The following is a 288,358-nucleotide window of genomic DNA, read 5'->3' on the forward strand; positions in this document are numbered from 1 at the left end:
AAAATCGATGAGTGTTAAATTGAATTCGGGGAGCCGCACAAATAAGAAATGGAGGCGCGAAAATTGGTCGCAGCACCGTTTAAAGTATCGTTAAAGCTTGTCCGAGAGAAAATATTGTAATCACGGGCGCAAAACCGATCAGTATGGTTTATGAGCTGAGGAAAGCGGCCACCATTATTCCACTCGTTGATTTAGTTTATTATAGTATATCAAAAATTCACGACGAGCGACGCGCGGTGGTTTTGACAAAGTAAGTGGCGTGAAACTTTGTTGTGAACAAAAGGTACTTTGCACTACAATGATCACGAAAGCTTAAGGTGATAAAGCTAGACTAAAGTGTACTGACCTCAGATTTTAGCAAAAAAATACTGTATATTTTGAAAGAGTAGAAGGGAAAAGAAAAGATAAATTAAAATAACGGCGCAGGATCGTGAGGGCAGCGCGGACGTGCGCGGGAGTATCTCACGCGATCACGTCGAGCCTCGTCCTTCTGCCGATCGTATCGGCGGGTCACTGTGTCGCCGGCGGACATTTCGCATTCCATCGTCACCTCCTCTAATCTTAATATAATTTCGTCCAATATGTAGATACATCAACGACCTACTTTCTATCGTCGACTACCCTCAACTAGCAGCACAAAGAGATGCCGCGGCTTTGTTTCCAAGATACAACTCACTTTCGGAACATCATTCGAAGCATCGGCTATAAAGGGCTTTTACTGAAAACTTAGATATACTTAAAATTTTAGTATAAATAATAATCTTTCTGAGTTGCCACCGGGAACATTATAGATGACGCGAGCACTTTAGGTACATCTAAGGTAGAGCCTTTAACTTGGTTAGTTGAGTATTTTTCAAAAACGAAAAATACAAAAAAGAAAAAATACATATAATGGCAACTCACGGGAGACAGCCTTCAGCTGAATGTTTATGTAAGAATTCGCCACAGCAACAGTAAGTTGTTAGCTTCGATACATGAACAAAAACAACATATTCAACAGTATTTTCGTTACGGCTTTATGACGCAGTGCGTACAATATATTATCTAACCATCCAACGAAGCGTATAATTGTATGTTAGAAAAACTATCCTGAAGTAAGAGAACGACAAGAGAAACGTGTTTTGTGAGTTTCGGTGTAATGATTTTAGGTATACATATAAAACACTTAAATGTAATTAACCTACAAGACAAAAACTGACTACATGACAAGAAGCAATTCAAAAATCCATAAAAGAAGGAAACACAAATTAAGTCGGCAAAGAAGAAGGCAAATAGAGCCTCTAATCAAAGGACGGTAGCTCAATCAAATGACGGTTATAAATCTTCAAAAACCAGAAGATTCAATTACACGGCTACCGGAAGGCATGAAGAGTGGCATTAACAAATTGTCCAAGATAAATAAAACCTTTTTAATCTAAAGAAGAGGTCCCGAACTCGTTCCTGTTATCGGTGGACGCGGTGTTTTTCGAGAAATTTATTGAACGCTTAATGTATCGGTCAAGAATTAATTGGTCCCCCTAAGTGAAAGGTGCGCCCGCGCCGCTTTTAAATTATAACGATCAAAAACACTTTGAAGTTGGAGATCATAAATTGATAAGATACCTACGTACATGGGATTGTACGTTTGATACGCATCTCGGTAGCTTCGATTAGTTGTTCAAGTGTCTACTTTTATGTGGTAACAAAACTAAGTCGTAAAATCAACATTACCACAATCAAGTATTCTATTTTCTTGTTTATTAATGGCCCTTATCCGAGTAACGGCACATAATCATTTGTGGATCATGTTACTGGACAATATAACTTACCATATAAGGCATTATTTAGACACGAAGACATCATAAAAGCAAATATTTGTTTGACACAATAAAGATCAATATCACGTCGAGTTATTGACAGTTTCCTGTAGCTTTAAGATCCACGCATCAATAACAGAGGGATTTACAAATATTTTATAGACCTTAACTTTCTAACACACATATTTGAGATATCCTCCTTTGTGATATTTTTATTGCACATGATATGCATCTTTAAGATCATTTTGGATAGCTAGGCGACAGAATAAATGCTTATCATTTTAAAGCCTACCCACATGATGCCTTGAATATTACTTTGCTTACGAAACTAGATTTCAGCTTAGATGAATACCAATTTTTTAATGCAACAAGAGAACGGTGTTTCGGCGCATCCTTTGGGACGAAACTCCAGTGAATATAATTTAACAATTTGAATGTTGAAACAATACGAAATGTGCTCCAAAATGGGTATCTTGCACATCAGGAGTAAACCCTCTGGTTGTAAATTTATGTTATCTATCGAAGGCATTCGTGTGGCTCGCACATGCCGACACGACGCGACGCAAGATGTCTCGTCGCTGAAGCAAACCCGTGATCTAGGCCACTATTTTGCACACACTACCAAAAACAAATCACTCGAAAACAAACTTTATATCAACTACAAGAAAAGTTATTTTCGTTTGATCTGTCTGCTGGTATCATGATTACAGTCAACCCTATTTGGTAGTAGTTAAGAGTTGAAGTGACATGACACCTCTATCGATCGCGTGCCGCTATTTTGGTTCTGTTTTTGGTAGAATATTAATTATAGTGAACATGTTACCATCTGTGTAATTGAAAATGTTGTAACTATAACTGTTAAAGCTCAGAGAACCATCATGTTTGATATGCGACAACTTATGTAAAGGGAATTTAAATACATTTCTGGCTTTATGTTTCCTTTAGAGATGCAGCACTATTTAAATATTTTATAATATTTATTGTACGTATAGAAAAACTTAAGGTGTGCATATATTTTTTTAATGAGTGGCTTTCATCAGAGCATAGTACTACGTACAGTCTAAAGAACTTATGTAAAGAGTAGAGTATGTAGGATTGCAGATTTAAAACCATAATAAGAGAACACCGTGCATATTCTTCGTTCATATCAGACTGTTTAGTAATTTATAAACTTTTTATCTAAATGGGTAGACTAGTTTAATAAATAATGTAATTAATCTGCAGTCAAAAACAATATCCGGGTCAAATATTTTACTTTTAGGTTATCGCAAATGTCGTGTTTAATTTTCAATTGGTTCACTTCTCTAAGGAGTGTCCGTTAATTGGCAGTATATCATCGCCTACTCATCTTACGAACAGACGATCATTAATTTCTGCTATTGTATGAAAGAGGAAACAAGAGTGGAACAATCTATAAACCAGATTTTTTTATCTGGAACTATTTAAATTATTTAAAAAATAATAAATGATAATCCAGATCAGGTACTCTTGGTAGATAGCATAGTATGTCATTGTACTGATTGAAATATGATTGAGGAGTAGAAAAGCTTTTGTGAAATGGCCGCGGAGACGTGGACTCTTCATCTTTGACTAACACATCACTTGCAACAATATCCTTGATTCGTAGATAAACGCTCTGACTGTCTACTACCTATATCTATACTAATATTATAAAGCTGAAGAGTTTGTTTGTTTGATTGTTTATTTGTTTGAACGCGCTAATCTCAGGAACTTCATGTCCGATTTTAAAAAATCTTTCAGTGATAGATATCCCAGTTATCGAGGAAGGTTATAGGCTATATAAGATCACGCTACAGTCATTAGGAGCGGAGTAGCAACGAAAAATGTTACAAAAACGGGGAAAATCTTGACTCATTCTCTTAAGTGATGCAAGCAAATTTGCGCGGGTCAGCTAATATTTTATACAGAGTAGGTATCATTACCACAGGCTCTTTCATCTGCCAAAACTGCCGTCAGGTTTGCCACGCCCGCTTAGGCCTTTTAAACCGCGAACGAGGTCGTTTCGTGGCTACAAATATTTCTCAGTCCACCTGCATCATCAGCAATAGAGGAATATAGTCCAATGGTGATAACCAATAGAGTACCTACCGCGGCTAAACCATTCGAATTTCTACAGTTGAATTCGAAATGATAACAAATAGTTTTCAACCGCTTGAGCAGCAAAACTGTCTATTAATATGTATGAATATTGACGTCAAAATAGAGCCCATTAGCAAACGAGTTGGTTAAACAGATCGCATTGTGAATGAACGTCTAATCTCAATATGTTTATTGATACTAACCTGTGCCAACAATATAAGAGTGGTATCAGACGATACATTATTATTGCAATATTTAGTGCCTCGAACACGAGGTGATTTGTACATCTTTGTCACTAGGACTAATCACACGATAAATTAATTAATGTATTGAATTTCTTAAATATAGAATGGTAATATGGTTTTATAACTAAACGTGTATGTATTACAGTATTTTTCTTTTAAAGTGATTCTATGTAAAGTTACTAATACCCATTTGTTTTCATAGCGTAGGTACTCGTTATTCAGTACTGGTGAATCATCACGGAGCATGCATAGAGCAGTCTATTTTCGCCTTTACTATCTATATCTAACAAACATTCCGAACTATAATTCCAATACATCTACACCTATATTCACCTCGGACTTCGTGACTAACAGATACAAATGTATTTTCGACTTTGAAAGGCGTGGGTCTACAAAATAAACACTCGAATTCTTTAAAAATACCACAGAAAATCCATTGTTTTCCACTAAAAAAGACAAAATAATTTACAACACAAAGATAAGAGCGCACGTTAAAAGATAAAGCCTAGAACCGTACGAGATTATTGTGATAAAAACTGTAGTGCTAGCGGACGTATTAGTGTGACACTTTTAATTATAATTTTGTGCTAGTGTGCCGAAATGTTAGTGTTAATACTTAGTGTTATCGGATTGTTCCCGTATGGTAAGCACTTACTTATATTTTAACCGTTTTAAAATAAAATAGAGTAAACAGAATAGAAGTACATACATATTTCTAACAACAGGTTATCCGTCATTTGTAATGGTTTGTTAATCCATTGTGTACACGGGTGACATCCGATTGCATTAAATAAAACAAAGTGTTATGTCACGTTTGAATTCGTTGTGTATGAATGAGCCGGCCGCCGCCCGCGCACTACTACCGCGACACAATGCTTTACCGACTCATCTCGCCTCTGGATAAATATTTATTTATTCAACTGTTGACAATCGTATTTACATTGTCAATGTGCGTCTAGCAATGTAGTGTCGCCACAGAAAGCGCGTGGGCTGAGGATTTTATGTTGATGATCACTGTGACACTAGTCGTGGATTTAGGTCAGTGTTGTCAAGATAACTAGCGATATCGCGAATAATAGGAACGCATACAATAGTCGAGTGTTATTGTCCATATATTATTTGTTCTGGTGGTTTATGGAGTACTTAGATTGAAGTGATGGTTAACGTCTAAACGTATGCAGTTAACCTTGACGACCATCAATAAATATCAAATTTATTTGTAATCTTAGGAGAGATTCTTCCTAGCAACCAGGAAATTTCTCCATTTATGAGCAGGTTAAAAAAAAACAGTAAAACAGTCTATAATCACTTCGCAACAAAACTTTTTCTCAATTTTCATACAAGAATAAAGTACACGTTATACAATATTGTGTTTACAATTACGCACCAACATAGCAACACAAGCAACCAACGGTTCGTTTTGTAAGCTTCTATAAAAGGAAATAGTATTCTGTTAGGTGAGGTGCAAAAAGTTAAAAGATATAGAGTTACAATAGAGCCGGGTACATGGGTACATTGGGTACACGCAACTTGGTGCACAATTATGTCAGACGTCTATCAAGCACTTTCTCGGACGCCTACCACGATGCAACGATCTTCGGTGTGATCTTTTTACGCGCCGTCGAACTAAGTAACGTAGACAAATTGACATTGGATTCTATTGCATTATATTTTGCTGGTTAGGTATTAAATGCCTGTGTTATGTATACTAACCATGCCAATTTTATAAAGGGAGAGCGTGATTTCTGTGTATTTAGGGTTTTCAGAAACATTCAAAAAGGACTATTCTAGATTGATTATAAAACTAGACTAGGACGAAGCCAGGGCAGGCCGCCTGTATGTTGATATTATTACAATGAATTAGTGTCTATTTCAGTCGTGAAATACTTACTTATAGCATGAGTATCAAATAAAATGTCCACATCAATCATCTTATCGATTCGATCGGATGTTTGCAATAAATAGAATTTGCGATAAAAGTATTGGATAACAATTTATCAGGACACAAGTAGCAAATATTTCCTTTTTATAGAATTATTTAGTTTTTAAATCTTATCCTCCTACCTACTTAGATTAAAATGCCATCTACAAGCCGCTAAGCCATTTACGCGTAGGTTAGGTAACTATATACCGTGTTGGGGCTAAAACTATTTGTGTGACTCTACCCTAGTAACAACTCTGTACAATTCTATGAAATACAACCTGAATGGTGAATTACATTCAATTATAGATAAACTAGCATAAAAACTATGAAACGTTGATATCAGTAATTAAATAATCAAACGATAACTACATAATTCGATGGCTTTTCATTCAAAGAAAACTCAGTGTCGCGTTAAATAAGCTCTTGCATACCTACACATCGAGAGCGGATTCTCTCGCTTTCAATAATTACGTAGCGTACGAGGCGAATGTATCGGAACGATGCAGTGATGGCCGGCAAAATGGCGCGAAACGCGAGAAAATGACATATGATTGCAGCGGTTAAAACAAACGTAAACTGCACTCAGAGCTGGCTATTACACGGCGGGCACGTCCATCAACAACGACGGGTAAAGTCTGGTGCACAACAATCACATTACCCATGCACTTTGTCAAAAAAAGGTGCTTGATTTCGATAGGCCCAAGCTTTTCATTATCGTAGAAGAAACTAACACAGAGGCGGTAAACTTAAATAGATTCCTGTAATGTTGAAAAATGAATCTATCCTCTGTAATTCTTGTCCCATAATTTCTAAGTGGTTTAAGTAACATTAAAACACATAAAGGAACTCTAAAAATACGGGTGTCAAACATTGCATACACAAATCATTAATGTTAATCTGCAGAAAGCTCTACAATTTTACTCTACAATCATATGAATGTGTACCAAACTCTACATGCAATTAACGAGCTCTTAATTAAATTTACAACTTCACGTTACAAATACTTCACATGCAAGAGAAATCAGAACAACCTGCATTTTGCGATTATGTTCGCGCGAAAAATTGTCTTAACGGGCCATGACTTGATGAAAACCGTTTTGCATAACTGCCACACACAGTACTTGCATAACTGAGATAATAAAAACGCAAGGTATTTTGATTGCAACAGAATATTATTAACCACATTCATAGGAAAAAATAGATCGATGTTTTTTTATTATTTTTTCAATTTCTTGCCAGCTGTCCTATTTTTTGTGCATGATATAATTTTGTAGATTTCAAGATCTATAAAAGCTTATCAGCCAAGTTACGCAGATGTATATTTACGGAAACTTATCTAAGCTTTTATGACGACAGTTAAAGTAAATTGATATAATTAAACAGGTAATTACTGCGCAGATATATATTTATACCTATTTTCTACAACAAAATAAGTACACGTGTCTAATAAATGTCAAATTGTAAATTACCAAGTACCATGCATGTTTATACGTACTCGATTTGTAAACAACATTATTAAAAGTCAACGTGGAAATACGTAAGAACAACATTATAGATTCATTTTATTGCCAGGGTAGAGAAAACTTTACATAGATTTTCTAGTGTGAATTAGTGCCTAATATAATAATAATTATGTTATGCAAAGCATGGCATCGAATCCGACGAAAAGGATTCTTCTTTTAATGAGATTTTTTTGTTACAGCTATTACAGAGAAATGTTTCTACAGCCGATGTCTGGGTTGTTATCCCGAACAGGCCGCCTCACCAGGAGTACCCATAGAATGTCATCCAACTAATTGGGTCTCAGCGCAATGGGTACACAACTACGGACATCCACCTCCTTCGACAGACTCTAGAATTCCTATAGAATACCGCTGTCTGAAGATGGTTGCTACGCCTGATGATAAAACATGTAAGTTAACTTAATCAAAACAATTATTTGATATTCGAACCTAATTTCTTCCATGTTAAAGATATTTTACTTGTACGAGCCTTTACTAAAACGATTTTCTACGATTAAAATTTCTTGATTCTGGTTCATCTCTACTAAGGATCAACTTCTCATCATCGTCGCTCTTATGAGTAAAGTTTTTTAAATAAACTTTAAAATATTCTATTTTTTCAGTCGGCAACACAGTGGATGTTTTACGTGGGTGTATTCCCCGCATGCAGGTGGATTCGGTCTGTCTAGCGCTGGTAGCTATAGAGAGAGCCCGCGGTCACAGCGACGCTCGCTGCCACATCTGCAACGGGAATAACTGCAACTCTGTCTCAAGAACACACTCCATACCTCTTCATATAACTCTATTATCTCTTCTATCATACTACATACTGAGGTGAACAAAATAAAACAATATCTAGTCTCGTGTAGTTTAATGACAAATCAATTTTAATATAATGTTAATACAAATTGTACCTTTGTTATTTTTAAATTAAAATAAAATTTGTTAAGTTTTTTTATAATGCTGTCTTTTTATTATATCGAGTGGGGTTTTTATTATATCTTATTCTAATTTAAGCACCATGTCAAAACAACGAAAGCACCTATACTTGCATAGCAAATTGATTTAGCACATAAATATAAACATATAAAAAAATAATTTCAAATATATTTTACAACATAATTATAATTATCTACAAGTATTATGATCATGGTTCTAATAGTACAGGCTGCAATCAAAAAGCTAAACATATAAAAAAATAAGATTGCACACTGTAGCATATTTACGTACAACCTTAATAAATAGCTCGGAAAAACAATCTCTAGCAATCCCATACTTTTTCTTTACTAAAAAGTACTGTTTTAAAATGGTATTTTATCAATATATTTTGATTGCACAAGTGGGATTTATTTTATACTGATACAGGTATAATACTCTCAAGTGATTAACGGAATGTATTACAGGGCTATTTTCCCTGAATTCAATAGTTCATATTACAAAAAAGTTATAAAAATAATATACACAGACTAGACGAGTGTCACTCTCATAATAAAAAGTAAAATTATAAATGCATTTTGAAAATATAAAAAGTATAAAAAGAGCATTAATTTGCTTGTTATATTCTAATTATTAAATTTAAATAACATTAACAGATCTAGATATTCGATTAAAGTCTTTTTTACATAGTAAACAAATACACTACAAAAATTAAGTACAAACATATTTGTATAAGCATAAATACATCTTAATTTTACAAAATGGAATGTTAGTTTTCAGACAACAGAGCAAGAAATAAACGCTAAAAATATTATTATGATTAATCTTTTGATTCGCCTATAAATATATTTAAATGTATTGTATAAGGCAGGTCTTCTTTTAACCTATTTTACAACAGAGTTTGTGCTTGAACTTTTTTCGTAATACCATCTCGTCTTTTATACACCAACCCACTTTAAGAAATGTAATTATTTGTTGTTGACACGCGAACTGCTAAAGTCCAGAAGCATGGACTCAGATCTGAGTCAATGTTGGGACTTTAGTGTTTCTTGTTGAATAGAAAACAGACGTCATTTTACGATTAACAAGAAAACACAACACATTTTGTTGTATGTTGATAACAATTACAGCATAATCTATAGAGAATTGACAATTAATTAGCAATGCGATGAAGGGTGGTAAAAATTCACAGATAAAACAATAGGCCTGAGACCTCGTCAATTTGAAACTATTCTTAATTCTAACTTATTCATAAATTATTATTAATCACTGACAACTAAAAATCTTGTAAAATTATGAAATACCTATCAATTAATAGTGTTAAAATCACAACATATGGTCTCGATCCTACATCTAATAATTTCATCGGAAAAATAATATCAAAAAATCACAGGTGCTGTTACATTACTAAATGCTTCTCCTACTTTACTGTATAACATTTGAACTAACTAATAATGAGTCACAACTAGACTCGGACAATTAAGTACTTTAATCTCATTGGGATATGAACATTTTTGTACAAAATAATATGTACGCTACATTTAATACAATAAAAAAACGAATTGAGAACCTCTTCGTTTTGAAGTCGGTTAAAAAGTTAACCCCTTATTGGGCTGAGTAAGGAGAGAGCTGGGAGCCCTTATTCAGATCATTTAAGCATTTTCATCGACTGAGTATAAAAACAATGCTAACTTAGAATGTACTATCGAACCAACTGAATCATGACCCATTTTGCCGACAATTCGCTTGACACCGTCAAAACACTAAGAATTTCATCTTTATCGTCAAAGTTGCACTTAGGACATTTTAAACATGCATACGACTGTGTTATGATGTATTACGACTACAGACAATTTTAACCTTTGTTATTACAGTACGTAGATACGTTTTCGATGAATCACTCTTAATTTGAATCTAGAATGTAAATAGTATAAACTCTTTTCACTACGAAAAAACCTATTTGTGTCAAATATGACAAATATCAAATAGCTCGTCATTTAGAAATCTGTGTAACGATTAGGGTAACCACTATAGTCATTGCCCATCATACAGTGATTGCCAATGTTAAGGAATAATACGTTTATTTTAATTTCTAAAGTAACCAGTTCAAATTAATTGCGATGTATGTCACTTTTAGAATATTGGTAACACTTTTAATTTATAGAACTCATGTCCGACGTTTGTGCGACAAGTGTGTAGTTCGAAAAGAAAAATAAGTTTGTTGCAATATTTGTTAAGGATAACACATTTGAATTAACAGTATTCACTAGTATTTCTTGTATTTAAGTGTTTTATATTGAATTAGTATAAAGTTATTGAAACAAACGACTGATGTTCTTTTAGAAAGAATATTTAAGTTACGTTTATAACAGAGTTTAAGTCAATGTTTTACTAAATAGGTAAAGATACTATTGACCAAAATTGTGTATCAATTCCTTAACCGGGTAATAACTATGCTGGTTACCCTATATTATTTTAATTTTTATAGTTACAATGACATTATTTCCTACAAAGTCCGAATAAACCATGTCCTGAGTGGGTATCGAACCCACTCCTGACGCGTCCCAGTCGTAACATCAACCCACTACGCCACGGAGCCTGTTGAAAACGGTAGCAAAGCATTATTGTATTGACGCACAAAGATTTGTCGCAATAATGACAGATAACAAATTCATCACCAAGGAAACGTAGGTTCAAGCCAATTTCGACCTACGCGTATATAGACGTGTTTTAGAAAATGAGCACATGGTGGGTCATGATTCAGTTTGTTCGATAGTACAGCTTGTAAAATACTGTTACTTTCATATTAACCGTAATGTAGTACGAAAATTTCCAGACTCGAATACTGTCCAAACAGAATACTATCAGCTTTTTGTAAAGCCATAAAGGCAAAGTTTAAAATTAATTTGTACTAACTACTTGTATCACATTTAACGCCAAGGCACGCGTTCAAGATGCCATATTTGTCTATTATCTTGAATACACTTTTTTGATGTTATAAACCCGCCGTCCTTATCTTTGTCGTCTTTTTCTGTTAAGTATAACGTTAGGCACAGACCACTGGGGGTTTTTAGTCTCGGTCCTTTCTGAACCCACAACTGCTTACTACTATCACTACACGCCGACCACACCGCACGCCCGTTCCCTTGCTGTAAACACAACCCTTCATCTGCCATGACTCTTCCTTCAGGAGTATAAACCACTAAGCTGTCTAGATCAAGGTCGTTCCCGCAAGGCACTGTCGACGCTGGACGCCCAACACCCGGAGTACCAGCAGGTACCCCCAAACACCCGCCTATATCACTCCTTATCCTACCAAACCACCTGTCATCGGTAGGGAAGAAATGTTGAGGCCACACATTCTCTAAATACCACTTAAAACTTTTGCATTTCAAGTTCTTTCTTAATTCCACTCTGTCCGCGACTGTCTGTTGGTCACGTATCGCGGCAATAGAAGGGTTGAATTTAAAGAAAAATTCGGCCCACTCATCCATCCATACAGTGGCCGCTCGGGCGAGATTCGAATTTAATACTTTTGCTACTCCACCAGGATACTTATAAGGACTATGTCTTCTAAATATATGACCTACTCTTGAACACGATGTGATTTCTACTCTAGCACCGCATTGCCATGCTCTCCAAGACAGTTCCAGGTTCTCGGCCCCCCATATTAGCATACCTTCGTCATAGCCGCCTAGGCGCCAGAAGAGGCTCTTTCTAACAGCAAATAGGCCTCCAGCCATTGTTGGTGTGGGATATGGTTTTGAAGGATTGGCTGACTTTAGTGCGAGGACGTCAGAACCGGGTATAAGCCAGCGGAAATGCAGACGCCAGCTGAAAGCTCCCCAATGCGCGTCGATGCTCTTGGTGTAGGACATCGTGTCGTCTGATAGCAGGTCGATGTGAGGACATATGAATACATCGTCATTTCCCGCTCTGTCTAGTAGAGGTTCCAGCCATCCTTGTGTCACCTATAAATTTTGAGAAAATATACAATAGATAAATTGTAACCACAAATGTAAAAACTACATAAGTTATCTTTCTTTTAACACCGAAGGTGAAATACGTGTTTGGTCAACATGCAAAAAATACACAGTAATACTACTCCAGCCTTGACAATGGACCTTACACCTTGTAATCAACTGTTGCATAATAACCCTTGTATGAGACTTTTTAACAGTTTAGCAATAACTTAATGAGAATAAAGCCACATACCTCACAATGCGCATCTAGAAATACCAGCACATCACCAACTGCTTCCCTGGCGCCCATCAGCCTCGCACCCACCAGTCCTGTCCTGGTAGGGTTCCTAAGTATTTGTACTTTATCTAACTTAGCTATTGCTTTGTCTAACTCTTCACCTAAGTACCTTCTGTCACTAGCGTCATCTACTAAGATCACCTGAAAACATAATATAATACATGACATTAGTTGCTAGGTAAGTACTTAATGTTTTGAGGAAACAGTGCTTGGTGATAGGTGCTTTGATATAAATGGTAACAGAGGGGTGACAATGATTATTGTACTGAGTAGTTGAGTTAAAAATATGGTTGGTCTTATTCTGTCAAGAATAAATATAGTCATAACTAGTGCAGTTTAAATTTAATTTTGGCCACACAGTCTGCCCCAAGAAACTTTGCATACAAGACTGGCTATTTACAGTTAATTCAATACATTTAAAATTATCTTCTTCTTAAATACCTGCTTAAGTAATACTCCTGGTGATCTATTAAGCACAGACATGACAGTCCTCATCAGTGTGGACCATGCTTCATTGTGAAAAACTATGATTATTGTAGCTGTGGGCAAGTTATCCAAGTTAAACTCCACACTTCTGCAACTGGAATGTGAAAATAAATCGTGATTATTGAAAAATTAAAAGGTTATTAAGAAAAAAACATCTTACGGAACCAGATATTATACAAATTGTTTAACAGACTGAACACTAACTTTATATAGACATCAGTTTTTGATGTATGCTTACAGAGTATAACAGCTAAGTACCTGAGAGGTTGTAAAAATCGTGGTTAAAACTTAAATAAAATACCCATCATATCTTGTTAAAGTTAATACCCTTATGATTTATAAATTCTGCTTCAAGCCATCTGTATAATATAATTTTTTTGTAAAACAAGTCTACACTAAATGTTAATTTTGATTACCTTTCACTCCTCATATCAGGAAGACTTCTGTTGATAGAAATCTTATCACTAACAAGAATGTTGTATGAATGTAGTGAGTATAACTCTCTGGCTGTTATCAGCTCCCTCTGTGACAGCTGCACAGGACGACCACCTTCACCTGCACCAGGTACCGGTGCATAATTGTTGCTGTTCACCACATCTGAAAACATAAGAGTAATCATTTATAACGAGAGTAATCGTTCCTGATTCATAATCTGTTTTGTCCTAAAGTGATAAGTATAGCTTACACAGCAAGCTGAATGTTATAAGATTATTTTAATATGAGGCTAAAATTGACATACAACTATAATCATACATAAAATTTAGCCTCCTGTAACTCTTGCACAATGGTCATGAAGATTTAATCTACTCATCATCATCATCATCATCTCAGCCGGGAATCGTCCACTGCTGGACAAAGGCCTCCCCCATCGAGCGCCAATAGGACCGGTCCTGGGCCGCCCTCATCCATCGGACTCCGGCAACCCTTACCAGGTCGTCGGTCCATCTTGTGGGGGGCCTGCCAACACTACGTTTCCCGGTTCGTGGTCGCCACTCAAGAACCTTTCTGCCCCAACGGCCGTCGGTTCTGCGAGCTATGTGCCCTGCCCACTGCCATTTGAGGTTCGCAACTCTTAGGGCTATATCGGTTACTTTGGTTCTCCTGCGGATCTCCTCATTTCTGATTCGATCTCGCAGGGAAACTCCGAGCATAGCCCTCTCCATTGCCCTCTGGGTGACTTTGAGCCTTCTGATAAGGCCCATAGTGAGCGACCACGTTTCACCGCCATAGGTCATCACTGGCAACACACACTGGTCAAAGACTTTCGTCTTGAGACACTGCGGTAATTCGGACGAGAAGATGTGTCGGAGCCTCCCGAACGCTGCCCAGCCGAGTTGGATTCGACGAGTGACCTCTTTCTCGAAGTTGGACCTACCTAACTGGACAGTTTGTCCTAGGTAGACGTAATCGTCAACAACTTCGAGTGTAGCGTCGCCGATCTTGACAGGGGTGGGTCTGACATGGTGGTTCGACATGATTTTTGTCTTGTCCATGTTCATTTTGAGACCCACTTGTTGGGATACGCTACTGAGGTCATCGAGCATTGCGCCTAGGTCTTCCATGGTCTCAGCCATGACTACGATATCGTCGGCAAATCGAAGGTGAGTCAAATACTCGCCATTGACGTTGATGCCGAGTCCTCTCCAATCCAGAAGCTTGAAGACGTCTTCCAGTGCAGCGGTGAACAGTTTCGGAGATATTACATCTCCCTGTCTCACGCCACGCCGCAGCTGGATAGGTTTCGAGTTCTGGTCTTGAAGGCGGACTGACATGGTGGCGTTTTCGCATAAGCACTTCAACACTTCGATGTACCGATAGTCAATTTGGCACCTCTGGAGAGACTGTAGCACTGCCCAGGTCTCGATCGAATCGAAGGCTTTCTCATAGTCCACAAACGCTAAACATAGGGGCCGGTTATACTCCTCGGACTTCTGTATAACCTGCCGCAGCGTATGTATGTGGTCTATGGTACTAAAGCCTTTTCGGAAACCGGCTTGTTCGTGAGGCTGGAAGTCATCGAACCTGTTAGCGAGACGATTCGTAATAACTCTCGAGAACAGCTTGTAGACGTGACTCAGGAGCGAGATGGGCCTATAGTTCTTCAAAAGAGCTTTATCGCCCTTTTTAAAGAACAGCACCACCACGCTCCTGTGCCATGCCTTAGGCGTGGTACCCTCGTGGATGACAGAATTAAACAGTTTTCGGAGAGCTTCTAATATCGGCTGTCCGCCCGCTTTTAGAAGCTCTGCTGTTATTCCGTCATCACCTGGAGCCTTGTTGTTCTTGAGCTGTCTGAGAGCCATACTAATCTCGCGCAGGTCGATGTCCGGGATATCTTCGGTATAGTGTCGGGTTAGTGCGGCTCTTGGATCTGTTGCCGCACTGCAAACAGGTGATCGTGTGGACGTGTATAACTGTCCGTAGAACTTCTCTACCTCACCCATGAGCTCAGCTCCGGAAGATATGATCCTGCCGTCCTCGGTCTTCAGCTTGGTCAGCCGGCTTTGCCCAATGGACAGATCCCTGGTAAACACCTTAGAGCCCCTGTTTCGCTCAATAGCCTCTTCAACACATTTGGTGTTGAATTGGCGTATATCGCGTTTCAGGGACTTTGAGATCTGTCGGTTGAGCCGCCGGCAGACTGTCACGTCACCGGAGGACTGCAGAACCATCCTACGTCGTTCTTCCATGAGCTGTAGGGTAGGGTCTGAGAGTTTTTTAGTTCTTTTTGGATGCTGGGTCTTAAAGAACTTGGACCCAGTCATCTGGACAGTTTCCACGAGCCTGTTGCTATAATCATCCACATCTACGCACTCACCTAAGCACTCGAAGCGGTTACGTAGTTCGAGTTGAAAGCTCTCGGGGTTTTGAATATGAGCAGGTGCCGGTCGGAGCGTGGATGTACGGTTTACGTACACTTAGTTGATATTCCGCTGATCTTACACAAATCGGCTGATTGTTTTGTAATTATAATTAATTTATATTTAGTGTGCATTTTAACAAACGAGCGTCCGCACGTGTGTGAGAGTCACCTTTCAACTCAAAAACTGTATTTACGTAACTAGAATAATAAATTACTACGGGAAGAAGTTTCTTTCACTTGCGCACTCACAACTACTTAACTCTTAAACTATCAGTAGTGTACCGGTTACTAAACTGTACATTAAGTGGTCCTTCGAGCCGGATGCTGAGGATCTCTGTGTCTCATAAACTGTGATAGCGAATCGGTTTGGTCGGCCTCCCACAAGCGGGTCTCACCGGTCCAAATTGAGAGTCGTGTGTCATCACAAGGACGCAGATTAACTTAGCATCAATAACATTCAACTTTCAACGAGGTTCGCGAACAAGACGAGTTACGAAGAAACACTGGAAATTGAAGACCAGTAGAACTACGGAACCTACAGTCTTCTTCGTATCCTGGACACAACTTTCCTGGAACCTACAACTTAACTTAAGGTACCATGGAGCAACAACTAACCAAACAAGGCGGCATCTTTGAAGATATCAAAACCTTATGTACCAATTACAAGAAAGACAGCAGTTCTCGAAAAACTATCGACTATCTAGAAAAACGTTTGGAGAACTTAGAAAAACTATGGGTAAACTTTGAACAACAGCATCAGATATTAGTGAAAGGTGTCGAAAATAAAAATATTGGATATTTCACTGACGATATTTACGGGAAAACTAAGACTTTGTACGACTCAACTAAGAAGAATATGGTGGATTTACTTTCCTTTCAACGAAAACAACAAATAAACGTGAATTTTGACTTAAGCGGACTGATGGACGACGTCGCTATGGACGACGGAAAACAAAAACTAATCATACAACAAGAACGAAATTTTAAGGCGTTATACAGAGCTATGTCGAAGATTGACCTTGATTGCATAAATGAGAAGTGGGAGTTCGAAGAACATATTACCATTTTAAAGTCAAAATGGGAGCTGATTGACAAAACTCATTGGGAGTTGGAAGACGAACTAAAAGGGTCCAATTTGATTATGGACTACAGTCAAAAGTACGAAGCTCTTGAACAGAAATATGACAACATAAAACGGGCTTTAAATAGTAAAATGTGGTCTAGTGTACATTATCAGCGGTCCGCACCAAAAATCGACATCCCGGAATTTTCTGGAAATTATGTTCACTGGATTACGTTCAAGGACATCTTCATGGAAACCATCCACAACAACCCCAGTATCTCTAAGGCACAAAAAATGCAGTACTTGAAGACAAAACTTAAGGGTGAAGCAGAGCGCCTCGTCCAACACTTATCTATTAGTGGGGATAATTACGATTCATGTTGGGAGATATTATCGCACAGATATGACAACCGTCGACTACAGTTCACATCTTTCATGAGTACCATGCAGAATATACCAGCTATCCAACACCCTAACGCCAACAACATGAAACGCATGCACGATGTAATTACAGAGTGTATGAATGGCCTTGGCAACATGGGAGTTGAGGTGTCAAATTGGGGACCAATGATTGTTTACAACATGTCACAAAAATTAGATTCGATTACTCTTAACGAATACACAAAAGAAACTCAAAACAACAGAGAATTGCCGAATTTGGAGGAATTCCTCGGTTTCCTAGAACTCAAATTTCTCGCTTACGAAACTGCAAAGGGCTGCTCTAAAGAGACCATTGAAAACAAAATTCATAGGCCTAACCATAGAGGATGGAACAATAACTATAAGCCCAATAATTTTCCTAACAAGCAGCAAGACATGAAAAAATTAGGCTACTCTAAAATTTTTCATGCATCGTACGGACAATGTCCTCTTTGCTATAAAGATCACGTGTTGATGCAGTGTGATAAGTTCATCGACATGGACATTGCGCAACGGAATAAAACTGTTGCAAAACTCAAAGTTTGCAAAAATTGCTTATACAGCCACGGCAATGTCGCGTGCAGTTCGAAGAAAACGTGCCGCGAATGTAATTTGAAACATCATACATTATTACATTTCAATAAACCTGTCTATAATGACTCAAATGTTAGAAGGGATCAAGATCGGAATTCGAATCCAGGACCTTCAACATCAACTACACCTGGCGCTCACCACTTAGCGACCGATGGCACAGAAGTCTTATTAACTACCATTCAGATCAAGGTGCAATCTGCCGACGGAAACTATGTCACTTTGCGAGGCCTCCTAGATCAAGGGTCACAGACAAACTTAATATCTGAAAGTGCGGCGCAACTGCTACGCTTACCTCGAAGCAAATTTGACGCTGCTATAACCGGCATTGGTTCTACGTCACGCAACTGCAAGGGCCTTCTCCAGCTCCACTGCAAGTCGATACACTCAGATTTTACATTCAATGTACAAGCTTTGATACTGACTAACTTAACCAATAAGTTGCCTGGCAGCACTTTCCAAAGCACAGGTTGGACACATCTTCAAAACTTGAAACTCGCCGATCCGAACTATAATGTGTCTGGCTCAATAGATTTTCTTCTGGGAGCTGATGTTTACGCGGATATCATCTTGGACGGAGTGTTGAAAGGTGATCAGCATTCACCCATCGCCCAGCAAACTCGTTTGGGGTGGATCTTATGCGGGAAACTAAGAATCTTTAACTGTCATCTAACTTTAGCTATCACATCTGATTTGTCGAAGTATTGGGAAATTGAAGATATTATACCAAGCTCTCAAGACATACATCGAGACGATCAATGTGAAACTTATTACCAACAAACAACAAAAAGAAGTTCTGAAGGCCAATATATTGTAAAAATGCCTATGATCCAGGGTTATGAACAACACCTTGGACATTCGAAATCTACTGCGATTGCACAATTTCTCAAACTAGAAAAACGATTACATAAAAACAAACCTCTGTTGACTATGTACAGAAACTTTATGAATGAATACTTGACGTTAAAACATATGGAGCCGGCGACTCAGATAACATCTAACCAACCTGAATATTATTTACCGCACCACGGCGTCTTACGTGAAGAATCCACCACCACAAAATTAAGGGTTGTCTTCAACGCGTCACAAAAAACTTCTAGTGGCAGAAGTTTGAACAGTCTGATGGAGAAAGGCCCCAATCTCCAAAAGGATATACAAGCACTCATTTTAAAGTGGAGGACGTACCGTTACGCATTTACTGCTGACATAGAAAAAATGTACCGTTTCTTGTGGATTGCAGACGAGCAGAAATCGCTCCAAAAGATCATATGGAGAAACTCGCCTACCGATCAATTAAGCGAGTACGCGCTATGTACTGTAACTTATGGTACGAAAAGCGCGCCATGGTTGGCAATGCGAACTTTACAACAGTTGGCAACTGACCACGGTCACTTATACCCCGAGGCAGCCAACCTATTACGTCATGATTTCTACGTCGACGATCTAATAAGCGGAAATAACTGTTTAGAAACTGCTAAAAAACTACAAATAGATCTGATAAAATTATTAAAATGCGGGGGTATGAACCTAAGAAAGTGGTCAAGTAATGCTACCGAGCTACTAGAACAATTGACCGAAGATCAAATTTCACAAACAAAGTTCGACTTCAAACAAGACGATTCAATGAAAACACTTGGCCTCGGTTGGAATCCCAAATCAGACATATTCACATTTAGCTGGAACTTAAAACCAAACTCAAAGAAAATACTTACTAAACGCGCACTACTGTCGGAAATTTCACAACTATACGATCCCCTTGGCTGGTTCTCCCCTGTCACTGTAAAAGCTAAGCTTATTTTCCAACGCGTTTGGACGAAAAAACTTGCTTGGGATGAGGCATTGCCTAAAGACATACAAGACGAGTGGCTGAAAACGAAAGATCAACTTGAAGAACTAAGAATTGTGAAAATAAGTCGTTGGATTGGAAGCATTCAGAACAACATAGAATTATTAGCATTCAGCGACGCAAGTGAAAAAGCTTATTCAAGCGTAATTTATACACGGACAATTAATCAACACGGACAGCCGGTGGTAAGCTTGCTGGTAGCGAAAACTAGGGTTGCCCCACTGGCACAAAAATTATCGCTGCCGAGACTTGAACTGAGCGGTGCCTTGCTATTAACACAATTGGTTAACAAGGTAACTGAATCCCTTTCGGGGTACAATATAACTGTGTGGGCTTGGTGTGACTCAAAAGTGGTCCTGGCTTGGCTACAGGGAAAGGCGTCCAAATACGAAAAATATGTGGAAAACCGCGTCGTGAAAATAACTCAGGTTATACCCGCATCCAACTGGCTTTACATAGAATCAAAAAGGAATCCCGCGGATTGTGCAACTAGAGGCTTATATCCTAAACAACTCGTGAATACTGAGTTATGGTGGTCAGGTCCTGAAATGCTAAAAACATTTACGAGCAAACCCGAAAAACTGCGTTGTGTATTTACAACAACGGAAGACGAAAAACGTGAAGTCTCAACCTTAACCCAACAAAATAATAATATTGTAAGTGATTTGATAAATAAACATAGTACGTTGAGTCACGTTACGCGGATTATTGCTTGGATAACACGATTCAGTACAAATGCACTGAATAACATTACAACAAACAAGAAATTTGACGCTGCTCGGCACACGCTTCACAATAATTGTTTAACAAAATTGGAACTTGAGAACGCAATGACTATAATAACAAGAAATATTCAACGACTTGAATTCAATTTAGAATACGATCTATTACTCAAAGGTCAACCTGTAACTATCATAAGTTCTATACGCAAACTATATCCCTATTTGGACCAAGAGGGCATTATGCGTGTGGGCGGACGCTTAAATAAAACGAACCTACCACCTGGCATGAAAAACCCCGCAATTGTTCCTAGGACTAGCAGATTAACCGAGTTGATAATAAACCAAGCTCATGCGGCAACTTTACACGGGGGTGCCCGACTTACGCTCGTCTACATCCGTCAACAATATTGGATAGTAGGGGGCAACAGAGCTGTTAAAACACAACTACGACGGTGTGTACGCTGCCATCGATTTAAACCTAACGAAACCTATCAACTAATGGCTGATCTTCCTTCACCGCGCGTGACACCTTCGCGCCCGTTTACGCACACGGGGGTCGACTTCACGGGTCACGTGGATGTCAAATTAAACAAAGGAAGAGGGATTAAGACGTCCAAGGGATATATTGCGATCTTTGTTTGTTTGGCAACAAAAGCCGTGCACATAGAACTAGTTTCTGATTTGAGTACTGAAACTTTTATCAGTGCTTTCCAAAGAATGTGTGCCAGACGTGGAACACCTGGCCATGTTTACTCAGATTGTGGGACAAACTTTATTGGGGCATCGAAAATGTTAAATCACGAATACGAAATATTTAAAACTACACTGTCTCCTGACTTTTTCAATGAAATAAGCAAAATGAAAGTAGAGTGGCACTTCAATGCCCCGGCTTGGCCAACTGGTGGTGGGATTTGGGAGGCAGCGGTGCGTTCCATGAAATACCACTTGCGGCGCGTACTTGGCGAACAAAAGCTTACTTTTGAGGAGTTTTCAACCTTGTTGTGTCAAATAGAAGCGTGCATGAACTCACGGCCGCTTTGCCCACTTTCAGAAGACCCAGACGAATTCTACTACTATTTGACGCCCGGACACTTTCTGACAGGTAGTCCAACCATGACGCTGCCACTAGGAGACTACAACGATGACCGCCATCTCAATTTACGCAGACGATGGCAGCTAACCGAAAACATGTTTCATCAGTTTTGGAAACACTGGTCTTCGGAATACCTAACAACGTTACAAGCCCGAAGCAAGTGGTTAAAACCCACACATAACATCAAAATCAATGATATCGTCTTAGTCAAGGACAATAACCTTCCGCCAGGAAAGTGGGCTCTAGGGCGCGTGATCGAAGTCCATTCTGGTAGCGACGGACACGTGCGAGTTGCAACTGTAAAAACGCAAGCTAGCATATTGAAGCGCCCGATTACGAAACTGTCGCTGCTACCACTTGAAACTACGCAATAACCTACAAACAATATAATAATAAATTCATTATTATCGCACAAGTTAAGCAATACACAGTCTACATCTACGAGCCTAAAACAATTGAGAAGATGTTAACAACCGTACTTCTTCTGATTGCTTCCGCAACTGGTCGCACCCAACTATTGGGAGTTGCCACCTCAAGTGTTCAAATCGCAAGTTTGGGCAGGGATCGTCCTATATACTACGACACTATTGGAAAAGCACAATTGATCCATAACGAGTGGAGACTGCTTATGTATTACAACTTATCTACCTACTGGAACGGAGTTCAAAAGTTTGAAAACTATTTACAGGATATTTTACACTTTTGTCAAAGTTTGGAGCCAAGATATTGTGAAACAACAATACGTCAACTATCACACGAATTGGACCTTCTACAGCATTACAACAACATACTACTGGCCCCACACAAACATTTGTCGGGTCGCAACAAACGGGGGTTGATTGACGGAGTCGGTTACGTCGCGAACAGTCTCTTTGGAATTCTAGATCAGAGATTTGTTCAACAATATCAGAAGGATATTCAAACTATTCAGAACAACGACAACCATCTACTAGAACTTGTGCGAAACCAAACCTCTATTGTCGAAATTCAGAATGACATTTTGAAGAAAAACGAGCAAAACATGAACAACCAGTTTACACTCATCGACACCTTCATGAACGAAACTGACTTTAAGCTGGCGAAGATCGAATCGGCAATCGAAGTGGCTATGGCAACCTCCTACTTTACTTCAGCTTCACTTGCTGCACATTTACTATTATCTAACTTAAAAACCATTCAAGAAACTCTTTTTAGCACACTAATGGATACTTATAAAGGTCGGATCGACATTCACCTGCTTACTCCAGCCAACTTGATCCAACAGCTCACTACTATCTCTGGCCAGTTGCCCAAGACATTGACTTTACCCATAGTGAACATCCAAGACGAATTAAAAGATATATATGAATTGATTTACGTCAAGGCTCGAGTTACGGATACCTATTTTATGTATGAGCTGCACATTCCACTGGCGAGCGATGAAGACTTCGTTGTTTACCAAATCTATCCTTTGCCTATGAAGAATTTATATGAATCAAACGATACAGTAGTGGTTTCCGTGTCATCCAAATACATCGCTGTAAACTTGGAGAAGAATACTTACGTCAGATTTAGCGAAAAGGAACTAAGTCGCTGCATTCAACGGCGAAGGGATAATTTCGTCTGCATGTTGAACTTGCCAATCTTCAATTTACAAAACATCAATGCTCCCTGTGAAGCCAAATTATTAGGACATCAATCAACATCAACCTGCAATACAAAGAAATTAGAATGCGACACGGCTTGGGTCGAGTTACACAACACGAACACGTGGCTAGTGACGTGCTGTGACGAGTGCAATATACGTACCGTGTGTAATGGTGAAGTCAGAGTGCACGTCATCAACGGGTCATCGATTGTATCTCTGAAAGAAGGATGTATTCTCCAAACAAGAGACTTAAAAATACATTCTCACAACCAATATTACAGCAATGTTAAGCAGGACTACGACATCCAAATTCCGTCGCTGGATAAAACGATAAATGCCATAGTTGACACACATCCTACTTCGCTGCTGAAACCGACACACATCGAAGACATCGCTGTGGTCGAAAATCGTCTACGATCCCTAAAGAACAATGAACAACTCCCTGCACCGACGACGTTAACAACGCACGATATACACCATTATGCCATTTCCTATATACTACTGGCTATCGTAGGATTGGCGATAGCCGTATGGGTGGCGAGTAAACATGGTTACTGCAACCGCAATACGTGTGACATCAGTAACCCTACGGGTACAACCGAGGACATCGAAGTGCAGACTGTAACACCAACTACTGGGATAAAGACGTTGTTCGGTTCCCGTTCGAGGAGCATACGCCCGCATCCAAAGCCGCGAGCGGAGGCGTCGGTCGATGCTGAATGTGCCTGTTCGAAGTCTGCCTCGGATATCCAATTTAAATTTTAGATACCTAAACTTATTAACCAATGTTTTTGTTATGAATTTTTAGTTTATACATTTCAACAATTTCTTCTTTGTACGGGTGATTCTCATTCATTAATTAATAAATACTTTTTTTGTTATTACTTCCGGGTTGGGAATATGTACGGTTTACGTACACTTAGTTGATATTCCGCTGATCTTACACAAATCGGCTGATTGTTTTGTAATTATAATTAATTTATATTTAGTGTGCATTTTAACAAACGAGCGTCCGCACGTGTGTGAGAGTCACCTTTCAACTCAAAAACTGTATTTACGTAACTAGAATAATAAATTACTACGGGAAGAAGTTTCTTTCACTTGCGCACTCACAACTACTTAACTCTTAAACTATCAGTAGTGTACCGGTTACTAAACTGTACAGTGGACTTCATCAGTCGTGACCGTTCGAGCGCTATGTTTAGATTCAATGTGCCTCTTACCATTCGGTGATCGCTCCCGGTTTTCACCGCATTGATCACAGAGACATCATTGAATATGCGCCGTTTGGTCGACATGATGAAGTCGATCTCATTTTTGGTCGCACCATCGGGACCCACCCAGGTCCACTTGCGGTGATTCCGCTTCCTGAAGAAGGAGTTCATCATAAAGAGTCCTTCCCTCTCCATGAAGTCGGCCAGCAGTTGACCCCGCGCGTTTCGTTGCCCATACCCAAATTGCCCCACTTTCAACTCACTACCGCAACGTTTGCCCAGTTTCGCGTTGAAGTCTCCCATGACAACGGTGAAGTAGGTCTGGGAGCTATGTATAGCCCGGGATATATCCTCGTACATAGCCTCCACCTCATCGTCGGAATGTGCCGAAGTCGGGGCGTAGACCTGGATGACCTTCAACGAATACCTTTTGGTAATTCTGAGTGTCAGGTACGCCACCCTTGTCGACACACTCTCGATCAGTCTTCACCACGTTGTTCACGAGGGACTTGTGGATGATAAACCCGACACCACCCTGGGACTGCTGGTCGCCCTCCCGGAAATAGAGCAGGTTACCTGACTTAAGGATTATTGAGTCCTCCCCCTGTCTTCGGACTTCAGATAACCCTACAATGTCCCATCGTATCCTGCTCAATTCTTCCTCCAGTTCGACTAACTTCTCGTCGGTCCGCAGTGTGCGCGTGTTATATGTTGCCAGGGCCAGTTGTCGTCGGTTGTGGTAGCCTGATCGCTGCCGGGGATTCTTAGCACCCCTTGCCCCGCCGTTACCATGACCGCTACCATAGTCAGGAATAGCGGGGCCGCCGGGGACTAGGGGCCGATCTTTTTGTGCCATCATTTTGGGGGGGTTTTGCCATAATCGCCACGCTTGGCAGGCGGGTTGGCGATCGCAGTAGCGGAAGGCTCATCACAAGACGCTGCTGCCCGTCTTGTGTCTCGCTATTTCCTTCCGCCGTGTTAGAATGGTTTGACCGCCATTAGTCGGTTGACTGTTTGCACTAGTGCTACGAAGTACCTCTAGTGTAATGTACTAATAATAGAAAAATAAATGTTTAATCTACTAATAATAGAAAAATAAATAACAAATCACGATCATTTACAATTGCAGTGTATGATTAAAATTAAAGTTGGTAGTATACTGGATTTCTATTCTATCAGATCTGATAACAATGATGAAAAGTTAGTAGGTGTAACTGTTTATTTTATCTAGTTGCACAATGTACATAGTGTTAGAACAGAGCACACTTAGCCATCATGTGTGAAGGTTATTAGTGAATGTATACATTTGCAACAATTACAGATGGTTATCTTATTAGAAAAATAATAAACAAATTGTTTCTTCCATGGTCTAAACAAAGGTTATAGAACTAAGAAAACTATTCTAATAGTTATAAAACATTCTAATAATGCCATAACAATGTATACTATTAAGATTCTTATAATGAAAATATAACAATTATAAGAAAAATAGTGAGAATATTTACCATCAGGTAGATCTCCACCCTTGATGCCACCAACATAATGACCCACTATGACTCTCATGCCTGTCTCATCTACATATGAATCCTTATCAAAATGCAAACTAGACAACAGAAAAAAATACATTTTTTATTTGATTGATTTTGGTTACAGGATAGCAAAATTGGTAAGAAGTTTTATTTCATAAACACAATTATAATAAGAAGTGCTGTAAAATATCCTTCCAAGGTGATAAAATTAAAACAGTCTTACCTATTGTACCAAGGCTCCTTGTGTTTTCTTTTGACAGTATTGTACAGCTCTAAGCTGACATAAAACATTGCATTTATTAAAAGTATTAAAACAACTAGAAGTGTAACAATCTTTTTCTTGCGACCTCTGCATAGCAAAGACCAAAAATCCTGTAACAAATAAATTCTATTGTTACCAAAAACATTTATGACTATGACAGTTAATATGGCTCATAATGGTGAAATTGTAATGTTTACCCAGTAATTAAATACTCACGTTTTTTAATAACATTGTTTTCTTTTTAAATTGTATTATTCTTTTGAAGAGTTTAGATGTTGATGATACACTTGTTACATTATCATTCCGAAACTTGCTGCGAAAACAGTATGTCAAACCAAATAGAATCCATTTGAGATGATGCGACCAATCAGGCAAGGATATTTACCATTTAACATTTCATAAACTTGAAAAGACGGAATTTTAGCAATGAAGAGAGGATTAATTAAAAAAGTTTGACGCTTGAGGAAGACATAATCAGACCTGACTGAACTTGACAGTTGACTCAGGTGTGACATTTGACACTTTGACAGCCAGCGATAGTAATGCGCTAGTCATGTTACAAGTACTAGTACTGTGCTAGTGCTACACGCGTCTTATACCGTTAAACGGGGTGAATAGAATTCGCGGGGTGAATAGAAAAAAAATTAGGAAAGTTTTCAAGGCCAATATTTGAGTACTCCTCGTTGAAGAATTCAGTTCAAATTTGAAATGATTACACGTCGATATTACTTCTCTGCGGTGTCATAATTGTTTAAATGTTTAAAATGATATTTATACCCAAAAAAATGCTTCAAAGACAACCGTCCTCGAATGCCTTAATATCGACCTCCAAAACTTTGGATTTAAAGTGGGATTTCTTTTCTAATGAGTTGTTTGAAGTGTTTATCTCTTTAGGTGTATATTAATTATTAATCTATAAAGAAACAATATTGTTAATTGAAAAAACGTTTTTAAACCTAAAAAATATGTTTAAATCACAGAAATAGTCATTTTTTTGTATAAACGGGGTGAATAGAATCGTTTGAAGGGTGAATAGAACTTTAGTATGGGGTAAATGGAAACATAGCAGGGTTCAATAGAAACGCGTAAGGGGTGAATAGAAACGAGTGAGGGGTCAATAGAGATTAATAAATAGGGTTGTCAAAAATTGTAAACAAAATTAACATAAACAATGAAAAATTAATAGTTATTAATGTTCTGAAATTCACAATTATCATTGTATCAAAGTTATAACGGCAAACTACTGCATATAGTATGAAAGTTAGTTAGGTGATCTTGTTTTATTTTTTGAGTTAATCTATACGAATCTATACTAATCTATACTAATATTATAAAGCTGAAGAGTTTGTTTGTTTGTTTGTTTGAACGCGCTAATCTCAGGAACTACTGATCCGACTTGAAAAATTCTTTCAGTGTTAGATAGTCCATTTATCGAGGAAGGTTATAGGCTATATATCATCACGCTACTGCCAATAGGAGCAGAGTACGGGTGAAAAATGTTACAAAAACGGGGACAATTTTGACCCACTAGCTGACCCGCGCAACTTCGCTTGCGTCACCTAAGAGAATGGGTCAAAATTTTCCCCGTTTTTGCAACATTTTTCGTTGCTCCTCCGCTCCTAATGACCGTAGCGTGATGTTATATAGCCTATAGCCTTCCTCGATAAATGGGCTATCTAACACTGAAAGAATTTTTCAAATCGGACCAGTAGTTCCTGAGATTAGCGCGTTCAAACAAACAAACAAACAAACTCTTCAGCTTTATAATATTAGTATAGTATTAGTATAGATTCTCTCTTATGTGACGCAAGCGAAGTTGCGCGGGTCAGCTTGTGTAATTATCAACGGTTATTTCAATTTTTAAACACACAACCTCCCTTTTCAGCATGTTGGATAAGTCGTCTTTGGCAGCCCTAACAGTTTTTCCATTCACCCCTTTGGTCGCTTCGATTTACCCCTATCGCTGGGTGAATAGAAATTGACCATTTTTTTAAGGAAATATCGTAAAATTATGCATATTTTACGACAAATATGGTTTTAGCTCTTTCTTCATGGCGCCGGACATGATATAGAATAACCCGACAATAAAAATAACAAGTTATTCGCAACAAATTTTTAGGACAAAGTTGAAAATTGTTTCTATTCACCCCGTTTTACGGTAGTATTTTATTAAAATATATGATGTATTTGCATATTCAAATATTTTTAATTAATAATAATGAATAAATACCTTCGCACTGTTCTTAAGTTGCATCCATCTGATTTTGAATAGTTTTAGTAATTTCAAGACAATAAAAACTTATTTAAATTGTCAATTTTGCAATTTTGTAGCGGCAAGTGAGTAAGGCTTATTAGAACACTCAGGCTATTCATGGAAGTAAGGCTGTAGTTATATCATTTTGTGTTACAGGACAGGTAACATTTTTTTATTCTGTTTTATGTCAATAACTATTAAGTAAAGTATTATTTATTCTGTTACAAAGTCAGATATTAAAGTATTCAACTACTAAGAGTATCTGACTTGGCTCATCACTATTCGGGAAGGTAAAGGGAAGAGACTGTCAAATTGACAATATTGACAGAATGCATAAGCAAAAAACAATTTTCTTGTAATGAATGCGTTCAAGTTCATAGCTGCATGTTATCTAGTACCGTCTGCAAATAATTATGCTTTGATTTAGAATCTACATGATGGAAGAAATCCTGAAGCCTTCTGAAGTCATTTCATAGAAGCATACACAATTTACATTGTACCGTTTGTTGTATTTTTTACAATTGTTTTATTATTTCGAATAGTAAAAATAAATTTAATTCTGAATGCAGCTTTTCCATGCGATAAATTGAAATGGCAGCCATTCAATATAGATTTATTGTTAGTAAATAACTGGAAAAATATCAATGCAAAACTGATTGATTTTGGTATATTCACCTGTCCGCTTTCAAAATACGATCGCCTAAACGATCCAGGTACTTTGTGAAAGCTAACTTTGTATTCGAACGCACTGTTTAATGATCATAGAGCGAAACCGTATAATAAGTGCCGGTTCCATTAACAAAATAAAACTTGAATTTGTGGGAATATTAGAAATAAATAACTGAACAAGATGTCACGACGCGGGCGTGGACGTGATCATAGAAGCTGGAGCAGCCATTGTTCCAGAGGTGCAGCTAGGCCACCAGGTCTGCGCGGCAGAGATATTGGGTTATATTTCAGAGACCAACAACGTTTACATGGGAAAATCAAAAAGAATCTAGATTATGTAGTAAGTATATATTTTCTACTATTATATTTGAATTTATAGTACATTATCTTTATATGAGTACCGTGACTCGTAAAAATAATCTTTTTTATGTATAAAAAATCAGTTAGGTTATGTTTTGGTCAAGACTAAGGTTTCTAGTATATATCATATCAATGAATACACATGAATGAAAGAGTGAGCATGCAGGTGAGGTACTAGTGTGTAATGGAGTTACCTGGTGTCTGGATTTAAATGGGTTGTTTGCCTTTTTCTCTTATATTCTGCTAATGCTAATTCTGTAATTATGCAGTTTTGCAACAATTATACATGAAAAACAAATGTTATGCTATTTTCAAAGATCCTTCAAAGAACTTCCATTGCTTCATTCACATCCATACATCTTCATTAGCAAGATCGCCTATTACGAGTATGCCTGTAATCAGACCAAACCTTGGTTTAAAAGTTAGATTGGCTATATATGAAATTTTTGGGTTCAAAAAATATATAAAGTCACATTTAGGCTGCTGTAGGTCTATTATTCAGCTTTAAAACTTTCCAAATCAATCTCAATCCATAAAGTGCTAATTGACTTGCATATTTTTTGTTCCACTCATAATTAATTTTGCGTTCATCACATATCAAATGCAAATTTTAATTTATTTAACTTTATTTTAGATCAACTTAAGAGTCCCACCAGCAATTGTAACGGGAATGGAAAACAACCTTAAATTAATACAAAAGTTAAGAGAGGAATGCAACATTCCATTGTCACAATTTGTGGGGTTAAACTCTATTAAAATAGAAAAAGACTGTGATCTGTCTAATACACATTCTTTGAATGATGACACAAGTACTCCAAGTACTTCGAGCAGTCACTTAAGTGATGTGAAAGAAATGCAACCAGAACTAAGTGCAAGTTCTGTTAAAACAGAACCAGTGGAGGCAAAAGATATTAAGACTGAAGGTACTTCAAACAAAAGACTGTTGTCACTGAGAGGAGCCGGTGATTTCAAATATGGCTATGAGGACATCATCACAGGGACATTTGATGAAAAACTTGATGAATGTCTTGCTCAAAAATCCTTAATTACCAAAAGAAATAGTGAAACGGATGATCTCAGCATCGTCCTCCATGCAGATTATCAAAATATGATCAATATGAGGGAATATAAGAAATTCAAAGCTTTTCGTGAAACATTACCGACTTACAAAAAGTCTGAGTATTTATTAAGATGCATAAACAATAACCAAGTGATTGTTATAAGCGGTGAGACTGGTTGTGGAAAATCAACACAGGTACAATAGCTTAAAGATTCAACAATTAAACCTTAGTCTCTTAGTTACCAAGTACTAATTGATGAATTGTTATTTTACAGGTTCCACAGTTAATTTTAGATCAAGCCATAGAAAATAAGCAAGGTGGATATGTAAGAGTTCTAGTCACTCAGCCGAGGCGCATAGCTGCTTCCTCCCTGGCTATGAGAGTTGCTCAAGAAAGGGCTGAGCTCATGGGAGCTGGTGTTGGATATGCAGTTAGATTAGAAAGGTGAGAAAGTAGAAGACATTTTCCTCCCTAAATTTAGAACCCATGTATGTCATATTAATAATTAATAATAAACCTAAACTTTGCTATATTGGCTCAAAATGGTACAAAATGTATGAAACTTTATTGTTGTTTTTGAACTGAACAAAGAATGCAAGCAAAAGCACAAGCAGCTCACTTTCTTTTATAATATTAATGATGATTTGTCACAATTAGGTATTCATTTGTTGTTAATTTTATCTACAGGGTGGATGCAAGAGCCCGAGGCAGTATAATGTTTTGTACCACGGGTATATTGCTGACCACTTTAGAAGTGGACCAGGGGCTGACCAACTACTCCCATGTGATACTTGATGAAGTACATGAGAGAGATTGTGATATTGACTTAGCTATGTTTATGCTGAAAAAGGTAAGCTACTACATGAATTCCGAATTTTTTACTTAAGTTGATATTTTGTATCAAACTCTTGACAGTTTAACTCATACTTATAACAAACAGTGGTAGTCATCTTTAAATTTTTTTATAGGTTAATGAGGAACTTGTCTTCAATTTATTGAAACAATCTTATGTTTATATGTGCTTATTATCACAATTACTATTCTAAATTGTCAAAACACTATTTTCAGGTCCTCATGAAGCGCAAGGACTTAAAACTGATATTGATGAGCGCTACTGTAGATGCCGACACGCTGTCAGTATATTTTGACAACTGTCCAATGGTACATATTGAAGGCTTAGCTTTCCCTGTAAAAGATGTATACATGGAAGAAATTCTTGAAATGACAAAGTTCAAGTTGCCAGAAGTCAACAGAAGCTTGCACCGTTATCAAGGACATGCTCGTGGACAAAAGAAGAAGAAATTGGCAGATGACATGCAGAAAGACATTCAATATAAAGCTACTATAGGTACCCACATTAAAATATTGTTATTAATCTCCAGGCATTCACATTTAAACAAAATTGTGGACTGTGTGATTCTTCGATTATTTTATACATTTTTCAATTTCAGCCCCATGGCTAGAATCCATCAAGAAAGACCTAAGTCCTGAGGTCTACAAAACACTACAGGACTCGAGAATCGAAGAATTAAACATTGATTTAATTCATGAACTCATGGTAACAATTTGTAGAGGAGAACCGGGAGCTATTCTAGTATTTCTACCGGGAATAATACAAATAAGTAGCTTAGTGAGATTGATGACTGAAAGGGGAAGGTTTCCACCATCTCAGTATTTGATTTATCCTCTTCACTCTAAGTTACCGTCGTTGCAACAACATAAGATATTTGAGAGACCTCCGGCCAACAAGAGGAAGATCATTATTGCTACTAATATAGCAGAGACATCTATAACTGTTGATGACATCGTATATGTGATTGATTGTGGCAAACTGAAGTACAGTGGGCTGAATGTGGAAGAAAATGTTTCTACATTGCTAACCGAATGGGCTGCCCAAGCGAATTTGCGTCAAAGGTAACCTTAACTTTGACAATATTTAAAGTTCACTGATGTCAAATATCTTATACTTATTAAATAACTTTTTTATTCATCAGACGTGGCCGCGCCGGTCGATGTCAGCCAGGTATATGTTACCATCTGGTGACGTCATACCGTGCACGTAATCTTGAAGAGCGTCTCCTGCCCGAGATACAAAGGAACCCGCTACTGGAGCCCGTGTTGGCACTGAAGAAGTTGCGTTTAGGCACCGCGGCTGAGGCACTGAAACTGTTACCTTCGCCGCCTGCTGAACGCACCGTCACGTTGGCGGTTAAGCATTTACAACAGTAAGTAGTAGCTGATTTTTTGGCTAGAAAGTCTAACTTCTGCCTTGATTTTTTACGTATACGACAATACAAGAATATGAAAATTATGTACTACAATTATGAATGTTTCATCATTCATAATATTCGTAATTTTCATATTCTTCTGTACAAAATGTAAAAGTCTATCTTGGATAAAAGTATTCATACAAATATGATACTTCTAGAACCATCCTATTTTCCATGTATACCTTTATTACACTGACTCGATTAGAATTCAAAAGCTATATTTTCGTTTTTATCAGATGTGGTGCCCTGGATTATGCTGAGAAACTGACGCCGCTTGGATGGCATCTAGCGAGGTTACCAGTTCACCCCGCGGCGGGTAAATTATTGATATTGGGCGCTCTCTTCGGTTGTCTTGACCGCGCCGCCAGCGTTGCTGCTGTCTGGGGCTTTAAGGACCCCTTCCAAATTGTTATAGGTACGTTATATCAAATTTAGTAGCATGGTTCGTATAAAACAATGATTAATAGAAGCTTTAAGATTAATTAATTAGTGCCCTATCTTCTAGATAAAAGACATAATAATGTGTAAAAAAATGTGGATATGAACAAGTCATTAGGATTATTAAATTGCACAAAGATGCTTTGCTGGAAACACAGCATCAACTTAAAAAATCATGAATATTTGTGAATCATGACAAATTACCTGTCTGCTATTGTTCTAATTTGGCTGTTTTATTGTTAAAAAGGTCATCAACATTATGTAAATGCAATATTTGAAATCTGATCTAATCCTGACACCAAGTAGCGCCATCTGTCTTTGTGATGAGTACGTAGGAATAAAAAGTTCAAAAAGTAATAAAACCAATCACATTTTAGGCAAAGAGCAAGAAGTAGACGATGTAAAGAAGCACTTTGCTATGGGTGAAGGAAGTGACCACGTTGCTATTTCTGAAGCGATCACACAGTGGGAGATGCTTCCTCGTTCCGACAAACGACACTTCGCCTACGATAACTTTCTTTCCAATAACACGTTAGAACTACTGTCTGATATGAAGAAACAGTTTGGAAGTAACTTGCAACAAATGGGCTTCTTGCCCACTGGAGATATATTTTCTGACTGGGAGAACCGTAACAAGAATAATCTGAGTCTTTTTAAAGCTATTATTGCGGCGTCGCTGTATCCCAATATAGCAACAGCTAAGTAAGATTCATATTTTTAATTTTACTTCATTATTTATGGATTACTTTTGTTGAACATTCAGTTAGTTTCGCGCACGCTGTTTTGTTAGATCTACATTAATTTGAATTATATTATGATACATAATTACATACCTTAGTATTTTCGCACAGGATCTTTAACCGTAGTTGTAAGTAACCGAAAGCATGAAAGCTCATTTTTGCTCTTCAAATCGTGAACCTTAATTTTTGTTGTTAAGTATACCAAAACTAAAAGTTAATCTCTTCAATAGTCTATTATACCACCTCACTGCCTATGTCCTTTTATTGTCAATAATTAAAATTTCACGGCACAGAAAACAATAACAATTTTTTTATTTTAGATGGGCATGCCTGAGGTCCCGTAATCCAAACAAACCGCCAATAGTAAAAGGACGCCTACCGCAGGACGGTTACGCGTACATACACCCGAGTAGTGTGATGGCACATAAAAGGACAGCGAAACGTTTTGAACCGTCGGTGTCTGCGTGCATGAATCCCGGTGCCAACTGGATCGTGTACTGGTGTATTCAACGCTCCATGGAGCTGTACCTACTCGAAGTCACCCTCGTACATACTTTGCCGCTACTTTTCTTTGGAGAATTATCAGTATCAAAAGGTAATTTTAAATCCTCATTGTGTGTTATTTCCATTGACTTTTATGTATAAAATAATGTTTGTTGTCTTTCCTCACATATTCCCGTTAGCGATAATAATATACCTTATGTACTAACTAGTAACAAAATTAATTTATTTTGTTAATGATTAACTTTATTCTTTACAGCTGAAAAGCCAGATGAATGTTACATTACAATATCGTCAGTAAAAGTATTATGCCAAAGACACACCACAGACCTCCTTTGCCAAATGAGGTATTTATTGGAGCACGTTTTAGCGTCCAAGATAGGAGTATCAAATACTCACGCAACTGTACACAATGCGTTCGAAGATCAAGTTTTGAAGTGAGTATTGATTATGACGACAATAAACAACAACGACTACATATATGTCTGTAATCTGCAAATAGCTAGAAGGTCATTCATGATGTAATGTAACCTTGTTGTGGCCTTAGTCCTAAGGCCGGCCGCCAACAGGTTCATGGTCAAGGTTCTTAGAAGGCCAGCATTGACTCTCAATGTCAGTATGTTAGCTGTTTCATATATTGATTAAGGTCTGAAATTTTACTGTGACAATACTAAGTAAATAGATTATGTGTTGTTATTTATTTTTATTAAATAACAATATGTTTGGAATAGCAGAAATTAATTATTATTATAATAAGTTTATTTTCAGAGAATCTGATGTCCATTTTCTTTTTACCCTTCTTAATTTAATACAAAATGTATTTAAACATTATTAAAATGTCAATAAAACACAATATTTTACAAATTATTATTTGATAACAAAACCGATTATAACGCTATAAATCAATTTGTTACAGTGCTGTAAAGGATTTAATAACAGCTGAAGACGAGCGGGCCGAATGTCTCAATGATGAGGAAGAATTATCAGAATCTGAATATTCTGATGTTGGATCAAGTTCGTCCTGGAGACGATAAATAATAATAATATATTAATTTATTTTATTTTGCATTTTCATTTTACCTTGCTTCTTTTTTTTTTTGTCTGACAACTCAGCTTTGACAGCATAAACTTCAAACTGATAACAACTTGTTTTGATGATTTTTTTTTTATCAATATATTGTCACTAACCTAACTTATTAACTTTATTAATTAAAAATATATATCTGTATGCAATGATTTCTTTCAACATGTTAGCGTCTTTACAGGTGAGACGATGTACTAATTTTGTAACAGCACAGATTATTGTGTGGTAATATTTATGCATGATTATAATAATGTATCAGTATACTTATTCTCTAACATGTAATAACAATTTTATATTCATTCATATCTACTAATTAACAATAAGTATTTTTTATGTATACCTTACGATTCATAGTCATATATTTAAAATAGAAATACTAGTCAAGCATTAGGTACAAACACTAAATAGTTACTACCTATAATTTATTATTATATTTTTCAGAAAACTAATTTAAGACCTGTTATTATGTCTGTCCGGACTATACACAGCCAGTATTTAATTACCCAAGAAAGTAATGGTACCCGTGAAATTACGTTAAATCATGAGAAAACAAAGTTTGTATCCAATTTATTGTAATTTTTCATTTCTTCTATAGCAATGGCTCCCAACCAGTGGTCCGTGAAAGTCAAAATATGGTCCGCAAATGATTTAAAAGTTCAGGATGATTATTACACTTTATTTTTTACTAGCTGACCCGCGCAACTTCGCTTGCGTCACATAAGAAAGAATGAAAAAAAAAATCCCCGTTTTTGTAACATTTTTCGTTGCTACTCCGCTCCTAATGTCCGTAGCGTGATGTTATATAGCCTAAAGCCTTCCTCGATAAATGGTCTATCTAACACTGAAAGAATTTTTCAAATCGGACCAGTAGTTCCTGAGATTAGCGCGTTCAAACAAACAAACAAACAAACTCTTCAGCTTTATAATATTAGTATAGATATATTTACACAGTGGTCCCTGCAAACAAGAATAATATAAAAGTGGTCTCGGACTAAGATAAGGTTGGGAACCCCTGCTCTATAGGTAATAGTTTTAATGGATAAGTAGGCACCTTACCTACCTTTACTTTATTCGTGAGTTTCTTGCCGTTTCTTCTCACGAGCAACAGCTTTTCCGAAACGGTGGTAGCTTCAAAATATTATATTTGAATGTACATATCTAATTGTTGCTTATCTTACCTACCTATTTTTATGTAGAAACTCATTATCGCTGGATATGATGAGCCATCTCATAGAGGCTATTAACCATAACAAGGATGATAAATCTTTGAGATCTATTATTTTATCTGCCAAAGGAAATGTATTCTCTGCTGGTCATAATTTAAAAGAATTAGTAAGTTCTGTGTTTTAATCTTACATGTAATCCGTTTACAATTTAATGAAATAAAATGCTTAATCACCAAGACGCGTTCATTTTATTTTTTATTATTTTTTTAGCAATCTAGTACTGGCATGGATCAACACAAACAGATTTTTAATAAAGCTAGCGAGCTAATGAGATCTATTATTCAAAGTCCCGTCCCAGTAATCGCCAAGGTAATGTGCAATTAATGTTTCTTATGATATATGGTACCTACATAATACAACTCATCATAATGAATTATTCACGTTTTTATCTAGATTTACAGTTACAGTTAACCGGTGTAGTCGCTATACAAGTTTGATCTGCATTTTCCGGAACGATACACTTTTCTAATTGACTGTATCTACATAATTGGATATGAAACCACAACAAAAATACTGTAAAAATATTCTATGAAGCGTTTTAATATCTCACTAAATATTTATTCAGGTAAATGGCTTTGCAACAGCTGCAGGATGCCAGTTAGTTGCCACTTGCGACATGATCGTTTGCTCCGACACCAGTAAATTTTCAACACCTGGGTAAATAGCATAATGAAGATGCATCATATAAATACTGTACTTATGGCAACGTGGTATCATTACATCGTTGCAATATCAGAACAACTCTGAAAATTAAGATATGATTGCTTTCAGGGCCAATTTTGGGATATTCTGTTCTACACCTGGAATAGCAGTTGCAAGATGCGTTCCTAAATCTAGAGCTACTTACATGCTCTTTACTGGTTTGTTATATTTCATAACATTTTGATCACTATTCACTAGTTGAAATAATACACCACGTCAGTGTTAGGACATCGCTATTTTGCAACGCTGTTTAACGCTTCAAAGTGTGAAACATTGACATTGAACTGGATTTTTACCCAGAACAATGGTTTTATAGCCATTTGTGTTTTACCTTTTTATCTGTTTTTCCTACTTTGTTATCAAAATACCTAGAACTTACTTACAGGAAAATAATAGCTGTTTTAACTGCAATTCTGTCGTAAACTTCTCTTCATGGTTTTAGGCGAACCTCTTACGGCACAAGAAGCTTACGAAAGCGGTCTAGTAACAAAAGTAGTTCCAGCTAGTGAATTGGATACGGAAGTTAATAAAATCGTTGAGAAAATTAAACTTAAGAGCCGAAGTGTAATCGCACTAGGCAAGGAATTCTATTACAAGCAAATAGAATTAGGTCTACTAGACGCATATAAATTAGGAGAAGACATCATGGTTAAGAACATAAACACTAACGATGGACAAGAAGGAATCAAGAGTTTTGTTGAGAAACGAAAAGCTATTTGGAGTCACGAGTGATAGGTAATTACAATTATCGCGAACAGCAAAATATACTCATGTATTTTTGTATCTTTTTATGTTACCTGATAAGGATTAACTATAGGTTGCGAAGTGTGTTAAATTGCGCCATTTTAAATTTAAAAGCATTATGTAATTTTATACCTATCGACAATATACAGTCAATCATAGAAATCTAAACAATTCTGTACTACTTTCATTGTTTAATAAAAGTACCTAATCAAATTACAAGGATTATTATAATAATTAAAACACGTTTTATTTACACCTAACTTTATTTGCCACTATTGCAATATACTTTAACAAAACCGCGAAGCATAAATTATATGTTAAAGCATACAACACGACATGACACAGGACATTAAAATATTTTTGGCCGATACATCTTACATTATTTACATACTTTATTGAGAATGGATCGCATGAATACATCTTTATTGTTAATTACTTTTTGTAGCATTATTATCAGTGCACACAAATATAAAAATTGTAATAATAGGTAATAAACTTATTCACTAAATGAAAATTTATAATTTTTATATAAAATACATCTAAAGATAAAGGAAATAATAATTTACGTTATGCTCTGCTGGATCTACCAAAGTTAATGATTTATTATTGTCAGCAGCCTTGCATGTCTTATTCACATGCAATATAATACTTGAAACTAGGAGTGGAAGTGTGTAGTGTTTTTACCTATTAACAATTAGGAAATCTATACATCATTATTATCAAACTCTAATATTGTTTGGTATTTTGTATCAGACAAGCATGTAAGAATATTACAAATTCTAAAAACTTACAAAGTTATTGCATCAATAAATTTTACACCTCAAAATATTGAGAGTATGCCTCATATTCCCAAGAATATTTTCACAATACAATGTTTGTGAACCATTAGGGATTGAGATATGGTTACACAGATTGAATAGTAATAAATAACCATTTGGGGGCCATTTTCACAATATCATTTATATGGCTAGCTAAATTCTAAATAACTGATGCTTCAGCAAAACATTGTGAAAAGAGCCATCAGCCTAATAGTATTAAAAAGACATTATTATATAATTACATAGAATTTTCATAGTCTTTTAGGTTGTATAGATTGAACAACATTCACAGGTAGAAGGTTGTCAGCCATATTGGGAATGTTTGTAGTGTTTTGTTCCCAGTGACTGTTGGTTAAGGTTAGTCTCACTTCTTCGCCAACTCATTGGAGAGCCAGTCCAAACCTTCATACAGTCCCTGTCCCTGTGTTGCACAAGTTGCCTGGATGTACCACTGTAAACAAACATTATAAAAGTTTAAATAAATTTTAACAAATAACATCACCATAGGAATTTGTCTTGCTGTTGATATAAATCTAATAATAATAAGTAGAGAATTTTCTTTAGGTTATATAATAGTATGGTAAAGAAGCTCTTAAGTTATAGATAGTATTAAAGTAAACTTACGCGGCGATTTCTTAGATTGTTTAAGTTGAGGGCATTTGTGAGTTCAGCTGCAGTCATTGCATTGGGCATGTCTTGTTTGTTGGCAAACACTAGGATCACAGCATCTCTTAGTTCATCTTCTTTTAACTGGAACAAATATGGAAGTTTATAATTGGGTAATGTTTTTATCAAAATGATCCAGCCAAATTATCCTGCATATTAAGATATTAACAAATTGTGTTAATTCTTTACATATAACTATGTTAGTAAATATAACATTGAAAGTACATAATTATAATATAATAATAAGAAAGTTGAACCACTTAGTAACAAGATAAATGAGAATAGTAAGTATACATTATAAGTCCAAATAATTACTTTATTGTTTTTCATATAGTATAGCTATCATTGAATTTACAAACAGTTTTAACCTGTTTACTAATTAGTTCTACAGAGATAAGAAATTGTTATATTTATCTCACCATATTAGCCAGCTCATTTTCAGCTTCTGCTATTCTCTTTGTGTCGCTAGAATCTACTACGAAAATCAGCCCCTGTGTGTTCTGGTAATAGTGACGCCACAACGGTCTGATCTTGTCCTGACCGCCAACGTCCCATACAGTAAAACTAATGTTTTTGTACTCTACTGTTTCCACGTTGAAACCGATCGTTGGAATAGTAGTCACGATCTCTCCCAACTTAAGTTTATAAAGTATGGTAGTTTTTCCAGCGGCATCAAGCCCAACTGCAACAAGAAAGTTAATAGTAAATATTGTCAGGTGCTCAGCAAGTAAAAACAAGGCTTATGTCGTAAAAGCGACGAAATTCTACGCAATCTTCGACCGATGAGCTGTCATGTCACTTACCCATAAGGATACGCATTTGTTTTTTGCCGAAAAGCTTCGTAAAGACACTTGATATCGTAAGACCCATTGTTGATATTTATTTCCAAAATCTGTATGAACAAATAAAAAACAAAATTTCTATTGTCTAAAGAAGAAACACGTATTCTTGAGAAATAAAGTACCGATGACCATACGCACGTCAACGTATCCAATTTTTTTTTATTTAGTGACGTACCTCTGCGTTTAGTTCACTCGTGAGCATGCACCCAGCGTTTTGTTATTTAGGTATGGTAGAAAGATGGGCTGATGATCTGAAACTTAACAATTTGTTAAAAAAACTGAATTATAACGGTTCATTGAGGCTGAATTGTGGAATTTTTAACTTCTGTGCAAACAATTTGACTGTGATTTTCTTGTAGTGACAGAGAAGGACAGAAGATATGGTTTTGTTAACGTCTTAACCTCTACCTACTATAGATACGTATTATTTTCATAGAAATTGTGATATTTTTATTATATCACGATTTAGTCAATGAAAATTAAGAAAACTATGATGTGACAACAAAGAAAAAGTAGTCAGGCTTCGGAATTTCCAACTCTATGGTATTTTGACATTGAATTTTGACAACCAATAGGAATCCAAATAGAGTTTTGCTGTCATGCGTCGTCATAGAAACGTTTTATTTTAGAAACTTTTCATTTTTTTGGCCGGAATCGACATGGAGATTTACGAAGGTGAGTTTTTGAAAATATTATTTGTTATCTCTATTATTTTTTTCAAATCGGATATATTGTAAGCTAAGCGCCATTTTTTAATAATAATTATAAACAAAAACAGGTTCGCAGTGAAGGACCTTTTTGAGAATCCTGTTATTATTATGAATGCCTTCTACCTAGGTTTAGAATTAGATAATGAGTAAAATTACATATTATAATATCTGATTCAGATGTTACATATATTATTAAATATATGTTATAACTCTTAAACGCGACTGCGTGTTGTAAATAATTTTACGAGCCTCGCCTAAGATTTATTTACTTACATTGAAATTGTCTTACGAGGACCTACCTACTTATCAACTTGCGCTTTTAGGATAATTCGAAGCCTTCGCAATGTATATATTTATTTTGCTTGGTAAATTCCTTGTTATATATTGATATAATTATTTATTCTAAGTGCCCTACCTACATGCTCTACAAGGGTTTTGCATCGATAATATCGGATTAATGAGGTATAGCATGCTAATGTAAACAGTGTAGGTAAATAACGATCATAGCAGTAAAACCTCGACTCGCATGTTTTTGCACCAATCAAGTTCACCTTGCAGCTATGAAGAGCCTCTAAGCTACGAGACGACGTTTACGTGTTTAAACGCAATTAAAACGAAAGATCATTGGCACTATGGAATAGTTAGCTGTGTTAAAAAAAGTCTCTAATATTTATATTTTTACATGCCGCTCTTTCACTACGTTTAGCTTATAAGCGTTCATAATCATTTACCTGATGTATAAATACGCTGAACTTCTCGTGGTAGTAATAATTCAACGCAATATTAATTTGTTCTACGTCCTCAAGATTCTTTCAATTAGTTCCAATTACATAAAGATACATATAAAGATACAATGAACGAAGTAGCATCATAAGCATAACAACACGTAACAGTTAACATGATGCTAAATCGCGCAGATATAACACTTGTACAGGTTATATCGGTAAATAAACCTACATTGTTCGCTTTCAGTATAAGGTGTACAAAACAAATATGGCTAGTGTTTTATCGTAGTTGGTTTCTATGGGCAGTAAAATATGCAATAGCGCGCAATAGGCCACATTACGTCATGTGTACAAGTCCGATCGAGCTTAGGCATACATTGGTAATTAAACACCTCGCTTTGTTTTATTATGTATTTTTGACACCACTTATGATTGATTGACAAGATCTAGTTTTGACTGTCAATTATCAAACATGTTATGTGGACAGCCTATACAATTACGTGCGGTCAGTTATTAATCCATTTTCAAAAAAATTGTATTTCATTACACACATCGCAGGTACATTTTCAATCGCAATCTATAGCCGTATTAATACTCTGGTAGATTAATGGGATCTGCAAGTTTTAGGTCTAATTGCTTACAATTTTCATTATGAAACTTGGCTGTAATAGTAGAGCAACGTAACGCTAAGTAAAGTACTCATTATAAAAGAAAGAAGTTAAAGGTCCTTTATGTTATTAAGTCAGTAAATTGTTGTAGTCCTTAATGGGTCTCGTAATTACAGACTGCGATTGTTGATCGCGTGTACAACCTGTATAAGAATGAATAGTGTTTAATAATAGAACATGCCTTACGTACTTTTATGCAATCGTGTAAAAAGTATAAGTCACGAAGACACGGAAACAAAAGCGTTTACCATTGAAAAGCAGTTCTGGAACAGACGGTCTAAAAATCAGTCATAATATATTTCTGACAAAAGTCGCTTTAAAGCCAATATCCACTATTATATCCACTAGGGTCTCACATATGTATAATTTTTATTCTATTTTAAATTCTAAAAAGTCTCAAGAGTGTTAATTTTAAGCCTTAAATGGGCGTTGAGTGAAAACAGTTTGTAGGCGTCGCTTTGTATTGGTAAGACCAAAATTTCGTTTAAAGTAAAAGTTCTACCATATTTTTCTATAATCTAGATCTATTTTGGAATATTATATTTTATGCCTTGTTCGGTATAAATGTTTGCTGTCGTCACCAATAATCAGAATTCTGCTTTGTCAAACTAAAAAAATAATGCGAGTCGCGTATTTTCCACACAACTATTATTATCATTCGAACTCTACACCTTTCGCAGCCATAGTCTTTTACAAAAACCTGTCTAACTAAGCTATTAGTGTACCAAATTGTACCATTTCATAACGCTCGGAATTCCTATGAGAAACAAATGCTATTTAAAATGATTTCATCATTTTTGTCTCAACTTCCAATCATTTCACGGATTACGTGATCCGATACACTATTATTATTTGCTATACATCTTCCTATCGAATAATTGCGTCTGCTTTTTTAAATCCTAAATCATTTTTGTGCTAGGCCATTACGAAAAGAAAGAGATTAAATAACATGTTTATTTTACCCTAGAGAAGATTCCTGCAGATTATAATAATATTGTCATGTAAATTATTCATCAAAATCTTATGTTTTTAAATCATAATCATACATATCATAATTGCGATTATTTCAAGCGCCGCGCTGTTCTTACTTCTAACTAACTACCCGAATGTAGAGTCCATTTGTCGCAATTAAAGCTCTTTGTCTTAGCTCTGTTTTATTTTTATTTTGTGAAGGTGCATAAATATGCAATTATTTTGTGTCTGGGTTCTACTAAAGTATCAACTTTGAATTATCTTTGTTTTATCGATGAGGGAGAGGGACTTTCCAACTTTTCGTTAGGGTACCTACGAAAAATTAATAAAACAGACTCCAATTTAGAAAATGATATTGATCGTACTTAATGAATAGTAATAATGCAATTTCTTAGGTTTTTCTATCGTTTCCATTTGTTTAAGTGTTTTAATTTTACAGTTCATTATTTATGTAGCGGAATTGAGAATTCTTTTTCTACTTCCCTATCCAATTATACCCGATTCAATATATTTTATCGTCAATCGCTGTAACAAACGTGTTTATTTATCCAAATAAAATCTTTGCTTCATTGTTATTTATCAAAACTTGTTTCAATTTACTTTCTTATTTCATGCTAGACTCCTTTACATCTAACCGATTTCCTACTTCTGTCAAATTAAAAGCTTTGTAGATCTCTATCATGCTACTAACTGATATCAAACATGATTTTGAAGTTACGTAAACAGTAAATACCTATTGAAGAATCAAACGAGTCATGCATTTTGTAAAATATTACAATGCAACGAATTATATTAATCGTAAGTGAAAGTGTTACGATCACGATAATACCTGAATCTATACGATGAGTATCTAAATCCTTACTTTAAATTCTATTGTGTGAGATTAAAAATGTCACCATTAGTCTGATCGGTTATGAATATTTGAAGGTGCATGACGTGGTGTCGACAAATATTTTTGTACGTAGGTTTTACGGGTCTCGCCCACACAGCATCGATGAGATGTTTTTGTTGTGGTCATCGCTCTATAATATACCTACCTACCTACTTATTTATTTATCTAAGTGCGTATTAATGCACTATTTGAATTTAAATTCCAAGCTGCACTTAATCAAAAGCTCTTTTATATGATGTAATGAGCATTTTGTTCGTAAGATCAAACACGTGTGCAAAGAATAACAAAGTGCTATTGGTATTTATTGTTACGAGTCGTGAACCCATTTCGCCATCTGTTTGCAGATGAGAATCAATCATTTGCATTTAGAATCTATTGAGTTCATTCTCCAGTGGCAGTATAGGCAATTGAAAAACTCTCGCATCATTCCATTAATAAACAGTGCAATGACATCGCAGTAAATTTTTGTTATCAAGAAGGCATTGTTTAATTATAGTCCCAATTTCCTTTTGAATATTAGCTGTTTTAAGTAAATGTATTCTTTATAAAGATAAAGAATGCTGCTTCCATTTCTAAATTTTTCGGTTTGTGTCTAAATTGTTTACAGGAAGTTCAGTCTTCATTAAGTTTTACTTAAATTGTCAATTTAAACCAGTTTTTGCATTGAGAATTGAGGAGCTCCTATAAAGTTTAGGGCCTATCTCGCACAGGTTAATCTGTGTCAAAATGATTATTTACGAACCTTAATATTTTCGCTTAAGTAAAAGTATTGATCGTCTTGCGCAAATATAAATCTGTTATAGAGCGGCGATCAATAGGAAATTAGCGTCATCAATCATGCATTCCCTTCTTTTGACCGACATTCCCTTCCGTGATCGGTGCCTATTCTCCTGCTGAGCATGTCGGGTTATTTTTATATATTCACGTGGTAAATGTCAAGTCATCTTTAATGGCTTCCGATGTTGAGTGAGGTCGCCTTCCAGTCTAAACCCTTGTTGAAAGACTGATACCTTAATGTCTAGTCTTGCATGTTTACAATGTGGGTGTGCCGTGATAATTAAAATTGTTCTCGACAAAAAGGGTAACGGGTTGTCTATAATTAAATAAATTGCCCTTTACCGATCTTGTTCTCTCTAACGCTACCTACATAGTAACATAGCATTTTAAATAGTCTCCTTCTAGCTCTACCTATATTTTTTCTCCGGTGCACATTAATTTTATGTAAAACATTTCCTTTAATTGTGATCATTAATAAAGAAGTGTCGCAATAATAAAGATAACCAGCTTCCAAGGTTCATATTGCCTTAATAAAATTATTCCGGCGATCGGCACAACAATTCCAGGATGCGATTTTAACAACAACTTTTACACAATGCAGCAGGTTTATAAATAATCTGGCCATTTGAGAGAAGAGAACGTTAAATACTTTTCAATCGGTTACTAAAACTACAAAAAAACCAGCGTGGCCAAGATTGTAGTATCTGTTCAAACAAATTCAATATTTACTTTACGAGCTCTATCTGTAGACTGGCCGTCTGCGATTGATATCTCCATTCAAGTATTTTAAAGTTAAACATACATTCGACATTCACCTGTGTCTGTTTCGATCTCTAATCGACTATTTATTGTAGGAGACGACATGGCTAGTATTGGCTACTCACTTTGCAAATAGAAGTCACGTCGAAGCCATTATCTGCATGGATGAGAGTCATTATACACGAAAGCATGATAAACCTAACACGTCTCTATTTGTCTTTGTCAGACAATGCGTCTACTATGCTATTTCATTCTATCGCTTTCTTTATTGATACAGCAGTTCGGAAAGTAAGCTAAATATAATGATTGTGTCCGAGTTATGTGGAGTACGGGAATTACTGATCATCGTCTAAATTGTTTGTTGCTTTAATTTCAAACTAAGTTTCATTTTTCAATACCTTTCCAATTCCTGAACCGGCCAATCGGCTGAACTAATTAATATTGGCTTGGCAGGATGTTCAATGTCCTGGGGTCGACCATACATAGGGTACGTCAGGGAAGCTGTAAGCAAAAGCTGAGTTAAAACCAAAGCCTTAAGTTTTTCGTATAATAAAAAAGTACAATATATTGTTTTGTTATGCCACCGTCAATGAAATATCGCAATATTAACAAATCAAACATTACTACGTAAAGTAATAATATCGCCCACACACAGTCACACACGTGCTCACCGTTTTCGATACTTGTTGCTTTGCCATGATTGTGTAAGTTAATTTTGTTACAACAGCATTAATAAGAACGTTTCTTATGCCCTTCATCCTTAGCTTGACTTGCCACCCACGTTCATAATAAAATCAAATAATGTAAAAAGAGCCAATCCTGAATCAGTGATTGGCCCACATCTAAGTTACTTGTTTTAACTATTCATGTTACTTACTTTTCAAATCTAAAGCCATCCCATAGCTACACCTAATAACCGTAGAAATTCTTGTTTCGTCTGAATAAAGACATTATTCGTGTAAGAAATTGCGAATCAAAGCCCACTCACCAGTTAATCGAGATGCAACAAACAGATATATTGTGGTTCTAATACGGCATTTTCCTTATATTCATCGCATCTAATACCGTTTCTATTATGAACTAACTTAGCTATATCTAAAAGTAGATGTGAGTGATGTGACTTAAATAATGCTTCTATAATTAATCGAGTTGCTACTTTCGCACTGATCCTTGTCAATCTAGTCGTTGTATTTTTAACGATCGTTGCATAACAAATCCGATACAAATCTTGATTGGGCTACTTCGGGATCATTGCGGTCCGGGGTCTATTGTTTCATTCGGCTGGACATAAAAAGCCGGCCAGCGTGTGACAAAAGTTACGTCAGTTCCTTGTTTTGAGTGTCAAATGACAGTATGTCATAAACAGGTTTTGTGGAGTGCGAGGCTCATATAACGTTTAGCCGTTTCGGATATGTGATTCAAGACATATGATCTCAAGTTCCCATCTATTGTGCTGCTGGCCACTATTTCTTGAACTCGCATAATTTTCTCTTTAAGTTACCATATTTAATATGATTAATGGCCCTATTTATTTCTTCTTTCTATATCTAATTAACTTATATATTGAATAAGTAATTATCTTGCCTTGGTTTATAATTATAAAGGTGCCTAATTGTTATTTCTAAATCTAGTCTCGACACAATGGTACACTATATTAAATTCTGGCATGCCGGGCGACTGATAGTATTATATCCTGATTAAATTACGCTTACCGCTAAATCACTAGACCTACATATTCTTGTACTGTGTATCAAATTCGCGTGACTTAATCATCGCCAACTGCAGGCTGATAAGTCTAATTAAAAGAATTTTGTAGAGAACGTTCATTGTATGTATAAAAACTGGGAACGGTTGGTGATTTATTTGTCTTAGCTAATTACCTAGGTGGTTAATAAACATAAAAATGTTGGTGTTTCTTCAAAGTTATAAATTTTGTCCGCATGTCGGGAGCAATCTGTTCTCCTTTCTAATATTTAATTATTTTGTGATGAGCACGTCCATTACGTCCAGCTATTCCCAAAATTTTCAACGTGTCGGGATGTGCAACCAAGTGTAGGACTGGTTGGATGCGCGCCATTGCGTGCATTGTTGAAGCATTATGCTCACAGAAATTGGCATTGAATTTATTATACTCTCTCCCTCCTTTTCTCTCGTCAAGCCTAGCGATGTTGACCTATTCCGTGGTCCACCAAGCATGATACTATAATAAGCCATTATCATTCCATGTGAGCTCACTTCATGCAATTGGTAGCATGAAGTGTATCGTTTCAGGCTATTCTAATGCTAATAAAATTATTATTTTTAAAAGATCTCATAACTATGTCAACTTGTGTTACTTTTTTATGTATCTACTTAAATCTTTTGTTTTTTTTTTATAAACCTAAGATATGTTTTCCTTACTAACATTTAGCTATCATGTCGAATGTGGTTTACAAATTGCGATTTTAACGCGTACATCTTTCACAAGTGGCACTCCTCTCGATGAAGCAAACCCAAACAAACGCTGAATAAGCTAACTGTGTCACAACGACGTATGATTCGTTTACGACTAAACATATTTCACGGCACAAACGACATTGTTTGTTTTGCGAAATGGGAGTCTGGGCAAACACGCCGTATGCGGAGAACATTTGCACGCATTTGCATGCATGCAACATACAAAAAAGTTATGCAGCAGGCCTTAAATAACAGTGTGGTTCTATAATACGTGACTCTTAAGTTAGTTGATTTCGTTCATGACGCTTGGCTACGCTCAAGCGAAGGAAGTAATTTTCAACAGGACTAATTTAGTTGACGTTCAAAGAGGACACGTTATGTTTCCGTTAACGGCATCACTTCCAAAGTGGTCGTAATTATGAATGGAACTCTTTAGGAGATTTTTTGTCTGAAATGTACCTCGGATCCGCTTTTTCACTTACCTTTTCAGTCCTTTTGAATAAAATTTTTTATTTCTGTTTATTGCTTTATTTACTTACATTCATTCATAATAATAAAATAACGTCTATGCGAATTGCGACGTTTTCACTATCCATAATACCGTATTTTTCGGTGCGAGCTTTAAATTCCTTTTCTTTTTTTGTGGCTTTTGTCCCGCTTACCCGAGAGAACCCCTCATATTCTTATTCCTCTCGCACCCTTTGGTGATTTATACGTAGTCCGAGCCCATTATCCCAATTTGAATCGACTCTTCTCGAAAGTGCCATTCGTTAAAATTCATTTTTAAACAGAAATCGGCGGATACAGTCTCCTGAGCTGTCACCCGTACATCCTAATACAACTAACGAACGAGTTTAAACATTTCTCCGCATGATTGAATTCTGACGGAAATGGGATTCAGTAAGCGGAAGGGGCCTAGAAGTTTGTCAATTTTTGTGTCAGTATAGGGCATACCAGCGAAGCTCTCTATTATTCTCGTGTGTTGCGCGTGCGCCGCTGCGTGTTTAGTTGCGTTCGTAGCACGACCAAGAATAGGCGTCGCCGTGATGGTTCCCGTCTGAAAGGTTTATCTTGTTTGGTGTCGGAATCATTACTCGCGAGCGGTCACCGAGTTGTGCAACACTATAGTGTTGTTGTTCTTACAATTTGTTAACACCTATCACGATATATTTTATCGTCTTGTTCACGAACGGAATTATAATAATATTTAACTTCAGTATTCTATTGGAGAGTCTAGCGTAAACTCGTGTGCGTAATTTGTTTGTTTAATATTTTTACTCGTTATCATTCAGCGTGGGATTGCATATAGATAGTAAAGTGATAAGCGAGGTTAAGAGATAACCGACACCGGGCATTGGAAGTGGTTATGTTTGCTAAAAACCTGACGTCATAATATTGAAGTTTTGTGTTAGTGATTTTATTCTCGCGTAATCTAGAAGTAAGGTATGTTTCTCAAGTGGCAAACCTATTAAGTGAAGAGTTTCATGTTCATACCGTAATATTATAATGTATGAGTGATGCGTCTGCGCGGCGATGCAAGTGTTGCGTTAGGACTATTTTCGTAGCACGGAAATAAGAGCGGCAAAAGGAGCAAAAAGTCGTGATCGCCTGAAAAACTTGAGGACGTAGTGTCGAGTGTATTTCTGTCTGTTGTAAACCGATGTCTATAACACTTGTGTGTCAATTCGATGTATTACTGTGATAAGTGGTCGACCTACACATAAAAAATGAAGAAGAGGACGATATCGAAGTTAAAGTCCTTGTTCAGCTCTAAAAAAGGTAATTGTTGCCCCTATTATATTAAATTTAACCTACCTATAATTTATTACTTTTTATTAAGTGTTTCATGGAATCGAAGCAAAATCTCAGTTGTAATAACAATTATTTATTTCTTTCAAAAGATAATATCGCTATAATTTGCTATCATGATGCAAATATGTTTTATTCAATTCCATTAAGGCTCGAAAAAACGCAAGAACCGTAATTATATCATACATCAATATTCATATTCATTCGATTGTAAGCAAGTATCGATTGTATTTTTTTCTGAATCTGTTTTAAAACTATAATTATAGTTAGTTTCTCTTAATATGTATCTTTTCATTTCAATTGGAATATTTATGTTCAATACGTTGATTGGTGGCAATTGATAGGTGGTTTACCTGTAGTTGTAATAAATTATTTTTTAGCGATGTATAGTATCGCTCAGAATAGCTTGCATTTCTCCACGTAAACGCAGCTGGAGCAACTGTCACATTTTTTATTGCATTCAGTGTGACCCTGTTTGCGATGAACAGCTGCTTCTTAACAACAAACGAACCGATTTTCTTTATGAAGCCGGTAATGGTAGGGTGAGAGATAACCGTGCATTTAATAATACTTCAATGGTGCGCGCCGTTATATCTCAACTTTGCCCTTTAAATAACATCATAAAATAACGAAATAAATATTAAAATCGTGATTTAATTATAGACAATTAAAATGAGAAGTAACAATTTAAATAACACAGTCTAACTATGCTCTAGTTACCAATACTTTATGGATTTAACGATTAAAAATGTTGCATAAACTTAAACGTAATGACCAAAAACTACAAAGTATAATAAAAATTAATTATGTGTGAGACATCCGTTGTAAGTAACAAAATTAAATAAACCTTGAAACAACACCAGCAACTGAACATGTGTAGGTACCTATTAGTCTAGGCACAATACAATACTGATAAGCACGTGGTTACTCGTACCGCGAAACCGACTGCTTACTGTGTGTTTTAAGTTCAGTGTTCAAGATAATGCTCTCAGCGTAACTTGTTTGTGTGGATTTTAAAGCGGTTTAATAATGTTAAAAACAATGCTTTGCGGTTTCAAGATTCGTCGTAAAAAAAGTAAGTCTTACAAGTTTGTTTGCTAATGACAGTCTTGTTTAGTTTAGTGATTCAACATCGGCACTACAATATTGCTTTTTAATGGTTCTTCACTGTAATCATAGTAATCAACGTAAAATTTTTGTTTGCTGCTTTTGTTTCGTTGATTAATAATTGATCAGCACATCATTTGTCATCATTTGCCTCCCGTTGTTAACTGAACGACTTATTTAGTAAAACCCCTCAAGTATACAACGATGCCACGATGCATTGTTTTGGCGAGGACTATCTTTTGCTTCCGTGGGAACCAGTAGATTCGTTTTCTTCGACAAATTGTCTGATATTATCTAGCTCCCATATCACTATCTCCATACATGTTTTAACACTACGTGAATGTTCCCGGAACAGATCTCATTCTTTATTATTTTGATTAGTTTTCTCCTATTCTATTCCGATGAAATCTACGAAGAATTACTTGACTAGGAAGTCTAACGTTTTTGTAGAACTCCATGACATTGCGGTGACTTTGTCTTGTGGGTAATAACTGGTCACAGTTGTCACTGTCTTAGCGATTATTGTTTTTAATATCTCTAAAGACATGCGGGTTAAGTGTCACTTGTACACGTCATTTTATTGTGTTTATCGTAGAAATGTTACAAACTGTATTCTTTTATTTATACTCATTTCTTAGAATAGTTCGGAGTGAGTTACTCGACTTTAAGGGCTATATTTTAACAAATCCATTAATTGTGAATTTGATTGGTTGTCTACCCACACACAAGGAATGATGATGTTAATTGCTAAAAATATATGAGTATATCTATATTGAAGTGGCCTTACATGGTCAAATAAGTTTGCTCGAAGAATTGTAGCTGGTTTAATAAAATGCAATTGTGAAATCGACAATTGAGAATGTAAGAGGCGATATCACCGCATTCGAATAATTCCGACAAGATATTTGAGATCACGATATTAGTTTTCATTGGCGTCTTATGATACGGAATCGGAGCAGCAGTGGCGGCGAGCGTGAAGATACAACTGATTTCTATTTGTTTATTGATGCAATAATGACCACAGAAATATCATCAATTATACTTTCACTGATTGCTTTACCTTCATTTGTGCTACTATTGTTATTTGATTATCAGTATTGGTCAGTTTTGGATGGTCCCGTGAAGAAACGTCCTAAGGAAAACCCAGAATTACTTAGAATAATTATTAAGATCGCCGAATCTTCTACTACTTTTAAAATAATCTTTAGTCCAAAAGATATCTATTGAAATTAAATATGCATAATGTTGTCCTTTAACTTGATTTACAAGACGTGTATTAATATTAATACTACCTATGTGTTATTATCATAGTATCGAGTTTTAAGGAATGTGTCACGTGTGAATATTGAATGAAGTGCGTGTCGCGCACCTATTGGTCTGGGTTCTGCTTCTATACATGGGCCAAAGTTATTTCCTAGTGATAGGGATGTCTTGCAATTTACATGTAAAAGTTTTTTCCCAAGTTTGAATGTACTGGGGAGTCGCAATCATTTTATTCTACAGTTTAACTCAGAGTATATTATGCTACTTAATCATAGAGTGTAATAAAACGAATCAAAGGCACGTTATTAGTTCACGAGGTACTTAATCACTTTATGTACACGGAAACGTAACCTCACAACAATTTTATAGTAAATAACTCTTGATGAAGCTTCATGGCTCAGTCAATTAATTTATTACTACTACTAACTTAGCTTTAGATTTTATTCATCGTACAAAACGAACTATTTTATATGTAGGTGTGGTATTCAAATCTACGGACCCCTAAGCTAGATATTTTAACATAATGTTCGGCTACAGAAGGTTGACGCTAAAAACTGGTGCCGAACTTGCTTGACCTTTATTTACGTAAGACCCGTGAATGAACCAAGTAAACTCACGAACGATATCTCGCTCGGGTACATATATTTGTAGTTGTTTACACACGTTATTTCTCACGGCTACGGTAAGTATAACCTTTCATAATAATATGAAAGTGTTTGGTATCATCTAAAGCGTTGCTTGTAATATTCCTTTCATGTAATCATACAACATACTACGGTCACTTTCATTCCCGTGTCAAGCAAGTTCGTGAGCCGCCATTGCAAATTGATCAACAATGCATATGGATGGGAACCTATCAAACTGGACTACTCTTCATGTTTGCTCAACACATTGCCGACCTTTCGAAACAATATTGACAGCAGCTTTGTTATCGCGTGAAGTTTCCGAGTCGTGATTGGCAAAATTATATTTCGTACGTCGTACTTTCATCGGTCTTTGAATGTTTTAGAATTAATTGTCTAAACTACTATTAATCATCAATTCTCTTCGCATACCGCGGCGCACTCGAGGTGCGAAGTAGCGAGTTAAAATGATCACGTCACCTCGTAACATCATCATTTTTAACAAACCAGAGATGGTAAAAAGTGGTTCCCGCATGTAAGACTTCGACCGCAATGTTTGTTCGGATAGGAAGTAATTTCGTGCTTTATTGCATTCTTCACGCGATTTGTAGCTCATAATTAAAGTTCATAGAATAGACACGCTTTCTTCTCTAATGAAAATTATTACATTATCTAATATTTCGTCTGTCTCGTCAACATTCATAATAGTTATAATTCTATTTGAATCGAGAATCTAACTGACAACATCATAATCTTGATTTTTTTATGAACATTATCCGGTTCGTCGAGCCATGTGAATATTAATGGATAATCTACCATCAAAGCTCACACCTGTGGACTGCAGAATCACATAATTACATACACATTAGCATGTGTTACATACACAAGCTACTGCACGCCGTTCCCTTAATCCATAAACTCCATTAAGTTTTATTACCCATGTTACTTCATAATTCTATTAACAGCCTGATCTATTTTTGTAAATTCCGTCTCTTACGTTCACAACTTTACAATGAACTTGAGACACCGCATCGTACGTAGGTACAGTATACAGACCAAGTTTGACGGAGACGATGACCCCCTATAGTAACACTTCAGAGTTCCGTGTTCCCGATTCAGTACCTGGTACAGACAAGTACTGTGTCACCCTTACTTTTCCCCTCACTCAACACGTTTGCTACCTATGTTCTGCACCCTCCAATAAATAGCCTTATCGTCGACGTTGGGGTCCTAATTGGTGTTTAATGTTACAAGTGAATCTAAAATCCCAAATTTATTTCTATGAAAGTTCCCCTTACAGCGTTTCTTCCTACAAACAAACTTAACATTATTAGCTCATTAAAAGTGATAAAATTTCACGAAACAAGGGGTTGTTAGCAAGTTAATAAAACAACAAACATAAAAGTGCTTGCATTCTTGATTTTACGTACAATGGTATAGGCATTAATATATTCAGGTCGACTTCTTACCTTAACAATTTAATATTTGCCATACAAGATACCGCAGATTACAGTGACAATTTATAAACAACTTAGTATCTGCTTAAGGATATGTGGCGCGTTGTGGAGACACCTTGCATAACGCTCATACTTATATAATATGAGTCACCGTCTCTAGTTTTCCGTATGCTTTTTCCATCATTCTTAAAATAATAATTTTCATTAACAGACTAGATGTACCGCATTCTTTATCGAAGTGCATCAGAGGTTTTCCGCTCATTACTTGCTTGGATCTTTTGATGTAGTACGTCTGAGCTGTCTGTGCACGATGCCGGCAGACAGCGGTTCTCTTGTTAAGCTCCAATGTTAAACAAAACCTGTATTAATTTGCGTTCACGGCACGGGTGAGCGATGTTCCGTGTACCACGTATCGGATTTACGCTCTTTAATATTGGGAACGACGAACATCTTCTCGGAAAGGTTAAAATTTGTGAATCCTGTGATGTACTGTGAATCTTAAGTGGTAGGTCTCAAGTTATTTGCGACACTGGCCTTGATGCGAAGGATGTGTGTCGTGTCGACTGGCCTATCGGGTATAGCATATACTTTAATAACTTAGTCTTGTACATTCATCCACAATCGACAGCCGTTTATGATAAGTGACTATTGTCATAGGTCTGTCAACTTTTTATCGCCTATGTCTCCTTTAAAGCAGCACCAACAATATTGTATAACAATTAATTTGTTATATTGCAATATTATTTATTAGAATTTTATAGAAAGTGAGTCCGGTTATAAATAAAGTCTCTGTCGCTAGTTACCTACGTTGATTATACAAGACTAAACCATTCCTTACAAAGGCAACTTATCTTTGTATCTCCATTTAGGATCTTCCGTCCATTTCTCGTCCGTTACCAAAACTAAAGATAGTAGTAAAGTTGAATACGGCGGCGCAGTCATCCGGTTTCTCCTAAACTATCAAGATGTTCCTATTTTAAACTAGAGAACTGTTTTACTGAGTCCGACTAAAGTCAATTAGTAGTCGAGTCATGCGCGCTACTTGAGCGCCCTCGAACGGGATGCGCCTGCGCTGCTCTGAGTTCAGCCACCCGATCGATCGACCGCCAAGCACAGCCGCGCGTCTTATCGATGGTATTTATGATTTATCGCACATAAAATGTTCTTTTTGTTGATGTTAACACGCCAAGATTAACGCCTGTTTATTTAGACGCTCCTCGCTGCAATCTAATTAGTTTTGTTATTAGTGCTAATGGATATTGCACTTTATGTCCGTTACTTTGTAATACCGCCCAGTGATACAGTTAAGTTAACACAATAAGTAACGATGCCGCGGTGAATGTGTGCTCGAGAAATTCTTAGTAACTAGGTATGTGGTGTAAGTTGTATGTATAACTTGAGTCTAGAATTCTAGCAAGTCGTTTCTTCACTTAGTGAGGAAAACGAAACAAGGAAAATGGAGTAGTGATGCATTATTTGATACTAAAATAATCTTAGACCGACAAAATATGATGTAACGGAGTTGAGATAAGTAATTGCAATTAAATAACTTATTTTCGTATACCTATGAGACAACGTTATTTTTCATGGCTTTAAAGGCATAATTTTAATTTTCGTGATTCTTTTCTTGTTTGTGTTGTAGTGTTTATCCTTTGAACAAGTTTTTTAGTTATAAAACTTATTTACATTAAGCATGTAGACGTATCAATGAAACCGGAATTTTAATCGTATAACGAATATGATTACGAAAGGAAGAGGGCGTTTAACATCTACGTAGAATTAATTAAGTGAACTTGAATACTGTTGTTCTCGACTTTGACTCGAATATTATATAAAACTAGCTGACCCGCGCAACTTCGCTTGCGTCACCCAAGAGAATGGGTCAAAATTTTCCCCGTTTTTGTAACATTTTTCGTTTCTACTCCGCTCCTAATGACCGTAGCGTGATGTTATATAGCCTATAGCCTTCCTCGATAAATGGGCTATCTAACACTGAAAGAATTTTTCAAATCGGACCCGTAGTTCCTGAGATTAGCGCGTTCAAACAAACAAACAAACAAACAAACAAACAAACTCTTCAGCTTTATTATATTAAGTATAGATGAGCCATACTAAACATACTTATCGGTACTGGAATAACCAATTGATTACAGCGGAATACACTCATTCAAACTGGGCCATGCTTACATTGCAGTTTGTTTTTTGGTGGTCCTGAGTTACATGTCAATCAAATATAGGTACTTGCTCTCCGGTACAAGGAAAGGTTTTAGGGATATGTGCTCCTTAATGTTATAAATTCGTTTCATCCTTTCTTAATTCTGGTGCTGATCTTTGACTGTTTAAGGTCAAGAGTCTCCTCCCAACCCACGTCGTTAATTATGTCGTAATAATGTACAGTAGATCTATCAGAAATCTATCAGAAATGGGGTTTTGGATTAGTATGTGTATGCTATAATTTTCAATTGTACCTATCTTTAAAAATCCGAATAACTGAAGAGCGTCCGTCATTTGAGATTGTTAGATTGTTAGTTATGATGATACATTATCAATACATAATGGCGTGTAAAGTGAATCGAAACTTTGATATTCAAAGAACTATTGGTTAACCGTAAATCAAACGATACCAAGTTTTTAAGTTGCAGACCAGGTGGTTTCGGGATTTTTAGCTGGCTGGGTATCGCGTGACCTGGCTAGTAATTTAACTAATCAATATAGAGGTTGTGGTCGCTTGCGTCATGTTTACATGTTATACGCCCTTGCATGAATTCGACGATGAATGAAGGCATTTTTTTTATTACGAAGCTTTAAAACTCGACGGTTATGCTCGAGGAAAATTCGGTGTAACCTTGAAATTTGCTACCCAACGCTTATGTCACGAACCTAGCTCATGAATGTTTTTGTGAAGAATCTTTTTGTGTGAAGATTTGATATGGGTAGAGCGTGATATACTGTGATTAGCGCTGGATGTGATTGAAATTTTAATGTTCTTCGTAGCATTTTAAACGAATCGCCAAAACTTGCACTGAGCGGTCAGGTTCTTTGTGCCTGCTGCATGTACCTTCATTGGCTTTCTATAATGACTATTAAATATAAATTATGCTTATGATATAGTGAGATATTGATGTGTTTCGAATAGATGCAAAAGGCAATTTGTCATATCTTTACTCATACTTATGAAAATTCCCATTGAATAGCAGAATGGAAAATGCAATTTAATACATCAAGTATAACTTTTACTCCTATGTTAACGATAAATGCAGTACTCTTCGGTAGACTTATCTTCTTCCCGAAGCTCTAAATAATTAGGTGTTTGTCTTAATTGCACATCAATTCAGTTTACGCTACCTTCACTTAGGTACGTAATACTCACTTAAGTATAACTTACTTAGAACCTAAGTGCGAACATCAAGAACTATTAAGATAAAACTTCGCAAATGTTTAACATTACCTTACTTTTTGTTTGTAGGCAAACGGCAACAACAACAGCACTCTTCGAAGTCTTCACGTTCACCGTCGCCAGAGCCGGCGGGGGCGGCGTCGCCGGTGCCGGCTGTGAACGGTGAATCGTTCCGGCCGCTGCTGAGGACGCCGCCGCCGAGCCGGGTGGGGCCGCCGCCCTCGCCCCCGGTGCCCACGCACCCTGTTGCACCAGTCGCTCCAGAACCTGCAGCCCCCCAGCCCCTTATGCCATGCCAAGTTTGTGGGCGCACCTTCGTTCCACAGTCGCTAGCCAAACATGTCAAAATATGTGAGAAAATGACAATAAAGAAGAGAAAAACATTTGACTCTTCAAGACAGAGACGTGAAGGTATGTTCTTAGAAATTATATATTTTATGAATTATTTAAAAAAAAGAGACCTGCGAAATCTGTTAATAATGATGACCATACTTGATGACCGGTATAATCAAGCTCTATTAAGTCATTTACCGAAACTTTTGATAAAATGTTCATTTCATACATTGCCCATATAGGTAGAGTCTTGCCGTTTTATTTAGTTTAGTTAATGGGTAGGTATGTTGAATGGAGTTTAGTAACATTCGAATACATTTTGTCATTACTATTCAGTTCAGGTTGTGGGTTTACTTTACTAACTTACATTTTTGTTTTTGACATAGTTTGATTTATTTTGTTTACAGATCGTTTTCATTGATAGATATTGCATGGCCCCAGTATTTAGGAGATTTATTTTGTTTTATAGGCGTTGCGATTTTTTACCTTAGTAGTATATTTAGTTGAAAAATGTGAGAGATGGGCATGTTTTATTTTATGTATATTGACGTTTCCTTTGTTGTTGTGGGTAATAAGGGCTGACCGCGGCGAACGGTGCTAATTCCGGTGAGTGGGTGAACGGTTTACATATTCCCTGCCATTCATATTTAACTGGACTCCTTACCATTGTATGTGATCGTTTTACTAACACAAACACACCTCTACTGCTGCATTATAATATGCTCTTCTTAAACCTACTTGCAAACGATTAAGTATTCCTACGACGATTGAATCAACTGTTTTAATTCCGTCATCAGTTGAGCTAATTCCCTCTTTATGAAAGAAAGTATTTATAAATAGTAAAGTTTGCTAGATATAAATATTTTGTACAATTATATTTTTTGTACAAAAATTTACAAGTCACGTTGTTGTATTTGAAAAAAAAGCGAACTATGTTCGTCTGCCTTATCACGACTTTTAATAGACCCGCAAAAAATATTCGTAGCCAATTCACTGTAGGTATAACATTTTATTTTATTTGTGTATGAATATTTATTTACCAAATTTAACCTACCACCAAATTAATCTTTTGAGGTTCCTAACGTTAACTCAGATGAAACTATCGTCTGTCAACGTCCTCTAACAAAAAGACGAGCTCAGAAATATTTATGTAAATCGACATTGTATTGTGGCGACAATAATATAACATCCTAACGCGACTCTAACGAGGTCTATATTTGCATATTGGTTTGTATACGTTGGCCATGCGTTTAGCAACTTACGCCCGCGTAAACCAACCGTCATGGCGTCATTATACTAAGCACCACAGCTCATGTTTCTAATTAAGTCTTTAGAAATGCATGGGTTTGTCTGTCACGCCTTGTTACTGAACATCTGGCGACGTTACAAGTGTTTGTTCTACAAATTAGTGAAGTGTGGCCAATAGGGTTTTATTCTCAATTGTGTACTTATGTATGCACCGGTGTCTTGTGAAAATTGTGAGTTTTACGCTGCATTCAGTGGTTTTGTCGTGTGATATTTAAATGTGCACCGTGTTTTTAGAATGTAGTATTGCATAATAAGGTTTTTAACTCACTGTAGAATGTAGAGATAACACACCTTTCAAGGTCATAAGTGAATTGTTTAGAAAATGTAATAGCATGCACTGTACGCATTATTAAAATACAATTGGACGCATGCTGGCTCACACTGGCGCAGTGGGCATAAAACTCTACTATTTTGGACTTTATGTAAATGTAGGACTCTGTTGTGTTGTAGGTACAGACTTGGAGCAATACTTGCCAAAGAACTTCGGTCTTCCGGAAAACAGTCCTTTCCTAGAGAAAAGTCCGCCGCCGACAGCAAAACCTACGCCCAAGCCGAAGCCGCAGTCCGTCAGGAGCGCCATCACGAAGGTAAACAAGGTAACGAACAGATAAAAAGCACTGCCGAGTGCGAATCAGGTGTAAAACAATTTGTGTACGTTGTTTTTTTTAACAATTTTTTTAGTCATTAAGGAAAAACATTGAAACTTTACCACTGACGCACTTGGTCGTTTGGAATTAATTACTATCTGCTAGTTATGAAAAAAAAGGTTATTAAGCAGATTTTGGTTATTTTGCTTAATTATTTTCTGTTTAGGAAATATTTATATCTTATGTTAAATACAAGACTCGTTTCAATTTGGTAACTTACATCACGTTGTAGAGGCATGAAGTCTCTTGAGTACATTGATAAAACTTATTGAACTATTTGTACTGTTTAGGGATTTTGCCTTAGTATTCAATTAATATTTCTCATTAGTTGCCGTAGTATAACAAAAAAATGTAGTAGCGTATGACGAATTAGTGAAAAGATACATAGGAAGTTAATGATGAAAACAAACAAACTTTCCTCAGAAGACTAAACAACAAAAAAAGAACTGTATTTAACTGAGGTACAATACAAAGACTTGCCAACGAAAGGCAATAAGTCCTTCCTTACATTATTCAGTGTTGTTTTCACCGCTAATGCTAATGGATGGCTTTGTTGGCTCAACGTCACTTCACGTTAATATTTAACTCGGTATAATGAACGCGACCTATTCAAACTTTTATCTACCTACCCGTTTTGAAATCTAAAAGAGAAATTTATTATAAAGCATAGTGAGAGTTGCATGAATTATTTCTTCAGAGCCTTTTGATTGCACACACCAATTTAGTGTTTCGAATGCGTGGTTTCAGGAAATTGGGGACAAGTTATTGAAATTGCTTAGTCTTTTAGATTATGATTGCATGCGCGTCTGTATCCATTATATTAGAAATCACCACTATCACTTGCAAGTTGCAGTGACACACTTTAACACTAACAATACGTATGTAAATAAATATCTCCTCGTAATATTTGCATTGTTATAGGTATATGTATGTGTATTATATCATAATAGCCTTATACTTATTATAAATGGATATAGGTAATACACCTGTCTTCAATATTCTAGAATTCTAGATAAAATGATTAGGTAATACAAATAGTAAAGGACGTAATATACCTGTTTATCTACAAAAGTATAAGTACCTGTAGCTAGCCATTTCAGTGAAGTGTGAATGTGAGCCTGCTACTTAGATATTCATTACTTTCATGAAATTGACCCAGTGGCTTATCTTTTAATTCTATTCATCGGTCAACTGTGGGAGGTATTATCGATAAGATAACGTACGTAGGACCGTGGACGCGTAAATTCAGTTCAGCTTATAATAAGTAGAGCAAACACCAAGCTCAAATATCTTCCGGGTAAGATATCATAGCCGACAGTATCTGCTATTTTAGACCAAAGACTGACCTCAATTCGCCAGACTTGCTAAAATTGTGTTGTAACACTTGATTAGCAACTAACATTGAAGCTCTTCACTGACGTCGTTAATTTAGGAAACGTCTGAGTCACAGAAAGATTTAAGGAATGTATTCTAAACCTTCGTACCGTATCTGTATATTCGTAGCATAACGAGGACCAAAACACTAACTTGAGCCGATTATAAAAAATGCAATTTGGTCTTAGACGCGCGAAAACATGTGGTTTGGAGCCACGAAAAACAAAAACTTTGATTTCGGTGATAGGAAATCGTGTTCGTGAGACTTTGTGCTTGTTCACGTTGGAACTCGCGGGCGCGGTGGCGGGCGCGGTCGCGGGGACGTGGCGATTTGTGTTCACGTTGGCCGCCAGGCGGGCGTTTGGCTAAAACTGGCTCAAACTGGTTGATCTTACTTGACATCGCGCCCGCCACCGCTAGTTCGACGTGAACACACACGAACATCTTCACTTGTTTGATATTGGCGCGAGCGCGCCACGCGGGCCGCGCGCGACGCCGCTAGCTCGCCCGCGACTTAGACCGCGCGAACGGTTTGTACGTGAACACTTCGGTACATCGCCATATGTTTGATATTTCGCGACCGCGCCCGCCACCGCGCCCGCGAGTCAACGTGAATGAGCACTTTGCCGTGTTGTCTCCTCTCCAGTAGCTTTCTCTCTGGGTAGCTTTTCTGATTTTTTTAAACAATGAATGCTTTCCTTTGCAGCCGATGGCGGAGCTGCAGCGGTGTCCGCACTGCAAGCGCGCGTTCGGCATGCGCGCGTTCGAGCGGCACGTGGAGTGGTGCGGCGACAAGGCCAAGATCCTGCCCGCCGCGCCCGCCGCGCCGCCGCAGCACATCGCCGACGCCAAGCAGCGCCTCAACGCGCGCACGCAGTACAAGGCGCCGCCCGTGCGTGGACGCCGGTACGTATATGTATTCTAACCCTCTGTCTGCCACCCCGCACCTTATAAAACACGCTTACTGTACTTTGGCTGTTTACCGAACCGTGTACCAAATACGAGTATACTATAAGACCCAACGTTTTATACATCCTAACAAAGCATAATTATTGTACTGGCAGGTCGTCACAAACGCGCGACAAGTCATCGAACAGTCGTTCGGCATCGGTAGAGTCGTCCCGCGGTGTATCACCTCCGCCGCCCCCGCGTGAATATGGCGACTACAAACATGGACGTGCCAGAGCTTCAGGTAACCACGATAGCGGTATTTTTTCAAAGATTTTGAAGATAACGTCTTAGATAAGTTTCTCAATCCTGGTGTTCATTGAAATGCATCTTTCCCTCTGAAACAACTTACTTTTTCGTATTTTTTATTTAATTAATGCATCTTTGATTTAATTCATGGTCTGTGAAATATATATAATATTTTAAACAATTACAATAATTTTACAGAATCCGCATCTAGCAACGATTGTCACGAGGACACATCACCACACGTGCCAGTGATTAGAAACTCTCGAAATATGCAGAATAGTTCTTCCGGTGACGCTAATGTTAAAGCAAGGCAAGCTAGACTTGCTAGAGACCTAAGCAGCTCCAGGTACGAATTCAACACATACAAAAAAGTCCATTGTTTATTAGTTACGTAGCAAATAAGGGGAAAGGAAGGAAAGTTATTATTTTTAATATTTTTTTTGTAACATTATCACAATTTGAGTGGATTAAGTTCCTGTCTCCTTGTTTGTTACCGTTCGTTCAACCAATAAACCATGCCTTCCTTTCCCCTCCTGTAGAAAAGTCCAAGACCCCCGTCCTACCTCTGTTCAACAAAGTAGTACCGATCCCAACATAAAACAAAGCAAACAGAAAAAGATGAATCCTAAAAAACAGCAGCAATTAAATAAATTAGAACAACTTGCTAATAAATACAAAGATAAAATGGAAGAGAGCAAAGAGGATAAAAAAGAACAATTAAAAAAAATTGCCGATAAAAGTCAAATCCCAATACCAAAGAAGGTTAGTCTAAAGAAGCTAGAAGGTAACTGGAATAGAAACGTTCCAATAAAAAAACAAGATCAAGAAGTTCATAATTCACCCAGCACGAGCGCTGATAAGTCTAAGACAATATCCTTGAAAGCTCCTTCTGAAGTCTCTGTCGTTAAAAAGAATGATATTCCTGATAAGGAAAAGAAAACCAAAAGGAAAGTAAGAAGGGACACTAAAAAAATAGTAAAAGAAAACAGTATGAGTGTCGACAGTTTAGAGGAGTGTCCTCCTAACTCGAATCGTTCTAACAATGAACGAAACTGTCAATCTATTGGTATCAACACTGAGCTCTTATGTGTGCCGTGTGTGATACACGATAATGTAGATCAAAAAAAGGAAAATATTACGCAAAAGAAAGTTGCTAAGAAAACGAATAAGAATCCAATGAAAGATTTTTGTGAACCGGACGAACCCAAGGTCGAGTTATTATACAAAAATCCAACAATTGTAAATTCTAATATGAATGATCGTACGGTCCCATACATTAAAGAAGACTTCTCGAATTCTAATTTTATTTCACCTAGCACTTCTGGGAATTTCATGTCTGATGAAGTAGAATCTGCTGTAGATCTTAATCATTGTCAAACTTTAGAGACAACAAATAATTTGAAAGCAACACACTTAGAAAGCAGACATACTGATATGACGTACGAAAATGATGGAATTAATCAGTTAGATGCAAAATCGGCGAATAATACTATATATGAAGTTCAAGAATTACCGGAAAAACGTTATCAAAATGACTATGAACCAATAGAAGAAGAAATTCACAGTTTGTCGCAAGAACGATTTGAAGAAAATTATGAACACGATGTAAGTGCAGAATTATCCAATGATTCTATAGAACAAAGGTATGTCGAAGACAATGCCAATGAACTAAACGAAATCGAATGTCGCCACGGAAGTGGTGAAACGTATACAAAGTTTACTGAGGACCCGGCAGATCTACAGGAGTTCATGAATTTTACTGATAAATTACTCAATAACGACATCAACGAAGAAGAATCTTGTAACGTTGACAAAGAACTTGACAACTTTCATACTCCTAAAACGAGTTCTATTGAAGCAATCAATAGTCAAGACATACAAATCGCAGAACCAGCCAAGCATTATTTTTCAGAAACATTTGAAGAATTAAAAAGCAACTTCAAAGAAATAATGCTCCAAAACAGCAATAACGTGGAATCCGAGACATTAAAGAAAACTGATAAAGTTGCTGACAATGACACAGATGAAAATGTATGTGAGGCAAGCAGAGAGGTTCACGACATGGAACACATTACTGTTTATAAGCTAAAGTTTTATGAACAGAAAATCGAAGAAAATAAATCCATAGAAGAGGTGATACCTCAATTTCGACTGCCATCTATAAGTGAGACAACTACGCCAGGCCGTAGAGTCGAATGCAGTAAAAAGAAAATGCAAAACATCTACAAGTCTAATAGAAAATATAAGATGTTGGGTGAACAGACTCGTTCCAATAAGGAATATCAAACGTTTATTGTTAAGCAGAACGTGGACAATAGCGATGCTCAGTCGGTGTGTTCGGACGCGCCGCCTCTAAAACTGCCGCGAATTGAAAAGAAAAGGTTAGATTACTTCCGTTTGTCCCTTCCCGTCTAGGTCCCTCCCTCCTTTGCCCGTTTTTTTATTTTAAGTATACTACTCTGCTCTGACACTTCATTTGACGAATATCGTCAGTTTAGTTCATAACTATATTTTTTCCTATAACTAGGCTTTTTTGAATATGTTATTAAAAACTTACTACTTACACCGTAGCGAATTAAATAAATTTTATGAACTAAACTGGCGGTTAATTACCAAATTTATGTCTAATTCTGATCTCAACCAATATTTTTCAATACATGTTACAGGATTGACGACAATTACGACCCATTTGTATCAGCTGCTAGGCAAATGAAAGAACTCATGTCTTCAGACACAAACATTCCTAAAAAAATACAAACCTCCACTAAAGACCACAGCAGAACCCTTCCCGCTCTGCAACCTGCTAAAGAAAAAGGCTCTTCCTCATACCTACGCTCTGATAACACTAAAATGATAAAAGATACACTTAACAAAACATATCAAAAGACGCCAACACTACAAAGAATGAAATCTTTCGGAAGCACTAATAATGAAAATAATAGTAATACACTTGGCGGTAGATGTAGCTCATTTAGATTAAATAGAAATGATAAAAAACCTAGTCCTAAACTAAATACTACTTTCACTAAATCCAGCAAAGAGAATATTAGTACCGTAGAGAAAAACTATTTCAATAGAAATAGTAATTTGAATAGATCATTCTCTAGTTACACAGCATCCAGTTACAGCACACCAAAACCTAAAGAAAAAATTCCAAAAATTGCCACGTCTATGTATCACAGCTTCCAACGCACCACTATCAAACAACCCGTCAAATTAGATAAAATAAAGAGAGATGACGAAAAGAAAGAATTCGTCAATCTAGATGCTATTCTTGCCGATGACAATTCTTCCATGACTGACAGTAATTACATCGACCCTAGGCTCATTAATGAAAACGACAATTTACCAATTAACGTCAATACAATCCTTAACAATCCAGACATTATCAGTAGCATGGAATCGCTTCTCACTACTGAAAATTTACCAGCTAAGTTTGATTCATTAATTCATAATCAAAATAACAATAAAATATTTAGTAATAACCATACAGATTTTGTTCACAAGCCAGATAAAAGTGAACCTAACAATAACGTAAGCAAAACCACTGCCCCAATCATAGATGATCTAAGTATTCAATATAATAAAATTATGCATTCTTTAGAACAAAGCATTGCTTCTAAAGCCTCCATTAGGGATGATGATTCTTTGTGCGAGGATTTCGACCTCGAGGAATTCATGACCTCGTTTGATGAAGAGATACATAAACATAAATCTGAAAGTAAGCGCACGTGCAGCTCCACTACTAGGATAGTGAAACAGTCTGAGCTGTTAGACAGCAACAGAACATCAGAATTGAATAGCATTAGCTCGTCCCCCAAGGTGATCAATAGTCTTACTCCCGTTAACAAATCCATGTCTCTCAATTTTAGCAGTAACAATATAGTGAGTGAAAGCCTTTTCCCATCTTCCGTGAAACGTTCCACTTCCCTCCTCGATTCCATTCAAAAGAAGAATGTGCTGAAGATGGACAGTGGAAGAAGCCGTCATAAATCCGATCAGCTGGAACAAGACATTATGCAGTCTTTGAAAGATTTCGACAAATTTTATGAAAATGAGAAATCTGAAAATTTGCCGAATAAAGAGACTACCAACTATAATGGCACGGCGAAAAGAGTGAAGTCTGAGAAAAAAACCAAGAGAAGTACCGAGAATTTAACCAACGGCAACCACACGCCCAACGGAAAGGCGAGCAACGATTCAGCTTATAGCAGGTTAGTCAGGTAACTATTATATGGGTTATAGAGATGGAACAATCTTATATCATTGACTACTATCTACTAATAGATAAATAGGAGCGCTGACAAATTTTCAACTTTCAGCTTAAATAGGATATCGCCTTCGAAGCTCTCAATCTGTACATCCAAAGAACCGAACGGGTTGACGTCCTTGGAACAAATCCCCGCGGGGTCAGACTCTAGCGGTAGTCACAAAGAGGACGCCAGATCGATCTCCAGCGACGAATTTCTAGCGATGGAACGCTCGGCGGAGCTGGATGAACCGCTGCCGCCGCCCGAGCCACCTCACAAGGAACAAGATACTCACGTTAAAGGTGAGCACAGAGTCAATATGTCTACATGCCATACATTATTATACAAAACGTAATACTGTCATATTCTAATACGCAATATTGGCACACAACAGAGAAGCGCGTGTCGTCCCGAGGCTCGCGAGGCTCGGGCGGGTGGCGCGCGAGCGGCTCGCTGAGCTCCAGCGGCTCGGAGGCGTCGCTGCACCGCGGTCGCCAGGCGCCGGCCGCGCCGCGCCTGTCGCGCTTCTGCCACGAGTGCGGGAACAGGTTCCCCGTGGACTCCGCCAAGTTCTGCATCGAGTGCGGCGTCAAGCGGCTCGTCGTGTAGCGCCCTTCTAGTCTTATAAGTAGTGCCGGTTTTAGGGAGGCGACCAGCCCGTTGTATTGTAGTTGTTGTTGACGACGGAGATCGGTGGAGGCCGAATGAAGAGTCAGTTCGGATCCTCCACTGGCCGAGGCTCGTATCGTGAGCGTTGTAAGTTTGTTCATTTTTATAAACATTATGTATGATATTGACGAAGTACCGGCAGAAGTATTGATATCATGAAACTATACGTATCGATGGACAGATTTACTAGTTTCCTGTGAAACGTATTTTAGGATACCCGTTTGAATGACACATTGTGGTCTGCTACGATTTACGTGCTAAAAACGATGACGAGTTTTGCTGACGGTGTTTCGATCAAAATGTAACTAATGTAAGCAGCGTCGCATGAAAAATAATACAAATTATGTATTTATACACATTCAATGTCTAATGTGGAAGCTGTTCGTAAATCTGTTAGCTATTTATTATACCTTAGATTTGCCACAATCCTGGAAAGTATATTTTTTATACTTAGTAAAATATTGTATTATGAAACCAATGCACAAATCGATAAACTTGGACCACTACTTAGATATTTATTGGTAGCTTCTCTTAAAAGTAATGTGTAGCTATCTTTATAGAAATAACGTAATATTATATACAAAACGTTACCAAATTGCTATAATTTATGAACTAACTTGTGCCTTCACAGTTAACTTAATATAATGCTGTATTATGTTGGTGTAATCTGTTACTTTGTTTGCGAAGTTTTTATTTGTGTTGCAACTGTTAGTAAATAAAACCTGGCCAGGGTAGCCTTGGAAATTGTAATATCTGTGATACACCAAAACACTTTTGCTAGAACAAAATTATTTTGTCATGAAACTTATGGATTTGAAAGTAACATTTATGTGCCAATTTGTTTATGTACTTTCGGTTTTGAATGGAATTTTGTGTACATTTTTATTTTTTGTTTTGCAATTGCAATACAATTTTATTTTTTTAATTATTTTGATTACCCTTCCAAGGATTTCCATTAACGTCTCTTGTCTACAACATAGTTGGCCATTTTAACAAGACTGATTTTACTTTCAAAGTTTTCGAACTTGATTAATCCTTAGTTACTGTTGTATATTGTTTTTAATAAAATAACGATTTTATCATGTAATAAATTAACATTTTAATAATGATAATATGCTCTTTTATTTCATCAACTAGTGCTGTTTTGTATAAAAGTAATATTTCCGTTTAATAATAATCTATTCTATAATCAACTAAGATGTAACATTTACTTTCTGAACATCTCTGAAGGGTTTATCAAACTACAGGCGGATATAGAACTGCCTTTTCCACGCGAGACATGCGAAGTATAAAGTATTGTTGGCTTCGGTACTGACCACCACAAATAATCACACATAATAGTGTTATCATCAAATACTTGTTTTGTCGTAAACAAGGTAGAAGGCAAAAAAGGCAGTTGTGTCGTAAACTCCTACTGCTATGTATATAAGTAGCTACTTCCGCAGTTTGACACAAGTAAGTGCTAAATGTAATACAACAATTCTAAAACTAAAATATTTTCAGATTATTAGAATGTGTTTTAATTTTATTACACTTAATTTAATATGTACTAAACTAAATTATTGCTTTCAATAATTTTATTCACAATATTAAGGAATTCAACAATGTAAAAAATACATATATTATGATAGATTTTTTTTTTAATTTACACTTGAGACTTACAAAAATATTTAAAAATTACAATGAATGAGAGGCATTTTTCAAAATATGATCTTGTTAAAGCTAAAGCCTAAACATACTCCTGTGGCCTTTTCTAGGTGGTATAGCACCTCTTACCCGCAGTCTCCTGAGAGCCTCACGAAGATGTTTGGGTTGTAGAGGCCCTGCCTCATCAGACTTATCCAATACTTCCAGGGCTAAAACAAGAAATTTCAATTTTGTTTATTTGTTATTTGGGGGACTGGGCAGTCAGGTAATCTTTTAATTGTTAACATGTTTTTTTATGTGAATGAAGCAAGAGAAGTTTGTAAGGATCATACCAAGCGGAGTTCTTTGGTCTCTGCCTACACCTATGGGAAAGTACAACAATGACTTGGTAACTGTTCTATTTAATGGTTAACAATGTAAAGGAATCAAAGTTATCCTTTAAAGATGAATGAAACAGGTATGTGCTTACCTTCTTCCACAACTTCGCCCACAAATACTTTTGCAATACCAGACATAGCTATCACTACATTTTGTCCCACAGAACAGCCAGTGATTGTCTGCATCAATCTTTTGATGGCTGCTTTTGGGAATGCAGCACGCCTGTACATTTCATACCTATCCAGTTGCTCTTCTGTGAAGTTTGACACTAGAACTCTGGAAAAATTAATTATATGCATGATTTAATTACAATTTAATCATGGAGCCATGGAGGTCTATGTAAGTGAAATAAATTAGTTCAGACACTGTTCAGATATTTTTTATAAGAATTTCTCAGCAATATGTGTTTCCCAGTCTACCACAAAAGTGTCAAGATAATAATACACTTGGCAAAATGCAGACCAAATTAATGGAAAAACATTTGGAGATTGATCAAGCTCAATACAGTAATATATTATGTATCTTATAAATCAATATTGAAACCAGAAATCATTTACACTTTTGACATATTATGTTCATAAATGAGAGATACTTACTGCATCTTTTCTCGTTCCTCTTCTTCCAATTCCTTCTTACTCTTTTTTTCCCTTTCCCTCTCATTGATTAACATTTCTTCAGTCATTTGAGATTCATAGTTACTAGCTGATTCACTCTGTTGAAACTCTGTAATGTTAGGTACAACTATATTGTCTGCACTCTCATCAAGGTCCAGTTTGTCATATTTATCGTCAGGTTTTTCTGTATGGGATTGTTCTAGAGCTGAATGATCAAATGTGTAATCATTTATATATGATTCATATTGATCTGTGAGTGCATCTGGTTGTGAGCTTATGAATGTGTCCGAGTTATCTGTGTACAAGTTGCCCAGTTCATCGGCCCTATGGACTGTTTCCACATTCTGGGAGCTATCAGAAAATGCCTCAATGACCTCACTCTCAATGTTAGAGCTTGGCACAGTTTCTCCATAATTCACTAGTGTTGTATCTGGAACAAACACAATTATTCACAAAAAAAAGTAAGTAAGTATAACAAAAGGATTTCTTGTTAATCTTTCTTAGCAAGGTCTACCAGCAAGTTAATATTTTCTCTATTAAATTGTTATAAAAGAAATAGATCCAAGATTAAAATAATAAAATGTAATATGGCTGCGCTGAAAGGAGGATTCAGATTAAACATTTCTCTTGGATCAGCATGATCTTAGGACGATAGCCTGCTCAGCCTTTAGTTAAAAGTGTTTAATGATTAAAACCTGTTAACCAGTAATAACAACAATGAGGAACAGTGTTCACTGACCAGTAAGTATTACTGAACCTCAAGTTATACATTAACTGTGAGGTTATACAAACTGTAGTAACAGTATACTATATACTATTGTTGGTACATTCTATGAGCAATTCTTAGTTCAAAGTAAATTATAGAGTATATTAAGAAATAAAATGCTTATCTGCAATGTACACTAACATTCAGGTTCATCTTTAAGCAGCTTCTCTTCTATTTCCAGTGATATCTCTTGCGAATCATCTTCATTTGAGTCACTGTGTTCCAATTCCTGTGCTAATTCATCTTCTGAAAGTAAAATATTTCTTTAGGACTACTCTAATGAAATAATTAGGAATAGCTAGAGGAGGACATAGGAAGTATTGGGACCGCCTTTTTTATGCCCACCTCTTAATCTTTCCGCCTCAGAAAGGCCATCACTGCTCGGATTTTCTGCCATTTTCTCAATAAAGCACAGAATCTGCTTTGGATTTTAGGCTGTACCGATATTTAAAGTAATAAGAACAAGCTTACAATTGTTACAAAATATTTACGCATTTTAAAAATAGACATCAAATCCTTCACATTTGCTCATTCTGACATTTCTCTTCGGTTATGTCGTGCTGCCCGTAGATTAATTTCAGAGCATAAATAAAACGCTATTGCACACAGGTAACGACATGGCGACAAACGCATGTAATATCGAATGATAGAATATCCATTAATATTATAAAAGTAACATTATAATTTATTTATAAGAGAAATCGTGTGTATAAAATAAAAAAAATGTTTTTTGATTCTATTCCCAAGTATCCTATCAAAATTTACATTTCATAGGTTGGTATTTAAGTATACAAGAGTTATATTTACATTAAAAATCAATATCGACGACACTGTACAACACTAGTGCGCAAGGGACGAGACTATAATCGATACTATACGTCAACTGACAACTAACTTGTGACAGCCTGCTACGAAAAGGTGGTGGTGAATGTGACTTCTGATAGTCGTGATATAAAAATATTGTACTCCTGGTGCGGACAAGAAGTTCCATCATGAGTGCATTGATGAAAGTTGCTGCTTCCCGAAGCCCTGCTTCAGTAGTAAGTGAAATTAGCTTTGTTTTTATTACAAAATTGATAAGTTATGTAATCGGCAAGCGGTTACAAAAAATGTTTTGAACATTCCTTTTGCGTGTTTTTTGATAATGGCTTCTAATGGACCCGAAGGGGATATTCGGGGTTATAATATCGTAGTCGTCGTTCAAAAAATAAATATCAAGACCAATAAAACGGTCTAAAATGCTAACATAACAGATTTTTAAATAAATTGGTGAACCTTCACCAAAAATATTGTGCAACATATTGTATCACCTACATTTTCTCTGTTGCTAAAGCATTTTAACCATATTAGTTGCAGTAAAAAGAGTGATATGTTACACAATCCAGATATAAACAAAAACCCTATGATAACATTTCTTATCATACAAACAATTTCAAATTATATAATTAGAACGATTTACGAACAAGTGATTTATTAGACGTATATCGACCAGGGTATAGGTGGCTATTATATGTTTTTCATGTTTGTTGTAGGCTACATACTTGTACAGAAACCTCCACCTCACAGTTGGTGGGGCAGCCAAAGATGCATCAGCCAATACCAACACGTCAAAATCCTACACGGTGATCGACCACAAGCATGATGCACTGGTAATAGGGGCTGGTGGTGCCGGTCTCCGGGCTGCCTTTGGTCTAGTACAGGAGGGTTTCAAGACAGCTGTAGTTACCAAGCTGTTCCCCACCAGGTCCCACACTGTAGCTGCACAGGGAGGCATCAATGCTGCCCTTGGTATGTATTTGTATCAAATGCCCACATGTTACTATTAAATGGTAAAAAAACTGGATGATTGTTACTGATACTGTTATTACTCATTTCATACCAAATAAGCTTATGTATCTTCATAACTTGTTGTATATTTAGTGTGAAAATTAAATGCTTTGAATAACATTTTTAATCCATATAACAGAGAGGTTTTAATGAATACCTCCCTTTGTTGCACTGTATGAAATAGAGTAAACTTAATGTACACCATTATATTTATGTCTACATGTTTGTTTTTAGGAAATATGGAAGACGACAGTTGGCTATGGCACATGTACGACACAGTAAAAGGCTCTGACTGGCTTGGAGACCAGGTAAATAAAAAAATATATCGCTGATTTAAAAAATCCCTTTACATTTTCTTTTCATAGTTTCTTCATAACTTTTTTGTCTTGATAAAAAGTGATCTGTGTATTGCTTCTGTAAATGCTGTGTCATGCCAGTTGCATGTTATTTTAAACTTGTTTTGTTGTTGATCCATTGACACGATAAAAAGAATTAGCGGAATAAAAATATTTACTTAGAACATTAATGTATATACTGCTGTAAAAAACATGTTTGCTGAATAATTTGCACACTAGTGTTAGTTTGCACAGATACAATGTTGATCCAACAAATTGTGCAATGTGTAATATAACAGACATATACTTTATGCACTACCAGTAACTGGATAACACAAAAGATAACATTAGCATTATCATCTTTATGTCATAAGTATTAAAGATCATATTAATCTGAACTAAGAGCTTGTATCTATTTACTAATGGTTTTATCAATATTCTTCTGAGCTACATTTTTCCAGATTATACTATTAATGCATTTACTTGATATTATGTTATTGGTGAATTGAATTCTATTACAAAAAATGAATTATAGTATAAGTGCTAATTGTATATCAAAATCATAAAGTTATTTATGCATTTTATTTGCTTCATAAGCATCTTTATTCAAATATCTAAGTTTGGGTAAATATTCCATTATATTAAGGAATTGTCATACATTTTCAAATACATGCAAATCTTTGATTAAAAATCTTCAATTAGAACAGAGCATTGGATATTTTCCTCTGATAATTTCAATCTAGTTTAACCATCATACTTCAATCTGCTTGTAGGTAATTGTTTACACATAGTAAGCAATGCATTTATCATGCACATAATGTATCATTAATACCAACAAAAATGTTAAAACCTGAGGCCCTACTCTACGCCACGTGAATACGAAATTTCGTCAAATATTAAAGGGGTTCGTTTATGACCTTTCCTATTCCATTTTGACAGAGAGTGTGCAGTATTGGATAAGCATGCCTATATTCTTGTACCATAGATAAACCCACATTTTATAACGGATAGAATTGTTATAAGGAACAAAATTTCACCAAATATTCGTTTTCGTTGTTTATGGTCAGGCACCCTGTTGCATAATGCATATGACGTCGTCACCTTCAAACGTTTTTTTGCTACCTGTGCTGCGTTTTGATACTTCAATGCATTTTTTGATTCAGCCAGACTTGTAAAACGGGTTTCTTTGCAATTATTTCGTAGCAACTTTTGCGCATATATGCGCCTTATCGTGTTGTATTTGATCACGCCATTATCTATGTTTAGTGGCCTCTCCATCAGTTTTGGAATATGTGCTTAGTCATATATTACATGACCAATCATATTATAATCTATACATATAAAAATATACAATATATAAGTAATCAGATTCGTGTGAAAAATAAAACGTACCCTCCTTGAACATTAAAGTGATTTATCTAATTTAAGACAGGTAGATTAAGCATGTTTATCATTCAAAGTATTTGTTTATTATAATATCACTGATAGACTTGCTTTGACTTTCTTTTGATAAGGGGATAAATCAACTTGTGAGCATGACTTGAATATTTTACCAGTGACATTGGGAGAGACATAAATAAAATGCTAGATTGCGACAATTCTTATTTCTTCTGGTAAAGCAAATATACGAGAGTGGAGAGAATCAAGCACGCCTTACACATCGGCAGTCATTGCTGTCACATATTTTCAAAAGTTAATCGTTAGAATCCACCTCATAGCTCACATACATATTTCCAAAATAATAATCTCATTCTAATAGTCCTCTTTATATCAACTACTATTACCATTTCATATAATATCACGTCTGTAATACCCGTGGTTAAGGCTAAAGTGTATGAAATACACCCACGTTTCGCCATTTACAATTTAGTAAGTCCCATGTAATAGGATGTAAGCGAAAATACCAATACCACTTTTCCCGACACGGGAATGGAACCCGACACCTTCTGACCAGCAATATATAGCATCACTACCGACTGCGCCACAGAGTCAGTCAGTCAAAAGTTATATGACTTGCATTTCTTCCTTATACTATACTAGCTGACCCTGTGTGACCCTAGTGAAATTTTTCCCCATTTTAGTAATATTAATTACTGGTACTCTGTTCCTTATGATCGTAGCGTGATGATTTATAGCCTATGTCCTTTCTCGGGTATCAAAATATCTCCATACCAAATTTTCAGTATTATTTTTTGGTTCAGTAGTTTAGGCGTGATTGAGTAGCAGACAGACAGACAGAGTTATTTTCGCATTTATAATATTAGTATGGATTAAGCTAAGAAATGATTTTTGTTTTAGGATGCGATCCACTACATGACCCGCGAGGCTCCTCACGCCGTCATCGAGCTGGACAACTACGGCATGCCGTTCTCTCGCACGCCCGAGGGCAAGATCTACCAGCGAGCTTTCGGTGGCCAGTCGCTTAAGTTCGGCAAAGGCGGTCAGGCACATAGGTGCTGTGCCGTCGCTGACAGGTAATTACTATTATTTTTCAGTACTTTCTTAAAGTGAGTTAAGGACTTTGATTTGATGATACAATCGGTTACTGGTAAAAATGGCCGAGTATGATCTACAACTTTGGTGATTTATTTGCTATATGGTATAAGTCCCCGTCTCGTATAAGTAAACCCTGAATCAATAATCAACAATAAATAATAATTTATTTTGTTTTCTTTGTGATGAAGCCTTACATCCCTAAAAAGTTCTTTGTCTATATTTCTTGAGAGCATGCAAAGTCCCCAAACCACACTTGGCCAGCGTCGTGGACTTAAGGCCAAACATCTTCCTTATTTCGAGACGAGACCTTTTCCAACAGTGTGACAGTAATGGCCTAAAAAATGTGTGCAAATTAACAATTTTCAGGCCAGTTAAAATTATCGTAATTTTGTATTGCACTGTAAAAAAACTTGCTTAACCGTTCGCGCGATAATAACGACCTATTGTTCAGTTTCAATGAGAAGTACTAATATGATTGTGACATTAAGTAGATAATATATTCGTAATTAATTATACGCAACCATAAAATTAGTTTAGTTTGTGGTTTGAAATTACTACAATTTTAAAATGGTGTACACATTCTCACTATATTATTATAATCTATGGTGTCGCCTTACAATTTATTTAAATACTCCTGGAATTCCAATAATATTTAGTAATAAACCCCACATTGACATGGAATTATGAACAATATTTTTACATGTCAATGTGTTTACATCAATAAAATGTAAATCCTAATCTGAAAGCAATTGTCGTAATCATAAATTGTTTGCACCTGATAAGAATATCCGCTATCGCAGAAAATGCAGCACAATCGATTTAAGGTATAGCTGTAATAACTGATTCATTTTTATATGGATGTCGATTTCATTGTCAATTTAGAATATCAACAATAAATCGTACCTTTCAATGTATTTCGATAATCATACAAAATTTATAGTACATTGTAATTATTGTTCATAATATATTAACAAGTTTTAACAAGCAAGAAATATGCTTATTAAGTTATTATCAATAAAAGTAATAAAATATGTCAAATATAATTTTCCTCAATTTTACTGAAGAACGTGTACATTTTCTGTACAGTATTAAAGTAGCATGTTGACAGACCCAGGCATTGTTTTCGTGCCACCATTTTAACTGTAAATGCATTTGTATGCAGTTAACGGTACTAGGTAACAAGTGGGAACTTTCAAGTGCCTTGTACTTAACTGTAATAAATATCCATTATGATAAACATAGGAAAAAGTAAATTATTTGGGAAAATCTTTCGTGTTATGTGTGAATCTATAATGATACATTCTCGAGCCCATGTGCTATTCTACACTGTTTTTATTTTTGGTCCCACGAAAAACAAGGCGAAGTCTACTGCCATTTGTCAAACTAGGCACATTATTAAGACTCTAGACTGCTACTAAAACCATACAGTAGAAACTTGAAAATATTGGTAAAGAGTAATTGTAGAGTAAAATAGAATTGAAATATATATAGGTACGACGACCCAAATCCCAAAACCAAAAAGGGAAAACGAATTACTTTATTTTATTTTTTTGTTGCCAGGACGGGTCACTCACTGCTGCACACACTGTACGGCCAGTCGCTCCGTTACGACTGCGAGTATTTCATCGAATACTTCGCGCTCGACCTGCTCATGGAAGATGGCGTCTGCAAGGGATGTATCGCGCTCAACCTTGAAGACGGAACATTACACAGGTAACATATACTTTAGCTATTTATAAAAGGGTATTACATGAGGTATAAGGGTAGGACAATTCTATTTTTAGGGTGGCACCTCCCCCTGTAGGTAGTAGGTATACGTCACATATGAAATATTGCAAACCAGCTACTTACTACAAAATAGAAACAGTTTTTAAGGAAATTGCCAAAATTACTGTGACGTAGTATGGTAAAAAGTAGACACTCAAATAAAGTCTTACGTATTGTCTCGCGTGACTATCTATTGTTAATGATCTGTATTGCATTCTTTGTCATGTAATATACGAATTCGCTTCCAGAACTATCGGAAATGATTGCTGAAAGTGCCTAGAATCGATCCAAATAACACTAACCTCTTATTTATGACCTTGAACAACAGACGCTGACACTACTTTTGAAGTATCGAAACGCGTCTGCGTTAATTGACATTGTTCACTTATTTGCATTTTGCACAAGACCAAGGTTCTATGAATTACTGAAATCTATACGCTTTCCAAGTAAGTAATGAAACTTTACCTACATCGTAATGAACATTTAATGTAATTAGATAGGACTAGACTAGGGATAGTGACTATAATAAACCGGGTTGTGACGTAGATTCACCCGTATCACACGAATGTAGATTGTCATCTAACTCCGACGGACACAATGGCCGTATTCAGTTACCATTATTGTAAGAACCTTCTAGAAAGTTTTACTGAATATGCACTTAGTAGTTAACTTTTTGATCCTCTGCTATTTTCTTTATTAGTTATGTTAGTCTATGTATTTGTTGATAGATTAATTAGTGTTATATTAAGTGTATTAATATGAAACAAAAGCTCCTTAATTTAACTACACGAGTACACGACCCTTATTTATTTCTGTAACATCATTCCTTGTTAAAAATACACAAGGTACTGATAAAGAGTAAAGATAAGGTGTACCTAAATAAGAAGAGCTTCTGTGAAAATATATCGATCTCAGTAAACGTGAGTGCTCCACTTTGTTATCACTCATCGTGCGTACAATGAACTTGCTAGTACACTGAATTAGAATACGATTGTAGTAGCGTGATCTATTGTAGTAAATATTTATACTTATGTACTTTACAATTATTAAAGAAAAGATAAATTGCATATTGATTATGTTTAGATGTATCTATTACTAAAGAAATGATTTTATACAGGAGTTGTTAACAAATTCTTTAAAGAAAAATGTTATCAAATACAAATATCTAGGTGGAAATATTTTTATGTAGAGTTGTTGACATTAAAATATTCTGAACACGTAAATTACAAACTATATAAACATTAGGTATCATATATTATTATAGTCTTATAATTTCTATCTCGGTCCTGCCATTTTGCAAGTAACCAGACATTCATATGCTAACAACAAAAGCACTTGTTTTGTAGCACCGCGAACGGTCATACGCATCATGTAATGGAGAATGTTAACAAATTTGGATTGTTAGCTCACCATATTCTCTGTTAAAAATAAAAAATACTAGTGAAAGAATTACTTTGATACGTCAATTAGTTTCCGATTTATAAGTTAAACAAGTTGTAACTGCGCGAGTCGGTGTGACGTCATTGTACATTATGCTAAGTCTGGCTCACATAGTCTTTTTTAATAATATTTACTATTATTACACTTTAAATGTAATAAGCAGACGAAAACACAACAAAATACTGCATAAGCTATTACATCTACAGCTGGAGACTTGATATTAAGCGGGACGCGGCCCGCGCGGCATGGTGTACTATGACGTCACGCCGTTAGCGGGACTCGATATTTTTTGAAACTTTGAATGCTTGTAAAATCAAAACTACTTGGTATTTTTGACTGAAACAAAAACTAGTTTGCATGTACATGTGCAGGCTTTACTGAGTCAAAATTTCAAGCGATTTTGCATACCTAGTAACATTCTCCATTTGCATAATGAGTCATTCAAACCTCATAACAATGGAGGCTGGGACAACACTATTTTACATATTATGAACTGTTGTGTTATTGTCAGAATTCAAAAGTGTATCGAGAGTTTGACATTTAAAATGTACTGCAGATAGTTCCAACGGCGCTCGCTCCGGGCGCTGATCAGATTTCATAAAACATTTTATTCGATAGCTGTCCGGTTGTCGGTACTAATTATTGTACATAAACGACAAATGACAAGCGGTGGTAGTAAGTTAATTAAAATGAATTATGCTAGTGATATTGGATCATGTTGCACCACTATTGGAGATGTTACGACATAAATACCTGAATAAACTTCACCTTATATATTACCGATTTAATTAATAGTCATTAAACATTATGGGTATTTTTTATTAGATTTTGATATACTCACATTGCAGCTGCTTTATTGCTTAACCAATTGACTGAGTTACATCAATGACCGCAATCCCGATGAAATTTGAACAAATTATAATACAGTACTTTTATACATGGATTAGGTTCCAATTAATGGATAATTATAATCAAAGCAATAATATACAAGCTGTGAAAGCGATTGGCATTTTAAAACACAGAAGTAGACAATTTCTAGTACGTTAAATACGTAATTCTTTAATTACTAAATGTACGTTTTTTGTTTATTTATGACTTTACTAGCTTTTACCCGCGACTTCGCCTCCACCTGAATTTTCCCATGGGAATGCGTCATTTTCCCGGGGTAAAAAGTAACCTATGTCCTTTCTCGAGTATCAAAATACCTCCATACCAAATTTCATGCAAATTGGTTCAGTAGTTTAGGCGTGATCGAGTGAAAGACAGACAGACAGAGTTACTTTCACATTTATAATATTAGTATGGATTTTAACCATTATTATTTGTTGAAAGGTTCCAAGCAAAGAACACGATCTTGGCGACGGGCGGCACTGGTCGCTCGTACTTCAGCTGCACGTCAGCGCACACGTGCACGGGCGACGGCACTGCCATGGCCGCGCGAGCTGGACTCCAGAACGAGGACATGGAGTTCATTCAGTTCCATCCCACTGGTAAGTGATAATATAAACGTACTCAAATTTTATGTCGTAACGTATGTAAAGGGCATAATTAATAGATATTGTACTGAACTTTTCGTTTCCTAGATAATCTTATTAATTACTGCAATAAAAAAGATGATTAAAATATTATGAAAAATGTGTCGCTATTGCGTCTTTAAAAAAATAGTACTTACAGCTTGGTTTCATTCAAAGGAAAAAGATTTTATAGATACTTATGTGAAGTGTGATTATATAGAATCTGGAGCCTAGTACAAACTGGCTATTAAAATTGTTGTTTTAGTTTATTTTGCTTTCCATAAATACTGTCATAAATAGACTTTGAGAACTTCGAGATTCTTCATTTTGAGTTATTTAAACAAAATGCGTTTTAACGAGTCATATAAGTTGTCATTTGACAGATAAAGTTCAGCGATAAACCGCCTATTGTTTATTTACGGTTTAATCTTTTGAATAATAATATGAATTTTAAACCAATCATTTAATATTGTAACATGCTCGCATTCCTTGGTGTCTACGAAATTGAGCGATATGTATTATTTTTACTTTCAGTCCTTACTCACCTACCTTTTTTATGATAAGTACCTACTCATTAAGGCCGACTATATCGAGGAAGTCCGGGATTCCTATTGAAATTAAATAACTTTCTAGCCTTCAATTGACGTCAATTTACTACCTATTATATACATTTTTGAACCATATATTGCATAATTTCTAAAACGAGAGTACTTCTATACTATTTGTAAACAGCAACCGCAATGACAAGGTGACTCAACGTATGACTTTTTCGTTCTTGACTTGGCGTTGGTAGTCAGTGCCTATCCCCGTGTAAACAAGGTGTGATGTTATGTATATCAATACTTGTTTGATAACCAGTGACGTATGTGAGTTAGGGAAACGCGATTGTAAACAACAAACGCGTTGTTAGAGCGCAGTGACGTAGCTCAGTCATGTGACACTTTCATGTGATTGTCCACTTGCCAAGTAGACCGTTGGCCATGCACCAATTACTTATCACATTTTAAAAACTAATTATTTCGACAGTATTTTTCCAAAACAACATGCCTATTAGCGATCACTTCCTCGTTCAACTTTTATTACAATTAATCTAAAGGTAAAGTAAACATATTTTGATGTTTCAATACCTAACTGTTATGAAAATGTTTATAATACGTCAATCGCAGGTTATCGCAGTGCGTTCGAAAAGTTTAGCTTATTCAGCTCAGATATACAGATGTTACCAAGGAATCATATTTTTAATGAATACTCGGAGTAGTTTTACAACAAAATTGACGTCATTGGCGACTTATTGTTTTAACTTAATCAATTTTAAAATATGAAATGGATGAAATGAATTAATGAAAAATATAACTTGATATCGCGATTCAATAACATCGCTCAGCGTTACAGATAAATACACGTTTCTCGATGGATTACACTTAATATGTGTATATTATGTATACTTACCTTCAATATTTATAAAGACAACATTTTTAGTCTAAGGCTGCGTTTCCACCAGAGATGTGCGAGGATGCGTAGCGAGGGATGTGTTTGTAAAGAACCAATAGAATCGCTTCATTTACCTCGCCTCGGTCAGCACAGCTCTGGTGGAAACGGCTCAGCGGAGCTAGATTTTTGCGCATACAAAACAAGCGAGGAATGTGTGCGAGGGAAGTGTACGAGGGATGTGTGCGAGGGATGTGTTGAGAAGGATGTGTTGCGAGGTTTGCGCATACTGTACCAGCCAGTCCATAGACGGAGTTTGTTGGAAGTAGAAGTGCGTAAAATAGATATGGATAATTGGAAAAAGAAGATACTTTTATATTTAACAATTTGCGATGAAGAAATGGAAGCAGAAGATACGGAGTTTATTAGTTCTATAATTTTAAACAATAGAAGAACACACAGGTTTTGGATACGTAACCATATTAAATATCATCGTTTACATGGAGAATTCTTTACCTTTTTTTATACGGCTGATGATGAAATATTCGAAAATTCTTATCGAGTATCTAGAAGTAACTTTTATGAGTTACACAATTTGATTGAGAACATTATCAAGAAGGAAGACACTCACTACAGAGAATGCATCAGCACCACACATAATGCGCATTTTCACAGCTCCGCTACACATCCTCGTAGACACATTTTCATCGCACAGCTTTGGTGGAAACACCCACACATTTTCACAGCACAGCTAGACATCCTCGCACGACACATTTCCATCGCACATCTCTGGTGGAAACGCAGCCTTATACTTGATTATGAACATACATATTTATTCAAGAGATTAGTGGACAACCGAATGACAGACACTATTAACTGTCTGCGAATGAGGTCAAAAGTCAATAGATAAATGGTTAAATATAAAATGGATTGTACGAGTTCGTAATTTTTCCTTCATTTAAATTAATTTGAGTGTATAATTTCACCGATTATAAAAGATATCGCGAGATGAAAAGTTCTATTTTCATTAGAAATAATAAATTATTTGTCCTAGTATTGATTGTAATTTACGTACATATGTTATTTAAAACGTAATAAAATCTTTGTTACGGCTATTGTCAATAATCTGTCAAAGATTAAAGATAGATTTGTTATCTTAGATTATAACGTCAAAATGATGTATCGTTAAATGAATTCGGTAGATTTCCTACGGAATTTTGTTAATCTTTTTGACGTAATAAACCATTAGTCATTATAATCGTCTACTTAACTATTGATCATTGGGTTATAGAAAGTAAAGTAACGAGATAAAAATATACCCTGTTATTCATAAAAATATATGAAGTTATGGAAAGGCTTTTAAAGTGTTTTGTTTCTTTCACTCCTTAGCGAAATGAAAAAGAGAAAACATATTACAGTAGTACTTTAACTAAAATAGGTTTATAGTGCGTTTATGAATAAGAGGGTTAGTTACTACTTATCTTTAGTAAGTAAACAGTAGATTTATAGGTTTACAAAAACGAGCGTTAATAAATAAATATTTGTTGTAAGGTATCTACGGTGCGGGTTGTCTGATGACGGAGGGGTGCCGCGGTGAGGGCGGCTTCCTCGTCAACGCGAAGGGTGAGCGCTTCATGGAGCGTTACGCGCCGGTCGCCAAGGACCTGGCCAGTCGTGACGTCGTCTCCAGGGCTATGACTCTTGAAATTATGGAAGGTAAGCAGCTGTTATTTATCTTTTTAGGTATTTTTTTGTACTTCCTTTCCTTCGGCTGTCGAGAAACTAATTTGGACGTGGATTTTTTTTTCGATAAACAGCTCGGCTCTAGTTATATTTTAATTGGAATAAAGGCTTTTTAAATTATATCAGGCCATAGTTATCACCAACAAACTTAACTGTTCCCTATGGGAATCAAGATGTACCTACTTTATGTTTAAACATATGCTACGGGGGTAATGGTTCAAAACCTGATAGATAAATTAGGCTGCCCAAAAAACTAGGTCAATTTTGCTATCGACTTGTTTGTTAAATTAAAATGCGTTTTATTGCCAATTATTTGATAATTCCAGTCTGGCCTGGAACAAGCAAGGCATAACTAGCGTCATGTTTGAATTATCACTTAAACCAGGGGCTCCCAACCTTTTCTTAGTCCGGGACCACTTTTATATTATTCTTGTCAGCAGGGAACACTATGTTTATATTAAAAATAAAGTGTATAATTTTAATATCATTCGCGGACCACTGGTTGGGCACCACTGACTTAAACAGATGGAAATTTCTCAGTAGCCGATAGCAACAAACATAATGAAATGACGACAGCGACTCCAATATTAATAAAAACTGGGTGTGTTTTGTATTGCGTCAGTTTGACTAAGTAATAATGTAGGCCACAAGGGGTCTTCAATGATGACGTATTTTAATATTGTAAACATTACATTAATTCGTTCGGTTCGGAACGTTCGATAGGCGTGGCCTATTGCGTTTAACCGCAAGTGTTTTGCGCAAGGTTGAACAATAAATCATTAAACCACATTTGTTTATTACTGTTGGTTTGTTTTGATTCTCTTATTATCGGAAGTATAGAAACGACTTTACAGCTAGGTATATGTGTTAGTATATGAAATTAATACAGACTGACACGTGGTGCATTATTTATTGTTTTTTTCATGACATCTGTTCAAATAGCCTGAAAACTGTTTTGTCGACTGTTAACGTCAATTATATAAAAATCTGTTTGGGCATTGAAATAGTAACTATCTTACAAGTTTAACTGACTTGAAAAAGAAAGAGGTTTTCAAGTCATCTGTATTTTTTTAATACACATAGAATATATTAAAGCCCAGTCTAATATAATAACGCAATGGCAGGTCGTGGCTGCGGTCCCGAGAAGGACCACGTGCACCTGCAGCTGCACCACCTGCCCCCGGATCAGCTGAAGCAGCGTCTGCCCGGTATCTCGGAGACCGCCATGATCTTCGCCGGCGTCGACGTCACCAAGGAGCCCATCCCTGTGCTGCCCACAGTGCACTACAACATGGGAGGCACCCCCACCAACTTCCGTGGAGAGGTAAACACAACAAATACAACTAAAAAACAATTAAGGTATAAGGGAAACATAAAAACTAAAGTTAGTTTCAATGGATATTGAAAACAATGCTATTAAAATACGATTAAGTCTTTCTAAGAAATAAACTTGCCATGTTTTTTTAACAAAACTCCAAAAAAAATACCTAAACATAAAAATATCTACATAATAACATTATTTTTTATTATACACTTGTTTGTCCCAAATCATAGTTTGGTTAAACAGTCAACATAATGTTTATGTTATGGTTAAGAAATAGCTTCACATTTTCGTAGCGCGTTCTTTAACTAGCAGGTAACAAGTTGATCGTAAACTTTCTCTCCGCAGCGTCGCTTTGTCATACAGTCAATGACCTCGGCTTGAACAAAAGCGCTTTTTAGCCATCGTACGGCTCATTGTACAGTCAGCTCCAAACCGCTAAACATGTTCAATCTTTCGAAACCTTATATTTTGAAGCATGAATATTATACCATCGAAAAACCATATCAAATTGATTGAAATGTTTAATTCCGTCTAATTCTACGTCATTTTTTCCGGTACTTATAAAATTTCCTTTTAGGTAAGGTTTTGAAAATTATGTAGTTGTTAAACAATTGTCCGTTTGTATTTTCTTCTGTAAGACCAGGATCTAGTTCTGTAGGTATTGTAGAATGATGTAATAGCTTTCCATAGATAATATTTAAGTACCTACGTTCTCAAATATGTAAAGAAATACGCGCCGTGTGCACAAAAATGCTCTGCAGGTCACCCGACCTTCCAATTAATTTTATTATTATATTATAGCCTATACCTACTATTATGCAATCAAAACAACACATACCATATCAATAATCAGTTTTAATGTAAAAAAAATACTGTAATTAACTTTCTAAACATTATAGGAAGTTGAAATAAGTGGTAATTCAGAACCAGCAATGTTGTTTAAGAGCTATTCTGTACTCGTTCGGATCGAAATCGAGTCCTTAGTCCTTACTTATTAAAGCCACTTTTCGTAAAGTTAATAAGAGTAAGGAGAGTGAAGTAACGTGTGAATATGTTTGCAACAGGTGATCACCCACTACAACGGCCAGGACAAGCTGGTCCCGGGTCTGCTGGCGGCGGGCGAGGCGTCGTGCGCCTCGGTGCACGGCGCCAACCGTCTCGGCGCCAACTCGCTGCTGGACATCGTGGTGTTCGGCCGCGCATGCGCACTCACCGTCGCTGAGATCGCCAAGCCTGGTGATGCCCAGGCACCGCTTAAAGATGTAAGTCTTATGACAATTCTAACCCATTGATGCCCCACTACTGGGCTAGTCTCCTCCGTCATGAGGGAGGGGTTATTAAGCCTAAATCAAGTGCGGGTTGGCGTCTTTGCATACCTTCAAGAACTGAATCTAAAATCGAACGTTTAGTGTATCAAAACTAAATACGTAGAGGTCTCTTGTAATTATGAATACTACGGTATATTAAATGATTTTACGATGACTAACATATCGAGAAAATTTAATCTTATTTACTACTTACCGTGGCGCACTCAATATGTGTAATATATTTCAAAAAAGTCAATAAACCGAAAGTGACAGCTGTATCTACCTCGTCAATAAATCAGATAAATGCGTAGGAAGCTGTTGACATGGCCTGCATACCCACTACGTATGTCATTTTACGTCACTGCAATGTATATCAACTATTTTGCCTGTATAACTTACCCGATATTGGCAGTACTTTCTTTTAATACAGAAAGTGGTTTGGTTTGTTGAATTACTGAATATTAATCAATTAAAAAAATATGTTTCCTCTTTTTAAAGTCACCTTCTTCTATATTTCCATGATGTATGATATAAAATGTATATGTTTGTAGACTAATTATAATGATAATCCACCTATATACAACACTTTATATAGGTATGATACTCGTGTATTACTTATCTTAAGTTAACTGTTGAAGAAATAATTATCAGGGGAACTTTACTCCCACGATTACTTAGTACTTTATCTTATAAACTCATTAAGATAGTGTTATGAAAGTGAAAGAGTCTATGGATCAGTACGTCATATGGAAGTTACCGTAACATTTCTCGAATAAATATGTATGTGACTCTCTTCCTGGCTATTTGGCCCATATGGTGGTGACGTTTGCCTTCCTAACGGTCTCCCACTCTATCCTTAAAGTCGTCTTCCTTAACCTTACATGCCTTCATGTCTCGCCACAACACTCCTGTCCACATCGTCTTGAGTCTCCCTCATGGTATTTTTCCTAAGACGAACAGATCCAATACCTAGTTGCCGTTGCAATCAGGTAGTCTCCTTTTAACATGTCCATGTCTATGCATGATAAAGAAAAAACTAAAATGACATCACTTTTTTATAAAACTCGACTCCTGTAATATTGCGTAAAGACTTTATCTTAAGGGCGTTAATCGTTATAAATAGTATAAAGATATGTTTTATTTCGTTTAGTCCACTGGTGAGGAAAGCATCGCGAACCTGGATCGCATCAGATACGCAAACGGCTCCATCCCCACCGCTGACCTGCGCCTGCGCATGCAAAAGTCCATGCAAACTAACGCGGCCGTGTTCAGACAGAAGAGCACACTCGAAATTGGTGAGACATCCAAGTTTTATCATACTGCTTAGAATAAAACTATCCAGCAACATTTCCTTGTTGATATTTTTTAGTGTAAGCCAATAATAATAAACCTGAATCAAATATTCGATAAAAAATATTCATATGTATTAAAAAGATCAAATATTGATTTTACCAGTTGTAGGAAGTTTTCCTACAACTGGTAAAATCAATATTTAATCGTACAAAGCTATTAACCACATCAATATTAGTTTGAAATCTCTTAACACGTTCGCTGCCCCCGACGTGTACGTGCGTTTCGTAATGCAACAACTAGGCGCCACTAAAATCCACTGGGCAGTGAACGTGTTAACATAGCATTGTCAGTGCAATAAGCTTGGACTAAATATCGAACGCTCGGCAGGCAAGCGTCAAATCCACGAGATCTACAAGCAGCTGGACGACGTGAAGGTGTCGGACCGCTCGCTGATCTGGAACAGCGACCTGGTGGAGACGCTGGAGCTGCAGAACTTGCTCATCAACTCCGTGCAGATCGTGGAGGGCGCGCTGGCCCGCGAGGAGACCCGCGGCGCACACGCCCGGGAGGACTTCAAGACGCGCCGCGACGAGCTCGACTACTCCAAGCCGCTGGACGGACAGGTCTGCGTCGTAGTATTAACTAGCTGACCCGCGCAACTTCGCTTGCGTCACAAAAGAGAGCATGGGTCATAATTTTTCCCGTTTTTTTTACATTTTTTACTGGTATTCTACTCCTAGTGTTCTAGTTGTAGCGTGATGATAAACGGGTTACCTAACACTGAAGTAATTTTTCAAATCGGACCAGTAGTTCCTGAGATTATCGCGTTCAAACCAACAAACAAACAAACTCTTCAGATTTATAATATTAGTATAGACGTACACTTATCATATTCGAGAGACTAAACTCGTCATCTTCACTATAAAACATAGTCGCCCTACGTCTATTGCCAAAAAGTCATCTCACTGATGTTTGTGTCGATAACAATGTTATTGGATATTTAAACTCACATATTACTGCGACGATTTAGTTGAATAAATGTAATCTGCAGACGACCGCGAGGTCAGGGATATCTTAAAATATCGCAATAACACTTTGACTTTTAAAAGTTGTATTGTTCATTAGAAATGTTATAGCACTTGCTATAAACACAGATTTAAGCATCGATATAAATTAGCATTTCCGAGTGCTCTCCACATTAGTTTCAGCTAGCTATATTGCTTTCAGAAACCTCATGCAATGTAGGTACATGGGTCATGCAATGTACCTACTTATTGCTATCTAAGTGCCAAATATGCACTCAAATAGTTTTTGTATATCAATTATAATGTTTGTTTTAACAGACTAAGCTGCCATTCGAGCAACACTGGAGGAAGCACACGCTGTCGGAAACGAACATAGCGACGGGCGAGACCAAGCTGTCATACAGGCCCGTCATCGACGAGACCCTTGACCAACAGGAGTGCAAGACAGTGCCGCCGATCATCAGGACCTACTAGACAACCACACACTACAATATACGTGAGTTACCTTTTACTATTTAAGTAGAAATAGAATTATATAAGTCAATAGGGCCCTTGCGTGGCACTTTGTTGTGTTGGTTAGGTTTTGGGCGTAGTAGAGTTTATGTATATTGTATGTATCATATTATTACGTATGTATGTTTAAGGTTTATTTTCTAAAGGAAAAGTTTGTCCTTTTTCTAAATTGTACGAAATTACGGGGGTATATACGTTATGATGCCTCTGCTAGTATACTAATTTCAGCATAGCCTTCTTTAGTGTAATGAGAGTATTAATAAAACAATATTGTATCCACAGGTAAACTATCTCAACATGGGTGCTGACTGAATTTTCAGTATTGTCACAGCGCGTGTCACTCCTGACCGCTTAGTGTTCATTTAAACGCCACTATTTATATCATTATTTATTTTTATTTTAATGTAGCATTACAGTAAGCGAAGTAACCCGATACAGTAAAACGTGAAGAATTCAATCATTGAATCAGTTCCAAACTATGTATTGTACAAATGTAATAGTGCCAGATAAATATGTTGTTATATGTCCAGCGAATATGTCATGTACTGATCGACATATATCTAGTGTATAATGATGAATTATGTTTCAGCATTTATTATGGTTTTATATGAGAAATGACGGCCTCAGCAGCCCCGAAGTACTTAAATGTTAAACATATTGGTAAGCACAAATACCGACATACAATGTTATTTGAGATGTACTCCTGGGTTATATTTTAAACGCTTCGAGGACAATTTGTGTAACCACCCTCAAAATATGACAGTTTTTGTTATGTGAGACTGTCTTTTACATGTAGATGTTACTGAATTGTCCTTATATTTGATTAACTTTTAACGAATCTTGAATTTTTAAGAATTACGTATTTCGTCTCAAATGTTCACCTTGTTAATATCTGCAATATTAAACGGTATGTTTAATAATGTAATTCATTTTAAAATTATTACCTTTTGATAGAATGCATATATTTGTTAATTATTTTCGAAACATTATTTGATATTCAGTATTAAATTGAAATTAAACAAAAATCATGAATGTACAACACTACGTAGATGTTAAGAATGACGAGATGTATAATATTAAATATAAATGTTGATAGAAATATATATTGTATTATTTTATTATCATCTAAGTATATTCATATCCTTACACAGTTACGTTCATGGCACAGGACACCACTAACTGAATACAGATGATTTATACTGAGCAATTATTAATCGGAGATATCATTACAGCATGACTAAATTCATAAGAGAATTGAAAGTAAAGCCTAATTGATCATAATTTAATCATAATAAACTATTCTTAAACACAATATAAACATTTAAGTTTAAATACTGATACAAAAATATGTGATTACAGTTCTCTTTCATTCTGCTTTAGAGTGAAATAAGTAGGTACAAAACACTTGATAACCCTTTCTTAATTTTACTCGTTTATTTAAGTAAAGCTCATTTTAGGAATCTGTGTATTCAAAGATGCCGATATAACCAATCTTAAAATACGTTTAAACAAATATACATATAATTAGGACCATGCGAAAATATAGTCTGAATACCGTGAGAACTAACAATGTGACCACTTTAAACGATGCGGAACAATTATTATTTATCATTAGACTATTCGGTTGGAGTGTAGCAAAGGGTGTGCAAGGCGACTAGGACTTAGAAAAATTTTCGAAAATTTTCAAAAATGTTATATATTGTAATTCTTTTGCTTTTATCGTATAGATTGGCTAAAAAATAAGCACTTTTTGCCCCTTGAGTTTTTTTGATCCGACCCACCGTTTGCCGACAAAATGGGTTTGAAGTTCTCTCGTTACTATAGGAAGCTAGACTTAGAAAATTTTTCGACGAAAATTAAAAAGTCTCAAAATGTCGCTGTTTTTGGTTTTTATCGTATAGATTGGCTAAAAATAAACACTTTTTCAAAGTCCCATTTATTTACTTTTCGTCTCTTTTGATATTACAGCATGTCGCCGGAGCCCCGCCTCGCGGGGCTCCTCCTTCTGGGTGGTTTAAAAAAAAATAACCACGAAGGCTGAGGTGGGAGCTTCGCTTCGCTCGCTCCCACCTCAGCCTTCTAACCTAATTAACCTACCCATGTCGGTTTGCCAAAAACTCCGTTTTTGGACTTTCATTTTGATTTTGTCGGCGAACGGTTGATCTGATCAAAAAATTCCAAGGGATAAAAAGTGTTTATTTTTAGCCAATCTATACGATAAAAACCAAAAACAGCAACATTTTGAGACTTTTTAATTTTCGTCGAAAAATTTTCTAAGTCCAGCTTCCTATAGTAACGAGAGAACTTCAAACCCATTTTGTCGGCAAACGGTGGGTCGGATCAAAAAAACTCAAGGGGCAAAAAGTGCTTATTTTTAGCCAATCTATACGATAAAAGCAAAAGAAACACGATTAATGAATAAGTCCTAATCGCCTTGCACACCCTTTGCTACACTCCAACCTACTATTCACATAAGTTGATCAAATTGAACGGAAAGTTACTAATTAGTCATGAATGTGATTTGAGTATGAGTTTGTAATTTTATCATTTACATTTTGTGTAATACTAAACTCTACGACATTCTAATTAAAACCTTTTTTTTAATTTACTCTAGGAACAGTTATGGTAAATACTACAACAAAAACATGCATGCCGACCTAATTGTTTTTGTGCAGAACACATGCATTATCATCAAAATTTCTGTACGAACAACAACATTGTGGCCTGACCCGAGATTCGAACCCGAGACACACTACTATTATTACACGGTAGTCGTATACTAATATACTACCGACCGCGCCACCGGGGCTGTAAGTAAGTAAAGTATTATCTCTATATTAAGTCAAAATTCGACATCTGGGCAAGTTATTAAAATTCAGTAGATACTTACTGTAGGTAGCTAGACTTGCAAGATAGGTCAAAATGGCAATTCTCAATAATTACGTGGTGTTTAGGTTACCGATATTTCAAAGTGCTTTACATTGAATGAGAATGTTAGCTCTCTTCTGCTTTTGAGAATTTTGTTCATAACAGCTGCAGAATTCAACCAAAAATGAAACCAGCTATTAAAATACTGCTTTGTTTAAAATAATTGTAACGATTATTTTGAAGTACCTAACAGTTAGTTTACACTACAATGATACATTACTAGTATCACGTCGTTATCGTTCCGCCTGGGGCAGGGGTCATGAGTGCCTCGGCTCTGCTGCCATCTTGTTAGTCTCTCGTCGGACGTCCTGTGCTTCGCTTGAGTTCTTGTGCGCTGTGCTCTGTGTGCTCTCTCTGTCTTCTCCTCATTTCGAAGTTTATACTGTGATTTCATGGTGCTGTTGGGCACGATCAAACTATCGAACACGTACGGTGTGTGTAAAGGTCCGATAATAAGCGGCCCCAAAATTGAAACTTTCAATAAATTAACGCTTGAGACGATTTTCTTCAATTTGTGCAAAGGTACTTTTATAAATCATTAATAACAGCCGTACATTTACCCTAATTAATTAATTGCTGGGATTTTGCTATATGTACCTAAATTATTAAAATGGTCAGTGTCCTATTTTATAAGTCAACATCACGGATTTTAGCGATAACACAAATTGAAACTGAATATTAATTGGCAGTGTAGCTGTGCAGTGATAATAATTATATATATACTTACCTACTCATTAAATATGGGAGCTTTATTCTTATTAAGGAATGGTCGGGTAAAGTGTCGGTCGGGTATCCTATTTTATAGATGTTACTTTACTAAATAAGGAGGACTTACCTAATAGCATAGATTTTATATTCTATAATTATTTTAAAGTTTACCGACAGAAAAATAAGTACACGATAGATTGTTTGCGCCTAGTCGATACGAGAAATTGTAATTTTACCTACCGCGTAGGTAAAGTGGTATTCTTATACCAAGAGTGCGGGTCTTGACGTATGTATGTAGTTACTTAGAGATTAAGTAGAGTCCATCCAACCGTTGTCTGCAGCTCTGCTCTCCTAAATCTCTCACTGTTTTTATAATTGTTATTTTGTTGAAACAGCAGTTGGTTGCAATGAACATCATTATTGTCTTATATTCTACCTAAGTATTATGACTATTATGTAGGTATTAACTACAAGTAGGTCGATAGCGATACCTAAGCATTGATACTATTGCACAAACTTGCACTTTATGCACTAAGATTCTTAGATGTAGCTGATTAGGTACACCGCGTACGCGTAGACCATACACGGGTGCATATAACCGTACTGATCTAGATGGCTTTGTTTTGAGAAAAACACTATACGTAAACATTATCGGTACCTTAGTGTTTCACTCTGTCAGTTTTTAATAGTTGCAGTATAAGCAAATAAGTTATAGATTCTTACGACTTTTTTATTTCCTTTCAGTCTGTCAAACGGAGGTCATGGCTTCGATTCCGCCATCTGCCTTTTCTGCTCGTCGCATCCGCGAAACTCAACGGGAAATGAAAGTATCCAAAACGAGCAAGACGAATGAATCTACCAAGTTCTTTACAAATACATGTAAGTCTAACATTTATTTTTAATTACATGTAGTTAATAACATCCCCGCTAAACCTAACCGTTTTCAAGTTATTTGGCTTGAAGATTTCTTATTAAGAACGACGATTCTCCTTATTTCTTCAAAAATATGTTTTTACCCCGACTTATTTTACAGACTAACGTTTGTTAATTACTGAGATACTTACATACATACTGTACCTGTACCTATTTATACATAGATATCTACTATAATTACTAAAAGTATTTAGGTCCGGTCCGGCTATTCCTCTTGGTTGGTGTGTATAAACTCTGTGTCCACATTTGGACTGATATTTTCACTTGTGTATCCAACACGATTTTTATATTCCGTAAATAAATTTTAGAGTAGGTATGACTACCTAATACAGATTTCTTACCATCAATTATTGTACCTATAGATACGTACCTATGAGTTATTCGGACCATACCTAATAGCTATGTGTTTATAGGAATTCTATATTGTTTCAGTCATGGAGTTGTCACCGCTGAAGTATAATAGCAAATTAATGAACAGCATCTGGGGTCTTTACAACCGGTACTCGCCTCACAACGTGAAGAACGTCAATGACGCTGCCAAACCTCACAGTGCAGAGTTGCAGCAGTACGTACCACAATATTTTGTTTAAGTATTATTACATTGTCACACCTATGCTATGTTTGTTCTTTCGTCGTATGGTTAGTGGTCAACATAGTGTCAAAGTTGTTCAAGCTGCCCGAAGGACTTTGACATGCCTTAAGTGCTATCTTATTGACAACATCCGCGACTGACTGTTTACGTGCCCTCCGAAGCACGGAGACGCTCAGTTCAAATACAACTATGCGGCCATCAAAATCAAATCATTTATTCATTTAGGTCAAATGCTGACACTTATGATAGTCAATGATACAAAGAGTGAATTTACAGCCAGTTCGGAAGGTAGGGCCAATGAGAAGAGCTGGCAAGAAACTCGAATCCTGGCCACTCTTTTTAATATCCGTCTATGGAATGCTCGCGCCAATGTTGCTTAAGGCGATTAACACACTGCCCCGCACCACGCAGCGTAGCGCGTGAATGCGTGTTCGAACGTTGCTTGTAAGTATCTCCGTTTGTATGGAAAACACGCACAGTCTAACACACAGACAATACATCCACGCGCGTTCATACGGATCACGCGCATACACGCGGAGAAACATGCACCCCCGCGCGTAGGTGCGGGGCGAGACGCAAGGTATGGCACACCGAATCCCGCAGTGCCGCGCGTGATTTTTATCAAGACTATCGTGATGCTCAGTACTGCACGACCACCACAGAGAACAGCGAATAAATGAGAGCCGCCGTGCGTGAATCTACAAAACACAACTACGCGCGTGAGTGCGCAAAAAAACCCGCACGATGATGCAGATCTGCACTCCCGCAGGAACGCGCGTAGGTGCGTCGACACGCAATATGCAGCATGATGCGGGGCAGTGTGTTAATCGCCTAATCCACCGATCATTTACTGTTCGATGAGCGCAACTTTACTTAATTAAAGAACTTGTAGGAGTTATATCACGAGTCAAGACTGCTTAAAGATCTAATAATGAAACCATCATTTTCTTTCTCATTACAGATCAGCTGCCACGTTCAACAATAAGAACGAGCCTATGATCACTCTGCCAGCCGCCAAACTGGACAACGTCTGGGCCGCCATCAACGTGTCTACATCGCACTAATATTATGTTATTATGACAAAAGTTAATAAAAAATAATTAACCTACACAGATTTATACATTTTCTACCAATCATTATGTGTCACTTTCTAATTCCTGTTGCGTTAAAATGTATTTTTTTTATTATAGTGGGTTGTTGAATCACCTACATCTTTATATACTGTGTTTAATTTTATAAGTACAAGTTCCTTCATAGTTCGCCAATACAAACATATCAAAATTTGCCGCGAGGGTATGTTTGTCAGGTTCTAAATTACCACTGTAATGTATTTTAATCATGACTGCCTCTGTGCGGTCAGTAAGGTATCTGACTGCTAATCATGAGATGTCAGGTTGAAAGTATTTATTGGTCTTTACTTATTTAAATTTTAATATTTCTCAAGAGCGACCCAGAGTTTAATAACGTGCCCGGTTTACTGAATGAGCTCGCCTCCTATTACATTAGACTAACATTATTAATGGCGAAATGTGGTTGTAGGTGTTCCATAAAAGTAGGTGTCAGAAGGCGTGTATACTACCACCCAGACTTCAGAAGCAGTTAAGGTATGTTTATTATTAATTATCTTATTTTATTTTCAGTTTTGGTCTAAATTGCATAATTAGGTTTTTGAATAGCTTCAATTTATAAAAATAATTCAGAATATTATGTAAATTGCTTTCGGGCCGATAGACTCATTTGGCTTTGACAAATTTACAATAAGCATGGAGCGATCAGTTGTGCAGTAATGCGCAGCGAGTGGACTGGCGCCGCGGGCCGTCGAACGGGACAACCATGTCAACCGCGGGATCACATTAAAATGTAGACAAAATATAATAAATATTATCTAAATATCGAAAATGGCAAAATGAATGTCGCAAGTCCATTAGATATTGGGGGCAGATTCTATTCTAATATTGTTTGTTTCACACTTGAGGAATGAAAACGTTAAGTCGAGGGCAAGTTTTGTAATTACTTGTGGATCAATTACACACTAAAGTTATGAACAATTTGTAATTAAAATGATGATGCAAGTACATTGGTAGCTGTAAATGGAAAAAGCAAAATCACAAAACACACACAAGAGAAAACAGGATAAAAGAATAATCATCTAAATGTCTGTTATAAATTACATATTATATTTTACATTACCAAATAAACAAATAGTATCTTTGATTTTTTTACATTGCTACTTCTTCATGACAATAACATGTTAGCTCTATTACAAGCACTCTAAAGCAGTACTTACTAACATATAAAAATATATCATTATGCTAAACAGCAATAACATCTATCACAGAAATGACTTCACTATAACTACTTTTAAATAATTCTGGAAAATGAATTCCTTGTACTACATTTCAATGATAAGGAATATGCATAAGAGGAATATTCTTCCTTTTTGGAAGGACACTCTTTCCTGCAGTGAGACAGTAATGGGTGATTTTTTTTATTTTACATAAGACAAAAAACATTTAACCAATCTTTCTGCTTTGACATGACTGTACTTAATATTGGTAAATCTCAGCATTTATAATGTGACGAACCATTTACAGGTAAATAATACAAAACACAATTTAAATTATAATTATATTAAGCCTAGCATAACAACTTGCAGACAGGATTAATTTTGTTATTAACTGTATTCATGAAACTGAAAATTATGTCTTATGCTTATTCCCTATTATTATTTATATGTCAAGCTCCAAAATAATAATAAAACAATAGATTAGTACCTACTCTAATTTGCACTGACTCATGAGTGTGACATAATATTAAAGAATATAGTAATTTAAGTTCTTAGGACCTATTCAGACATCACCGTGCCAGGGTGTTCCAAGCACATTTCAGACAGAAAGTAGGTATGAATGGAATTGAACTTCTACCAATAAATAGTTAATACATAATAATTTAAAGATCTGAACAGGCCTTTACATAGGTAATGTTTAATTAGCAAAATTAATCCATTTTAGTGAAATAAAGTTAAACACGATTTTTAATCTATTTTTATAGAAAAACTTGCACCACATGAACAGCCTAATTCAGCATTTGGATTTTGTACAATTCTGAATGCAGATCTTATCAACTCTGTATGATAATCAACTGTAGATCCTTTGACATACTCCAATGAAGTTTCATCAATTACTACTTTTACTCCATCTTTTTCAAAAATCCTGAAAACAAAACAGTAGGTTCAGAAAGTATCACCTGTGCTAGCATTAACAAATAAATGTGCTAGCATTAAAAAATAATTGTGCTAGCTATAGAAAATAAACTTATAATTGGTTTAAGATAAAAATATAGGTATTATTATCCAAAATTGACTATTAGATAGAAGAATATTCATACTAATACTTGTAACACATTATTTATCAAATAACTTGCAATATGAGAAATCTAGTTTCAATAGAACAGGGTAGAAGTAGACTTTGATTAAAGTTAGGATTTAGTACTTGTGCAAAATGCATAATCATTATCATAATATAAAAGATAGAGAGACTAATAAAACAACATGAATTCGATAACACAAACCTGTCATCGTTTGCCAGTGTACTATCCAAATCAAACTTGTACTGAAAGCCAGAACAGCCGCCGCTTTCTACACAAATTCTCAAGAAGTTTTGGTCACCGTCACAAAGCTGCTTAAGTTTTTGCACACAAGTATCACTTATAGCAATACCTTCGCTAGAATTTGATGCTACAGCCTTTTGAGTGCTATAAACATTATTACTATGTACACAAAAATTGTAGCCAAGCCTGAAAACATGTCTTGACCTTAAAAACATTTTGTAATGAGCAAATAACACAGAGTATTAAGATTCTGAATAACTAATTCCTTTTTTCGCTTTGTATTTTGTTTTACAATAATTAATAGCCACTAGCCAGTTTAATATGTAATACGATGTAATACCTTAGTATAATCTAACAAGTTGTCAAAACTGTCAATGTCAACACATGACAGTTTTGAAGTTTATTGTCTTAGGCAGGGATGTGTCAATCCGATCTGATCTTATCGAGAATTGTTAGAGAACACGCGATTTGCATACACCTATACGTTCCAATTAGGGCATGCAAATATTCGAAAAGTACCTATACTATTTCTTCCGGTAATATTCTAATAATACTAAAATCATAAAAACTAACGCTTATTTAAAATTTTCCTGTTATTAAAATAAATAAAACAAGTGAATGTTTACACCATTAGTGTTAAATTCGATAACTATAACTATTTATAGAAATAAAGCAATTACAAGCGTAGTGCGAGACTGAAATATACCAGATACAAAACAGTATACTAACATTCGTAACGAAGGTTAGTATCATTTAGGAGAATTAAAAGAAGAGAGGTTCCGTACTATCCACATTATTAACAATTACGTTAATATTAGAAGCGTAATATAACGGTGATTCGTGGCTTTTGCCGTCATATTTGAAAAAAAATATTTTTAAATGTTGTCTTAAATAGTCAATAGTCATGCAAATACATATTTGTCGTTATAGCACAAAAGAAATACATAACCTGTAAAAAATCGACTGTCTAACTCTCACGACAGACAGACAGATAGGTTTCAGGTATTATTTATTGTATTAGGTAATTTGGTACAGAACCCTTATAGGACTTTGCAGCAGTTAACTTTTGTTTTACTGAATTATTTGATTTCACTTACACATGCAATTATGTTTTTTAAGCTATAGAAACAGATATGTATCGATAAAGTTGCAAAACATGTCACTTCACTAACATTTCGACAAATAGCGGACATGCGGGCAAATAATCAACTTGTTAGGTACTAGGTACGTCAAAGTCACGTATTGCCAGTATAAAAAACGCGGGAATCACGATTCGTTCACCAAACTGTAACTTCTGGATGAGTAAATAAATAAATATCATTGGACAACTCATACACGGCCATTTGATTCCAAATTAAGCCGAGCTTGTACTTTCAGAAAACTGAAATCGAAGAGCGTGATTATAATAAGATTATAATCGAAGAAAATCCCATTTATGAAACTGCGGCGCAGCTTCCCGCTTAGATTTCATTGGCTTTAGGTATGATACGGTTCCTTTTAGTTGAATACTGATGCAATTACTTCTATAACATTCAATCACCAATGCTCCTACGTTTAGCTATAATAATATTTAAACTTAGTCAAACGAAATTAGGTAGGTACTTATTTGTCGTTGATATTCTTTTCGTTACGTTTTGTTTCCGTTTTCTGTGATAAATAAATGGTGTTATAAGATTCATCTCATGTCAACATTAAAACTAATCGGTAGTAGAGCTATGTGGATTAAGACGTAATCGGTCGTAATCGTAATCACAATCCGCCTAATATTGAGATTGAAAGTTGGGGGCGGTATTGGAAGTCCTCGTGGAAGCTGATGAACCGTAAATCTTTATTTATGAGAGATGAATTATAATTTGATGATTACGATCTCTCACATCACACCACAGGTTGTAGTTAAGTCAAGTGCGAGTTGGAGTCGCAACGAAGGGTTCCGTGCTATTGTTAATAAAAACGGCAAAAAACACGTATGCAGAACAAAAGCGGCATTATAAAATGAAAAACCTAGGTCTAAAATCTTTATACGAACAATGCTAGCCCTTAATAATAATATCTCCCGAACTACCTATTATCTTTCTTTTCGTCGTAGTTTGGGAGCGGCCTTTCTGTGTTTTATTCCACACACCCCGCACGACTTGCTTGTCTAGACTGTTACTACGATAGGATTTTAAAGACTGGTGGTAAGTACCAAATATACCAATCCACTAGTCAATTACTTAAACAGAAAGTAGGTATTGAGTTTATTAGTAATTGTATAAGGAACATATTAGGCAGGAATATTCTATTAAAGTATGTAGGTATGTTGTAGTGGTTGTTTCGCTTTTCACTAACTCGCCTTCTTACTTTTTACACTAAGTTTGAAAGTTTGTATGTCAGTTAGGATCATAAAAACAGAAGATTCTGTTTTCTATGGTTAGGATGGATGATTATTACAAATTATTATATGTAGGTAGGTACATATTATTACAACACAAATTAACGTAAGATCATTTACAATTATTATAGGTAGTTTACGAATTACTATTTGTACGTCCCCCATCGACAGAGTCCCGGACATTTGGAAGGCATGCTTGAAGTCAAAACGTGGAGGCCCTTTTTAGAGTACTTCAATCTTTCAAAAATGTATGGAAGGTTACTTCGATAACTGTCCCTGTGTACCTACACTATAAAATGTACCCAAGGACAATCACAGACTGTGTGGAACTGTGACAAAACTAAAAGGAAAAACTAGTTGGGCTATCGGAATGAGGTGCTTATGTACTGGGAAACTAGGAAACAACGGGAACTATGGCGCCTGCCTTAAGCAATGTCAAAACATGTAAAACTGGCCGGCGGAGACTTGCCAACTCACAAACTCCTTAATCAAGTCGCACGAATAATAACTAGGGGGCAACAGGGACGTGAGCGGCTGAAGGACGAAGAAGCCTTTAGATCATTTGCTCCCTGAGGGTCCGGCATCACTGGCCTACTAGCCACTTACGCTCAGCATCCGTCCTCCGAACAGAGTGGAACCCCTGCTCTTGCGACTCCACTCTGGACGGCCAATGAAGGCAAGCCAGAGGCGGGGGACCGCTTCCTCGTCAGTTATCACTCCGACCAGCCAACTAAGGCAAGCCGGAGATGAGGAAGGGTGACTTCCCCCGGGAGCACTCAGCTAGCGCGGGGTCGCTTATCCCAGTTACCTCGCTTAAATTAAACATAATATTAGCCCGCGGGCTAATTACTATTATTATTGTCATTTTCTACGACATTACTAAATTTAAAAATCTATAAAAAACATATAAAAAATGTGACAAAATCCAACTGTTACTGTGGGTACACCTGTCTACGCAACGAAGTTTGGTGTCAAAACACACGTATCTCCTTCTAAATACATATACATATACCTAGTATTACCTAGTACTTACCTACTCTACAGGGTAGAAAAATAAGATGAGCGATGCAGCGAAACGACTTCAAAATTAAAGATATTGTAATTCACTAAAAGGAACATGCTCATTTTTTATTATTATTACTATATTCAACGATTTTTAATTAATAACAGATTTATACTTACATCCAGGCTCGAAATAAATACTGGTTCTCGTACACATACATTTTTTCTGGGTTAAAACCCGCCACACGTGCCGTTAGGGTTATTATGGTTAGGTGATCACGTTAACCGCTTCCTGGGCCAAAACTGGGAACTAATTAAGCCTGTGAAAAGATAACTAGTATTTGTTACACTTATGTTATTAGGTCCTAAGAGTAGCAAATATTTTGAAAACCGCATCAACATCGGTTTAGCTAAAACAGACTCGCGGAGTAACATAATGATATGTATCTACAGGGTGTGGCGTAAATAATGGATAATCCTTTATCAGCGGATGGGCAACAACTCAACTGATCTAAATATCAAAATTTACCTCTGGCACAAGTATCATAGTTTTTGAGATTTTGGCCATTTTGTGTGTTTTTTAAAAAAGCTATTTACGCTCGTTCTTTTTGATGCTGTGATCACAATTTAAGGCTTTTTTTAAATCCGTTTTTTGCAAATAAATCCTGAATAGATGTGCTATTGAATCTACAATCTGGTTTTGTTATTACTACTTGTTTTTTATTTAAATTATGCATTCAAAGTTGAATTTTATAATCTTTTACAACATTTGTGCAACTTTGAGCACTTGTGGTGAAAAAAAAATGTATGGTGGCTTTACTGCCCACGCCATAAATAATTTCTAAATTTTATTAAGATTCTAAATTGGTATAACATGCAGCATTAATACCGATTATCGTCACAATATTACAAAGAACTTAAATTATTAACACTTTTGCCGGTCGACTAATTTAATTTTTTCACGCTAAGCGCGTTCTAGATTCAATAGCACATCTATTCAGGATTTAATTGCAAAACACGGATTTAAAAAAAGTCTTAATTTGTGATTACAGCACCAAAAAGTACGAGTGTAAATCGCTTTCTTAAACACACATAAGGGCCAAATTTTTTTGCAAATAAATCCTAAATTGATGTGCTATTGAACCTAACATCTTGTTTTGTTATTACTACTTGTCTTTTATTTAAACTATGCATTCAAAGTTAAATTTTATAATTTTACAACACTTTTGTGCAACTTTGAGCACTTGTGTGCTGTGTTGAAAAAAAAAATAAATACAAAACATAAATACTATTCAAATAATAAAGATTAGAAATCTGAAGAAAACTACTCTGTTGACAAAAAAAACATTTTTGTAATACATTATTTCATCAAATTGTAATACATTATTTTGAAATAGACTTGGTAGAAGCAGCACAGTTCCAAGCTTTTTTATCATCTAAACAATCTTTAATAGTGTAATAACCCTATAGACATGAATATTTGAAAGCAAACTTAGCTTAAACGCGCTGATAAAATAAAATTAGTCGACCGGCAAAAGTGTTAATAATTTAAGTTCGTTGTAATATTGTGACGATAATCGGTATTAATGCTGCATGTTATGCCAATTTAGAATCCTAATAAAATATAAAAATTATTTATGGCGTGGGCAGTAAAGCCACCATACATTTTTTTTCACCACAAGACGTGCTCAAAGTTGCACAAAAGTTGTGAAAGATTATACAATTTAACTTTGAATGCATAATTTAAATAAAAAACAAGTAGTAATAACAAAACAAGATTGTAGATTCAATAGCACATTTATTCAGGATTTATTTGCAAAAAACGGATTTAAAAAAAGCCTTAAATTGTGATCACAGCATCAAAAAGAACGAGCGTAAATCGCTTTTTTAAAAAACACACAAAATGGCCAAAATCTCAAAAACTATGATACTTGTGCCAGAGATAATTTTTGATATTTAGATCAGTTGGGTTGTCGCCCATCCGCTGGTAAAGGATTATCCATTATTTACGCCACACCCTGTATATAACTAGAACATTCGGATCTTATCGTAATTTTACATTGAAAATAGGATATAATCGTAGTAATATATACCTACCTACCTCACTCCGTAATAACACTTTCTATAAATCTGTAGTAAAGTTAAGTAAAAATAAAAACTTTTTTTTCAGGTGTAAGCAAAAGTAAGTATTTGGTAGGTATTTTGGCTTTGATTCTCTGTATAAGGTTTTTTATATACTTATCGAAATAGGTACTCGGAACTGTTATTGGCTCATGTTTTTTTTAAACTCTATTATTCTAACGCACTACAAAGAATACGTTAAGTTACTAACAAAAAATACGTTTAAGATATTATATCAGTCTCCTATATTCATTCCTCTCCATCCAAATTAACATAAAAATGGTGCCCACTATATATTTTTATTAGCTCTCTATATACGATAGTCATACCTCAGCATAATTTTATTAATTTTTTAACAGTGTCAAGACTAAGTACAAAAGTGTAAAGTCTCCATCGCCAAAATATGGAGCCCTCTCACGCTAGCTTTACTCCTTGAAGAGTTTTTTACAAAGGCTCTATGGTTAAGTACCTAGGGTAAAGCACCCAGTAGTCAGCCCCCAACCAGTAGTCAGCCTTTACAGGCTTTATATCCATATAATTAGTGTAGAAAATAGTAAAGACCAATAAAATAATCATTAATCGAATCTGTATAATCTTATTGACTAATATGCACAATTACGATTCGATAGCATGGCAGGTTGACGTGTTACACTCATTCTTATGAACTGCCATGAAAGACATGGGCAAAAACGTCGCCATTGCTATTTTTTTGTTAAGGATTCGTGTTTTAGTTTTTGGCATGTTTTTAAATGAATTTGATGCAATATGGAACGAATTGATATTTTATGCTAGTACTTAATAGTTTATCTTCGATAAAATCATGCATTGCAGACGTTTTATTTGTCTTTTGTATTATAAATTAACGTGGCCGACTATTGGGTTTGCAAAATATGAGGTTGATCCAGTACTCGGCCATGAGTGGCTGACTACTGGTTTTTTTGCAATTCTCATATATGTGGTTGAAATTAACAGGGCGAATACTTCTCAACATAACTATTGCGTTGAGCTAAACTCTTCTAAGACAAAAATAGTATTTTACCAGTAGTCGGCCGCATATAAAGTCAGTGAATTTCATGAGGCCGACCATTGGACCTACATATCCCATAGTCGGCCGTCAGTTTTGCTAAATGAAATTGGGTCTTAAATCCTTTCATTAAGGTTCAAATTTGTGGACGGCTATGTTGGCACAAAACTTAGTTACTTGTTTTCGAATAGTATCATATCAAAAAGACCAAAAGATCTGTATAAAGAGGAATAATTGTCATGTGCTATGGTGGCGATCAGAAATGTTATGAAAATCATGGAAACGAGTCGAGTACTTGGCATTTCACACATTATTATGACACTACAAGTCCGAAATCGTTTAATAGTCGCACAAATGCCCCGTACCATACGGGGCTTTGTAAGCTAGACTAAGTGCACTCCCAATAACAAATGACTGCCTTAAGAAACTGGTCACGATATGCTGGAATCAGCTTCCAGTTTCACCGGATGCAGCTGAATAGCAGTGTTTTACATGGAGCAACTGCCTATATGACTTCCACAACCCAGTTACCTGGGCTATACCACGATTACCATATGACTGGTTATCAGATTTTCAAGCTTCTGACTAATGGCAACGATTGCCAGAGATCCTTGAATGCCCGCCGGGACCTACAATTTACCATGCCTTCCGAAACACGAAGGAATTTTGGGAAATGAGAAAAGAAAGGAATGATACCAGTCACTTCTATCATCTACCTTCTATTTCCTAGCCTACCATTGACTTATGTTTCAACACATCAAGAAAGCTAAAATAGTTTTATAGAAGAGAGCATCTTTTGTAGATTGGGGAGAGTTGAAAAACAGAAGGAATAAAGGAACAGAAAATAATTATCGCTGTGAACCGTGTGAAGAAAGATTGACTAGAAAACATTTAGAAATCAATTACCTAAGTGCTAATAACTATAAATTAAAATCTTGAAAACCCCCGATTTCACAATATATTTTTTTATTTCATACTTTTTATAGGTTGGTGGTTAGGTTAAGCCATTCTGACTTTCCCACCACCAGCTTTCTCAGCATGCGAAGCCATTTGAGACCCCGTCCGAGTAAATTTGCAGACATTCGGTTAATCTCCCCACTTTAACCCACTACAACTTTTAAACGGCTCCACCGATTTTCATCAAACATGTCTAAAAACACTCGCACATATGTCACCTTTAATTAAAAAAAAACTAAATTGAAATCACTGCATCCTTTCGGGAGTTATGATGCCATAGACAGACAGACACACAGACAGACACGTCGAACCTTATAACACCCCTCTTTTTGCGTCGGGGGTTAAAAATTAATGGATGCATAAATTGTACTGCATGGTATTATTGCAAATGTGCTTTATTTCCTGGAGATTTCAATAAAAATATATTTAAAATAGAACATTTGTATTGAGTTAGTAAGAGGCTGACTACTGGGTAAGACATGGCTGACTACTGGCGAAATGGGGCTGACTACTGGTAAAAAGTGCCATATTTTGTTTAATGTGGATTTTTTCCATAATAATCTTATAAATATGATATTTTTTTATTTTTTTCTTAAAGTTTAATAAATTACCTTTCATACAATGACTAATGATTTTACATCTAGTAGTAAATGTTAAAAATATGGCTAAATCAAATTGACATTTTCACTAAAAGGCTGACTACTGGGTGGTTTACCCTACCTATTATAGCGAATTTCCCTGTTTATGCCAGTAAAATATCAAATAATAGACCAGTTGTTCTATGTATTGTTATGTTCTAAATTGCTTCCATAATGACAATGTAAATAGGCTCAATATCTTGGCTACGGAAAACTGATTCTGTTGCATAGAAATTTGCAGTGTTATAATTATCGGAAATAATACGAGTCCAGTGTTTATGAAGATATTTTTATCTTACATTGCTTATTTCCATTATATGATGCTTAAGTAGTAACTAAATACAAAAAAAAAATACAGATACGTTACATATTTTAAAGATTTTTAAAATATGCATTGCTTTTTTTGGCTCTGACTCTTAGAACCAATTTGTCCCAAAATCGAGTAATCTGGTTCATAAGAATCCTAATGCACACATAGTTATAGGTCAAACTTGGAACTTTTTTTTTTAAAGGTTTGACTCAACATTTAATACATTACAAAATAATAATTTAGCGGTGAACATTATACTAGATAACTATAGCTTATTATTTAATTAAATAATTAAGAAATAATACTATTTTAAGGTACCTACACAATACCCACATAGCGGCAAATTTTATTTAGTTGCAACACTCGCCTATTTAACACTCAAGTGAGAATGAGAAAGATACCGTTGTAAAGAGCGAGATAGACAGTAAAGTCGGGTGAGCTGGCCTGCGGACCACTATGTCAACACGTTTATAGTTAACGGTTTGAGTCGATTTGTTCAGTACATTTTGTTTTAAAAGAAATTATCCTTATAAATAATTTCAATAATGCGTCTTGTGATAGAATATGGATCATACAATACAAAATTGATTCTACTAGGTACTTATTCACCTTTATCTTCATTTTAATTTGACAAAGGGACTGTTAAAATTTATAGTTAAAATTGTGTAAATATAACTGATTTAATAGGTAGGTTTTCGTGTATTTTGAATCATGCTTTATGTGATTTCTCGGGATAATTTTAACAACTCTGCTGGGAACCCTACTCCACTTTGCGCGGCAGCGGTCAGAAGGCGGAGCTTATCGGCAAACTCGCGTCGAAGCTGACTTCACTGTCAATTCGAGAGCCGCGGAGAGTACGCTCGCGTCTATTACGTGGTGTGTTTATAGTGAAGTGGATTTTGTGATGAGATTAACGAATGTCGTGAAGTGAAAGATAGTGTTGTTTTATCAAAAGTGCAACTTGTGGGCTGTACAATGTTTATGGTTCACTTATAGTGATTAATCAAAATGTGTGGATCACAATTGTGTGCAAAATTGATTTATGCCACGTAGTGACGCGAACGGGTAATGATTCCTAATGTGGAGTTCGAAGCAAGATGGTTAGAGAGACTCGGCATCTGTGGGTTGGAAATTTACCCGATAACATTCGTGAAGATCGAATAAGGGAGCACTTCAAACGGTAATACCAACATCTTTCATTGTTTATTTTCAGCGATCATTGACTTCGTCGACAAAATGACCGGAGGATTGTCATAATATTTCTCCGGTTTTCATAGATAACTTTATGAACATACTTCGGTTTGGTGAATAAGCATAATATTATAATTACTACGGCTATATCATTTGGAATAGTCCCTATTAAAATGACAATGAAAAGCATTTAAATATTTTACGTAATTCCGTTAAATATTGTTAAATAAATATGCGTTAGTAACAAGTAACTATAGCATGTCTGATTTGTTATTATGTACCTATCTAGATGGTAGGTACGCTATAAGGAGTAAGCCTACTTACATAACCTAGGCCTAGGTATATTTATAAAAGTAATTTTTTGCTATGTGTACGATCTTGTTGACAACAATAAGCTACCTTCATATTTTTAAATACCCTTTGACCTTAGTTTATGATTGAAAAGACGTTACGTATAACGACAAATCTTACTCTGGCAGTTTTGTTCACGTAGCTATTGACCTTGTAAATTAACTTCATTATTCATCAACCTACGTTCACTATTTACACATAAATATCAAGACCTTAAGTATTTAAGTTTAAGAAACTCATAACTACTGGCGTCATGATAGTTTTTGCTATGAATTTCCTGATTACTAAGGCACCTACGTGAAAAGAACATGATTAAATTAGATGCCTAGGTATAGGTACGTCTACTTATTATGTTGACGTGTTTGTATCCATATTATTATCTATTTTTAACATCAAGGTTGTTATACCCAGAGGCTTAGGCCGGATATGTATGAAAAACGCCTATGCTTCGTTATTTACCTTCTACCTATGTACGTCTCATGTAATAAAGGGCAAGCCTATCGTCATAAAATAGCTGCCGGCTACTAAGTAGGTAAGCTCTACTTACTGTTGAGAATATCGTAGGTAAAATAATTATTATAGGAATACGTAACTCCTATAACAGATTTAGACTATTAATGGTATTTGGTGCAGTATTTTGTAATCTATCATATGGAATAATTCTTATTTCCTAGAAAAAAAAAAATAGTTTTGAGTGCATAAACAAAACTGCCGATCTCGGCGCCGCCATTTTGTTATTTGTGTGTATTTTATCTTGTGCCCAAAGGTAGTCCTAAATCGTAGTGCATGTTGGTGTTAGAACTTTTTAGGCGTAAGATTATGTAGTTTTCTACCAACCTACTAATAATCGAAATTGCCTAGGTAAGTAGGTACCCTGCTGCCTAGTTAAGTTTAGTGATAATAGATATTAATCATGAAATTAAATAGTACCTAGGTAGGTACCTACCACAAAGTTATTCGAAATTGAATAGGTACCTGTTATGACAACATGTCTACCTAATGTTTACATAAGTACCTATACTCACTGAGTCACTAGCTTTTGCCCGCAACTGCGTCTGCCTGAAAAGATTTCCCGGGGTCAAAAGTATTCTATGTGTTAATCCAGGTTATAAGCTATCAGTGTACCAAAATTCGCCCATTAGTTTTTAAGTGAAAGAGTAACCTACATCCAAAAATATTTGCATTAGGTATAATACCAGTAAGATGGATTATTCAATTTAGATTTCAAGAGAATCGTAGCTGTGATCCACATATTATTTTCGTCTTTTATGGTTACACCAGCGATTGTCCGGGTGGACTTTATCAATTGTCTTGTTTCCACAACGTCCATAGCGTGATGTAATATAACCTATAGCCTGAATCAATAAATTGGTTATTCCACAAAACGACTTTCTAATTTCTGAGATAAGCGCGTTTAAATAAACAAAATCTTAATTCGTGCGGCACGACTAGTTTGTAAATAACTAAATAAAAATACCCTTATTATTAAAAGTAGTGATAGTTAAAAGGTTGAAGCATGCACCTCCAACGCAAGTTATCGGAGGGTTCGTACCCACTGCAACACCAATGTCTTTTCGAAGATATGTTTAATAGAAATAATTATCACTTGTTCCAACGGTGTAAGAAAACATAATGATGCCACCATGCACCCGAGAGTTCTTTGAACAGTACTTGAAGGTATGCAAAGTCTTGGCCTTTCTGGTGGACTTAAGGGTTAAACCTGTTCTCCTACTTGTAAACTCATTCCGGGAGGGAGACCCTTGCCCAGCACTGGGACATTCGTCCACGTGGTTTGTGTCTTAAGAAAGAATTTTCATACAATCTTTCATCCCCTTATCCCCTTGGGGGTAGAATTTACCAAAATCCTTTCTTAGCTACTTGCATGCTATATTTCAACCCAACCCGTCTAGTGGTTTGGGCTGTGCGTTGATAGATCACAATGTCAGTTGACTTGTAACTTACTCAGTAATATGAGTATGATTTTTTTAAATATTTGTCGTTTTATCGACATCAGAAATATTGTCATCAGTGAAATTTCACCTGTCCTACTATCACGCTTCATGACATACGGACCTCCTGGCGGCAGACAGCCAATCAAATAAATTCAGGTTAAAACAAACTCCCATTTATACATTCGTCCCATTTGGAGACAACTTTTAAATATTGTATATGTTTATCAAAAACCTGGACATAAAAAAGTCATGCGTCTACCTCTAAAAACGAGCGCTATCCTTAACACTTACATAGGTACTCTATTTCTGTGTTTTAGACATGATTTACTAAAGACACTGTAACAGGTTCTTGTAACAGGCTTCAAACACGAAAAATCTACCCTGTACATATTTGTCCCCGAATTAATCCGTAATTTGTATTTTTCTAAAGCAGTAAAAGACGTTATGATTTAACTGATTCCTAGTCCTTTACAGAATTTCATGTTTCTAGCGCCAAAAAGGAAAAACTTGCGTCCCTTAATTGAATCCCTTATGGGGTGATTTTTCAAAAAAAAATAACACTAACACTCAATGACTAACTGATCATCAAAATAGAGCTGGTAGGTACTTGCCACTGTCGTAGAGCGCTGAAATTTGGTATGCAGGTAGAGTTAAACACCCAAATAAAGGAAAAATATCACTAGGATCATGGAAGATTTGGACTACCTGGTGATCCTGATGAGAAACCGTAAGAGCAACCATTTCTCGAGAAAAAAACAGAAACTTGCCTAAAAGCAGAAATCGAGATATATGTATTTGTCCTAATTATTTTTGGGCTTAAGGTATAAACAGACCAAGGATGTTATGGAGCTTAGTCTGAGATTCCGAAACTTTTAAATCGTACTTTAATAGCATATTAAACTACACTCCCTCCGACAATACGAACAGGTTCAACCCTGACGCGTCATAAATAGTCAGCATACCACCTATCATTAAGTGCAATCTATTCGATTCGATTCGGTCGATTATTTTTATAAATACTGTTTTAATTCTCCTTAAAAACCCTCCGACTCCTATAAATCAAATTTAAAAACTCCGAATACGACTTCGGTACCGATAAAACTACCTCTGTTACATCCCTAAAACTGACGATCGAGCATGGTCCGCCCGGATCAGTAGACTGCGTATCGCTGCACAAAACAGACGACCGCACCGGTCTCGGCCTGGCCCTTCGCCTAGTGCTAGCAATACGTGAACACGATCGATCGATATGCCGTCTGTTCTATGAAACAGTGTAAAATTGAGTTAGTTCTGGCAACTTTTTTTTGGCTACACCACTTGTACATAAGAAGGAAAAAATGGACAAAACTTTAAAAACAGACAAAAGTGTACTCCTCCAACAGCTTCATTATAAAAAACGTCTTCAAAATTATAATAAATCCTACTAATATTATAAATGAGAGTAAGTATGTATGGATGTTTATTACTCTTTCATGCAAATACTACTACTGAATCGATTACGATTATGAAATTTGGTATGTAGGTAGTTGAAGACCCAGACTAACACATAGGCTACTTTTTGTCCCGGAGTTCCCGAGGGATCGGGATTTACACGGGAAGGGTTTCCATGGGCGAAGTCGCGGACGACCACCTATAGTTATTAAATATTTTTATTATTACGTACGATTTATTGGGCGTACAGTTGCACAAGAGCAACTAAATCGTCAAATGGTTAGGTGCGTCCTCCCTCCATACGATTATATTTGGGACTCACCGTGTTCGATGTTCAAGCGCTTCAAACCGCGGCTTATATTAATAATAATAATGTTCGGCATACCGTTCGCCACACCGTCGAACATGGTCCCCGCGGAGTGAACAGAGTTCGTGGTTCTAAGCGCCCCATATTCGAGCGCCTGGTAATACTTTTAAACGTGTTTGATAGAACGGTCAGCGGGATACATAGCATTAAACTCCAAGTATGGTCACAGTAATAAGGTATGACTCTAAAAATTTATGAATAAAATATAACTATTAATATTTTAAAAAACCAAATTATGCAGAGGACATTAACAAGTAAAGAAGCAATGGCGGAAAGTACAGCACTAACAGCACTCTTACGCCCCACCACAGTTTTGCAATGTCGCGCTCCAAAAGCAGCATAGGTGCGCGGGTGGGGAACGGCAGGTCGACGAACTCCCGCCACAGGCAAAAATAACTAACACTGAGACTATTATTTATTTAGGTATTTGTCTGTTTTTTGATAAACTGAGAACATTGCTGTTATGTACAAATACACGTAGGTTAGCAGTTAGGTAATTGAATGTTATTAATAAAATAAAAGTTAATTAATTTAAATGAAATTTGCCGTGTAGCATATAATATAGGTCTATTAGTATGCGATTTGGATAAAGTCAAATTATATGTTATTCTCGTACAGATCATACGAAGCTATTTATGAAAAGAAGATACGAATGGAATGTTATGAATCGGCAAAAACATTCTGCCCGAACTGTAACTACCTAGAATTTTTTATCATCTTATATCTTGCAATTTGCACTAAACTATCCTCTTGAATAACTCATTGGTGAAAACAGTGTGTAAAACCGTTTAGTTGGATGTTTTTTCAGGGTTCGAAGGATATATATCTGTAATATATCTAATGATTTTTTGTGATATATGGGCATTTCTCTGTAAATTCGTACAGGTTCCCTACAGATTCTGTCCTGGCCTGTCCTGTCCTGATTTTTGACTTGACTATAAACCGCGTCCTATTTTGAAGAAAGAAAGAAGAAAATTTGTTATTATTTCAGTTAGGCAACAAGGCCCACTGAATTTATAGGTAGTTTTTCAGTTATTAGTGATTTTCAAAAAAATCGTGACAAGGGACTGTTAGAGCCATCAGGGGGCTGTTTAATAAGACATTAAGGTTATTTCGGGTTTTTATCACGGCAAGTAGAATAAGTTCTCGCCGAACAGTTCACATTATACCGGTCGCAACTTATGAACTATGCAAACACATGTGTCGCGGTTTTGAGTATTCGGTTTTGCAACCCGAAATAGACGTAGTGGGCACAATGTTTGGTAGCTAATTTAAAAGCTTTTTCACAAAAGTTTTTGTAATGATACATCATTGTGTTGAGAAGATATGTCTTCTGTTTTTTCACATATTTTCTAGTAAAGGATTCTATTTTGCCGGCTTCAATGTTAGTGTCTTCCTCGAAGAACATCTGACATTTTCTACTACAACTATTGTATTTTACTTCGTTGACCTACAGGTTCATCTAAGCCATACTTCATTTCTTTAGGTATCGGTGTTTTTTAACAATACTGCCGGTAATGATTTTTTTTAAGATTAGACAGCCCCTTGCTTCGTTTTCAAACAGGGGACTGAGTATTTAGGTTAGTTTTCACAATGTATACAAAACTGATATAAAATGTTTTTTTTTAATAACCTACATAACAATCTAGACATAAATAGTAATACAATAAACTAAAATATAGATAATTAAAGTAATTGCCCAACCTATAATTACTTAACGGAGGATTGTGTGTGTTAGCGGACCAAACGCGTGACCACCTCAAAAAAGACACTCACTGGCACTGGCACTGGCACTAAAAAAAATGCATCTCGTTGCCGTGGCACAGCTGCCAACTTCACAACAATTTGCATCTAATATTCAATAATAAAAATTGCCGTTCTTTTTAAATTATGGATTAAAAATTTTGTTAGAGGGGGATTGTAAAAAAAATCCTAGGGACAAACTTTGCAGGTAATTATCTAAATGTAATGAAATTCGTGATGTGGCATTGTGTTTCGAGAATAACATTATTTAATTCTTTTTCTTTGTAATATTAACTGTTTACATGTACGTTCAATAACTTCTTCATAAACCTCGTTTCTAGGAGGGCAGACAGTGATGAGGACACCCAGGGGACTGTATTTTTAGAGCTTCTATCATGTCTGGAGAAAAATAAAAATAGCTATGACCCTAACAACAATGGCCCGTTATAGATTTGCGGCTAACGTTTCATTTAAATTGATTATTTTTTTTGATAATTAAATTACTTTTAGAAAAAATGGGCTCCAGGGCAGCTGATTTCTGAGTTTACAGAGAAATGTCCATAATATGAGCCATCCATATCCATAATTATCCATATCTATACTAATATTATAAAGCTGAAGAGTTTATTTGTTTGTTTGAACGCGCTAATCTCAGAATCTACTGGTCCGAATTGAAAAATTCTTTCAGTGTTAGATAGCCCATTTATCGAGGAAGGCTATAGGCTATTTATCATATACAGGGTGTCCCAAAACTCAACGATAATCCGAGACAGGACGAAAGGCCAAGTCATACCAGCTATAGAAAAATTTAAAAAAAAATCCATATCACTTAGTTCAGCAATAATAGACACTTTTCAAAAAAGTTGAAATTCCACACCCTTGGTCGCATTTTCAAGTCCTGTGATCACCAATGTCACAATTTCGCTGTGTTTTTTTGAATTTCGTGATCTTAATTAAATATGCTATTAATCGTACAAAAAAATAATGCACAAAACATTGTTAATTCAATAAAAAAGTTAAGTTTTAGTGAGTCATCTTTCTCAAAAATATCGTTAGTCAACTTTGACGCCTCGTACTGAAAAAAAATGTACTACACTACCCTTGGCAAGTTATTTCAAAAGTTGGCGCATTTAATCAAGATTTCAAAATGGTATAACACTTGCCACTTTTCTTGCCATTAAAAATGTTATTTTTATTTGAACGAAGAGTATCCTCGCAAATGGATCGGACGCAGTGGTACAATGTTATGGCCTCCTCGTTCTTCCGATCTAAATCCAGTAGATATTCTTTACTGGGAATGCATAAAAGAAAAAGTTTATTCGAAATCAATACAAAATCTATCAGAACTTAGCCAGAAAATTGACACAGCGTCAGAGGAAAAAAATGCACGGAACTTTGATTGACTGGTGCAAAAGTCTTTTGTAAGGCGTTGCAGAGCCTGAATTCATGCTAGAGGAAAACAATTCGAAATTACTTTAGTTTAAGGAGAATAATTAAATAAGATCGATGGTTCGTTCATTGTTTTTTTTAATTATTATAACCTATTATGTTTATTACATTAAATATTTGTTATGTACTGACTCAACTCTTTACAAAAAATAATTGCTTTCCTCTGGCACGAATACAGGCTCTGCAACGGCGTACAAAAGATTTTTTCACCAGTCAAGCAAAATTCCTTGCATTTATTTCTTCTGACGCTGTGTCAATTTTCTGGCGACTCTTCGTTCAAATAAAAATAACATTTTTAATGGCAAGAAAAGTGGCAAGTGTTATACTATTTTGATATCTTGATTAAATGCAGTAGTGTAGTACATTTTTTTTCAGTACGAAGCGTCAAAGTTGACTAACGATATTTTTGAGAAAGATGACTCACTAAAACTTAACTTTTTTTATTAAATTAACAATGTTTTGTGCATTAATTTGTTATACGATTAATAGCATATTTAATTAAGATCACGAAATTCAAAAAAACACAGCGAAATTGTGACATTGGTGATCACAGGACTTGAAAATGCGACAAGGGTGTGGAATTTCAACTTTTTTGAAAAGTGTCTATTATTGCTGAACTAAGTGATATGGATTTTTTTTTATTTTTCCTATAGCCGGTATGACTTGGCCTTTCATCCTGTCTCGGATTATCGTTGAGTTTTGGGACACCCTGTATATATCCTCACGCTACGACCAATAGGAGCAGAGTACCAGTAAAAAATATATCTAAAATTTCTCAGCGTTAATTTTACTAGGCCGCCACTAATAATAATCGTAATTGTCGCCTTGATGCAGGTGAATGCCCAAAAAAAGACCAGGGTCAAAGCAAACGGAATGTTATTAAAATTGTAGTAGTATTACGGTCCCACCGACGCAGCAAGCATCCTTGTATAAAAATATTACTTACTAGTGGAACCGCGCGGCTCCGCGTGATAGTTAGGAACAATAAAAGTTGACTTTCATATCCTGTTTAAATCCTGAAAGGTGTTTATTTATTCCAATGGAAAATCCACAATATGAAATTTCGTGTTTTTGGCTTCGGAAATGACGAACTTCCATACAAACTTTTATACCCTACTTTACCCCCTTAGGGGTGGATTAACCGATTACTAAAAAAATCTTTTCGTAGGAGGTGCAAACAACATAAAAGGCATCCTTTGGCCAAATTTCATGATTCTTCTAAGGTTTAGGCTGTGCAATGATATCAGTCAATCAGTACAAGCAATTATGTATGTAAGTGTAGGTAGTTAACCTGTGAGGTAGTACCTAACAAGTAGTAGGATGGTAAACAGTTACTTGGTTACCATAGTACAAGCTCTGCTTAGCTTGGAGTCAGATGACCGAGTGACTCGTGCAATGATATTTATTCATTTATGTGCCGTTGTAAAAAAATAACATTCGTCTTGATCCAGAGGTATTTCGTATTTCATTGTACCTAATTATGAAGAACAAGATATTTTTTCGAAAAATTAGAAAATAAATTACTAGGTGTAGATATAAAAATATAATACTAAAAAGGATTTAAACCATGTTCTTGATAGATGAAAGCCCCATCTCCACAGGACACGTAATAATCATAGGATAGGGTAGTAGTAGGTACTGTAGTTGTAGTACCTAGTTTCTCTCCGTGTCTTGTCATTTTTCCTACCTCGTAGATTGGCGGTAGCAATCGGCATCCATTTTATTCACAGACGTCGCGACTCGTGCTAAGCGGGATCTTTTTTAGTATATTATAATCTACAATTGAGTAGTTCATTGGGTTAACGAAAACTAATTAAACCTGTAACTGTAAAACGTTCATTTAAAATGCTCAGGCGATGTAATTATTACAGACTGAAACATTTTTAGGCAATCATAGGATACCATTGAAAATACGTGACGTGAAAATAGTGTGACGTCATTAAACCGTATTTCTATTGATATTAAAATGTGTTTTTGACATTTCATAGAGAAAATATAAATATTGATTCTTGATTTATTCATAAAAAATAACTTAAAACGCATTACTCATATCAAAAAGTCATAAAAATAGGTAAGCGGCAAGCAATATGATTACGGTGCCATATCGAATTTATCAGTTTACAATTCACGAATCACGCAACAGCCAGGTACGAATGAGTTAGATTTGCCTTGGGTAAATGTAGGTACCTACTCGTAGTATAATAAAGAAGCACGGCGCACGAGAGCTGGCAACGTCGCACGTTGGTGTTTGGTTCAAGACTTGCGCGTTGCCGCGTTGTATATCTTTACGATTATAAATTGGAGCTGTTGTTCTTGTCATGTCGGTTTCACCTGGTTTCGTTAATTAATAATACTACATATTCCTTATCCTTGCGGCTTACATATTACAAAAGAAAGACACCGGCTCGTCTGAGTCTGTTCGCGATAAACTTAAAAACCACTCAACGGAATTATTACGGCTTTTACCAATATACTGAGTGTTTAATAAAGGCGGTATGCTGTGTAAATGTGCCTTCCAATCCGGGTTGAATATGATGGAGGGCTATTATAATATATAAAATTAACTGTCGCTGGATCGTTTTATAGTAGAATTGTAAAATAGGCCTCCGAAGGATTAATTTTGAGGCCTAGTGACTGGCGAGTTTATTTTATTACGTGTATCAATGTTATGTATATTTATTGCTCTTTTTAAAGCAGGGACGGTTTTATGGACATCAATTAGTTTTTTTATAGGTAAATGCATTAAATTGCAACCGTCCTTATGTTTAATTCCCTGCAGTTAGATTTTCCTCAGAATGTATTAAGTATATACAATTAATCCAATAAAGGATATCGTTCATTTAATATTATATTGGCTTTGCGCTAGCATTAAAGCGTTATATTACCACAGTATTAAATACAAGAACTCGATGGAAATCTAAATACCTGACTAAAATACTAGAAACTAAGTAGGTAGAACGGTAAAGGACTTAAAAGGACGAGATAAGAACATTATAAATAATGTAGGTATTGCTTATAAATAAAGTGGTCACGCATCGTGCTTTGGGCGGGATTGTCCCGTTTTCAAGCTTTGTATTCCGCATCGATAGCAAAAATAACATTATTATTATATTATTATTTAAAGTAACTAATTTATATAAAACTGTGTGGCCTTTTTAGTCCATAGTTAATATTCGCTCCAGACTGTCACGAATGTCAAGTGTAATGTAACGCGAGTTTTCTGTAAGCAGTGCGTATAATACTCATAGTGACATTACAAAATAGATACCATAACACTTTACACTTCCCTGGACATAGCTTTGGACGGGATGCGAACTCAATACGAATTTCGTTCTCTGTCGAAGGTCGACGACCACACGGCGGGATCGTCGTTGTCCAAACGAAAGCGGCCTTTGTATCAGAAGTGAGCGTTACTTGTAAATTGTAATGCTTTTTGCGAACGATTCACCACGAATGGTTCACCACATCGGCCTCGAGCTGCGTGGATGATTATGTTCACGGTGATCATTCGCCGCCTTAGCCGACTGTTCCGTATGGATGGACTATGTTTACTTAACCTGCTTGTAACTCCTAATGATGTGATGATCAATATATTCGATATAAAAATCTAAATAAACTTTACGTGTGCTCCCTAACGCTGTGGGTGGCTTGCGTGCTCAGTGTGAATACTTGGTCTTACAAATTAACGCAACCATAAAACTACCATTATTAAAATTTGTCTCAGGTGACAAACCAAAACCAACCAAATTCGCAATGTCTGTATACGGCCAAAAATGGATTTACCTAGGGATAGTTTTACGATTATATTTCATTATAAAATTGATTATTTTTATATCTCGTTAAGAGGTTTAATACAGAAACAAACATTTTAAATATGTTTTTTACTGACAATTTCTTTTTATAATGTACTAGCTTTTGCCCGCGACTTCGTCCGCCACCTTAATTTTCCCATGATGCGTAATTTTCCCGGGTAAAAAGTAGCCTTTGTCTTTTCTCGGATATCAAAATATCTCCGTACCAAATTTCATGCAAATTGGTTTAGTAGTTAAGGTGTTTTTGAGTAACATTTTCGCATTTATAATATTAGTATGGATATTAGTATGGATTATCTATACTAATATTATAAAGCTGAAGAGTTTTTTTGTTTGTTTGTTTGGACGCGCTAATCTCAGGAACTACTGGTCCGATTTGAAAAATTCTTTCAGTGTTAGATAGTCCATTTATCGAGGAAGGTTATAGGCTATATATCATCACGCTACTACCAATAGGAGCAGAGTACCAGTGAAAGATGTTACAAAAACGGGGAAAATTTTTTAACGCTTATGTAACGCAAGCGAAGTTGCGCGGGTCAGCTAGTGTATTATAATTTAGTCATCAATGGGTCCGTTAGGATCGCGGTGAAAACCGGACTTAACAGTCGATTCTTTATCTTTTTCTCAATTTCTAGTTTTTTTCTCCCCATAAGAACCACCCTCGTACTTTAAAGAAAATTATAAAAAAAGAATTTACGAAATCGGTTCAGCTGCTCTCGAGATTTTTGCTTAGCAACACATTTAGAGGTTCATTTTTATATTATAGACCAACTGACTCGCTCAGCTCCGCTCACGATTTGGTATGATTTCTTTTTGTTTTTTCTCTCCATAAAAACATTCCCTGTGTCTTAAAGAAAATTTTACGAAAACAATAAGTCGAATTGGTTGAGCTTTCCGCTTAGCAACACAATTGGCAATTCATTTTTATATAGATAAGAAGATTACAAATGACTTTAACTTTCAAAAATAATAATAATTCCTCTCATTTTCCGCAGTGCGATTTAAGGTTGCAATATTATAAATAATATTTATTAAAATTTGTGTCTGGCTTCGCTTGCGTGTAACCTCTGGAAAACCGGACAGTAAGTTCTGGGAACAGCAGCATATTATATTTAATCCGGTATCTTCAATCGATTCAAATTCAGAAAGAGACTCCTATTCTAACTTTTATCCTCTGTTTTTACTCTTACGAGATAATTTCCTGAAAACACTAAAATGGTATTAGTTATTTTTTTTAGTCCACATGGTCGCATAGTGCGACCATGTGCTTATGCTTCTTACTCAAAAAAACAGAATAACTCTTCTATGCTCTATTGTCCCCTACTTTAACTCCTTAGGGGGTGATTTTTCATAAACATTGAAACATGAAACTAGTTATTTATTTCTAATCAAAGACTTAAACAGAAAGTTGTATGATTTTAGCATCGAAAATGACTAACTTCCGTTCTAACTTTCATCCCCTGTTTTTACCGAATTTTCAAAAATTCTTTACAAGGAAGTGTTGTGCAAAATTTCAAGTTTTTAGTCCTATTTGTTTGGGCTTTACGGTGATTTGCCAGCTATACTCTGTCCATTATATTATCAGTCTTTTGACAGCTCACGCTCATAAAGTTTTGTATTGCTGACGTGAAAATGTCATACAAATAATATTTGTGCTTCATGGACGGATACCGCCCACTTAGTGATGTGTTACACATAGTGATTACTATGATTGTGCCACCGATTAAAAATAATCGGTTAAAAACAATGGGTCCTGCAGATTTATGTGTTCCGTTATAAAAGATGGTGGGTTTAAGCTGGTTATTCTACCTTAACAAAAAACTTACGTTAAACTTACGTTTGTTCAACTAAACTTACAAAAAATAATTCAAGGTATTCCGAGCTCTTTGCGGAGAGATAGATTTTTTTTATTAGCGGTGAAAAAAAAATATCTTTAGATTAACTATTTGCACGTTTAAAATAATTTTATTGCCGCGTATGAGGTCAATATCAAAATCGTTATAGAGATGAAGAGACATCAGGCAATTTTAATTTTATTTATGTCATCTTTATTATTAACGAAAGAGTTGTCTTCAAGTATACCTCAATTATAATGTTAAGTATACAAACATTGCCGTATACATAAGGAAACATCATAATAATATGAGGAATTCGTGAAGTGTGCTCCGTCGCATGTCGCGGTAGGACGCAGTCTACTGCGATCGATGCCAGCCAGCCGGTCCAACGCCACCAAAAGGGGGTGAGGTGAAGTAGTGCGCACAACGTCATTGCGCCGACTAACCTGGAAGGCGGGTGCGGCATGGAATATTTGTGTAATTATAAGCATTGTAAAAGGCAGTCTGTGATTATAATTTCTGACTTATTCTTTTTATAGCCCACCTGACAACCGCCAGGCGCTTTACTTTTGAATATTTGCTTCATTTATACGTAGACAGTTGTTTCGTTTTAGCATTCAAGACAACGGAATGTTGGGTTTTTCATTTAAGTACCTTTTCATAAAATCTTCAATCGAAAATTTCCTCGCTTTGTTTTTATTATACAGTGAACTTATTCATGCAATCAATCGAGTATCAATCATGAATCAAGAATCATGAAGGCGAACAGTAACATTGTCAATGTGTTTCTGTCGAATTGTGTGCGGCTTATGACTAAAGAAATGCCAGTTACGATCAGTGTTAATTACGGTCTATAAGAATGTTTACTATAATTAAGGCCTTTCAAAGGATTTCCATCAATATGGTCGTTTCTGAAAATAAAATTTAACAGGTGCACGTCGGATTTGCACATGACAAATTTCGTAGGAAACATGGGGTATAGCCAAAATGCTATTTTGTGGAGGTCTTACCCCCGGTTTTTGAGGTACATTTAGCGGTAGTTTATCTATTCAATAATGTTAAAACTCATATTTATAAAAAAAACGCTATTGAATAGATAAACTACCGTTAAATGTTCTCAGAAACCGGGGGTTAGTGCTGTCAGATGCCTTATGGTTCAATAGAAAGCCGATGGATGTGTTACATTTTTTTTTAGAAAATTACAGGTATTTTACAGTCTCGGTAACCCCTAGGGTTAAACGCGATATGGATTTCTAAAAAATGTTCAGTAGGTACCTATATCTTGTTAAAAATGGTTTTTAAAGCAATCATTTTGACTTTTATATGTAAGATGTAAAAATGAAAATACGATAGGCTTAAATTCAAGCAAATCTGCGTTTTATTTTTTCGTATTTTTGGCTGCGTACTTCTTTGACTCAAAGGTTGTCATCCTGTTTGTTATCCCTTGTATGGTTATAATAAATACATACCTATAAAGTATTCTAAAGAAATATTGTTAAGTGGTATATTTGTTACGTGTACGTATTGTATTATAAATATAGTACCGGACAAAAGGAGCGGTGGTCTAAGGTGGTGGGGGTCGTGAAGACTAGGTGTTGTAACATTATTATGCAACGCGAAAGTTGCTCCCTGCTGACGAGTGTACAGGGTGAGAGCGAGGGCGCCACCCCGCATACAGTATAGCTCAGCTCCACCCACACCCCTCGTTCTATCGACCTGCGCAAGCATCCGACCCTCCGTTGTTACGAGCTCAGAGATCGAGTCGACTAAATCGCATTTCCATTGCCCACACTTTTAGAAGAATTTGTTATAGACACCTATAACACTATGCAACAAATTTGAAAAAAAGAAATTCACCTGACTTTACAGTATGTAATTATGACTTATCACCTTAAAACTATTCGGTATGTATAAATAAAATTATTACATCACGTCAGATTTAGTAGTGATAGGCTTACTGATTTTGAAAAAAAATGTATAAAGGAGAGACTTACATTTTTATTATACATTAAAAAAACATGTTTTTTTTTAACTATTGGCTTTCCTCTTGTAACCAGTAGACACAGTATCCCTCTGGAGGCTCCAACAGTAGTCTGCAAGCATGGCTGGTTCCCATAACGCTTCTCATACTCTGCAATTTCTGGATGAAATCCTTCTCCATGTTCATCACTCACTGAACCCATGTCATTAATGAGTAATCTGAACGTTTGATGACTTGTGTACCCAGAAAAGATATATTTTTATGACTATCCACAAAAAAGTGAAGCAGACAGTAAACAAATCAAGATTCTTCTTATCTCTCTTTTGTGACGTGATATATATATAAATATAAATGTGTTTTCTGTATTACACTAAGTATGCTTAATACGAATTACCATTCGGGATCCCAGTGAATTTTTTGGTGTTGCATAGTGTAATTATTATGTTATTATATACATATTGAATTAGGTTATCAATTTAACTATAACAATGTAGATACCGCGGCGCTTTAAAAGCGTAAATGGTCCGGGTAAACCCAGTTTTGTAAATTAAAAACTGTTTGATATCTTTAATTCTGACAATGCCACATACATAAAAACCAGTCATGTATTATGTATAATTAAAAATTATTTCGTACTTAACAGCGGCCATACATCTGCACACAGCACATGGTAAACCGTATGCAAATAGACCTAATCAGCTTTCTGAACTAGAGGACTTGGCGTTCGACCTGCACAGATAGCTTCTCCGGTACGCCGGAGTGTGTACAGTATGGCATTTGTATTAAAAATAACCATAAGGACGTCGAGCACACATTTTTAACTAGATGACCCAACATCGTGCTGCCTTAGAATCAAGGTTCGTGAAAACGATTTATCGTAAAATATTGAAGATGTTTGCTTATAACCTTCTCCCATTCTATTTTGGCAGGATCAAAGAAGCATGCCTTATTTTCTGGTACCATTCTGGTCCAACAGACATATTTTAATAACCGATAAAATTGTGTTAAGAAACAAACGAAACTTCAACAATTACGTTTTCGTAAACTATAGAGAGGCCTCTGTTCCTTCGGAATATTTTGGGTGCATCGATGTTTTCTCTATGATTACGAAGATTAAGAAAAAGAAATGCGAACCCTATTTAAAACACCGAGTTATACGTGCTTTATGCGACTTTTGGACCAATAACTTTCGTCACTTTTTGTACTCAGTCTTCAAATTTAAATACGTATCTCAGAAAATTACTTAAGCAGTCCCTATTTCTGCAGTAATATTTCGCAATAAGTTTGTGACAATTTCATGTCACCTTGTGTGGAGACAGTAAAAAATATTTGAAAATATTATCTCGAAACGGTCAATACTATGATATAATAGACAATATTGTGCAATATTATTGATTGCCCAGGGGCGGCCCAAGGAACATGATTACAGAGAGATGGTAATGTTCCCTGTATATGGCTATAGGTCGCCGACTATTTCATGGGAATTACCTTGTAAACAGCGAAAAGCGTATGGTGTATCGTAAATTTTCTGGTATATAATAGCCGTGATGTTAAGTGTGTACCTATGTAAAAAAATCTATCTTCGTTCTACGTGGGTATTTTCTATTACATGTCTGTGCGCAATTCATAATAAGAATTATTTATGGACATACTAAATGTAAAATGAACGCACTAAATAAACTATAGGGACAAAGTTTAATAACGAAACAACAACTCATAACATAAGTATAACGCAACAATCAACATACTATAAAGACAAACAACACTCGATTCAAGTAGTAGCTATTCAGAAAGTAGATGACGTCACTGAGCCGGTATCTGCCTCCCCCCTCCCACACCGCCGTTCGTTTTTCCTTGCCTGGCTCGCCGACGCTACCTCTCCTCGACCCCCGCTATCTTCCCCGCCCCCTCGTCGCCCCTTCACCCGCTTGTTCTACCTCAAACACACGCGCAGTTGTTGAGTCGAGTTTCACACGGAAACCGGCTACAGCAACGAGTGCGGCCATGTTGTAAGAATATAAAACTGGCAACGTCGCACTCGCACCAGACATCGACCGATTTAATCACTTGTGGCGTTGATAAAATTTCGGATTGTAGACTTACTGTGATTTTAATATTATGACTGTAATGTAGTTATAAGACTATCTCATAGAAAGTATTTTAATAAATATCGACTACGAAATATTATTTTATTATAGTAGTAACTAAAAATAACACAGAAATAGCGAACAGTTGGAGTGCGCTTGCTAAGTAGTGACGATTGTAATATTTTGCAAAAAACCTACATTATAAATATTTTTATTTTAAATTATTAATAAGTAAATTATTTAGGTATAATATAATTAATGCTCGCCACTTAAAACGTATGTTTTTATAATAATAACATCTATCTGCTATCTGACCGGTACTTAGTAGAATTACATAAAATACAGCGTACTTAAGTATTGAGTATTGTTAATAATGAAATAAAGTAATATGAAACTTCCATATTTCAGGAAGATAGCAGATCATAAATAAAAGCTATAATTATAACCTTATGATCTACTTACTGATTCTACTTGTTTTATTTATGTTGCAAGCTAAACAGTAACATAGCAGTAAATTTACCATTTTAATACCTGCATAGGTATAAGTATAAAGCAGGAAAGTGCTGTGAAGTGGTTTGGATGGAAAGGTTATGGGTAGGTACACTGCGTAACGAATTTGAGTATAAACTAGCTAGGTACTACTACTAGATACTAAGGAAATGTTTACTCTTCAATTCCTACAATAACCTTTTTAAAAATAAACTACATTATCGTATAAATTATTTCTACCTATTATTTTTTTTTTTTCTGTGGGTAGCAAAAACAATTCTATTACCACAAAATGTCAAGTAAACCCGCACTTGTTAAAGAAAATAACATCAATAGACCATATATGTACAAAATATGACTGTAATATTTAATATTATTATCATTATTTATGAATAATCTCAGACACGACTTTGTAAAGAGAATAGGGAGGCGTTTTGGCGTCGAAGCGGTATGGCAACAACGCTTATCTCTCCGCTGCCTTCTGCGTGGTACGATCGGAACGGCAACAGCGCTTTTTTTTTGTAGTATCGCTCACTCGCTCGCTCTCACGTCGTCATGCCGATGCGCACCGCTGCTCGTCCGGTTAGACGTGCCCGGCTGGGTTGTTTATTTTTTAATCATAAAGGTGTGCCTCTTCGTAATGACGCTGTTTTGTTTTGCTGCCAAAAGTAGTAGTGGATATTCCAATGTAAAGTTGTTTTATGCCATCATATTAATAAGTATTCAATGTATTTGTGTAAAATATATGTCATCAAACACATTCTGTAAAAAACCCAAGTCCCGCAGCTCAGTCTCTCTACCGTAAAAAGTTGTGAGATCCATGTAATACCAACTCGGTTCATCTATTTAGTCTCTACCTAAAGGACCTTCTGTCTTAAGTTATTATCATGCCAATTTTAACGTTTTAAACAAATATTTATTTTTATATATTTATTGCTTGAATATATTCATCATCGTAAAACGTAAGTGTGTTTAAAAAGCTTTTTTAACATACATTAATCTTCCTATTTTTGTGCTAAAATATAAAATAATGAAATATGGCGTCACTGACTTTTTTGTAGACCTATTCAATGCGGACCAAATTGCTATACATTATTTTCAGTTTTATTCAATTGTTTAAGCGGCGCATGCCAATAATTATATTTTAAGAGGTACAATTTTTCTACTTGTTTCACAAATACATATTATAATAGCTCGGTTAACATGCTTGATATGGTTAGAGATTATTTATAGCCTGTGCTACCTGTACATAATATAATAGTGAGAATTTTCAAAATCGGTGCAGTAGTTTTGAAAATTACCCCCTAGATAATCTTACAAATTTTACCTCTTTATTACTAAAATTAAAATCTAGCACTGAAAAGATAATTGAACATGTCGCGTTTCCTTATTGTTTAATAGTAGCACTTCTTCGGATTTAAGTATCGCACGTGCGGCGTGGGATTTGGAACTTGCATTGCTTTTGCAATCCAAAATCTATCAAAGTAACTCTGACGGTCGGTTATGGCATTCACTTCGAGCTAAAATCATTTGAAAATTGCTTAATTAAGCATTTTATATGTTCCACAGATTTGAGAAAGATATTATTTAAACCACATTCAATTGAATATTTATAAAATCATTCCAAATATTTATGTGAATCCGCTACATCGAAAGAAACCCGGAAATGTTCTGGAAATATATTATGACTTCCGTACATAGATAACTAGATACCACCTACCTATATATCTAATTATTCAATAGAAGTGTATGTCATGTGTACAAACGGGGCGTCTCGTTTATCCATACTAATATTATAAATGCGAAAGTAACTCTGTCTGTCTGTCTGTCTGTCTGTCTGTCTGTCTGCTACTCAATCACGCCTAAACTACTGAACCAATTTGCATGAAATTTGGTATGGAGATCTTTTGATACCCGAGAAAGGACATAGGCTACTTTTTATCCCGGGAAAATGACGCATTTCCCGGGAAAATTCAAGTGGCGAACGAAATCGCGAATAGTCTATATTGTAATGACATTGAAATAACAAAATTCCGTTGTCACGGCAACTGTTTTAATGGCGGATATGCCTTAGCGCGACTTCGTAATATTAAGAGATATAAATAATTTTGTGAATATTTTTCGTGAAAAAAAAACATATTTTATATCATCACGCTACGACCAATAGGAGCAGAGTAACAGTAAAAAGTGTTACAAAAACGTGGAAAATTCTGACTCATTCTCTTTGATGTGACGCAAGCGAAGTTGCGCGGGTCATCTAGTTATACCATAAACGTATTTTAGGGATTTTTTTTTGAACATATAATATTTTTCGTCGTCATAGTAGAACTGATATTAGATTTTAAGTAATACATACACATGTATCTGCTTACATCAATAATATATAATAACTAGCTGACCCGGCAAACGTTGTTTTGCCATGTAAATTTTAAAAAATATATTGTCACTTAGGGATATGAAAAATAGATGTTGGCCGATTCTCAGCCCTACTCAATATGCTCACAAAATTTCATGAGAATCGGTCAAGCCGTTTCGGAGGAGTATGGCAACGAAAACTGTGACGCGAGAATTATATATATATATATATTTTTTGTGAATCTAAACCATTCTCAGATCCCCTCGAACACACACAAAAAATTTCATCAAAATCGGTCCAGTCGTTTAAAAGAAGTTCAGTGACATACACACTTACAGAAGAATTATATATATAAAGATATAATTATTATTGATGCGAATAGTTTAAGGGAAGATATTAGTTGTTTACTGCTTTATTATACCAAATAGGAGATATTCATGGAAAGATGAAATAATTAGTTCCAAACGAAGGAACTTCTTATTATTGTAATTACATACATGTACCTATACTTAGTTCATATTTATATAAATTTAATAAATATGAGTGTTCAGTCAGGATTTTCATTTAAAAAGTCTACCATGACTGAGAAGCTGCATTAAGGTTTGGACCACACAAATTAACTCAACGAACAATGGTACGAATACAAAATGGCTTGCGTGGCTCCATTCGCGTGCAATTTAGGAAAAACTAAGGGCGCGTTCCCACTATGTCGTGACAACAGATAATCGTGTAGTTTTAAGTGTCGTGGCTCATGTGTTTAAATGGAGGTGTTCACATATAGAACGACACGACTTACTGTCGTCTACGACATTTTTTTGCAGTGACGACAGATTATCGTGACAATACGGACGGCTAGCACGACAGTCGTAAAACGATAAAAAAATCGTTAGATTTGTAGCTTGCTAATGATGTGCAAACGATACAGCGACTGCCGTGAAACGATAAAATGTCGTCGCGATCCAATGGGAACAGCTAGATATAGTGGGAACGCGCCCTAACAGTAATGAAAATATATAAATCGATTTAAGTTCAAAAAGAAATTTCATTTAAATTTTTATTCCCTTTAGCCCTTTAAGGGACGATTTTTTTTCGGTCGTAGACCTAAAAAGTAAGGTTTACGCTACTTCCTAAAACCTGCCTTAAACGACTTCCCCTATTTTATGGGGACGATTTTCCAAAAACTTTGAAACCCGTTTTTATTTACTTCTAATTAAAATCCTAAATAGAAAGAATAGCGAATAAAAATTAAAAAGAAAGACAAAGAGATCTTATCGGTGAATTCTCAAAATGGTCAGGTGCGTGGTGCGCGGTTCTGTATGACAAGATGTAAATGAAGCGATGGAAATTTGAAGCGATTGTAACGCGTAGCGTTCTTAAGTCTCTACACACCATTGGAAAAATTGCGTATTTTTATGTATGTACCTAATCACTTTTCAAAATAAAACATGGCTCATTTGACCAGCTTATGATGAATGCAGCGGCTTTGTCGAAGACTATTAATGAAATGACTAAAACCTTGCAACTAGGTATAAGCGAGAGGGGCATCGGTGCACAGAGTTTTACAAGTTTTTAAATCTCTTCGTATCGTAGTCTTATTTGCCGTATTTAATGTTATGCGACCATTTAGGATCTATAATGAGTATAATGACATAAAGTCAGCAATTAAATATTATCAGCGCGATGAACACGCAGTCAAGGAGTGAGCGGGCGCGCGCAAGATGCACCGAACATTATTATCACCTTAATTTTATTACTTTACTAGCGAAGTCCCGCGGTTTCACGTGCGTCAGTCTCGATTGCATTGGAATTTCACAAATTACGTTAGTTATAGTATGGAATAAATTACTTAATTCATAAAATACAACAAAAATCTCTAATGCATAAACATCAACTCTCACAATAATTTTGCCGTCTCAAGAATCGAAGCTGAATGAAAACTATATTTACACTCAAATCCTCTTAATTTTAGGCTCCCTGACGCTAAACTATCAATCTTAATTACCTACTTGTTTTGTTTCTGTATTTTTAGCATTTAATTTCCATAAAGTTAATCTACGTAGTGACATTCATCCAATTGCGTTGATTTGCTTTAACATTTGTTTAACCTATTACTGTCCTACTGCTGGACAAGGGTCGCTTCTCGAATTTGGGGGAGGGGTTAATCCATGATTTAACAATATAAAACAATTGCAATCGTTATAGGCAACCAAACAGACTCGTCAAATTTAAAACGACAAAACGGTTAGATAGATTTTACGGCCTTTAAACCCCTAAGTATACGAATAATATGATCAGTTTCAATTTCGTAGTTTTTGTATGGGTAATTTTTTATGAGGTATTTATTAAAATATTGAATTTCGTTCTTAAGTTTTGTCTCGGTTATAAAGTATATGGTGGAGGTATGTAGTTAAAATTAGATTATTGATTTGTGAAAGATTTTTTCTTTTTACAGCTATGGCCGAGTCCAGAATGTCAAATTGTTGGGTCGGACAGACAACGTTGCCACTGGTGTGGTTGCCAGCGGAACCAGTGGAGTATGTGCCACAGTTGCCTTTATGGACATTAAGTCTGCATCGAAGGCACACAATGCTGAACATGTGCTGGACGAACGCACGCTTACCACCGAGTATTATGAGCCGGCTGCGATACCTTCAGCAGCAGGTGCACCCTCGGCCGGCTCATCACCAGCCGGCTCTGGCTACTCAGGTTCTTCGTCCTCCGTGAATTCTACCCCTGCTCCCGCTTCCATGTCACGCTACCACCTGTCGTGAGTACAAGTTTTAATGGGCTTTATCTTTGAGCAGAGAATCATTTTTAGCTTCAGTAATAAATTAGGTACAATCAAAATATTATTTGTTACTCATCTAGTTTAATTTTAAAAAAGAGCAAACTTAAAAGTTACCACTAGATTTATAGGAAATCATGGCTTAAACCCACTGCGATTTTTGTGATTCGACAATAAAACTATTTTTGGTAAAATTCATGTTTGAACAGTCATGGGAACAATGTAGTATGTATGCACTGTCAAATTTAGAAAGATTTTGAACAGAAGTATTTTTAGTATTTGCATAATTATTATCTAAAATCATAATTATTATCAAATGTATATGATACTGCTTTTTAGTATTTTCTCCTCTCATAGCTTCTTTTAAAAGTTTTTTTTTGTTAAATCAAAATTCATCACTATTATGGGCAGGTCTAAAATTTTCTAAGCATTATTTCAAAAGGACTTTTTTGGCTGGAAGACAAAAATAACGACCTCTCATTCATATTCATACCGTTTTGTAACTTTAATTTAAGTCGTAGAATTTGAAACACGTATTTTCTTCTACCTAATCATATTTTTATTTGAAATATACAGGCTGTTAGGCAGACGGTTGTTCTAACGACATGTGCATTTGGTCTTGACTGTCTTTTATTAACATTTTACTTATAGTAAGGTCTCTCATCATGAAGATTTTGACATATTTAGTTCAAGTTTAGTAGTCCATATGACACTATTTTGGTATTAAAGACTTGAAAAAAGAGGAAAGAAGGAAAATATTTAGGTGTTTCTTTTGGTTTTGTTTGGGAAACCGTCTGCCAGCACTTGTGTAGTAACGTGTGATGTTAATACTAGAAAGGCCAATGCTGTCAATTTGACGGCACGGCGATTTCATTTATATTATTATATGAACAATTAGTTTCGCATGTGTTCATTTTTGTATGATAGATTAGGGAAAATGCATGTGTTTTTTTATGGTTTTGAATTATAAATTACATCAATTATCGACATGTGAAAGAAAAACAGCACTTCATACATAAACAAAATTCGTTTGAATAGCTTTAAAATAGCACGTCCTTTTTAACAAAGTAGCATCTGCAAATAGTCATTTATTACATTAACGCAATCAAAATACGTTTTTAAGATATATATATATATATATATATATATATATATATATATATAGGTATATATAGGTAGATATATATAGGTATAACAATATGAAAATTAGCGCGAATACGAAGTTTAATTAGAATACCTTATGATTTTGAGGTAGAATGCGTATTCGCATTAATTCCCGTATTATGCAAGCGACTTCGTCCGCATGTAAAGATTTCCTGGGGTAAAAAGTATCCATTGTTTTAATACAGGTTATTTTAATATCTGTACTAAATTACATCCAAATCCTTTCAGTACTTAGTTTCGGTGTGATTGAATAACAAATATTTCATTCATACCGTCCAGAAACATATACTTGCATTGGTATATTAGTCAGATAAAAAAAATGTGTTTTTAGTTATCCAATATAAAAAAAACAACACCTTTTGTTGGTTTTAAGTCACCCATCATTTTATACTATGCTAACAGAAACAAATATTTATCAATAAGTAAGTTGGTATTTTTGCCACTATGTTAAAAATATATAAGCAATTTTCACTATGTAATTTTTTTTATCAATATTACTGACTTGATGGACAACGCTCAGCCAAAACTATTGAGCGAAGAAAGTTGAAGATTTCTTAGGAAGTGTGGAGGATTTCTACTAAAAAAGAATTTCTCAAAATTCGCTTTCGGAGAGAGCAACAAGGGGGAAAATCTTATATAAAATATCAGCAGTAAAAAATGTTTTGACAACTCAACACAACATCACAACGACAACAGATCTCACACTTTCATATCCTACGAAACTCCTTACAGGAGGCTTTTTTTTAAATATCTATGCTGCATATTTATTTCTGATTGAAGTCTCACAAAAATGTTTTATCCTTGTTACTTCGATTGTGAAAAATAACCATTTTATTTCATTTCCTATTTTAACACATGAGGGGTAATTTTCTATTTTTAATCAAAGGCGTATTTATTTTTCAAATGTAAGGCATAAGCTATAGACATGTAGCTAGAAATGGAAAACTTTAGACCTATAGTTTTCCATTTCTAGCTACAAAAACGAATGCACTTCAACGTAAACTTTCATGCCCTATTTACCTTCTAAAAATTTAAATTTACCTTCTTTCATGCTTCTAACTTTCGTAGTTTATGCTCTGCGATGATTATAATTATCAGTCAGTCAATTGTTTTTATATGTATTATGATAATATAATCAGAAATACTGATTTTTAGTTATCCAGGCATTTAATTTGAATACAAGAGATGATTACTAAAGCAATTGTGTTTATTTCTTCATTTGTAATTTAATTATCGTCATTTCTTTTGATGAACGATGTTTGTTTGTTGTTTTATTTTATTTCATTTTCGAGGTTTCTTTTTTATAAATTGCGCCTTAATTATTTAATTTAACCAGATATACTATTAGGCAGACATGTTATCAAAACTACAATCAACGGAAACGAATATTCGGTTTACTTCTCAATCTAAACTCTGAATCATAATTCTTTTCGTTATTTGATGTCGGTCGAAATAAGGTACAAGAATATAAGGCATGCTTATCTGATACTTCTTATTCCGTGTCGAAATAAATTAGGATCGGTCATCAACAATCATCTTCATGATCATGGTCTGGTCTAGACTGTTGCCGACGTATTCGCAATATTTTAAAATAACTTTTAAAATAAATTTGCGATAATTACATATTTACTCTTTTGTTGTACATGTGGTACATCATTTAAGAGGGTATGGACTAAAGTTTCTGGGAAACTTGAAGGACTTTATTTGTATTGAAACGATAGAGGGAACGGGACTACAATATTTTCCTACATATTTCTACTACATTACATTAGAAAACAATAGAATCACTGTTTGAGTGTTCTTGAAAATAAAAAAATCCCATGGATTTTTTTTAAGCAAATCTGTTAAAAAGTTAAAATTTGTTGCAATTGTTTAGATGTCAGTTCTTTTTAAACTCGAGTTCTTTTTAAACCCATTTTTAATGGACCATTTTGTTTAAAATTTGGAATCGAGAAAGGCAATTTTTTTAAGCATCAGTATTAATATTTCCTAAAATACATGCAACCGGAGCCTCGCGGGTCAGCTGGTCACATATATGAGAACGTCCTTTTCACGAGCAAAAAGGAACCACTATTGAATAACCGACGACGAAAATTTCCAGGGAAATATGTAGTTTATATCGCGCAGTTATAAAAATCAGGTTAATTATTTATTTAACCAAAGAAATATTGAAGTGCATACATAATACAATTTGTGTTCATGACCGTAAGTTTCTGTACCTATATTATCAATATATTTATGGGTGCCTCTTAGGTTTAGAAGTCAGTTTTTCGATTAAAGGAGGACCGGACAAAACGGTCCTTGATACCAATAAGGACGTGACATATTATGTCAGTAGAAAGATCTTATATTATACTATAATAGTTACTATTGGAGCTCATTTCAAATCATTGTGTGAAAAAAGTAATGGCGATATGAAAAGCATATTTTCATAGACGATTTTAAGCAATAAAAGTACATTATTTCTTATTCTATGACTTTGCAGTGCTAGTTAAAGCGTGTTTAAACATGTTATGGCTCTTGTACACACTAGGCAACACAAGGCCACCCTAGCGTTGACATGTTGGGTCCCTGTCTATGTTCGTCGCAGACCGCCGAGCGATATGTAGGCAGGGACCCAATATGTGAACGCTAGTATGGCCCAATGTGTACAAGAACCATGAGAGAGAGTAAAAAAGAACAATAAACTAAATTTTTACTAAAACATTTTAAACCTTTTTTATTCTAGTAAAGTGTGACCCTCATCTTGCACTCCGCAACAAGAACAAACTCATAAACATTTTAAAACAACGTCATAGAATATGAAATAATTCATTGTTGCTTTGTTTGCATTACATTACAAACAAATGATTTGTGTTTGTATTTTATTACTTAGAATCGTATACGAAAATAAGTTTTCTATATCACCATAACTTTTGGAATGTGTTCCCGTAGTAACTATAGTAGTATATTGAAATACCTTTTTAATGTTATACGTCCCGTCGTTATTGGTTCTTGAACCAGCCACCATACATTTTTGCCGGTCCTCCTTTGATTAAGGAAAGGGTAGTTGGCAAGTCATGTACAGGGTCGCGTTTTTAACAATTAATTATTCATAGCGGTTGGCTGAGCCAGATACAAAGGCCGCTGAACAAGTCAATATTCTTTAAACTTCTTAACATTGTGGGTTTCACGTGTCTAAGAATAAAATCATCTAAAACTTGTCGCTACCAACAGTTTTAATATAAGTATATCAATCGTTTTCCTGAATGGAGTATCGAAAAGTTAAGTTTTTAGCGACTTTTGTAGCATAGAAGATCATAAAATATACTCTATATACAAATTTGAATCTTATAGAGAAAACCAACAGCGTAAACATTGACACGAAAAATAACATTTTATTGGTATTACAACTTGAGACTGCCTATGCCCGCCTTTAAGTCATTTCTTTTTTACGAGCCTACTAAACTTTTTTAAAAGTCGCAACAATCAGTCGCATCAATTTAAAACATTTTTTCAACGGTCATTGAGTTATATGTGTTGTACTACCTACATGAAGCGGTAATTAAGAACAAAAACGGGTAGCAAGCCCATTCGCCCATCACTAGGGATTAGTACCTACTTAATCGCCCCGTGAAATAACGTAGTACCCATACGCCCCTCCCTTTAGCAAAAGAATATAAGCAAAATTGATTTCGACGGTGCCCGCCATGCAGTATTTATTAACTTATTTACATTTTGGGCATTCTCCATTTTGGTGAAGTGTCCTACTGACTGCCTATACGACTACTGATCGCGATGTCTAGGGTTCGATTCTGGGGTCAAGCAAAGAGCTATTTGTTTTCTCTTGTTTGTGTTAGAACATTTTGTTAATAACAATAGCCCGGAGTTTTGGAACGTGTCCAGTATCTAGCAATAGGCTCACCTTATTATACTTGAGACTACAATCGTACCCCTTTATAGTCCAGAGTAAACTGCGCCGGGGCCGTGAATGTGTATGTGTATGCGTGAACGCCGCGCGAACCCTTTGTCACGGGACTTTAATACCGACTCTGATCGGGGAACAGGCGTGAGCGCGCGTGGACCCCGTGAAAACCGTCCACATTCACGTTCGCGTCTGTTCACGGAGCTTCACGGTAATAATGTGGAGCCGGCATAAGCCTTATGCCGTGAATTCGCGGCACAAATCCGTGCGTGAATTCACAGAAGTTGTGGACACGCCATTACAGTTTTAGCTTGGCGAAATAAAGCGCTTTTATATGGGTTTTTACACTTTTTTGAAGATTAAAATACTTTTTTCTTCGTTTCTACTTCTTGTTGTCTGGTGCGTCTTTTCAACTATCGGGGGCAGAATTGTAAATTATGAAACGTGGGTGTATTTCATTTCATATTCTCTCGCTGCTTACACAACAAAATATCAACAAACTTCGCACTTGAGTTCGCGATCTTAACACGGTTCCACAACCGCTGCTGAGCGCAACGCTGCCGCGCGTGTTTGGTGTGGATCCGCCTAAAGTAATTATTTGAAAATTTATGCGTTTCCTATGAAGTCATATATGTATTTGTAGCCTGTATTGGTATAGGACTAATAAAAAATGCAGTTAATAGTATTATGTTATCTCATATTTATCATATAGATACCTAAAAATAGTTCAAAGTTTCTCAGATTAAGGAGGCGATAGTTTGGTAAAGGGAGAAAACATCAGCGTTCTTAATTCTTATTATGCTATGAGGTCCATAAATTACGTGAGGTGTTTTTTAAATTTTTCTGTCTGACTCGACTAATTTAATAATTCCCACAGAAAATGTAAACATTATCTGGTAGTGGTTACATAAATATTAATTACGAACGTTTAATAACTAGATAAGATATATTATGAAAGAAAGCTGACCCGCGCAACTTCGCTTGCGTCACATAAGAGAGAATGGTTAAAAATTTTCCCCGTTTTTGTAACATTTTTTATTGCTTCTTTGCTCCTATTTGTCGTAGCGTTATGATATACCGCCTATAGCCTTCCTCGATAAATGGACTATCTAACATTGAAAGATTTTTTTCAAATCGGACCAGTAGTTCCTGAGATAAGCGCGTTCAAACAGACAAACAAACAAACAAACTCTTCAGCTTTATAATATTAGTATTAGTATAGATCTTACCAAACAAACTTTGGTAATTGGTTGGCTTAGTCATTATTATTGTCGGAACAGTGAAAGTCAGTAAACTAAATTACCAATTTTTACCCTGCTTTAAGCAAAGGGTTATGTTTTTTTAGAAATTATTTGCATATTAAATTTATTGCCGGTAACATTAATAAAAGATAAAAATAATCATGAAAACTTAGACATCAAGTTGTAATTTTTACCTTGGAGAGTGATTATTTATGAACTCAAATTACCTACTCACATTTGAGAACCATAGTATGAAGCGCACAAGTTCATTTCATTTCATTTGACTGATCTGCTGTTGAACCTTCCACTTTTACCAACTTTATCGTCACCTTATGGGGTACCCGGATTTATACCATAAATACACATGTTGTTTCATATTGTAATGCATAATTTATTTAAGTTATTTAAATCAGTGGTTTTAGGCCATAAGTTCAAATGTTTACTATTTTTCATGCTCTGCCATGTATACATCCTGTATGTGTAGGGTGTTCTTTTTACATTTATTTACACAGTATCCCTTGACAGTAAATGATCATGTTGTAAACTCGTAACACTACCTAGCAACCGTGGTGTGGATGTCTTATTCGTCGGTTCTATCATGGTAACTATAACTAATCTGTTATTTTTCCCTCGCACGAACTTGAATTATTATCGTGTTTGTATTTTAAGGATTAGAAGACGATATTCCTCGCATACTGGGAAAATTCTATTAGTTTGAACTGCTTTCTTCTAAAGGGAAACTGTGTATCTAAGGGCGACTTCACAGCTTGTTATTTTTTTGCATTATTATGGTCAGGTGTCTATGTCAAGCCAAGCCTTACAAGTGTATATGCTCATTTAGGACCGTATTGAAAAATCTAGCGAATACGAGCAACATACGCCAAAATACTCAGGGGTATGAAAGCGCCCTTACTTACAATATAATCTTAACTGCATTAATGAAATATTTTGTGACTGAAGCTTACTTAATTGATAAACTATTTTAAACTAGCATGCAAAATCTCAATTCTTGCACGTGTACGGTGCCGCCGCCGCCGATGACAGTGATCCTACGTTGTTATTAATGGATTGCAGTGAATCTCTTGGATTGCAGTGCGGAATTCCCCGGATAAGTGACATGTGTTGTGATGAAAAATCGTGATTGTGAGTGCTTTATGTGATATAGTGCAGTGATCTAGATATCTTCGTGGTATTTGCAAGACAAAGCTAGTCACTGTGGCAGGCGGCGGCCCCTTTAATTTCCTATGCACCTTGTTATTAACTATGTGTTCTTATTTAAGTATAATTATTAATAATAATGTTGTAATTAGGGACATTTAAATTCAAAAGTAAAATGGTCTTTGTATACATATTTATGAGTATCGAGTGATTATGACAACATTTACCATTCAAATTAGGTAGGGTACCTGTGTTAAAGTTTTTATCAAAAAGGAAATTTATCAATTACATTTTCTTGCATTATTCACGTTCGTTACTTCTAAAGCACATTTAGGTACATTATGTGAATACGTTTTTATAAACCTGTGTCAGTAATAAGCTTGTAAACTTAACTACTTAGGTAGGTAACCTATGTCAAAACCTTTTGTGTTAAAACGTAATAAACATGCATCCATCAAAATAATAATTTCAGTAGTAAGCATATAAAACACATGGTGTCCTATAAGTCAACGTCAAGACGCAATTAGGTAAAAGATTACCTTGGTAAGTCCTAACAGCTATCAGAAAAATTGAATTCATATATTCTATAAATTATTTTCCATTTATTTCGTTTTATAGCCTGAAAAGAGCTTTAATAAACATGTAAAACTTAAATCCTGGGATTGCTCCCACAGTTTAGAAAGTATTGCCGAAACAAATTTTAAAAATAATATAATACTTCGCCTAACTTATAACTGACTGTACTGAAAAAATTGTTTGCCATGTAGCTATTATAGTCAGAACATTTATATACGCACTGCCCAAACCACTGGGACGGTATCTGTATCCAATAGCAGATAAGATTAAAAAAAAAAACCACTGGGACGGATCGGGCTGAAATTTGGCATGCAGGTAGATGTTATGATGTAGGCATCTGCTAAGAAAGAATCTTATCATTCCTCCCCCAAGGAGATAAAATAGGGGATGAAAGTTTGTATGAAACTATATCGATTTCTTTTTATTGTGTTGTGATATTATGGTAATTTCTCATGACTCATTTTTTTTTGTTTTTATAATACAAAATGGTGGCAAAATACATGACTAAAGTAGCGCGATTGTCTTCAGTCGCTGCTGTCGATTATCGAAAGTTTGATATTTAAAATGTACGGCCAAAATAGTTACTACGACGCCCGTTGGAGGAGCTGATCAGATTTTCATACAACTGTTTTAGATCACTTAATCACTTTGCAGTAGTCGCTTGTTTGTGCAGCATACATTTGTTTAGGCGATATGCAATTGTTTCGATGTCTTCATTGATAAAGATTTATTATAGTACGGCCGCTGAGTTATTACCGATTTGACACATGACAAATTGACAATACTAGTGAAGTGATTTAACCAGTAACCCTAATATTATTTTGGAACAGTTTGTTTTTAAATATTCTAGTACAGAGTGTAATTAAATAAAATCAAAACCAATAATAGTTAAAGACACAAGTTCTTCATTAGGTGGAGTATCCTTGATGAAATAAAATAAATATCCATATTCCTTGTTCCTATATTCCATCAATATTCCTTTGAATAAAAATCATACCTATTCCAATGAATTCGTACCGAATACTATTAAGCACATCACTATGAAAACTAGACGCACGAATCCGCACGATGTAACTTTATACAAGCGCGCCAAAGAACAAAAAATAAATGTTTTCATATTATTTACAAACTATTTTAAGTTTTGAAACAGTGTTTATTGGACAATTACTTAATTCTGATATTTTGACATAAAGTTTTGTATTAAAAAGGTATTCAAAATCATTCGGCAAATGTGTCGCTCGTGCAAGGTTATATCGATTAATTTAAAGAATAATCTGTCAAATCGGTAATAACGCAGCGGCCCTACTATAACTATTTGTTAATTTATTACATTATTTGTACCTATTACACCTAACCCGATCCAACCTCGGTATTATTCGGACCAATTCGGAGCAGCCGCGGAAACGAAGCGCGCGATCGAACGCGGGCGGTCGCCGAATCGCGATGCAACATCGATGCAGTCGCCAAAACGCGCTTCTGCTGGCGCGACCGAACGCAGACGGTCGCCAAAACGCGATGCGCGACAGTCGCGGAATCGCCGGTACTAAAAGAAGCTAGTCTGCGGTGTCCCTAAAAGTGCCCCGTTGCGGATAAAGACGCGGGCGCCCGTCGCGGGGAGCCGCGCCTCGCGTTCGCACACCAGTGCCCACATCCGTGCCATGGAGGCCCGCACGTAGGCATTCGCGTGCCCAGCACTCTGAGCTGGTAACACTGCGTAATCATCCGAGCCCCGCGACGGGCACCGTTGCGGTAACAAGGAAACCGTCCGCGTGCACATACACGTATGCACGTGTTTACGCTACGGGTGCACTTTCCGAGCGTCCGTTAAATGCAGTTTCTGGCCTAACTGTCACGTAAATACTTAAATAATTCAAAATGGATAATTAAATAATTAATTTGTAAATATGTTTTACATACTAAAAAAACAATTCGTAATTACCACCAGGCTTCACAATGATAAGGTCTTGAGTGGGGCTAATTTGCTGCTGTCTGGAGTATCAGTCGGAGTAGGTATTCAATTTTGAGATCAAACAAAAATTTATTTAGTAACCATTAACTCTAAGTTAGTCGTTTAAAATAGGTAACGTCCATATATATATTTATTTTTGCTTTAATAAGATTTATATTTATATTATAAGGTTTTAAATGCGATTTCAAACTGACGGCTCCGACGTGCTTACATAAAGGGCACTCAGTTCGTGTGACGTCACATCTGCAAGCCATTGCCCATATTCATACGTGGCTGGCTTGTTGGTTTGTTCCGCTACGCAATTTACAACTTAAAAACCTATTTTTCGGTCTATACATATACCTATAAATACCCAGTACTGTAAACTCGAAAAAACCGGGCAAGTGTGAGCTGGACTTGCGCATGATGGGTTCCGTACCATTATTTGTAAACCGGCAAATAAAAAACGTTTGGCTGTATTTGAGCCCCCCTTAAATATAATTACCTAATCTTGCCATAAATATTGTAACTAAGAAAAAAATATGTTTTTATTGTAAATAACACTTATTACTTTTCAGTGTGTTAGTTTACAGTTAAAAATATAAAAAGCTCATTCGAAGTGGTCTCCATTGGCTGCAATAAAGTCCTTTAAACCTAGAGGACAGTTATCTATAGAAACACGCACTCTTTCCATAAGGAAATTCTTCCCTGCCAATCGTGTGGATTGTTTTAGGGACTGCAAATTATTATAGCTCAGTCACTCCTTCATAGCTAACACCTCAGCAAACCATCACTGAAGTCGGATAATCCACGTTGCACTCTGTCGACTAATTGGGAACCTTTCTTAGAGCTTTGAGCATGAATACGGTCGTTTTGTTTGTTAAAATGCTGCTCAATTGTAAAAAAAATCTCATTCGTAAACAATATTTTTTTGAAACCTCCCTATGCGTACCGCTTCAGTAGCTGTTTAGATTTTACCATCCTATTCATCTTTAACTTATCAATTAAGAAATGCCCAGTGCATTTTTTATAGGCTGCAAGTCCTAAGTCATCTTTTAAAACACGCGACATGGTTCTAGGTGTTATGTTCATTTCCCGAGATAAAATATTTTTCTTTCGGAGAGGATTTATTCGAATTATTTCCCTTACTGCTTTGACCACCTTTTTCCTACGAACACTAGGTAGACGCCCAGATTTTTTTCTGTCGCAACCAGGGGAAGTCTCATTGTTCCTATTAATCGCCCGGTAAACAAACATTTGACTAAAACCAAGTGAATGGAGAGTTTTAAAAATTGCATCTGGCTTCTTACCTACTTTGTGAAACGGAATCACAGCGATTCGGTTCTCTTTATCACCTCACTCCATTTTAAATCGCAAAATATTGTACAATATATTGGCACCAAAATGAGAAAACACAATAACAATCGTATAAAAATGACAGATTCCAAATTGAAATGTAATATTTTTGTATTCTTAACTTTAACAGTATTTATGGCCAGACTAAGTATATGCTATTCGGTTTTTTAGTATTTGTTGTAGCGGCAACAGAGATACATCATCTATGAAATCCATAGTTCAACCTGGTGTAGTTTTTTTCGATTTTCCGACTTGCTTGACAAATATTGTAATATCTCGGTCAATATGTATATATTTTATCTCTTTACAATATTAGTATAGATATGCGTTTTCCCTATTGCAAAGTAAAAGTTCAGAGGATGGTCCAGTTTTTTCTCCAAGCAGTGTTATCCTTGCTTCTTAAGTCTCACTCAAAACTAAAAATAAATGTATTAAATTTTCCTTATCATAAAGATATTCGATTAAAATCATACTTATAACATACCGTACAGCATACGGAACCAGGGGCGAGGCCTGGGCTCGCGCCCCTTGTAGCTTTTTTGTAAAACTGTACGCATATCGAAGGAGACAAGCTCATGTAAAGGCGGCGGTGCGGCGCGGAAGAGTCGCAGCGCGGGGTTTAACGGACAGGGCGGAGTATTAGCAGCACATGCCGTGATTTCTAAGCCATTTTGTCTCGAATTCGAACTGATGGCGGCGCATTCATCTTCTTATTCATTATATCCTTTGCTGCATTATATTTGTGCTGGAATTATGTTTACGCGAAATTATAAATCATTTAATTTCAGCAAAGTGAATGCGCCAACAGTTCCAAACAAAATGGTCCGGTACGTGCGGCGCGCTTCACGCTGCTTCTGCATCTCGACTTGTGCTTTATGCCATACATTTTTTGATACACATGCACATTATTGAACATACACAATGTTATAGAAACGTAAGAAGAGGCGCGCTCAACCGTGCCTCGACTCTGGTTCCGTGGGCTAAACGCCTTAGTCTCGTAGCACACGTATCGGAAAGGATCGTCACGACATCAACTCGGGCCGTTCAGTATTATTTGTAAACAACTGCCTATTGCGACGCACATGAATCGGAATCGTAACATAAACGCCTCGTTTCAGGACGATCTCACAAAACGCAGTTTGGTGCGTGGTCGACTTGCAGTTTCTGCGCTTGTCTGTACCCTAGCGTGCTTCTTTTCGTACCTTAGCTTGCATCTCCCTCTCTCCTCTCCGTCCATGCCCCTTCTGCCGTCTGTGTTGCCGAAGGTGCTTTCATTGATTGATTGAAATAGAACCATGCCGTCTAGCCGACAACCAGCGGTTGGCGAACCGTAAGCGAGGCGTCACCTAGCTGTAACCGAGTCGATGTGGCAGAGCTTCTGATCCGCTTTCGTTACATGGATGCCTGTTTGACACTACGGGGAAAGACGAGGCGATGACGATCCGTTCCTCAGTCAATGTGCCTGATGTGACCTTTATACCCATACATGACTGTCCATTGTTAAAATAAAATCCTTTTTCTTTTCAAACAATATTCTGTTTTAGTGGCAGTCTGCAATGATCAAAGTAGATTTTCCTCCATCCCATTATTTTTCCACTATATGTGCGGATTGTTAATAGAATAATCTTTTACTTCGTGGCGCTGTGGTTTAGGTCGCCACGCCGGCCCACGCCAATACCATTTCGTCGGTAGGTCTTGGGTTCAATTCCAACGCCGAGCAATTATTTGTGCAATCCACAAATAATTGTATCGGGTCTGGTCTTGGCTTGGAGTCCGTTGTTTGTATGTTTGTTTTTTAAAGTCCCCGCGACACAAGAGCAATTCTTAACGCGGAAGTTGTCTTTTATAAAAAAAGTTGTCTTTTATAAACTAAGCAGGCATTAATTTCCTCGTTCGAAAATAAAAAGCACTGTACAAAATAAAAAAATAGTTTTAGCGGGAAACCACTTTAAATATTAAATATACCTTCATTTATTGACAGGAAAGGATTTTTAAATTTCTCATAGTTATAATATACCTATTATTATAACTATGAGAAATAAAAAAATCTGCTTACGATAAAATATCACACATGTACAAACTGTATTATCGAAATTGATTGCGCCTATAATTAATAGGAATAAAATCGCAGTAGATAAAACATACTGCCTTTAAATAAGAAAAAATCCCGAAATTATATAATTACAAATAGAATTGAAAATATCTTCTATTTAAATTGAAATTTTAAAAGTTAACTAATATATTATGTTAGTGACAAGCTAAATGCAAAAACAGATTGTTAAAATATATCAAGGTTGACCGTGGTTTTGATTTTATATTTATTAAAGACTCCTTTATGTGTCCCACTGCTGGGTAAAGGTTCCAATCTATCTGTCCTGTGACCTTGTCCACCACTAGAAAATTAGAGTATATTGGTTTGAAGCACATGTGGCATTTTTGTAAAAAAAATAGTGAAGAAAATGTTGAAGAACGATTTCTTTGTCGCCAAGTTCTGAACTATCTGATCTGCCCGCTTAACATGCGCACGCGAGATCACTTTGTCACGTCGTTTTATCGTTTTTTTTTTCCACAAGTCTATCGACGCTTACATGACTACATATCCACTCGTCTTCAAGCGTTAACATGGCGTGGCTATGCTTATTCTTTTTCTTAATTATACCGTCTTTTGACACATAAAATACCGTTTTGTATTGTGCTAAAATTCGAGGACGAGAAAACTGTCGAATACAAAATAATGTTATTATTAAATTGAACGGAACGGTAGTACTGTAAAATAGAGCCGGGGAATACATACGGGCGCGACTTGATACTTTTTATATGAATGATGTTGAATTTCGAGTCTATTGCGAATTGTCAAATACAATAGTTATAATAATTCTCTGAATTTACTTTTTATTATTACGCATATTTTCGCGTCTCTCTTTAGTGCAGACTTGTCTATCCACGCAAAAGTACAGTGGACCTACATTACCACATACCATACCTACTTTAAATAATATTATTGATTTATTAACATAAATGTCAAGCGATACCAATAACTTAACTGTTATATTTCTGTTATAGATACTATGTTCAAAATGTAATCTCGCTAGCGGATTTTTTTCATAACTTATGTAATATTAAGGAAGAATTCTGAAAATCTAATCACAGTGTTAAAAAAACACAGTCGAATGGATAAAGATCTTTTTTTTTTAGTCGTTTAATTAACAATGTATTTCCACCCAAATATTATGTACTCTTCCAAAGTTTTCCGTAGACAGAAATGTGACAAGTGTTGCCACTGACATAAAATAATAGCTGTTTATAGTGACATTCTCAATATTCTCACCTAAGTTGAATGAACTAAATTAGAATTTTGACATTTTGGTTTATCTGTGCGAGGAAGTGTTCGAAGGGAAATATTGAAGTTTTTGTAGGGACAACGATGCCAAAACGACGAAATCTCATCTCACGTAGAGATACATAAATGCGTGTCATGTTAGGCGGGCTGATCTGACCGAAAATAAGGTTTTACTGAGTTTTAGGATTGTTAAATTTGAAGGAGACTTGATTCTATTATTTAAGACTAGCTGATGCCTGCAATTCAGTTTTTGTGAAGTTATTCATGAGATCGCGTTGTTTCCAGGCAAATTCCGATCCGCGCAAACTCCGGAAAAAAAATAACTTGAATGTTGCTTCATACTCTTTTCTATCTTCCAGTGAAAATTATATATCGATAATTAATATCGATTCTGCCACTCCGGAAAAATATCAGTGCTTTTCTAAAGTGCTATAATAAACTTTTTTTTGCTGTTGAATGTTCAACCGTCAGGTACGTTTTACATTTGATTTATCTACACATATTCGGTTCATCATAAGGCGCTGTGTCCACGAGCGAGAGAATCGCGACGAGTCCGCCCTTATATCGTCGGACAATCTCCACGAACGAGCGATAATTCCGCCGCGTATCGTCGCGAGTCGTAACGGAATCGCAGAGATTCCGCGGCGACTCGTAACGATATCCCCGCGTTTCCTTGTTTAAAAAGCTTCTCGAAACAAGAGGCAACGCTGAAATGACGCTGCATTCAATATGCAGCGTCATTTCAGCGTCAGCGGCATGCAAACATCTATTCAGGATTTATTTGCAAAAAACGGATAAAAAACGCCTTAATTTGTGATCACAGCATCAAAAAGTACGAGCGTTAATCGCTTTCGTAAAAAACACACAAAATGGCCGAAATTTAAAAAGCTATGATACTTGTGTCAGAGATAAATTTTATTTTTTAGATCAGTCGGGTGGTCGCTCGTCCGCTGGTTGAGGATTATCCATTACTAGCTGACCCGCGCAACTTCGCTTGCGTCATATAAGAGAGGATGCGTCAGAATTTTCCCCGTTTTTGTAACATTTTTTATTGGTACTCTGCTCCTATTGGTCGTAGCGTGATGATATATAGCCTATAGCCTTCCTCGATAAATGGGCTATCTAACACTGAAAGAATTTTTCAAATCGGACCAGTAGTTCCTGAGATTAGCGCGTTCAAACAAACAAACAAACTCTTCAGCTTTATAATATTAGTATAGATTTACGCCACACCCTGTATAAGTGTTTCTTACCACCTCTCAATTATTATTTTGTAGACATGAGAATTTCTGAGGTTAAGCTTCGCTTGCGAGGTTGTCCTGTGAATTGGTGACCATCTTTTCATATTAAGTTCCTCCGTATTTCGGAAAGCACGTTAAATTGTGAGTTCCCGCTGTCAATTTCGAAGATCATAACTTTTAAACTCTCGCGTTGCATGTTTAATGTATAATAGAATACGGGAAACCTGCGCCGCAACGTTAGGCATTTTAAGGTAAAATGCGTGTTCGCTTTAATTCCCGTATTCTATTATACATTAATTTCGAAGATCTTTGAAAGTCGTTAGTCTGTCTACTAGTCCTATCGAAGGGTATCGTGTTATAACCCAGAGTTGCTGGCGAACCAATTGGGAGCCGCTTAAAATAAAATACAGGTGTCCAGCTGCATCCGATGAGACTGGAAGCCGACTGCATTATAGTTCGAAGAAAGGCTGGGCTGATGATGAGACATGAGACACACTTTTTACGGTTTTGCTATGTGTTTAGATACGTAATAAATAAATTATCGGTCAAAACAAGTGTTTTATCATATACTAAGTAGGGCACTCAGAAAGTTTTGCGAATATTTTTTTTGTATAAGACAGTGTCTGGTTATTATTTATTTTAAAAAATACATTATTTACGAATATAAATAAATATCATATATAATATAAATATCACATAAGTTCCAAATTTACATTTTTATCTGTTTTTACATTAACAAAAACAAATTACCGTGTCTCACTGAGAAATAGAATGCCTTGACAACATTTCAGGGCGATAAATTTACACGATTTCAAATGTGGCTCAAAACTAGAATAAGCATTTTGCTGACTTCAAACTGAGTTTATAGATTAAAGACCTTTTGAGAAATGTGCGAAAACTAGTATTTTTTTTAAATAAGCGATTTTGGCATACATTTGCTACCGAGAAAATATGGTCTTCTTTTGTCGGCTATTGTAGAAAGAAACGTGTCACGAGTAAAAAATACAATTTGAATAAATAGGAAAATTAGGTATAAGGAAATTGAAAATAGAATGTTCATTAATTTAGGAAGTTTTTTTTGGGAATTTGCACGAGTAGCTTTACATGAGAGGAATTTTTCGCGCTAGGTGCCGTGAAATCTGACTAATGCATGGAAGGAGACTCGCGGGGAATAGTTATTTGTTTTGATAGTTAAGTTTGATTCAGGCATATCTTGGCACGTTTTTAAGCACCAGAATAGTTGACTGACTGAAATATAGTAATATATAGCCCAGAAACAAAACCCAGTCGATAGTTAGACTGTTTCAAAATGAGCCAAATGACACAAGTTTCAGCGATCAAGAACCAAAGGAAAGACTTTTGTCGTTAGTTTATTAAATAAATTGTATTCAAGTACTTGTGTACAGTACCAAAAACCGTCATTCCTCTGACAGCATTAGTAGGGCACCGATTGACTTGTTTTCACTACCCTAAATTTTTCAAAAAATGTTTTACTCGCACGAAACTTCCCATACAAAGTAGTAGAGATTTTTAAAAAGTTGGAGTGAAAAATACATTCAAAATCATTTTTTTTTAAGTATCGCAAAACTACTACGTGTGGTTTAAGTTGGCACCTCCGACGCAAGTGGTAGCAGGTCCAATCCGAGGCATCACACCAATGACTTGTCGAAGTAATGATGTGTGTATTAGAAATAATTATCACTTGCTCTTACGGGGATATTATCGTCGTGCCACGTATTTCTATACACTCTCTATGGAACCGTCTCCACACGGCGACAATATCGCCGCGATACGACGATTGGCAACGAGCGTGCGAAACGTCAATACATCGTCGCTAGTCGGCCGCGACAAGCAGCGGGTCCGCCGCGCGATCGCGACGAGCGCGACGAGCGCGCAGCGAGCGCGCTGTCAAATGCAGCGTCATTTATTTTCAATGTTGCCTCTTGTTTCGAGAAGCTTTTTAAACAAGGAAAACGTTACGAGTCGCCCCGGAATCTCTGCGATTCCGTTACGCTTCGCGACGATACGCGGCGGAATTATCGCTCGTTCGTGGAGATTGTCCGACGATACGAGGGCGGACTCGTCGCGATTCGCTCGCCCGTGGAGACAGCGCCTTATTCATCTATTGAGGGCATGCAAAGTCCCCAACCCGCACTTGGCCAACGTGGTGGACTCAAGGCCTAACCCCCCTCCCCCTTGTTTGGGAGGAGACCCTTGCCCTGCAGTGGGACAGTAATTAAATAAAAACCTGTATATTAATAAATTACACGTATTTTATTAATATACAGTTTTTTCAGGCCTTCAACGCATTGTCGGCCGACGTAAGAGTGGCAACATCGCGCGCGCCATGCGTTTCGTGTATTTTGATTTAAAACGCAAATGGCTATAAATTATTTCTGTAATGGTGGCCAACACACCATGCGTCCTATCGTTCAAACGGCATGGACCTGCAGACTTGATCTAATCTACAGTTCGTCCATATACACCACACACGATCAGTTTAAACTTTCCAATTGGCAGCGACGTTCAGTTGAAGCCATGGCGTCACCAATAACAGACGACGATGTTTTAGCAGTTTTGGGAATTAAATTCGTGGTAAAGAAACTGGAAACAGAAAAGAAGTAAAAATCGATCAGAGTGGTGCAAACAGTGTTTATTGAAAAGAAAACAGTTTACTTACAGTCAACCTGGGTAACTTTGAATCATTTGGGTAACATTGACAGTGGGAATTTGAACTAGTTTCGATTATTTTTTCATATGAAACCAACACAATTAATAAAAGTTTGCAATACTAAAATAAACCTTTTAAAACCCCACTGTCAATGTTACCCAAATGATTCAAAGTTACCCAAATTGACCTTATGTAAATTGATTAAAAGAATTAAGGATTACGCCGATAGATTATATTAACACGTTTATAGTAACAGGTCTATCACAGATAAAAAAATTAACACGGTCCAGTCGGCATCATCAGCCCAAAATATCAAAATTCGATTATGCTATCAAGTTTAACCGTCATGCGAATCCACGCCCACACCCGATCATTTCTAACTGATCCAATCGGTTGCCTCATGCCAATTGGACGATAAGAAGTTCAGAACATTTTTTTGCGACGTTGTATTTCTTTAAGGCATGCAAAGCCCCAACTCGCACTTGGCCAGCGCGATGGTCTCAAGGCCTAAGTCTTCCCTCATACTGGGAGGAAAACCTTACCTATCAATCGATCATTGTAATGGGTTCAAAAAAATAAAACAAACTTACATAACTTAGCAAACTTGCATAACTTAGTTTAAAGTGATCCTACAGGTTTTGTGCGATATTAACTATTGCTCTAAATAGCTAGTTCTATCGATATATGCAACTTTTTTTATTGGCACTTTAATAAAGGCCCGACAATGTATGGAGCCTGGATGATTTCCTTCAAGACATTAATGTCCCACCTAGGCCTCGAGTCCACCTAGGGATGCCCATTACGATATGATATATCGATACAACACTACACGGAATATCAATATTTAAAACGATACTTTAACTATACGATACGCTTCGATTCTATATATTATTATGTATTTATATTCTTATAAAATATCGAAATTAGCGTATTGCATCGAAGTTTACCATGATTTATTTTATATGAATCAAAATCAAATCATTTATTCATTTAGGTCAAATATTGACACTTATGATAGTCGTTACAATTACTGAATCTACCACTAGCTCGGAAAGGGGGTAGAGCCTTATGAGAAGTGCTAGCAAGAAACTCACGGCAACTCTTTTCAATCGCCAAAAGTTTTACAATGTGGTTGATACAATAATTGATCATGCGAGGAGCTGCCAACAATCAGCGATATGATTTTTTTATATTATAACAAAATGCTGTAATATGTAGGGAAAGTTTATGTTTATAGAGCATCTTGTTATTCTTGATACGATATGCTGCTGACAAAATTGTTAACACAATAAGAACACGAGAGGTCGATTTGTTTAGAAATTATTTTACTACAAAAGTTCTAAAAACCAGTTTCTAATGTTTTTTTTGTTTATTTTTTAATAAATAAACAATACATTAAGTAGAATCATTGCAAATACAGGTCTTTGTATTAATCTATATTCATTTGATTGCATTGCTAATAAAATGCATGCGATACCGTTACGATACGATATATCGATTCAAAGGGAAGCGATAATATCACGTATCGCTACAGACTAATGCGATAGAGTTGCGAGGCGATAAATCGATTCAATACACCTCTTAAGTCCGACAAGCCGGCCAAGTACGGGTTGGGGAGGTATTCATCAACTCACCGTCAATAAACTCGCCCGATAGGGAGGGACAGCACATTTTTGAAATTACCTTATATTCGTCAAGTCGCACGCCGGCACAGTCAAATACAAAATATATTTTACACAGAATCGATATTATTTATATAATATTATGTTGATAAGAATTTCTGTCTAGGCTTGATGCGTTATAGTGATTGAAATATTTTTTGTGATATGTTTCCTTGCTATACCATACAAAGTTATATTCAGCCTTGGCCGAAAGTATTAGGCACCCTAAAAGATACCTCATATTTCAAGATTACAGAGAAATAAAACTAATTGTAATGATTAAAGTACTACTTTACTTACATTAGAATATTATAAAAACATCAGTATTTTGTTGGGCCACCCCTTGATTTTATGATAGCACCAACTCTGTGGGCATACTACGTACAAGTTTCATACAATACTCTGGAGAAAATGCATTGCATTCTTGCACTAACGCATTTTTTAAAGCAGTTTTTGATGTTTTCGTGTGTTCTGTTATTTTTCTCTTCCAAATACATCACAAATGTTTAATAGGGTTTAGGTCCAGGGACTGGGCAGGCCAATCCAATAGATCAATACAATTTTCAGTAAATCAGCGTAACGTAGTGGCTGACTTGTGACACAAAGCATTGTCTTGATGGAATTTGACACCATTTAGGTTAGTGTCACCAAAAATACACAAAAGCGAAGGTACGAGAGCAGTTTCCAGTACATCAATGTACCCTTCACTGCTCATGCAACCCCGAATCTATACAATGCCTCCGCCGTGTTTTATGAGTGGGACTACGCAATCTGAGTGATATTTTTCGCCTCTGCGTCGCCTCACGAACGCTACACCTGGTGTTTCAAATAGCTGTAAATAAAAAAAAAAGCACCCAAACCTTTACAACATTTTAAATCGCAAACTTGCATTATATTGATTGTTGTTATTGTGTTATAGACTAAATTAGTAAAACTAACCTTAAGTTGTAATTCATCAGACCACAGCTCATTTAACCAATTCTCCTCTGTGAAGTATTGGTGTCTCAGAGCCCACTCAAGTCGTTTTATTTTGTTGCCTCCTGAAAGTCACGTCTTCTTCCTGGCTTTGCAACCTTACAAGCCTGCTTCTACCAGCCTCCGTCTTGCAGTTCGAGTGGTTATTGGGTTTCCAGTCCCTTCAGTTAAAGTCGCAGGAAGCTCCAAAGAAGTTTTTCTTCTGTTTTTTACAGATAAGTTTCCTGTCCTGAAGGCTAGTAGCTACTTGTTTTCTGTCTGTGCTTGGTTTATTTGCGTGAATGCTAGTCTAAGCAAATTATTTAATAGCAGATTGCACTGCACACCGCGAGCATTTCACCAACTTCGCAATATCTTTCTTATTTTTACCTTGCTCATGTAAAATATGGAATTTAACACGATTTTTAAAACGAATTTCGTTTGTTTTTTTGCATTTTCAAATACACTTTTTCTCGCTTTAATCACAAAACCACAAATGTTCTAGTTTTACGCTAAGACTTCCAAATGCAGACCAACAAAACATTAAAAACAAAGTTTTGAAAAATTATAATTTTTTAATATTGTTGCATCAGATGTTAATCGACCACTGAAATATGCCGCTCATCGTTTTAAATAGTGTTTTAAGACACCAGGATCACTTTTTAACAGACGATTTATTAATTGTTTAAAAAGCGCAGGTGTGTAGTAACTTTATGAGGTTTTTTTTACTTTTGGCCAAGGCTGTATATTTTATATGTCCCCAACCCGCACTTGGCCAGAGTGGTGGACTCAAGGCCTAACCCCCCCCTCCCCTCGTTTGGTAGGGCATCCATGCCCAACAGTGGGACAGTAGCGGGCATGGGTGCCTTCGTATGCCTTAAACTAAGATGAAAAAAAAAAGATATTATATGAAGTCCTTATATATGAATAACGTTTAAATAACATATTAACCACACCTTAATAATATTATAGAAGAGTATCTATTTTGTAGCATAGCATCGATTTCTACCGATAATTTTTATTTGACGCATTATGTGTTAGCCATCACCAAGTGGGCTGTACCTGTCCATGATATATAAATTATTTAAATTGAAAGGCGAACGGCAGGTTTGTATGAAGAATTCGTACAGCTTATAAAATGTCATGTTTAGGTTTACTTTTTGTTTTAATTGATAGCTAATATGATAAACCAGCTTATTTAAAATTCTTATATTTTTAAAAGTTGGGAGGTAAAAGTTATGTCCATTTTAAGAAGCCCCGATAGTTCGCTAAATTGCTCAGATGCAGTCAAAACCACAATCCAAAACAACACGGATGCGTAGACGTCAGACTAATAGTGACGTCTCACGAGATTTTCTTTTTCTTTAGTTGTCAAATATAACTAACAAATATGACAAATATAAGCCATAGACCAAAAAATATTATTTAATTAATCAAATCGTTCTTCCTGAATTATTAATTAATCCGGACTTCTAAAAATAATACTACCAAATAAAAATAAGTGACTTAGTCCCCTTGATAAGTGGTACAAATTCTGTAACGAAACAACACCAACCTTAAGCTGTACGAAATCTGCCGATCTCCTTTCAAATGACTTTTATAGTTGACTGTATCACCTCAGCAATGATTTTAAGTATCGTGCGAGTTGACAAGTAGAAAAGTAAATTAAATTATTTTGTGCCCCGTATCCTGAACCAAGTACCTAAACCCCGATTGGGCGAGTTTTGGTCGGGCGAGATGACGATTAACTCGGGTTGGGGACTATGCATACCTTCAAGAAATTTTATTATTAGAAGAATTGTAATGATAATTATTTCAGTTATTATTTTTTGCCTTATTAATAATTATAATTAAATAATACTATTACTAGAATTATAACGAATACACCTTGCATTAATCTGTATTCATTTGAACGTTTATCTATTAAAAGGCATGCGATGCGTTTACGATACGATGTATCGATTCAAAGGGAAGCGATTATATAGCGTATCTATAGGAAAAAATGCGATACAGTTGCGATGCTATATGCTATGTATCGATGCAACACACCTTTTTGGGCATCCGTAATCTAGACTACCGCAAGTACACTCGTGTGACTATAGCCAGTATTAGTGCCTTCTGGAAAAGGTTTTATCGTATCTAAATGCCTCTGTACGCTGTACTTTTATGTCGCCCGCGACGGACATGCGCGATCCCGAGAAGCTATCGCCAAAAACACACAAATTGACAAACGTTGCCATGGTTACGTTATAACTGACTGACATTTGGTCGGTAGAACTAGGATTGGAGACGAATATTGTTCACATTTTTTTCGTAAGGCTGATTGTTGATTTACTGAGTTTTGCAATGTTATTTTGTGATTAAGTACATAAGTATACCTTTAATTGAGTGTAATTATGTTCTTGGGTAGAATAGTATTAAACAGTTCATATTTGTTTCATTGATATACGCCGCATGCACATTATCAATGAAACAAATATTAGCTGTAAAATACTTTTGATCAGGGATTGAAATTATTGAACTATTTAACCGATTCCGTGCGGAGGTCTTTTTAGCAATCTTTAGTGCCTGGCGTCAAACAAAAATTCCATGATGCCTCTGGGGCACCAAGCGCCAGAGACTTTGATGATGCCCCTGAGGAATCATCCGCCATGAGTTGTAATTTTTAGCTTTTTCTCGTGTTTCCACTTGTTAAAGAATCATTTGCCATTGTGTATTGGATGTAAGCGGTCAGTAAATTCGTTCAGTGCGTTTTAAAGTGACAATCTGTGTGTTTTTATGGAAATGGAAGGTGACTAACTAGTTTTTATCAGCTGTTGTAAACCTTCGGGCATTATTTTATGGATATATTTATTCAAAATTATTATAAAGAATTTGTTCACGTACCATTTGAGTTTGCAGCGTGGTGTAACTCGTTTATAGTTATATTTTCTATATTCCAGTGTTTTGCAAATCACATAACCGAATGGGAAGTCCGATTCTAATAAAACAAAAATATTCTACTCGTAACCGTACGTCGTACTTACCTACAAACACTTACTTAAAGTGTTTTATTTGGATAAGAATGTACCGAAGTGTATTTTTATTGATAAAATATCTATGTCTACCTCTTTAAAAATGTGGATTTTTGTTAGGCATTTAATTGACAATCTTTTTATTTTATTGTAGAGTTACCCAGAAAAAAAGTGAAATATATTCCTCAGTCAGAAGTCGAAACTCAATGCGACGATGACGACGTGTTTTATGAGAATTCACAAACTTATGACGATTGGAAACCAGATTTGAATGAGGATAGTGAAATATAATTATAATCAATAATAAAATGTGTCTCGACAATTTGGTTTACAACCTCTGAAGTTTGCTTATTTACGAAATTACTTGAAACGAACACCATAGGCATGATATTGGTGACAAATAAAGACACTTTTATTTACGGGACTCTTTTGACAAATGTCGTTTTAGCCGAGTTTTTTATATTTTAATTTTGTATCCTCTCGGGCACCATACGCCATACGCAATAGATTTACATGGTGCCTGTGCGGCATCATCCGCACGGAAACGGTTAATTATAATTCAAATAACTTGAATTCCCCATCTGGCCGGTTTTATTTCCTTGAAATAAATTTATTGTTTTGTTATTGCAGCAGCAAAATATGATTCAAAAACTGCTGATCTTTTGACATTCTGTACATAGATAAACATTTCGTATCACCGTGCGGAAGTTCTTTAGCCGCAACAAATAGTCGACAGTTAATATTATATTCATCTAGCGGCTTGGCCCGGCTTCGTCCGGGTATATTACAATTTTACCCCAGAAGTTATGCGCGTACATACATTTCGATGATTCAGTTTTATTTATTACTAGCTGACCCGCGCAACTTCGCTTGCGTCCAATAAGAGAGAATGCGTGAAACTGAAATTCATTATTGGTACTCTGCTCCTTCTGGTCGTAGCGTGATGATATATGTCCTTTCTCGGGTATCAAAATATCTCGATGCCAAATTTCATGCAAATTGGTTCAGTAGTTTAGGCGTGATTGAGTAGCAGACAGACAGACCGTCAGAGTTACTTTCGCATTCATAATATTAGTATGGATTGTCCGTAACGTAAACGGCGATAAATATAACATAAACCAAACCATAACTATAAATCAAAGTTTTTGTTGGATCAAAACTAAGATCAAGACGAACAGAAGATGCTAATTCACCGCGATCCTCTCGCACGTATTTCACGCAGACGTCCACGTGAAGAGCGACATATTTGGACAGTGTTACTCTATTATTACGGTAGGTTGCTGACTTTTAGGCCTTTATTTATCCTCTGACAGATTTTACGTCAGTATATTATTATTATGACATTTAATTCAAACCAGTAGTTCCCGAGATTAGAGCGTTCAAACATACAAACTCTTCATCTTTATAATATGAGTATAGATTATCAATGAATTGATCTGTGTACTTACTATTCAATATAATAAGTACTAAATATCTTTCTACATTTCTTCGGAGTCATATTTATTGGAAAATATTATCACTTATTCCTCCGATCGATATGACCGATCTTTTTGGGCTTCGTCTCTAAACATTTCATCAACATTTTGGTGCTCTATTCCCTCAATACGTGTGCCAACTCTTATCTGGATGTTACAAGGCGTCTCTTGTACCTCGACTCGCGCGTACATAAAACTGATGACCGCGACGCGTGGTCTTTCCTTTCTTCTTGCACTCTCTTTATGCACGCGTCCCAGTCACCTGGGATATAACACGATACCCTTCGGTAATACTGGTTGTCAGACTTTCAAGCTTCTGAATACTGTTAACGACTGTAAAAGATCTTCGAAAATTACAGCCGGGACCCGCAATTTGACGTGCCTCGAAATGTATAAGATGGTCACCCATCCACACATAATTCTGTAATAATTGGATGACAAATTCGCAAAAAAACGGTCTTATACAACGTGCCGCTGCAATGGCTTATTTCTTTCAAGGTTTAGGGCTTAATAATCATGTAACAAACAATAAAATAACAATGTTAGCTAATTGAAAAAACTTAAATGTCACACATACTAAATAATAAAATAATGTTATCAAAACTGTAACACTCTGTACAAACAATCAAAGTACATCAAACGGTGCGGCAACGTCGCATGCGCCGCCTGTCCAATAGCAGGACGCTAGGACAGAGAGAGGCTTTATTGTAGTAGCATTATTTCTCAATTTAGTTCCATTGATTCGAATATCATATGACTCTTGAGCCCGGTGAACGAACTTTACTCGAATTGATATTATGGTTGTGGATTTTTTTAATAAAGTTAATTGTTAATAAGTCGGTAATCCATACTAATATTATAAATGCGAAAGTAACTCTGTCTGTCTGTTACTCAATCACGCCTAAACTACTGAACCAATTTGCAAGAAATTTGGTATGGAGATATTTTAATACCCAAGAAAGGACATAGGCTACTTTTTACCACAGTATAAATGACGCATTCCCTTGGGAAAATTCAAATGGCGGACGATGTCGCGGGTAAAAGCTAGTTAATAATAATACTACAAATTTACTTACTTTATACTAATTTACTTTATTTTACTTTACATGACTAAGGAGTCCTTAGTCATGTAAAGGACCTCTAGCCCTACCCATACGTTGACGGAAATAAGCCATTGCAGCGGCACGTTGTATATGTATTAAATTATAGTATACGATCTAGACATGTAGATAGTGATAGCCGAGTGGTATAAGTTGGTACTTCCCACGCAAGTGGTCGTAGGTTCGAACCTGAGGCAGCACACCAATAACTTTTCGAAGTTATGTGTGTATTAGAAATAATTATCATATGCTCCAAAATTTGTTTAACACATTTATTGAGACCATGCTAAGTCCCCAACCCGCACTTGGCCAGCGTGGTGGACTCAAGGCCTAACCCCTCCCTCATTACGGGAGGAGACCCTTGCCCAGCAGTGGGACATTAATGAGTCTCCAAAACTCATGTCGAAGGTCGTGAAAACATTGTACAAAACTGTTACCATCCTCATGCCATTTTTCCGCACACTTACTATATATTTTCAAGTGATTATATCCAGCAAATCATAGACAGCAATCCAAACCCTTTTGTTTACAGTCAACTTGGGTAACTTTGAATCATTTGGGTAACATTGAACGTGGGAATTTTTTATTTAGTTTCGTATTTTTTCATTTGAAACCAACACAATTGACAATTATTCATTTTTGTTTTGCTAACTTATCAATTGCGTTGGTTTCATATGAAAAAATAATTAATCTTAATCATCAATCAAACTAAATTTTGCCCAACACTGCTATCGGCTCTCGATGTATGGACTTCTTTGTAGTACACGGCACATCATTTGGAAGGTTATGAAGTTAAAAAGTTGATTTTTTTGAAATTATATGCATAACCGGTACTGTTATTGAATGCGTATTTCAATATGACTAGCTGGTCTGTGCAGAACCGTGCGCGCGAATATAGTTCCATTGAATTCGTTTCTGGTCTCTGTAGCGCCATCAGTACTATATGCACGTTCGGCGCGGAGGTTTAGCGGAAAAATAATAGTAGGTTAGCTACATACAAATCGGCCGTCGCCGGTTTCAATGTATTACATCGGTCAATAAGTCCCGGGCCTGACCTCTAGATGGGACCCTTAATGGCAAATATTATTTTTCTATAACCTTTAAAGGTATACTGTAAAAATTTCAGACATTGGGTCAATTATTTATAAAGATACAGTGCTTTCAGTGACGCTACTTTTGCCATTTTTACAAACAATTAATTAAAAGTAGTTTCGTGAGTTTATTTATCATTGTTTTTTTATGAAAAAAATATGATATACGTTGTCCGGACTCTGCTCCACCGGAAACAACCATCAAACAATGGTAAGCTGACTTAAACGTGGCCGTACAGACACCGATGATGTTCAACGTCCTGGTCGTCCAAATGAGGCGCAGTTACTTCAGAAAACATTGAAAAGACCCTCAAAATCATCATGGACAATCGCAAAGTGACGTTGCAAGAGATAGCTGACTGGCTGGAAGACTGGTAGTCAGATTTTCAAGCTTCTGACTACTGTTAACGCCTGTCAAAGAAAATGACAGCCGGGACCCACGAATTAAAGTGCCCTCCGAAACACGGAGGAACTCGATCTGTATAAGATGGTCACCCATCCATGAGATCGATCCGCGCGGTTGTTGTTAACTAAGCCACGAGCTCCTCCATGATTATTACCGTAAATCATTGGAGTAAATCACAAATATAATGATTTCTTCAACTGCGCGTATGGGGACGTTCCGGTGTATCGGAGCGGTCGTTTAGTTATTTTTGCGATGGATTAATGCGAATTGATACAAAGAAAGTGGTGTAAGCATTGGTTATTGAAAAGAAAAACGTAGTCATGTTAATTTATGAAATGAATTTAAATTTGAATCAGAAGATTTTAAAAACTGTCTTCCAAGAGACTACAAAAATAACCCAAAATTAATATGTATATAGTGTATAGTATATGTATATAGTGTAGTAACAAATTATTTGAAATTGTTACTCCTATGATATAAAAAGAGGACACAGTTATGAGTAATAGTTTTCTGCGCACGAAAGATTATTATCAGTTACATTGAGATTTCTCGCAACTAGCAAAAGTTATGGGTACTTGGGTACCTAAAATTTTCAACATTCATTTCGCCTCAGGCACTTTGAAAAATTATTGCTGAAACATGTGAGGCTTTGTATAAAGTACTTAGAAGAGAACACTAGAAAACAACTGACGCGACCTGCGCAGGCGACCGGAGTAGACGCACACACGCACAGGCACACCATTCAGTGTCACTAGAAAGAGTCGATTTTCGATCATGCGCCGGTCGCCTGCGCAGGTTCAAAAAGCTAGAGGTTTATTCCCATACACATTCCAGTCTCAGTCATACATGCACGGGTGTGAGGTCGACCTCACACCTAGACCGTAGCGTAGCAAGTATATCCGTACGTGAACGCAACAGTTGGCTGTTAACTCGCTGAGCGGCCTTAGCAAAGGTACTACTCTTATTATGCTATGACAGAGGTCTCGTGGTTAGAATCCTGGTTCGGGCCAAAAAGTCTTTTTTGAGTTTTACTGTTAAGAATTTCTCGGATTGCCCGGAACTAGTAATTTGGGGGCTAAGACATTGATTATTCGTTTATGCGCGCGAAGAGCTTGATACTATCATTATATGCAAAATATATGCACTCAAATGCGTCCACAACTTTTTCATTCGGGTCCCATCCGTTCCTATGCCTTGTCCTCATTCAGGTTACTTCTTTCGTGTGCTTCTGCCGGTGTTCGGTCCATACGTGTACCCGCGTACTTCACTCGCGAAATCATGTACTATCGAACCAACTGAATCATGACCCATTTTGCCGATAATTCGCTTGACACCGTCAAAACAGTAAGAATTTCATCTCTAACGTCAAAGTTGCACTTTGGACAGTTTAAACATGCATACGACTGTGTTATGATGTATCTACGACTACAGACAACTTTGACCTTTGTTATTACAGCACGTAGATACGTTTTCGATAAATCACTCTTAATTTGAATCTAGGATGTAAATAGTCTAAACTCTTTTCACTACGAAAAAACCTATTTGTGTCAAATATCAAGTAGCACGTCATTTAGAAATCTGTGAAACGATTAGGGTAACCACTATAGTCATTGCCCATCATACAGTGATTGCCAATGATAAGGAATAATACGTTTACTTTAAATTCTAAAGTAACCAGTTCAAATGATATATGTCACTTTTAGAATATTGGTAACATTTTTAATTTATAGAACTCATGTCCGACGTTTGTGCGACAGGTGTGTAGTTCGAAAAGAAAAAGTAAGTTTGTTGCAATATTTGTTAAGGATAACACATTTGAATTAACAGTATTCGCTGGTATTTCTGTTTTTTTAGTGTTTTATATTGAATTAGTATAAAGTTATTGAAACAAAGGACTGATGTTCTTTTAGAAAGAATATTTAAGTTGCGTTTATAATAGAGTTTATGCCAATGTTTTACTAAATAAAGATACTATTGACCAAAATTGCGTATCAATTTCTTAACCGGGTAATAAGTTATGCTGGTTACCCTATATTATTTAAATTTTTATAGTTACATTATTTCCTATAATGGCCGAATAAACCATGTCTTGAGTGGGTATCGAACCCACTCCTGACGCGTCGCAGTCGTAACATCAACCCACTACGCCTCGGAGCCTGTTGAAAACGGTAGCAAAGCATCATTGTATTGGCGCACAAAGATTTGTCGCAATAATGACAGATAACAAATTCATTACCAAGGAAACGTAGGTTCAAGCCAATTTCGACCTACGCGTATATAGACGTGTTTTAGAAAATGAGCACATGGTGGGTCATGATTCAGTTTGTTCGATAGTTCCTGCGACGATGCATTTTACTTTGTTAGTTTCAGTGCTATTTATAAATAAGTTATATTCCTAAATAATGAAACCAAAACAAATTAATTTGGCGAATGCTGTTAAATTTTACACAACGCCATCTATGATCTTTGTAGGTAAACTATGGTTCGTTCAAGAAATTGTGCTATTATGTAACAGTAATATCAAATTATACACAAAAAACCTTTTCAAAATGTATTTTTGCAAGGTTGGAAATTAACTTTAAAACAAAAACTAACGAAAAAAACAATACGTTACTGAGATTTGATGCCACTGCTAAAAGATTTCGTAGTCATACCCCATGTGCTACCGCCGCGCCGCTAGCTATGAAGTAATTTTGTATGAAAAGTTTATCAGCGCCCATAGCGTTTTTTTTGCAAGAACTGTTTTCTGTAGAGGAGAGGTTTTCTACCAAACAATAAAATAATTTAATGCCATCAAAAACATTCTGTAAAAACCCCAAGTCTCGGAGCTCATTATCTCTGCCGTAAAAAGTTGTGAGATCTATATAATACTAAGTCGATAAATCTATTTAGTCTTTACTTAAAGGACCTTCTGTCTTAAGTTTTTACGTAAGTTATTATCATGCCAATATTAAATAATTTACGTTTAAAACAAATAGATCGAACTGGCCATCGCATGATTTGATTATTAGTATGTATCACACAGCACGACGAGAAGTTAATGCTCCTGAAATTTTAATGGCTAATTTGTGTTTTCATGCGATGACCAAGTCGATCTATTTGTTTTAAACATATTTTTTTTTAACATAGCGCCCATAGCCAGTTGCGCTCACCGGTCGGTAAACGGTCTGTGGGTTAAGCAACCATTGGCGCGGTCATTTCATAGATGGGTGACCGCGTATTAGAACTGGGCGTCTCCGTGCTTCGGAAGGCACGTTAAAAGTCGGTTCCGGTTGTTGTCTACTAAGATAACAGTCGTTAAGCCACGTCAAAGGCCTCTTGGGCGGCTTGAACAACTTTGACTCTAGGTTGACCATTAACCATACGACAAACATATATAGATCTCACAACTTTTTACGGCAGAGATAATGAGCTGCGAGACTTGGGGTTTTTACAGAATGTTTTTAATGGCATTTCACTTTTGTAGAGCGAACATAAGTCCAATTTGTTTGTAAAGACGTTTTTTTTTTCATAATTCAACATATTTTCATATGGGAATGTTGTTCAGTTTCAAGGGCTTAATACCCTTACCCACCCTTTACCCCCGTCCCGTTATGCATGTGTTTATATCTAGCGGGGCCCCCTTAGCTAGAGCGATGAAAGTGATAAGAGCGGTTAGCTCGTTCAATGTACCTACCAAATATAATGAAATGGTCCAATGTACCTCCGTTGTATCCACAGAAATGACCTCTGAAGTTGATGTCCATCCAGCGGGGCCCTTCGTCGTTATCAGGCCGAGATACTTAAAAGTGATGTCAGACGAAACTTGGCCCAATGTACCTTTCTAGTCATGTATTTGTTCTTAAAAGTTTGTGATGATATACCAGAAATTAAGTTTCAAAGTTTTGTCTAGCCAGCAGGGCCCTTTGTTATTTGTATTAACATATGCATAAAATGCAGACCATTCTTATGTCTTCCCAATGTACCTCACAGTTATTCACTATTTACCAAATTTTTCGCGGTTTTTCTACCTAAACAAAAAAATAAACTTTTCATACAAAATAGTCTGTTTGTGCAACACGGGGCAACCACAAAAGTATGGTCAGCAGATTCAAAATTAATTGTTATTTTGTATATCGGTAGCAATGGTATGTAAACAGAAAAATACAATAACTGTAAGTACAGTGGATGTACTGGTGTTCGTAGACTATCATATACATTAAATAATATATGGCCTGATAACGACGAAGGGCCCCGCTGGATGGACATCAACTTCAGAGGTCATTTCTGTGGATACAACGGAGGTACATTGGACCATTTCATTATATTTGGTAGGTACATTGAACGAGCTAACCGCTCTTATCACTTTCATCGCTCTAGCTAAGGGGGCCCCGCTAGATATAAACACATCCGTTATGCCTCATATAGTAGGTCTGTACCTATCTACACCTATTTATTTTTATTTTATACAGTAATAATGAACTGCAAATGTAACCTTGTAATCCTATATATTTATATGGGATTTTAAAGTTATTGTTGCAGTTGGTGTATTTAGAAAACTAGACCGAAAATAGAAAATATTTAGGTTTTCCCATGATTAAGATACTAAACCCTATTTGTATGCTAAATTTGAAGCTTCTAAGTCTGCTAGAAGTACCTTAGACTTTTGATGATCGGTGAGTCAGTGATCAGTGAGTGACAAAATTCAGAAACTTTAAAAAGTTGTAATTCTTAAACTACTGGTTCAAATTGACTGAAATTTTAAATATACCGTGTTTATACAATGACTGATTAGTTGCTGAAAATTCAGGCTTCTTGTTTTATCGACAACAAAATTATAGGGGTGTCGAAAATAGCCTGAATTGCTTCGAGAACAGGATGGTACTGTCGTGCCGCTTTTTTTTGCTCGACTTGCGCAGAAAAGCACTTCAGTGCAACTTTAAATTCGATTTTCGCAATTATCTACACTAATATAATAAAGCTGAAGAGTTTGTTTGTTTGTTTGATTGATTGTTTGTTTGTTTGTTTGTTTGTTTGAACGCGCTAATCTCAGGAACTACTGGTCCGATTTGAAAAATTCTTTCAGTGTTAGATAGCCCATTTATCGAGGAAGGCTATAGGTTATATAACATCACACTACGGTCATTAGGAGCGGAGTAGCAACGAAAAATGTTACAAAAACGGGGAAAATTTTGACTCATTCTCTTAGGTGACGCAAGCGAAGTTGCGCGGGTCAGCTAGTATATAATAATTATGATGTTTTCAATTTGTTTATTTTCATTTTATTAAATTATTGGAATCATTCGAACCGAATACGACGTTTATATTTAAGGAAGAATATTGTTTCATTTGCCTGCTTCAAAGAAAGCAAAATAAATAAACACACACATTTTTGTTTCGTGTTTCATGCTTCATTGAACAAAATTAATTATAAAATTAACTTATTGTTGAATTCTTATTATTACTAGTACGTTAATCGTAGACTATAGTTATTGTCTATTTATTTTTTTCTATATAAATACGTGATTATTTATTTATCCACTTAGTCCTATAAAATGTTTAAAATAATTTAACATATTGTATTATACAATTATTTAATTTAGAGAATAAGTATTCGAATTATAACGAATATTTTCTTTTATTATTTATTTCTGACTCACACTCAAATGTCATGTGGTTGACACCATAGTTAGCGATTCTCTACCGGTTTTTTAACTAAAAAATGTGTGGCACTGGATAGCGTGTCGTTAATACGTGTAGAAAATCGACACTCTGGTCAGTCGTTAAAAAAATTAACGGTCTTATTTACTTACGTCATTGATTTCAATTTTTTATTATTTTAGTACAATCCAGTAGCTTTTTGTGATGTAGGAACAAACAGACAGGCAAAAATACTTTCAAAAATGTTAACAACTCGAACGGTTTTAAGGTTCCGTACCCAAAGGGTAAAACGGGACCCTATTACTAAGCCTCTGCTATCTGTCTATCTCCAGGCTGTATCTCATAAACAGTGATAACTAGAAAGCTATTATTTTTCACAAATGATGTATTTTCGTTGAGGATATGACAACAAATACTAAAAATTTAAAAACAACATTTATTAAGGTTCCCATACAATAAACGTCTTTTTTTCGTATTTTTTTTATTACGATGGTACGGAACTGCTATATTATAATTGCAGATTTACTGTATGTAAATATACAAAGTTTTTTAAACTATAAAAAAATAATGTAAAAACAGATAAAAATCTTCATTCCTATATTGATTAATTTTATAATGTGTACCTACATATCTATTTTAATAATTAACGTCAATGATAAATTACTAAGAATCTATAAATTTCACAAACCAGTAGTGACCACCGACCACAATAAATAAAATGTAAAACATTACTTTAATCTACTCTGCAATCACCTTACTACATAATGTTTTTCCATGAAATAATCATAAATTTTAGATTTTAGTCAAAAAATACATCGATGGCGACGAATCACACATCATTTACAAAAATTTCGATATAAATGTTAATAGCCGTGAAAACTGAAAAACGTCCTTGGATGTGTTTGATATTTAGCTAAGTAGTCCTTATATAATCAGTACAGCACAGATTACAATTCAAAATTAGAAAGCTTTATATTGGTGCGTAAATAAAAAACCCGTCATTCACTGCGGAGTCGTAAATTATATTATTACTAGCTTCCGCCCGCGACTTCGTCCACGTAAAAGGTTTCCCGTAGTAAAAAATATCTTATGTGTAAATCTATGTTAATTTCAGTTCAATCAGCCGAAAATCTAGAAGATTTGTGCTAACTTTCAGAACCTATTTTAGCCCCTTAGGGGTAGAATTTATCAAAATCCTTTCTTGAGAGATGTTTAAAAATTGTGCAGAGATCGCGAAGTATTATTTTATTGAATTAATATCGTTACATCGACCTCTGGCGCCATGATCGCATGCGTTACATCCACCCCTAGCAAATGCAGATTGCCTACTAAAATGTGCGCCGTCTGCGTTAGCGCGCGTTGAAGCAAACGTTCAATTTTTTTCACACACTTTGTGCTTAGCGGCGCGGCGCGGTGCGGTCTGCCCGAATTACACCGATTTTATGTGCGCCGGACTTTTTGCGCGTTGTGTGCGTTACTGCATATAATTGCATAGGTTCTATTTTCACAGACTAAAAAGTGCGTCACGGATAGTCTGTCGTCTGCGCTGCACCTTACTCGATGCTTCAGCGTGTACCGTTGATTGATTGTTTTTGTACGTTAATTTGTTTTGATGAGGACAGGGCGATGAACGACACTAAGAAGCCCCAATTCGATTTTTTGCATACTACCAGGTAGAAATGAATGTTAGCCTTACTACACTTAGTTTTTTTTTAATGTACAGTATAGTATAATAATTCTTCTGGCCGATATTCGGCTACGGCGACCACTTTCATTGAAACCGGTGAACTGGGCAATGTCCTAAATTAGCGTTTTTAAACTCTCGCGACTTGTACACATAATATTATAAACACACCAGTGACAGGTCAGGCGCAGGACCCAGGGCTTAACGTGCTTTCCGAGCTACAAAATTTGTGGCACACACATACTTTGCTTGAATTAAACGATTTCGAATTTCGTTAAATCTTTTCAAATGCAAATCAAACGCCTCTCTTGACAATATTCCCCATCGGCCGTGTGTACCAGAGTTTGGTAACCAGTATCATACGAAGAAAAAATGATCTTTGTAGGATACTGGTATCTAAGTGATAGGATTTATTATTGTTCTTATACCCTTTATTATGTTTGGTAACCAGTATCCAGTAAGGAATAAAACATTCTGCCTATGAAACCAACTCGGCAAAACTGTGATAAGCAAAAGGGTAGTTTCCCAACTCAATACTGAGATGACAACTCTAACAGGTTATTTCATTATCCACCCAAAAAGTTTTATAAATAGTCTTTGATATCTATTAAAAATACCTCATAAATTTCCAAATAATATAGGTATATATCTGGACTCAGGACTGATGCTGGCATTATAGGGGAAGATATAAATAAATAAATATCGTTGGAAAACTCACACACGGTCATTTAATTCCAAACTAGGCAGAGCTTGTACTATGGAAACCAAATGGTAAATCGAATAGGATTCTATGTTTCTAACCCACCACACGCGGTGCTACGGTTATTGCAGGGAGACGACGACGTCCCCTGCTGCTGCCGGAAAAAAAAAATCTTACTACTTCCGCGTCGTGTTTGACGATACTTGGTCCAAGTGTGTGCAACAACACACTTTTATCCATCAAACTCATAAATACACATGATGCCGGTTTTATGTGCTCTTCAAGTGATCCGATTTTGATGATTCTTACGTCAATCGATTTGTTTTAATCATGTCAGTGCCTAATACTGTTTTTAATACGCGACTGCGCGATCACACGCTAGCTTCGTTTTCGCCTAACTAGACAAATACTAAAGTAAGTGAGCGTGTATTCTATCTGAGCCGTGGGCGAAGACCACTATCTCCGCATCTGTTTTTATAGTATTAGGCAGACAGTTGTCCAAACGAAAAAGGCATCTGGTCAAGATTGCTGCCCATACGTTTCTAACATTCATGTTATTCCGTAACTGAAGTTGCTACAGCGATCCGAAGAACGAATGTTCCTGTGTATAATATCCCAACTTTGCGTTTATTGGACGCTCAATCCATAAAACCTCATACTGGATTCACTGGGTTAACAAAAACTTGTACCTACAGGTCAAATACATCCGAAATTATCATGCTTACTAATATTTTACGTTCAAATGATTGAATTAAAAATTTAGAGCTCGTGCACTAGTGACTTATGTCGACGTGACTGTTATGTCCCTGTTATTAATTCTACAGAGTGTGTGTGTGTGTGTGAGAATTGTTACTTCGTACCGTACGCGCATCTCGGTACATTTCCATAGTCATGCTAAGGGCGCACTTTCATTGGTCGTTAGCGTCCGCATGCGGGCTGCGGGAGATTTTGTAAACGCATGCAAAATCAAAATCAAATCATTTATTCATTTAGGTCAACTATTGACACTTATGATAGTCGTTACAATTACTGAATCTACCACTAGCTCGGAAAGGGGGTAGAGCCTTATGAGAAGTGCTAGCAAGAAACTCACGGCCACTCTTTTCAATCGCCAAAAGTTTTACAATGTGGTTGATACAATAATTGATCATGCGAGGAGGTCCCAACAATCAGCGATATAGACTAAACGTCAATTAAAGAAAATTAATATAGCTAGGTTATTTATTAGTTTTTGATCATACCGACCTGTCTTAGAGCCCGCATGCGGGGAACCGTTTTCGTTGGTCGTTAGGACCCGTATGTTAGGCACGAGAGAGTCGGAAGATGTCTGATAACGTCTTATAACAGAGGTGCTAGGAAAAGGATATCGTGTCACCGAGTGCTTTGTATCGACCGAGCTATCGATTGACTGATTTCATTAGTCGTTAGCCATCAATCGTTATCGACCTATGAAAATGCGCCTAAGAGTGACGAAACAATAACGGTGACAAAAGTCAACATTGCGCGTTTGCTGTTTATGCAGACATAAACAGCATATTTATCTCTCATTTAAACCCGACGAAAATACGAAACTTGTAGCGTCATAATATCATAGGGCGGGTGCACCAGTCCCGTACAGTCGATTTCGATATAACTGCGGATCTAAATATTAAGCATATTTTGAATTTGACGTTACTTTTTTGTGATTGGTAGGTATCTCTACCGTACTTCTGTCGCTCATGTTATCATAGCTTAGGGTCGGCGCAAACAGGCCACCGACCACAGCCACTTGTGGCCAGCGACACCCACTTAACACGTTTTTCCATATATTTTGTATTCTGTAGCGAGTGGCCGCCACCGGCTACACGTGTGCGGTGTGTCTATACCAAATATATGGAAAAATGTGTTAAGTGGGTGTCGCTGGCCACCAGTGGCTGTGGTCGGTGGCCCGTTTGCGCCGACCCTTAGGATTCCCGGACACGAGCCACGGGCCACAACCCCCAAACGTTGCCACTGACATATTTCCAGTAATTTTCATACATTTTATTTAGACTCGCCGCACACGGTTTGCGCCGGTGGCGGCCACACGCTACAAATCCTCGCAGCTTACTTCTTGTGGCTCGCATCGGCCACTAAACGTCGACACAAAAAAGCCGCCACACGCCACTCGCGCCCCTCTCTCTCTCACACGCACGCAGTCTGTGGTTCATTTAAGTAGATAAACAACCGACCGCATGTGTCAACTATCGGCCACAAGTGGCTGTCGCGCGCTTCAGCTACTTTTGTGGCTGTTTCTTGCCTCTTGTGGCGGCGTTTGTGGCTGTCGCGTGTGGCCCGTGTGCGGCCACACTCAAGGCCGATACATACGCCATAAACATAAATAAAAACACAAAAAAGTAATCTAAATTCATTCACTCTGCTCCGGACGCTAAGCATGAGTACGTCGCCCAGTTATGTTATACATTTTAAATCTTCGTAGATATTTGTAATTGTAACATATTTTCGAGTTCATTGTATAGTATAAAGCATAGACCATTAATATTACGTCTTATTTTATCAAAAGGTGATTTTTTTTGAGATTTCTGGCACATTTTAAATATTTTCTTATCAATTTATGTTTATTTGTGATTCTGTAATAAAATATTACATTAAACATTTAACACATCATATTGTTCCTTGTTGTTGACCAGTGGTTCAATACGCATTAGGACGCATAGAATATTTTGAGTTATGTTATTTTATTGCGATATGTTTACTGTGACCTCAATCTTAAAAAAATACTTCCTATGTAATGTGTTTATTAAGTACTGAACCTATTATGTGAACTATTGCGCTAAGAGATAGTATGAAACTTACTGACCGATCTAAAGTTGTGATTAAACTAAGTACAAACCTTATGTTAACTAATAATAATTTGCTTCATTTAGTGGCTCACTATTGGTACAAAGTCTGGTAGACGCGCCTTGCCACATGTATTACTTTTTTCAAAATGACTTAAAGTATATCAAAAGAACATCCAAATCAGCAACAAATTATCGCTTCTTCGCACCCACAAAATATGGTTATTTGGTGGGTGCGAAGAAGCGATAATTGAGTTAAGGGAAAAGAAAAACATCCATTAGAGCCATATCTAGTGGATATGGTGGTTGCTCGATGGTATTTGTTGAGTCTCAAAAATTATTTCACAATTATGAAGAAAATTTAGATCCTTAACTACTAGCCGGCAACATGTTTTATAAACAAATGATTAGTTAAAATGGTACGGATCGACTTGTGAGTGACATACAGAAAGTTCAACGGCTATCTCTCTCAAATATGAATGAGGATTTTCAGTCACTATTTCGTTCACTTTTGCGATGTTAACTTCAGTTACGGACGTTGACGGCCTACCAGAGTGAGGCAAATCTTCCATCACATTTCGACAGCTTTTTAACGCTTTGTACCATTCATAAGCACGAGTTTTTGATAAAGTCGCTTCATCGTAAACCTTCTGTAACATTTTTAATGACTTCTAACACATAATTCCATTAGCCATGCAAAATATTTTAATAATTTGTTATTATTGTATTGCACACTAGATAAATGTGTGCGCCAACAAAATTAAAAAGCGTTTTGAACATTTATTAATTTGACTGGTAGTTAACTATCCTATTCATCTATGTAGTTGAGCGCCACCCGTAGCTACTGACTCTTGACCAATTCCATTGTCTTATTCTATCCCGATTTCTTTAAATTTTATTATCTGGGTTGACTCCCGACGATGGAATTTGGGATTTTTTGGACAATTGCTGGTTGCTCGTGGCTATCCTACCTCTTTAAATGATAACGATCAAATAAATCAGCCAGTCACCCTCTGGTTCAAAATTTACTTTTCTAGGATAGTATTTATAAACGGGTATCAAATTGGGAGCGCGATCTGAAGAACCTATTCGACACACCGACATATTTTTTTAATTCTTGACTTAATAAGCAGATATTTACTGGGAGCAATACAATCGTTTAAAAAAATATATGTTCTCTATTATTATTTTTTTAATTAACAATGTTAATTATGACAATTAGTAAGGAGTCTAAAACCGATTCAAGCACTATATACATTAACAAATAATCTGGTACCGCAAGGCAGATAGTAAGCGTTATAGTTTATTTGATTTATTACATTTATATCTCGCAGGTAATCAGGTCTTGGTATTATGACCGATATTCAGATCGACCTAAAGTGAAATTTTTATATTACTTATATCTATACTTATAATAAATTTGTCATACGAGAGTAATAATGCACATGGGAAATGTACTCAAGTGTGAAATGAAATAACGCCATAATAATTTTTTTTCTTTATTTTTGTACCACACCATGGTTCATAGTCGATCAGCTTTTTTTTCGAAAACATTTTATACCTACCCTATATTGTTCGCAAGATAACAAAAGATGTTAGTTTTCTCAGTCGGTTCTGTACTTTCAGACCCTATTCGTTACAAACAGACAGAAAATCGGACCATTTCTTTTTATTATGTTAGTATAAATGATATTACGGGTATAGATGAAAAAGCTTGTAATAAAATGCGCTATATCATGTTGGTCTGAATAATAAACGTTAAATGTTGAAAAAAGAGAAATTTTAATTATATTTATTGTTACAGTGGCGGCGAAGATAGCTCCAGCAACACATGTCCAATAGCCGCATCTGCAGCAGCTCCTGCAACTTGGCGTGGTACGAATGATAGTGCTACCTCCGAGTATTGTCGTCGTGGAAACACGCCGGCAGCATACGGCAGGTACCAGCGCAACAACTCTACTGCACCTTACTCTACACCACCTTCCAATGTGGAAAGGTATTTATTATTTCTCAAATACTAAAGGATATATTTCGGTGTCCTTGCACCGAAAACCATCGCGTTCAATAATCTAGAGGTGCGTTTCTCGCGGATATTTTCCATATTTGTAAGTAAAGCTACTTTTAGACCTTATCCAGAAGAGGCGAATTCACTGCATCGCGTCCCCAATAGCTTCGCTCGAGTTCAAAAGAAGCGTAAATCGTGTGTAATTCGCCAGACTCGACTCGCACGTGATTTGCGCGAATTACGCGCAAGTCGTGATACTGGAGAAGCCTTGTTCAGTCCAGCTAACGCGCCAACTTTAATTAGTGTGGACACATGTATTGGGGAAAAGGTTACGCCAATATTTTTAATACGAAATGATTATAGTCCATTATACCCGAAGAAAAAAAGATCGGGACTTAAGTACAGATTCTAGTGACAGTTGTATTTATAAACATTGCATGAGGACAGAAATGTAATCTAGAGATCATTTGAGTTAGTTAGAGTCAGTTCTAATGTCAGCTTTTAGCTTCTTCTTAAATAACGCTTAAGTCTAGATTCCCTTTACTGCTTCATAATCATTATTTATCTCCTAGATTTCCGTTCACGTTGTCAATTTAAATATACCCTTTAAACTACCCAAGTCTGCTCGACATGGCGCTTGAGCGTCGATTTTAATTTTATAAAACAAAGTCGTTTTAATACTATCTCGCATTTTTATATTGTTGACGACCCAAATTATTATTTACTCGTCAGAAACACTTTTCAACCTATTCTATATCTGCTCCTTTATAAGATACATAGAATTAACGTAGAAGCAAGTTTTACTAAAAAAATTAGTTGGACTTGACTCTTTTATGTCATTCATTTTCTTAATTATTACATTTTTAAATATATTTGCTATAAAAAGAAAAAATAATAAATAAATATTTAAAAATATAAAACCGGTTCCGGGAACAGGGTCCAAAGTACCAGCGGTTAGGACTCCAGAATGAGGAGCCTCTTAACTATTCGTGCCTTGCCGAGAAGAACCGCCTTCTACATCAGGCCCTTGATCCAGCTGCCCAACGCGAGCCTACGGAGATGTTGGTCGAGGCTCTTAGCTATTAGTCCGACTCGACTATCGGGACAATAATCGCGGAATCCACATCCCACATGTCGACAATCTTATTCTTATTATTTTTAAATGAATTGCTGAATATCTAAGGGCAGAATTCAGGAACGGCTTAACCACTTTAAATTATTGTTTTTGTAACATTGCCTTTAAGACACGGGAACGGTCTTTTTATGGAGAGAAAAAGAACAAAACAAAATGCAAAGAAGCTGCATGGGTCAACCCAGCTATTTTATAATTCTAAAGTACCTATTGCCCGTAGTTCACCAGTTAGATCAGCCTAACAGGTATATCATTTTGTATAATTATCCGTTGCTTACCAGTTAGGTGCACAGAATATTAACCATGGAACACCTTTTTTTTATGGCGACTAAAACAGTGTTTAATCGTAAACAGTACAATGTTTAAGAGTAGCCAGCTTTACTCATTGGTCGTATCTTCTGAACTGGCATCTATATTGTTACTTTATTAGCAGTCCGCCCCGGCTTCGCCTGGGTACTTAAAAATGTGATATATAATATTTATAGCTTAGTTAAGATTACGTTATATTTAATAATACAATATTTTAATGTCGCCTCCGCGAACCAATTACTGTCCCATTGCTGGGCAAGGGTATCCTCCCATAATGAGGAGTTAGGCCTTGAGTCCACCACGCTGGCCAATACAACAGACGTAAATAAACAGGTTTTTACGTGTCAGTAATTCGACGCAAATGGCGGCTTAAAACTAAAAAATTCAGCGTGTAACCTGGTGTACGTAAGGGCCAGTAACGGTATCTAACAAATCCTGCCTGAACTAGCTCGATAATTGCTTTCGTTGCAAAGTAGTGGGAAGTTTTTTTATTTCAGCCAAAGTAACCCTTTCAAGACCTTATACTATCGCGGACTTTTTGTAGGCCTTTAGAAGAGGCATGTTTCCGTCTTTAATTGGTTTGTTGTCTATAAAAGGTTTTCGATATAGTTTGGCTTGAATTTTCTGACTTTCTCAGCTATTATAATAATATTCCAAATAGTTTACACAAAAAATCGATTTCATCGCGAACAGACATATAGACGCGGCGAGGGAACTTAATTTTATAATGGGTACGTAGTGATGAATAAAAAGCTATGTATTGATTTATGATAATCACGAGTGTTAAATTTTATCTAAAGTAATAATGATGGTATTTTTTTTGAAGTTTGAAATGTTCGCTACGTAATTCACAACACATTCAATTTCCTCACCCCCAAGAGAGATCCATGCATTTAAAACTGCAGTTACTTCACTTTAAATATCGCTTATATTGATTAGTCACTGCTATTACTTATTTTGCCGAAGAAAATTGACACGCTGGGAGGGGATGCCCTAGAAAGATATACACAGATCCAATCGGTGATGTCCTTCAAAAAGGTCATGTGCGTAGTACTCGTAACTGGTAGTTCTGTGCGATGTATGGATGTGTGAAGAAGCAAGGGAAGTTTGTAAGGATCGTACCAAGTGGCGTTATTAAGTCTCTGCCTACCTCTGTGGGAAAAATTAAATTCCATTATTCCAAATTAACAACAGTACAATGCTTAACTTACGTCTTATAATTTAATCATACGTAGTACATATAAAGATAGGGACAAGGCGTGATTTTATGTATGTAGGTATGGATTGTGTAAAAGTATTTTAAAATAAACATTCTTCGTTGTTTCAGAACAACACCACACCACAGATGGTATGCCACTGGAGATAGAGTGGCGGGCACGACTGGAGGAGAAAGCACGCCTAGTACACCTGGCGGCGCAACTGAGGGAGGGCGTCGACGACGTCATTCGGGTTCAGGGTCATCGCGATCTGACTCCAGTTCGCCAGAGCCTAGCGACACCTCACGTGCTTCCACACCTGCAACACAGCCACCTCTCTCTCACCATAATAATCACCGGACGCCACCGACTTTGCAACATCAAGTAGGTTACATTTTGTTATAAAATATAATAAATTCTAATGGGAAATCAGTACAACAGGGGTGTTTTGTAAAATTCCTGGGCAGTTAGTAAATTCATATACATCCTAGTGATGTATATAAATTTTATATACCTAGGTAGTATTAGTAAATGTTCACATAATAATATGTACACATTACACTTACTATAATAACTTTCCCGCGTTTTGGAGTCATTTAAGCACCCTATTTCATTACGTTGCCATAAAGGCGGCACAGCGGTCGTGGCACCATCCAAATGTGTTGCGTGGAGGGTATTTACTCTTCATGTTAGTGCACATTATATCGGTGGCGCCACCTTGGTGCCCTAATGAAATATATATTTAAATATATATATAATATAATTTTTCATACGTTAAGATGTCTGTTTTAGCCGCTTAGGAGAACACCGAAAGTCGTTTCTGTTCAAAATAAATTTCGTTATCATGTACTAAATCAATTGTTGGTAAAACTGACAAATACTATTACTTTCGTGTGTTGTTTCATTTATGAATGAGCTGAAATCAATTATAGGTTAATACCAGTCAACCTTTTGACCACCACAGTTGGTTATACTCGACGAATCAGAACGTGCACACGACGCTATATTTTTGGCGGCATTTACCGCCGAAAGCGTCGTGAGCACTTTCTGATTGGTCGAGTATAGCCGATCGTGGCGGTCAAAAGGTTAAGCAACAAGCTTAGACGACTAACCTCCATTGTAAATATTTTTTTTTATAAAATGTAACTTTATTGATGTTTATTTAAATTCAATGTTGGCGCTTGTATTGTTAAAGATTTTGGTATAATATGTGTAGAACAGTTATTTATAATGTGGCCATTGATTTTTCATTCTGACTGTACATTGCGCTAACCGTTTGAACTATACTTTTAATCGAAACGGGAAAATACATTGTACAATTAATTAACAATGTCTCGCAGTGAGTTTTTGGATGAAAACCCTATATTATTTTGCTCCTGTATCGGCAAAATTTTGAAATCTTATTCGAAGAAAATTCGTTTTGATATTCTATAAAGTAAACATTATTGGGCGAAGACTAACGGCCGCACTCAGAGTCGTCAGTAAAAAAAATATAGTTACAGTAAAATTGTAGTTATTCTTAAATATTACGTTGTCACTGTTGTCATTCTTACCCGTTTTTTTAGGAACAGAGCACTACTAACAGGCGTTACTTACACTTAATTCATGTTACTGAGTATCGTTTTAAGAGATGTAAAATTTTACAATACAACGACGACAATACAAATTTAATCTTTCTGTTTTTTTAGTGGGCATCGACAGCAAGTGGTCGACCTTTAGCCATCTGTGTACGAAATCTTCCTACAAGATCTACTGACAGTTCACTGAAAGATGGACTATACCATGAATATAAAAAACACGGAAAAGTAGTGTGGGTTAAAGTAGTTGGTCAAAATGCAGATAGGTATGCAGTTGTGCGTTTCAAAAAGCCGTCCGATGTGGAAAAAGCATTAGAAGTATCTCAAGACAAACTTTTTTTTGGATGTAAGATCTCCGTGGCGCCTCACCAGAGTTGTGATGAAGATGCAGATTCAGCTAAACCTTACGAGACTGATATCGATGAATACCACCCTAAGGTGAATACATTTGATAAATATATTGTTGCGTAGAAATGTGTAAGTTAGATCTTGGTCCAGTAATGAAAATTACTTAAATAAATAATTATTGATTTAATAACTAGTTAAAATTTTGCGTGATTGAATTATATGTAATTAATATAAAATATAAAATAAATTATAATATTACATTATTATAATTTATTTTTGTCACCACAGTTACAAATAGATAAATAAGTGCATATTAATAAAGAACCATCATATACAGGTATTGATAAAGTTGTGTCTGGCAACGCTAATAGATACGGCAATAAAAACAGAATACGTTAGACTGATGACCATGCGGTTTATGCAGAAGAACCAAACGCCGGCCGCGACCCCGAATTTTACTACAACCACGCAATGCAATTTATCGGCACAGCTCACTCTTACATCGCTTCGATGGTCATTCTCACACAGGACAGCAATAATACTAGTCGTAGTGTGCAATAGTTGCACTTACGATAGTAATTAATCTTAAATAAATTATGTCGATATGAATCTTTTAGTTTTTAATTTATAAGGTAATGCAAGTGTTCGTCGGTTCAAACCCGCTAAACACTTTTCGAAGATAAGCATTAATAGCCAAGTTCCTTTTTACCACAATCAAGTTCAATATATTTATGTTACATTTGTAATATAATTATACTCTGCTTATAAACAAACAAAATTTTTTTGTTGCCATATACCGAAATGATTTCTCCATTAGTTATAAATAAACATCTACCAAAGTTAAGTCTATAAAATATAATGCCCACAAAATTACTTGTATAAAATGACTTTTCGCACTATGATTTGTATAGAATTTTTTTTTTTAATTTTTTTATGTGACTTAAATACCTCCTTTAGCTTTACTTGATATTAAGCTTCTTTCCCTGCACGTATGTAGTTATCACATAAGATGGCATTTTTAGGACTTTTTATAGTGAGTGATGTTTAGCGATGTTCACAAGTGTAATCTTGATCGGGATGTTAAGCGTTTGTCTAACGTCTTCTGTTTTTTAAAGGTGATCAGACTAGATAAGTTTTATTTTAACAGTATTTTTGAAATAATATATTTTTATTATTGGAGAGTGCCTTGTAAAATAATTGTAAGTCTGTAGAGTTTTAATCCTCAACTGCTAACATGGCAGGCGAAAGAAATACCACTAGATTCAACTCCTATTTCTATACTTACTAATGTAAACTCTTGTTTTTATTGCAGGCTACGAGAACTTTATTTATCGGTAATTTAGAAAAAGATGTGACCCAGCAACAACTTCGGGACAAGTTTAAACATTTTGGACGAATTATAGAAATTGATATAAAAAAAGGAAGCAGTGGTGGCGCGGGCTATGCATTTTGCCAGTATGCTTCGATATCGAGCGTAGTGGAAGCGATCCGCGCCATGGACGGGGAGTATGTGGGTGGGTCTCGAGTGAAACTTGGTTTCGGCAAACCTGTGGCTACTACTTGCGTGTGGGTCGACGGGCTCACCGAGCATACAGAAAAGCAGGTAAAATAATCTCAATACTTTAATATACCTAGTAATAGATATAAAATAGTTTCGGTCGACTTAATATGATGAATTCCGGAAGTAAGCATTTAAAGGGATTTCATATGCAACAGACTGATTATTCACCAACATGTAAAAAGTTAACTTTTATATTATATCGAAAGCGATCTGTGATTAATATAATTATATTTCATATTTTGAAATGATAAAGTATAAATCTTTACTTATTCGTGAAAAACTAACAAGTATATTTTGGCGAGTTATATAATAACGTAGTAGGTCGTTATTTTCGCAACCGTAAAAACAATGTTCGGTTTAAATATCGGTAGTCGGCAATGTTCGTATCGGTTCGTGAGCGTTGCACGGGCGGTTAGAACAGTGTGTGCGTGCGGCAGGTGCTGACCGCGGTGTCGCGTTGCGGCGGCGCCACGTCGGTGTGCGTGGACCGCGCGGCGGGCGCGGCGCTGGTGCACTTCGAGCAGGCGGCGGCGGCGGGCGCGGCCGTGCGCGAGCTGCGCCGCGTGGCCGCAACCGTGTCCGCCGCCGAAGCCAACCACCCGCGCCTCTGTGTCGACTACGCCTCGCGCGAGTGCCAGGTGAATAGTCCCACACAACATTTAACATACGAAGTATATTCAGTGACGAACGACTATTATTGGTCTTGCGTTAAAAACCATTTGAACTATTTTCTCGAAATACTTATTAAAAAATGGGACTAGTGAAGTCTTCTACCTGCCGCCGCGATACAACTGATATAATCCGTATTATTGCATAAAATTTGCTCAGGGTCTACAAAAAATAATAATCAATTAAACTCAAAGAATCTTCATATTGTCCAAAGATAGTCTTTGATAATATAACTTAATTTTTAAATATTTGCATTAGGACGCGTTCTACGAGCAATTGGAGAAACATGGCGGCACTACAGCGTTAACGGGATCTGAAAGACTGACCGGTGAGGTTCCAGCAGCACGATACTTGCCATCGTCTACTCGCCATGAACCTATTCGGTTTGTATATTATTTTTTTCTGCATTTATTTGTAATTCTTTGTAAGTAACATACTAAGACCCTGGAAAAATCTGGGATTATCTTGTTTTTTGTGTAGTTATAATGGCTTGCTCAAGTTTTGAGTTGCACTTTACTTGTTATGTATAGTCCGCTTTTTATAGCGATGGTTTTCTTTTTATTTTCAGCTATGACGCATGTTCTACACGATCGCGAGCTTCTAGTTATGGTCGTGGTTCCTCAAGAACACCGCGCTACTCCACGCTCGACCACTATGACCCGACAGATTACGCTGCGGACCGACGGTACAGGTGACACGAGTGCTAACACCCCCGCGAAAAAAGAATTCAATATTTCTATGACCCCCTCACAAAGCAAGGCAATGACAGGACATTGACACCCGTCTACTATTGTATTCACATTTTGCGATAACAACAGTACTGTCTCATCAGCTTCGAACAAAAGTAACACGTGAATCTGTCCTCAAACACACATTTTTTCTCTTTGCACATGGTTTTGAAAATCAACCCTACGCGAATTTCTTAGTTTTTATAAAGCAGTGTGCGACAACCCAAAACATTTAACGGCCGCTGGTCGTTCCTAGGACAAGGCTAGAGACGAATATTTTTTTAAGTTCGTATTTTTTTCATATGACGTAAAATTTTGTATTTATGAGTTCGTTAAATTGGCTTCTGAACACGTAGTTGTACTTCAATCTGAGCATTAAATATATTTTTGGGTAGGGCATTATGTATATCAATAAAACGAATATCAACTGGTAAAATCGTTTTCGTAGTTTAAAGGGTGTACGAGTCATATTTCGTACATGGCTTGCGCGACCTTACTAAGTCAGCATTATACATCAGCATCGCATTTAATAAATTATAATTATTGTATTAGTACGCTATCTACATTCATAGAGAGAACAGAGTCATTTTATTACCGGACTAAAATAAAAAGGAGGCTGTAATGCAATGTTCTTACACGGAAATTGAATTGAATATATTATTGAATCATCTGCAATAGATGGACACAGGCCAATGATGATGACACGGAAAAAGGGGCTATTGAAATAAATCAAAATCATATATTTTTTCCTCTAATCAATTATAAAAACAACAGACACTAATAAATTAATTATTTAACTTGTCGAAAATATCATATCCTATCCTTTTTTATTCTTCTTGACGTAACATTTCTATAATTTCTTAAAGAAGTAGTGTATGTGGCATTAAAATTTGAGACAGTATTGGGACGGAAGCTCAATGTCCGCTATTGACTTGTTAACGCACACAGACTATACGTCCTTCCCGCCTTGTGTTTTTGTAAAACGTCCATTAGACAGAACCGTTAAAATAGTAAAAGAAATATCTAACCAAATTTGTAACATTTCCAAAAATTAAGTGGGTTAATACGTGCCAACAGGGTATACGATGAAGTGGGTTCCAGTCCTCAGCCCGAGGATACGCCGTATGAAGAGAGACTTCAGTCTGTCGTCGTATCACCGCACCGAGCGCGACGACATAGACGAGATTCGAGCCCCGAGGACCGAAAGCATTCGAAGGTATGATTTCAATTCATAATCAGTTCACTATTGACCGGTTTTTAAATCAATTTTATGACTCGATTGGTACATCTCAGGAACGGCATCGAAGCGCCGGCACGCGGCGCTCACGTTCCGGTTCGCGCGGTGGGGAAAGGCACGGCCCCCGGCGCAGGCATCGACGGCGCCGTGACGGTTCCGGCTCGCATTCGCGCGCCGGTACCCCGCTGCGCGACGAGCCGGACGCGCCGCCGGCCGAGCCGCGCCGAACCCCACGCGAACGTCCGCCGCTTCCGATGAGTCTCCCGCTGCCCAAGTTCGCCGCGCAGGTCCTGCGCACCGTGCCGCCGGCGCCCCGCCCGGCGCCCGCGCCCGCGCCCGACTCGCCGCCGCGCCCGCCGTCCGTCTCCTCCTCCAGCGGAGGCTCCGCTCCGCACTCGCCTTCGCTCGAGGAGCGCATTCGGAGTCTCGACGAGAAACTCAACGGTTCCCGCGCGCTCGCCGACGCGCCCGACCGGACTCGCTTTCGGCACAGATTGCTCGACGTGGACATCAACGAGGTGAAGCCGTCGGAGGTCGTGCGCTCCCTGCTCGCCAAGCGCTCCGTGTTCGACGAAGACTCGGAGCGGCTGGAGGGCGCCGGGCGCGCGCCCAGCCCCGGCGGCAGCCCGCGCTCGCGCGCCGCGCCGTGCGCCCCGCGCGCGCTGCGCTACCCCTTCCCCGCGCACCCGCCGCCGCCGCCCGCGCCGCGCACGCCGCCCGCGCCGCCCGCCCCGCCCGCGCCGCCGGCCCCGCCTACGCCGCCTACGCCGCCCGCGCCGCACACCCCGCTCACGCCGCACACGCCGCACACGCCGCACACCCCGGCGCCGGAAGCGACGCAGTCGTCGGTGCTCGACTTCCAAAATGATCAAAAACCTTACGAAAGGCGATCGGGAGATACGCCCTCGGATGATGTACAAAACGCTATAGCGACATTGAGCGTCGAAAAGGGGATCGAAGGGAACATAGAGAAAGGCGACCCTTCTTCTTTAAATCGAGATGATACGGTTGCTCCGAACGGTTCCGAAAAACCTTTGGAATTCTCTGATAAATCCACTGTATCCGGTACGCCGCTAAATAAAGGTGAAGTGTATAGTCCCGACGATCGACTCGCAAATAGTATATCCTATCATGCAGAAGATAACAGCGCACGTGATGTTATGGACATGTTGTTAAAACGAGTTGAAAATTACCATGAAAATCTTAAACCTGAATCAAACAGCAGATTCAAATTCGTTAAAGAGAACGTATCTAAAATAGAAATAAAACAAGACGATAGAATTGTAGTAGATGGTGAAAACAAATCAGATCCACTGTGTCAAACAGAAAACCACAAAAGTAAAGAAATAAGTGAAAATCATATCGCCAAAGAATTAATAGAATTCGAAATGCAGCAATATCACTTGAATCCCAATAACTCCATTAAAACAAATTGCTTGGAACTGGGCCAAGATATTGTTAAAAATATTGAAAAAGGTTTAAAAGATAGACATGGCCATAATTTCCATAACACAAAACTTGAAAAAGAGAACATTCAATTCGATAAAACTTTTGAAAAGCAAAAAATCGTTCTGCCTTTATCATCTGAAAAGAAACTAGCAGATAATGATAAAAGTCATGATGAGCGTCCAAAAACAGAACGTGACAAAACCAAGCACTGTAAGGATAAATCTGAAAAAGATAAAAATGAATCTGAAAAGGACAAACTAAAGGCCAAATATGATAAAAACATTGAAAAGGAAAAAAAACTAAAGGACGATCTAACATTAAATAAATTAGAGTCTGATAAGATGGACAAATCAAAATTAGAAAAAGATGGCGAAAAAAGCCATAAAGATAAAGCAGAAAAAGATCTTGAAAAAATAAGACACATAGACGAAAAATCTCTAAGACACGAACATCATAAAAGAGATAGAAGTGAGAAAGACAAAAGAAAAGATTCTGTTGATACGGATACATGTCACAAATCAAAAAAAGATAGCAATCATAAACATGATAGATCAAAAAAAGATGCTGAGTCAAAGAGAGACATTAAAAAAGACTCTGACTCGGTGAAACACCGGAAGTCATCTAGAGACGAAACATCGAGAGAACTATGTAGGAAAGATTCTACAGATTCTTCTACGTCTAGAGCATCTCATGAATCAGCCAAGTTAAAGGAATCCGACAATAACGATGTTAGAGATGATGCTAAATTGAAATTAAAACATTCTGAGTTGTTTCCAAAACAAGAAAATGATAAAGATTTATCCTGTAAAGTTGATGTTAAAGAAGAAAAAGACAACTCAGTCTATGCTAAAACCAGAAATGAGAGCACTCAAGATAATTCGAAATGTAAAGGGGACATTATGGAAAAACAAAGACATTATTCACTCGATTCACCCAGTGTTGACGCTAAACGAAAAGAACGATTGAATTCTTGTTCAAGTTTACCATCTAATATTGGACATAAGCGTAGAATGTCATCTCAAGATAGTCTAGACAGCTTTAATGAAGATGTAAAAAAATGCCGAAGTGATACTAAGATTCCTGAAAGGCGAGACTCAAAAGATTCTCGCAATGAAAGTAGACATAAAACTACCAAGTTCAGCAAGGGTCATTTCGCAAAGATAATTGAAAGTAAAACTAAAGACGATAAAAAGAATCAAGTTAAACCACCAGATGACACCTTTATTGATTTCAAAGAAATCGATCGAAACGACACTAAAGAATGTAAAAGTAATGACAGACTGAAACCACTTAAAAGGAGTCCTAAAGAAGAAGACGACAAATATAACGTGGAATCATCTTCCGACGGATTACGCAACGACCTGGATTTTCTAGCTACATTAGAACTAAGATCAAGTGAAGAAGACGAAAGACAAAGAGCTCTCAGAAAAGAAATGAAGGAAAAGAAGCGGATTCAACAGCTACAACAAATCCAGGAACTTCAGATGCAACAAGATGCTTTACAACAAGCTGATTTTATGAGTAAACCTAAAGACGATAAGAAGATAAAATGTGAAGATAAAAAGAAAGAGGCAGCTCGTGAAAAGAGAATGTCAACTGAACGCAAAAGTAGAGATGATAAAATTGATGCTAATAAACGTAAAAGTCGTAAACTCGTTCATAGTAGCGACAGCTCAGATTCAGACGAACCTAAAAAACATTCAATATTTGATATAATTGATGATGGTCCTACCTACATATCAATGTATGACAAGGTTAAAGCTCGCTCTTGTAAAAATATGCAAAAACAAGAAGAAGAAAAGCGTCAAGAAAAAATTAAAGCCAAATTTAGTCAGTTGAAACAGAGTAGAGCTAAGCGTGAGGAAAAGAAACGATCAAGTTGGGATGAAGATAGTGATTCTGACCAGGATAGAAAAAAACACATTAAATCGTCTTTGGATAACTCATCAGAGGATGATAATATAGTCATTCATACAAAAAAACGAGGAAATATGGATGAATTGGAATACGATCGTAGTAAAATAGATGATTATTACGATGGCAGTACAAATGATGAAGACCTGCGTAATAAATTATCTCGTAAGAATTCTAGAACACGTATTATGTCAGATACATCAGATGACGAAATATCAAAGAGAAGTCTAAGCAAAAGTCCAAGTTTCCTTGACAATATAAAAAAGGAGTTACTCTCTGATTCCGAAAGTACGCAAAGAATAAAAACCCAAGACATAAAAGATATCGAAAATAATGGTAAAAAAACTTCTCTGTTAAATTTATTCGGAAAAAGTGACAGTGATGACAGTAAAATAAAATTGAGTCTGGAAAATGATAACGGTTATAAACCCAGTTATATGAAGTCGTTATCTAATGACTTTTCGTCTGAGAATGAATCCATATCAAATAAGATTACTGGAGAAAATCGCAGGAAACATAAGAAAAAACAGAAAAAGCATAAATCCTCCTATTCAGACGAAGATATGAAAGTTGAGCTTAGTGATGCCAGTTTACTAGATGGAGAAATCAAACATAAAAACATCGAAAAACAACGTCGTCATAGTAACAAAAAAGATAAGAGAAAAGAAAAACTACGGGATAGCATTGATACGGATGATGCCAGAGATGACAAAAACAGATTTAAGAAAGATAAGAAGTCTACTTGTAATAGCTTTGATTCTAATAGTGAAAATATATCGAATGCAATGAAGAAAGAAGGTAAAATGGAGGATATTTTTGGGCCTTTATCTGATGAATCAGATAGAGATACGCGCGAACTTTCAGTTCATAAAACCGACTATGTTTCTCATGGCATTGATGCTGTTTTCAGTACAAATAACACAGATTTCAAAATTAAAGAAAAAGACGACATCAGACGTAGAAAGGAAAAGAAACGTAAAGAAAAGAGATATTACAAAGAAGACGACAATAGTTTAGACGTAGATGCTGTAAGTAAAGCAATAGAAGCTCGACTAATTGCCGATGCGTTGGATGATGAGGATCGTGTCGGATTAGAAAGTTTATCAGATAGCCTTAACAAGATAGACCACAATGACCTTAAATATATAGAAGCGAACATTATTAATGAAATAGCTAAACACGATAAGCTAAAAAAAGAGTGTAAAGAAAAGAGAAAGAAAAAGAAGAAAAACAGGGAAGATCGACAAAGTCGTAAAGAACATCATCATTTCTATCATCAAGACAAAGTAGAGAAATTAGACCATCCTGAAATAGAAGCTATTGAAGTGTCTTCCAAAACGTTGTTATTAGATATACCTCTGCCGAATGACGATATAACTGTGAAACATAACGATAATAGCGATGAAAACTCGTTAACTCATAGTCTTCCGAGATTAACAGACAGTCCCCCGATTGTTATACAATTAGATGAAAATACTGATTCTAAAAGCATTGATTCAGCTAATGTCAGTATTGATGACTGCAAAATGAATATAACCGAAAGTAAAGAAATCGAAATCGAAGAAATTCCTATGCCTCCTCCATACGAAATCGTTGTAACCACAGACGTAAGTGAAGTTCCTTTGCCGAAAGAGCCTTTACCAAGCAAGATGAATCACAGGGAAGATTTTCTTACTGGTTTTAATAGTGATGGAGATTCATGTGAAGACGCAGTTCGAAATATCTCGAACTCTGAAAAAGAGGTAGATAAAATCGATAAACCGTCGGATGCAGAGATATCTAAACTGGAAAAACTGAAAACAGAAGAGAAACCAAGGGCTATTATATCACAAGAAGAAACCGAGGACGCAGTGGCGGCGCTATTGGGAGAGAGTTTCGGAGGAAAAATAAATGATTTTCCTAATTATGAAGAAACAGAAACCGATTCAACGCGACAGATTGAAATCGAAAGTGCAACAATAGAAAGTGAAAATATTCCCGAAGAGGATGCTGAAGAAATGAGACAGGCTGTGCAAAACCTCAATGCTAGTGAAATGGAAATGAAACCAGACACACCAGTGTCAGACAATGATTTACTACTAATTGATACTGATACTGAAGAAAGTGAGGAAAATCCTCAGGATGCCATAGAAAAACTACCTGTAAACATCATAGCGACAAATCAAACCTTAAATGCTGTCACTGAACCAAATAAATCTGTAGATACATCTAATACTACAGTTACTCATAGTAAAACGAACTTAATGCAGACTGTTACCACCACCATAAGTGAATCTAATGTCAAGTTAAATTCTAGAGAAGAAGAAGTAGATGTAAAAGTTCAGCTAGCGAAACGTGAAAATCCGGTGCAATTAATTACGTCTACAGCTACACCTGTGATTACTTCATGGACATTAAGTAATAATAAGATGCTAGAACCGCATGTACTTAATATTCAAACTAATTCTGCAACAAGTCGAGATAAGAATGAAGTGAAACCAACGCACATCTCTGCAAATATTGTTCAATTAAAAACTCCACAACCACAGACTATAGAAGTTAATACTCCAGCGCGTCCTATATTGCCTCCATCTAGAGTAAATGCTCCATATCAAGTTATTAATCAAATGATTCGCCCGCAAGCATCAAATATGCAGCCACCAACTATAAAAATTCCAGAACCTCATATCTTATACCAAAAATCACAAGGCATAGTTATATCACCTCGCATGCCAAATGATCCAAGAATGCAGAGTCCTAAAGCTAGTCCCCAAAGTGAAGGGGTTTCTTCACCTCGTCTGACCAATGTCGCCATTTTAAGTTCATCCCCACAAAGTTTAAATACAGTTGCAATGGGATCGCCAAATGCTATGCCACAAAGGTCGCCTGGCCAAGTGACGGTTGTGCGAATGCAGCAGCCTCCATTGAGTCCTATTCAAACGATGCATGTGCCACATAGCACAAGAACTATGTTATCACCAAACAGACCCAATTCAGTGTTGGTGCAAACACAAGGCACGCCGATTCAATTCAATCGATTGCCTGTTACCCCGGTCTTAGCACCAATTTCAAAACAAATCAATGTCAACAATTTAGTGCCGCAAAGTAAAAGTGTCGGCATAACGACATCGACCATGATGCATCAACAAAAAATAATTTCAAGTGATAATAGAAAGTGTGAACAAAGAAGTGTTTCTGATAACACTACAGAAAATGCTAAGATCATTTTATCTCCCACGAGTCTCCAACACAGCACAAATGCGACAGTTATGGCTCAAAACCGATTAATATCGATGCAAAACGCGGTGCATGTTGGTAACATAAGTTCTCCTGTCCATCTGAACAATAAGGTTTTGATTAATACCGTGAGCCAATTAAACGATAAACGAGATGTTCCACCTCAAAAGACGGATCAAATGAATCACATTCCTTTTGTATCAACACCTATTATTCATGTAAACAACTCGACGACGTCTATCATACAGAGTGGTACTAAAACCGTAGCGTGTAATTTTCAGGAAACAAGTAAGATTAACCGGACTCAAGGCGCTAATGTTATTCATTCATTAAATTCTCAACGTGTAGTGGGCCAAACACCAATAAGTAACGTTATACAATTGGACGCAAATAAAGTACCATCAGCAACCAAAGGACCAACTGTGTTGTCAATGGCATCAATTAGACCACCTTCGTATGTAGCAAAATTAGAACTGTCTACTTCGCCGACTGTTGCTACTGCAAGCATTACAAATGTGTCTCCGTTATTACTAAAAACTAGTAACCAAATTGCACCTGTAAGATTAAGTGCCAAGTTTGATAAAAGTGACGTAGAACATCACGCATCTGTAGTTTTACAAAATCATACACGAGATAATGAATTAAAAGTAGACGATAAAAGTGATCTTAAGAAAGTCGTGGTCAAGGTTTGTGATATAAAAGAACAAAATGATCTGATGTCTAAATCTTCTTCAGTTATCGAAGACAGTAATAAATGTGAGACCGATTTTGAAGAACTGCTAAAAGATAATACAAATGAAATAAAAGTGACTAATGACCCTGAAAAGAAATTGGAAGTAAATGTTGGTAAAACTGTAACGCTAATTACAACCCCTAGTCAAAAGCGGGACGACGATAATTCAGTTGATTTTATAAAACCTAACACAAACTCCACAGTCGAGCTGTCAAAAACACCACCACCAATTGATACCGTTAAGGAAGAAAAGGATAATAAAAGTAACAATAATCAGCAATGCGATGTCTTGAAAACACCACCTACTTCTGAAAATAACAGCACAAAAACGAATTCCAGGATAGAGGGCAATAGCAATGTTCTTATCAGTGATGGTACAAGTCTCTCAAATACTGAGGTCAAAAATACATTATCTGATAACGATACAACAATGAAGATAGAAAAAATGGATAAAAGTGAAAATAATTTTCTTGCTTTATTGCCAAATATGTCTGAACAAAGTAATAATCAGTTAAAAAACGATGAAAATGATTCTTGGAGCGGTAAAGACATAAATATTGAGTCTGTTATTAAGAAAGTTGATTCCTTATGTAACGATAATGTGGACATAAGTAATGAAGAGGAAGTAAAGAAAAAAGAAGTAATTACAACTTTGAAGCCGGAATCCAAGTTAGATGAAAATACTAACGATACACCACACATAAAATCAACTGCAGGTAATGTTCAAACAAATAATGTCATTGATAACGATATTGGTGAAGAATCTGTGACCGAGAAAGTAATACCTACTGTTACTGCTAAAAGAGGTGGTCGAAACGTCAGAGGTAAAAGAATGGATAAAAATATAGACAGGGTACAAACTCGTCAAATTTCTAAACCATCTCGAGGCTCTGCCCCTACTAAACGAGGCAGGGGAAGAGCCAAGGTAGATAAAAAGATCAAAAGCTTAGTCAATAGTAATTCGACTACTATGCCAGGTGATGTGTATGATTTCCATGAAGATTCTGGTGACGAGACTACCACATCGCCTAACAAATCAGAGGCACGACCAAGGTTAATTTTAACTATCAAGAGCCCTTTATCAGGACACACTAACATGATTGCGACTTCGACACTCAGTATAGCTCAAAAAGATCAGCTTAAGTCTATAGATAAAAGTAAAGAGGAGAAGCAAGAAGAATTTATTTCGCCGTCTCAGAACACCCGTAAATCTCGTAGACTTCAAGAAAAAGACGTTCAGCGAAGTACGGTCGACGACGTAATAGAGGATGTAATAAAAGGTTCAGCCAAAACCGGAAAGGAGACTAATAAAAAGCGACCGACAAGGCAGACCATTAGCAAGGGAGGCCAAGAAAAGATTTCAGGTGGCGATACTCGCAAATCTCCGCGGGGAGTGAAGCGAACGAGAGAACAGAGCCTGTCGGACGCTTCGGTCGACAGCGGCGACGAGAGGAGCGGTAGAGAGATCGCCAGGGACGTCAAAGCGCCGCGGTTGGAAGAGTCGAGCGGGACCGCCGAACCGGAATCGCCGGCCGCACCGCGCGTCGCTCCTTCTCCTCAGGCGCCGACACCTACGCCCACTCCGATAACCAAACCTCCCAAAAAGATGATCTCCGAGATCAGCGCTAAATTAGCTTGCGCTTTCGAAGCCGCGGTCGCCGCCGGTTCGGTCGAGCGCGTGCCTCTCAACGCTTGTCGACCGACGGCCGAGCCGCCCGCGCACTCCCCCGCCGCCGCGGGCGTCGGGGCCGGCGTCGGGCCGGGCGGCGGCGAGGCGGGCTCCGGGCGGCGCCTGGGCGAGCCGGGCCCCGGCGCGCTGGCGCCCGGCGCGCACGGGCCCGGCGGCGCCACGGAGGCGGCGGACGCGCGCGTGCAGTCGCCCGCGCTGCCGCACCGCCCGCCCTCGGCGCCGTCCACGCCGTCCATGCACCGGCCCGCCGACCGCGCCACGCCCGTGCTGCAGCGCGTGCGCGCGCGCTCGCCCGCCGCCGCCGCCGCCGCCGCCGCGGCGCTGGACGACGGCGCGCGCGCCGGGCCTGAGGCGGCGCTGGCGGCGGGCGCGGCGGCGGCGGCGCGGCCCTTCCGCGGGTACGCGGCCACGGCCAGCCTGCCGCGCGGCGCGCACCACCCGCCGCACCCGCCGCCCGACCACCACCACCTGGTCAAGCAGGTCGCCGTCGTCGGCCCGCAACCGCATCATCATCATCCCGGTGAGTGCCACTCTATTCTTCTTATCGTAAAATTAGAATACGCGGTCGATGATTCTATTGTATACGAGCTGACCGGGCGTGGCTCCTCTCTAATGTAATTTACTCCTTTCGAATTTTTGACGATTGTTCTCATCGATGACCGTAGCTAGCTACCATAGTCTGTACGCGTTAACTAGGTGGATATTGATACATTTGGCACCCGTCGACAGTTTGATACGGAACGCACAGGCTATGGTATACCTAGAAGTTTAGATTGACTCCTAATCGGGTTGCATTCTCAAAGATAAAAGAGAAAAGACACGAAATTCGTGTATAAAAAATAAACTCGGGCCCGGAGCGAATAAAAATGTTTTTTAACAAAAAAAGTAATAATTCAATGGATTAGTAAAATGTCCTTTAAATAAGGTACCTGCTTCAAATATGGCCAGCCGAAAAAATATGTCCACATTCCCTTATTCCAAACCTCAACAGCATGTTACACTTTAACCGACACTAGGCTAGCAGGGCGCTGGGTGGTTGGCAGCAACGCCGTTCGAATACATCTACATGCGACACTAGCGACAATTAATGGTGTCGTTACCATACACATTTCGTGTTTGGAATAATGGTATGCGGCCATATTTTGCGGCTGGCTATATTTGATCCAGGTACCTTAGTTACATTTTCTATTTAAAAGAAGGTAAAGGTCACAACGTACCTATAGAATATACTGAATATATTTTGGTATGCTTATATTTGTGTCGCAATGAAAATCATGTTATTTTTTTGTTACAGGAGCTGCTTCAAGAGTCACGATTGCAAGTGTACCATCGATCAGTCCCCAGGGTCAAATGGGAATGGTAATTATTTTACACTTGTTTTTCGACAGTTACTTTTTGCAAACAAAGTACATATCTTTACTTCTGTTCATGCCAACCGGAACAGTCGGCCGATTTAGTTAGAAGCCCTCCGCCTGCACATCAACAAACTTCTCCTGTTACTTCGGTATATCTAAATGTAATACCATTTTATACTTGTACTGAAAACACATAATAAAACCTGGCGTGTATGTATGTATAAACATTATGCATTTATTTGAACTATCTGCTTACAGGGCGATGGAATGTATCCTCACTTCTCGCATCAACATTATCAAATGTATCAACAACATTTCCGCGCTACTCAACATGAGAGTCGAGCTACGCCTTCACCATATACTAGGTACAGTATTTGAATTATAGAACTAAACATTTGTAGGCACATTATAACAAGAACACTTAAAGCCTATTTTTTACTATTTTTTATTCTGGATGGACGGGCTTTTTGAATAGAACTAATATCCCAATTTTTAATATGAACCCCTTAACCCTTAATAAAAACATAAAGATAAATCGTTCCTCTCCCCGGCATTTTTCCGTTCATATCGCTGTCACGATCGCCGCCTCTCGGCCCACGGCGGAGTTTCGTCGCAACGCGTTCGCGTCGTCGACGAACTGCGCCGATTCGGTACCGTTCGAGCCTAAAGCATAGTTTACACGGAGCCAACACTGGCTGCCAATAAGACTGGCAGCCAGTGCTGGCTTGGTATTGGCCCTGTGTAAACAGTTTTTCAAGCCAAGCCAGCGCTAGCTGCCAACGCTGGCGAGAATAGAGCGACTGTCTATTTTTCTAGCCAGTGACCTCCGCCCGCATACCCTTCGACCCCCGCGCCAGCGTTGGGGACACGTGTAGACGAGTCTCACCAGTCACTGGCGAACCTTTTCTGGCCAGCCTTTGCCGCGTATTCATAATTTTTTCCAAACGTGTGCACACCCGAAGAAAAAATCCGTGAATGATCGGCCGCGTCTAAACAACAAGGGCCAGGCCGACGCCGGCTCGTCTGTAGACTGGCGCCCAGCATCACTGGCTTCGTGTAAACTCTGCTTAACGATCCGGTTCGCGCTCCACTCGCAGGTCGCTGGAAGCGGAAGGATCGGAGGCGCCGACTCCCCCGCTCGAGCTGCGCCGGCCGCCGCCGTCGGCGCGGGTGCCTCCGCGGCCCACGCACTCGCCCGCGCCCGAGCTCGCCTACCGCGCCGCCGAGCCCGAGCCGCTCGACGCGTTCCGGCGCGGCGCCGACTGCGTGGTGCGGCGCGCGCCGCCCGCCTACGCGCTGGGCTCGCCGCCGCCCGCGCACCACGGCTCGCGCCTGGCGGGCGCGCTGCCGCCCGGCGCCGCGCCCGGCCCGCCCGCCGGCCCGCCGCACGCCTCGCAGGTGCCGCGCGAGGCCGACTCGCTGCAGATGCTGCTCCGGGTGAGCCACACTGTTCGCTCCGCTCCTAGGGATCCTTCCTTTTGTTTCGACTCGAAGGAAAACCGATAAATGGAATCGTCTATCATTCAAAAAATTATCAATCGGGTGACCGATGAGAGCGTTTCGACGACGATCGTCTACCCGTTTCTACCTGGCGACTCCGCAGTTCTGCTAGAGTAAAAGTGTGTGATGTATTCGAACGAGAAAATTTTAAAAGAGCTTTCTCTTTTAAATTTCTCTCGTTCTTTTAATTCTTCCGATTCTAATATTATTATGTCGATTTCGATAACAGCGTTATCCGGTGATGTGGCAAGGATTGCTGGCGCTGAAAAACGACTCTGCGGCGGTGCAGATGCATTTCGTGGGTGGCAACCCCGGAGTAGCAGGCGACACGTTGTCGCGTCACGCCGACGGCAGCACACCTCTATTGCGAATTGCGCAGCGTATGCGCCTCGAGCCGATGCAGCTCGACCAAGTGCACCGCAAGATGAAGGTAAATTGATGAACGGCGCAATACGGTGGCCCGTGCCGTCTGTTCACTCCTGTTAGACTGGACCTGAATAACAAAGCGGTGATTAGTTGTCATCTCATTCGCAATCGAACGACAATGTTCGGTAGCAGGCATTTGATTTGCGGTAGAATTTTCAAATCAAATCAATTCCTAATGCTTAACATAGTATATAGGTACATTACAGGTTGTTGTATGAATGAGTAGTTAAACTAAGTTTACCCACTATTGGCGGCATGCCTTAGTGGGTAAACATTAAAATATCTCTATTTCAAAAAATAAAGATATTTTATTTCATTCAGCAGATAACATTAGTATATGTAGAATATAAATTATGTAATAATAAATAATAATAAATTTAACCCATTACTGTCCCACTGCTGGGCAAGGGTCACCTCCCATAATGAGGGAGGGGTTAGGTCTTGAGTCCACCACGCTGGCCGGGTTGGGAACTTTGCATGCCCTCAATAAACTATTAATAATAATTATGTAATACACCAAAAAAAACAGACTATATAGTCAAATTTCAAATGCACAGTAGTGTGTGTAATGTTTAATTTATTGATTTAATGTACTTGATAAGCATTATTGTTAAAACATATTAGCGTTCTATATTCTATAGTCCTCCTATACATAAACTGTAAGTGTGCCAAATTTCATACTTCTGCGTCTGCACGTTTTTCGTAAAAAAGGGGTCCTTAGTTTTGGATTCACGTAATATTATATAGATATTAAAAAATAAATAAGATTCGAATAGAAATCAAACACAAGCTAAGTACATATTTTCGAAAATTGGAATTGCCTATTACACGCATGCGGATTCGACTAATAATAAACAGGGCAAAAATGAGTTAATATTTTTAAACTGCTTTAAATATTGCAAATACCTATTTATATTTACTGAAAACAGCTAAACTGTTGATACGGACCCTATGCCCGACACCAGTAACGGACTTGATTCTATAGAGGATGAAAATCAAAAGTGTATTATTTTAACCAAAATGTTGACTTTATAGTATATTGTATTATAATAAAATATTTTGCAGATGGAAAACGAGCACTGTATGCTTCTCGCGTTACCATGCGGCCGCGACCACATGGACGTGCTGCAGCAGTCTAACAACTTGACCGCTGGATTTATAACCTACTTGCAGCGGAAGCAGGCTGCTGGTATCGTGAACATCGCACCTCCCGGACATCAACAGGCATGTGGATTTCATTAGCTTTAGATAAAAACTTTAATAAGGCATACTTAAAACGGCAATGGGGATTGTTCACTTTTTTTAAAATGCTGTAATTCGAAAACCATTTCGAAGAATAGTGCTCCTAAACATTATGTATTAATTTTTAATTAAAAATATTATTAATACATTGATATTTTTGCAAAAATATGTTTGACCTTGCTTGCCCTTCAAATGACGTCATTACAGGACTTTTAGGTTTGTGCCTTTGCCTAACAAATTCCGAAAAAGAAATCTGCTAAATATTAATTGTCAAGTTTATGTCAAAATCATAAACAAAAATATAACCTATACAGTTGATAATCCGACATCGTTGCGATTTTAATGTTGTATTGCATACAGTTTATGGATTTTACTTCGTTTACTCATCAACTTTTATAGATAAGTGGAATATGGAATGCAGGAAGCGTTTAGTGCACAAAAATATTGTACCTGCGTGAGAAGATTTAAGAAAGAAGTGGTGTCGCAAAGCTGATGTTGTTTTAGCTATTAATAGAGGTTTTAATGGTATAGATTCAATATTAAGCTCTCGTGGCATGAGAGTTTTAGGCCCCCAAGTGTTTATACAAGTTGTAAACAACCACATTCTGAAGTTTTACAAACTAAGGTTATAGTAAGCTTGAGATTGAGAGTATAGCACTTATTTAATTTACAAGGAAAATAAAATAAAAAGCTTTAGATAGTGTACGTGGTTTTATTCCTTTCTGTTACTTTCAATTAATTTAAAATTTGGATTTTTGCTTCGTTTATTTCGTCAACACTAAGGTGACTTCTAGTCGAGATTTATTCAAATATCATAACAGTATCTTCATTAGGCAGGTTTCGAGGGTCCGCTTGAACAAAAGTACCACTCATTTTGTTGAAACGTTTATAAATAACAATAATAATTACGATTACAGTAAGTTGTAGATCAGTTTATAAACATAAACAGAAATATGACAGATCATGATGACAGTCGACACTTGACACATAGAAAATCTTTTCTTGGAGTTCTGCTTTTAAGGCAATGGCACAAGGCATTATGCCACTGATGACGTCGCATAAAATAAATATGAAATAAATTTTGAATAATTTCTAAAAAATAACTATTGTTCCTATAATTAAAATATTCAAATTAGTTTCTTAAAATACTCTATATTTTCAAAAAATAAAATAAAAACCTATGTAAAAAAGAAATGAACAATCCCCATTATCGTTTTACCCGATCACAGGAGCGAATAGTTACATTTTTCAGTATCTTTTGATTTTATAACTTTGTGATAAATTAAAAATATTATAGGTACCTATACATAATTCATTTATCTATAATAAATAAAGGTGTAAATATATTATTCTTGTTTTTTTCTTTTTAGGCAATGTTCACAGTCCACATCTTCCCATCGTGTGACTTCGCCAACGAAAACTTAAACCGCATCGCACCCGACCTCATGCATCGTGTCGCAGATATTGCTCACTTATTGATTGTTATCGCTACTGTGTGAGGTATGCTGTGCATCAATGTGTTGACTTCATCTCTCAAGACAATTATGTACAGCACATGGGTGTGGATGCTTATACCTACTATGACTAAAGGAGAATGTTCTAAATATGAACCTAATCAGTTACTGGATTGGACATCGTATTCCCTGACTTGTAGTTTAAATAATATTTAATTACAAATAATCTTCGATGTAAAGACGACTCGATCTTTTTAAGAAAACAATGTAAATAAAAGCCAGGTTGTGAAAATTTTTATCTTCATTTTTAACTTAGCAATATATCGACCTGGTAGAAATTACGAAATTACTTTTGTGATCCTTTAAAGATGAAAAAATGTTCTTAGGAATTGAGATGTAATAATACCTCTGAAAAAGTGAACTCTCGTTGTGGATATGTAAAACGTCAGTTTATTTATTGTTATCGCGTTGAGCAGTGTCGTGTTTAATGGCGGCACGAGTACGCGTCTGTAAAAAGTCTCACCTAGTTAAATAAGCAGCCGTCACTTAATTAAGTGCTAGATGTAAGTCATAGCTTATTTGTAAAATACTTTTGTTATGGTCGACTGGGTTCGACGATATTCGGAGTTTAAATTTTTAAAAAATAATAATAGATGGCAAAGTCAGTTGATAAAAAAATATATTTAATTTTGGGTTCCGATTAGATGAGTGGCAATCTATCGAGCATTTTTTATTGTTAGTGTAAATTGTTATTTTGTTTTAAGCGAAACTAGGTCTAAAGTAATTTAAATTTTGTAAATATCGAATCTATCCGTACTAAAAAGTTCGATTTCGCTTAGGTCATTACGGTAGGTAATGGAAAACTCATGAATACTGGGTCGAATGATTACTGTTTATGTGTATAAATCAATCATAGCTAAGTAATTAAGTAAAATAAGGGAAAATACACGTGGAAAATAAACTGTGATTCTGACTTTTAAATATAGACTGTAGGTAGCCCTATTTTATGGAGCATAGAGAGAAGTGTGCTTAGCGGCAGCACACTTGTGGCGCATACGGCCTCGCCTTTAGCGAAAATCGGAATAATGTTGAATTTGGTCTTATGCCTAATCTGTAACTGTATCTAAACGTGAAATCGTTACTATTTAACCTCTCGTATGCTTTGACGTAAATCTGCGCAACCCCATTCAACTGCTTAAGCGTAGATCTGCGTCAAGATTATATAGGTCATTATTTTCGCAAATATAAATTATATTACAACACATTAACGTCTATTATTGATTGTTTTCGATAATAACGTAAAATAATCTACCACAGACAAGATTCACTACTTCAAAATAAACCGCGATATGGCCCAACGGCCGTTTTCAAATTTCAATATCGTTGGTGAAACACAGTTTAACGTGTAAGTGCGAAAAACGTGAAATTTAATTGTGTTTGTTTACGAAAGGTAAGAAAATGTTACATTTTATAAATATTTGTGTATTTTACTACCTGCATCACGTAAAATTTCCTGAAGATTTTATTTGTTTATTGATATAAATGATAAATAAAATTTGAATGTTCATTCAGTTCAGTAAGTAAGGTAAAGTCAATAGAGTTTTTACGCGTATATAAATTGGTTTTCAATAAGATACTTTACTAATTTTGAAGAAAATATTATTCTTTTCTTATTTTCATACATTTTTTTTTCATAATAAATACATAAGAATAGTCAAAACCGTATTTTTTCATGAAGTGGCACAGCGCTACACGCACACATGCACAAGAAGTCCACCATTTTTATTGTATAAATACACCGTTTGTTGACCGGCCGTTACGAATATACAGAGTGATTCTAAAATAATATCTATATTGTTTTTATTTTTTCATATTTATACGATACTTGTTTTGAACGCTAAACAGGTAAGGTATTTTGTTAACTGAACCACGACTTTGTCATGATTTGCTGCTGCAGCTTTTATGATCTCCTCAATAGCGAACAGCTCAGACACCAAATTTTGTGTAGGCGTTCAATTTAGGTAGCTAAACCAGATTTCTGCCGTGATATTGCCCTGCATCCAGGATTGTCTCCTCACGGGGCAACTCTTCAACGGCGAACAGCTCAGATACCAAATTTTGTGTAGGCGTTAAATTTAGGTAGCTTAGCCAGATTTCTGCCGTGATGTTGCCCTGCATCCAGGATTGTCTCCTCAAGGGGCAACTCTTCAACGGCGAACAGCTCAGACACCAAATTTTGTGTAGGCGTTCAATTTAGGTAGCTTAGCCAGATTTCTGCCGTGACGTTGCCCTGCATCCAGGATTGTCTCCTCAAGGGGCAACTCTTCAACGGCGAACAGCTCAGACACCAAATTTTGTGTAGGCGTTCAATTTAGGTAGCTTAGCCAGATTTCTGCCGTGATGTTGCCCTGCATCCAGGATTGTCTCCTCAAGGGGCAACTCTTCAACGGCGAACAGCTGAGACACTAAATTTTGTGTAGGCGTTCAATTTAGGTAGCTTAGCCAGATTTCTGCCGTGACGTTGCCCTGCATCCAGGATTGTCTCCTCAAGGGGCAACTCTTCAACGGCGAACAGCTCAGACACCAAATTTTGTGTAAATTTTTTAAAAATATTTGTCTTTCTTTCTGGGTCCTTCATTACAAATGCAAAATAGAAGCATATTTTTTTATGTATTTACATATAAAGGTAACATGTGTTGTCTGAAATATGAACACTCTGTATAGCTGCGCAGATCTGCGTCTAAGCATACGGACGTACTATTGCTATCCGCAGATCTACGTCAAAGCAGATAGGTGGCTACTATGAAACGCCATCTTGGATTAGATCTGCGTCAAAGCAGACGAGAACTCTGTACTATTCACGCACACATACACAAAAAAGGAATAAAATTCCGGAAATATTTTACCGATTTACCAAAATATTTTCAATGAAAGCAATGGAAGTGTAGTATTCAGTAGGAAAGAGAATTTTTCAAGCTTGCCACACATGTCTTTTAGTAAAGAATAGACTAGAAAACAAGGGTAAAAAAAAAAAAACAAAAAGGTTATAGAATCACGGACATTTCTCAGTTTATTTACAAAATATCGTATTTTTATATGGTTTAGGCAGGAAATTGCGTATTTTATGAAGATTCCAATATATATTTGTATGTTTGAAAGCATCAACAAGTCCTAAAATCGAATAGTTTTTATAAAAATTGAAGTTGAAAGTTCAATCTAGAGAACTGCAAAATGGTGAAATTGTGAATCTTATTTGTAACTTTTCAAATTGATATTTACAAATTATTTATTGTAAAAAATTGTGACTGTTTTATTTAGTAAGTTGTTTAGGTATTTGACTGTGTGGAAAAACATATAAAACTGCAATTGGTTTACGAATTTTATTGAAAATCTGTCTTTTTTTAGGTACAGGCGTCTTTTTGCTTGAATATCTATATTCATAGGCCTGGTGAATATAAATAAAACATATTTTATCAGTATAAATTAGCTCATAATATACATTAGTTATCTAGTTTATAGAAATACCAGTTAGTTTGGTATGCGCCTAATATATTTTCCGAGATTTTCAACTATTTCTAACGTACGTCGCGCGAACACGTTAACCTGCGCGATACCTCCGCAACGACGGGTACAGTTCTGCGCAGCTTTGCCGCATCCCAGGGGTTAATCTTATATCAGTTGACATAATTTTGGCGTGGGCTATGCGGTTGACCAGATACAGTTAATAGATTGCACTAAGTCCCAGTTTAAGTTTAATCGATCGCTTGTCGATCATGACTTTGAATTTTGAATCGAACTAATGTAATCATCATCTCCCACACACTCACATACACTCACACACATACACTTACTAAAAGACTTTTGAGTATATACGTAGGTATAAATTCCATTAAATTGCAAATATTATATAGATTATTATATATATATTTGTCGGCGATGCTAAATAAAACAAATCAGTCGCCTTTCAATAACTTAATTGGCTATTCCAACGATTATAATTTTTGTACATTGGGCTCACGGCAGTATTTCGCTCCTTCTAACGGTTCAGAATATATGATATATTTAAGGCACTGTACTGTTGAGAGGAGTGAAGTTGTTGCTTTGCGCGTAGCGGCGTTCAAACAAATGAATGCGTGGTGGTTGCATTATGTTGTGTTAAATTAAAATGGACAAAGTTGCCTATAAGATCATATATTATCCGATGATGTCCTGTTACTTATCTATATTAATGTATTTTATGAAGATAAGATACATTATGACTTTCAGTACCTTATAACTTTGGTGGTCATTTGAAATTTAACTGTTGAATTTATGATTTGATACACAAATAATAATATGTACTTTTGAGTTCTATGACATTCCCTTCCTGTTACAACTAAATTTCAGTTAGTTTTTGTTAATATGCGAATAATAAGTGGATTATTACAATATGAAAAATAAGTTAAAATTCGATATCGCGCTGATTGTCGCGCATTCTTTCGGTTTGAATGAAAGCATCGTTCTTGTTGCGTGCGACGTGCGCTTGTCTTCAGTGTCGACGTATTCGGATCTCATTGCTGCTTTAATTGCGGGCCGCCGCTCAGATTATTCTCTACTTGTACTCACCATCCTCATTTGCCGCTGATCATCAGCCTATTCCAATACAGACGTCTACATAACCGCTACAAAACATATTATGTTATTGTAATAGTTCTGTTATGTAATATATTTATGTTAATGTTCAAATTAAATTCAAAATAACACTACAACAATATTGTACTTCTCATAATTTTGTAGCTTCATTTTTTGGTTTGACTGACATCTCGTGTATACCTGCATTATTATTATAGATAGATAATGGTGCGACTGTGCTGTCGTGCGTAAAAATAAAGTACAAAATATTTTATGTATTGTAATTTTATAATGTACGATATAAATTTATAGCACAGGTAATACATAATATTATTACGTATATTCTTTTTAAGGTTTAAAATTAGAATGTATAAATATAATAATTATATTGTTTGTCATATTTCCGTCGCAAACAGTTCTTAACTTGGCTAGGAGGAACACTAACGAACTCATCACTTCGTCCATTAATTTTAAAAATATCTTTAATTTTACTAGCAACAGATGCCCAATGATGTACACTCTAAAATCTTGTTTGAACCCTTATGAAGGTGTTCAATGTAAATAAGTCTTCATAAAAGTATAGTGATATGACGGTATTTAGACATGCTATTAAAATATGAGATAAGAAACAAATGAGAATTATAAATGATTAATTTATTGCGATAAAAGTTTTTAATCTTCTTTTGTAATAAGGATGTAGTTATTTACTAACTACTTTTTAATTTTTTTGTTCAATTAATTGGCAATTTTACTTGTTGGCAAAATTAAGATATTTTGTCGGTCATAATATAATTAAATTCGAAACCATTATAATTAGTACCTACTCTAAATTTCAGGTAGTATGTACTATGATTTTGCTAAGTGAATAATTACATCCTTCTGAGATATGCTATTTGAAATGTCAATTATTAATACTTAATATTATCCTGGAATGTCACCATGTTCCATACACAGTTTTATGTTCAAAATCAATGGCTCATTCAACCATAGACAGACAGACTTTGCATGTGAGAAGTATAATATAGTTTATTTTGTTGTGTAATTGGAAAATCCCACCGCGCCATGCCTTCAAGCGCGAGTATTGAGGGCATAGCGTTGTCGGATGATTGCAGTTTGCCTCTATCAGAGCTGCCTTTTATTCTGTTCTCGAGCGCGAAGTGGTTACATGAGGATGGAATGTCGGATCGTTGGGTTTCCTTCGTTAGCGACTGTTGCTGGTGTGCGAGACGATAGTTTAAATATATGTAAAAATAACATTTGATCTCAAGTGTGCAGCAAAAGTGAAAGTGAGTTAGATTGTTATAGAGCAACAGTTGCGTACGAACGCCACCCGATGTCAGTGTGCTCGATGTTGGTTTGATTCTAACAGAGCGTACGTATAGAAAAAAATATTGTGATCATAATTATATTATAGTTTTAAAGCTAGGATGTAGAGATAACTGTATATTTTGTACATATTGAAAATAGTATTGTATCTTTACTTCCCTTTATCCAAACAACCCAGACTCCTGTGTGTTATGTACCTCCTACCTACCAATACTATTAAAAAAATATTACATACAGATGTTTTTTTAATTATTACCATTATGCTACTGATCTGATTATTATCAGATTTCTCTCGACTAAACCATTTTACCGATCTGTATTGCGCAGAATATTGATATTCACATAAGTTGATAATTAAACTGCTGGAGGACTACATACAACATCAATAATATATGTGAAACACCGTAAATATAACGCAAACCAGCAGAGGCGCGACGACTATGCTGATCTTGGCCACACCTTCGCTGGTTTGCGTTGGCCATTACTTTAATTAACCTACTTCCTAATATTTTACATGTTTATACAAAAATTAATAATAATCAATTTAAAGTAAATCTATGACGTGTAGATTAAAATATGCCAGGTATATTTGCTAGTGAAAATGAAATCATGGTGCTTTCATTGAATATATATAAATATTTCAAGTAGTTTCTTTTACGGCCTTTAATTTTTGGCCAAATATAAATATTCTTTATTTCATTTTTTTTAACAACTATCTAAACTCCCCCTTTATACGAACTGCTGAACCCAAAATTAGTACCGTACTTTCGGATTCCTTTAACCGATTCATGGCCAATGACTCAACAGTTGAGTCATTAAAAAACCTTTAGGAAGGCCGATGGCTCAATTGGTGAGTCAAACCAAAATTGTATAAAAACGGATATTAAAAAAAAAAACACTTAAACTACCATTTTTCAGATCTCATTAAACATTTCCGTGAATATCAGACCTAGCCCTTCAATTTAGAGAATATTTTTATTAGTCAGGTGTCATAAACCTTTTGTATGACTGCCGCAAAACATCTTGAATATTTTTTAAACCAAAATTTCTTCAATGCTAGTATCTGAACTGTTGTTAGAAACTACATTGCAACTATTACGAGATTGAGTGAATGGACGCTTCTTTGGTACACTTTTTTGTAAAATCGATTGACTACAGCTTGGAAAACCTTGATTTTCTTTATCTTCAATTTGTTGATCATGGAAATCAGTAAACATTGCCTGGCTACATTCAGTAAAATCGTCGTAGTCCTGATTATCTACAAATAATATTACAATAATAAATAATGATTGAATACTACTAAAATGTTTACTACCTCTGCAATATTTCATTAAAACCAACAAATACTACCTTGAAACGCCATATTAACTTTTATTATCCACAAATTCGAATAGGAGAACACAGTAACACGTTTCTGGTTGTCAGACTGGCTCGAATGATGGCGAAAAGCATTAAATCATTACAAGGAGCCAATGACTCATCAGTTGAGTCATCCTTCAGGGAGGCCGATGGCTCAAATGGTGAGCCACCGACCAATGAATGGGGCCTGGCTGAAGTGTTCACGAAAATGAAGGTGGCAATGAATCGGTTAATCGGGCACAGGGAATTGTGACTTCCAAGCCACACAACTTACTAAGCTTCCCAATATTGGGAAATGACAATCCTTTTGGTTTTATTTCTGTACTAGCTGACCCGCGCAACTTCGCTTGCGTCACATAAGAATGAATATTTTTTAAAATTCGCTCCAGTAGTTCCTAAGATTAGCACTGAGTTCAACCAAACAAACAAACTCTACAATGTGATATTAGAGGGTTAGTTCTTTATTTGAAACTTCTACACAAGCAATAGTACAAGGTCTAAATAAAACTGTATATTATTCTATACCTACCCACACAATTAATCATGATTTTCCATTACAAAGTCTACCACGATTGAGCTGCTGCATCCAGGGAGCGTTCCAGGCGAGGGAAATACTTAGCTAACTTCTTATTGATTTATTTGTTTCTCAAACACTATCTATATTTCGAGCAAAAAAAAAGCGGCACGGCCGTAACATCCTTTTCTCGAAGCAATTCGGGCTATTTTTGACACCCCTATAATTTCGTTGTAAATAAAACAAGAAGCCTGGATTTTCAGCAACTAATTAGTCATTGTATAAACACGGTATATTTAAAATTTCAGTCAATTTGAACCAGTAGTTTAAGAATGACAACTTGTTAAAATTTTGAATTTTGTCACTCACTGATTCACTGACTCACTGACTCACTGACTCACCGATCATCAAAAGTCTAAGGCACTTCTAGCAGACTTAGAAGCTTAAAATTTAGAATACAAATAGGGTTTAGTGTCTTAATCATGGGAAAAATTTAATATTTTCTAATTTCGGTCCAGTTTTCTAAATACACCAACTGCAACAATAACTTTGTAATCCTATATAAATGTATAAGATTACAAGGTTACATTTGCAGTTAATGAATTATTATTACTGTAGAAAATAAAATAAATAGGTGTAAATAGGTACCTACTATATGAGGCATAACGGGAGGGGGTATAGGGTGGGTAAGGGTGTTTAGCCCATGAAACTGAACAATATTCCCATAGGAAAATATGTTGAATTATGAAAAAAAAACGTCTTTCCATACAAATTGGACTTATGTTCGCTCTACAAAAAGAAGTGAGATGCCATCAAAAACATTCTGTAAAAACCTCAAGTCTCGCCGTAAAAAGTTGTGAGATCTATATAATACCAAGTCGATTAATCTATTTCGTCTCTACTTAAAAGACCTTCTGTCTTAAGTTATTACGTATGTTATTATCATGCCAATAAAAAAAATACCTTTAAAACAAATAGATCGACTTGGTCATCGCAAGAAAACACAAATTCGCCATTAACATTTCAGGAGCATTAACTTCTCGTCGTGCTGTGTAGTGTGATACATACTAATAATTAAATCATGCGATGGCCAGGTCGGTCTATTTGTTTTAAAGGTATTTTTTTTTATTGGCATGATAATAACATACGTAATAACTTAAGACAGAAGGTCTTTTAAGTAGAGACGAAATAGATTAATCGACTTGGTATTATATAGATCTCACAACTTTTTACGGCGAGACTTGAGGTTTTTACAGAATGTTTTTGATGGCATAATTATTATTAAGGAATCACTTTTTTAAAAGAAGCTGTTATGTATGTTATGCCCTAAAATGAGAAATAACCTTTGGGTTTGTTCCATTTAACTCGTAATTTTGAATATAAAGATTCAAAAATATTTTTTCTTAAAAACCAAGTTAATAAAGTTACTTGTGTCCTTCCCTCTGCTGAGGAAAGGCCTCAGTAACCATTATCTATAACTAGCTGACCCGCGCAACTTCGCTTGCGTCACATAAGAGAGAATCACGATTTTCCCCGTTTTTGTAACATTTTCTACTGGTACTCTGCTCCTATTTGTCGTTGCGTGATGATATAATATAGCCTATAACCTTCCTCGATAATTGGACTATCTAACACTGAAAGAATTTTTCAAATCGGACCAGTAGTTCCTGAGATTAGCGCGTTCAAACAAACAAACAAACAAACAAACTCTTCAGCTTTATAATATTAGTATAGATAAAAAAAAGATATTAAGTAAAAAAATACAATAATATCTACTTTATTGTTATATAATAAACAAGTAAGTAAATATTCTGTGAAAATTTGCAGCGTTTACCTGTTACCGTTTTTAATATTGAGCAAAAAAATACGAAGACAATCACGTTTATTGTATGACTAGGGACCCCCTAACCTACCCATACGTTTAAGGAAATAAGTCATTGGGGCGGCACGTTGTATAATGACGGGGGTGTACAAACCAGGAACTATTTACCGTAACCAAAACTATTAAGCCCTTCTCCCATTACGATACGCCCGCGCGACTCTAGTCTCGGAGACTAGTCGCCACGAAGTATCTCACAAACATTTGTATGGAGACTCTCACATTACGATACTGGTATTCTACGCGTTCGCGACTAGTCTCGCGATACCCGCCGTGTTGGTCGCTTGTGCGTCGCGTCTCGCGTAGACATGCGCTTAACATGTTCGGGAGCGGATTGAACATGGAATCATTCATTTCCTAATTGGAACTATGTTCAGGAAACATGTTCGCGGAACTATATAGTTCCACCACGTTTCAAGTTTGACAGAATCTAACATTTGATAATATAGGTAGTTCCTCAGTTCCTCACAGCTCCTAGGTGCTATAGAAACTGTGAGAAATTGAGAACTGCTTTATAGTTTATACATTATTTGTTACTGTATAAATGTAGACAAAAATATCCCTTGATTTACCTTCATACTTTACACAGGCTTAGGACTGTCAACCAAGAGATAAAATATAAAAAAATATGCAATCTACAGTTTTGACCTTCCTACGATTTTATTACCTACTAGCTGACCCGCGCAACTTCGCTTGCGTCACATAAGAGAGAATGGGTCAGAACTTTCCACGTTTTTATAACACTTTTTACTGTTACTCTGGTACTCTATTGGTCGTAGTGTGATGATATAAAATATGCCTTTTTTTCACGAAAAATATATCAAAATTATTTATATCTCCTAATATAGCGATGTCGCGCTAAGGCATATCCGCCATTAAAACAGTTGCCATGACAACGAAATTTTGTTAATTTAATGTCATTATAATATTGATTATTCGCGACTTAATTCGCCACCTGAATTTTCCCAGGAAATGCGTCATTTTCCGGGGTAAAAAGTAGCCTCCTTTCTCGGGTATCAAAATATCTCCATACCAAATTTCATGCAAATTGGTTCAGTAGTTTAGGCGTGATTATTTTTTAGTAGTAGTTTCGTTTATGTATAGATGGTTTTAATAATGTAACAAGATGCAAGTAGGACTCTTTAGACATTCGGTAAAAAGATAAAAATTTCTTATCATCGTGTTGTAGTTCTTGTGCGGCTACAAAAACTCTACAATTTATGTTTCTTTCAATATATGGATGAATCCAGTATTTTCTACTCTTGCGTTGACGTCTTCTATTTCTATAAAACAAAAAAACTGCAAGACCTTCATCGTCACTGGAGTCGCTCGACATAACGTCAGGCTACAAAAAACGAGTTTGCACAAATGATGAATTTAGTAACTTTTAAGTTGCATAATATGCGAGCATCGGGTAGCGAACATGTATCCAACTAGTATTATACTCGAGTATCGTACCCTACGAGTATCGTAATGGGAGAAGGGCCTTAGTTGAACCTCTGTATCAACAATAATAAAAATACGTATAAATGATTGTGACACCTTTATTAACAGAACAAAACAGATTCACAAGACTTTTTTTATTATTATGGTAGTCACTTATACTCTATACACCTGAGGACCTGGGGCACCGAATCCTTAGGTATTGCTCGGTTAAAATTGAACAAGTATATAATTATAATTAGATATTGATTGTAACTAGGGATATATAATAAATAAAAATGAATCACCGAAATGTATGTACGCGCATAATTTTTAACCACTTCTTTTTTTAATATGTTTGTAACTGTCGGGACAAGGTTTCTATGCAATCAACGGGATATTATTGTTCTATACCCGGACAAAGTCGGGCCTGTCCACTAGTCTTTTTATAATAATACAATATTAATATAATTAATGAATTATTTGCACATAGAGTTCAAATGATTTGTTAATTATATTTGAACCAATCGTTTAAACATAGAGTCAAATGATTGCATAATTCTTAAAAGGTTATTTACGTAGGTCGAACTTAAGACAAAAGGGAAAACATGGGGCCTTGTACCTTCTTCCCGTCTTTAGCGACAATCGCTTGCACTAAAGTAATTCAACATTTGGTATACTTATGTACTTCTAAATATATGTACCTATAGGTAAATTTACATCCAGAACTATTGTAGACACTTGTATACACACGTCTGTAATGGCCCTAGTTGAAATATTCATTGATGAGTCTGTATTAAAAGATAGGCCCAATATTACCCCTCCTTTACAAGCATATTTTATATTGGTCAAAACGAGATTTAAAAAACAATGCAGGTACATTACGTAGAATGTTTTAATGATAAAATGTTTTTTACAAACACCTTAAATAAACTTATTTATAAATAAATCCTATTTATTACGACAACGCGTTTTGTGGATATTGGTTTAGCCCTATATAATTTTTATTTCATTCAACACTCTTGTTTTAACGCGCATGTTAAGTTATACACTTCTTTCTGCACTTCACTGCAAGGCACGCTCGCATACAGTACTCTGAACAGTAAATTGCGGTGTTAGGCTGTCTGCAGAGCGCCTTTAGCGTTGGTGAGGGTAGGTTTAGTCAAGATAAATCCCACATAAATGCATTTTTGTCCCCAGTAGTCTTGTCTGATTTGGAAGGTTTCTGTCACTCGTCGTCGCACGCTATCCGTAAAAATTATAATAAGTAAGATTATAAAATAACGGCGAATGCATGAGACAGTGGGCTATATTTTTTTATGCAAGTATTGTTAGAACTTCCTACCCCTTCTAAGTTCTACCGACTCATAGTTTTGTTTTATTGCTTGTCGTTAACCCCTACTTGAACTATCTACTTAATTGTCGAACACCTAGGTATAATATCAAATTGATAAGTTGAGTTATTGTCTACGCATGGCAAGGATTTAACAACCTTGTTTCATCATGAGATCCGCTAGTTTAAAAATTCGCAGCCAGCTGAAGTTCTCTGGTTGCTGTTGAGATGAACTGGAGCTCGATGAAGCGACCGCAGCGTCAGCATTGGGTGGTGCTCGCTCTGGTGAGCCCGCAGAACGAGCTGGCGATTTTTTCTCACCTTTTTGGTTTTCAGGAGACTTAGTGATTGCTGGAGAAGTCATTCTGAAATAAAAATTTCCTTTAGGTACAGTTTGTATACGGAATGGTGAATCAAACAGAGGAGATGATCAAAGATCTCATGGACTCTTTATTTGTCAGGTCAGGCTTACAATAAGACACACGATCTTCATCATTATTGCTCATTTTATTAAACTATTTTTGTATTATGTGTATATAAAAAAAATACAACAAGCTTGGAGCTTCAAGTTGGCAGAAAACTAAAAATTGTAGGTGCGTAATAAAAACAGCATAGCACACGTGATCTATCCACCATTATTTTCTAGATCAATAACGACAACAGGCACGTATTGAGACAACCACATTTTTCAAATATTTGGGTATGTAACTATATTATTTTTTTAAATAAATCTATACTATCTATACTAATATTATAAAGCTGAACAGTTTGTTTATTTGAACGCGCTGATCTCAGGGACTACTGGTCCGATTTGAAAAATCCTTTTAGTGTTAGATAGCATTTGTTGAGGAAGGCTATAGGCTATACAATATATCAACACGCTACGACCAATACGAGCAGAGTACCAGTAAAAATGTTACAAAAACGGGGAACATTTTGACTCATTCTCTGTTTGTGACGGGTCATTTAGAATATACTGCCAAAATAGTTTCGACGACGCTTGTCAGAGGCGCTGATCAGTTTTTCATACAAAATTTTTCGATGACAAACCGGTTGTCGGTAGTTGACAGTAGTAGAGAATCGAGCTACTGTTGTACCCGAAGATGAAGGCAGAGGTGTATGAAATACAACCTCCTTTCGCCCTGCTCAACGACAATGGCCATAAATGGCGAGAGCCAGCAATAAAGGGCGAGCTTATTGCTTGATACCGTTACCAAACTTCTATTGAGAAGAATCAATTGTGAATTATAAAAACGGCACTTTTTTTGATCTGGGAATCGAACACAGGACCTGGTGGTAAGCAGTCGTAGGTACTGCCAGATCACGGCAGGAGTCCATTAAATATCTTTTAGATTCCCATAGAAAAAAAATGTTTGTTGTTTATATAGTCAAAATAGATTGTACGGAACACTTCGTGGACAAGTCCGACTAACACTCTGCTGGTTTTCTTTGATTAAATTTGTCGCAATTTTAGGCTTAGGCTCATCCTAGGTTGGTCAATCTCTACTTAAATTATGTTTTCGAGCGTCATTTTGAATATAACTAATACAATTATCGATATCTAGGTACCAAATTACTTGGTTCTGTTGTGTTAAATTTTTTGTAACTGCGTATATACATGTGTGTAAAGCTGTACCTATGCTTCGGCCAATAGTGAATAAGTAGGTCAACGACCTTCATGAAGTCGTGGATAATCTGCCGCGACCTATTTAACTATTTCGTAGTTTCACTAGATAACACAGGATGGGAAAGAGTTGCACAATATCTACATGATAAAAGCTAGGTATTTGATATGGGGTATTTGGATGCACTAATGAATATCACGTATGCGCAACTCATGGTTTTTGTTTATAAGTTACTAACAAAGTAAGTTTGTACATAAACAAATAACAAAAAGCTAATTTAACAAAACACATTAATATGTCTTTATGAAATATTTTCTTCTTTTGACCTACATTTTGGCTATTGCGTAGACTGTAGCCCTGTATATTTATACCAATATCTACTTATTTTTTTTGTATTATATTGGGTCATACAATATTTTTATCAAATAGGTGACATTTTTATGTCTATATCATCATTGCGTATAGCATTTTGCTTGTAGTATGGAAGTTTGAATATTTTACTCATTTGTAATTTTTTCTTAATGTAGTGAGTAATTTCCCAGGATCTCTAAATAGTAATTTAAATATAAAAATAAGATGGGAAACACTTGCGACTTCCACCTAGGTTGAATATTTGTTTGATAAGCACGGTTATCTGTTTTAAGCCTGGTTGTAAATTTAAGTATGTATGTAAGTATTTAAAAGTACTACCTATGTACTTTTAAATACTTACTGTATCTAAGTACTGGTTTCTATAGCACAAGCTCCGCTTAGTTTGGAATCGTATGACCATGTGAGAGTTGTCCAAATATGTTTATTTATTTATTTGTAAGTAGTTACTGACCTAAGCAAATGAAAGCAAAAAATAGACCGAAGAAGAAAAAATAATTAATATTTGGGTACTTACATTAGAGCTTTATTTATTGCTTACTTAATTTTATAAAACCTCCAAAAGAGTGGATTTATGTAATTACAAATGAACAGGAGGTAACGTTTTGTTCACTTAACATAAACAACAAATAACTAACATAATTCGTATTTGGACTAATGACACGATTTGATAGCAACAGTATATCAGTGAACGTTATAAATTGGCGTGCTCGCGTGATACGTCCGCCGAGCTCGGTACCCGTCGGCGACTATGTTCAGTTTTCCTCTGCAGTATTGTTGTTTAGCGAACACATCAACCTAATTTACGTTGGTGCTCTTGAACAGTGTATTACTAAATTGATGTCAAATGCTGGTTTATTAATAATTATAGGAAATCGACCGCTTGCACAATCACAATCTTGACCAAAACAAAACATACAATGTTATCTTTTATAACTTCATTCCTTTATACCTACCTATATAGGTAATTCAGAATCGTTGGGTACATTATTTTGTTGTGTGCATATAACGGTGCATAGACATAATAATAAATCATGTAGCTGCGAGCTGGCTGGGTCACTGGCTTAAAAACATAACATGTAAGGATTTATAAGTTCAAGCAGAATTCTACAGAATACCTACTAGGTAGGTACCTCATAAACCCCTGAGTCCTGACCCAAATTATACAAATGTGGGGGGAATACAAAATTATCATGACGATTTAACCGACTGTGCTATTTAGATGTGGTGCATGTTTATCGACCGACAGGTCTAGATAGAAATGTATAATTTTTATAATCGCTTAGCTTTTTCGAATCGTGCGTGTCTGCGCGCCAGCTATCTACCCTTAATAAACATTTAAAATAATAAACATATAAAGGTACCTCGGTATTTTTTTGTTTGTCTGATTGTATTCCGGATCCTGAATCTAATAAATTCTTGTACTTAAACATTGAACAACTATACGTAGGTATCACCTTGACTTGTCGTTAATGATGAACCTACATATATCTCGTAGTCACATTAAGTAACGTTCATAGATGTGATTACGTCACTCCTGCAGATAAATGTAAGTAGGTACTCGAGTAGTTACGCGTACTGTCATTATTTTAGGTCACGCATGCATGTCACACTGTGAGTATATATGTTACTGTAAAAGCCCGAACGGTGGTAAATCCTAAGATTTTCCGGTATAACCTAAGATTTACCAACTCGCAATGGTAAAAGTCCGAACAATTCTTTTATTTCGAACTTTTACCTATATTCACTTGATGATGTCGAGATGTCGCCGGAGCCCCGCTTCGCGGGGCTCCTCATTCTGGGTAGTTAAAAAAAAATAACCACGAAGGCTAAGGTGGGAGCTTCGCTTCGCTCGCTCCCACCTTAGCCTTCTAACCTAACCTACCCATGTCGCTTTGCCCAAAACTCCTTCTTTAAAACTATGTCACAGTATATAATTATACCGTGAAATAGTTAGAACATAGTTATGAATGAGGATTTTTTTAATATATCGTAACATAGTTTGTAAACTCTGGCTTGTTCGGACTTTTACCATTGAGAGTTGGTAAATCTTAGGTTTTACCGGAAAATCTTAGAATTTACCACAGTTCGGGCTTTTACAGTAACATATATACGTAAACTAGGTAGGCTACCAACTAACTAACTGCCCAGCTGCTTGTGATAACTGCTTTATTGAACGTGCACTTGTCATAACAATAATTTTGTTAAGTAGGCAGGTACTTATTTCTTTTACGTATGCTCGTTTTTTTATACGATTAAACTTTTCATTTGCTCTCATAATTTTATGTTCCTCTTAACATTTAGCACACGTACCGTCTTGCCTTACAAACGAGGGTCATTGACTCAAATCCTTCACGATCATGCAGGATATTTTTTTTGTTAGAATCGTAACGGTACCATAAATGTAGAGCACAAAGTAAGAAGTATACCTGGGTAAGTATACCTAAATAACGGAATCCCTATAAAACTTTACAAGCCTTATGAAATTGCTACACAATTAGATAAGAGATATTATTCTAGATTACATTCGTGTAGCGCGAAACTAAATTGACTGAAAAGCATTGATATGTACCTAAGGACTAACAACAAGGCCGTAACTAAGCACAGGATAAATAAATAAATCCGTGACAATCCCAGGAACGATCTAAACTCCTTGGTTAATAATCTCAGTGACTAGATGCACTAACTAATTTTTCTGTCTCCGGATTTTAACGTTATTATTTAAAAAACACTAGGAAGGCTATGATGTAATAAAGATTACGTAGTGTAAACCTAAAGACATTTAACTGGCGGGACCGTCGACGTCCCGACGACGACTCCCGTAACGACTGCCCTTACAGCAGTTATGTAATATTCTGTCGTCGTATATTCTCGATGAACATTGTAACAAGTCCCTTAATATTATTATCGCTCATATTAAGACACTATAATACATTTCACCTAAGAAAATGGTGAGCTGAGAAAATGAAAACACTGATGATAAGAACTTAATCACAAATCAAAACAATAATAACAAAGAACTCAAAACAAATGAATAATTGCTGAAACGAGTGATAAGAATGTTGACTAGGATAAAGAAGTATGTTACCTTGGTTACTGGTGGGGCTTCGTGGAAGACTAGAGCAGTGTTTATTTATGTAATATTCACAAGAAAGTGACGACACGATGTGTTGTAGAGCGAGTTGGGCGGGCGGAGGCTCGCCAGTGCCGCGCGACGCTGACCCCGCTGCGCACCGCCGCGCCGCGCCTCGCCGTGCCTCGCCCACCCGACTGCGCACTGTGCCACTGATTCCTGCGATACGCTTTCGTTGCCAATACTATTGTACACTTGACACACTGACTGACTGATTGATTTTTATGAGAAATAGATAGAATATAAACTTTATATCTAATATCTTTTCCTTTTTAGTTCTAAATGCCGAAGAAGTGGTACAGACCTACCTATTGCATACATTTCGTCAAATGAAGTTGACTCAAAACGAATGCGTATAGGTACTCACATTACTTAATATTGTAATTAATATTGGCGCTGAGGCAAAGCGGTTGCACTTGTGATAACGTCAGAGAAGTGGCCTACAGCTGCAGAGCTCTGCAGTGAAGAGCACTTCAAAGACAACGTTAACCTCGACCACCTCGTCTGTTCTTGGAACGATTTATCGTTTTATAATTATTATAAATAATGATGATAATATATAATTGAAGAATATCTATGTACAAACATCGTTTCTTATTTTTTGTTTGATACAAGTTGGTAAGGTAGCAACATGTGACGAAGTACAAATATTGACCCAAAGCTGGTATTATGTAATCTTGTCTCTACATATTAGAAATTACACACGTACATTAGCATAAAGGTGTGGGTAGGTCGTAGGCGACAAACAACGTAATAACTGGGACACAACGTCATCGAGGGCTTAACATTTAAAATGTTAAAAGGTTAGCCTTGACAGGGCAGCCTGCGTTGTAGTATTTTGATACTTTCGTGTTTGAGATGAAATTGTTAGATATTATGTCCGATTTGCAATCTTAACGAACTCTATCTATCTACTACAATTAACAGGTGCCTTCTTAGTTAAGGTCTTTGATCGGGCTTTGTAACTTTTTAATGCAATTGTTTGTGGCATCTACTAGTCAATAATAATATTTGGTTTAAAAAACTCCTTGCATCGTTTTTAGAGACGGGTAAATGTACATACATAATTCCAAAGGATAAACTAACATTAATTTCCTGTATCAATACAGTAATTATTTAAGAAGTTAATTTTCCAACATCTTTAAGTCACTTCCTCGTGGGCAATGTAACGTACCTATATTACTTGAACACATCCATTGTTCACATTTAAGCCAAATATTGTAATCACGTACAGGAAGGCAAAGTTGTTATACGAAGAGTAACGGTTTATTTATAGAATTTGTTTCTTTTACAACATTTATATCAGCGCGTCTGTATATCGTCACCAATGCAATGTGGGCTATTACCGGCTATTTACGTTTGTCGCTTATTTATTATACGGTGCCATGATGCAACTTTGATGTGTTATAAGACAGATTGATGTACTATATATCAATGTTTACCGCTCATTTAAAGACGACTCTACATTTTGTCGTAATGGTTAGAGATCAAAAAGAGAAGTCAATTGAGCTGAATTCCTAACGATTACTTAAAATTGTTTACTTACAAGCATAATAAATAAGGTTATTTTGATACCTAAAATGCATTCTTATAAGAGATTTTTGAGACAATAGGAAGCAGAAATAAGGAAGTATATTTAACTTTTGTAATAGCTGCTTGGAAAATATTAAGCCGGAATATCGAGTTTTTCTCTTTCGTGACATTTAGGACATTATTTTGAACTAGCTGACCCGCGCAACTTCGCTTGCGTCACCTAAGAGAATGGGTCAAAATTTCCCCCGTTTTTGTAACATTTTTCGTTGCTTCTCCGCTCCTAATGACCGTAGCGTGATGTTATATAGCCTATAGCCTTCCTCGATAAATGGGCTATCTAACACTGAAATAATTTTTCAAATCGGACCAGTAGTTCCTGAGATTAGCGCGTTCAAACAAACAAACAAACAAACAAAAAAACAAACAAACAAACAAACAAACTCTTCAGCTTTATTATATTAGTATAGATTAAAATATTATAAGACAAAAGTAGCAGCTTGGACTCAGCAACGAGTATTAGGTAAAGCGTGGGAAACCAATTGTGGACATTAGATCATATTTTAAACTTCCCATTAAAGAGTAAATATTTTTATAAGACAAAGACGGGAATAGCACTGTGTACACGGGAAATGTAAAATGACAAAATTGACAATAACCTCGTTTGATGAGATTTGATTTCGATTTTGAGATTGACTAAGTATGTAAGTAGTTACGTTGTCGTACTAGCCCAAACATCTAAGACATAAGTACGTTTGAAATAAAATAGGATTAGATTTTTACTTAATTTTTATACTGACACGCGAATTATTTAATTCGAAAAAGGACTTAATTCCATAAAGCATGTCTTATATGTAATGTAATTTTTAACAAACCTGGAGTGTTCCAGCATGACGATATTCCTTTTTTATGAATTTACTCATTATTTGAATAATTTAGTTCTATTTACTAATAGATTAAGGTGTTTAATAGTTTACGAGTCCGATAAAGTACCCAATATTAATTAAATGAAGGTAAATAGTCGCCATTAGAAGCGACAAAGTATCTGGACCAAGGAAAACAATAGTTATATTATCCTTGCACTAGATAAAAGACTGCATTATAAACACAGAATAAGGCTAGGCTAGGCTCACTTGTTTGTAATGCGCGTTAACAAATGCCTATGCGCAATCTTTACAAATAGTGTAGAAAAAAGCCGACAAGCATTGCTACTGGTACTCGCCATTCAGTATTTCCAAGCTAAAACTACTATAATTGCTTTATGATCATAGAATAAAAACGAAGCTATGGAGAGTAGCAATGCTTGATTTTTTTTTAAATTTATAATGTCGCTGTTTTAAATCCTAAGATTAGAGAAACCAAATGGATGATTCCCAAGATTTAAGAAACGGAATGAAAGCTGATCGCAGGACTTTACTTTGGTAATAATAGTTGGTAAATATTAAGATAAAGTTCTCCGGGCTTTTACAGAAAATGCGTTATAATGTCATCATCATCGAATTATTTATCCAAGGTTGGTCCAGGACCAATTTAAAAAGGTCCTGTGAAATGACGCTCTAAAATACTTTATGTTTGGTGCAGCACTAGCTCTATCTAGTCTAAAGACAAGGGGAAATATAATATTGAGAACACGTCCATTGTGGCCTCTAGTGATACTGTAGCGAACTTTTGCCGCCGTTCACTTTCAGTGCTGCGGTACACCATCTGTTCATTGAATTATCTTTTACATGTGTTGGTTCAACGGTTACCAGTACGGATTTATTTCGCTAGATGGCAGTTAAATAGACAGATGATAAAGTGCATAGTAATATCCGCTAGAGGGTGACAGACCAAGTCTTACTATTTTTATAAAACGCGAAAGTTTGTGAGGATGGTTGGATGTAGTGTATACCTATATTATTATGTTTTGGACATTTTGGTTACTCTTTCACACAAAGACTATTCGCGGATCCTTCATGACATTATGCATATAAAATTACAAATAGTTAACTCGTAGGATTATTTTCATATTTAATTTTATAGGCATATATATTCATTGGGTCATGAATAAACTCCCTTGACGTTTATATAGATTTAAAAATATTTATTGTCGTAGTACATATCTTTTTCTGTTGATATGATTATAGTGACCAGTTTCTAAATCCGTACCTGTAATTATCAAAACATCCTTGCAACCATTTCACTTGTGGGACCCACATTTTGTTAAGCAAATTCTTATATGCCTATAATTTTGGTGTCATCTACACCTTGTATTGTTTTTTTAAAATTAAGAAGTTGACTTTGATTAAATGCGCAAAATTGCATTTTGATTGAATTTAGTCCTAAAACGAGTGTGATAAGTTCATATATTTGGGTTAACTAGATAGATGTTTTCATTTTCTACTGCCTAACTTATGGAAATAGATATACCTAATAATAATGTAAAGAGACAGAGAGATACGCACATAAACTAATACAACGACATATCAAATGTCTGTTACTATGTTCAAGTAACTACATAAAGTTATGTTCAAAAGTATTTAGAAGCAGTATGACGTTTTGTGTGTGTGTGTGTTCGAGCAGTGGCTATGACGTTACAGGTGTGGAGTTGAAAGTAATTTACATTTTAAAATGTTCGAGGAAGCTATCTCGTAGAGCTTAGGGCGACTTTACACTTGATTTATAGGCTCAGGTAACTGCTAAAAAATTCAAATTTTCCGCTGCACGCTATAGTTCTCATTTACAGTATGCGCTGTAACTTTGAGCAGTACTCATTAAACTCTTACCACCGCCGCCGCCGCCCCCACCACACTCTCTACCTGGTACCTTATATTATATGATAATAAAAATTCATTTACTTGAAGTATATGATTAATGTGAATAGCGGATTTAAGATTGAAAAGAATTAATATGTTAATGAATAAACATTTAAATAAACAGTAAGTTATTTTTAGTTCAGCCATAGAAATATTACCCTCCCACACACATTTTAATAAACAATATTCTGTTCTCATATTTGCCATGAAAATTGAATTTATATGATAATATTCAATTTTTCATTCAACCAAAATGTATACGAGTTCGAGCAGAATTGAATTGTAAAATTGAATTATGAATCTTGAACTGGTATAAATTGTGAAGTTGGATTCTTGTTTTCACGTTATTCATTCTCAGGGAAAATTGTTTTGACTGTTTGTAACATTAAGTATAATGTATAATATTTTCAATTCGTGTAAGTGAATTAATTTATTAATATTAGAAGGTACAGCAAGCTTGGATTGCGGTCGTGTCAGTAATTTATATGCGGTGTTTCTAACATCTGCTGTCTGCATATTCAAGCTTGTAATACAAACTTAGTTCAAGACATGCTTCAAGACCCCGATTCTAACTCTAAACTAGATGCGACTATGATTATGAAACCCTATTTAATTAAACAAGACATGGTGCTGAATACTTTGTCCATTATTTGTAAGAACGAAATAGCCAATAGATTAGTATCTTTTGTCAATATACATATTTTTTATTTCAGTAGTATTGTACAAGTTGTCACGAGATATAAAGTTACGTTGTATGTAAAACATAACCATACATACAGCAGTAGGTCCGTGAATCACACACGTCATGCATCATAGGTGCTGCCTCCAGGTATTTCTGAACACTGACAGTTTGTTTGTTGTTTTAACCGACTCTTTGTGTCTTTGTATATTCGCCTTTTGTCACTATGTGTCGTTTGAATTGTAGTTCGCTATATTTGCAACAAAAATATATTCGGCAGGTCAGATGCACGTACGATGATTGATAGGTGTATTGCTTATTTTATCTGTAGTTTGTATATTTGAGTATATGACTAAAACCTTAGGAGATTTGTAAGGATGGTACCAAGTAGTGTTCTTTGGTCTCTACCTACTCATATGGCAGAAAGGCGTGATTTTAGATTCGTATATGTTGGACTCCAAAATATAAATAATAGCTAGCTTCATGATGAAAATCTTTCAGATGCATCCCTCGGGTAGGTTATTATTATCTTCTCTATACTTACATTATTATCGTAGAGACGATTATGCTATTAGATCTCGTCGCTATCGAGTCATTGATTTTTACGACACTATTTGGAAAGTGCGGAACTACAACTACTGGACATTGCCGTACTAGCTCTAAAAATATATTGCGACCAGCATCAGTTTGTATACATGCAACATCAAACCATGCAGTTATAACAATTAACTTTGTTAACTATTCCATTACCTAAGATTATTGCGATGTATTTCTACCACTACGGATTAACGATATTTTGAAATTTCTGTTTTTCTTTATTACGTTGTTAGACGTGATATCGTTGAAACCTAAATGGTAAAGTTTCAACCTATATACTAATCTATAAATGGTTTATTTACTTATGTAACTACTTCAGTAGTATCTACTTTGATTTAAAAGGTTAATATTGCGATATCGTATCTAGTTGTAATAAGTCAATGTTCGTGTGGTAAGTAAGGCGGGTTGCAGCGGGTGACTTATTAACTTACACAGATATTACGTAACAACAACAGGTGCTTAGCAAAAACATTGTGCGAGGTGCATTTCATTAACTCCTACCCTACGATTTAATACCTTATATTCTACTAACAATGTTCAGATATCTCCCCACGGATATGGTTACACGAGTGTTCTCAGCTAGAGATTTTAAGGTCTCCGATACAATTTTTGTCATTGAGTTTCTCTACTCAAGGAAATGTAAACCTTCAGCGGCCAATAATTTATAAGTAATTTACGGTTAACCATACCTCCCGATGGACAATGGTTTTAAGGGACTAATCATATACTCGCTTTCCATGGAGAAATGTTTTGGTCTATTGTGAAAAGTACGTGCGTGATATTGTTGTTTGCAAAGAAAATAGTAAATATGAAAATATTTTGTGGAGAGCTGTTTGTGAGTTTTGTGGGAAACTATAACTCAAAATATAAGTTTCCGACCGCTATTGATTAGAATGCGCCACTAGATAATATATGTTCTGTCCCTAATTGAGGTTGGACCAATCCCGCCCCAGGCCGATCCTATCCGCCTTACAGCTCGGCGCGGCAATAAAATAAGCAGTTTTTCCGATTCGACGTTTTATCTTGTCTCTTCGTATTCTCCAGACAACATTGGACAAGATCGAGTTCATTGCTCGTCGACGCACTGTGCACTAGAGCTAGGCATACGTTTGATACTAACAATTCATTATTTGCTATTGTCACCGTCGTCAACGATACGCTACTAGACAATTTATCTCAAATTGATTGTATAAAAGTTTAACAAATTTAAATTTTAGTTATGTACATATGGCATTCATTTTCTATGTAGCTATAGCTTTATGATTTAACTCTTTTTATTTCTCCTTGGTTTTATTACAAATGACATAGGACTGTCGTATCGTACTGCACTTTAAACATAATACTAGTCAACATTTCTCGGTGACTATGACAATGTTTAAAACACAACAATTTTGTAATTTGCATTTCTTTGATACTATAATGCGTGTACCAAATAAGCGCCTAAGCTAAGTTTTCACATAAATCAGACAGGACTTTAGAACATTCTGCGCCGGGCTCACTGCCGACATCAGGGCTGAGGTGAAATTACGTTGTGTTATTAACAACTTAATTTGTATTCGTTATAACAAGGATGCGGCAATGACGCCACGTTCTTCACTGTATACTTACTTGTCTTATTTAGTTAGTGGCACAAAAACACTGTTGTGTGATCGAGTTTGGTGTGTTTATTTATGTCGTTGTCCTCGGGAGAAAAGGACTTCACTTCGCGTGTAGTTTGTGGGATTTGCTTTATTATTTAATGGAATTATTTTACCATAATGAATAGTACTAAGTAGTATCAGTTAATATGCGTTATCGTGGGGGTGAATTTACGAAAAGAAGTAGCTTAGCCTTCTTAGGAACATAAACATCATTTTAAGGAAATATGTTACTGTACTTTATATAAATCGTTTCTTGCTTATAAAACCGTAAGAAACAAATATACAGACAGAATTTAGTTCATGTTAAGTACATTCTATGTATATTTAGGGTGTATAGGTATATGTTGTTAAAAGCATAAGAACCTGAAAATTGGCAAACCATATATTTTATTCCGGTAGACATCGCAGGCAACCAACACCAAGTAAATAAAGAGATCTTCACGTAATATTAAGTAGACGTAGAAATACAATTTTCGCCGGGAATACGTGTATTGCCTGTTGCGTAGGACGTTAACATATATTTGCAGATGTAAAGACGTGTTCACTTTTCACGGTCGCAAAGACCGACAAATGGGATGTCCGCGCCAGAAGCCGGTAGGTGGCGCCGACGTGGTTTGGCAAATCATTTATGTTTATGATCTCGTATCATACAAACCTCTAAACGAGATACCGCAATGTTAAACTCGCTTTACGATATACAGTTGATATTCAAACGAAGCGAAGTGATACACTAATTTGTTAGTTCCTATGAATGATTTAGACATGGAAATCCATAAAACAGCTTAATGCCCATTTATACGTAAAATTATGAACTTATCTGAATTTATTAAGGATTTAATTTAACATCAGAATTTATTTGTTAATGGTACGTACCTACTAATTTCACTAAGAGGATTAAATTAATATTATTTATAGAAACTCAAAAGACATAATTTTAAAATGTTTTCATTTTGCATAACAGGTTTTGAATAATATTCCACTTTCTCAGAGGGTACCATTAAGGTATAAAGAAATTATGAGACCTAAAAGGGTCCATTTTGTGGAATGAAATAGAATTCGTTCTACCTGAGCAATACGAAGGGAAATTGAGTTTTCAATTGGAATTACATTTACTGTTTTGGCCTAAAAACACAGGACCCTCATCTAATCCTAATTTGTTAGAGGATTTGGTCCGAGCGCGAAATCGTTTAAGGTTGAAAGAGCCTGAGTTTGTTCGTCGTTCACTGAATGCCACTACAAAGTTCACATACGCGCTGACATGCAAATTTATATGTAATTTGTTTACTCACTAATCTATTCCATTGAATTTGGATTTACGAAATGTATTTGAAGTAGGAATCGGAATCTGATAACTTTAACGGACAAAGAACTTTGTCGATTATATTCTTGTTTTGTTGGGGTAGTTGCTTATCACCTAAACAAATTAGAATTTAGATTTACTTATTTAAGCTTAGATTTGTGAACAATGCCACAAAAATGCAAAACGTATTTTCAGTTACAGAAAATTACGATATTCATAGTCAGGATTCAAAATAAATAAATGGTTAAGAAAAAGTAAAGTTGGTAAAAATATAACGAAAGAGAGCTACTTAATTTTAAACACTTAGCCAATTCGCTTACTTTTACAAAACAAACATGGCTTTCAAAATCACTCCCTAAAAGTATCTACGACGAGGTGCCCATTGTCTCAACTTTGTGCCATTTTCGTTGAGCTTAAAACTTTTCTTGCACAGGTTTTCTTACCGTTTGTTATCGGTGAGAATAATTCGCCAGACAGTTTGGAGGTGAAGATTGGGGTGTGTGCGGTGCGTCGTAAACACGCCTCTGGGAAATACCTGGCGGAACCCACGGGCCGACGCTACTTATTCCTGCTGCAGCCGCCCGCCTCCTGCTGACTGAGCAAACGCTCATTGACGTACTTTGCCTCAGTTTAACTCCACTTTTTTTTTCTTCCGCAATCGTTTAAGGTAGGTATTATTGTTACCTGCTAGAGTTTGGGTTAACAAATAACCTTTTATGTTACGAGACGTCGTTTAGGTGTGGCGTGTGCAAAGCTGAATAAGTACATGGCTTCTGTACCAATCAGTTAGGTACATACAAATAGGTAGGTTAGATAATTTAATCTCAGCCGAAAACTTAGCTTAATGTATGTTAATTTTAATATGAATATCTAACAAACTTACGCACGAAAGGTATATATTGCTTCGTATTTCTTATTGCTACGATTTTATGTAAAATGCTTGAATATTACATGAAACTGTTATATTCGTTGTACCGAAAGCTGTAAATCAATTCGGTTTCATAAAAATATCTGTAGGAGATTTACTAGATATCGGGGCTCGGCCCACCACCGTGGGAAATATGAAAATTGGAAATACATGCACGGCTCGATACGGCGTCAAATAAATTTCGACCCTATTTGTAAGCGAACCTCAATATCGCAAAGTACAGTACTTGTATTGGAGAGTACGTCGACGACGATTCCGCACCGACTCACTACGACGCGACTATCTCAATGTGTATTGGAAATTGACAATTTATTGGACAGTTCATAAATTATACCATTATTTACCTATTAAAGTATTTACATTATTTGGCATGAAGTTGCTTAAAATGTATTTCTTTTTACGAATGTAGATCACTTTTATACGTATATCATTGAGTCAGTAGATTGGTAGCAAGGATTTTTTCTAATAAAATAAAAAAGGTTTGTCCTTGCGGCGTGTGACCTAGTTCGGTTAGAGTGGGATTACAGGACGGGTCCAATGTTTTGCCCATCAGAGTTTAATGCGTTCCCAGCCGTCCCTACTCATCCCATCGGAAGCCAACTTATTAGAATCTATTTTCTCTTTTCTTATACAACGTACCACCTGTTTGTATAGGATTTACGAAGAGGTCGACTTTTATAGGTACAGTAAGCAGGGGGCAAGTACTCAATAAATGATCTTTTTGATTACGAGGGCTATACATTACTCTTTATTTTATAATAATAGGTAGTAGAAACTGACATTAAATCAATGCCGATTTATCAGAGTCGATCCCTTTATGTTTCATGATATAAATTGTAACAAAGAAACTATACCGCGTATTAGAATAAAACCAGGTAATAACAAGCACGATATTGCAGGAGCTCTAACCTATTAAATATATTGGTGCTGGAGAATCAGCCGCATGGAAGCTTTTGTGTGCATCCTTTTTTCCAATGAGTATTTTAATACTTTTATGATTCCGATATTGTATAATCCGAAGCAGAAAGTTTTTAAATATAATACATGTTACCTATCTATATGTTACCTTTTGAAAAAAAATGATTTATTTGAAACCATTGATTATGATGAGATGTAGAGATATTCTTAAGGAAAAAGAATTAAATAGAAGTATGGGTATTTTTTGTAACCTTAATCGGGTGGACTATAAATAATTGTAATTGCACTTTGTGAGGTAAACAATTCAATCAAAATAAATATTTGATATACAGATTACTTTATATTAATTTCCTTATAATGTCAATTAATTTCTCTTAATTCTTCTAAAATTATGTAATTCAACACTCCATCACAAAATGCTACCAGAGCAGAAAATGACATAATTTAAGGCAAACCCAGTTTTTTATTGCACCTGACTGCGGCAACATTAATTGACTTAGAAAATTAATCGATCGTTAGCAACCAGTAGCCGTTAAACACTGCTGAACTATTGAGCCTTTGATTTATACAGTAATTAGAACAGGTGGAGGAATTACTCGATACCTGAATTAAAAATAGTAAAGCAATTTTAACAATCGATTCTATTTTGATTTGAATTTTGTTGTTTACCCCAGGTGTGTTACTATATTATAACGTATTGGTGTTTTTTAAACAAGTTGTCACATCAAAGTTCAAAGTTTCATTTCAGGCTTTAGTCTTATTCTTAAATAAAATAAGTAACTATAGTCTAAAACTTAAATGTTATCGCTGGTATTCGATCTAAAATTATTTACCGACCTATTTATAAAACTGTAGATAGCTGTTTGGAGTACTCGATCCCAAACTAAACGTTGTTTGTTACGGCTATGTAGATACTGAAATATTTGGTACATTATTAGGGAAAAAGTAAAGGCGGCAAACTGTGGTGCTTAGTATTCAGTGGGTGACTCCCCGGGCGCGCTTACTCAGGACAGATTGTCGTTTGGACTACATTTTTGGACATGTCTCCACGTCGCTTGTTGTTTGGCAACCCTTTCTATTCGGTTTTATCTTTGGACGTCGTACTCAAGATAATTTTTGTAACAGCGAATGTTAAGTTTTATAATGTCAGTTTGTTTTGAGATATTTTTCTTTACTCTTGCTTTTTGTGGATGATTATATTCCGACAATTGTACAGACCCTTGAAATGTACGGTTTATCTAGAGTATAACTGAGACTACGGTGTATGTCTCCACCAACCTAACATACTTTACCAAGTGGTCAAGTAACTACAGTTGGTTTTATTTCGACCGAATATACATAAGTAATTATTGTTGTTGGGTAAATTCGGTGTTAGTATCCAGAATGACATGATGTGAATGCACGTGGTGCGGTCGCGACATGCATGCTATCGAACAACAAACGGAATGAGCTGAATGGAAATTGGCATGGCGTGGCGGCTGCCAGATACCGACCACACTTTTATAATGTACCGTATTTTGGCTGTGTTTGTTTCGCATACGTAACAAAAATATGTTGTTGTTTTATAAATCATACAAAACCTCATAGCGTTGAATGTAGAGTCCCTTATTTGTAGTAGTTTTACGACGTAGAGGTTGAGGTGACTAGAGCTCAATGCAGTAACATATATATATTATTATATGTAAATGTTTCATTATTTTTACTTAACAGCAATAAGCTCTTACTATTTTTTTTGTTGTAGCAGGGGTTTTCTTAGTAATTGAGGATAAGTAAAATAACTATTCGGGGCTATTGGCCCTTGGGTCTATATTTATATTACTTCAACTTGTACTTGGATGTGCGTATTTAAGGGGCACGTAATTGTGTACAATTATATTATAAGAAGAATCGTAAACACTTTTTAACAGTATTGTACAATCGTGCAGTGTAAAGAGGCTTCGCAAACACTCGCGCCGCCTGCTCGTCCACTGTTTGAAGGAATCAAATAAAGCAGACAGAATTGTCACGCGAGTTACCACCTGAATAAGAATATCCCCCACTGATAGAATAATAAAATAGATAGATATTTTTTAAACTAATGTAAGGCTATAGAACTATTTCAATTTATACGTCGAACAGTATCTGTAATTTCTAAATGCTTCATTAATGGGTACACAACTTTCAATGTTTACAGAGATTAAATACAACGTAATGTATTTTTAAGAATTTTCCGGTTCGTCAATTTTGGAGTATTTATAATAGTACATATTTTGTTTAAAATATTGTTCACTTTGCTTCTGCTTTGATATTACTATACGTAGGAATTTGTCGAGAATTATCAAAACAGCATGGCAGCGTAAGCGGCTAGATCGCGTCACTTGCGCTTGAATTCCCATACTGATGGTACATAAACAGGTTCAGAGCCGCAACGGCGAGGCTGCCAGTGCACACGTCCCACGTTATGAAATGGGAATTAAATTGTCTGTGAAGAATACAACAGGATTACCATTTATTCCCACCAAACTCTACTTCGTATCAAACATGTTGCTACACATACAATGCTCTGCTAGCACCGGCTCATAGAAATGACGGCCTTGCGTACGCAGCGATGGACGCGTGTCAGCATTTATAAATACGAATCCTAGGAAACTCTTGGCAGGTCGTGGTCGTGTGGTATTCGCTGCACTGCGCTGCAGCGGGATAGAGCTTGGCACGCCGCACGCCGGCTCGGGTTTGTGTATCGTAAACACTCGCCGGATTACGAAATGCAAAATCGCTTTTAAATATTTATTTATTAAATATGTTTTCCTAACAAATCTTTAACATTACATAGATTCTATGTTTAAATGTAAGTACCAACTAGTCAATATAATCAAAATGATGCAATTCGTGATGAAAATATGATGGTTGTTCAGATGGAAAACGTTTAGGGATCCTTCGCCCAAAAGTTTTCAATGTTATTGGATATGAAGCTTCAAACATATAATGGTGATTATTTCCAGCTTCGGAAAAATAATTTAAGGCCTTGTATTTTACAACTGCCGGTCTGGTTTGATGTTGAACAGGCCTCTGATCGAAAGGTTTGACGACAGTGTTATTAAATCCTTGATTTCTTTTGAGAAACTTTAAGTATTCTTCTTGAGTTTTTTTCGGTACAAGTTTGTGGTCCATGTAAGGTCTATCTGTTATTTTGGGCATAAAATTTGAATATTCAGGACTCTGTAGAGTATTATTTTCTATTTCTCTTTCAGGTGGTCGGAGTGGTGGTTGCAGAGCATTGCTGAATTGTCGATTGGGATTCTGAGAGTCGATCACATTGTTACTGAACACTGGTAGGTGGACGTTAGTAGGTTCCAAATAATAAGGTGCATGAGGACTCTTTGTTTCCTGTTTGATGTATATTTCGTCTTCTTCTGGCGGGCTTGGCGTGAACTCCGTGTAATTAGGAGGATCATAAGATTTTCTATATGCGTAATCTCTTCTATCATGATTCATTGGTAGTAGATTAACGTTGAAACTAGCATTAGACGGTACGGTAGGGCTTCTGTATTTTTTAGGTTTATCTGGAGATTTTTGCAACGTGTTTAAAATGTTCTCAAGATCTAGTAAACTTAATGGCGGTGAAGTGCTTGCAACCAAGTTTACTTCGTTTTCTAAACTCAACAAATCCTGTTCGTTGCTCTGTTTAGTAAAATATAGTTCACCGAAATATTTTTTCAGTTTTGATAGCGGGGATCTTACAGTTCTCTCCCAAAATGATCGCGGCGGGAAACTGTTTTCATTTAATACTGTATGAGCTGATTGCTGAAGCACATTTTGTTCTCTTCCTACGTTGTTATCTATTTTTGAATCTGCGCTCCGTATCAAGGAAGCTATTTGTCTCCCGAGGTTTGAGAAATACGCATCATTTGGATCTTGTTTATACTTGGGTGTAGTAGTTACAGCTACGTATTGGATATTCGACATTGGTAAATCATAATTTCTGCGGGAATTTTCATAATTGTCAGATGGTTTTAAGTCTGGGCCTAAGTGAAAGGGTGGTGCTTTCGGTCCCTTAGGATTCATTCTGTGAATAAGTTCTGAAATGTATTTAAAGTTAACATCGTTCAATACGGGACTATTTTCTTTAGATGTTCTACGTCTTGATTGTTCTAAATATGAATTATTATCGACTGTTGGCAACTCATCTTCTGGTCCTTCAGCTGCGTTAAAGTCTGAAGGTGGTTTATGTTTCATTTTTAGACGCTCACGTATTTTTTTCATCTGTAACAAAAAACTAAAGTTAACTAAAGGTAAATACAGCAATTCACACTAATTATATTATTTCAAAATACAAAGCTTCAATTGCAATTATTTCATAGGTTGGTTTCTATGAGAAAATCTGTGAGCTAATATTTTATTAAAATGTAGTGAAAGGATAATTTATTACTCTTATATTTTCTTAAATATTGATTTACAAATTAAAATTACATACTAGCCATCACTTTTAGCTAGTATTAATAGAGTGACGATTAGACATTATTGGCACATGCTTCTGGCTTACATTTTCGCAAATTGTAAATTACTCACCAGTTTCACTCGTTGGGCTTGCTCGGAAGTCATTCTGAAAATATTAGAAATAAAAATGTTAAATAATTGATCACAAAATTATTAAATTTTGTTATCATGCTTTTACACGATAATATACTATATGTATATTACCTAGGATCTGGATCTCCTGCACGGTATATGATTGTATCTTCAACTGGCTTCGGATTAAGTGGAGGTCTCCGGGCTCTGTGACCTCTTCCCTTGTTGCGCCTCACGGGATTAGTGGGCACTTCGGTTGTAGCTTCAGGGTTGTCAGTATCATGCGTAGGGTCAGATGTCGGCGCGTCTGAACCATTCGGCGCATCGGTGGTAGTCGCTACACTATTATCTGCGGCTTTTGTTGTTCCTAAATACAAATAATTTAGTTAAATATAGGTTTTTACTCAACATGACTTTCATTATAATATGGTAATAATTGCAAACCTATTGATGGGCAAGGTGGAGCCATTGGTGGTACAGGTACTATGGGGTACATGGGTAAGACTGGTGGTGGCGGCAAACCTATCGGCGGATAGTATGGCGTGTCACTGTTCGGTAGGAAAATAAACGAAGGCAAGGGCGGACGTGGTCGTCTATTAAATATAACAACTTTTTTATGTCCATGTTCCCTGTCATTATCTTTGTCAGTATCGTCAGTGGTCTCCGTGCTACTGCTTTCTGATTCGTCGCTGGAGTCACTGGAGTCACTGTCAGATTCAGAACTAGAGTCTGATTCGAATAAGCTGTCATCCTCTGTAATGCGCAGTAATTTTCTTCTTAGGCCGTGGACTTTCGACTTCTTTTTTCTACTACGGCTTCTCCAAGATCTGCGTGCCTTTCTTCTTACTTTATTCTCATTGGCGTCTTCGCCGCGTGGACGTGTTTTCCGACCAGCTCCACGCCTGGTCCCACCTGCCGCTCGCATTGTACCACTACCACTTCTTCTTGTTGAATTATGGTTATCATTTGTTTTATTAATAACTTGCGATTCAATTGTTTTGAAAAATTGGTTATATAACCAATCACCAAGATCGTCACTGTCTTTTGATGTTCCACCAGTTCTTTCGATTATAGTATCAGGAGTAGTAGGTGTTGGAAACTTGTCTACTATTGGGGGAGTGTTTATGGGGTAGTTACGATTAGGCTCAGCCAAGTAACGCCGCCGGAAATCTTCTGTTAATTTTGTACTGAAAATGTGAAATTATTGTATTTTTAAATTGTTCTGGTGACGCTTTCCAGAGGAATTGTTATCAACGTTATTATGAGAGAGGGTAGAATAGTTTTTGTCAGTTTACGTTCTACAATAATGTAGCTATAACTATAAAAAAATAGAAGTACTGTTTCAGTAAAATCTATCACTCGTTTTGCATACAGAAAATAAGAAGTTGAAGAATATTTTAATCGTCTTGGTAATATTTAATTCTTGGTATAATTACTTTGGTTCACATATTTTAGTATCAGTGTCGAAGTAGTATCCTGGGTGACAGTGACATCCGATCACACACCCGGGTATGTTATCGATGCAGTACTCGAATCTACCGTGCGGTCCACATTCTGCAAATAATATTATTAAGAACCAGACACTTTTACGTATAATTATTAACACTATAAAATAATAATTTGTTTCTAATATTGAGTGGTGATATAGGCTTCCTTGTTGCGATATGTTAGGTTGAACTTTTCATGCTGCTTTCGTTTTTTCGTGACATAAAATATCTGAATCTTGAATACTGGTGTTCTGTTAAACTTCTCATTTATTTTATGTTTTGAATATAACCTTAATAACGGTGTTGGTTGTTATATTAACCATTTGTGGTGTAAAAAATGGTTTATCGCAGTCCATGTTTTTCCAAATGAGCGGAGTTAGCTTCACGTACCAATTTGTTTACAGTTTCAATAATCTTGATAACTAGTGTAGAAATGTTAGTTTCGATCTTGATATACATTTGCACCTTTCTCATCTTTCATTGGGGTTGGTTATTGCTATTTTCGCAGGTTTTTTAGAAAGAAAAACTTCACAAGTTCAACTCCAGACACAGTAAATTAACTGCATTAAATATAATAAGTAACTATTACACATTTGACATACCGTATCGTAATTCCACCGAATGTGTGGGGCACATCGGTATGAGACAAGTCACCAATAAGCACAATAAAACCGAACACGACATGGCAGCAAAAAAATCCTTGTGAAAACAACACCTGAAGACGTAATCAAACAAAGTTTCCACAGGTTTCTAGATAACCTCTTCTTAAGACTAATGTTTCTTCATTTGTACTAGAAAGCCACACGAACATGTTCTCCTATAAGCCACTTACTACTATAAAGCTGATTCCTTTCATCTCTTTCCTGAAAATAGAATACAGTTTGTACAATAAGTATAGGTTTATTTCAATAACTGGGTTACGACTAGAAAAATCATGTGTGCTCTAACAATAGTGTACACTTCGACGACTTATTGGATTGTACTAAACAATGGTGTATTGAAATGATAAGTGAGTGAGGACTAGCTCCACTTTAAGTTGTTTTACAATGTAAGTGGCGGACTCTTTGTTCCACAGACAAATTGGGCTATGACAAAACAATCTAATTCCGATGCTACCGTGGTTTTTCAACACCATGATTCCTTTCTACCGAGGAAAGTCACAATTTTACAAATATTACACAATTCATAACAATTTTACGCAATTCCAAGAACAATCATTATCAAACTATAGAGCTCGGGCTACTATTTGGTCCGTAGTACGTAGCTCATACGGCGCGCTACACTGCCTAGTACCTAGGTACACAAAATGTAATATTGATGGCGTTAGTCGAGACCATTTATCATTTATTCAGTCGCTTGAAATATTACGTGTATTACTTTCTCGAACGACAAGTTAAATCGATTGTTCGAGAAACTTATAAAAGTTAGGCCTCCGACTTTTCTGTTTTATAACGTTGATTATATTTGAATTGTGGTTTGATGAAAAAAAGAACTTTTAACTTATAACAATGTAATTTATTTCTTAACTTTCATTTTACAATTACAGTAAGTAATACATATAATATAAACTTGAGAAGATACTTAAGTAAGTAGTTATTATTGTTTTCAAACTTCGTCTCCGATGTCAGGAATGCCTTTCAGTCCTCTGAAATAATAAAAATATTTTATACTTATTGGCTACCTAAAGCTTAATATTAATTATCATGTCATAGTTTCAATTTGGAGGTATAATGTTAAAAGATATGTTGTTACTTGGTGCACTCCTCAGGTAGAACACACTTGTGTGTTCGGTCGTCGCGCACGTAGGGGTGTATGCAGACACAGCCTGGCTCACAGAACGGGTAGCAGGGACGGAGCCGGTCACGGGGGTTGTCGCACGACACCGACGCGCACCCCGCGAAACAAGCCTCATACCTTTAGCAAGATATAACCGAATAATTATACATTTTAACAAAAATTAACACACAATTTATCACGATGGTTGATGACATGTTTCAAGATAGTAAGAATAAATACCTCTCGAGTGGTCTATCACAGCTCATAGACAGTTTCTTTTCGGGCTCTTTCTCCCTGAAAGTATATGTTAAATGTAATAATATTCGTTATTATTGTACGACTGTTCGGATATATTCATCACTCACATGTAAGAGGCCGGGTGTCCTTCTCTCTCGCCGCTTTTTATAATATTTTGTTGTAAATTATTGTCACTATCAAAACGTCTATTTCCTCCTCCTCTATACGATGCTGACATATCGAGCTCCCTGTCTCTTTGTCTGTCAATAGCGTTGAACCCCTTCGACTCAGCGTCTTCCATGTACCTCTGACCCTCGTAGTCACGTCTCCACTTGTCATATTCTTTGTGTTCTTCTATCGGTTTAATCAATGCCTTTTTCCTCCAATTCCTTCTGTCGTCTATTAGAGAGTGCCTTTTGTTTCCCTCAACATCATCATAATCATAACCACCCCCGGGCCGAGCCGCGAATGCAACCAAATTATCTGTAATGTAAGCTCGTACTTTACTGCCATTGTTTTCCTTAAATTCAAATGTTTTTATTCGTGGCAAAATTCTATAGCTTTGAGATTCTGTTGTGTACCTATAAGTATATTTTGTGTTCAAAAACTGGTAGAAAAATAAAATATAAAATACTCACACAACAATAAAGCGACTAATAGTAACTTTCGCATTTTGATTAAGCTTGTTCTGTAAACGTGTATCAATTTGATTTCATTTTTCAGTTTTCAAAATGGCTGCTGATTTATCGCTCCGTTTCACATAAAAGTGTATACAGTACTAATCACTGTAAATTAGTCTTGCACTCGCAAAAAAAAAGCCAAACGGATGTGTTTGCTTTCACTACTTTATCGATCATAGATAAAAAAATCACAGTAAAATAGCCATAAAAAAGAGCATTTCTTTTTAATTTTATGCTTATCAGTACTGGCCAAAAAGAACAAGGTCAATTAGTTCTTTATTATTTTTTCCTAGTACTTTTAGATTTCGAATTAGAATAAGAGTATAACTAACTATAACTTGGTTTTAAAACTACAATTGCGCATTTGTTAGATTATTCCTATACGTTCATGCTTATAACGAGTCTTGGATTATGATTTAAAGGCTAAGGTGATAAGGAATAAATTAAACGTAGATTGAGGAAAGCATTTCATTATATTTATACTTCATTGTCAATATAAACTTAATTAACTAATTCTTTTAGGGTTATTACGGTAGACATCATCTTGCACGAGTTTCCTCGGCTGTAGGGCTTTGATCGGTGGCGGTGCTATCACGATGTTGAAGTAGTTCCCCATTCTTGACACTTCAGAGCCTCGCTTGAAGTCGTCTTTTTGATTGGGATTAGCGTTAACAGGCTCTCGGTTAATGTTCGCCAGCATGGGTAGGTTGTTCTGAGCTATGTCATTGTCAGGGAAGTCTCCACCGTTGTGGCCCCTTGCTTGCTTGTTCGGATACTTGCCAGCTGCCGGAGCTCCTCCTGACTTGCTGTCCGACCTTCTTGTCGGTACTGGTATTCCCATTTGTGTCCTGTAATTTTGAATGTAACCTTAATTTTCGTGATATTATGCCCGTTAAGGAAACTGCAAGCCAGTGACCTGGTTTTAATTTTAACTGTGCAGGATGGATAAGAAAAGCTATTAGTTCCTATGTATTTTTAACATATAAATGTGCTTTTCAATCGGTTGGTCTTTTTAATCTAACTACTTCCATAACTTCGTGAGACAGAGATTTACATAAATAAGTTTTATCTAGAGCCCTATTATACACATTAGGTTAATATAATAAATAAAGGCTTGTAAAAATGGGTCCACAATGTTCTCAAGTAGTTTGTGTACACTGAATCTGGATGTGTGTCAACTGTTTGCGAAGTAGAGAGAAGGCACCCACGGAGAGCAGTCTTGCGGCAGCACGCACTGATGCGTGCGGTCGTCGCGCACGTAAGGGTCCTCGCAGATGCAGCCCGGCTCGCAGTACGGGTAGCACGGCCGCAGGTGGTTGCGCGGGTTGTCGCACGACACCTCCGCACAACCACCGAAACACGGCTCGTACATCTCGTTGGCCCAGTAACACGCTGGAATCACATCATAAACCTTTTAAACATTCAGATAAACATCTTTAGTTATTTTGTTGGTCTTGTATTGATTCTGGTAAACCACTTTAAATGTATAGTATCCACATTTATAAAACGCTAAGCGCTATAAAGACAAATATCTTCCCAATGAATCTTGAAAACACATTTTACACTTAGCGAGTGCGCAATTTCTCACATCGGCACATTATTGGGTATCTGAGGGCACTAAATCTAGTTGCGGACTAGACTTTTCCTTTTGTAGTCGTTTCCACAGGTCCATTACTGGTCCCACAGGCGCTACTAGATATCCCCAGACTTACCGTGCTACTTCTAAAACTTAGACTGTGTACTTACATACTTACATGAGAAGAAATCGAGTGTGCGACTGTCGCCTTTGTAAAGTGCTCACAACTTTTTATAAATCTCTCGGTGCTTGGAAAATATGTTGCTTAGCTTAAGCGCCGTTCGAGATTTATGATCGCTTGTCAAAATGGTGGAACATGACGTATTATTTCAAACGTTTTACAGTATCCTGGTATACTTAAGAGTAAGACGTTATGAAAACAAATAAGGAATATATACCAACCTTTCATAATTTTGTCCTCATCTCTACAAATTCGGTTTTGTATACAAAATGAAAACGCGAGGAGAAAAGTGAAATATTTCATGATGGAAGTAAGAACACACAACTGCTCGTATCAATAGGTGGTATGTGACTATCGGCGATTGTTTTCAAATATTTTTTCTTTACTCTTTCTGTGTGTTTGGTGTGGAGAGTGGTTTTAATAATAATTAATATATGGCGGGGTCGCTCGTGGTGGGATAAGGTCGTCGAGCTGTATGATAAGGGTAGGTGCGTCGGTAAACATGGAGAGAGCCGGTTAAGCCGCGTTTGATTGAATTATTGCTTGCGTTGTAATTTCGAAGGTGGCGTCAGGTCACGTACTGCCGATACTATGAATATCATGTTATGCATTTTGAAATATGGACTTATATATTTAGGTAAAAAAACTTTAAAGACAACTACTACAACTTTCATCTACGAATAAACTTCCCAGCATCTACGTTGTGAAGTAGTTGTCAAAAATGAATTACACGTATAAAACTAACTAGCACATTTTCTTGTCTGTAAAGTTTTATGAGTAATGGAATTAGGTTTAAGTTCGTTTAATCACACACGATCTCGGTTAACACCAAATCACTTTAGTTTCTTTATATGTTTTTTTCTGTTAGAGAAGATGTGTTGTACTGACCAGATGTGATGCATCATTAGAACGATATTAGCTTGTAACGATGCGTAGTTTTCCTTCATACCTATATCATATTTGGATATTCATTTATTATATCGAAATGAACGGAAAATCATTGGACAAAGCAGTTACTTAGAGGTTTCTGAGCGAAACGATGTTTGATTCATACATATACATACAGGTTTACCTGGAATAGTAGTCGTGTAGTTGCCAAACATATATAAGAACAAATAATATGTTGTTTGCTTAGACACCGAACGTGTACCGAGTGTTTTCTATAGCCCAATAAATTTGTCACCCACAATGTGTAAAGGGATCACGCGAAAAACAAAGGTGTCCTCACTTTATAAGAGGCTCGCCCATTGAGTCCGTTATATTTTTGCTAAATCATACCTACCTGCCGACCTGCCCCTTGTGAGGGAAATATTGGAATAATCGTGATAGATGTCCTCAAACGACGAATATTCGAACAAAGGAGACAAAGCCAGACCAGTAGCAGTACAATAAATAGTACAAGGAACAGACGATAAATTGGGATTCCGATCTCTTTGGCTCGCCTCCTATACGTAGCTAAATACCTTATTGTTGCACGTGACTTGACAAGTGCTACCGATACACCTTATATTAGTTCTTGGACGAGAGGAAAGCACACAACTCAGTATTGGGTATCCGTTCATATACAAACACATACAACAATACATGTATGATCGAAGTGCAGAGCGCGCGTTTGATTATATTGTAATATGTTCCAGTTATGTTATTGACACAGTTCGTGTGAATAGCTGATAGGAAATTAATGAAAATATAGAGTTCCCGATAGTCATCACGTATTCTGTCAATTTGGGTATTTATTGAGGACGCATGGTTGGATAGGTCTGAAATTTTCAGCGGACCATTTATGTGTGGTTTCACGGTCCGTCTGCTATGAATAAAAACAACGAATGAGTGGATTTTTGTTCCGCGTCGTTTGTGTTTTTATTCGGGAATTAGAGTGCTATAAAAATAGCGGTCAAATTTTTTCCAAAATTCAGCACAAAATTTTTCGTTAGTGACCTCGAGTGCCGTAAGACTTTAAATAAACAAAAGCAATCTTGGTTATTAAACGTCTTAAAATATTAGAGAAGACGGATTATCTAAGGTTTAAAGAGACCTTCGCTTAATTCCCCAAAAGTAAACTGCTAAAGGATTATTCATCATGGCATCGGCTGTTGGCAGCTGGTCTGAGATTTAGCGCTTTATACATATATTACTAATTAAATTGTCCAATATACATACGTATATGTCAAGAATTTAGGAATACATTATGTATATTTTTTATATGTTAATTTATATTTCACTGAATGGCAAATTTTATGTGAACACATTTCTAGAGGCAGAAATGAAAATAACGTACCTAACCTGGCTATATTAGTAGTAGTAATTGAAATAACAAATCATATTCGATTGTATCTTCGTTTTGAAGCTTTTCTAAGGATGACTGAGACATTTCATATTTACGGGTAAGATCCGTTGCGGAAAATAGCTTACTCGATAAAATATGATTGGCTGCGATCTTTTTTATTGCCCTGTCGATGCGCACCTTGTGCTCATGTTTGTAAATAAACAGAAACATTGCAAGTTGACACGCAGAGACTGATATTATTTTATCACTGAGCTACGAGCATTTTTAAACGTTACGCAGCTAGTTTTCTAGATAAATAGGTCCCTCCATATTATAATAATGTAATTAATTTTGTGAGATCTACTTATTTCCTAATATAAACATCATGCTATCAGAGCTCCGGAAATACTGAGACCGTATTCATTAACTTTGTTCGTGCAACTTAAACACAATCAAGGGAACTTGGTTTCAATCAGCAATATTTTCCGATATGTTCGTACTTAATTAAGTCCATGCATACGTTTAGCAGTTTCCTTGTAGCTGCGTTACATATTCGCAGCACGCGCAATACAAATTACAAGTAAAACGATCTGCTGTCCCTTTAAATAGACGTCTCTCGATTGCACATCCCTTTCCTATCAAAACAAATATTAGCTACTCTGAAATTGACTTACAACTTTATGTCTGTTGAGATAAGGTTTAGAATCGAGTAGTAACTGTGTCAAAACAAGAAATGATCACCTACAACCCGCATTGGCCGGTCTCTAGGGCCCAAGACTTCCAATATATTTGTGCGGGCTCGCGACCTGGCAACTCTTCAAGATTACTGTCAGCGAATACGACAGGCCGACGTGCTCTGAAAGGGAGATGACCGATAATACGACCTAGTGCAACCTCCTTACACCTCACACCGGGACCAGTAATAGCGTGATAATAACTGTTTGATGTTGCGAGGACTTCTCACATTTATAGAGTGTTGTATGAGAACATTTTGATAACCTTTTGCGAGTGTTATGTTTATTTTAATGTTGATGATAATATAGTGGTTCGGCGATAGCGCATTACACCAAATCAAGCACCTTCGAGCCTTAGACGCTGATTAGAGACGCCATGTATTACTGTATTTAGCGGCTGTGGAATTGTATAAAGGGTACTTGTATGTAGGTTTAGAACATCCTATTACGTAGGTATATTGTAAAGGTATGAGAGTACTTGAGAGACAATAATATTTATTTTAATCATTATAATATCTAAATTCTATTTTCTAATATAAATGCAGACTTATAATATAACACTTTCGAATCTACAAACTCGATACAGCGTGAGACGAAGTAACCTGCAGCAAACAAGTGCACTAACGCAAGTCGAACTTGTACACAAAGGAGAAACAACGGCCGAACATTGTTTAATATCGTCGTAAACGTAAACTAACACCCCAACACGTAGATTCACGGAATAATGCAATATACGTGCTATTGCAACGTTGCTATTACATTTATGACATATCACTATTTGTAATATAATATCTGTCGTGTTTACAACTAGTACGTGACGCAGCGGCACACTTTATCGAAGATGCACCAAGTATCACTTAAGTGCACCTCGCTTATAGTGCTTTCAGTTCCGTGAAAATGGATGTTTAATTATCTTTGCTACATTATTCAAGCGATTTTGAGACCTCGCTTGATGCAAACGTCTTTGGTTTGATTGTTACACGGAATAAACACGTGTGTGATCCACAAATTGTTATGTATTTAGGGTTGGTTGCTTAGTGGTACTGCTGGTTCTTTAGTGTGATTTCAATATTTTAACTCTGTTTTCAAAAACTGTGTTAAAATGATTCAATGAAAATAATTTGTAGTCAATTTCAGTAATTTTATATAAAAGGTTATAGGTAACACTAGGAAACTATCAAAGTTAGAGGCCGCTACGGTTTATGGCGATTGACGAAAACTATAACAAATATGAAGGGATGTGTGAGTATGTTTGTGATAGGGGACTAATCATGTTACAAGCGACGTGACGTTTGTGCAGTTATGCGTGCCGAGAAAATGTATTTATTTGAATTAGAAGAAATAAGTAGTCATAAGTATTTTTAGTAAAGTATGACTTTCGTAAGACAGTTACTTATAATGTCTGTGTTGTAAGTTTCCGTCTATTAAGGAATTATAAGATTTATATTTATAAGGTACTGCTTTAGAATACGATAAGAAAGTACCTCATAACGATATAACATTAATTTAAATGAGATACAGGGCGGGTAACTTTATCTTGTACAAAATTACTTCATCTAATTAGCTACATTGACTAATTTGTTAAACATAATGTGTGCGCACGAACATTACGTAACTTGCAAGAACACCGATAACCGCACAATAATCAACACGCGAAAGAACGATAATTACAAGACTCATTGACAAAGTTACGAGCGCCGCGGTGTCGGGAAGAGAGTAAAAGTAATACCCGTGTATGTGTGAGTGGCGCTGCATAATTGAAAGCCGCGGTTTGGCCCAATAACAATGGAACCCGTACAGTAACGTTCGCCGCGTATAAATTAGGGAATTATATTAATCGCGTATAACGTAGCGTCGTAGGCGAGCGCCGCCCCGAGCGCCCGTGCGCCCCGTGCGCGCCTAACGACCTCACTCTTGTTGCGGATTACGTACTTGTAGCTGAAAATTACACTTTATTACGGTTTCACTCTAGGAATCCGAGAACTTTAATTAGAAGATCCTCTATACGGATAATAATGCTTAAATATTCCACTACAAATGTTTTTACATCCTTCGCTTAGAGCTACTATTTACATTACTAAATTAACAAGACGTTAAGAATATACCTTTAAAGATTTTACATTTCGACTTCACATTTCTGTCTTAGATTCAAAAAGATGTAAAGGGCAGGTTTGCAGACATTAACGCCCCCAACGATATTATTTATAATTTAATTTGAGTACGCTGTAGAGAGTACAATCAATTTGCAAGAAGATTATACGAGGGAAATTAACGCAAGATAACGCGGTATTAGCGACCCACCTGGGGAAGGATTCGGTCTTCCAGATAAGTAAATATATTGCCCTCGGTTACAGAAAAGAACAGATATTTAAGAGAAAACACTGTAATGTAATTGTCGCTGCAATCTAAACGAGCCGCGACGAAACTCGAGGGAACATCTAACAACGTTTATCAGTACTATGTTCCGGAGGCTTTTGTTTATTATGAGGCTCGATACACCGCGTTACATATTTTGATATTCATTCTCTTTGTTCCGGCGGGTATCAGCGAGAAATTTAAGTTTTCAACAGACTTATCACAGTTAAATAATGTATGCTGAACATAGTAGAACTTTGCATTGTTCTGGGAACATAATACGAACACTGTAGATAATATAGATGTACGTGTTTATTCTCAGTATATATCTATGCATTCACAAACCGCCGGCGTCGCCCAACATTAGTCCGCAGTCGATGACGTAGCAACTTCCATTAATACAACTCGCTCTATCACTGGCTAGAAACAACACTAGTTCCGCTACATCTTCCCCAGTAGTTATTTTCTTCAATGGAGATTTCATTTCAATGCCAGTGAACATCGTATCACAATCTGTATCGCTCATACCGCCTCTCCGAAATAGCTCCGTTTTCACAGGTCCTGGGTTCACAGAATTCACTCTAACTCCTTTGGGGCCCAATTGCAGCGCGGTGCATTTTGTGAACATGTCCAAAGCCGCTTTCGACATGCAATAGGGGGTCATAACAGGTATTGGTTTGTTCGACAATATACTGGAGATGTTTACGATGTTTCCTTTAGTTTTTGTCAAGTAAGGTATAACTTTGGTAGAGAGTAAGTACGTTCCGCGTAGATTGGTTGTCATAACTCGGTCGTAAGCCTCTGCCGGCGTGTGTGCGCCGGGTACAGAGTTTACTCCCGCGTTGTTTATTAGCACGTCGATCTTACTGTACTTCTTTATGGTTTCCTCGACAATCCTCTCTATGTCGTTCTCTGAAGTTATATCGGCAATGATGAGAAGTGGTTTTAGGTGGTTGAGTTTCTCGCATTGGAGTGCGATTTTTGTTAGATTGTCGTGGTTTCTTCCGACTAGTGCTAGTGTGGCGGATGATTTGGCAAATCTGATCGCACAGGCTGCTCCTATACCCGAGCTCGCGCCGGTAATTAACACCACTTTACTATTAAAAGACATGTCGTGAGTCCTGGCCGGTGTGAGACTGCGCGGTACAATGGCGCACTCCTGCATTATACGCGACTGATGCCGGCAGTGGAACACTTCCGCGTGTGACATGTGTGTATGTGTGACCACAAAGTGAAACTGCAAGGATCTTGTATCAACTTTTACTTCCTGGATTTAATTTCGTGTTCTGCGTTTTTGTTTTGATAAGATCTTTGTGGAAACTTGTGTATTGTGTTATTGTATAAGAAATTCTACCATTACAATTTCAGTTTAATAAGTACAATTAGTGTAAGTGATATACATATATGTAGAACTACAGCTAATGCAAAAGCTTTTAAGATAATCTGTTCGACTCCGGATAGTAGAGTCGTCGGTATCTTTACTAAAATGTCAGGATTAGGAGATGTAGGTAAAAAAAAGTCCTCATTTCTTCTCATACATTTTATTTGAGTCATCTCGATATACGAAAGACAACATTTAAAATTTGAAGCGAATTTTATTTACATCATCACTTATACCGAAACGAAACTTATCATAAAAGCTCCCTAAATTGTCTTTGGCACTTGCTTTACACTAATACTGTAATTTTACATTTAAGGATGAACAGTTCGATAGAGTAGCGTGAACAAGAATATAATGGAAGAAAGATCATGACATTTGAAAGCTTAGACTTAGATACATTGGAACAAACGCTCGACGAATATAATATCGTATACAAAACGTTTCACAGAAGCATAAAACGAAACATTTCGTATATTTGCATTTCGATCATAGATTTGAAATGCATAGCATTTGTTGAAACATCCAAATACTATTGTAGAGAGATTGAACGGTCGTCGTAGTTTCGTCATCTTCGCAGGTGGACACTCGGCCTTAAGCAATAAGGATCGTGATGCCAATACTTGAACAGAGGGAAACGGTTTATACTCCCAGCAGGGATTTGTAGCGGCTGTAGCATTTGCATATTTATCTACAGACTATAATTATCATTGCAGATTCGTTTTCTATGTGGTAAATATTAATAATTACATTTCTTTATTCAAGGACAGAAATGTTCACAGAGACAGGATGAATTATTAATTTCAGAAACATTAACTATTTATGAATGATTATCGAGGACAATTTTTACTGGCTATCGGATGGTTGGATATACTCGTACTGAAGAGTGAACATAATATTATATTTTTATGAATGAAAATATCAGATATCGACATTTAGTTAATTAAATGAGATTACTATTCGTAGCACATGAAGCAGACTAGTATTGGCAGGTAATGTTTCCTATATGACTATAACTACTCGATAGTTAAAATTGATGTTGAAAGCTGAATAGCAACAGAATTTACTCGCATTTTTAGGAACGAACAATATCAGGAGTAATAAAGTCAATTGAAATGTTAGTTTTATTTTCTAAATAAAGGGGAAGCACGTGTTGTAGTTACATAAATATTGGGTTGAAACGAGCCATACGTTATTGGCGTATACGGTCGATAGAACATTGATGATTATGGCGCGAGTAAAATCTGTTAAATGCACTCTACCGTACACTAGTAAATATAGCCGAATAGTAGCCATAAAACACTCGTAACTTTGTACAAAAATGATGTGTGTAAACACTGGAGGGAGTGCGATACTGGACGTTTGTGTTATTACCACCCTTTTACACTTAACACCTTAGCATTAACATATACTTACAGCTACGTAACAGTACATTATAATTAAAACTTAATTACGTACTTAATAAAATAGTTTTTGGTGTGTACAGGAACTTAGAGGTAGGGTTGAGCAGCGATTCAAACTTTAATCTCATTATTGAGTTTGTCGGCTGTTTGAGGCACGCGTGTGCTCCCCACGAGCTACGAGCCATGAGGTACGAGCGAGCCGCGATGTTCCACGGTTAAGGTAAACACACGATCACAAAGATTAGTGGCGTGGCGCACGTCGAAATCGAAATATGTTCATATTTGTGGTATATAGGGCAGAGTCCGGCCGCGATCGATATACGCCGGACCAATATATTATTATTTTGTTCGACCAAGCGTAAAGGAGCTACACCAGAATATTACGCTCACAGCCATTTTTAAATGAATTTCGATTCACTTATCAAAAATGATTTCGATGAACTGGAAACTTCCGAAAAATAAATGCATTAGCGCTACAATACTGTGATACACTATCACCTACGTTACACGATTTTATTATGAATTCAAGCAGGTACATTGGACTCCCGACTTATAAATTGTCATTAGTTTTGAAAATAAAAACGCTACTTACAGAGATAAAATACGACGTTTACACCCTACTTAATATCTAAGTTACCCTTACGAATGTTGACATTGAAATTGGCTACAGTTGGAAAACAATGTTAATGACTAGAATGTAAAAACTAGATTTATATAAAAATAATTAATGTTCCTACTCCTACGACTACAAGCGGCTGTACACATCTACAGTTAAAAGTAAAGTATATACATCTACCACTGACTTCCATGCCTAATAATATAAGACTAATTAGAAAAATCTAGACAATAACTAGATACTAGACACAGAATTTGAAAAGTTGACTGCTTATAATCGAACGACTAAAATTCGAGATCACAATATCGCTTGGCAATATAACCTTAACAATAACGACTAGCAACCTAGTGGAGATCAATACAATAGTAATATCTAGTTAGTAGTTTGATTCTAGGTGAAAATATCAATCGATGAACGTTGACGCTATAATGTATAAGCTCACTCAGAGTTAATTGTTTAAATTCACGCAAATAAGTACCGACAATAATATTTATTCAGACCATCATTGGATTAAAATACTAGAGTTTACATAGTTCTAAAATGAACGAAGATATCCGACATTGTCAGAAAGAAGTACAGAAAGAGACAGGATTTTATCGCGCGAAGCACGCCCCAAAACGACTATACATTTAGTAAAACATTTTTTGAAAGTCGATTGTAGAATTGTATGAGTTATTCGTAATTAGACGATGTATGTTTTGGTGTTGACAGTAACACTTATTTGTTTGTTAAAGTGATCAGTTTTGGGGGTGGATCTAGGAGTTCTTGAGATGATGTGCGTCGTGGTCGCAGCGGCGCAGCACGGCGAAGTGTGTCATCTGGAAGGTATTGGTGGAGCGACTGCCGCGCTCCAGCGTGCCCGTCATCGTGTAGCCCATGTTGAAGTCAGCCTGCGTCACGTTCGTCGTCAGGTACAACTGTTACAACAAACACCATTAGCGCTTCAGAAACACGATTTCCTATTTCCGATACCATTGTGATACTTTTGTATCGTTGGCTTGACTGTTGGATATAATTCGAATCAAAATTATCGATAGTGACTCGATAAAAAAGTCGCAAATGTTTCGTTATCACCGTCTTGATTATAATATTTATTTTGCTTGCAAGTATGTAGAGTTTACTTTGGAATCAGAGAATATTTTGCTTTTAGGTTGCCATAAACTAAAGCTGGGTTTAAGTCCTCCATTTACGTTTCAGTAAATTCAAGAGAGACTACTGTCACAGCGAGAGTATTCGCACACCTAGATTAAGGTAGCATTAAGGTTGTATTTACTAAATGCTAGAAGATTATATAGAATGTTATGTACCTTAAAATCAGCATCAGTGCCCATATGTTTGAAGGTGCCTACGATGTAGACAGCATTTGCACCGCTAATAACCATTCGAGCGTGAGTGCTGTGCCTGCAACAACAATAAACCATTATACTCTCGGAACAGGTCCCGAACCTCTTTAATAATATGCTAAGTGTAGTGCACTAAATGAGTTGCACTTTGAATTTACTGTAAAGGTTATACGAAGCAAGAAAGCACTCTATTTTGTATTATTTAGTGCTACCTGACGTAATTTATACGATGAAATTTAAATTATAATAGTACGTGTGGTTTTGACGAATATTAAAATTTTCAGTACTCCACAGTCGCAAACAGATGCACTGCTGCTATTGATATAGACATACATTTGAAATTTCAACGTTTAGATAAGCTTAACTGCAGTAGAGTACTAAAATTTAAGTCAACTCTCTTAGTTTCTTAACCAATATAAACCGTTATCTTTGAAGCTACTCGCTTTAGAAAATTTCGCTTAGAAGTTTCCTAAAAGCTGTATTGTAAAGCATGTACTATGTATAAATAATGTGTTTGTTGTTGGTGGTTGTATGTGGAGCGACAGATAATGTGTGACGGTGCAGTTTGTCACGCCCCCGCCGCGCGCCGCTAAGAATTAGTGCGCGACGCTTACCTCGCCGCAACCACCACCTTGTAATACGCCGCCGACGCGCGGTGATTTATCTACGGTCGACTGCCTCATAACTACTGCCCCTACGTATTATTTGCTGTTCCTCGGACACGTCCTACTACGTGATAAATTGTTATCTAAGGTCATCTCTCGGTTATTTTTACAAGAATTGATGCGATTACCCGCATCGCTGCGACATTCACACTGAGTGAAATGAGCAGTATTTACTTTGCTTTCATCATCGAAAATACGTCACCGAATATTTGGTGTGATATTATTGAAGGTAGGACCGGCAAACTGGCAGGGTTACGCAAACTAATTTTAGGAGAAAAAGTCACGTGTAAACTTTGAAACTTGAGTCTTCCTGATGCATTTGGAAAAGCCGAGGAGTTCGCATGCCGGTCACGTATCCCAGTTAGTAGGGCGCGAATCCAACACGTACCTACCGCGGGCCTAACAGCCCTGTAATGGCCGCCGCCCTATAATAGCCTCGAACATCCTCGCCTCTGACTACCCACCAGCAAATTAAAATCCCTTTATGCGTACTTCTACGCTACTTTCTTCAGAGAAAACGAAATTAAATCGACGTTTCTGAAATTAGAGCCTCCGTTTGCAAAGAGCTCCTCGGAATAGATATGTCGGATGTGATTGTAATACAAATTATTTAAAAAAAAAGCCCAAGTACTTTGTAAATATGTTACTGATTCGAAGAATATTAAATCACATACAAACTCTTGTACGTTTTGGTATTTGGATCATAACTTCAAAAAATTATAACAGTGTAATGAACTTAATGTTGAAAAGCTCTTGAATAGTAGGCCAACTCCGGCCTGATATTATTATTTAAGAGTACTTATTACACAACTGGACTCAACTTTTGTTGCAGATTTATAAAAGCCAAAAAGCTGCTTTGAATTTCACAAAATAGTTGAGTATTTTATCTACATCGAAAATAGGGCAAAGCATAAAAGTGATCTGTGCGAAGGCTATCGTGAGATACAACTCATTTAGGCAAAATAGTGGGACGAGCGGCAATAATCGTTAACGCTAACTGCTCCCGTTTAACCGGCGTGTCGTGGAGCTTCCACGTTTTTCTCCGGGAAAATTTGTTTTCGACAATTTCTCTGATATAAGAGGAAGTCGCGTTGTGCACCGTACTAAAAGCTTGCTCTTAGTGAAATGGCATTAGCTATTAATATCGGTTTAGATCAGCGTTCAGCGAATAAAATTGATTGTTGTCGATAAGTTCACTCGCATCTATGTGACGTTAATGATGTTTTTACCGCTACATTTGTCGCTAATGAATTTCTCGCATGTAACATATCGGTGGAACCGACGTAATTTACAAAGAGATTTGCTGAGCAAGCGTTAAATAAATACTTTATGTTGTAGCGGTGTGATAATAAATAGCACTTCATTCGCGCTAAGCCCTTAACGTCCGCCATCTTTATTTACGGCACGTTCTCGCTGCTCCTCAGTGTTGGCGGGAGATGGCGCGATAGTGGCGCCACTTCCCGCCGTTTGTCAAATACCGGCTTAGCGCGCTCACCTGAACCTCCACAGTTAATTGCGAAAAGCACGTTAACGCGCTACAAACATGATATAATGTTTCCTCTCCGCTCTTAAAGCGTTTAATTATATTTTTCACTTTAAATCCTCGCTTTGTGGAGAAAATTTGTTGTGATTTTTTGTTTTAAACCTTAATTTACTTAATGCTCCACTGAACACTCATTCCCTAACGTGCACTTGGTACTTTCGACTTTTTATTTCAGTGACGTAAGTACCAAGAAGAAACTGGGACATACAGATTCTTCCGGATGTTTTACTTTAGGTATTACTGCTTCGCAACTCAAGTAACATTGCAATTGCATTGCAAGGCAACACGTGCTAATTATATAACCATAATGTTTTAAAAGCTCATAATGTGTGGTTCATCATTTCTCTCACCGTCTAGTACCAGCCACTTCAACAACTTTGCAGCGCGAGCGCCGCCACCAGCACGGCTGCAGGGTCCAGTACGAGGACGAGGCACTGCGCGCCCACCCCTCCTCCGGGAACATCAGCACCTGCACACAATTCACAACACAAATATTATTTAAATCTAAAAGATTTTAATTGATTTTAAGACTCCTATTTCTGTTTGTAAAACTTCTGTAATGAGAGCAGACAAGTTTATTTTCGTTTCCAAGTCCGCATAAATTAATTTAAAAACTCCACCAGAGCCAATCATTCCTTGCGAATGCTCGATTGATGTTGTTTTAACAATCAACCCTGCGCTCGCCAGGCGATATTTTACGCGAGTTGCGTCGGTATCTTCAATCTACGAATGTAAAATGAGGGCTTCACGAAATGTTGAGTACGAATTAACTAAATTACAAAACTTTACAAGCCTTTCGACGGCGGGTTGAAAAATAGCTTTTTGACTAAAACTAATATTGCTAGCCAGAAACAAAACAGAACGGAGTTGTAACGAAGTTGTTTCAGGCGTTCGAGTTTACAACCGCGGGCGATGGGAGCGGGTTACCGGCTCCGCGCTCGTTTACGTTTACAGCGGGAGCTGTTCCGCCGGCACCATCATCGATAACGCAAACGCGGAAGCATATTGCCACCGAGACTCGTTCGCTCGATTGGCTCCTGGCATTCCGTCCTCATTTTCTTCGCGGGCGTCTCGGGCAATATTTTTTTTTCTCGTAAAATGTTTTCCTGCTTTCGACAATATTGCGCCAGTTTCAAAGGGGCGGAGTCGTCGGGGATAAAATCGCTTTCACATTGAGTGAGCACACTAATGATTGAGTTCCGTGCGGTACGGACGAGTGGCGGGCCGGGGCCGGGCCGGGGCCTGGCCGGGGCCGGGCGGACGTCTCGCACGGGGACACCGGCACGACGCGTCCGCTCACCCCGCCGCAGACCCTTTGATCAATGTACTCCACTGTTTAATGGATTTAAAAGCATTTCATTGTTACGGATTTAGAAATGCAAGGATTTCATTTAAGCCATCGAAAATTAAAATGCTAGGTAGTGGAACTAGAGGAGAACATTCATATCCAGATTTAATTTCTCGTAGCCATGTCAATGAACTCAATGAATCTACGTTATCAGTTTTTAAGAAGTACGATACCTTTTAAGACAAGCTTTTCCCTTGCATGCCTAAAATATATTTAATACCTCCATTTTTTCAGGGCATGTAAAGCATCGCAGTGTCCAACTCGCATTTGGACAGCGTGGTGGACTCAAGGTCTAATCCCTCCCCCATTTGAAAGGAGACCTTTGATCAGTAGTGGAACAGTAACGGAATAAAAAAAAAAATTCGGGCTTATGAAAATAAACCATACCTGGTTTTAACATACTGTGATTTCCCTTACTTTCTAACACTTTTTATCGTATATGAGGCATACATAACAATAATATTGTGTTACTATTAACGCGGCACGAACGTCAATAGCGGTGCCACTAAATTAATACAGCTGTTTAATGTTCAAAGTACGTCGGCGGCTGACTGGTCGTAATATAAAGCTCTACGGGATAGTCGGAATTTGGAAAGTCACGTCTATTCCCTGCGGTGTGTGCCAACTCGCCGATGTCCATTACGAGTTTTGGATAGATAATTTTGACTAACGTTTGCCATCACCATTTCACTAACTCAGATTCCATAAAGCTTAACAGCATTCAGTTAAATATTCACTAAAGAAAATTTGCGTTGATTTCGAATAAAATATTATTAGAACAAATGCTGGAATGTTCTATCTTTGATGAAGTTATTCAAAAAGGAATACTGCGGTTTCAGGGCGTTGAAAATGTGATAAATCTGCTATTTTATGTTTGAGTAAGGTAGCACTGAGTTTAAGATCTTTCATTAAATTAAGAAAGTAGTTTCGAGATATGTATCTTTGTCGCCTGTTTATTTATTTTCTCCTCCCTTTATGTTATATTATTACATACATTTCCGCTACTTTACTACTACTACAACTCACACTAAATACAATTCCCTAGCAACTTGGTTGAATTTGTATGTTTCTCCTTCCTCAAAAAAACACGAACTAAACTATTAATTTTAACTTGATGATAATTTCCAATCTTTGTAATTATTCCCACATCGAAGCGTGGTTCGAAATTTCTATTAAGTCCACAGACTTTTTATATTGGAGCAGACAAAACCTGTTCAATGACAGGCGTTAATATTCAAAAGCCCTCGTGGTGGCATCTATCAACACCTTTTTATATGAAGCAATCAATTCACGACTCGAGAGTCGTCCAATTACGGAGCGATCTCGAAACGATCTATTAATTACTTCGTGAACTGCGCACTGTGCATACGAACGTGTCTCAAAAATAAAGAATGAAATTGTTTTTAAAGAGTTTTTTTTGTTTCGGAAAAATGTGGTTCAGTTTCGTAAATCACACATACAAAAGTTTCCTCTTGAAACAGTTAGTTTAAATAATCATGTAGTTAATCACAGGTCTATCAATATTTTGAGCTCTTAATGACCCATAATATCAGATAATTTTTAAAATTCATATACATACAATAAACAATTAAGATTTATGACGCCAGATCTCAAATAAATCGAATAACGTGAGTACTTAACAGAAAGCATAAGATTTTTCGTCAAAACGTGTTTCGGGAACGACGCGGCGTGCATTCGAAAATATGCATTCAAATCTGCGGTAATTTTAATGGTATTTTAAAATGTCGATGCAGATTACATGGAGCTGATGGAAGCAGCCGATAGTCACGCGCGCCCACTCCACGTGGAGTGTTCGCGCCTCGAGCCGCCGCCCGCGCCGAGCCGCCGCCGTCAGCCGCTGCATTTACGAGCCTACAGCATGAGCATCAATTTACTGGAAGTGCTGCAACCTGCTCGACGAGTGCACTGCACTTTAATGATTTATATTTCAACTCAAAATTATTTTATTACGCTTGCATTAAACATCTCAGAAGTTACTAAAAAAAGGATACAGCAATCATTGTCTTGAATAACGTAGACAGCAATCGAAATCAATTTTATCTAAGGTGTATCTAGAGATACAAATTAGATACTAAAAATATCCTACAATATACTGCTAAAAGTAAATTAAATATTTGCTCTATTATCATCTAGAAATGGAATTGTATTTAATTATATTAATATACCATTCGTGTATCGATATATCACGTCCCAAATACATAGTAAATCATTGGTCAGGGCAGTCGATTTTAAATAATGGCTCTGCTTTGTAATCATTTATATGGCTTTTACAAGCTTGAATTACATGTTTGAAATAAAATTTAGGCCGAAAATAAAAATACAAATATCAGAAAGCATTCGCTTTGCGGGGAGCAACAGATTTAAGCAAGAAAAACTTAGTTTCTCTGGTGCTATTTTAAGCTTTATAAGAATCGATTCAATAAAACGTCATTAAAAAAATATTTTTGTACAAAATAAGTTATTTTCTTATACAAATGAAAATTAAGAATAGTGTGAAATAAGCGCGGTGTTTATAGTAGAGCTGTGTAATTCGTTGGTCTGTGTGGTAGGTCGGAGCCAACGCGCGGTAATTGGATTTAGTCTGGACGACGAGTACGAGTGAGGATTACTGCTTTAAGGGCATACTAATGATACAATTTGTACCTCCAACTACTTATAGATTTAATAATCAAGTTTATAAGTTATTTCTATATATTATTATGTAAAGCTCGGCGTGTAGCGGTTAAATAGACTTTTGCTTTATTTTTGTGGTATTCAAAATTCTTTGAAAATTTAATCAAGACAATCTTTTCTATTATTTCGGGAGAAATCCGCACTCGCTGTGGGATAAATAATTTACTATTAAAAAACCTACTTTTTCCGTAGATAAATCGTCTCTTATTCACGTGCGAAAGCACTGTTTATTACAGAAAGTTTATGAAATTCCTTTCTAAAAAACATAATTTATTTAATTCAACCTGTTCCAAGATTTAATTTCATACTAAAACTTTAATGTTTATGTATTTCGTGATATATAACCGGCCACATCAATTTATGGAACGCTTAACTAAAGCACGAACCATTTCATAAAATCTCTACACATTTACGAGGGAGCAGTCTAAGCGTTTGTAGCTAGACATTAAATGTTTCATGAAATATTCTGTTTGCAACTTAACCTATATATTTCTCGCACATAATATTCACACATACATACGTACATAATATCACGCCTGTTATACCCGAAGGTGTAGGCAGAGGTGTATCAAAAACAACAGCGTTTCGCAATTAACAATGTAATAGGAAAGCGAGTCTATTGCCATATACCGGCTACAAATGAGAATTATCTAATATATATTATTATATTATCTATTAGAGACAAATCAATAAACAGCACTCATTCCGTCACAGAGGCAGTCGACACATAATATTTGTACATAAAGACACATAAATGTATGTAGAAGTATAGACATATATGTGTATAGGACACAGTCCTTTAATCTTTGGTGGTCGGAGGAAAGAAGTTTGCAAGGACATTATCATTCTTTTATATTGCGCTATCTGTTTGTACGCTCCACGAGTTTGTTTAGGTCCGAACGATTGATTTATGGCAATCACTCGGCTCGACGCCTCTAACACGATATTATCTGTACAATAATGAGATATTATATAAATATTGCGGACGACTTTTTATGACTATTTGTACTTGACAGTGACAAGAACTTCGCCTTACAAGCTTCAATAATAAGTCACTATACTACTTCAATATAATGTTTTTTCATACTGCCAGTGATTATAGTGCTTCTACAACAGATGTTTCGCAGTGTCAAGCGGTGAAAAACAGACGATAATTTTTTAGAGAAGTTTTAATTTCTCCGTAATTCCATTTTTTTCGGAATATAAGGTACAGGCTAATCAAAGATTGACTTAAGTTATTAGCCACAATAGTATCTCATTCATATTCGCCTTGATCGTTCTATAATGTTAATATAAGCTATACATCACATTCACTATACTTATCCGTACAAACGACTTTCGAAAATAAACAAATAGCTTTAAAAATCCGGGTACAAGAGTTTTATTTTACTAGGAGAACATAAAGTTAAGGAGCAGAAAGTTGTCGAGATTCCGTGTAAAGACCAAGGAACTGTGGAGTGATGCGGGTTGTGACGGTACGACGTTATCGCAAACTTCGCTCATAAACTTATTCGTAAACATGACTCGTTATACGCTCCTCGAAGGTATTCGACCCTCAAATTTACACTGTCATGTACTACTACAAATATCTTGCTACGTCATGTTAGTATATTAAGTCTTAGTAAAGGCTTATACTTACTAGTTAGAACATTTGAGGAGTGTGTAAAGAATTATGTTACGTACCCGATGGTTTCATTTAAACAAAAGATTTCTTAAAATTCAAATTACTCAGTGTTTTTGTGAATAGAACACAAGTAAAAGTCTAGTACACGACAAGCCTATTGTTGAAACTAGTTATAAGCTGCCTCGGAACCACTGGATACAATTAAAAACTACATTAAGTCGCAATTTTATTTTCAAAATGCTCTCTAATATTAGTGAACGTTTATTGTCTAACTAGAGTAAACTGGAGCAGAGTACTGAGCGTAGCGGGCATTAAGCAGATATGACTACAACATTACACCAAGTTTCATAGCCGAGCGAAACTGGGGCGAAAATAAACTTAGACCAAACTGTACCTGCTAGAATTTAGTTGGAAATCATCCATATTGACATTTTCCGTATACACGGACGTTCCGTGGGTTCCGTGTCAAAATTTAATTAACCTGAGCCAGTCGAGTTCGCCAGGTAAATGGTAAATACAGGTGGATGATGCGCGCCGCTCACTTCATCGGCTTTCATTAGTAACCGGGAACTCTACATGTGCTTTACTAATAAACCTAGCGTATGTGTCTCTATGTTCTAGAATTTCTGGCTCAAATTAATTAAATTTCCAATGCGCTGACATATTTTCCTGTAGCCTGAAGTTGTACTTGACCGTTAATTAAATGCATACGAGGTCTCTCTGATGAGTCGCGGGATCTGCTTTGAATAGATTGTATGCATATAATTTGTGGAAAGTTTTGACTGCGAAACAAACTGGATGATACTTAAAAGTTTTGTTGTATGTAACTAAAGCAGTACAATAGAAATAATTTTCTTTATATCGGGACGTGTTTTCTAGCGCGTACCTTAGTGTCTTTATACGAGCGACTGTCGCATTTACTAAGCACGCTGCGATCTTTCTGTTTGCACTTAACTTTGTTACGAGAACTGAAATTGTGAATTTAAACTATGTATAAAACGGCCAACGCTGAATAGAACAGCATTGAAGCGGTTATCCGAGTACAAACCATCAGTAGTAAAGGATTTGGGAAGTGAGTTGGGCCTACCCGCTGACGTCATCGACTTAAAAAGTACCCACAAGAGTCCTTCGATTATGCATCCCAGCTTTCCTCCTCTAGGTATTCTTACTTTATTTTTCTGATAGAACATCTATTTGCAAAATATAAAAAAATATATAGTGTTGTAGTTTTTTAATACTCTGTATTAAAATTTTTTTGGGCGTCTCCTTTTCACGAATACCAATCGCTAGGAATAGAGTAAGTTTTTCTCACTAGTCGCAATAAAATTCTTGGTAAAGCCAGCAGTGCTGCATGCTGCTGTTATTGCAACAGCAGAATGTAGCAATGGATATAACGATTGAAACGCATGTTTTATTTGTTGAGCGGCGATATTTGTATGGCGTATCGCCCGCAGCTATCTCCCGGTCACTCCCGGTAGCCCGGTAGTGGTGGCCGGGCCGCGGTACAAACTGCCAATTTGCAGTTTGATGACACGACAAAGGGTCGAAGCGTCCGCGCTCGCTACGTCCGAATACACGATACCGTTCTAACTCAATTCCACGACCGCTCCCAATTTGCCCACAAAGAGTTCTGGACACTATTGCTCTTCTGATTTTACATGAATTTTCTCGGATTTATTCGCCTTTTATTTTCTTTTCACACAGGACACTCGCATCAAGTGACTACAAAGCTATTCGACAATCAAATGGGAAGGTTTCGTATTACTTGGAAGTGGAAGAATTGCGCTCGAATTATTTTGTTGATAGACCTAAAATATGTTAAATATTTACGACTCAATAAGTGCTAAATCAGCGTGCAAATATTTTATAAGCAACATGAACTATTAAACGGTTCTATACATTAACGTTTATTTGATCCGCGAGCAGCAATTTCCATCGATTTTGGGATTTCGAAGGAATTAGCGGATAATGTTATTTAGAGAGAGTAGTTTCCACGAACACGAGCCAATGCATAAATTATGCATTTGCTTTGTGCATAATTAGTGATACACATCAATGGAATTAGTGTTTATGGGTAACGGCTTTTAAAACAAAATACATTTTATTAATGATCATACCAAAAAAGTCCTTTTAACATTAAAACAACTGCTATACAAGTTCGTGTTATCCAATGTTCGCAATAACAGTAAACATAAAAAACGTTGTCCCTTACTTTGCAACAATTTCCGTGCAATCTTTTGGCACTAACATACAAGGAAATTAAAACTCGCCAGACGTTGGCCGCCCAGACAATTGTGTTACAGAACGTTTATTCGACCAACAAATCAATTTTATACAACCGAGACTTTTAATTGGACGATAAAGGGAATAAATTGGAAGAAATAATTTCGTTTGCGGTTTGATCGGAAGGTTGTCTCGGTTGCTAGGCGACGGGGTTCAGCACGGAGCGCCGGAGGCACGTCGCGCGTCGTCGAAGGGTGATGTGGCTTATCAGATAATTGACTGCAACTAGTGGTGACACGAGAGGAATTGCATGGCATACTCCCCGACAACGAACGCGATGTTATTTGTGTCACGTACGGAATTGATGATCACACGATATGTAAATTAAGACGGAGTTCCCGCCTAACAAGATTACGTACGTACGGAGAGACAAGGAAAGCCAAACATTTGTATAATCCGTTAGGGATAAAATGTACAGTAGCCAATTAAGTTCCAATATAATTGATATATCTACATAGATAAATCGTAAACAACGAACGACTACCGATATCTTAATGGATGTCGTAAGAAAGGCACATAGAGATATATAACGAGAGAGCAGGACCACAGTATAAAATATTATGTTCTAGAAATAACCGTAAAGTACTTACTTGGAATATTGTATACAAATTTCAATTCTTTAGACGGCTACCCATTTTGTTGGTGACTCAGATAAATAAATAAGATTATCCCATGAAATATAACCGGATATAATGCGCGGGTTAATAAATCACATTCTTGGCATTCATACACTCGTAAGTAAAAAAACTTGGCAAACTTCACATAAAGGAGATCCCGCAGTGATGTATTTTATATGTATATTGGTGAGGAGGTCCCGACCCTGTTATCACCATATATTTGACTTGTAGCCTTATAGTCTGTCTATTCTCCGAGATTGCTAGACTATATTATCGCGGTAAATCTTATATTTACTTTCATAAATGTAGGACTATTTCCTTATCTTTTATTTATGGTACTGTTCGTAATACTATTATGCCAAGCCAAGTAATACTATTGTGCCAAGTATTAGGACTTTGGGGAAATAAATATAAATACAACTACGCACTTGTTATACATTATTAGGATAATAATATGTTTTTGTAATTAAACTAGTTAGGTACAATAAGTAGTGTGTTTCACTTGAAACACACTACTTATTGTACACAACATTTTCGATATACGTACTTACGTATATCGAAAATGTTGTGAAGCTAACGAGTCTATCAAAATTCAGTTTTCCCCAATCAAATAGTACGGCGTAACTTGTAACAGAATCAGCATAGCGTAGCATATTATAATGACAGCACAAAGCTATGGTAAGCATGGAGTTGCCAACTAATACCGTCTCATCACGCATGCATAAACTTTACTGATACCACTCTATACAGTCTGTATACACTCTATACAAGTGTATACGTGCAGGGGAGCGGGTGTCTTATTTGATGAGCTCGAGATGAACTCGTTACTGCATTGTAATTGATGTTGATGTTACCATTCGCAACTTACTTTCAAACTGCGACTTGTAATCATGAAACTTGTACAGATATGATTGTATTTGACGTTTAATGAGAAATTGCACAATAATAATATGGTTGTATAATGTATATAATCATAGCATATTAGTTCAACTAAGTTTATCGTTGCCGCGTTAGTTCTATTTTTAGTACCATTGGTTTACAAAACTATTTGTTATTACTAAAACGTTGCAGTTTAAACGAAAATATCGTTCGCAGTTATCGCTAAAGCAATTTGGAACCTAACATTTATTTTACGAATGTTTAGATAACTGGTTTCTATTACAAAATAAAAAAATCCAGTGGATTTATATAAATTCGCGAGTGAGGGCGTCGTATATTGCGGAAACTGCTGACAGCTGCTGATACAACGTGTCAAGCCTGAGCCAGGTGTCATGGCCGGCAATCAAAATAATCCGGCTTTAAACTACGTATTTAAATAAATATTCCGACTATTCGCTTTTTATTTATTAACACACATGTCCTCTCAATTCTCACGCAAGGATAAACTTGTTCCACGGATGAATAAACTGATCTACTATTGAAATATTGCGCTACCTATATTTTTTGCTTTTCGTTTTTTGAACAAGAGTGTTTCGTAAATCTATGGTCCTAGTTTTACCCGTTAATTGATCCATTAACAACGTAAATAGAATGTGATCAGACGAAGTCAAGTTTGTTACCTACTTGAAAAATATGGACTAGAATTATAATATATTATAGAAGCTCTTACACAAATATGCGAACAGGAGGGCTTAATAGCTTGGGTTATTATATTCTAAAAGAGAAAGTTATATACGCTCGCACTGCAAAATGTAACTACTACCATCATCGCTATAACAGACAAGGTAAAATATCGGTAGTACAAAAAGGCAGCTATATTTCAACGTTGGTACATCATCAAGAATACAGCGGGAACATCGGTAGCGCCGCCCAGTGTCGGTTCGACGCCTCGGGCGTTCGACGCGAGTAATGCACAAAGGGCGCTAAGTGCCAGCCGCGGTTCATCGATGAAACAAAGGGAATATTACCCGGAACACTGGCAAAAATTGAGATACTCCCGAACACAAAGCGAAGTGGCTTGTAAGCCGCAAATGATTTTGTTTACGATTGTACTGGTCATATTTTGTGAGCTACCCGGGTGAACGCTTGTTCGTTAACAAATATTTTTTTACTTTTTATCCTGAATCACACGGTTACTTTTTTTAATTTTCCGCTACAATAAACTCGATATTGATATTGGAATAAAATGGTTTTGGTTTTATTGCAGTTTATTTATCGAAGTAACTATCAAACCTACTAAATTGAAAACGTTATTTGTACATGCAATCGGCTAATTACTTCCAGTTTGTAAAATATTGGTCAAATTGTCTTCTTTGTTTGCAAACAGAACAAAAAACTTTACAAGGTAACAATATCGTAGTCTTTTGTATACAACACCCCGCTTTAGTGCGAGAATTTACAGTAAGATTTTCAGTATCTCGTGGCTCGCACATCAAGCTGTCAGCACTACTTACCAGTCCCAATGGGCTCGCAACAAGTTCTCTTACATAGTTCAAAAGTTTTCACATAAGTTTCTTCATACCGATGTTCTAACGTGCATTTTAGAAGAAAGAACTCGACGCGTAGTTCGTTTTCTATCAGTCGCAGACTGATAGCGATATGAGACGTTAACTTAATTTCCGTGGCAGCGAGACGGCGCACATGCTAGTACGTAAGAGTGTAATAAAAAAGAAGAACTTTGGATTAAAGGTTAACGTTTTCTATTATAAAGTTCTTGTAGTTTTTAAAGTTAAAAGTTTCAAGTATTAGACTAAACGTAGTTTATTAAAACTTAGTATTATGACAAATCGATTACATTTACAGTCAGTAACGTAACAACAATACCTAAATGCTGCTGTCGATTCACAATCAACACAATCAATACTCGCAATCAATGTCGAGAACCGCAATGAAATGTTTGGCAAAACCACTAATTGTAAGAGGCAATCAATATAAACAGACTGGCATTATATAAATGGTTGCTAACAACCGACGATTACCGAAGGCATAAAGTGTGCTCTCCTGGGACGAGCTGAATTTAATAGCTGAACATAATTCGATTGTTCCGGCTTGCCCGCCTGTGAAACTACATTCCTTTTGCGTCATGAAGTGCACTATCGCTTGCGAATATTGTTTTGTTATTTTTAGTAAATTGAAGTGTAATATGCGAGCATATTTTGAGTGAAATATCTCCCATGCATGCGTTAAAATATCTAAATATAGCTTCATGTTTGTAATTTTCCGTATATCGTTTTGAATATTGCGTTTTTAAATGTTCCCACTGGAAATCAAAAGTTGGGCGTGGATATAAATGACCGCTTACTAAGGTACCTTTTATTCTGGAAATGTTTTGAACAAAAATTCCTGCTTTCAAAACTGTAGCAAAACATTTAAAACATATCAATTCTAACATTAGTTGCAGGCGCGATTGTATAATAGCGGAACATATATCGCCAACAAAAATATTAAAGCACTACATTCGTACGACCGCACACGTAGCAACAATATCATAATAGGGGTCATCAAAATAAAATTGGGAATGAATGAGCGTCACGCAGGGCTATACGTGCGCCCAGTATTAGTTATACGAGAGCCGGGCCCGAGACAAATAGCGCTCATTCCGAGATATTGTCGGTAATGTATCGCAAAACGACCAAAACATGTTTATTGAGATTCCGCCGAGAAATCGGGGAGATGACGCGCCGTATACGAAATAGGTTTCTATTTACTATTCACTTATATTCCGCTACATCTCTATTGTACATTTATTTTTTTGTATTTCCACTCTCTTTGATATGCCCTTGATTTTGTACGCTGAAATGTTTCTAATATAAGTTGCTCATGTGTGAAAGTAGGATTTCTTGTGAAGAGAATATAAAGAAAATCTCAAGTGGTACAGTAAAAACTGAAATTTCTTAGACGTAGTAAAAAGAAGTGTAGTTAATAAAAGCTCAGGCTACGGCTGAATGTTAATAATAAAAAGAATGCTAACAAAGTTGTTTGGTCTCTCTTGTCCTTGTGGCTTTGGTATATTTATCCATCCATAAAACTATAAAAAATAAATTCGACGAGCATCATAACAGTTGTAAAAAGATAAATATAAAAGAAAGGAGGGTGTTCGTATTTGCAACATCAGCGAACAATCAGTCTCGTTAGGTCCCCGTTGGGCGCCAATTACAGATCGGTATTGGTCTGATTGCACGGAAAATAACAGCGAGCGAAACAAGATTTATAAAGTGAGTGTATCTATCAATAGTAACGCTGTCATTTCGAAATCAATTCAACTCGGGTGAATGGAATAGTGTTTTGGATTGAAGTATATCATATCTACAGAAAATGTTTAGTCTATATTTATTTCATCCAAGCTATGTTTGGATTATTGTGTATTTTTATTTAATTATTACTTTTACTGTTACGGTTAATAGGCAGGCCTCTAAGGCCTAGTCTCACTTGTAAATATAAACAGCTGCTCACTTTATTCAGCAGGTAGGTTATATCTTATTAATAATCTGTAAAATTGGTATTATGAATTATATCGAGACCAATTAAACCAAGCTTAACAGATACATAACTAAAATATTTGGCGTAACAAGTGGTGAAATTACGGTACGTCTGCTATATGCTGGGTTTTAAACCAAAGATCTTATTTTAAACTTAAAACTTATTCATTTCTCATGTAATAACTTTTTATGTCGTCTATCGTTAAGCGATTATGTAAAGGGTGTGCTCCAGAGTGCTTGAGAGTGAAGACTTCCCGATGATAGTACTTATCGGATAACACACTGCGATTAGAAGATCCTTTACGGTTATCGTGATAAAAGAAGCAAAGCGCTCCCTGTGTCTGGCTGGAATATAACAGCTTCGTAGTTAAAATATTGTTAGTAGAAATATGAAAGAGAATATTATTTTGTAGTTTTAGTCATGCATATAAAGTTTTCTATTCAGTCATTTTATTATGACAACAGGGGGATAAACCGAAGGGGTAGGCAGAGGTGTGTGAAAGACTATGTTAGTGTCATATTAGAGTAGACGAGCCCATTGTCAAAGACTGGTCGCGTAACCAAAATCCGGTTTTACATATAATTAGAGTATTCTAATATAAATTATAAAAGCAAATATAATACCATTCATTTGAATAATATCTTCCTAAATCTATCAAATTATACTCGATATTGCACAGAATAAACCAAGCCTACATTATTCATGCTACACTCGTTAAAATCAACACGCAGTGATCAACGTATTATGAAAATGAAACGCAAATGCTATTTTTCAGGTCCATTCGTCAGGGAACATTTAACGACGCAGTTGCACCCCGCCGCGGAGGTGTTACTAATGTCCAATTTACAATTCACGCGTGGCCCTAATGTGATTTGTCCGACCCTTTGTGACTCAGCCGTGGTGCGTTCCACACGGATAAATTGTCTATGTACTATGTTAAACTCATTGGCCAGTATGTTATTTAATGATTTATGCTTATTTAGAATGCCTAGAAATAAATTAAAATTTGGGTGCAGGTGTCTGTACAGTCAAAAGCTAAAATATGAACACTTACTTTTTCAGTTTCAAAAATGACTACTGACAGTAAATTATTTAAAAATGATATTACTTTAACCAATTTTATAATACCGTGTATTTATTGTTGATAAGAAGCAATATAAGTTTAAATTTTAACCGCTACAGACCATTATGATTTTAAAAATACATAGGTACCTACACTCGAAGATACGTACCAAACGAATAACAATTATTAAATTGATAACAAAGTACCATTCAAAACGTGACAGTGTATTACATAATATATATATCTTGTGTTTGACGTGCCACAACTATGATGATAAACCAGTAATGGAAGTTGTGTGAACGTAACAGTTACAAACAGGTGCTATTTCCGATCATCATGTCCGCGCCTACCGCCAACACATGATCGATTATTTACGTGGCTATTTTCTCAATTCATTCCGCTTGCTTCGTGAAACGAGTTAATAACGAATAACCTTTTAGAAATACGTATGTTTTGTGATTAATCTAATACTAACGTCACTGTATGTTAAATACTAAACAAAGAACTCATTGTCAATTTTAGACAATGCGTATTTGTAGAATGTAAACATCCAAGCAATATAGCGAATATAATGTTTTCATTACATTCTTCAGACGTTCAACGTACCTAAATCGAGTTGAGTCAAACGTCGTTATGCCTCGTTTCTGTAACTAAATAAGCATTCAGTTCTCGAAAGGAAAACAGAACTTCGTAAAGGAATTTTTAGGTAAATATGACTAAGAGAAAATTGTAATACATCGCGGAGATAAAACGCAGATGGCTGCAAGATATTTCGCAAAAACGAACAAACTGCTCCATCCGTCGACGAAATATTGGACTCGTATTGAGCAGATCTTTATGAATACCCAATTGTTTGAAATTATAAGAGCATTTATTATGCAGGAACCAATGTATTCCAAATACCTATCGGCAGATTGTCTGAGTCTATGCAGATATTGCCAATTAAATTAAATATTCATGGTTATGAAAACGGTCGTCGTCAATTCAAATATTTGTTGGCAAAGTCAATTTTCGATGACGATTTTTGTGGACATTAATAATATTGGTGAATGTGGATAGCCAAACGCACGTCATAATATTAATTATAACTGATTTCGTAAAACGAAAATTCCATAGCGTCAAGTAATGCTACAGTATCATGTGGGAGGTGCAGAGTAAGAGATTGTACGTGTGTATATCAGGTGGCTAGAGCGTCCACCTGTGTACTAATTAAAATCTTACACCGCCACCAATCCTCTCAGGATCGTTCATTGTCAGGTACAATGAACGATCCTGAGAGGATTGGTCTGCAGTAAAATATTATCCAATCTTTATACCAATATTGAAGTTTACGTATTTTGTGCAAAGCTGAAGCAAGTTTTGTGTCTAAAATATATAAAACACAGATAAAATGTACAAAATGTATAGAAATAAACCGCTATAAGTATCTTAGGAAAAGGAAAACAAACAGAAGCCGAAGCAATATTCAATAAATTTGCCATGTTTCAACAAGGTTATGGGAGTCGTAGGCGAGAACGTGGTGGCCAAGTTCTGTGACCCGACTTCCGTGTACAAAAAAACGATAGGAATTCGATTTAGACCCTTCGAGTCCAACGTCCTTCCTGAATGTAAATCGAGGGTGAACTCGTGTCCCACTAAGTTCTCCCTTAACATTTTTAAATTATAGTAAAATTGACATTGTATTACCTTCACGATCTTTTACGAAATTGGATAAAACTTCACGTAGCATTTTGTATTATACAGTAAAGGGTATTAATAAATTTATTTCGTATAAAGGTCGTTCGTATGAAAAGATGAAATCCTTTCTCGTTCTTTACTTGAGCTCTTGAGGACGGTAATATTAAATGAATAAGAGGATGGTACGCTCCTACAGGAACGTAACTGGTAGGTGCTCTGTAGAAATATCGAGTTTCCATTGGAAAATTGAAATTATCTTTTATTCTTAGATGTTTCAGTATAGTTATTGAAGTGACAAACACTTTATTTAGCTCAACATCTAGTTTTATGTGAACCGAAATAACCTAAAAATAACATAAAGTTTTCCTTAATAATTATAAATTCGTATCACTTCAACAAACAAAAGGCCACATCGGTTTAATTACAGAGGGTATATTGACACAAGATACTTGCGAGTCAATAGGCTTGCGTTAATGTAGCACAACTCATGCAAATGAATTATAGACCGCACATACTAATTACACCCAGACCCCGATGATTGGCTTCCCGTGTAATTTGCTCCTAAGACCCGCTTCACGTTTTCCAAATAATATGTCTCGACGTTCGCAAATCTCGTTAGACATCTTAGATTATATGGGTTTCAATATACACTACCTTCTATGTATATGTTATTTTCAATGTAAGGCTACTTGGTTCATTCAATTACCTCTTATACTCGACATTTCATTACGAATCGGTTTAATGTATAATGCTAAAACATTCACAGATCAAACCCTTTTTAATTAAAATATGACTTGTTTCAAAGTTAATAAGCTTACTTTTGCTTTACAATATTCTAAGGGATATTATCTATTCTAAATTTACAACATTTTGAACGCAAATACGAAACCTTTAGCAACAGGTTCTCCAATAATTTATTATAATCACCAGCTGTCTTACATGCAAATTACTTACCTTATAAGATAATTTGAAACTTAATAAATATGTCTCCGACGTACTGAATTAATTTACAAATCGGCGAGGCAGCTGCGTACCGAGCCAGCATAAATAAACCAAAATCTATGGGGACAACACCATCTACGAAATATGTGCTCGTCGAGAGACAAACATGTTTACAAGAGGTTTGTTTTCGTAAGAAAATACAAGTGAAATCAAATTGACGTTATTGTGCTCGTCCGTATTGTTATTCGCGTTCTGTGAATGCAGCAAATAAATTCTCTTCGGCGTTTATTTTGTGGCTGACGAGGAACTTGTGTTTTCAGGCAATTTAAGTTGTTCGGCTGAGTCGCGGCCACGTCTACGCCCTCGTAGCGCTACGGGCTACGGCTACGATACCGACGATACCCTAGTTGTGCGCGCCATTATACTCGTAAACTTTAACGCCAACTTCTTTTAGATATGATACTTTCAGTTGAAGTTCTATGATACCGATGCAGTTAACGTTTTGTACGAGCTGGCCAATCTTTACATCTTTATTCAATAATGTCCTAATAAAACAAAGCAAAATCACAGAAAATTACTTTGAATTAAATTTATTTTAGTACATTTTGTAGTGGAACTTGGAAATATTTTCATTTGTTGGTTGGCTGTGGCCACGTAATAGCGTTCTTTGTCGCGGAATTAGCAATCAGCCGACGGCACTCCGCAGCCGCTGAAAAAAACACAGCCTCCGAGGTTTTTCTTAATTGCTGCGCAGATAAGCTTTACGCCACAGCCCTTGCCGCACAAATTACTATTATTTATTTAACGACTCGACTAAATGAAAATATGAAATACGCGCACCCTTTCCCTCGCCGAATGTCTTACTCAGCGCAGCATACGGTCAACTAAAATTAAGCCCTATTACCGACTCAAAGTGTTTAAAAAATGATAAAGCGAGTCACCGGAATCCTTTTAACCGCCGTATCTCGTTATAAGAGAAGTAAAACTTTACGTTTCTTCTTGTTGAAAAAAATGAAGACGGTCGATGTTTTCCACTTTACCGGCGTTAAAATGAACTTCGTTTAAAGACTGAATTGTATTCCGAACTTGTTAATTCCCGTCTCCGGCGCAGTTACTTAAGTAAGTCTTTCATTAGCGCTCGTCACGTGAGTTGAATTATAAGCCGGCGAGTTTTAAAGGTTGCAAAAAATTCAAAAGACAATGATGCTGACGTCCATCCGCAATTCGGAAACCCTTCTTTGACTCGGCTCCTCTGAATACAAATGGAGGACTGCTACCTAACAACTTTTTATTAACCGTAACCGATTACATTTTTGGCCAAAGTTACTTCTACTGCGGTGTATTTTGGGTCGATGTTGTCTTAGAATCGAATACCAATGGCGGTCGTCCATTTTATATTACGTTTGGACTTTTAATGTAATGCTTTTATCCCAATATTTACTCAGGCGAGCCAGCGTAATAAAGTTGAAATGTATATCAGCCCGTCATTGAAATTAATTACATTAAAATGTATTTGGAACGATTGGAGTGCGTTAATACGGGTTTATGTTTTGTAATTGTCAACACCTGTTACTGTTAACGCTATCGTTATGACATCACATTGTTTTTTATCGTCACATCTATTTTGTTAGCTGAATAGATTTATGTCAACGATAATATTTTTGTATTGAAAAAATAATACCCAAAAACATTGTATGTTACTGTGGAGGAATAACAATAATATTTATTGCTTGCAATTTAGCATGTAATTTTAACCTCCCACTTGCAATTTACTCGACTTACATTGCAGTTGTGGTATATGAACGATCTACGCAGACCCACAATTATGCTGAATAGTTTTCCTTCAAAAGAGCAAACGTATAGGTGTTCAGTGAATATGTGTATTCAGAGGTAGAGCTTACGCTCGCACCGCGGTCACAAAAAGAACCTACGTCTGTCAGAGCCGACGGGGAACTCTGTAGGACAATGAAAAACACTTTCACCCCGCCGCGTGTGAATGCAAAATAGGGTAAAACTTTGCTTTACTGCCAACTTACGCATAATGTTACTCGAATATAAAGATTTTATTGAACCCTACACTCGTTTATTAAATAAGGAAAGTTACGTAAACCACTTTATTAGCAACAAAAGAAAAAAGAAATATCGAACATATGAAAAAGGGACAAAACAAACGGAAACCTCAAAACTTTTTATCGGTTTGGATTGTTGATTTCTCCTTATATTATGTTGACAACAATATTACCGAGGGCTCTTTGAATATCGCCCCCACTTCTAAGACAAACGGCTGGATATATTACGTCGACAAAGAAAACGTATTTCCAAAGCTAGGGAAGATCGGAGAATTGTAGTGCCATCTGCAATTATTCAGATTGAACTGCGGGTTTCAATACTATTAATCCTTCGGAGAATCCATTAATATTGATGGGAGCGAAGCTTTAATGAAAAATGTAGACGTTTGTAGCTTTTTATTCACGATAGAAACAAAGGGGTTATCGTGGAAGACAAGAAGAAAAAGGATCTTAACATTCTGCAGTCATTTTCTTTGTCGAGGTTTGAATTTATAAATGAATGTTGTCGGCGTATAATGGTCGAATGCAATGAACCGATGCTGGTGTCTTCCGACTGACACATTTCCTCGTTTATATTCATGGTATCCTGCACCCACAAATAGTTTGTGAACTTTGAATGACAGTAACGGGTGAGCTGAGGTATGAAATCACTGTTCATTTGAAAGGCGGAGTGAGAGACCGACGCGCGCCGGAGCCACCCTCGTCCCTGCGATGGAGGCATTTCCGTTGGTGCTATGGATACAGAGTACAGTGCTACGGATATATCTACAGCACCTTTATAGTAAGTGACTTTGTGAAGTTATTAAAATATTAGACTAGTCTTAAGCATTAGGTAGTATGCTATACGCTGTTAGCTTGTCCAATTTCTTGGTTAGGTTAGGTTAAAAATAGACAAAGCCATGAGTATTTCTTTATGACTGACCCCTGACAGACACATTATACGCATCCCTGGTAGCAGATATATTTATAGTAAAGTTAAAGACTAACCGAATACAGTACATTATTTCATAGAATTGTATTTTTTTAATCTGTTCTAACCATTACAGATTTATGTAGGTAGTACATACATATAACATAATCCCTGATCACTCGTTGTAGCGGTTGTGAAAAAGCACAGTAGGGAACGATTACGGGTTGTAAGCACTTATTGATTGATGTATACCAGCGAGAGGATTTGGGTTACATATCTAACGTAATATTTAAATAAAAAACACATTAAGCCATGTGTTACATGAATATAAAAATATTTACAAAGAAAATATTAATATAGGCTGGCCTTGGGGGAAGCGAATCCATTCCGTTTGCTAAAAATATACGATACAAATAGCCCTTAGTACTGTTATCCAAGCATTTATTTGACCAAATTCAGATAAACTCGGTAGGCTTAAAATAAAAAGGATAAAATCGGTGTACCCGCATCAAAATAATGACACGGGGAAAAGAAAAAAATAGCTTCATGGGCTAAATTTAATAGTCTGTCCGTTTAAATCCAGTTTTTCCTTATGACGTAAATTGGGAAATGTATTTTAAAACGTTTCATGTAATTCTGTTTTAAAAATAGGCTAATTCAAATAAGATTTTCTTCTTATAGATGTGCTAATGTTAAGGCTTTCCGATCAGAGTGTTGTAATGAACTAAAATCTGTGCGTTTTCTATACATATGTATATGATGTGAATCAGCATAAAATACTAATTACCATTTTTTTAATTTCAAATGTTTTCAAGTAATAGAGTTGGCAGTGCCTCGCGTGGCTCGTGTAGGAACTAATAATACACCGAGCGGAATAGCAAGCATCACTGGATACGTAAAGTTGCCGTAAACTCAAAAATGCAAGATTCTTGCCAAAACGCAAAACGCCTGTGCACCAAAGTTTTTATTGTTTTACTTTATGAGCCGACATTTTATTCGTTAGAAATTTTGCCTTTGTCGCAAAACAACGCGTTTTTTTAAATTAAGTCAATTCTATCTTCTTTAATAATTATAGAGGAAGCGGTTTTGTTTTTTAACTGGCTTTTATGATAGACATGTGTTACCATATTTTCCTTAAAGGACCATGCAAAAAAATGTATGGGCAGTGTCCCATCCCATCAACAGACATGGGACAAGTTTCAATATCATTATTACCTCCCATGAAAAGTCAGTACCAATTTTTAGTTCGGAATTCGACGGGGTTTTTTTTTTTTAAAAAGACTTTTGACAAAAATAAAGTATTTTTATTTTAAAATAAAAAAATACATTTTAGACGATAATTACAAAAAGCAATTGTTCAACTTGACATTTTAAGTATTAATAAAACAAAAACAATTGTGCAAGTAGATACTTAATAACAACAGAACTATTATCCAGACAAAAATAACGTTATATTATTCATCTATTATAATAGTCGATAACATTGCCGCTGGTAGATTAAAGTCGATATGCCGACTTTTGCCCATATACCATATAATTGATATTATATGGGCACAACTTCCAACCGTACGCGCCCCTGTTAGGCATGTGCAATACCACTGTTCAATAGCACGTCTGCCAGTTTCACGTCGGTTTATTAATATGTAACAATAATAAACGCGCGATCTAACGTGTCGAGATTGTATTCGTCCTCTAATTAACCAGACATTATCTTCTCGAATATTATACCTTGGCAAATCAGTTAGCTGGTTTTCTCGAAATAATTCAATATAATAAATTCCATTCCGAATATTTTCCGCACAGTAGGATTTTGCAAGTTTTATATGGTAGGTCCCCAAGGCGAATAAAATCATATCATCATCAGTCAGTTCTGGAAAGTCCTCAATATGTGGCATGGTGGCCTCCATCGTCACAAGAGGAACAAGGAGGGAGGGTAAAGTACGTCTTACGGCTGTTCTCTCTCGAGTTTTTTTTAGTTAAATAGTACATTTTTAATTCAGTTCTTAATCTTTATCTTTACTAATATTATAAAGCTGAAGAGTTTGTTTGTTTGTTTGTTTGTTTGTTTGTTTGTTTGTTTGTTTGTTTGTTTGTTTGTTTGTTTGTTTGAACGCGCTAATCTCAGGAACTACTGGACCGATTTGAAAAATTCTTTCGATGTTAGATAGCCCATTTATCGACGAAGGTTATAGGCTATATATCATCACGCACGTCACGTAGCAACGAGAAATGTTACAAAAACGGGGAAAATTATGACACATTCTCTCTTATGTGACGCAAGCGAAGTTGCGCGGGTCAGCTAGTACTTAATAAAACTGTATAAGTATAACATATTTTTTTTTTTGCACGATAACCCCATATCCTACAGTGATGTCGCCATAGAAAAAAAATAATCATAATGTCGAGATGTATTTAATGAGATATGTTTGGCATCTGTTGATGATATGGGACGATTTTTTGCATAGTCCTTTGTGTCTAATATACTAATAAAGTAGAAAATCCGTCGTCTATATTATAATAGTAAAGAAATTAAAGTGATTTAACGGAGATTGAAGGACGCGGTCCGCTCGGCTATTTGCCTTCCGAAATGAGTTTTCTCAAAGACCTAAATAGCTTTCTCGTACAAAAACGGTAAATTCACCTCATCTTATCAAATTCTGAAGACCTTTTCCTAGCAAATTAAATGAAAGAGCATTGTAATAGTTTAATACCTGAAGCTATATTTATATGTAAACATTTACAAATAAATAAGTAACAATAAACTGTCGCATAATCGTTCAGCAGCGTAAAATAAATACAAAGTGACTGAATAAAAACAAAAGTCAGCAACATTTAATACAAATAAAAACGTACTACTCGCGAGCAACGCTAAGTTTGTCTGTAAATTATGTACTCAGACAAAATTAAAACCTGTGCCATCCCGCTGCTACTAAAAACATTGATTAACAACATTGATATAGATGGCGCCAGTCGCCGAGAACACATCAGCTCCGCGTAAATTAATGTTTTAAAAATAGTAATTGAGTGTTGTAAGATTAGTATTAAGTGTTTTTGATTGACTATTACTTTGATACAAGTCATATATTGTAGGCGTACTTTTATATACAGTGTTAAGAAAAATATAAGCAAAAAACGATCTCCAAAGTAAAGTGCAGTGATAAAACGAAATAAGTGTTTTAAATTACAAAATAAGAAGATAAACCACAGTGCATTAAAATACCATTAGAACTTCAATATAAAATAATCTCAAAATAGTGCCAAACTAACTTTAAAACAAACAAACATTATTCAGTGATAAAATAATACGTTAATTTTATTTAAACTGTTGTGGCGTCAGTCTTATTTAACTAGCCAATAGGAACACATCCCGATCTCCACGGAAGTGCAACCGGTAATTGAATAACAAATTTAACAACGATTACTGAAGCAAGTTTGGCGCAGTGGTCATTGATGCAGTTGTAATCTGCATATGGTCGAGGTATCGTATCCTACCAACACGATTGTCTTTTTGTGATTTCTTCGATTTAAAATAAATTGTAAAGAATAGTCATGGATACGGCAAACGAAAACATAACATTTCGGACAAAAAATAATTTGTCTAGAACATTTTCTTGTGAAGAGTTCTTAGATTCCCTAAGTTCAGATGTGGATGAGACTATTGTAGATTCATCGCGCATAGAAGAGATAACAGAGCTCAGAAAGCAACTACAAAAACAACAAGATTTACTCGCTGATGCATATCTAAAAATTAATCAGTTAACATTGGAAAATAATAATCTAAATAAAACTATAGAGCAATTAACTGAGACTAACTACGATCTAAAAAATAATTACAAGGAAAACCTATCTAATAAAAAAACTAAAAAAGGCAAACAGTGTAGCAAAACTGATGATAGCACATTAAAATTTTGTAGCAACAAAACACAGCAAACTTTGGCTCTAGCTGATAAGGCAATAAGTGTAAGCGAATGCAACGAAAAACACTTACGAAGTTCAGAAAATGGTACAATAGAACATAACTCAAATTCACATCAAGATGGACAGAAAAACATACCAAGTAAGATATGTATAATTAGCAGCAATAAAATAAACAAAGTGAGAAAAATAGCAGAAATTACACTTCAAAATAAATCTGAAATATGCCACTATCTTATGCCTCACAGTAGGACGGGACAAATGCTGCAAAATATAGAAAATAAAATACAAGGCTTTACAATGAACGATTTTTGTATTATTTTAATAGGAGAAGAAGAATTTAGAACAACATACGATTATGTAAACTTAATACTATGCATACAAGCTTATCTGAAAAAAATCACATATACAAACATTATTATTTGCACTCCAACCTTCAAATGTGGCAGAAATACGAACATGTATAATTGGAGAATTGAAAACTTCAATAATCAACTCTACCATGACATAAACGCTCATGAATATGCCTACGCGTTGGATTCAAACCTAAACCTTTCCTACGATTACACAATGTTCCATAGACGCAGTGGATCTCTCAATGACAACGGCATGCGAGTTATTTTCAAGGACGTGAATCGACTCATTCAGGACATCAGAGAACATAGCGCTGAGATACAATCGTCGGAAATACAGGACGAAGAACTCGACCACAGTCAGTTTTTTCTATGAAAAGTCCATTTACATAATGCACCAAAACATCGCAGGTCTCCTTAATAAATGTAATGAGCTTAGCGTCTGTCTAGAAGATTTAAGGTCAAAAAGTCTATCAACTATCGACGTCATTTGCATAACAGAACATTTCATGATGTCGGGCTATGAACAATACTTATCTCTAGCAAATTATAACTTAGCAGCGTGCTTCTCTAGAGGTGACTGTAGAAGAGGTGGTTCGTGTATACTAGTAAAAAAGGGCCACCAGTGGAAAGAAATTACAGACATTTACAGATTCGCAATTACCAATATATTTGAATGTTGTGCTATTGAATTGATACAATGTGGTATAACTATAATATGTATTTATAGAGTTCCGAACCTGAGTAACCTGAACGCATTTTTTGTCCAATTAGAAAATATGTTAGAATATGTATTAAGAATTAAAAATAATAAAATAGTCTTGTGTGGAGATCTTAACATTGATACTTTAAAACGTAATAACACATCTTTAGAATTAGAATGTCTTCTACTTAATTTTAATCTCAAACTTCAAATTAATCAGCCGACTAGATTAAAAAGTGGCACTTGTATTGATGTTTTCGCACACAATTTAGGTAAAACCTGCCAAGCAGAAGTTATAGATTATGCTCTCTCAGATCATACTTCACAGGTATTGAAATGTCCAGTAAAAAAAGTGTGTTTAGTTAATCAGTGGTATGTCAAACGACGCGATTACAGTGGAAATAATATGGATAAGTTTAATGAATGTCTAAATAGCATATCTTTTTCGGAAATATACAACACTAATGACCCAAACAAAGCTTTTGAAATATTCATGGAGACGTTCTTGCTGTTCTATAATTTGTGTTTCCCTTTGAAAAAGATATTAATAAAAACAAACAGGAAGCCATCATGGGTTTCGCGGGGAATAAGAGTGTGTAGCAAAAAGAAAAGAACGCTACTCTGGCAATACCGTCTTAAACCTACTGATTTAAATAGAAATAGGTTTAAAAATTATTCTAGGACGTACAAAAAAATCATTAGATTAACGCAATATGCACAAAATAACAATAAAATTAAAACATCTACTAATAAAGCAAAAGCTACATGGGATATCATTAATAATTCTAAACCGAACGTGCCTAAGAGCACTATCCCACAAATTCAGCTAAATAATGAAATAGTTAATAGTCCATATGAAATAACAAAGGCATTCAATGACTTCTTCATAGACAAAATAACACCTATTCCTGATCGGGGTAAAAATATCACAGTAAATATTCCCAGTTACGTAAACTCGTTCTTTATGCATCCAAGTACTAACCATGACATAGAAAAAATAATTAAATCGCTAAAGAATACCAATAGTGTAGGTCATGATGGTGTCTCTACCAAAGTAATTAAATATGTCTGTGATAATATAAGTGAACATCTTAGCTATATATTAAACTTATGTATTTCTGAAGGTATCTATCCGGAGAATCTGAAAACTGCCATTGTTAAACCACTTCATAAAAAAAATGATAAAGAACTTTTGCAGTCATATAGACCTATTGCACTCATCCCAATATTCTCAAAGATATTCGAAAAGTACATTAATGATCAAATCTATAGCTACGTAGAAAAATGTAATATATTATCTAAAGACCAAAAGGGCTTTCGAAAAAATAAAACAATTAATATGGCAATATATGATTTTCTAAATGACGTTATAACAAGTGTAGATAATAGAGTGCCAGTATGTGCGTTATACTGCGATATGACGCAGGCTTTCGATTATGTGGATCATAATATCTTAATTGCTAAGCTTAACGCCTATGGTATCCGGGGTAACGTTTTGCAATTAATCGAATCATATTTAAGAAACCGCAAACAGTATGTAGAAATAAGTAGAATAAATATAAAAACAAAAAAAGAAGAATATTATAAATCGGAAACTAGAACGACACTGTATGGCGTGCCTCAGGGCAGTGTCCTAGGACCACTTTTATTTATATTATATATTAATGATTTACCAGAAGTAACCGACAACCCTATGACACTATTTGCCGATGACAGCACCGTCATTATAAAATGTAAAAATAGGCAAGATTATCAACAAGAAATAAATACTACAATTAGGTCCATAATAAATTGGTTAAATAATAATAATTTAAGAATAAACATAGATAAAACTAAATTAACTTTTTTCAATCAGCGTATAAATACATGTGGTGATCTTAATATTCAACACAATAATAAAATAATAGAACAGGTTGATACTAGCAAATTTTTAGGCTTAACAATTGATAAAAGACTAGATTGGAAGCCACATTTAGAGGAACTAAGTAAGCGACTAAGTAAATCTGCGTATATGTTACATAAAACATGTCCGGTGTTAGATATAGATGCAAGACTAACGGCGTATCATGGCATTGTCGGTTCCATTCTTAGGTATGGAATACTCTTCTGGGGAAACTCAACCCACAGAGAGATAATATTCAGATCTCAAAAAAGATGCATAAGGGCTACTTTTGGATTAAAATCGACGGATTCATGCAGACCATATTTTCAAAAATATAAAATATTAACCTTGCCATCACTTTACATATTTGAAGTTGCTATGTTTGTCAAGACCAATCCACATTTATTTATGAAATTATCAGACGTCAGTGATCGCAGCCGCCGTGACAATGAACGATTGTGTATAAGACCATCGCGGACAGCCCTAATGCATAAAAGTGTGTTCTGCATGGCACCTCATATTTATAATAATTTACCAAAAGATCTCAAAGATATTAGTGTAATAAAAATTTTTAAGAATAAATTAAGAGAATATTTAACCACTAAATGTTACTATAGTATAGCAGAATATTTATCTAAATAGTTTTAAGAATATAATTTTGTTTTCTTAATTTACAGTTTGTTATTTTAATATAATATATATAATAAGATATTAATTATTATGTCGAATAGAATTAGGTATATACCTAATACATGTAAAATGTTATTAAATATTGCATGCCGTGTGACGGCCAGATATGTGAAACTGTATTATAAATAAGAACCCTGAACCATGTTTGTTGCAATAAATAATTTTGAATTTGAATTTGAATTTGAATTGAACTTTGAATTTTTAGCGTGCGCTGTTCCCGGCACATAATACCCTGTCTTCTCGTCGTGTCTACTGTAATACGCACAGACAAGGGGGGGTTGACAGTGAGTGTTTGCACACCCATCCTCGGCCCCACAGCCGTCGATGGGATAATAGCTGTACTCCGCGCACTCGGCGCACTCGGCACGACACTGAGCCTCGCCGGGCCACATCAGATTTCGTTCGGCTTAATGAATTCCCGCCGTATAAATACGTTATCGGTTTATTCTATTCGAGTTTAGACACTCGTGAAATGAAATTTCGGATGGACATTTGTTAGCCTTTTGTAAAAGCTGGAGTATAGGGCGTATGTGGATCTTTTTTATAAATAATGTAATTTCATTCTGTTTATTAATTCTGGCGAATACAAGATGACACTATTCAATATACTTTTAAAGATGAAACGACTAAATATGATTTGTTTTTATTGATTTGTCAATATCATCGATAAAACAAGTTGTCAAGTAGAGACTCCGACTGGAAGTCTGAAGTCTCTTGAGATATCTTTGTAATACAACAAAGCACACGGGAATAAATACCAATTTTCACCTCAAAGGAAATCTATCTGTGGAGGCGAGGAGCAGCCAATCGGAAAGCAAACGCAAGGTAAATATTATTTGGAGATTTCCTTGAACACTAGTGAGGGTTTGAAGTCACGTAGCCGCCAGTGATTTCAATTTCGCGCGAAGAATTCGTGCAACCGCAACCGAAGGATCTCTCGACGAGTGAAAGTACACAGGACACGATAAGAATTGTCGATAAGTACAAGAATATACGCGCTTAACTTCATGTTTACTCTGAAAAATAGTTTAAGAATCCAGGACAATTTTCTATTGCTTAGTAACATTATAAACGATTCGCACAACAATCATTTCTATATATCATCGCGTCAATACCGTTTCCACGTGAAGTACCTATGCCGCCGTTTAATAAAACAGTCTGAAACTATAAACTAATACTATTAATATACAGTAGTAAGTATAGTTAGAGCAGGAATAGTCGCGGGTCGGTTGTCTCAAGGGAATGTGGCGACACGGGCCCATATTAAATCGCACGTCGCGCTTTCAGCCTTATTGCGCGCTCTTTAAAATCTTCCTAATACCCCACCTCTAGCGAGTCAACGATATTGAACAACTTTCCAACTTAGAACAAAGTAATTCGAAAACTCTTAGTTAATGTAGGCTTGAATCTATAAAGGTAAGATATTGCTTTACCTTTAATATACGGCGGTGCGGGTGTGGTGTGTCAATGTTGAGCCGACTGAGGGTCATTTCAAGTTTAAAAGCTATTTATTGAGAGGGCACGTGAATGGAATTTTGTTGTTATCTTTGACAGACGGAAATTTGACATTGACACATAGTTAAGTAAAACAATATAATTATAGTACTTCATAGATTTACACGGTGACTATAATCATAAAATTTAAAAGCTGAAACATCGTTGTCACAAAAAAAGAACTTACAACTGAATATAAAGAAAAAAGAACTCTACATTTTCACTGCAAGTTTTCAAGTAAAAATACATATTTTCCTAACTCATTTTCTTATTCAATATTGGAGCTAAAGTGATGTTAGATGTAAAAAGTGTTCGGCGGGGAGCAGCTGGTGGCTTCGGATTTGTTTACGGACAACTGTTCAGAAGTAGTTAGCGGAGGATAAGTTGCATGTTTGAACTTGCACCAGTTCAACAAGAGATGCATTTTAAAATGTCCGCCGAACAAAGTCCCAACAAAAGTAGTTTAGTAAACGAGCCCGATGTTCACCATCGGCCAGATGTAAGTTTGTAATTCGAGCAACAACGATAGAACATTATGCATAGAATTCTAGAAAAGTACTGTATTTTTGCTGAAATCGATTCTTTACACAAGTTTCTGCATTTCAACTTGAAAACAAATCTACTTCAATTTGGCAAAGATACCAAGACTTGAAACTGTCTGAGACTTCGCAACCGAATTTAAAGTTAGAGTAAAGCTGGCGGCATCAATCAATAATATTGAGATGCATTTAGAAATTGTTTATTTATGGCATACAATTGTTCCATATTCAGCTGAGCTACAATTTGGTTACAATGTTGTAAGCTTGTGACCTATATTGTACTCAAAATCGTAAACTTTTTGTATGAATATAGAAACATAGACGTCGATACCACGATATTTCACACAACGCCCGACGATTCATCGATCATATTTCAAATAGAGAACGCGACAAAATGTTACGAGTGAGTCAATAAAAAAGTTGTTGGTACGGCACACAGCAAATAAAATAAACCTCCGATTCTTTCAGTTTTATATCGGTATTTGAAATAGAGACAGTAACAGCTTCCAACACTGAAACTGTATCAAAGCTTCGGGTGTAAAATCTTTTATATCTGAGCGTTTGTAAGAAAGCAGGCGAATTATCACTCGTCGCGTGAATAGTGAAAGAATCTTTTAAATGGCGTTGGGAAACGTAAATTATCGGTCTCAACACCCTTATTCGAAGCAGAATTTATCGCCGTCGAGTCACCTGTGGGTCGTACTAACTATCTACTAACTAGCTGAGGATTAAAGGTATTCATATCTGATCCAACTTTGTTAATTGATTGGAATCAGGTATACCTACGACAATATATCACTTGTTTGTTTACGCACATGATTGCTGGAAGAATGGCGTAGGCGGTTAAGATGATTTAACATTTTTGTGGTAGAATAATATAATACTTTAGAAGGTTGTATTAAGTTTTTGTCCTTTTCTGTCTACTATTAATTGGTTATGATATAACTCTATGCCTTACTATACTGAATACTGTTTACTTTGAAAAAAGTGCCCTTCTATTTTAGACTTCCTTTAAAATAATATATTGAACTACTTTTCGAAAAACATATTTCACCATTTTGTCTCTTGGGATTGTCAATGAAAAAATCTTGACTCATTACCACTGATTAAAATAGGCTATTTTAACTGCATGAAAAAAAAGGATTCCTACCAAAACCAGAAAAATGTTTGTCCACCCATTGCATTGGAAGCGGGGCCGGGCCGCTATATTCAATAATACAAGGATGCTGAATATCAAAGTAACTTATTACTCAAGTCCCAAATGCCAACAAAGGCAGGCCCTTACTTTATATTGATACCTAAACTACACAGTAGCAAGTAGACATCTATACTAATCTACGGATTATGTTAATGTGAACCTACTTATCCAGAAATCGGATCTTTTTGAAGAGATACTCTTTTATTTATATTCAAATCTTTCGAGGAGTAAAAAGTATGTAAATGATGAAAGGGGTGTAGTTCCTGCCGTCTCGAAGTAAATGGTTGAAAATCTATGTTTTTATCGCATGACAACTAAGTTAACAAGAAACACTCGATCCCTCTGCAGAATACGTTTTTGTAAAGATAGTGTTGCAAAAAAGTGTCCAAACATAACATTGAAATTGAATAAAACTATTCTCACTATTTTAGCTACTTCATACTAAGCTCAGTTTGGTGATACATATAATTGATTACATAGCTGTATTATTTCATGCTAGCCTACTTATCAATAGTAACATCAATACTAAGTAGGTATAGGTAAGTTAAGTTCACTCGTTCACAGTGCCACGGTGTGTCAGTGGGCTCAATTCTTTCGACACTCAATTTATATGATTTATGTAGAAACCGTTACATAAAAGTCAGCCAAAATTTATATCATCTAATTCCAATTTACGGAACTTTCGCTTTGAAGTATTTTCTCGTTTCGTCAGCATTTAACGTCAACAAAGGATTTCAAACACTTTTAATTACAAATTAGTAAACTCAGCATTTTTTCAAAGAGAAATCAGTTTTTCTGAATAATTATTATGCAAAGCTTAATTAACTGAGCGTAAATTAATTTACTTTTTAAGAAAATTAGGGTGACAGTTTTGTAGAGGCGTCCTACGAGATATTTCGTCATTAAGAAAATTGCTAATTTTCTTTTTTTTATCACGCTCTGATGCTACCATGGCGCTCATTAAAAATCATTTTTACGACGACGGCGAGGGTTATAAAATATATTCTCCTGACATTTTTTGCCGCATATTATTCTTTCAAAAATAGTTGTGCGCTATTTAGTATGTGAGCCGAGTGCTCCCAGATTGAAGCATCGATATAAAACCCGAGAGCTTTTCTCGTCTAGGCAGTTATATAGGTAGACACATTAGTCAGATTGAAACCTCTTTGCCGAACTTAGAATTGCAAAATAGTGACTGCAGTCGTTCTCAAATGCTGTTTGATTCAAAGCAAACGCATTTTATTTTGACTTTGTGTTTGAAAACACCGCAATCGGAATAATTTTATGAATAAATAATTAAAATAAAAATTTTAAATACAACAAAGATTGCTGCATAACTTTCAGTTCATTTTAACGAACACAAACTTTTTTGAAAAAGAAACAGTAAATTATAATAGGTATTTTCAGCGCGGCCTGCGGGCATGCAATTATACTGGTAGAAAATGTAGAAATGTGACATATTAAAACTTTGTACTGACTGATTTATAATATTGTGGCAACATAAATCGTTGTGCATTTGTTTCCCCCGAGGAGGTTAATCAAAGTCGAGGAGCGCTCCACGTCAGCTAAAACTAATTTGATCCAAAGTTAGCACTTTCGCGGCCAACTTATTTGCCATAGTAGTTATGATCTTAACACAATGTACATAATATCAAGTTGAGGCTCGAACTTGTATAATAATACAAGACATATCTTCATAACTACAATACGTGAGTAGTGACTAGTGAGTAGGTATAGGTAATCAAAGATGTATTTGGTAAGGGCGGTACGAGTCAACCACCATGCCTGAAAGTTAGTTCAAACTTCGATTATATTGAGCTTAAACGCGCTCTACCTTGAAATATGGGGGATGCCTTTCGTTGGGTCGGGTGTTTCATTTAAATAACACGATAGTAATGGCCGTACAAGTCCGACCAACTAATTATCTGTATCGAAGTCGATTTTGCATTAGCTTCGGAACTTCCAACGACTCTATCTACAGTTAATTAAATTGTTTTACACGATATACCTACACATAGATTGTATTAAAATTTGTAATCTTTAACCTTGTTTTGTTTTTTACAGTAAATTTATATTGATTTTGATTATTACTAACCAGTACTGTTAGGTGAACGAAATTCACATGCAGTACTCTTATAGTGTTTTCATATAACGATTATTTATTAGTGAATATTATTAATAAAGGTGATAAGATAGATGCGTCACTCACCTTCTTGGGCTTGCCGTTCTTCCTGAGGAGCTTGGCGCAGCAGAGCCCCCTGGTGTCGGGCAGCGGCGGAGGGGGGCGGCGCGACCAGCACAGGCGGCGCGGGCTGGCCACCGCGCCCGCCTCGCTCCGGGCCTCCTCCTTATCTTCACACATTACCACTACCCCCTACCACCCTGCTACCATTACACAACCCACGAAAAATCACAACCTCCAAGATATCGATGCTTTATGAGAACCTCTGGCATTGTTTTCGCCTATAAAACTACCAACACTCGCCGATAGAGCTATCTTGTTGAACGTACGTTATAGAAATAGCCGTGACTTAAAGAATCGTCTTCTGTGAACCGTATCTATTTAAAGCCTTACAAAAATAAACTAGAGGACCTTATGAGCGATTAAGTTCGATAGGTTTGTACTATTTTTAGGTGAAAATAATGATTTGAGCTGCACAAACTATGTGATTTCTACAGGAAGCTGTTTTAACGTCCGATCCAGCATCTGAAACAAAGATTTAAGATTATGAGAACAATTAAGTTAATGTGTAGAAATGTTTATTTATGGAGAATTTATATCCGAGAACGACATTTAAGTACGTAAACCTCGCTATTCCCTCTTCATTTTACTTTGGCAATATAAATTTACAAGCATATCACAGTACTTATGGAAAACAACTAGCAAATCCCAAACTTCCATAATATATTTTCACAGCTTTATTTGTACAGGAACATAAAACCATATATCTAAACATAAACCCCGTTATAAATTATCTAAACTGACGTAAAAATGTTTCCGACAAAAGTTAATATCTATAGCATCCGACATAATCCAAGACTTCCATTGTAACAGAAAGTTTGCACATTAATGGGCACAGCGGCCTATCGGGACTTAAGTCAATGAGGCGATACAAAGAAACCAGAGTCTAAACAGATTTGAGATTAAGTAAGAATAAATCCACCAATCGATTAGCGCGATATTCTTCGGTTTGAAGTTGACGGTATCGGCGGGGTCCCGCCGTGTACTCAGTGTACTACAATAACGAACTTAGCAAGTCGGCTCTTTGTAACGAAGCTCGGTTCAAAACGAACTTACACTAATTTCCATGTAATTTGTGTTCGTACTCAGGATTTGGCTCGAGTCGTAAAGTAAAAATGTTACTTGTAGACCGCACCCTGATGAATATTAAACACAACACGGCTAATGAATGCGCCAACTTGCTCGACATAATTACGCCAACTCATTGAATTCTTCGCCAAACCCCGACCGACACTTATTTAAATTCTTAACGGGTGCTCTAAGAACAATCTGTGCGCCTATATAATACATGTTGAGTCGACGTACCTGAGACTTTTATTATTGGCCAGTATTTTTACTTAGGAAACATTCCTCGTGTTTTTCTAAACCGTACTCATTGTAAGTAATTAGGAAATGGCTGACCTTTTCCTTAGTAGAGTACGACCTACCTACACTAGTTGTGGGGCGGCTGTTACAAGTACTACTATTACTGCGAGTGCAACCAGACGTTAATTAATGGTTACGCTGAAAATAAATTGTTACAATGTCATACTTGTTTTTGACTTTATGTTATAATGTTGAAATACTATTTATTCGTGATAATTGTGTTCCAATTTTCTTTTGAATACATACGCTATAGAGGTATATCGAAATTGTTACATAAGTAAGTATATGTGCAAGTTGAATACCAAACACATAATTATATTTAGTAACCAGCTAGCAATTGAAAGAATTTGGATAGAAGCTATATAATAAGTACTAAACTGTAAATGAAACCGAAAATAAAATTGATGAGCCCAGCTGAACGCGGATGTAAATAAAAGTCGAACCTATAAGGAGATACCTTCGTAACAGAACATAGTTCACACCGCAATTTGGAATCATTCCAACAGCTAATATCCCATTCTGTTTGTCTTTCGAGGCAATAAAATGACTTTTATGCAAATCATAGGAATTCTATACATTTTTGATGAGCCACCGCCGACGCATCCACGGCGGTTAATTAATACATTTCCCGTCAAACTTTGAAAGTTTCAAACTCACGGATATTTTTGTGTAAAGTCTTGTTTGCATGAATACTCTCCGTTTGTCATTCTTTATGAATATAACGACGGATATTTTGCATTCATTTTTCGTTTCATTTTAATTTAAACCTGCGTAGCTCTAGGACGTAGAACTTAAGATTACTTCAATGCCACGTAACTGAACTGGCATAAACCATGCATACGATAGATACATTTTGATGCTAGGCTTCAACTCAATTTAGACATTAATGTATTCATATACATATAGTTGCAACTAGGGGGAACCAGCCAAAAATATATTTGAAAACAAAAAATAAAAAGGTAACCGTCTTTCAACGCGAGTACCTACAAAGGAAAATAAAATTGCTTTCTTAATGGAAAATCAAACAATCTCTACACGCACTCATTAATATGTATTTACGTCGGTAATACCAACAGCCACAAACACTTCCTGTATTTTTATGAAGCAAACACCAAAGCGCGTAATGTCTTAACGTGACTCGTGAGCATCAATTCAATAAATATTCTTTTATTTTCCTAATACGAAAATGGCGGCAATAAGGATAAAAATATGAAAGCTTCGTTTAAACGAGCTTTGAGAATAAAATCTCTTTTATATTCAGCCTCATTAATGAGTGCAAATAAGTTCCAACCTACACTAGACCGAGGTTTTGTTGACATGCTAGCGAATAAGCGGAGGCTTTTCGTTTTTTCACTTTTCCACTCCCATGAAGTGTGCCCGCGTCTCGACGTCGACAGCGCATAAACTGCTTTTATTATAAAATCAAGCGCTTTTCACTCAAAAACGATAAGTACTCTCGTCTGGCGTTTGAACAACATGGAAATGAGAGAAAGGAAAATTAGCAGTATATTATATAATGAAAGTCGACTTTATTTACCCGCTTTTGTTTAGACACGTATGCGTTTGAGATAGAACAGAAAAGCTCTCGGTTTGTTTGCTTTCACTACGTAGTTTCATTAGCTAGACCCGTAATGGAAGAGGTGGGAATACAAGTTGTGTTGAGGACGAAATAATTAGATAAGTATATATCTACTTTTGTATATTAGTTAGTCATAGCAGGTAAAGGCTTTAACTTTGGAATAAGAGATAACTAAGACAAAAACGTGAATATTTACAAACTTCAGTATTGTTTTATGAAGTTGTTCAGCTTCATGAATTTTGTGTCTTATTTATTTGATGTCTATGTGCCGAATATTTGTTTATTTTTCATCAGCCAATATTTATGTATATCCTTTAGTTATTTAGCGACGAAATGTATTAGAAATTAATAAATAACGTAACGTAACTAATTAAACTAGCAGTTATCGGCTTTTTTATTAGTTTGAAATTTTTGTACTTAATTGTAGTCCTTAATATTTTGCAAAAATATTCGAATTGATTACAGGAGTGCCAATAATATTATGCGTTACCCTGTATTAAAAAGGTAGTAGGCAATAATATTATTTTAGGAGACGCTAAAGTAGACGATTTTAAACAAACGTTCAAACAAAAAATATTTTAAATAGCCTACATAAGCATTTGTCGGAGATATAATGTAAATCCCCGATTACGTACCAATATATAACTGAAAATAATTTTGTACTACGTTGTAATTAAACAGAATATAATAGGTTTTCATTGAAAACGGGCTATGTTCTGCTAAATTAATTCTCGCTTAATTACAATTTCATGAAATAGAGCATTAATTTGGTAGGTACATTTACCTACGTTGTTGTTCGTAAATATCTAGTTTGTCCACATCAAATTTCATGATAAACAACATAATGAGATAGATAAATTAATATATATCGCAAAGAAATTCGTTAGTTTTAAAATAGAAATACTGGACATAGATTTACTACTTCACTTACAAGTTGCTTTGTAATTTTTGTAGGCTTCAAAAATATTGGCAATAAAATATAAAGAAAACAACCTTTTGACATTATTTTGACTGTATAGAAAAATATTACTTTCTGAATTTAGCTGAATTTTGGACGAATGAATTACTTAGTTTATACATCATAAAAAGCTACAAAACAATTAAATTAAGATTATTATAAATCGGCACCATTTTCAGAATAAATAAACGATATAAATAATAAATGAGTAAGTATAGAAATTAATCTTTATTAAAATATTGTAGGAAGCGAAAAAACCCGATGTCAAAATAAAAACAAAAAGAAGCATCTACTAAATATTTAACCGTCCTTACCAAGTCTTAATGAGCCAGAAAGAATCAGTTAAATCTGCACAGAAGGTCCACCCACGAAAACTTAAGTTCGGTTCAATTTTAAAACGTTCTCGTCGAAAGTTATGTATAAAGTTTTACGTAGCAAGGATGCCGCGAAGTGCTACGGCGTAGCCGAGAGCCGGTCGCGCTCTGAGTTGGCGCCGTAGTGACGCGCGCCTTTTATTCCGTCGCCCGGCTCTCCCGCCCGACTAGTTCACCCTTCCCGCCTAAACATCCCCCCACGGCTGGAACACGCAAAAATGCTCGACGACTGCCGACGCTCCTGGACTGTTTTAATAACGCCACACAAAGAAATAAACGCTCTTGCGAATTCAACATCAACTTCCTTGTTCTTTATCATGACGCCAAATATCAGATGTCAAGTTGGTTATATTACAATGAGTTCGATCACCGTAAGTGCATATTAACGTATTGATATTTTCGTAGGTATAATATAAATTTTCTCTAACTATGAAGTGAGAAAATGAAATAATTAATAGATACCTAAACATTATAACTGGGCGCATGAAGAGTGAACACCTAATACCCTTGTGGTTTCGGATCAATATAAGTAAATAATAATATTATTGATCTGAATCTAGTTGTAACTATATCTACCTATATACGTATGTATTAAGAAGTATATAAATACATGTTTATAGGTGGTTTGGTTACCTGGTATGTGTAAACCTCCACTTAGTTTGTAATTAGATGACCGTGTGAAAATACGATGAGTCCAAAAAAACATTGTTATTATGGTTATTTTCGTGTGTATTACTCGTGGTTTCGTATAAGGTAGGTATAAGTAACTGAGCCATAAGAAGCGATATATAAAAAGTACTCTGAGAATAGAAGAGTTGATATAGTCTTTAGTCTGTCGTTTGTAGCTCACTTGTGTGATAAATAAAAATGAATGTACTTGTTTATACTTTTAACTCACGAATAGCGTCGATTAAACTAAATTTAATATAGGCTCTATGATTTAAATAAATGTGATCATAATTTGATAGATTTGAGTATTTCAAGAATTAATTTAAACATATTATAGGTAGGTATCTAACGTCGAATCTCAGTCAGGAACGCTGCAAAAGAGTAAATAAAGGTGCAGCAGCATCCCTATCTAATTGCCTAACCTGTTATTTGGGTACGTACAACAACAATTCACGTGTTTATAACCTTTATTGTGTAAACAACAACACTATCCACAATATGGGATAGCGATAATAACAAAGTTAAAACCGATACGAAACTAATAATAAATATCGTACGATAAATATCATTTATCTCTCTACCTGAACCTTGTGCTACGGGACGAATACATATTTAAATAACTATAAATACAACTCACCTTAAGATGCCTCGTCTGCGGCTTGACAATCACATGATACACCGATATAATCGCAACAGTCGAGATATAACATAAACCAGGGACACTGAACACAGCACAATACAGTTTGTTTACATGAATCTAAGCTAAATAAGATATAATAACATGTTGTGCTAGGGCGGGCTCGCAGCGCCGACTAGCGGCGGGCGCGCGAAGCTGGCGCTAGGGCGGCGGCGACTGGGGTCGCGAGGGTACCGGCTGTGGGCCTTTTCCCTCTCATTCGCACACACTTCGCCTTAATTGTCACAATGCTCTATCGCGTTACGCAAAAACGACGCTTTTATCAATGACATAGGAGATATAATATTACTACGTACGCGGCGACACGGCTCGGCCCCTCGCCAGCCTGCGCGTAGTGGCCTTGAGAGGGCCTGATGTTTTCATCCCGTGTGCGTAATAAAGCGCTTAGGGAGGGAACAAGTGACTTTAGCTGAAGGATTTATGGAGGAATCTCTAAAATTAATTCGACCCGATTGTGGCCCTCCCGCTTGTCATGGGGTGAAGCTACCAGATTTAAATATTATTTACATAATTGCACATTTGATACAATTCTAACAAACATGCGGCTTGTTTTGACATTTATTTAAAATATTGCGTATTGTATATGGGTATGCTAAATTCATAGTTACATTATCATCTGCAAAAAAAATAGGTGTAAGAGCAAAACCCAATTTTTTTATGTATTTTTTTATTTGAAAAAGAAAAAACTGCTACACTAGTACTACAAAAATAAATACATAGGTGCTCATTCAATCATTTCAAACAATCCAATTACATTATATTTATAAAAAAACAAATACATTACACAAAAAATTATTTTTGCTACATATTTATTTTAATTCATTGAACAGTATTCAATGTCAAATGTTAAACATAAATCTTTCTATTACAAAAATTGCCGAGTTACAGTTTTCGAAACAAAAACAAAAATCCCTTCATTCCTTCCTTGTTGACACCATTTCCACCGATGAACACCCATGGCTAAAATAGAACAAAAAGACACATTAGAAAGCATATTGTCAACAGAGGGACATAAACTAAAGTAGATCCTGGTGATAGTTTTTAATGAAATATGAGGGTCAGGTAAAAAATATAGTTAAGTATTTCATTCTATACCTAATAAATAAAGAGACAGCATTTTTATAAACCTATCAATATTCCACTCATCGAGCTAACTGTAGTTACTCCTACGTGGTACCTAAGTTTACCAACCATGATAAATTAACTAATATATCATCATATGAAAGAGATACATGATTGAAATCATGTTTTGCGATTATTTTTGATAAAGACATTCTGCCCGGACAAATTGGTAGTATGTAATTAATGCTCATTATGAGCTAACAAACAACCATAGCAAAGCAAAAGTACTTATTACATAGTTATATTATACTTTCATAATGTAATCAAGCTTCATTGTTTGCATGAGCATAAATTATTATTTTTTATTTTGTTTACAATGTGTAAATAAATTATTTAAAAAATGATAGATATAAATTTATGTAAACTAAACTTAACTAGACAAAGGAATTTTTTTAAGTTAGTATAAAGTATCCCGAGTTAACATCAAGGTGGCAGAGTTTTGTCGTAGGCCTAGAGAAAGAAACCTTCACCGCTTAGCTTCATCATACAGAATGATACATCATACGGGTCATACGCTCAGAAGACATACTTACAGAAGAATCCAGAGTTCAGATAAATACTTCACTCCTGGCCGTTCTGGCCGTTCTGACCATTCTTGGCCTTCATGTTGTTGTGATGGATGAACAGGGCCAGTTGTTCTTTTTCCTTTTCCTTGGCCTTAAGCTTGATTCTGAAACAAGTAAATAAATTAAAAAAAAATACTCAAGTGATATGATAACAAATCAACAGTTCACCAATTAAAAATATTATTATTATTAATTACATACATTTTGTTATGGTAGCTGTGAATTATCATTTTTATTTTCTTTACTTTTTCAAGATACTCCGGTGTAAGAAGTTCGGGGTTCGCCATCGTATACAACCGCTACGTCCGCTACGATCAAGTCAGAAGATTGACTCGCTTTTTAAGCGGACAACTATCAAGATAGGAAAATATTAATAAAAGTATACAAGTCGCAGTACTGTTCGCAATGGTCGCAATAGTTTAAAATCGATAAGTTACGAGCAGTGTTGCCTGAGTAAGTAATTAAAGCGCCAATTTTTTTTTGCTTTTGCTTAGGCATTAAAATATCATTATTAGGTAGGTATTTTTAGGTGTTAATTGCCCGTGAACTGATGGTAACTACATATATTATATGTTATAAAGGCTATCTGCTGTAATATTGTATACTTTATAAGTCATCTATTGTTTACAATGCAATGCAATCCGTAAAATTATTAGTAAAGTTCCTCGCTTTACAAATGTTTTGATTACTAATACAACTGCCAATTTCGGAGGTTTCAAATATTATTCATAAAAAGAAACAATAGCACTAGTTTATTTAGAAAAATAAGTGGAGTCACTATTTCTACGCACAGTGAATTCAGTAGGTAGACATTAAAAAGTTTATTTGTGGCAACACAGATACAATATGTCAAATTGAAAACAAGCAGAGATTGACATACGTATTTGACAGATATTGTTTCGTTAAAAATTATTACGCCTCCACTTAAAAATTCTGCTACTTTGTGTAGGTATAAGAGAAGTTTCTCCTTACTTTCCATCTTTTTCCTTTACGGAAATAGTTTAGAATTGGCAAATAATTATTCAAATACGTGAGGTTACGAGACTTTCACAGTATTTTAGTGTGTATTGTTGCATTAAGCGTATTACGACAGGTTTATTGTTTTAGTGAGTCAGGTTTATTGTTATCAGTGAACATCGTTCCAGTCGCATTTATTTTTATATGATGGAATATACTAAAATGCACTATTAAATAATTGAAGTACTACAATATAAATCCTTTGTAGTTAATAAATATAATAGTTTATATTATCTTAAATGGTTTAATAATTATATCTTAATATTATAAATGTCAGGAAACATTTTCAATATCTAAGTAAGTAGGTATGTAAGAAAATAAACAGAAAGAAAATTCGGACAGTATCGATGGCGCGCTCGTTAGTGTATCCGGCAACCGATCTTGAGGTTTCGGGTTCGATTCCTGTGCCGGGTAAAGTTTTATTGGTCTTGTATTATTTATATTAGAATATTTATCAATAGCAGCCCGTAGTTTGGTTATGGTCCCTTTTTAATAGGACTAACACTGTTAATTCCGAAAATTGGGTGTATTAGGTACGTACACCTCTACCTACCTACCTATAACAGGCGTAATATTATGTATGTATGATAAATTCTTAAGGTTTGAAGTTAATTTCATTTAAATACCTTGTGTGTCACGATAAACGAAACTTCTAAATTACCACGTACAAAAAGCATCTAAGTGGGAATCTAATTTTAGTGGTTAGTGTAGTTATGCAAACGTTTTCCCTAATACTTTGTTATCTCAGATAATACTCCGTTAATATCTTCTAACAAAACTGCACTAATATCTTATTTGATCATCTCGAATTATCTGCGTCAGATTAACACTCGCGGGCATTTTTGAATGTCAAATGGGTTCTTAAAATCATGCTTCAAAGTTGCTACTAATTTAATAATAGACCTTAGCTAAGAACCGACTTTAGGTATTTCAATTATTATTATTATCAGCCCCTAATGTCGGCACTGGAGGGCAAACGCCTGCCTTCCCTCTTTCCACCTATCTATACTAATATTATAAAGCTCCAGAGTTCGTTTGTTTGAACGCGCTAGT

General features: G+C 36.3%; 16 protein-coding genes and 2 long non-coding RNA genes across 36 annotated transcripts; 9 read left to right on the forward strand and 9 right to left on the reverse strand.

The window, feature by feature from the left end:
- The first annotated feature begins 4,550 nt into the window (after positions 1 to 4,550).
- LOC142979557 (uncharacterized) lies at positions 4,551 to 8,523 on the forward strand. The gene is made up of 3 exons (XM_076124552.1): positions 4,551 to 4,784; positions 7,768 to 7,977; positions 8,191 to 8,523. Exons 1-3 carry the CDS (start codon positions 4,742 to 4,744, stop codon positions 8,403 to 8,405), a joined length of 468 nt encoding a protein of 155 aa, XP_075980667.1. The 5' UTR covers positions 4,551 to 4,741; the 3' UTR covers positions 8,406 to 8,523.
- Positions 8,424 to 26,975, reverse strand: LOC142979549 (polypeptide N-acetylgalactosaminyltransferase 3-like). The gene is made up of 7 exons (XM_076124539.1): positions 26,696 to 26,975; positions 26,441 to 26,589; positions 26,194 to 26,291; positions 13,666 to 13,846; positions 13,205 to 13,343; positions 12,719 to 12,904; positions 8,424 to 12,474 (listed from the first exon to the last, which is right to left on the reverse strand). Exons 1-7 carry the CDS (start codon positions 26,708 to 26,710, stop codon positions 11,434 to 11,436), a joined length of 1,809 nt encoding a protein of 602 aa, XP_075980654.1. The 5' UTR covers positions 26,711 to 26,975; the 3' UTR covers positions 8,424 to 11,433.
- A 2,344-nt stretch (positions 26,976 to 29,319) lies between these two features.
- On the forward strand, positions 29,320 to 35,833 carry LOC142979543 (ATP-dependent DNA/RNA helicase DHX36-like). The gene is made up of 12 exons (XM_076124523.1): positions 29,320 to 29,742; positions 30,397 to 31,017; positions 31,098 to 31,267; positions 31,511 to 31,673; positions 31,892 to 32,171; positions 32,275 to 32,737; positions 32,818 to 33,048; positions 33,330 to 33,508; positions 33,909 to 34,233; positions 34,592 to 34,866; positions 35,032 to 35,209; positions 35,689 to 35,833. The coding sequence occupies exons 1-12, from the start codon at positions 29,584 to 29,586 to the stop codon at positions 35,804 to 35,806; spliced, it is 3,162 nt and encodes a 1,053-aa protein (XP_075980638.1). The 5' UTR covers positions 29,320 to 29,583; the 3' UTR covers positions 35,807 to 35,833.
- A 64-nt stretch (positions 35,834 to 35,897) lies between these two features.
- On the forward strand, positions 35,898 to 38,754 carry LOC142979552 (enoyl-CoA hydratase domain-containing protein 3, mitochondrial). The gene is made up of 7 exons (XM_076124544.1): positions 35,898 to 36,037; positions 36,298 to 36,410; positions 37,053 to 37,188; positions 37,293 to 37,391; positions 37,648 to 37,739; positions 37,854 to 37,942; positions 38,227 to 38,754. Exons 1-7 carry the CDS (start codon positions 36,005 to 36,007, stop codon positions 38,514 to 38,516), a joined length of 852 nt encoding a protein of 283 aa, XP_075980659.1. The 5' UTR covers positions 35,898 to 36,004; the 3' UTR covers positions 38,517 to 38,754.
- Positions 38,755 to 38,772: 18 nt separating this feature from the next.
- Arf4 (ADP-ribosylation factor 2) lies at positions 38,773 to 41,024 on the reverse strand. The gene is made up of 4 exons (XM_076124549.1): positions 40,816 to 41,024; positions 40,432 to 40,694; positions 39,971 to 40,096; positions 38,773 to 39,797 (listed from the first exon to the last, which is right to left on the reverse strand). The coding sequence occupies exons 1-4, from the start codon at positions 40,880 to 40,882 to the stop codon at positions 39,711 to 39,713; spliced, it is 543 nt and encodes a 180-aa protein (XP_075980664.1). The 5' UTR covers positions 40,883 to 41,024; the 3' UTR covers positions 38,773 to 39,710.
- Positions 41,025 to 41,433: 409 nt separating this feature from the next.
- LOC142979544 (uncharacterized) lies at positions 41,434 to 69,339 on the forward strand. 8 transcript variants are annotated; one of them, XM_076124533.1, is made up of 11 exons: positions 49,763 to 50,572; positions 58,519 to 58,860; positions 59,359 to 59,388; positions 60,541 to 60,677; positions 62,818 to 63,017; positions 63,176 to 63,303; positions 63,507 to 63,654; positions 63,848 to 65,689; positions 67,181 to 67,531; positions 67,631 to 67,860; positions 67,953 to 69,339. In XM_076124533.1, the coding sequence occupies exons 1-11, from the start codon at positions 50,521 to 50,523 to the stop codon at positions 68,165 to 68,167; spliced, it is 3,675 nt and encodes a 1,224-aa protein (XP_075980648.1). In that variant the 5' UTR covers positions 49,763 to 50,520; the 3' UTR covers positions 68,168 to 69,339. The 8 variants fall into 8 exon arrangements, with proteins under 8 accessions (XP_075980646.1, XP_075980648.1, XP_075980641.1 ...); XM_076124531.1 differs by lacking the exons at positions 49,763 to 50,572; positions 63,848 to 65,689 and adding an exon at positions 41,434 to 41,529 and having other exon boundaries at positions 60,541 to 60,686; positions 65,975 to 67,531; XM_076124526.1 differs by lacking the exon at positions 63,848 to 65,689 and having other exon boundaries at positions 49,784 to 50,572; positions 60,541 to 60,686; positions 65,975 to 67,531.
- Positions 69,340 to 69,832: 493 nt separating this feature from the next.
- LOC142979551 (uncharacterized) lies at positions 69,833 to 72,194 on the reverse strand. 2 transcript variants are annotated; one of them, XM_076124543.1, is made up of 5 exons: positions 71,978 to 72,194; positions 71,774 to 71,875; positions 70,849 to 71,296; positions 70,344 to 70,528; positions 69,833 to 70,083 (listed from the first exon to the last, which is right to left on the reverse strand). In XM_076124543.1, exons 1-5 carry the CDS (start codon positions 72,027 to 72,029, stop codon positions 69,950 to 69,952), a joined length of 921 nt encoding a protein of 306 aa, XP_075980658.1. In that variant the 5' UTR covers positions 72,030 to 72,194; the 3' UTR covers positions 69,833 to 69,949. The 2 variants fall into 2 exon arrangements, with proteins under 2 accessions (XP_075980658.1, XP_075980657.1); XM_076124542.1 differs by having other exon boundaries at positions 71,774 to 71,878; positions 71,978 to 72,192.
- A 316-nt stretch (positions 72,195 to 72,510) lies between these two features.
- Positions 72,511 to 90,743, forward strand: SdhA (succinate dehydrogenase, subunit A (flavoprotein)). The gene is made up of 13 exons (XM_076124538.1): positions 72,511 to 72,672; positions 73,165 to 73,420; positions 73,694 to 73,767; positions 76,093 to 76,268; positions 77,851 to 78,003; positions 80,830 to 80,987; positions 83,991 to 84,155; positions 85,307 to 85,506; positions 86,571 to 86,768; positions 87,964 to 88,108; positions 88,494 to 88,729; positions 89,450 to 89,627; positions 89,927 to 90,743. Exons 1-12 carry the CDS (start codon positions 72,625 to 72,627, stop codon positions 89,603 to 89,605), a joined length of 1,965 nt encoding a protein of 654 aa, XP_075980653.1. The 5' UTR covers positions 72,511 to 72,624; the 3' UTR covers positions 89,606 to 89,627; positions 89,927 to 90,743.
- A 2,108-nt stretch (positions 90,744 to 92,851) lies between these two features.
- On the forward strand, positions 92,852 to 95,915 carry LOC142979556 (uncharacterized). Of its 2 annotated transcripts, none has more exons than XM_076124550.1 (4): positions 92,852 to 93,094; positions 94,025 to 94,159; positions 94,646 to 94,778; positions 95,767 to 95,915. In XM_076124550.1, the coding sequence occupies exons 1-4, from the start codon at positions 92,965 to 92,967 to the stop codon at positions 95,867 to 95,869; spliced, it is 501 nt and encodes a 166-aa protein (XP_075980665.1). In that variant the 5' UTR covers positions 92,852 to 92,964; the 3' UTR covers positions 95,870 to 95,915. The 2 variants fall into 2 exon arrangements, with proteins under 2 accessions (XP_075980665.1, XP_075980666.1); XM_076124551.1 differs by having other exon boundaries at positions 92,852 to 93,004.
- Positions 95,916 to 96,796: 881 nt separating this feature from the next.
- On the reverse strand, positions 96,797 to 98,777 carry LOC142979558 (iron-sulfur cluster assembly 2 homolog, mitochondrial). Its single transcript, XM_076124553.1, has 2 exons — positions 98,376 to 98,777; positions 96,797 to 98,017 (listed from the first exon to the last, which is right to left on the reverse strand). Exons 1-2 carry the CDS (start codon positions 98,627 to 98,629, stop codon positions 97,840 to 97,842), a joined length of 432 nt encoding a protein of 143 aa, XP_075980668.1. The 5' UTR covers positions 98,630 to 98,777; the 3' UTR covers positions 96,797 to 97,839.
- An 8,878-nt stretch (positions 98,778 to 107,655) lies between these two features.
- spen (spen family transcriptional repressor split ends) lies at positions 107,656 to 195,846 on the forward strand. Of its 5 annotated transcripts, none has more exons than XM_076124518.1 (17): positions 107,656 to 108,017; positions 130,334 to 130,648; positions 171,614 to 171,805; positions 174,583 to 174,835; positions 176,140 to 176,466; positions 177,689 to 177,979; positions 178,375 to 178,575; positions 178,865 to 178,989; positions 179,175 to 179,297; positions 180,412 to 180,550; positions 180,628 to 190,093; positions 190,868 to 190,932; positions 191,187 to 191,293; positions 192,026 to 192,365; positions 192,658 to 192,858; positions 193,920 to 194,078; positions 195,467 to 195,846. In XM_076124518.1, exons 1-17 carry the CDS (start codon positions 107,935 to 107,937, stop codon positions 195,593 to 195,595), a joined length of 12,516 nt encoding a protein of 4,171 aa, XP_075980633.1. In that variant the 5' UTR covers positions 107,656 to 107,934; the 3' UTR covers positions 195,596 to 195,846. The 5 variants fall into 5 exon arrangements, with proteins under 5 accessions (XP_075980633.1, XP_075980634.1, XP_075980635.1 ...); XM_076124519.1 differs by having other exon boundaries at positions 179,175 to 179,291; XM_076124520.1 differs by having other exon boundaries at positions 171,614 to 171,748.
- Positions 131,874 to 155,452, forward strand: LOC142979559 (uncharacterized). The gene is made up of 2 exons (XR_012959828.1): positions 131,874 to 154,671; positions 155,049 to 155,452. It is a non-coding gene; the product is annotated as an uncharacterized LOC142979559 (long non-coding RNA).
- Positions 195,847 to 222,101: 26,255 nt separating the features above from the next.
- Positions 222,102 to 250,022, forward strand: LOC142979513 (uncharacterized). The gene is made up of 3 exons (XR_012959827.1): positions 222,102 to 222,329; positions 243,480 to 243,656; positions 249,399 to 250,022. It is a non-coding gene; the product is annotated as an uncharacterized LOC142979513 (long non-coding RNA).
- On the reverse strand, positions 225,325 to 230,770 carry LOC142979568 (uncharacterized). Of its 3 annotated transcripts, none has more exons than XM_076124569.1 (7): positions 230,660 to 230,770; positions 230,146 to 230,406; positions 229,493 to 229,610; positions 228,501 to 229,243; positions 228,189 to 228,423; positions 228,057 to 228,090; positions 225,325 to 227,750 (listed from the first exon to the last, which is right to left on the reverse strand). In XM_076124569.1, the coding sequence occupies exons 2-7, from the start codon at positions 230,225 to 230,227 to the stop codon at positions 226,347 to 226,349; spliced, it is 2,616 nt and encodes an 871-aa protein (XP_075980684.1). In that variant the 5' UTR covers positions 230,228 to 230,406; positions 230,660 to 230,770; the 3' UTR covers positions 225,325 to 226,346. The 3 variants fall into 3 exon arrangements, with proteins under 3 accessions (XP_075980684.1, XP_075980683.1, XP_075980685.1); XM_076124568.1 differs by lacking the exon at positions 230,660 to 230,770 and adding an exon at positions 230,492 to 230,591; XM_076124570.1 differs by lacking the exon at positions 230,660 to 230,770 and having other exon boundaries at positions 230,146 to 230,258; positions 230,376 to 230,515.
- LOC142979520 (uncharacterized) lies at positions 231,043 to 232,332 on the reverse strand. Its single transcript, XM_076124467.1, has 5 exons — positions 232,195 to 232,332; positions 231,685 to 232,039; positions 231,560 to 231,613; positions 231,296 to 231,457; positions 231,043 to 231,188 (listed from the first exon to the last, which is right to left on the reverse strand). Exons 1-5 carry the CDS (start codon positions 232,226 to 232,228, stop codon positions 231,149 to 231,151), a joined length of 645 nt encoding a protein of 214 aa, XP_075980582.1. The 5' UTR covers positions 232,229 to 232,332; the 3' UTR covers positions 231,043 to 231,148.
- On the reverse strand, positions 232,701 to 238,885 carry LOC142979503 (uncharacterized). 3 transcript variants are annotated; one of them, XM_076124440.1, is made up of 4 exons: positions 238,723 to 238,885; positions 234,215 to 234,237; positions 233,445 to 233,628; positions 232,701 to 233,084 (listed from the first exon to the last, which is right to left on the reverse strand). In XM_076124440.1, the coding sequence occupies exons 1-4, from the start codon at positions 238,746 to 238,748 to the stop codon at positions 232,742 to 232,744; spliced, it is 576 nt and encodes a 191-aa protein (XP_075980555.1). In that variant the 5' UTR covers positions 238,749 to 238,885; the 3' UTR covers positions 232,701 to 232,741. The 3 variants fall into 3 exon arrangements, with proteins under 3 accessions (XP_075980555.1, XP_075980554.1, XP_075980553.1); XM_076124439.1 differs by having other exon boundaries at positions 234,215 to 234,384; XM_076124438.1 differs by lacking the exon at positions 238,723 to 238,885 and having other exon boundaries at positions 234,215 to 234,570.
- On the reverse strand, positions 239,686 to 240,459 carry LOC142979595 (3-oxoacyl-[acyl-carrier-protein] reductase FabG-like). The gene has a single exon (XM_076124624.1). The coding sequence runs from the start codon at positions 240,457 to 240,459 to the stop codon at positions 239,686 to 239,688; it is 774 nt and encodes a 257-aa protein (XP_075980739.1).
- Positions 240,886 to 284,738, reverse strand: LOC142979512 (uncharacterized). 2 transcript variants are annotated; one of them, XM_076124451.1, is made up of 5 exons: positions 284,541 to 284,738; positions 278,926 to 279,423; positions 246,647 to 246,765; positions 244,053 to 244,146; positions 240,886 to 243,662 (listed from the first exon to the last, which is right to left on the reverse strand). In XM_076124451.1, exons 2-5 carry the CDS (start codon positions 279,076 to 279,078, stop codon positions 243,501 to 243,503), a joined length of 528 nt encoding a protein of 175 aa, XP_075980566.1. In that variant the 5' UTR covers positions 279,079 to 279,423; positions 284,541 to 284,738; the 3' UTR covers positions 240,886 to 243,500. The 2 variants fall into 2 exon arrangements, with proteins under 2 accessions (XP_075980566.1, XP_075980567.1); XM_076124452.1 differs by lacking the exon at positions 284,541 to 284,738 and adding an exon at positions 283,175 to 283,332.
- Between the last annotated feature and the right edge of the window lie 3,620 nt (positions 284,739 to 288,358).

This window comes from Anticarsia gemmatalis, chromosome 16, assembly GCF_050436995.1.
Source record: "Anticarsia gemmatalis isolate Benzon Research Colony breed Stoneville strain chromosome 16, ilAntGemm2 primary, whole genome shotgun sequence".
Classification (NCBI taxonomy): Eukaryota; Metazoa; Arthropoda; class Insecta; order Lepidoptera; family Erebidae; genus Anticarsia; species Anticarsia gemmatalis.

What these genes read in the sequence shown, in the direction of transcription:
- LOC142979557 (XM_076124552.1), top strand. Translation starts at nt 4,742, where the DNA reads ATGTTAGTGTTAATACTTAGTGTTATCGGATTGTTCCCGTATG. An exon ending in TATCGGATTGTTCCCGTATG is followed by an intron (nt 4,785 to 7,767) that starts GTAAGCACTTAC and finishes TTTTTGTTACAG; the next exon opens with CTATTACAGAGAAATGTTTC. An exon ending in TACGCCTGATGATAAAACAT is followed by an intron (nt 7,978 to 8,190) that starts GTAAGTTAACTT and finishes CTATTTTTTCAG; the next exon opens with TCGGCAACACAGTGGATGTT.
- LOC142979549 (XM_076124539.1), bottom strand. An exon ending in CCTGATATGAGGAGTGAAAG is followed by an intron (nt 13,344 to 13,665) that starts GTAATCAAAATT and finishes TTCACATTCCAG; the next exon opens with TTGCAGAAGTGTGGAGTTTA. An exon ending in CAGGAGTATTACTTAAGCAG is followed by an intron (nt 12,905 to 13,204) that starts GTATTTAAGAAG and finishes TTATGTTTTCAG; the next exon opens with GTGATCTTAGTAGATGACGC.
- LOC142979543 (XM_076124523.1), top strand. Translation starts at nt 29,584, where the DNA reads ATGTCACGACGCGGGCGTGGACGTGATCATAGAAGCTGGAGCAGCCAT. An exon ending in TCAATATAAAGCTACTATAG is followed by an intron (nt 32,172 to 32,274) that starts GTACCCACATTA and finishes TTTCAATTTCAG; the next exon opens with CCCCATGGCTAGAATCCATC. An exon ending in TTCGAAGATCAAGTTTTGAA is followed by an intron (nt 35,210 to 35,688) that starts GTGAGTATTGAT and finishes AATTTGTTACAG; the next exon opens with TGCTGTAAAGGATTTAATAA.
- LOC142979552 (XM_076124544.1), top strand. Translation starts at nt 36,005, where the DNA reads ATGATTTCTTTCAACATGTTAGCGTCTTTACAG. An exon ending in ACATGTTAGCGTCTTTACAG is followed by an intron (nt 36,038 to 36,297) that starts GTGAGACGATGT and finishes TATATTTTTCAG; the next exon opens with AAAACTAATTTAAGACCTGT. An exon ending in AGTAAATTTTCAACACCTGG is followed by an intron (nt 37,740 to 37,853) that starts GTAAATAGCATA and finishes GATTGCTTTCAG; the next exon opens with GGCCAATTTTGGGATATTCT.
- Arf4 (XM_076124549.1), bottom strand. Translation starts at nt 40,882, where the DNA reads ATGGGTCTTACGATATCAAGTGTCTTTACGAAGCTTTTCGGCAAAAAA. An exon ending in AAAATGAGCTGGCTAATATG is followed by an intron (nt 40,097 to 40,431) that starts GTGAGATAAATA and finishes TATTTGTTCCAG; the next exon opens with TTAAAAGAAGATGAACTAAG. An exon ending in ACAATCTAAGAAATCGCCGC is followed by an intron (nt 39,798 to 39,970) that starts GTAAGTTTACTT and finishes GTTTGTTTACAG; the next exon opens with TGGTACATCCAGGCAACTTG.
- LOC142979544 (XM_076124533.1), top strand. Translation starts at nt 50,521, where the DNA reads ATGAAGAAGAGGACGATATCGAAGTTAAAGTCCTTGTTCAGCTCTAAA. An exon ending in CCGCCCGTGCGTGGACGCCG is followed by an intron (nt 63,018 to 63,175) that starts GTACGTATATGT and finishes TTGTACTGGCAG; the next exon opens with GTCGTCACAAACGCGCGACA. An exon ending in CCGCGAATTGAAAAGAAAAG is followed by an intron (nt 65,690 to 67,180) that starts GTTAGATTACTT and finishes TCTCAATTTTAG; the next exon opens with CAGTAACAATATAGTGAGTG.
- LOC142979551 (XM_076124542.1), bottom strand. Translation starts at nt 72,029, where the DNA reads ATGGCAGAAAATCCGAGCAGTGATGGCCTTTCTGAGGCGGAAAGATTA. An exon ending in TGAGGCGGAAAGATTAAGAG is followed by an intron (nt 71,879 to 71,977) that starts GTGGGCATAAAA and finishes TTTTACTTTCAG; the next exon opens with AAGATGAATTAGCACAGGAA. An exon ending in GGGCGAAGTTGTGGAAGAAG is followed by an intron (nt 70,084 to 70,343) that starts GTAAGCACATAC and finishes TTCTTGTTTTAG; the next exon opens with CCCTGGAAGTATTGGATAAG.
- SdhA (XM_076124538.1), top strand. Translation starts at nt 72,625, where the DNA reads ATGAGTGCATTGATGAAAGTTGCTGCTTCCCGAAGCCCTGCTTCAGTA. An exon ending in CCACCAACTTCCGTGGAGAG is followed by an intron (nt 85,507 to 86,570) that starts GTAAACACAACA and finishes TGTTTGCAACAG; the next exon opens with GTGATCACCCACTACAACGG. An exon ending in CCAAGCCGCTGGACGGACAG is followed by an intron (nt 88,730 to 89,449) that starts GTCTGCGTCGTA and finishes TTGTTTTAACAG; the next exon opens with ACTAAGCTGCCATTCGAGCA.
- LOC142979556 (XM_076124550.1), top strand. Translation starts at nt 92,965, where the DNA reads ATGGTGCTGTTGGGCACGATCAAACTATCGAACACGTACGGTGTGTGT. An exon ending in TTTCTTCAATTTGTGCAAAG is followed by an intron (nt 93,095 to 94,024) that starts GTACTTTTATAA and finishes ATTTCCTTTCAG; the next exon opens with TCTGTCAAACGGAGGTCATG. An exon ending in CACAGTGCAGAGTTGCAGCA is followed by an intron (nt 94,779 to 95,766) that starts GTACGTACCACA and finishes TTCTCATTACAG; the next exon opens with ATCAGCTGCCACGTTCAACA.
- LOC142979558 (XM_076124553.1), bottom strand. Translation starts at nt 98,629, where the DNA reads ATGTTTTTAAGGTCAAGACATGTTTTCAGGCTTGGCTACAATTTTTGT. An exon ending in ACACTGGCAAACGATGACAG is followed by an intron (nt 98,018 to 98,375) that starts GTTTGTGTTATC and finishes TTTTGTTTTCAG; the next exon opens with GATTTTTGAAAAAGATGGAG.
- spen (XM_076124518.1), top strand. Translation starts at nt 107,935, where the DNA reads ATGGTTAGAGAGACTCGGCATCTGTGGGTTGGAAATTTACCCGATAAC. An exon ending in ATGTCACGCTACCACCTGTC is followed by an intron (nt 130,649 to 171,613) that starts GTGAGTACAAGT and finishes TTATTGTTACAG; the next exon opens with TGGCGGCGAAGATAGCTCCA. An exon ending in ACGCCTTCACCATATACTAG is followed by an intron (nt 191,294 to 192,025) that starts GTACAGTATTTG and finishes CTCCACTCGCAG; the next exon opens with GTCGCTGGAAGCGGAAGGAT.
- LOC142979568 (XM_076124569.1), bottom strand. Translation starts at nt 230,227, where the DNA reads ATGTCGTGTTCGGTTTTATTGTGCTTATTGGTGACTTGTCTCATACCG. An exon ending in TTCGGTGGAATTACGATACG is followed by an intron (nt 229,611 to 230,145) that starts GTATGTCAAATG and finishes TATTATTTGCAG; the next exon opens with AATGTGGACCGCACGGTAGA. An exon ending in GCAGGAGATCCAGATCCTAG is followed by an intron (nt 228,091 to 228,188) that starts GTAATATACATA and finishes TAATATTTTCAG; the next exon opens with AATGACTTCCGAGCAAGCCC.
- LOC142979520 (XM_076124467.1), bottom strand. Translation starts at nt 232,228, where the DNA reads ATGCGAAAGTTACTATTAGTCGCTTTATTGTTGT. An exon ending in GGACACCCGGCCTCTTACAT is followed by an intron (nt 231,614 to 231,684) that starts GTGAGTGATGAA and finishes ATATACTTTCAG; the next exon opens with GGAGAAAGAGCCCGAAAAGA. An exon ending in TGTGATAGACCACTCGAGAG is followed by an intron (nt 231,458 to 231,559) that starts GTATTTATTCTT and finishes ATCTTGCTAAAG; the next exon opens with GTATGAGGCTTGTTTCGCGG.
- LOC142979503 (XM_076124439.1), bottom strand. Translation starts at nt 234,296, where the DNA reads ATGAAATATTTCACTTTTCTCCTCGCGTTTTCATTTTGTATACAAAAC. An exon ending in TGAGGACAAAATTATGAAAG is followed by an intron (nt 233,629 to 234,214) that starts GTTGGTATATAT and finishes ATGTGATTCCAG; the next exon opens with CGTGTTACTGGGCCAACGAG. An exon ending in CTGCCGCAAGACTGCTCTCC is followed by an intron (nt 233,085 to 233,444) that starts GTGGGTGCCTTC and finishes TCAAAATTACAG; the next exon opens with GACACAAATGGGAATACCAG.
- LOC142979595 (XM_076124624.1), bottom strand. Translation starts at nt 240,459, where the DNA reads ATGTCTTTTAATAGTAAAGTGGTGTTAATTACCGGCGCGAGCTCGGGT.
- LOC142979512 (XM_076124451.1), bottom strand. Translation starts at nt 279,078, where the DNA reads ATGTGTGAAGATAAGGAGGAGGCCCGGAGCGAGGCGGGCGCGGTGGCC. An exon ending in AGAACGGCAAGCCCAAGAAG is followed by an intron (nt 246,766 to 278,925) that starts GTGAGTGACGCA and finishes AATTGTGTGCAG; the next exon opens with GTGCTGATGTTCCCGGAGGA. An exon ending in GCACTGATGCTGATTTTAAG is followed by an intron (nt 243,663 to 244,052) that starts GTACATAACATT and finishes TTGTTGTAACAG; the next exon opens with TTGTACCTGACGACGAACGT.